At 42.2% G+C, this 288,358-nt stretch overlaps 2 protein-coding genes across 8 annotated transcripts; one reads left to right on the forward strand and one right to left on the reverse strand.

Moving 5' to 3' along the window:
• The first annotated feature begins 282 nt into the window (after positions 1–282).
• Positions 283–36,739, forward strand: B3GALNT1 (beta-1,3-N-acetylgalactosaminyltransferase 1 (Globoside blood group)). 7 transcript variants are annotated; one of them, XR_010561657.1, is made up of 6 exons: positions 283–365; positions 2,282–2,373; positions 3,821–3,974; positions 12,365–12,452; positions 28,794–28,916; positions 36,687–36,739. XR_010561657.1 is itself a non-coding variant. In XM_065410519.1 (6 exons), exon 6 carries the CDS (start codon positions 12,459–12,461, stop codon positions 13,419–13,421), a length of 963 nt encoding a protein of 320 aa, XP_065266591.1. In that variant the 5' UTR covers positions 283–365; positions 2,282–2,373; positions 3,821–3,974; positions 5,830–5,929; positions 6,264–6,404; positions 12,365–12,458; the 3' UTR covers positions 13,422–13,846. The 7 variants fall into 7 exon arrangements, 5 of the variants coding, with proteins under 5 accessions (XP_065266591.1, XP_065266592.1, XP_065266588.1 ...); XM_065410519.1 differs by lacking the exons at positions 28,794–28,916; positions 36,687–36,739 and adding exons at positions 5,830–5,929; positions 6,264–6,404 and having other exon boundaries at positions 12,365–13,846; XM_065410520.1 differs by lacking the exons at positions 28,794–28,916; positions 36,687–36,739 and adding an exon at positions 5,830–5,929 and having other exon boundaries at positions 12,365–13,846.
• On the reverse strand, positions 28,024–216,059 carry PPM1L (protein phosphatase, Mg2+/Mn2+ dependent 1L). The gene is made up of 4 exons (XM_065410522.1): positions 215,497–216,059; positions 85,066–85,240; positions 36,656–36,817; positions 28,024–28,370 (listed from the first exon to the last, which is right to left on the reverse strand). The coding sequence occupies exons 1-4, from the start codon at positions 215,893–215,895 to the stop codon at positions 28,024–28,026; spliced, it is 1,083 nt and encodes a 360-aa protein (XP_065266594.1). The 5' UTR covers positions 215,896–216,059.
• Positions 216,060–288,358: the final 72,299 nt, after the last annotated feature.

Raw genomic sequence — 288,358 nt, forward strand, 5'->3', positions numbered from 1 at the left:
ATAAAGCCAGTGGAGCTATGCAGGCTAGTTAGCTCTATGGGGTAGGTCCGCACTGGAACAGAGGCGTCTAACGGGGCACTTAGGCATCTACGTCCAACACTTCAGTGCCACTGAGATTCTCAAATTCCCCAGCTAGCTGTTGCCTAACCAGGTAGGCCGGGCGGAGGTGGGGAGGGGGGGTGACCGGCGGCTCGGCCCGGCGCCGCGTTGGCGGGAGGTACGGGGCTCCTTCCCCCCGGCGGGCGGGGCTTCGGGCGGAAGGGGCGGGCCAGCGGCCTAGCCGCCCAGAAGGGGGCGGGGGGTTTATCCGCCGCCCATGCGCGGGGGTTCGGCCTGCGAGCGGTCCGAAGGCGGGGTACAGGCATGTGAGTAGCAGCAAGGGATCAGCTTCTTAGGAGGGGGATGAGGGAAGGGGGCAGCTGGCAGCGCGTGCGGCTTGGGACGTGTGAGCGCTGGGGAGGGTTGCGCCGTCACCCCCGTTCCGGTTATCGTGGTGTCAGGATCGTTATTCCCTAGAAGGTTACTGCGCATGCTCAGTAACGTCTGCTTGAGCCTCCCCTTACTGGTCCTGAGAACAGCTGCTGCTATGGAGGGGGGCGAAGGGGCGAGAAGGAGGGAGGGGGATGGGTGCAGCTTGCCCCCAGGCTGGGAGGAGGGGGCAGGAGCTGGGGGTAACAATGGGGGAGATGGGGTGGCAGGGAGGGGAAACCTGCAGGGTGGTTTGAAGTTACCATGGATGGAGTGAGCCACCTGCAGTGGTTGCCAGAGGGGCAGGTGCTCCTGGCTGGCTGTGCCGCCTCAGCACCTCTGCCCCAGGGTTGTGGCCTTAGAAGCGCGGTGTAGCCCTATGCCGAGGTGTTGCAGCTCTTGTCCGTCTGAAACGGGGTACTGAGTGGCCAAAAGAAAGTTGGTTCCCTGACACATCTGACATGTCCACCGCCCTAAAACTGGTCACAACTCTGCCTGGGTTTGTGTGAGGAGAATGCCTGAATGCCTCCGCAGGCGTAATGTGTCTGTAGGGAGCCTTACAGCAGTGCCAGGTTTGGCTTAGCTACCGTACGGTGTACCTGCATGGGACTCCATTTCCTATTACCCACTGTAAGTGTTGCATCTTACTATTTATTTTACTTATTTGGTTTTAAAATCCTTGATTAACTCTATTCAGATGCATGTTGTTGTTTACCTGTAACTAAGTTATGCACGGTATCACAATGTCATAGCTCCAGTTCCACTTCTTTTTCCTGTTCAAATGGTTTACCTGTGCCAATGTAGCAGCAACATTGCAAACTTCTAGTGTCTTTGTAATGCACTGTAGATAATCACGACCTTTAAAAACAGGCAGGCTGTGAACTACAGCAGATCAAGATTACACTGCTGCAGCATATCTTTACTAGGGGTTTTCACTGATTTGTCTATTGTGGGTGTATAAAACATAGATGCAAAAATAGGCCTACTAACTGAGTGATTAGACAAGATTAATATTTTATTGGAGCTGCAACAGTATAGCCGCACCATAACAACATGTTAGTGTGGAAAAATTAAGCTAAATAATGAATACTTTGAGATGAACAAGTTGTCAACCAATGATTTACAATTATAGTAGTTTTATCCTCCCTTAGACAAATTGCTTCGCATTACAGATGAAAATTTTTATATATTTCCTATATAATTGACCATATAAATAAGACTGGATGTTTCCCAATGAATAATTGTCTTAGAGCAACTTCATATTACAGGTAAAAATGTAAGGAAAAAAATCATTAAGGTTAAATCATGCTGCCTCTTGCAGTGAGGAAGGTGCTCCAGACTTGCCCTTCCCCATGCTGCTGCTGCTGCTGCTAAAGGAAGAGCGGGGAGGTCAGAGTTGTGCAGGGAAGTATGGGGTGCATAGGTGGGGTCCATACATGCCCTCCATATTTATTTTCCTTCAAAAAATAGGCCTGACTCCATGTTAGGTCCTGCACTGTTCCTGCATCCTCTCCCCAGCTTCTTAACTTGCAGGACCTCTGCTGCTGTCTGCTCTGGCATGGGGAGCAGGTAAGACCAACCTGCTGAACAGGCAGAGAGACAGGAGACCCCTGAGCTGGGGAGATGATGTTGGGCAGTAAAGGAATTAACATGCAACATTGTTTTCAGTGACTGTGGTAATCATTGCCAAGTAGTCAGAGGCCGTGGAGAGGGAGAGCTGGGTTATGGAGATGCTGAGAAATTATATATTTAAAAAGGAAAAAATAAAACCAAGCCCAAGGAAATTAACTGCCTAAAAACTTTGTTAATGCAGAATGAAGGTTGCCCAGTGCTGCTTCATGCCCTTCCAGAGTGCAGAGAGCAGCTAAACTTAAACCTCTAAAAAACAGGAAGTACAAAATTAAGGTATGTGCCACCCTTGCAATGTGACCTTAACTTTCCTCCCTTTTAGCAATGCCCCAATAACACACATACTATCACTTTATCCTTAGAGATGCTGCAGCACGCTTTGGGAATGCAGCACATGAACATTATATAACAAAGTCTAACTCTTTCTCTTTGCTACAGCAAAACTTGGGCTTAGGTTTTTTTTTATTAATGGAGATATCCTATCTCTTAGAACTGGAAGGGACCTTGAAAGGTCATCGAGTCCAGCCCCCTGCCTTCACTAGCAGGACCAAGTACTGATTTTGACCCAGATCCCTAAGTGGCCCCCTCAAGGGTTGAACTCACAACCCTGGGTTTAGCAGGCCAATGCTCAAACCACTGAGCTATCTCTCCCCCCTAAACAGCTAAACAAACTGGAGCTACTCACACTTAGACCCTGAGCCTGCTCCACACAAACCATCCCAGACTGACAAAACATACAGAACTCCGTGCTGAAATGAGACATATTTGATCCCTCAAGGTACATATGCATCTCTCGTATCACAGACGCAGCTCTGCAATTCAATAAAGTTAAATCTAACACAACTAATGGCAGCTGGAGTGCATGCAGATAAGTGCTGGAATTTGAATCTGTAGAACACAACACAAACAATGGCCCAGTCTCTTAGTTGTGCGTCATGTCTGCTTATTATGGCAGCACAGTTACTGAAGCATTGCCAGTAGCTATTGCTATATCCACAGGGCAGCATTAAGTCAAATTTTATTCAAAACGGACATCACAAGGATGGGGAAAAGTGAGGAACAGCAAATTCTGACAAGGACAATCCTATTATAATTTGCTGCTTCTGGACCAGGGGAATGACGGTAGCAAATTTTGCCTCATGTCAGCTTTTGCTACAGGTAGCAGTTTCTGATTCTGCTCTTGAGTGTTGCTGGCCCTTAGTTTTGGTATAGGGGTTGTGTGCCCTCGAGCATTGGTGGGGTTAAATTTTAGAGTGGATGATGTGTTTCCGTGCTGGTATGGTTTTGACATTGAAAAGTGTGTGCTTGCACACAAGGTAGTTTCCAGGTTGGTAATATATAGAGAGACCGGTAGCTCTGTTGCAGCTTCTTCTTTCTCCTGAAGCAAGCCTGTTCCATGTTGTCCCTTTGTAACTCTCTGAAGAGGGAAAGAAAGGAGGAGTCTCAGATAGGGTGACCAGATGTCCCGATTTTATAGGGACAGTCCCGATATTTGGGGCTTTTTCTTATATAGGCTCCTATTACCCCCCCCATCCCCTATCCCGATTTTTCACACTTGCTGTCTGGTCACCCTAGTCTCAGAGGGTTGTGTAGACTTGATTGCAGGGTTGATAACATTTGTGGCTTCTGGATGGTGTGTATTTAAGCCAGGATAGGGTGTGAAGAGGAAACAAGTGAGGGTGTTTGTTTAGATGCTCCTACTTCTGCATTTCTATTCCTTTAGGGAAGAAGAGGAGATGGAGTTGAGGCCCCTTCATCCTCCATCACATCATTACCAAAAGCAGCAGCAGATCACTCCCATGCTAGGCCATGAAAACTGTCTTCCCCTCCCCATCTGTCACTGGTGGTGAGAGTAAACTGGAATTAACATCACAATGGTAGGTTTGGGGATGTTCCACATATGTTCCTTGGACGAGCTAATAGGGATCCACGGTCTAGCTCGCTGTTGTGACTTGTGATATTTGGTTGGGTTTTTTTAAAGTACCTAGGGTCATGTGATCACATGAGAATCTCAGCTGTCATTTAAAAAATAAGTTTCTAGCTCTTGTACTTGTGAACAAAAGCTTGAAAAGGCCCCAAAACTAGAAGGCAAACAAATAGTACTGTAAACTTAATTTTTTTAAAATCTCATGATTTTTGAACATTTGGAGTTGCTAATACTGTTGTGCCAGTTTAAGGTGAGGGTCCAAATTGCTGTCATGACATAATACTCAATATATCAATCCTATCCTGGAGCCCCTGTTTGCATTTTTTTAGGAGGAGAAGGGTACATGCATTTCCAGCATCCTGAGTCTGGATCCAAGGTTGGATCCAGGCAGTGGTTTTATCACATGGAGGGAGAACATGTCACTGACATCCAACCATGATTGCCTACATGCACTCCCTTTTAGATAGGGGAATAAACCAGGTTCTCCTTCTAAAATATGGTTTTACATTTCTTATAACTATATTAAATGATACAGAGTGTCAGTGAAAAGCAACTGCCTCTGAAGTGAAAGGGAACATCCAGGCATATAGTACACCTTATGAGATGGGCAAGGAGAAATTCTGTATGAACTGTAATGTCCATAGAAGAGAAGACTGAATAAGATCTTGCTGTAAATAGGAAGAGTGACTGAACTTCCCAAGATGTAGTGAATCTGATTAGTTTGGTAATGCAATATCATTACATATTAGCAGGAATCCCAGTTTTCCGTGGAACCCCTCACCCCTCAAATGCTCTGTTAAAATCCATAAATATCTGTCTTTCTGCAATTAAAATGAAACGCTGAACTTTAGTTTCCCTAGCCACAATATATACAGAAATCAGTTGAACACAATGTTTATCCAAGCCTCCATTATCCAACTCATTGTATTAGCTGAACCACCAGCTGCCCTAGGCTGACTGTCCAAGCCCCCCATCTTAAAATAAGGGATAGAAAGCTCTTTGCCCATTCTTCTGATTATCAGAATTTTTGATTATCCGATTTGTCCCCAATCTCAATTAGATCGGATAAATCAGGGTTTACACAATGTAAAAACTGAAGATTCTCTGTAAAAACAAATTCGGTGTTTTTCTGTGGCAAATTGATTTCTAGGATCCCTGCTTATTAGCAATAGCTCAAAACTGAACACATTAGAATTTATTTATTTGGGAATACCTAATCTCTCGTATGGTGCAGATGGGCATATTTCATCTTTTTTTAAAGTGCTTTCCAAGGATACCATTTCTAATCATATTGAGGTAGCGATTTTTGCACATCGAGCTTAGTTAACACTGCCACTGCTGTAGCATAACTACCAGCACTCATTATGTTAATGATTATATTGTGTGCAATTCCGTGTCAACTTTGGGAGACTACTGTGAGAGAATGGATCAGCTGGGGGGGGGGGGGGGGGGCGGTGCGTCTACATTTCAGATTGCTAGCTCATATCTTCTACTCTCTGTGCTGCTATCTTCCTCAAATTCTTACATTATCTGTAAAGCAACCAAGCAGTAGAAACAGAATGGATAGGGTTAGTCCTGCTCCCATTATAGTTGATAGCAAGACTCCCATTGACTGCAGTGAGAATAGAATCAGGCCTGTAGGCTGTATTCTGGAATGGGATTCATATGTATTTTCTGTTGAATGGCTTTGCTGTGCATGGCAGTGTGTTGCTCCGATAGCTTGAGTTACATGCTGCTTGGTAGTTTGTGATGTTATGGCGTAAGCTTTACTTTGTTTACTGACTGACACTAGTCTTTCCTTTCAGGATAAGACATGCTTGGCTCTTCCTGTCCATAGAAGGAGGAATTGCTAGTTGGGATATGACATTCCCGAAGAGGTTTCCTGCTGTCCTCTGAGGCCCAGGAGTAAGGGCATCTGTTATTAATAAACGTAGCAGCATAAAAATGTCTTTGGTAACTGCTTTTTCACCATAGCTTCCTCAGTTTGTTCTGCTTCTTAGGGCTAATTCCTGTTTTCCTTGCTTGGTGAAAAATCTCATTGACTTCATTGGAGTTTTGAGTAAGGGGATCAGGATTCTTAGTGCTATCAGCTGCATTCCCTTGCTGTATTTGATTAATTTCGTCTGTGGGTTTTTTTTTGGGGGGGGGGGGGGATTGTAGGGTTTTTTGGTTTTAGGTCTGCAGTGGAATTCAATATTTTCCTCTTTCATAATGAAGTAAAAGATCTTAAATCTCTTAGACAGTGAGGTCTAACAGCAACATACTTTGATGACATCTCCAGGGCACCATCAGAAGAGAAATGTTCACAGAAACTTTTCCTGTATAGTAGATGAATAAGAGGATGAAGGAATACTATAAACAGCAGCAGTATAGTTGACAGGTAAACATTCTCTCTCTTTAGTGCTCTGAAACATCATTATACCAAAGTAATTTTTAATTGGAAAGTTAGACTGCTGTAATATGAAAGCAAAGTATACATAGACAATTTCTAATTTGCAAAATTGGAGATTCAAAATATCTTTCCATAACACTTAGAATTTCTTTCAAAAATACTCCTATTATGTAAGCACCTAAATAATGCACATAGAAGCACATGCTAAATTGCAGCGACACAGTTTTGTATGTGTTGAAGTCTCATAATATTGCATGCAGTTATTAGGATATTATGGCTTGACCAGACTATCCTAAAAGTCATAGTACACAAAAATATGTATTAAAAAGTCAATATACTAGAATTCTTTTACTAGTGAGTAGTGTCACTTCTTCTATCCCCTTCTTCCGTGCCCCCCCCCTCGCCCCCATCCCCGTTTCCCTTGGATAACTTCACTGTAAGCAGAACTGTGGTACGATTGCAAAAGTGGAATATGCTGAAGTAGGTTGGGACGCTTGCACTACTTCACTATAAAGGAAATTCCAAGACAAAAATATATTGAAATGAAGGTAAAGTTGAAAGCACATATCAGTAACGTAAGTAAAAAACACTTCAGGTATTACAAACCCAGGAATTCAGATTTAAGGTTACATTTAAGAGAAATCCAAACATGTTAAGGTATAGCAATGCATGGTTAAAGCACGCAAACAACCTTAACTGTGCCCTGTAGTGAGGCTGCACAATACCAGTGGATTATGATTAATACTGTTTTAGTGTTTATAGTCTCAGGTTAGATTAAGCTGATTATTAAAGATTTATCAGTATGTTTTAATATTTTTCTGAGTTAACACTTTTTTTGTTTTTGTTTTTACAAAAAATACATGTTGGGCTGAAAACTAGTTAAGTGTCCAGTTATATTGTGTATTCTGGGCTGTGTTCTCATCTGAGTGAGGGTAAAGCGCAGTGCAGAGTGATAAAATCTTTATATCACAGTTGTCTTTTAAAGAAAGCAGTCTACGTCTGTTTTGGTTTAATATCAGCAGGGGGCAGTAGATTTCTTTTTTAGTAAGCTAAGCTTTTAGACCAGGGGTAGGCAATCTATGGCACGCGTGCCAAAGGCGGCACGCGAGTGATTTTCAGTGGCACTCACACTGCCCGGGTCCTGGCCACCGGTCCGGGGGGGCTCTGCATTTTAATTTAATTTTAAATGAAGCTTCTTAAACATTTTAAAAACCTTATTTACTTTACATTCAACAATAGTTTAGTTATATATTATAGACTTATAGAAAGAGACCTTCTAAAAACATTAAAATGTATTACTGGCACGCGAAACCTTAAATTACAGTGAATAAATGAAGACTCGGCACACCACTTCTGAAAGGTTGCCAACCCCTGTTTTAGACTTTCTTTGTAAGTCTATAAATACATGGGACGCTGTTTGAAAAAAATTATTCAAGATTGTTCAACACTTTCAAAAGATACCAAGTAGTTTTTTGACGTCTTGTTACAATGTATCTGAATTAAAAGTCTGAGGAAGAGCTCTTTGTAGCTCAAAAACTTGTCTTTCACCAACAGACGTTCGTGTAATAAAAGATATTACCTCACACCCCCCCTTGTCTCTCTAGTAATCATTATGAGCTAAGGATGCCATACATGTTCTATTGGTGATCTGTGTCCTTCAGGAAAACAAGCAGAAGCAAAGAAATTAGACGTATGTGCCTGTTAGCTAGAAAAAGATTGGGTTTTTTTCTGTGGTGTTTGTAAGCATCTAAGTTTGAATACCATGGCTTATGAACTTCTGGAGGGGAATTTTTTGTGTGTCTTTAAACTGACCTGTTCATTGTGCCCTGGGTCACTTTATCAGTAGCTGACTATAATAATTTTCCATCTTTCTCTGTCAAAAATGTGGCTATAGTAAACCAAAACCTGACTATGGTGGAGTATGTTAAATATTCCTAAAAATAACAGAAGTCATTCTCATGATTAGTGTTTTGTGTACACTGCATCCTTGCTAATGGTGACCAGGAGTCTCTTTACTATTTGTTTCAGAGTAGCAGCCGTGTTAGTCTGTATCCGCAAAAAGAACAGGAGTGCTTGTGGCACCTTAGAGACTAACAAATTTATTTGAGCATAAGCTTTTGTGGGCTACATGCATCTGATGAAGTGGGCTGTAGCCCACGAAAGCTTATGCTCAAATAAATTTGTTAGTCTCTAAGATGCCACAAGTACTCCTGTTCTTTTTACTATTTGTATTACACCAGCCCCTAGAGGCCTCAGTTGAGATTGAAACCACATTGTGCTATGCATTGTAAGCTTGTCAGGGCTGGAAGTCTTAAAAGGCAGACAAGGTGTTGGTGGGAAAAAAAAAAGGTCATTTCTAGTCTTTGTATTGGGGACTGAAGCAGACAGAGACGTGGAGCCAGATCTTGGCTCATGTTGAGGCACCTGGTCAAGACCCACGTTTCTGAAGTGCTGAGCACCCAGCTGTTCCCATTGTGACACTTATAGGCAGACTTCCAAAGTGCTCAGTACCCACTTACTTTGGTGTCTAATTGGCAGCTGACCTCTTTTAAAAATCTGGTCCTGATTATGGGTGCAGAGTTGTCTTGAAAATCATACCCAAGGTCAGACAGGGAGTCTGAGACAGGGCTGGGAAAAGAATCCAGTCTCCTGAGTCCCAGTCCGATGCTGTAATAACAGGACCCTCTTCCATCCCAGTCTTTAGGCGGTACTTTTTTTTAAACAATGAGGATTAATTAGCGCCATTCCTTTCCAGTTTGCCTGACTGGCAGGCTTCTACTTACACTGAAGTCATTGGGTCCAAGGTTAACTGGCTCATAATCGTTGTAATGTTTTAGATTTTTCACATACATTGGCTACTAGTAATTACTGGTTCCGTCTTTACTCCCTTCTTTTCCCCAGAGTTCTTTTCAGTCCTTGAAGCACGTTGTTCTCCACCCTGTTGTTTAACATTAGGAATCATGTCCCCTGCACTTTTAAGTAAGTAGGGATCCGCCTTGGTAGAACTTGTTCCCTTTAATATCAGGAGTAGGGGAAACTTTCTGGTCTGTGGTTTTTGTTTTGTTTTGTAAATTTTGGTTGTCAAGCCTTGTGACATGCATACTATGGAGTGCTATTTACTTAACATTAACAGTCTATATACCAAAGGTGAGGTTATTAGATGATCTGAAGAGCTGTCATCAGAAACAAGCAGCTGTACAGAGTTAGAGTATGAATAGAGGGAAAAAGTCCCCCCCCCCCTCTAAGTTGACTATGTATGGGAGGGGGGTGGGAATCTTCTGTCAGTATTGTAATTGGGTACCCTAACTAGTTTACAGTCTGGGCAGGCTCCCCTATATTTTCTCATGTATTTCTGCCATTGTTTCTTTCTCCCCCTGCCAAACTTCAACTCCAGATTCACTTTTTAAATATTCTCACTCCTAGCGGTGAACAAATACAGTAATTTAAGTGGCTTTTCATGAAATGTCCTGTGCGTCTAGGTATTAGTTTGAGCCAGGGAAAGAATTTCATATTTAGTCTTTCTAGGGAATTTTTCTTTTTCCAATTCTTCTAGATTGACTTCAAATCCTATTTGAATTGTATTTTTTCTTTAAATACATTTACAGACTAATTCTTTCAAAATAAAGAAATTAAATCTGATCTAAACTATTTCATATGGGAAAAATCCAATTTTGAGAGAACGAGTTAGACAGGTGAATGAAAAAATATCCATGTTCAGAAGGGTTAGTCATGGGGCCAGATCCTGCATTCTCCATATAGGCGAAACTCCTGCTGAGTTCAAAGGCAGATCTGTGTACATAAGGACTGCGCTCCTAACTAGCCAAACTAAACAGCTTTTGCCATCTGTTTTGGGAGGGAGGGAAGGAAGGAAGGGGAAGCAAATAACTCCACAAATGTGCAGTGGATCAGAGGGACTACCAGGATTTCATCCCAATAATTAGTGATCTAAGAAATTACGATATTTTTCTAGTTATCTGTCATAATGTCTCTCCTGTAAATAACTGCCAAGCACAAAATGGCTTTATTATGTTGCAGGTAATGCATAAGGTCCAAAAATACCCAGTAAAAAATCACCCAACTTAGGTCCAAATCTTGTTCCACATCTTGACTCTAGGGCAGCCAAACTGCTGGGAGATAAAGTTCACACCAATGCTGCAATTCCATGTGTGTGGGGTTTTTTTTTTTTTTTGGTGCTTAAAAAACAATTTCTGAAGTGAACTTTTAAAGTCAGTTACAGCACAATCATTCTGTGAAATTAAATCTCTCCCCCCATACACAATTAATTTTTTTGTTGTTATGACCACTTTATAGTGCAGGGGTAGATTTTGGTGTGTTGAGCATCAGATTGTGGGAGTTCAAAGTTTAAACAGCAACGGAAGTCTTTTGAAAGTACCTCATGTGAGTCCCTGTTCCCTTCATGGAGAGGGAACAGGAACTCACATGAGGTACTTTCAAAAGACTTCCGTTGCTGTTCTTCATGGAGAATAGTAATGATTATGCCATTACTTGACAGTGTAATGTCTGTTTACAGCTAACCTATTTTTAAATGAAGATGGTAAAGGACAAATGTTGTTGCTTAAGGGGGCAATATTAGATTAAGGAAATTATTTTTAAACACAATCCTTAAAGGTGTTGCTGTTATCACATTAGGGCCCTGATTCTGCAATCAGATTTATATGGGTGGCGTCCACAAGGCTCTACTATGCCTGCATAGATTTGTCTGCAGGATCAGCATTTAAGTCACTAGCTGAATCACTTGTACTAACTCTTTGCTATTTATGCCAACTGTTCATGATTATTTGCATTTCATGCAGCTTGAACTATGAAAAAGGACTAGTCCATTTCATTTTCTGGCTCTCATGCACTGGCACAATCTTGCAATATTGGGGTTAGAGACACTGCAGGGAAATATTTGAATAGGAACAAAACCTTTCTTCATTGAAACTTAAATCTATTTCATGAGGACAGGGGAATTTTTTTATAGAGGTGTATGTGTTTACATGATAAGCTTGCAAACTTTTCTGGCACAAACCTTAAGGTTTGAACCTGATCTACTTTACAATGGACCAGTCCTGCTCCTATTTAAGTCAATGACAAAGCTGTCTGGCAGGATTGGGTAGATTCTCCCTTTATGTAGTTGGCTAGTTCAATATGTGCATAACTAAACAAATTGTTTTTTATTGTATAGTTGTTTTGTAAGAAATAGCCATTTCTTTGTGTGTTCAGCACTGAAATACTTATGGATGTAGGCTTGTAATTCTAATATTTGTTTAATTCTCTTGTATAGAGATTGACTCTTCACTAGCATATTCAGCCAAGAGCAAGCAGTTTGAGGAGATGAGGCTGTGCTGGGTCTAAAAATGGGATGAGACAGCATATTTGTCTGCACTTGTTTGTGTCTTTTTTTGTGTTTATATCCTCCTGGTCACTTCTTGCTTACATAAAAAAACCTCAATAACTACAAATGTAATACAATTATTTACCTCTTTTCCATCAAAAGAAATTGCCAACTATTACGGGTTTTGAGCAGTAATTAAAAAAAACACTTTAGTCATCTGTTTTTGTGTGTCACCATCCCTCCAGCATCAAGCTTTAAATGAGTCTAAGACACTGGGCTGATGTGCTGAGAGCCCTCAACGGTCTCTGGAATTAAGGGTGCTCTATACTTCATCCTTTAGTAGATGAGACTCCCAAGGAGAAAGCTATCCATGAATAAGATCAGTCACCACTCCTCTAGTTTAGTTACCAGCAAACTTCAATCATAATCAGAATGTGGTGTTCAAGATAAGTGGTGGCTAAAGAACAGTGTTTAGCAGGGCCAGTGTAGTTTTCCTTTTCTGACCTCATGATCTCAAGCCACGTTTTGTAGTTACAATTTTAGGCAGATAATAAAATGAGTACAATTGCATTCTTAATGTACTAACCTTTTCCATCTGCATTTCTTTCAGCAAGAAGCTGGCTCCCAAAAGTTGTGACCCAGGATTTTGTAAGCCTCTTGAAGTTCTGCTGCACACATCTATCTTGTAGCTGCTTTTGGTGAATATGTCTATGAAATACTTAAAATGGAGTTTTTTGGCACTCTTGATGCTTTCTGTCATAATAATGACATGGTACATGACACTCCCTTCGCATATTGTGATAGAGCATACAAACTCAATGTATTTCTATGAATATGAGCCAGTTTACAAGCAGAACTTCCTCTTCACACTGCGGGAGCGTTTGAAATGCAAAGATACAAATCCATTTCTGGTCATCTTGGTGTCTTCACAACCTACGGATATAGAGGCAAGGCAGGCCATTAGAGTAACATGGGGTTCTAAAAAATCCTGGGGGGACCGTCAGGTTCTAATACTGTTCTTACTAGGACAAGGAGCTGAAAGAGAAGACAGCTTAGCATTATCGATAGAAGATGAAAGCATTCTGTATGGTGACATAATTCGCCAAGATTTTATGGATACTTACAACAATCTTACCTTGAAAACAATCATGGCATTCAGATGGGTGTCTGAGTTTTGTTCAAATACTAAATACGTTATGAAGACTGATTCTGATGTTTTCATCAACGCTGGCAACTTATTAATGGTTCTTCAAAATGTAAATTCTTCAGACAGTTTTTTTACTGGTTACCCTCTAATTGATAACTTTTCCTACAGAGGGTTTTACAGAAAAACATATATTTCTTATGACGAATATCCATTTAAGGTATATCCTCCATACTGTAGTGGAATGGGGTATATACTTGATGGAAAACTGGCTCTGAAGATTTATGAAATGATGAGTCATATCAAACCTATTAAATTTGAAGATGTTTATGTTGGAATTTGCTTAAATATACTAAACGTGAACATCCATATTCTAGAAGATACACAACTCTTCTTTTTATACAAAATTAACTTTAACATCTGTAAATATAGACACTTGATTGCGGTACATGGTGTATCTTCAAGTGAAATGATCAGATTTTGGCAGGATTTATTGACAGACACTTCACTCGCTTGCCACTGATCCCATGTTAATATAGGTCTGTCAAAAGCTGACTGCTTTGTCCTGGTCTCTTGGTTTGAATTGCACTGTAGAAAGTGTCTAAATTGAGTTTTGTAGAACAAGGAAATGGAAATGAGGTTTTAGAAAGGATCACTCAGGCTTATGGGACCACCCTGATTACTAGGCACCATTAAAACAGCAGAATATCTCTAGAGGGTTTTCAATAGGGTGTTTTTAAATTGAGAATGAGACTTTGTTGCACCTTTTTTATTCCAGAATTATTTAGATTATATAGTAACAGTATTCTGCTCACTCTACCCCTCTGGTTCATTTCTGAACAGTCTGCTGCAAGTATGGGGTCATTCTGCCACCTCCCCAGGAACCTGTTGTCCTGGGATTTATGGAACTGCAGCAGCAGCACCCCTTTTTTCCTCAAAGAACTGTCCCACAAACCTAGACCCTCGGGCAAACTCCTATCTGTTTTCCTTCATATGGATACCCAGCCCACTCTAGGGAATGTCTCATCCTGTGTCCCCATCAACACATGAACTCCTCCTCTGCACTTCATGATGCTCAAAGTTGCTTGCTTAGTCAACCCTAATGATTCCTTTAGAAATATTGTGCCAAGATTTTCAAAATTAGGAGTCTAAAATTAAACAGCCATGTTTTCACTGAAGTCAGCAGAATTTCTAGGTACTCAGCATTTCAGAAAATCTGGCTGATTTTTAGGTGCCTAGATATGTATTTTATAGAATTGCTTTAATGGCTTCAGATAGCTGCATTATTTTATGTAGTGGTAATTGTGTTCTGAGTATATTAAAATAGAAGGCCAGATCTACTTAGTTCAAATAACTTACTTTCAAGTTGCTCTGCAATACAGGACAGCAAAATTTATGCACTAATAGGCCCATCTCCACACCTATCAGAATCCAGGCAGGGAGAATAAGTAATGAGATTTGCTGTGAAACTTGCCAGTTTAAATGGCTTTCAAATGCTGAGATCAGCTTCCATTTGCAAAATGAACTGTTTGCTTCAGAGTTTAAAATAAAAATTTGGAAATATTGTTTCTAACAGGAATTTTAACAAAAGAAAACAAATGCGATTTTGTATGTAAAGACCACTATTTTATTGTCTTAGTCATATCAGCAAGGCCATGTTTCCAGTAGTTTACGCTTCTGGTAGACAATACAGAATCTGCAATTGCATTATCACAGTTATTATTCTTGACACATCTAAAATCTATCACATACCAAAGATACAACAGTTACATCCTGTACATCTAGCACTGCCACTTTACTTCTAGTCATACTATAGCTAATGTTATGTTATTTACATTTAATTTGACTTTTAAATAGTCTCTTAGAGACAAATGTAGAATAGGTATAAAAAAACTCCACTACTAATACCAAGAATGAGGTTTCATCAATATTTTTTAATGAGCACTATGATCAGTGTTGAATTTTGATAACTTTGTAATAACAGATTATTTTAAACCTACTATGACTTGAACATTTGTTTATTTTAATAGTGAGTGTTTGCCCTATGAACACTGATATTCAGTATAGCCAGACAGTGGTTAATATTGCTTTAAAAAAAAAATACTTTAGGTTGAATCACAAAAAGACTTTGCAATCTTCACAAAGCTGATGTAAGGCAGACGGCTCCAGCTGAGAAAATAGGTATGACAATAAGAGAAAAGTAACTAACTTTCTCCAAGCAAGATACTTTTGTGCCTGACAAGGTTCTAAGGCCCAGAGTGAGAAACACTGATCAGCGATCGCAGGGCTTTTGCCTTCAGAAATGTAGATTTATACACAGTTTATTCAACCTGAAATTGTAACTTAAAGTGACAAAAAGTAACTTAAAGTGACAAAACTGATGTTTTATTTTGAAACAGCCTCTTAGTAACTTAGACATTTTTCTTGCTTCCTCCATTTCCAAACAGATTTGAACTTATTTATTACTAGAAGCATAAAAATATGTATTACTGCTTGCCATGTTACCTCAACAAAAATGTTGGTTATTTTTAAAAAAACAAACCTGATTGTAAGAGGGGCATTTAAAATAATCTTGTGAATTTACACCATCAGTCAATTTTAATGTAGACTACACTTTGGGCCCAAACTACTATGTCCCCTTAACATGTTCTGATAAAAATGAAGTGTAAAATTCAGCCTAAGATTTTTTTATGACCCTGATTATGAACTTATTGGTCTTGCAAATGATGCAGATGAAGCAGGTCAAACATCCTTCAGGACCATACATATTCTCACAGAGAGAGGTGGTATACACAAAAATGCCTCAAACAGTGTTTGGTATTTAGAGTTTTATTCTAGTTATTGAAAATATCATTCACAATGTAAAATTACCACTGTATCTATCACCTGTATATTCTTCAGTAGCGTTTGCATATTTACCTGTTTAGACATTTTTATTGGGATTCATTGATTGCGTACCTTCAAATACAAATAGTAAATACTTAAACTGACTAGGTGCATTGCAGGATTAACCATTTTAATGAAGACCACAGACTACATATATTATTTGCCTGTACCCTGTTTTGGCATTGTTTTATGTCTGCCATTTGTACAGTACTAAAAAGAGAATGTACAGTAGTATTTACAGCAAATTGTGTTAAATCATCTGTTTCATTTATCTTGGTATAATTAGTTTTTGAAAGTTTGAGTAATTTAAACTGAATTTAATTATGCTTGAAGTCTGTATTCATAGTGTACATAATGTACCACACAAACTTGAACTAGAAACTGATTGAGGGTAAACTAAATAGGATGTAAACACTCAATTCCTAAGCTTCTGTCTATATCAGACATGTTACTATATGTTACTTAGGCCTGGTCTACACTAGGAGTTTATCTCGAATTTAGCAGCGTTAAACCGAATTAACCTTGCACCCGTCCACACAATGAAGCCCTTTACTTCGATATAAAGGGCTCTTAATATCAATATCTGTACTCCTCCCCGATGAGGGGAGTAGCGCTGAAATCGGTATTGCCATTTCGAATTAGGGTTAGTGTGGCTGCAATTCGAAGGTATTGGCCTCCGGGAGCTATCCCACAGTGCACCATTGTGACCGCTCTGGACAGCAATCTGAACTCTGATGCGCTGGCCAGGTAGATAGGAAAAGCCCTGCGAACTTTTGAATTTCATTTCCTGTTTGCCCAGCGTGGAGAGCACAGGTGACCACGCAGAGCTCATCAGCACAGGTAACCATGCAGTCCGAGAATCGAAAAAGAGCACCAGCATGGACCGTACGGGAGGTACTGGATCTGATCACTATATAGGGAGAGGATTCAGTGATAGCAGAACTACGTTCCAAAAGACGAAATGCCAAAACTTTTGAAAAAATCTCCAAGGGCATGATGGAGAGAAGCCACAATTGGGACTCACTACAGTGCCGCGTGAAAGTTAAGGAGCTCAGACAAGCCTACCAGAAAACCAAAGAAGCAAACGGAAGGTCTGGGGCAGAGCCGCAGACATGCTGCTTCTACGCTGAGCTGCATGCAATTCTCGGGGGGGCCGCCACCACTACCCCACCTCTGACCGTGGATTCTGAGGCGGGGGGTAATCTCAGCCGTGCCTGAGGATTCTGCGGACGGGAAAGAGGAGGAGGAGGAGGACGAGCTCACGGAGAGCACATAGCACTCTGTTCTCCCCAACAGCCAGGATCTTTTTCTCAGCCTGACAGAAGTACCCTCCCAACCCCCAGACAATGAGGCCATGGAAGGGACCTCCGGTGAGTGTACCTTTGTAAATATAAAACATGGTTTAAAAGCAAGCGTTTTTTAATGATTAATTTGCCCTGAGGACTTGGGATGCATTCGCGGCCAGTACAGCTACTGGAAAAGTCTGTTAATGTGTCTGGGGATGGAGCGGAAATCCTCCAGGGACATCTCCATGAAGCTGTCCTGGAGGTACTCCAAAAGCCTTTCCACAAGGTTTCTGGGCAGTGCAGCCTTATTCCGTCCTCCATGGTAGGCCACTTGACCACACCATGCTAGTAGCAAGTAATCTGGTATCATTGCCTGACAAAGCCTGGCAGCGTATGGTCCCGGTGTTTGCTGGCATTCAAGCAACATCCGTTCTTTATCTCACTGTGTTATTATCGTTCATGGTAACCTGGTTGAAATACAGGAATTTAATTAAGGGGACAGAGGTGGCCGTTCCTACTGGGCTGTTTGCCTGTAGCTGAAAAGAAATTCTTCCCTGCAGTTAGTCAAGCGGGGGGAGAGGGGGGCGGAGAGGGGAAGATCATTGGTGCTGAGCTTTTCGCGTTTGGCTGGCAGGGATCTTCCCTGATACCAGCCATGCAGTGGGGGGAGGGATAAAGCGATGGGGGCGGGGGTTAGTTTGGTTTCTGCAGGGATCTCCCCTGATACCAGCCATGTGGTGGGGGGGGAAGGATAAAGCGATCATTCCAGAGACTTGGATGGGGGCGGGGGGATAGTTTGTTTTCTGCTGCTGCACGTTAACAGGAAAACCGCAGCACTCAACGGGCTTTGCTTGGTATGTGGGAAAGCAGGGTGCTGCTTTTCTGAAGGCTACAGAAGCCGAAAGACAATGGCTTACCATGGCCGCATGCAAGCTGAATTCTGTTGCCCGGACCTGCATCTGTGCTCTCTAACGCCAAAGCCGCAGGCACTCAATATTAAGATGCAAAATGCGACCTTGTACCGAAATCACGTGCTATGTAATGTGAATAGTGTTGTTCACCGTGAAAGAGTATAAGCATTGTTCTGTAAAATGTATCTTTTTTTTTTAAATACTTCTCTCCCTTTTTTCCCTCCCTCCCACAGCTGCAAATTTTTCAAGCCTCCCTCCTCCGTTCCAAAGGCTATCTCAGATAAGGAGGCAAAAAAAAAGGACGAGAGACTAAATGTTCTCTGAAATCATGGAATCGACCCGCAATGAAAGAGCTCATCTGAATGAGTGGAAGGACGCGGTTTCAAAGTACAGGAAAGAGGCCAGTGAACGTGAGAACATGAGGGACCAACGTGAGGAAAGAAGGGACCAATGTGAGGAGAGGAGAGACGCTCGAGATGAGAGGTGGTGGCAGGAAGATCAGAGGAGGCAGGATGCAACGCTGGGGCTACTGCGTGAACAAACTGACATGCTCCGGCGTCTGGTGGAGCTTCAGGAACGACAGCAGGATCACAGACTGCCGCTGCAGCCCCTGTATAACCACCCTCTCCCCTCACCATGTTCCATAGCCTCCTCACCCAGACGTGTAAGAAGGCAGGGGAGGGAGGCTCCGTGCACCCTCCCACTCCACCCCAGTGGACAGCCCAACCAAAAGGCTGTCATTACTTTGAACTTTTTTAGTGGCCTTTTCCTTCCCTCCTATCCTCCTCCCAAACCCCACCCGGGCTACCTTGTCAGTTCTCTCCCTCTTTTTATAATCAATTAATAAAGAATAAATGATTTTTAAACGATAGTGACTTTATTTCCTTTGAAAGCAAGCTGTGATCGAAGGGGGAGGGTGGGTTGCTTACTGAGAATGAGTCAAGGGGCGGGTTTTCATCAAGGAAAAACAAACAGAACTTTCACACCGTAGCCTGGCCAGTCATGAAACTGGTTTTCAAAGCTTCTCTGATGCGCAGCGCTTCCTGGTGTGCTCTTCTAATCGCCCTGGTGTCTGGCTGCCCGTAATCAGCGGCCAGGCGATTTGCCTCAGCCTCCCACCCTCCCATAAAGGTCTCCCCCTTACTCTCACAGAGATTGTGGAGCACACAGCAAACAGCAATAACAATGGGAATATTGGTTTGGCTGAGGTCTGAGCGAGTCAGTAATGTGTGCCAGCGTCCCTTTAAACGTCCAAATGCACATTCTACCACCATTCTGCACTTGCTCAGCCTGTAGTTGAAAAGCTCCTGACTACTGTCCAGGCTGCCTGTGTATGGCTTCATGAGCCATGGCATTAAGGGGTAGGCTGGGTCCCCAAGGATAACTATAGGCATTTCAACATCCCACGGTTATTTTCTGGTCTGGGAAGTAAATCCCTTGCTGTAGCCGTTTAAACAGAGTAGTGTTCCTGAAGACGCGAGTGTCATGAACCCTTCCCAGCCAGCCCACGTTGATGTTGGTGAAACGTCCCTTGTGATCCACCAGTGCTTGCAACACCATTGAAAAGTACCCCTTGCGGTTTTTATACTGGCTGCCCTGGTGCCAAGATAGGGATATGGGTTCCATCTATCGCCCCACCACAGTTAGGGAATCCCATTGCAGCAAAGCCATCCACTATGACCTGCACATTTCCCAGAGTCACTACCTTTGGTAGCAGCAGCTCAGTGATTGCTTTAGCTACTTGCATCACATCAGCCCCCACAGTAGATTTGCCCACTCCAAATTGATTCCCGACTGACCGGTAGCTGTCTGGCGTTGCAAGCTTCCACGGGGCTATCGCCACTCGCTTCTCAACTTGGTATTCTGGTGCGTCAGGGCAGGGGAAAGCAAGTCACACAGTTCAATGAAAGTGCCCTTACGCATGTGAAAGTTTCGCAGCCACTGGGAATTATCCCAGACCCGCAACACTATGCGGTCCCACCAGGCTGTGCTTGTTTCCCGGGCCCAGAATCAGCATTCCACGGCTAGAACCTGTCCCATTAACAACATGATCTCCAAAGCGCCGGGGCCCGCGGTTTGAGAGAATTCTGTGTCCATGTCCATGTCCTCATCACTCTCGTCGCCACGCTGCAGTTGCCGCCTCCTCCTCGCCTGGTTTTTCTGGTCCTGGTTCAGCATAAACTGCACGAGAATGCGCGAGGTGTTTACAATGTTCATGACTGCTTTCTTGAGCTGAGCGAGCTCCATGCTTGACGTGGTATGGTGTCTGCAATGCAGTGTTCACCCAGGAAAAAAGGTGCAAAACAGTTGTCTGCCATTGCTTTCATGGAGGGAGAGGTGTGCTTAGTGTGGCTGCGTGCACTTGACTTTATACAATCTGTTTCCAAAAATTGGTTTCTGTAAAATCGGAATAATCCCGTAGTGTAGACATACCCTCAAATTATAAAACCCAGAAGCAAGGATATATGGCTTTTGTCTTATTTCCTTGTGTAGTGGGGTCCATGTTTTCTAAAATATGAAAACTGTAACTTAGTTTATAAATACATGTTGGGCCTCTGATAATCATAAAAGGATTATCATCCCTAACAGGCCCATGTGGTTTTTCTGTAGATGCCTGCTAAGAAGGTCTCTTTCTAATCTCAGAGAACATAACCTGTGCTATATTATGGTTTGTCTCATCTTCAATAGGACTTTGTTTTGCATCCTTAAAACAAGCAAATGCTGTAATGTATTGAAAAATATCAAGTAGAATAAATTAAACCCTACTGAGCCTAATTGTTGTGTTTTAACTTTATAGCTAAAACCTCACTATCTCTAGCCTTGTGACTGTAGTTACTTATTACATTACTTTCTGCAATCCACATGAATCTGACTGATTCTTAATAGCCAGACTTTTAAAAGTTCATTTAAGGTGTCAATAGTATATTCATGCTGACTTACTAGGCAAGATAAGGAAAATTTAATCTGCTGGTTTGCCCAGGACTCTTTGTAATGCTTTGTCTGCGGCGTTCCTTAAAGCTATAGAGAAGACCTTTCTCTCACAATTTAGATTTCTGAAATAAAAATGCAAACTTTAAGTGCTTTTGGTTTTGAATGAAAAGCAACTGCAAACTTTGTAAAGCATAAAGAGGATCTTGGATATGATGATGTAAAATGTTAGACTACTTGTTTAGACCGTGTGGTTTAGTTACTGTCATACATACCTCAGGCTCTGCTCTTATAATGCACAAAAAGGTAACAAAATACTGCACTGATCTGATAGGTTTCTAACAACCCAAACAACAATCATAAAAAAGTGTAAGCATTTTTCCTGAGCACTCTTCCATATACCAGGGCCAGACATGGTTCTACAATCTCTCACTGCAATACTGGTCCTTGTATTATTATTTCTAAAGTACCCTGCTGCCCACCCCCATCCCTGCTCCTCATTCCACTACAGTAGTAGAATCACAGGGATCCCAAAAGTCTCATTATAATAAATTAAAAAGCGAATGGTCATGAAACTAGACAAGAACTAGGCCTTATTGGTAAAACCTGCCTTGGTAAACCACTGTCTATATTTCACATCTCACACCTGTATAATCTGAGTAGTTTGTTAAGGAGAGTTGAATTGAGTCAATATAGAACAAAAACTACTTCAGAGATTTAGCTTTTGAACACTAACGCTCTAAAGGGATGTTATGTCCCTGTGTGATAGTCTTTAAAAAGTGGTATTTTTACTTAGAGACTCTACTCAGACAGACAGACACGATTGTCTGTTTTGGGACTGACATTATTTGATCATTAACTGAAACCAATGTGTTATGGCTGCATAGATTCTGCATTTAGATTTATAAAGAATCTAACCATAACTGATTAGTGATTTATTGTGAATTACCTGTATAGAATACACACTGAACTAGATTTCTGAGCAGCTGGTTCCCTATAAACTAATGCACCTCCAAAGGTTCAAAGGATAGAGCTGTTAGAATCTAGGACTTGTAAATGCAGGGAAATACTGTCCCCCTTTCCCTTTGTGGCTCAAGGAATATGGACTTTTCCCCCTCTTGGTCCTAGGAAGATACAAGAAACTAGCCTCTTCTAAAATTAGGATTCAACCCTTTTTCCTCCAGAAGACCTCTAATGTGCTGTCCACAATCATATTTATAGTTTTAGATAAGCTTCAGTTGCTTTGACCTTGTACACTTTACTGTACCTAAGATACTCCTATAATAGCTGATTCTATATATACTCCACGTTCAGAGTTCCTGCTCAATGAAACTTTTGTATATGACACACAAAAACCAAGTCCTTCAGTGCTATATAAACAAACTTAGTAATTCAATATACAAAAGGATACTTAATTTAGAATGTAAATGTCCTACAAGGTTCGTCTTTAGATTTGGAAAGATAATTACAAACTTAACAACCATTAAAGATTAGCAGCTATATTACATATCTGCTAAACCTCAAGCTACTAGTAAAATTAATTGCCCGTACCTTTAATAAAAAACCTGAACCTTCCATTTTCCAAAACTACTTTTTTAAGGTCCTGATCCTAGACATTACTCTGGACTGGTAGACTGCTGCAGAACAACCTTCAAGATTGAGGCCTAAAACCTATTTTAGAAAATGGAAGGCTGAGATTTTTTAAAGAACAATACTGATTTTTTTCCTATCCATGTGAAATAAACACTCATGTATCACCAGTATCTTCCTACTGTTTAGTGCAGTGATATCTTGTCTGTTAAAAGGTAGCTGGTTTCTTGAAAAGGTTTTCATATTTTCAAAATACAGAGTTAGAACTTATTTAGCAAATATATTGTTACTTCAAGCTGGCCTAACTGCTCTAAAGCAAAGAATTTCTTCTGACTTACTAATAAAGTTAAAGCACCATCAGATAGCTGTTATACAGAGTGAACACTAAACCTCTTACTCACCACAAGTAGGTTACCATAAAACAAATGTCACTATACAAACAATAACCTAATACTGATTTTACTATTGATCCTTTCACTTAAATCAGTGACAAATCTTCCACTGACTTCAATGGGAGTAAGATCACTACTCCTGCCCTTTATTTTTAAAAATCATTTTCTGGAGCATTTCACTGACCAGACACTTCCATTTCAAACCCTATGCTTAATACTAAATGTTACAGGAAAAAAAAGTGACAAAATAAAATGGCTGGTGCTGCCAACCTGTAGACGATCTGTGAATTTCAGAACCTGCATGTTTGGCCATGGTGGCCTGAACAAGCTATTCTGTCACCAAACTTTTGGATGCCACAAACAAACAGTTAAGTTGCTTCAAATGCATTCACTGATACAATAAGGTAAGACAACCATGTTTGGAGAGATCTTGGCAAGGAATGCAGGGCAAGTTGATGACATGGCTCTAAATGCCAAACATGTCCTCAAACTTTTTGGTGGCTAAATTCTGCTCTTGGATCTGTATACGTAATAAACCATGGGTGCATATGTTCAGACTCCACAATCATCAGTGGAGACTGAATCTGGGACCTTCAGCATTAGTATAAAGTTCACTCCTGTGCAGTGGGTATGTATAGACCTTACACAGGACCTCTGCACTGGGGTAAATTTCATGCCTCTTCTACTTGTGCTAAAGGAGCTACTACAGTAGCACCTCAGAGTTATGGCCACCTCGGGAATGGAGGTTGTTCGTAACTCTGAAGAAAACGCTATGGTGGTTCTTTGAAAAGTTTACAACTGAACATTGACTTAATACACCTTTGAAACTTTATTATGCAGAAGAAAAATGCTTTTAACCATCTTAATTTAAATGAAACAAGCACAGAAAGTTTCCGTACCTTGTCAAATCTTTTTTTAAAATGTTCCCTTGTTTTTTTTCAATAGTTTATGTTTAACAGAGTACTATACTGTATGTGCCTCTTTTTTGGGGGGGTGGGGGGAAGAGGGTCTCTACTGCTGCCTGACTGCGGTCCCAAATGAGGTGTGTGGTTGACCAGTCAGTTTGTAACTCTAGTGTTCGTAACTGAGGTTCTACTGTATTAGCTTTCAGCCAGTAGGCTACTATACTTCCTTGGGCAAGACACTAGAGGGAGAGATGATCACACAGAAAGGCAGTGTATTATGCACATCAGGACCTTGCTGACAGACAGTTGTGTGAGGATAGATTATAGCTCTTTAATTATTAAACCACAGTCTTTGCGAAGAGTTCACAGTACAGCACTCGTATAACACAACACAGTAAAACTGCAGGGGTCTGCTATAAGAATATGTATAAAAGTGTACTCAGTTAATTTGGCTCTGGAAAACCACCAGTTTAGAATACCATTGCCAATAAGAGCAACATTTTTTTAAAAAGCGAGGGGTAACTACAAGTTTACACTATTTAATAATGAACAATACATATGTTGGACACTGGCACCAGTTTAATATAGGAGCCTTTCACACCTGGACACACAGACTCAAGGGACCAGGTATTTGGACATGGATACAGCCACTTTAGGCTAGATCCACAAAGGGACTTAGGTGCCTAACTGCCCCTTTAGATGCTTAAGTCCACACTTAGGTGCCACTGAAATCCTCAAAACCCCTGCTCAGATGCTGCCTAACCCTGTACCCACCTAAGCTCCCCAGGTGCCTAAGTTTCTGCTACTGGGCGTGTGCAAGAGCATCAAAGGTAATACCACCAAGCTGCTCACTGCAAGCGAGGCATTCCCTGCCTCTCTCGCCTGTGGTGCCTGATCCAATAGGTATATGCTGAGCACCCCTAACCCCCTTAAAGACAGCTTGGGGCAACCAGATCAGGACATTTTCTTTGGGGGGGGGGGCAAAGCAATGTGTGTCTCTTCTCTCTCCCCCCCCCCCCCGGAATACACAATAGACCAGTGGTTTGGGCATGCATCTGAGATACAGGAGGCCTGTTTTCAAATCCCCACTTTGATGTGGAGCTGAGCCTTGAGCCTTGGTTTCCCACATCCCAGGTGAGTGTCCCAACCACCTGAACATTAAAGGCTTTTATAAGTGAGATGTAGATTTTCTTAGTCTTGTCCCTAGTGGGTAGCCGTCCACCTCACAAAATCGCTATAGACTTCAGCATGGCACAGTATGACTGGCAGGGTTTACTTAGGAAAGTAGGTTTTTAAGGTAGATGCATTCACAGAGTGTGGGGGCAAATTTGCACAGTCCCTGCCTTCTTTATATATCACTTTCTTTAACCCTAAAGTGAGTGTCTCTCTCAGCCCTCCCCCCATTTTTTTTATTAAGAATAAAATCCACCAGTCATATCAAACACAGATGGTGGAAGTGAATTTCTTTGGCAAAGGAAGGGAGTTATTGCAATTATTGACAGTGCTGTGGCAGACTAGTAAAGCTACAGGTTTCATACACAGTGCATAGGAAAGGCGTTAATGGTCAAGGATCACAATAAAAGGAAAATTCAAGAAAAGGTAGAACAATAACTAATGCTTTCACAAATGCAAACATTGAACATAGACTGAAATAGTTTGTTTAGTTATCAGACAAGAGTAAGTTCTGAGTATTAATCCTGGAATCCTGGGTACGTAGGTCAGTACCACCCGCAAAGCTATTCTGTGCTCCAGTACTGGTTTCTCAAATGCTTCTAGACTGTGGGAGAGCCCAGCCTTGCAGCAGGACTGGGATCACACAGATCCTGCTGCCATAATAGTGGGAGCAGGCTTAAAGAATAGTCCTATGCAGGGCTCTAGACTGTGGCTCACTGCTAAGGCAACAGTGTCTTGTGTATCACCTACCTGTATTCCCAATCACCACCCCACACCTTACCTGTGTCAACGATGGTACTTGAATTTGTACATGTACAGTTAACAACACAGTCAAATCCTTTTTCCTGGGCTCCTGATACAGGTCTAGCTGCTCCACAGTAGGTGAAGTGACTCTAGCTGCACTCCTGTAGAGCTCTGGAGTTCCCTTCTGTGATTTATTGGTTGAGCTACAGGGGGGGTACAGGGCCGAATCTTAGTACCTGCTTTGAGAAATTCCCTTTAGCTCATGTGGTAGAGGCACAGAGAGGGGTTTTTTGGTAGCTGAAGGACCATCATTCTAGTTCCAGCTTCCCACCTGTGTATGTATGGAAGACTTAAGGGATAACTGATAGATTCATTACAGCAAGATTGTAGCTACGGGCTGAAGTGATTCAGCTTTCTGCTGAAGTACTTGATTGAGATAGCTCCTGGGCTATATTCCCTGCTCATGCCTACAGGTTCCTCCTCTACATTTGTAGTGGTCCCTTCGTGGAATAAACCTCACAGTCTCTCTTTTCCCTAAGCAGCTGTTTCCACAACCATTTGGGTTCTTTTCTGCAAGGAGGGACCGGTCTGCCTCTCAAAGCAGATGGAAAGGGGAAGGCAAAGCTTCACCATGTGACCAGCAAGTGCTCCTTAGAGCCCACTTTGAGAATTCCTGCTCTAGCATTGTACAGGGTTTCACACTTAAAAGGATCATCATGAAACCTCTGCACAACATTCACATAATTTCAGAGCACTCTAACCTGGAAGAGTTTTAGAAATGAGATCAGTGCAATTTAACTGAAGCGTGATCATTAATATTTCCTCTTACCACTTCAGTTTGATTGCAAAGCTACAATTAAAAATCCACTAAATTTGATTTTTTCCCTTAGTACAGCAGTTGGATCTTTTAATTAAATCTTTCACTTAAAGAATCAATTCCATGAAGGTCTCAAAATGACGTAAGAAGCCTGTGCCCACACTCTTCTTTCTGTTTTAGATTTTCTGGTTTTCATTAGTATGTCTGACCTATTATTCACAAAGAGAATCCAAGGTTTCTGCTAAGACACTATCTATTCTCTGTTACTGTTCTGTTTCCAGATCACTATATGATAAAGCAACCAGCGATGCCTAAAATTTCCAGATCTATACCAGATTTGGAAGGTTGCTGTCTATAATAAAATTTACATTATTCACAGATTCCAAATACAATTATTGTTGAAAATCAGAACCTAAAAGTTTCGTGGTTAGATTGATGAGAACGTTTCACCACTAAAGCATATTCCCAATAACTTACGTGGCAATGGTGGTGTACAGAGTTGAACACTAAGCCTCGTAAATGTTGTTTTAGGTTTTTCTTCCTTGACAAATATTTTGAATTAAGCTTCAGTGTTACTGAAACTCCTTAGAACATCATAAAAAGCTCTGCCTTGCTTGAAAGCATCTTGCATTTTTTTCTCTACTTGTCTCTGAAAATTCTTTGCTAAAAAGCAGAAGAAAGTGTGAATGAATCAATGCTAAGCATTCTTCAACAATGAGAGAACTAGTTCCTTGGTGACTGAAGGCATCAGATCTCAGAATTTGGTGAGGGAGTTTATCAGTTGATTTGAATACAGTATGGCATAGGGGAAGTGTAATGAAAATCATACACAGACGAGAGTCACATGGATGCAGGGAACTCAATTATTTACCTAATTATGTAGTAGAAAGGGCATATTTAATTTTAAAAAATGAAGAGGGTTGCCAATTGTGGACTGGCAGAGGCTAGTGTTTAGCTTCTCTTTTTCTTCATGTAAAACACAGACCAATAATTACAAATCTTTTTCAATCTATCACTGCAGATTAGATAAACAAGGATGCGAAGCATTGAAGAGTGCAGTTGTGAGGTTAGTTACATATATGAGTGAAAAGCATTGTCATTCCTATCGCTCGCTTATGACTACCTTGCCCCTTCAGTGCCAATCTGAATGCAGCTTCAGCTATTAGAAAAGAAAGTTAAGAAATCATCAGTATTTGAAAAAACCTTAGGCAGGAATTTTAAACCTTAGAAATTAACTATAATATGACTTGACCCTTCCATTTCAAAGGAGGGGCAGGTCATGTGAGGCAGGACAATGTGGGAAACTTAATTATTATAACTATCCAAAACATACTTGCCGTGTTGTTTTTTGTTCAGCAAAGAACAGATCAGAGGGATCTTTCCTATTCCTTTTACATACAATCCTAATGATAATTACTAGAACCTTCTACTACATTAAAATGCAAGAGTTTGTTTTAAGTTCATCAGAGAAGAGGGAGAGAGCTGTTATAAATTCACTGTTCTTCTGTTTTGCTGCTATTCCTGAACTTCACCACCATAACTGTTATGTTATCAGGACATCCTCTGTAAAATGACTGCAGAACTATACTCTTTGCACCAAAATGTGGTTCATCCAGGCGTTCCTTGATGAATCGAACAGCCTCTTCATTGCTGAAAGCATCCCACAGGCCATCAGATGCTAAGATCATGAACTCTGGCTGTAGTTTGTCCAGATCAAAGGTCAGAATATCTGGGTCAGGGATAACAACATTCAGATTTTTCAGTGGATAATCTCCTAGCGAGCGGGACATGGCCAGAATCCCCTGAACACGCCAGGAGCCATTAAAGCTTATGAAGCCACCTGCAATGAAACACAAACTCTGTTAAATTGCATCTCTATGACTTACTGCGAGATTCACTGTAAAATCTGTGATATTCCCAGATAAAACCATTACATATCTCAAAAAGTAGAAGATGCCTGAAGTAAGATAAACATCAATACAATGCAGTGAAGAGTTGGATTGGGTCTAAATGTGAGCCAGTGCTATTGAAATAGCTGAAACATAACATCACAAACCTCCTTTCAAAATGAAGCACAGCCTTGTGTCTTTTTACTCCTCAAATGAGTCTGACAAATTGTTGTCAACAGAGAGGTCTCCCTTATTTTAAGCAGTTTACTTTCCAGTGAGCCTTGTGTCAGTGCTTAGACAATACACTGAAAGTGAATCTCTAGATTCTGATTTTCATAAAGCTCTTCTTCTGCTTTTGTACAATTCACCAACAGGTTTTCCCTCATTTGGAAGGATGTATGAAGGCAATGGAACATTGAAAACGCAGCAAGACCAAAATCTCACTCTAAGGCACATAAACAAAAGCATTTATGGACACCTCCATCAAGTTGTCTTGGGTGAGCTATAATGATAATGACCCAGAACACACTTGTTCTGAAAATAATTCAATTCTCCTTCAGCACAGAAAATACAAGTAAGGGAGCTGATTGCTTGGTACAAACAGCAGCACCATCCTCAAAGCTAAGCATAATTCATGAGGGGAGGGGGGGAGAGGGGACAAATTATGGTCACACCGAAGTCAATGACAAAATTCCCCTTCTGACTTCAGCGTGGTCAGGCTTTGGTCCTTAAACAATAAGATTTAAAAAGGCAGTTTGTGTGCTAGGTAACTTCATAATGCTCAAGGACAAGGCATGGAACTAACAGATCAAGATTTATTTATATTTTAAGACACTTTTTGCTCTCTTTAAAATATGAGCATTAAAGTTATGGAAGTTCTTCATCCAAAAAAGAAAAATCTGTAAAATTGTCACTTTGCCTTCACTGTGGACGACATATGTATGAAAAATTCACATTTGATAAATGCAATAATTTTTCATGATTTACAAATTGTCCGGAAAAAGAATTTTTTTTTTTTTTTTTACAAATTTGCTATTCAAAATTATATTTTTTTGCCTTGCAAATAAATTCCAGCCTATTATTTCTTGCAAACTAAACTATATTATCCACAACTGATTATTTGGACATAAGTCACATGATTCCCTGTTCCCTAGTTGGAGGACCTAATCTTTAAACTATTTCCACTTCCACTTGAAACTGTATTTCAGTTAATGATTAATTGATTCTTGGTTAAAACCCAAAACTAAATTTATGTGAACATCAGTCTGAGCAGAACATTTTTGCCTGAATGTTTGCAAAGTGGATAATGATGGGCATGAAGGAAAATTCTATTCAGAAGTCTCAAATATCTGTGCATAATTCTCACTCCCTGCCCACCTCTATTGAAGACTTTTAAAATGGAGTCTCAATATTAAGACATGCACAGTTCCCCACAATGGGAATTTCTAAGACTGTATTTGAAACACCTTTTCAAACATGCAGTCAACCAAACCCTGGGCAGTTGCTATATGCAATTGTACATTTTTGAGTGGCCTCTTGGAATGACATGTAGCCAGTGCACTTATTGCAGAAGATCCACAGGACAACTGGGGAAAAAAAACATGACTACAAGAGAGCAAATAGTCAGAATGTAGTCTTGTGTGTTTTGGGATGATAGGAAAAGGATAAATTTGCAATACATGACAGTTTATTTTAGAGCATTCCATACACCTGTAATTCAAGGAATGCATTGCCTGCATCTTTTATTATGCTTACAGAAAATACATCTGATGCAACAGACTCATTGTATCTACTTATTCTAATGTTTACTGCCAGAACTGATGGATACAAAATGATTTTTTTGCTGTCTTTGTAAAGCAATGACTGAAGTTTTTCTATGGCACATGTTGTATACCACAGGGCTAGATGAAAAAGTATTTTTTACTACTTTTAATGTTTTCTTTGTTCAATCATGCAAACAAAATACTTAAAAATTGTCATTATAACCACATATTCTGCATCTCTAACTGTTACTGATGAGGAATAATCCCTATTTACAGAAAAAAAGATTTTGGCAACAATACAAAATTTTGCTTTTTAGATAGCTCAGTTCAAAGGATTATAATGTTCAAGGTGAATAACTTGTATTTACATCAGTGACAGTCAATTTGTGGCTCCAAAATTGCATGTGGCTCTTCACAACCCTAAATGGAATTCTTTCAAGGCAAGCATCTAATTCGATGCTTCACAGCCGACTCTACTTGGGTCTCTGAGCTTCCATCAACATAGCTAACCGAAAATCCCCTATTCCAACCGAAAATCCCCTTCTGTCAGGCTGTAGTGGTTGTAGACTGCATTTATGCTACAGGGCTATACCCCCATAGCTATGCCGGTATAGTCTCTATAGTGTAGATCTCTGGTTCTCAACCAGGGGTATGCGAACACCTGGGGTACACAGAAGTCTTCCAGAAGGTACATCAACTCATCTAGATATTTGCCTAGTTTTACAACAGGTTACATAAAAAGCACTAGTGAAGTCAGTACACACTAAAATTTCATATAGACAATGACTTGTTGATACTGCTCTATATACTATAGACTGAAATGTAAGTACAATATTTATATTCCAATTGATTTATTTTATAATTATAAGGTAAAAAGAAGAAAGTAAGCAATTTTTCAGTAACACTGTGCTGTGACGCTTTTGTGTTTTTATGTCTGATTTTGTAAGCAAGTATTTTTTAAGTGAGGTGAAACTTGGGGTATGCAAGATAACTCAGACTCCTGAAAGGGGTACAGTAGTCAGGAAAGGCTGAGAGCCATTGGTATAGACATATCCTAAGTTATGATCAAGTTCCTGTGACTTATGCAACACATTAGTTCTAAACTATGTGGCAAAGACCCCAGCATTATGTGGCATCTCACTCCCAAAAGCCGTTTCTCCCCTCTCCTAATCCAGTCAGTCTTGTGTTGTTTACTTTGGTATTAGATTTAGTTTATTTTAGGCAGCCCCCAAAATTTGTACTTTCAAAGTGCTGCAAGTTTTGTTCTGACTACGAAGAGCAGCAATGAAGGACTTGTCAGGAGAATATGGAGGTTTCGTTGTTAGATAGGGAACACCAGCAGGGTTTAGCTCACACAGGAAGCTGCAAGGTTGTTTGGGAGGCAGCTGAGGGGTTTGGCATTGAGGAGAGGATTCTTTCCCTCCCGCTTCTGGCTGTGAATACAGGGGAGTCTACACTGAGGTGAGAGGGAAGGGGCTTGAATTCCTCATCCCTCACTCCAGCAATCCTTGACCCACCCCAGTCCTCTCCCACCTCAATGTCTGCCACTACCTACAAAAGTGACAGATCAGGTGATATTTGTCACCTCAGTGTTAACATGCCATTGAGATGCACAGGAAAAGTAACATTTTCTCGGAACCATTGTTTGCAGACTAAGGCGGAGATTACTGCATCTGTTTATACCAGGTTCGCATTCTGCTGGTTGTCTTCTCCATCCCAGGGCTAGGGACTTAACTTTTAAGTGAAATCTCATCCTGCAACACAATTATGCAGCTGCATAACTGTATTACACATGGGGTCCCTGATTGTGATACTGCCTTCTAATGATGGAATGTGATGAGGGAAAATTGTAATTCAGCATCATGATGTGGTTATTTTGTGTCTTTCTGTAATTGACTTTGATAAGACTAACTGTCCACCTTTTCAAAGGTAGTATCATGGTTTTAAATCATTATAAATGTATTAGCATAAAAATCTTATGATCAGTTAATGGAAAAATGGAGCAAAGTGGGGTAACAGATATATTATGGTATTGCTATAGACATCATAATTACAATTTTAGCACTCTGTGTCTATGTTATATTTATTGTAAATATTAAAATCTCAAGGGCTGTTAAGCAATATGTAAAAGTATCTAGCAGAGGTATGGATTAGTGTCTGTGTTGTTAATAGCACTGTCTACATTATAAAGGCAGAAGGTTATATTAATCATGATAATAAAAATGGGACAACACACAATAGAGAGGAAAACACATTCAGTTATTAGGCTAGCAAGAGTATTTTTTGTTGAGTGGCAGAGAGCTAGAACATTCATCTTTCTAATGAGACCTGTTCTTCTGAAGATAAGAAAAAAAATCAAGAAGTTCAATGTCCCTGTGTAGACAAGCCCTTAGAGATGATCTAGACCAAAAACACAGGAACAGGGAATTATCAGGACAGACCTTTAGAGTTTTAAATTTATTAGAAATCTTGGCTAGCTCTTGCTTCTGCTCCGTTCTGGAGTTCTGCTCCAAGTAGACTTGCCTCGCATCCAGAGAAAAAGGTATTGGTCTAATAACAACAACAATGATAATTATAATAAAATCTGAAAATGAAGGAACTCCAACCAAAAGAAAATATGTCAGAAAAGCCTAAACTCTCGGCTGATCATGCTCAGAATAACTATAGTGTGCTTCACTGAAATTCAAGGTTGGAGATTAGAAAAGGAAGGCACAAGCTATGGAAACTGTTCTTTTATTGCAATACTTTGGTGGAGGACACACTACACAGACTGTGTTTGCCATTAAGATCTTCTCAATATCCCCTTTTTTTGCACCTTATCATTGCCAGATATTTGCCTTTTCTATTGCCATTACTGAGAGAGTGTCCTGCATTTAACATTAGGTATTACTGCTGCTGCAACTGTAATTTGCGGATAAAGAGGACTTTGATATTAATTGAGTTCCCTAAAGGCCCACAGTCACAGCCAGTACTGAAAGAAAAGGCATCAGGAGAGAGGGCTCTATTGAAAACAGACCCTGTAGCCCCTGGGGGCACTATGCAACATGGTAAAAAACAAAACAAATCCATAACTAACATTCATCCTCATAAAATGAAAGGAATGGAGAATGCAGATGTCTGGTACAAATTTAGAAAAACAGGAATGGGAGGGAACAATAATAAATACGGTGCTAATAGAAGCCATTCTAAAATCCCATTTTGTGGTGGGAAGTTTTTAGGGGCTTTTTAAGAAGTGGGAAGAGAAGCATCTCAGGAGACTTCAAGATCCACTCCCTGGTGATAATACTGAGCACTTATCACAGTTTTAATTCACAGATCTCTAAATGCTTTACAATGGGGGAATAAGCATTATCATCTCCATTTTACAGACAGAGCAACTAAGGCACAGCACAGAAGTGCTTGTGCTAAGGCCAAACATCAGTTCAGTGATAGCATTTTAGGAATGGAAGCCAGGTCTCCTGACTTCCAGTCTGCTGCTCTGTTAAATGTACTATCCTGCCTCCCACGGCCACTACAACAAAGATGTGATTGGCTGCCTGTTTAAGATACAAGAGTTACAGGTATGGTCATTTCCTGCAATATTCTTGAAAAACCTTACTGAATTAAGTTTAAGTATCCTTGGAGCCTATTGTATTAAATGAATGATTTATGTATTAGTGTCAGCCAAGACTGTATGTAGGGGGGAGAGGCAATGTGAACTCTGGGAAGTATTATGAACTTCAAAGGACTGTATTGCATAATGTGCCAAACAAAAATGAACTTTTGGACAAAGCAGTGTCAAGTGGTTTGCCTGGGGAATCTCTAAGGGGAGGTGAATGCAAGTTCCCCATCTCCGTTTATGCAAAAGCCCAGCCTTTTGCAGCTATGCCCTGAGAAGGGGACCAATGTCTACTGATTACCTGTTCCCAGAGTCTCAAGTTCAAAGGCCCAGCTGCATAAAGGAAAGACTGAGCTATTCATGGGGGTGCTAATTCTCAGCTAGGGCTGGTATGAATTTGTAGCCACAGAAAAACCTCTTAGAGTCTGAAGGACTGACTCCTACCAGAGCCCTTGTTGAAGTTGGGGTGATCTCTGGTAAGCTTATTAGCATATGTGTAGGTTATTTTTTGTTTTTAACGTTTTCTCTGTAATGCTTCCACCATAAGAATAAATGTGCTTGCTTAGGAAGAGCTGTGTAGCTGCAGGCAATTACAGCTGTTCATAGCTTTCCGAGACACAGCAAAGTGCAGACGCTGGCCTCTTTAGGCAGTCTGGCTTACTAGGAGTATCATAGTGTAGGCAGGGAACTGTGCAGCCTGGAAAAATACCTGGTCAGGACGGAGAGATGTGGGTTTCCACCCAAGAGAAATGACAGCTGAGGAGCTAGGAGCCTACAGTGGGCGCCCTTGAAAATCCACGGAGGGTGAATACAGGTGCTGTTGCCTTAAACTTATACAATGATGATCGCTAAATGATGGGTGATGTCTGAGAGCAAAAATTCATCAGAATGAGGCTCTGAGGCTTATTTTTCTTTAAAAGACAAAGGGTTAAGGAAGATGGAAAAGGTAGATTTGAGCAGCACAAATGTTAGAGACAGAGAATGCTGTCATGGGGTCAATGTGACTGGAGGTCTTTCAAGTGCTGAGACACCAGCATCCCTTGTTATAAAAAAAACACCCCAGGGAAGATGCCTCTGTCATACAGGATGATCATGATATCCCAAGACAGATGTAAGAGGAGTGGATGACAAGGATGGGGAAGGCACCTTTCTACCAGCAAATTTCTTTTCTGCAATTTGTTTATCTAATCTTCTCAGGTGAGGGATGAGCAGTTCCAAGAAGGGGTTATAATGGTTTAAAACAAGCATGTCTATTGTATTTTTGTGAATACTCAAGAGACTGAAAACTATAAGGAGCATCTGCAAGTTTTTGTTTCCTCAGGACAATGAACTGTTGATGCACAAACAATTTAAACTCGTGTGTTCATTTACACAGGAATACAGGAATTGCCATACTGGATCAGATCCGAGGTCCATCTAGTTCAGGATCATGTCTCTGACAGTGGCCACCACCAGATGCTTTAGAAGAACGTAAGAATGACCATACTGGGTCAGACCAATGGTCCATCTAGCCCAGTATCCTGTCTTCTGACGGTGGCCAGTGCCAGATGTTTCAGAGGGAATGAACTGAACAGGGCAATTATTGAGTGATCCATCCCCTGCTGTCCAGTCACAACTTCTAGCTGTCAGAGGTTCAGAGACACGGAGGGCATGGGATTGGGAGAAACCCTGCAATAAGCAGAGGTGAGATAATCTGACCCTCTGAAGATCTGATTCTAATCCTAATAGTTAGATTGGTTTAAACTCTGAAGCATGTGGTTTTATCTCCATTCCAATGCTCTTTGTTAGCATTTAATACTTAGTCCTGCCTTGAGTGCAGGGGACTGGACTAGAAGACCTATCAAGGTCCCTTCCAGTCCTACGATTCAATTCTATGATTAACTAATGTAACTGGATATTCTTGTTATCCATACAAATGTCCAATTCCTCAGTCTTGCTAAATTCTTGGCCTCAAACTACATATCTACCCTAAAAGAATATATACCACTCACTAAATATGAAACATCTTCCTAAAGCAGGGGTCGGCAACCTCTGGCACACGGCTTGCCAGGGTAAGCACCCTGGCGGGCCGGGCCAGTTTGTTTACCTGCCGCGTCCGCAGGTTTGGCCAATCGCGGCTCCCACTGAACGCAGTTTGCCGCTCCAGGCCAATGGGGGTGGTGGGAAGCCGTGGCCAGCACATCCCTCGGCCCGCGCCGCTTCCCACAGCCCCCATTGGCGTGCGGCGAACTGTGGCCAGTGGGAGCCACGATCGGCTGAACTGGGTGCTTACCCTGGCGAGCAGCATGCCAGAGGTTGCCGACCCCTGTCCTAAACCCTTCACGACTGTGGTTCAGAAGTCAAGTTATTATTACACAAGTGTTATGCTCTGAAACCTCAATTCCAGCTGGCATCCTTGATAGTAGCTTCAGCAGAGATAGTGAGGTTCGAATAGGTTATGCAGCCTCAACTGCCCTCATTCCTAGAAGTGGTCTCTTGCAGCAAAGGTTGTTGGTGTTATATGGAGAAACTTGCATTGCTGCTGCCACTGATTAACCTATTTGTGGAAGTAAGCAACTGGGTGCAGTGGATAGGACACTCAATGGGGTGTCAGGAGACTTGGGAGCTATTGCCAGCTTTGCCACTGACTTGCTAAGGAGTCCTGGACAAATCGCTGACTCTGCCTCTGTTTACCCATGTGCACTTTGAGATCTATGGCTGAGAAGTGCTATATAAGTGCTAATTATTTTATACCATGGAAACTTCATTCTCCAAGATGTCAACTTGGCACCTTTCAGGAGCATACATATATGAAAAAAATAATTGTGTATTATCTACAGAATAAATTATTAAAGAATGCCTTATTTGAACTGACAAGACAAGTTTATAATCTTACCAGCTCTTTTAATCCTCTTTCTCTCCTTCAGTTGATAGGGTTTGTGATCATGTGACAAAGGGATAGCATTTCCATCCTTATCACACAGGACTCCCCGTGAATCACCAACATTGGCCACTGTAAGTTCTTTATCTGACAGCAATGCAATCAAACAGGTCGTACCTGAAAAAGAAGGGGGAGAAAAAGAGGCAAGACAATGAAATAAACATCACCACTAGTTACACTGCAGTTTCCTCCGTTGTTATCTGTACTCAGCAGCCGTAGGGAACAGCAGCAGTGCATGTATCTGACTGAAACATCTAGTACTTTGATGACAATCTATTTAATGGCATTGATCAAATGTGACAGTCCATTTTGTCTAACAATATTTTTAGTCTATCAGATTTTAACTCTGATGTGCTGGGGGAATGACCCTGTAATCCCAGCCTAGCATCTCTCATCTGTTTTGTCATTTAGACAGTATTAAAATGACTCTATATCATAAACCTGCTTGGAAACAGAAACTTCTTCCAGGATACAGCTTGTATATCTCTCTCATGGGATGATGGGTAAAATCGCTGTTAAAAAAATAAGGTGTCTGTTGTTCAGATTTGATAAAATTCACTAGCAGGAGAATGTGCTCCAAATTAAGAAAGGCAGAGAGAAGCTGGGATAGGGGGAAATCAGTTCCCAGTCTAGGCCTGATAGCTCTCTTCTCTTGCTGGTCAAGGAAAGTAATAGAGAAAAGTTCTCTCGGCACAACAGCCTAGTAACAGTCTTACTGAATGGCAGCTACTACTTTAAAAAAACCGCATTAATAAAATAAATCTGGTCGAAGTATAACCTTCTGTGTGCCTTTACGGAAAGAACAGCTGTCAAAATTGGGAGCTTATGTACATCTGGCCATGCCAACCCTCAGCATTAGATGTAAATAGGTTGTACATCCTCTGCAGGGAGCTATCAGGGTATAAAGTATGATTTAAGATAGTGGCAAGGGTGAACTTGAGGATATGTTGCACTGTATATTCGATGACAAGACAACAGCAAAGTGGCTAAGGTCACTGTTAGCAAATAAGAGATTTGAAGGATATAGTATGTTGGTTGTTGTATCAAATAAATAAGGATACCCAGGTATTGTGGCTCATTTGTCCATTTAGTAGAAATGAAAATGAAAAAAGGCCAATTTTAATCAAGCTACTATTTCATGTTTTCCATTTTTCCAGTTTGGAATCTGATTAACTTGATTTTATGTATAAAGTTTTATATACACATTGTATCTTGTATTAGTTTGGGGAAGGCAAAAGCCAAATATAAAGTCAAAATGAAATCATTGTGTGACCTGGAGGTCCAGACGAGTTATCTATATGAAAATATGAAGTTTTGTAACAAAATGTAACTTCAAAATTGTCATTACATTAATGCTTATTGCTTATGGATTACACTTGCACATGGACAAGATGGTGTAAATGCTCCAAAACACTTAAGAGTCACAGAAATAAAACAAGAATTTGAGTTTATAAAAAGAGCCTGCAAAATAAATAAAAATGAACAACAGTTTGCAGTCATGAACCCCACAACCTAGCGGTGAGCTAGATAAATATTATAATCCATTTTTGCACTGCTGCACTTTCAGTTTGGTTTGCACTATTTATTTAAAGGTTTGCTTTTTGTTACTTAGTCAGATTGTTTTGGTAAATGTATTTTCAAACAAAAAGCAATTGTTAGTTATCCATCAGTTCAATTCAAACCTTATTTCTGGGCTTTGTTACTGTTTCATAATAAAAACTGTTTATAATCCATTTTAGTCCATTATGATTCATCACTGCATGTAATATAAAATCCTTTAAATACAGCTAAAATAATTCATACAGTTTTACAAAAATATATAATGTCCCACTTCCACCACCCATAAGCAATACTGCACTGCTCACAATCTACCCCCATCTTTCCCTCCACAGATTAGCATGTTCAAGATAGAAACTCAAAATACAAACAATAGGCATCCCAGACAATATTCCGCAGGGTGTGAGCGTTCTCTATGGGGCACCCTGCTGGCTGCTCAAACCACCAAGTCTCTGTGCCCTACGCTCCCACCCATCGTTAAGGCTTTCTCCTTTAGTCTCACAAATATTGGGCAGAATGCAGCTATAATGGTCGGGACATTTTTTTCTGTTGCTTCCAAATGATTGCATAAGCAGCACCATCTGCCTTTCAAACAGCCAAAAGAACACTCGACCTCCATTCTGCAGCTACACAGGCGATAGTTAAAATGTTCCTTCCTTCTGTCCAAGCAGCCTGTGAATCACTTCATTAATCAGGGCACCAGAGGATAAGTGGGGTCTCCCAGAGTACTGGACCATCCTCCACACCATTAATGTCCTCAGTGGGCACTGGGGAAAACAATCCTTTCTCCATTAATTTAAATAAAACTGAGTTCCAAAAGATCCTCACATTGCAGACCCTTCCAGACCACCCAACATTTATGTTTGTAAGCCTCCCATGGTGGACCACCAGTCTTTGGAGAATGATGGAGAAACACCCCTTTCTATTTATAAATTCTCTGCTGTGGTCCTACGGAGTGTGTGTGTTTGGGGGGAATGATAGGCACCTGGGTGCCATCAATTGCCTCTATACAGTTTGGGAACCCCATGCATGCAAAGCCATCAATAATCGACTTAGCGTTACCCAGCTTTACAACCCAGCTAAACTGTACCTTATCTCCACTAGAGCTGCAGCTCTAGGGCCAGTTCTGCACAAATCTTAAGAAAAGATGGCCCTCCTCCATCCTGAAATTCTCTCACGACTGCTGGTCACCCCAGGTCTGCAAAACAACCCTCTCCCATCTATCCATGCTGGTTTGCTGGGCCTAGAAACAGTTCTGAACGCTGTGTAGCTGAATCAGGAACCGGTCCTTTAGTTCCAACAGCTCGGTGTCCTCGTCCTGCTGCAACAGCTTTGTAGTGTTCTCCTGCTGCTGCTGCTGAATATTCCCCTGCACCCAGCACCATCTGTTCAGTGGTGCAGCGGGCAAGGTCTAGTGCCAAATGTGTTCAGTTTTGAATGCTGTAATACAGTGAAGGAGTCACTGCATATTTGCGCTAGTCACCATGACAGTGCAGTGCATTTCTGGGTACATGCTGGCACACAGCAATTCAAAAATGGTGCTAGCTTACACAAAAGGAAGCATGGGGTGGAAACAGCAGAAACATATATATTTTGAACCTACCTGGCTTCCCCTTTGCATCCCACAATTCACAGAAAAAAAAATCTCATGATGCACTCTGTTCAGTCGCAAAGCAAAGGACCACAGGATACCCCTGACAATGTAACTCCCTCTCAGTTCACAGCAAACTGCCATCGTGTGTTCACACAATGCAAACTGAAAACGGGACAGGTGCCTCACCTGCATGCTATTGGTGCAACTTACCATTAACCCCCCTGTAGCGGGGTGGACACCCGCTCCTGCCTAGCAGGGCTTGAAAGCAGCCCTGCAGAGGGCTGCAGCTCTAAAAGCTGGGCTGATTGGGGAAGTGGCTGCAGCTGGGCCACGCCCCAATCAGGCCACAGCTGGCCTGTATAAAAAGGCTGGGAGCCAGGAGTACAGAGAGTCTCTCCCTGCCTTCAGAAGAAGGGCCTGGCTGCAGTGAGCTAGACACAGGGTACCTGAGTGGAGCAGGGCTGGGGAGCTCCAGCCTGGAAAGCCCCAAGCTGTGACCTAGCAGAAGGCCAAGAGATACTGGGGGTTGCAGAGGGCAGCCCAGGGCTAGGCCAAGGCAGCAGGTCCAAACCCAACCTTGCCAATGATGAGTGTGATGAGTGGCCTATACTGCAGTCTGCCCCAGGGAGCGGGGGCTAGTTAGTGACTGGCAGTGGCCTTATTCTGAGGCGAGGTAGGGATAGTGGGTGGGGGTTCCCCAGGGAGGGGAGACCCTAGTATTGAGGGGTATACTGCCAGGGGGCAGCACCCCAGATAAAAGGGCACTGGGGTCTGGGAGGGACACGGGGCCAGAGGACAGGCGGACCACTAGCCTGCAGAGGGCGCTTTGATGACTGGATTGAGCTGATTCCCCAGATGACCAGCAGGAGGTGCCGCAGGGGTGAGTCCGCTCCTCTACACCCCCCCCCCCATATGAACATACTTTAACTTTCATGCTGTCATTGAAAACAAAGAACCAGGAATCGTTAGAAATAAATAATATAGGAATGTTACTGTGGGGTATCAGAGGGAACAATGATGGTAAACATTTTGGAGGTGTATCAGTTGTTTCTGTTCCTGCATTTCTGTCCCTTCTCCCTAAATTCCTTAGTCTCTTGAAATTGGAGGTCAGAAAAAAAACCCAAACTGATACCTTGTAAGTCATCCTAACTACAAAACATACTTCTCTGCATGACAATTGTTGATAACACTGCTCTACAGCCGAAATGCTTCTGAAATAAATGTAGTCAAACTTTACTAATTCCACTGGTCTACAATTTTTGAGAAGTCGTCTGCTTCAGAGATAAAATGTGCTATTTATTATGTATTTTGATGTGCTGAATTCAAATATGACAATTAAAACAACTGATTGGCTACTGTTTCTAAGATATTTAAGTTTTTACATTTTATGTCTATGTATATTGTGTAGATAGTAGAGTTTTAATCATAAATTGTAAACCTAGGTCTTTTCATGTGTTTATGGTTGCTTTACATGATCATATTTCACCTGTCCTGTTTATGTAACACTTTAAAAATCAGCAAAAGGGTTATATAAATAAAATTTATTATGAAACAAAAGGCAAAACTATTATGTACATAGTTTAGTCCTATTCAAAGTGTTACATAAACAGGACAGGTGAAATATGATCATGTAAAGCAACCATAAACACATGAAAAGACCTAGGTTTACAATTTATGATTAAAACTCTACTATCTACACAATATACATAGACCTAAAATGTAAAAACTTAAATATCTTAGAAACAGTAGCCAATCAGTTGTTTTAATTGTCATATTTGAATTCAGCACATCAAAATACATAATAAATAGCACATTTTATCTCTGAAGCAGACGACTTCTCAAAAATTGTAGACCAGTGTAATCCCTTCCCTACTTTCCTTTCTGCACTATTTCAGTATAGCTGGCAAAGATATATGCCTCTCTTCTAGACACCTATTGTGTTTTCATCTCTGGACAATACACCACTACCTCGATATAACGTGACCCGATATAACACAAATTCGGATATAACGCAGTAAAGCAGTGCTCCGGGGGGGCGGGGCTGCACACTCTGGTGGATCAAAGCAAGTTCGATATAACGTGGTTTCACCTATAACACGGTAAGATTTTTTTGGCTCCCGAGGACAGCGTTATATCGAGGTAGAGGTGTATGACAAATACTCATGTACTAGCAAGTTTGGTTTCAGGCAAGATATATTTTAAAGAATACTTCCAGACAAACTGCTCTGTGTAAAGAGAATATCCTTGAATTACTGAATAGTATTTACCTATTTCAGATGCCTATGATATTTATAAACACATCAGAAGACTGGATTATTTTTAGTACAATGATTATCAATATAAATAAATTATTCCATCAAAAACTTAACAATGAAAAAATAGCAGATAAACATTAAAACATCACTAAACAAACCAGCTCTTCAGAGAGAGAGAGAGAGAAAAGCATGTTCTTCGGGTTTGCTTTAATTCTTGATGAAGGGCCCTATTGTACTGTTAACTGAAAATCAGCAAGCAAAATATCCAATGGACATGGCAGCAAAAGCTGTGATACTTCAAGCCTTCCACAATTCGTGCTTCATAAATTGCTGGAGAGAGTGATTATATGGCTAGAACACCCATCAAAACAAATGCCAACAATGTAAAATGCCAGTAGGGAACCCAGAGATGCAACAAAGAAATACAGGAAGGCATGGCTATACACCTTCATCATCAGGCCCAGAGTTCTTAATATTCCTCATCCACTCACACAGGTGATAATGGTCAACACTGATGTGTCATCCCAGTACCATCCTCTTTTTAAAAATTTAAATGTTATTCATTTCCAATATTTAATTGATACAGAGCACAGAAGCTGCACAAAACTAAAACCAACAAAGAAAACACCTTCTGTTTTTTCTTCTTTTCCATCACTGCAATATATTGATGGTCATATACATTTGAACTCTAGCTTTTTAAAAATATTGCCCTGCTTTAGGGGACTTTAGACTTGCTAGCACAATTTAATGAATCTTTTAAAGGAGCGAGCAAGCAAGCAAACAAGCCTTTTTTAATGTTCATTTACATACTTCCAAAGAAAGTTCCTGACATTTAGCTGAGACTACAGAGTACTACTGAAATTAATTTAGTTTCACATCAACACAACCCATACTCCAGTATCATTTAACAGTAAATAAAATTAAATTCCATGGTTGCTTTCTTTTCTTTTTAACCTAGGTCAAAAAAGTACAAGGTGAATTTTCACCTGTTAGCCAATTTATCTGATTATTCATAAGAGTGAGGTTTTTACCATCTCACATAATAGAGACTAACAAGGAAAAATAGCATTAGCTGGGAAAAGACAGGGATGGGCGGTATCCAAAATCTTTCATAACTTTTCTGACATGTATTTATTTATCTACATTAGAAGGAGTATGATGCATAAAGGGATCTCGATAAAAATGGACCTCAGAAAACACAAACCACTTCTACAGCACGTATATGCCCATCCTTATGTGGATCACAGGAAAATAGATAAACCAAACCCTCACAGAAAGGGGGTAGGCAAAACAGGAGGGCTGCACATAGGAGAAGCACACCTGCAATTATGGAATTTGCCTGTAGCTTCTAGGACTATTTAAGGTAGATAGCTAATGATGCAGACCACTATGCAGCCAAAAGGAGGAGGTGGAGGGGAACAGCTACTCTACATAGCATGTTCCATGGAGAAACCACAACTTGGAACATAAAGACCATATGTTACTGCTGCACTGACAAGCAGTCATATGCGGCCAGTTAGTAGCGGGGAAGCTGCTTCTTGTGAGCAGGGGCAACAGGATGCTCTAGCCATGCTGACAGTGCCAGGGAGGGGACCATGGGAGCTGCATGAGCTAGTGGGTGGGTTATATAAGATGGAGTTCTGCAAGAAGTTCCTGATGGCATGTCCTACAGATGTTGGTCTAGTGGGAATTTGAGATCATAGATTTAGCAATGCTAGCAAGCCTGCTTCCCCAAGGGATCATATCATGGCTTCTCAGGAGTACATGGAGTGCTTTCAAAGCAGGATCTCCCCACCTGAATGTTTTTTTTTTTTTTTAAACAAAAGATTTTTAAACCAAAGATTCAGAGAATTCATCAAACTAGAAGTCCTATACATCCAACTATTAGCAGTGACTTCAGGCCTCTGTGCCTTGACTCCTGCAGAGATGAATTAGGATTTGAGCCTATGTTCTGGGGGTCTTAAATCTAAATCCTTATAATGTCAGTGACTTGCTGCGTGGTTGTCCACATCAGGAATTAGTGTTTCAGTGTTGTAATCCCTGTGTTCATACTTGATAATGTCATGACTGGTATAAGTAAAATATTCTGTTTAGATGCACTGTGTTGGTTCTCAAGGATGACTTAAAATAAGGGTCTGCTCTGCACAGCTTCAACCTGGAAATATTTTTCACTATACAGTTGGTTATATAATTTTTTTGCAGCTGACTGAAAGGTTATAAAACTAAGTGGGAACAGCTTCCAGTTTGTTGCTAAGAAAAAAATGTTAATTTTAGTATGATGAGACGCACAGTCAGGAAAGTATCAGAGGGGTAGCCGTGTTAGTCTGAATCTGTAAAAAGCAACAGAGGGTCCTGTGGCACCTTTAAGACTAACAGAAGTATTGGGAGCATAAGCTTTCGTGGATAAGAACCTCACTTCTTGCATCTGAAGAAGTGAGGTTCTTACCCACGAAAGCTTATGCTCCCAATACTTCTGTTAGGCTTAAAGGTGCCACAGGACCCTCTGTTGCTTTTTACAGTCAGGAAAGTAACTGAAGTACTTTCCTCATGAATTATATTTTCTAAATGGACAACCTACCTAATTCTCAATTACTGAGGGACAATCTCCACTCATTGTTATATTTTGCTTTCCACAACCAAATCTCTGTACAACTTTTCATGAGTGATGTACCTAAGTATTCGGATTCTAATATCTAAACTGTATTGTTAAATCTATTCACCTAAATTTGGGTTATTGCTGATTATGTATTCTATGTATCATATGACTTTAAAAACAAACTTTGTATTTGTGGATAATCTAAGCACTATACCCAGATGTACAGACACTCTTTTCTCAAACTATGTACTATATAATTTTTTTAACATTAGCTTTAATAACATTTTTGAGGGTTCACCTAATTACAGTATATATAGAGAAGCCTCTCTTATGCAAAAACCTAAGGAGCCAACAAAAATCAGTTGCCTGGCAGAAACATTCTTTAACTAAAAGTCAAACACAATTGTACTGAAGTCACTGAGTTTATTTAAAAGGGCCAGTCGTAATCTACGGGATTGAGCACCATGCAACCTGTATTCTATTACCAACTCTGCCACATGCTCACTGCATAGCTTCAACTTCTCTGATCTTATCTGTACCAGGTATGAAAAATTTCCCACAAGTGCAGCTGCATTGGTGGTAGCACTAAAACAGACAAGGCACCAGTGGCTACTAGTGTTACTGTGTTGTATTGACCTGATATAAGCAGATTTAGAGGATTCTGTGATTTTAAACACTAGCACCTTCTGAGAGCACTGTCTGTACTAGCATTCCCATCATTACTTACCACCAATGGAGATACACCAGTAACAACAACAGTGGGATTTTTTTTTTTAAAAGCCTAGTATGTATACAATCTTAATGATTCATTTACCTCTATTTGTAAATTAGGGATGATGATCCTTACTCATATTTGTGAAGTTATCTGAGATCGTTGGATAAGTGTTCCTGTTAAATATTACTATTATTATTATTACTGCTTATGATAACAGGGATTTGCCAGCTGGAGCTAGCCCTTCTTATAGGATAAGATTGCTACCTTTCAGGACCCTGGGTAGCAAGCCTGTTAGTCTGCAGTTCAAAATGAAGGATGCAAACTATTTTGGCACAGTGCAGTTGTTCATTCAAACTAAAAAACAACATACAGCAACTTTGAGATCACTGAATTCTCTGTCTGAACAACAGTATCAGTTTTTCAACTGCACAAAGCTCCTTCTGAATAAGAAAATTAAGGCAGGAGACTACACCCTCATGTGCCCTCATTTACTTCCTGTGACAGAGGTACAAGTAGTAAGTAAAGTGCTGTCAGACTGCAGGGATCTAGAGAGTCCTGAAATCTGCTGACTGCCTTTTTGGATATGCTCCTAAGACCTAACAAAACAGATTTTTTTTACATTTTTAAAAGCTTTGTTTTCAAGCCAAATATGGTGGAGCAAAGGTAAAGGTCAAATAACCTGTCTGAATTGAAAATAAAGCTGAAAAGGACTCATTGCATCTCAGGAGTGAAATCCAAAATGGCAACCAGATGTAACAGGACTCACAAACAGTACAACAGCTGGTATTATCTGTACATTTGCCACACTTTTACAATTATTTTTACTTCCAGAGTTTCTAGAGTAACTCTAGAAAGATATAGCAATTGAAAGGTGAGTGGATAGCATAAAACCTCAATTTTTAATCTTAGTTGCCTTCTTAGTTTGACATTTGCAACAGACTCCATTGTCTCTCATGTGAACAAATTTATCTTGATGCTCAGCAAATAACCTTCCCCTTTTCTAGTGATGCTAACAGAACATATATTTTTTCCCATCGACTATGTAAATAAGGTAAAAATGAATACCATCAGGTGTACAGAAACCTGAAGAATATACAGGTAAGAAAAATATTACAGACAACACTCTGGAGATCAAGATATTTACAAAGAAAAATATTTCATAAATGTAATTTTTGTTTAGCATTTGTAATTATGGATGTAACTATGAATATAGCCTTATGGTATATATGTGCTATGTGAGCGTGAGAGAAAAGAACTGAAGACAGGATATAATTTCCAATTTGATTTATGAAAGTTCAGTAGTTTCAATCTTTACCACACTGCCTGAATGATGGCTGAGTTAGCACTGAATCCCTGACCTCACCATACATCCTGCCATTGCATGAGAAAGCAAACTTATTTTACTTTGTTTGCTTTTCCATCTATTTTATTTCATTCGTTTAACCTTGTATGGAGGTAGAAAACATTGTGCTCATCAGTTGCATCCAGATTTAATGCAACTGCACAGTGGAAAATTCCCAACATAAAGGGTCTGAAATTGAGAACATGTTGTATTAGTCCCTAGTTACAACCAGCTGAATAATACCCTGCTGAGCAGTTTAAAAAGAAATCATCAGGAAATTGAAACCCTGTAGTATACCGGCTGCATAGACAATTTTTTTTTAATGGAATAAGATTTCTACAATTAGAATTTTAGAGTTAAAGTGTAAATGGTAAAAGTCAAGGATGCACTGACTCTACTGGGTTTTACATAATTATTTTGTCTAAAGAAGAAAAATTCATCAGAAAATAAGAGAAACCTGGTTAAAAGTAATTACATACTACAGGCAAGATCCAACTCCCTTTACAGTCCATTGAAGGATTCCCATTTACTTCCTTGGGAGTTGGATATGACTCTATATGGGTGTACAAAGTGGGTCAAGGTATTTGCAACTGGATACAATGCTTTCCATCTTCATCAGGTCATTGGTTCAGTCTCACTCTGATGAATAGTCATTGCCAGCTGAAGGCTGTTCAGTGGGCTATGAAAAATGAGTTGGTGTTGTAAGTCCAGTATCTATTGGACAAATATCCACACAGTTAAATAAATAAAATCAACCACCAGTCACAACTGGCACAGTGATTAGCGGTCTCAGCAGAAAGGCTAAGGTTTGACTGATTCTGTAGATTTCCTCTCAGGACTAGGTTCAGCTTTAGGCATTGTATTTTAGGGGAGAAATGCAAAGAATTGTGCACCAGTGACCTTTCTTGGGAACAAAGTCCTTTTTTTAAACCGCAGAAGTTATACACCCCAGTTATACATTTCTTTGCACTGCCACTGCCGGGGTTCTAGGACTTCTAGGGCTAAACAAGAGGACTTTATTCACAATGTATGTCCATGTAGCTTTTTTCATGGACACTATATTCACCTTATAAAGAAAAATACTGACAAACAGACCTTATTTTGTGGTTATGGCAACTAATGTTCCATACATTACTATAATCAAAGAAATGTTACTGGTCTTAATTTCTAAACAGTTTGTTTTATATTCCCTTTATTGATGCTCTGAACAGTCCTTTTAATTTCCAAATCTGCTGAGGAGGAGCAGCAGCATCCGCCATTGTTTCATCAAGGTGAAAAAAATTAACAAAAAAGAGAAAACGAAATTGGGCCACATGGGAAAAAGAATAAAGCCGCATAAGATTGACACAGATAAATATGGAGAAGAGCTCAGAGTGAATCTAAAATAGTTGAAGGTGCCCCCTCTTGTTGACAGGATTTCACGTTTGGATATATTCACTGAAGGATGTTATGGGGGGAGCTAAGAGATGATGTAACTGATGCAGGCAGAAAGGGACAAAGTGGAGGTCTGGGACCAACATCTATGCACAAAAGTAATTCCAAAGGCTGAATTCAAAAGGAGCAGCAAAGGACTGGAACTTACTGAATAACAATGTGGACAAGGCGAACACTCATTGACAATCACACAACAGGAAAGATTAAATAAGTAGATGTAAAATGAGGACTAAGTCCCTGTCCCAAAGAACTATCTTTGTTTTAAGCAACAGAGGGTAAGAACCCACGAAAGCTTATGCTCCCAATACTTCTGTTAGTCTGAAAGGTGCCACAGGACCCTCTGTTGCTTTTTACAGATTCAGACTAACATGGCTATCCTTCTGATAGCTGGCCAGAAAGTTAGATGACAGGTGATAAAAATATCTGCAGCCAGTCTATCCTTGTGCTAGGTGCTGTACAAACACAGAAGTCATGGACCAGGACCCTAAGGCACTACAATAATACAAATAATAACAACCACCGTCACCAAGACTACAGCAACTGTGTAAGGCTGTCCAGACGGCTTTAAATATCAGCTCTTCATTTGATCTGCAGCCCTGGATCAACTTTCTCACTCCCCAAAAGAGCTATTCACTTTACTTGATCTTCACCAAATGCTGCTATCTCTCAGATCAATCTGTTGCTGCACTTCTCCTCTCTGACCATAACCACCTTGTTAGAGAGACACTGTGGGTGAGGTAATATCTTTTATTGGACCAACTTCTGTTGGTGAGAGAGCAAGTTTTTGAGTTTACACAGAGCTCTTCTTCTGGCCACAAGTGAAGAAGTGCTCTGTGTAGCTTGAAAGCTTGTCTCTTTTATCAACGGAAATTGGCCCAATAAAAGATATTACCTCATCCACCTTGTCTCTCTAATATCCTGGGACAAACATGGCTACAACAACACTGCATACATAACCACCTAGTCTCTTTCAGCATCACCCATCACCCCCAACTTACCTTCTCACTTTACACTTCCATGACTTCCAGTCTGTCCGCATAGATGACCTCTCATTTGCTCTCAGCATTCTCCTCCCTGTGCTCTCTTCTTTCTTCCACTGATATGGTTGTTGATTTTCTCCAGATGTCATTCTCCTCCACCACTGACTCTTTTGCCTCCCTCTCATCCCTTCCACCAACCCCCAGCATTCACTTCCCCTGCTCCTGCCCCTCACTCTGCGGAGTGTCTCTGGTGGAAAGCCCGTGACCGTCTCCAACTTAATTGAATCCCACCTGCCTTTTCGCCACCTTTGACTCACCCCTGAAGCCCTCCCGATCTTCTGCCTCGACTTCTCTTTGTGCACAGGATCTTGCTGATCTCTTTCAAGAGAAAAATTAGCAAAATATCACGACCATTCCCTTCTCGTCAAGTTGCCTTTCCTCTTCTACAACCGTCTCCTCCTTCCCTGTCACAGACATAGACGTTTCTGTCTGCTCTCCTGTTCTAATGCCTCCACTTGTGTCAGTGACCCCATCCCAACCCATCTCCTCCCTTATTCTTCTCCTTAATCTCTCACTCTCCGGTGGCTCTTTCCCTTCACAATAGAAACATTCTTTAGTCTTCTCCATCTTAAAAAAACCACCCTTGACCCCACTTTCCTCTCCAACTACTGCCCCATCTCCCTTTCATCTCTAAGCTTATTGACTGCACTGTCTATAATCAGTCTGGAGTTCCTCTCCGCCAATTCCATCCTAGACCCAATCTAGCTTCCACCCCTTGCACTCAACTGAGCAGCTCTGGCAAAGTCTCTACACAACCTCTTCATAAATAAAGCTCAGAACCAGTACTTCATCCACATTCGACACCATCAACCATCCTCTTCTTCTTGAAATCTTGTCCCCCCTTGACTTCTGTGACTCTGTTTTCTTCTGATTCTACTCTATGTCTATAATCATCCTTTGATGCATCTTTCAGAGGATCCTCCTCATTCCCCCTCCAAATTTTTTGTGGTGATTCCATGGGGCTCTGTCCTTGGCCGTCTTCTCTTCTTCCTCCATATCTTAACTCAGGTAATCTCATCCACAAACAAATTCAACTACTATCTTTATACTGACAACACATAAATCTGCATCTCTTCTCCAGACCTGTCTCTATCTGTCCAAACTAAAGTCTTGGCCCATCTGACATCTCCTCATGTCTAGCTGCCAGCACAATCTCAACATGGCTAAAACAGAGCTCTTGGTCTTTCCTCCCAAACTCTCCTCCACACCTTCTTCTTGATCACTGTGGACACCACCACCATCTTGCCTGTCACTAAGGCCCATAACTGGGACATGATCTTTCACTTGGAACTCTCTCCAGGTCCTCATTTCAAGGCTATGTCTAAGTCTTGTAGATTCTTTCTGCATAACATCTGTAAGATATGGTCTTTCCTATCCATGCACACAGCTTAAACTTTAATCTAGGCTCTCATCATCTCAAGTACTACAACCACCTTTTTTCTGGCCTTGACAAATGCAATCTTACCTCACTCATAACCATTCAGAATGCTTCTTCAAAGACCATTTTCCTAACCTGTCATTTTGACCATGTCCCCCTTCTCATTGAATCCCTTCACCAGCTTCCCCTTCTCTATCATGTCAAACATAAGCTGTGTGTCTTCACTTTCAAGGCTCTTCATAACCTTCCCTCCCACACACCTATCATTTCTCACTCACTACTGAGATATGAAGTCCTGCCTCTGATTGGCCCGTGGTGGCAGCTTCCATCACCCACTTGCTGAATTTTCAAATAAGCACCTTTGTGCTTTCTCCCATGCAGACCTTTAGGGTTAGGAAGAGCTCCCCATACACCTCACAAACACCTGATTATCCTCCTTCAAACTCTCCTTTGCTATGATTCCTATAAAAATCTTGACACTGGTTAGGCTGCTGGTGTGCTGAGACGACCGCCTACCATGCTTGCCAATTCTGTCTCATTGTTTCTTGTACTTCCTTGTCAGCCTGTCTGTAGCCATCTGTTGTCTCTTGTCTTATGCTTTGATTGTAACCTCTTTGGGGGTTGTGCATACACATCTTGTTCTGTGTATGCACAGAACCTAGCAAAATAGGGTTGTGGTCCACGACTAGGGCTCCTAGGCTCTCTGGTAATATAAATAATAATGAGGGCAGCAAGGCAACAAGACTATAGCAACTGTGTCAAGCTGTCCAAGAGGATTTAAGTCATAGATACAAAACACAGCTCTGGCCTCAAGATGGACAAGGAGATTGAGAGTACCAGGGTTAGAAGTTTAAAAAAAAAAAAAGCATTGATTACACCCTGCCCCCTCCCACCAAAGGGAAGTTCCAGTACTGTGAATGGGTGGAGGGAACAAATCACTGAAGTTATTTTGGGAGAGGTGGCTGAATATGCGAGAATAGGACTTTTCTTAAGATTTTTCTAAAAACAAGGAGGGTTGGAGGTGGGACAGTGGCCTGTGAGGAAAAAATTGTTTGAGGGGAAGAATTTCTGGGAAGTAAGGTGCTGGCAGAAGCTTTGAAAGCATGTGAAAAATACACCAGTAGCTGTTTATTATAGTGGCATAGTATGTGAAGGTTGAGATATAAGAAGCAGGGGCGCTGGAACAGGAGGGCCGGGGTCCCATCACTTTTTACCAGCTGCAAGGGCGAGTGATGGGGGAAGAGGGGGTGGAAAGGAGTGAGCAGGAAGGTGGGGCTTGGGGGAAGAGGTGGAGTGAGTGGGAGGCAGGGCCCCGGTTTGGGTGCCAGTGGCCCCCCCACTTTTAGGGAGCTTCTGCTGCTCCTGATAAGAAGAGACAAGGCAAAAGGGAATATGTCTGAGAGGTGAGAAGCGGAGATAAATAGGAGAATAAAGATATGGAGCTAAAAGTGGAGCGGAGCGTTTATATTGGTAGAGTAGGAACAAAGCATAACTTCTTAAAATGTTATCTGCATTCTAAATGAAGCCAGAAAGAAATGTGTCTGCTGAGCTTGAAATCTATTTACAGTAGAGAACTTCTTTTCATGGGAAGAATCTCTTGGGTCAAATCATTTACAGAGCTACATTTTCAACAGAAGTAGGTGAAAGTTCTAAATCTGTATCAGTGGGCAAAACTGGTACTTGGAATAGATAGAAGCACATCTCCAGTCAAGGAAGGAAGGGATCTGTTTAAAATAAAATTATACCTTGTTGCTCTTGATGTCTGCATTTCACTAGCTGGCTTTCTACTCACTTGCCTTTTGCTGTTACTTGTCTCTTTCATTGCTGTTTTCGGATGGCTAGAGGCTTAAAGAGGCAAAGTGAGAATTGCTTTTGCTCCATTGGTTGCTAAACCTGAATAATAAAATCTGCTAACACTAAATTACTATGCGTGGCTTTACTGCCACTTCAGATTCTTCATTATCACAACATACCTGAATACCCATGGCTATGTTACATAATTAATAATCTTCTGGTTTGCCTACCCAACAACATTACGATTTAAAAATAAAATCTACAACGTGCTGCAGGAATGGAAAATTATTTGGTTTGTAGTTCTGCTCCTCTGAAGATAGCATCAGGCAACATTCGTACTTATGGGTCTTGTGCCTCAAGTGTGAAGCTTGCCTAGTGCTCAAGGTTTTTGACCCTCTGCAGCACAAAACTTGCTCTAACCTCAGAGGCCTCAGAAAATTCAAGCCAGAATCTTTCAAAAGCAGCAGGTAACAGATCCCCATACTTTTAATTACATATAAAATGCAACAATTTTCCACTTCTCTCCTCACTCCTAAATGGAAAAAGGGGTCCCAGAAAAGAAAATGGGCAATGGAGAAATGAGTGTCCAAAAGAGAGACACCTGACACACAACCTCATTATTTTAATCCCCTAACTCTGAGAGGAAGTGGGTGAGAGAGAAATTTTGCCTAATGATATCTTCAGAGGAGAATTACAAGGCAAGTAATTTTCCCTTCTCTAAAGATACCAGCAGTGAAGGACTCCCATTCCTTGAGAGTATGTAACTCAAAGAATGTTGCAGTAAACAATGTGATAATAAATGCAACAATAGACAGTATGAAGAACATATCCAAACAATTGACAAGAGAGGCTGTTTTTTCTTATTTAAGTCAGAAGGGGATAAGATACCTCCTCAGGTATGAGGGTGTAACAATGCGGTTCTGGCGGGACCCAACTGAGAGTGCCAATTCAGGACAAATCGCTTAAAACAGGGCAGTTACAGCCCTAGGCGGGGATTTTTCCACCTCTAAGGCAAACCAAACCAGCCAGACAAAGAGGACTTTGGTCTCACCCCACTGGCTAACCACAAGTCACACAAGCAATTCCCTTAGACACTCCAGTTTCCCAGTATCAGCACCAGTGCCACTTGTTATGGGGACAAATGGTTATGAAAACCAATACCCCATTAAAAGAAAAAGGTTCTCCTGATCCCAAAGGATCAAGCCCCAGACCCAGATCAATATACAAATCAGATCTTACCCACAAATCACGCTGTTGCCAATCCTTTAGAATCTAAAGGTTTATTCATAAAAGAAAAAAAGATATAGATGAGAGCTAGAATTGGTTAAATGGAATCAATTACATACAGTAATGGCAAAGTTCTTGGTTCAGGCTTGTAGCAGTGATGAAATAAACTGCAGGTTCAAAATCAAGTCTCTGGAATACATCCCCAACTGGGATGGGTCATCAGTCCTTTGTTCAGAGCTTCAGTTTGTAGCAAAGTTCCTCCAGAGGTATGAAGCAGAATTGAAGACAAGATAGAGGAGAGGCATCAGCCTTTTATAGTCTTTTCCAGGTAAGAACACCTCTTTGTCCTTACTGTAGAAAATTACAGCAAAATGGAGTCTGGAGTCACATGGGCCAGTCCCTGCATACTTTGCTGAGTTGCAAGGCGTGTTTGCCTTCTCTCAATGGGTCAATTGTATAGCTGATGGTCCTTAATGGGCCATCAAGCAGGCTAGGCAGAGCTAACAACAACTTGTCTGGGAAGTTTCCCAGAAGCATAGCATAAGTTTGAAATACAGACAGTATAGAGCCAATATTCATAACTTGAACTACAAAATTGATACACACATATAGACAGCATAATCATAACCAGCAAACCATAACCTTGTCTTAGACACCTCATTTGACCCCCTTTATACAAGGTTTGGTGCCACTACAGGACTTGGGTTGCAACCATGTTCTATAAGGTCCCAGTTCAAATCAATAACGTGACAGAGGGTTAAATAGAAATGCGATAAAACTCTCAAGAAATGAAGGAAGAATGAGCAAGGGAAGCCACCCAAGCTCCAAAACTTACTTTTCAGAGCAAAGGGACCTGGGAAAAGAATTGGCAAGTCACAATATCCACTGAGTGCAATTTGCCACAGTAAAATAAAAAGAACAATAGAGCCCTTTTGGCTGTGAAAAGGAGCAAAATCCCTCAATGAAATTACTAGCAAGTGCATTTAAAAATTGTAGGCTAGTCAGATCATCCCAAGAGGGAACCAAGCCACAAACTAGCTAAGTGAGAAAAATTCCTTGCAGTACAATGTTAATTTATTTTGCAGGGAATTAGGGGATGGCAGACTGGCAGGGCACACATTGAATTTTCACATGATCATAGCAAAACAGTGGTATTTAATTTTAAAATTAGCAATAGATTGGGAGATTTTAAAAGGCTCCAGAGGACATCCCCAATCACAGCAAGCAGCATGCATGCAGAAAACAGCTCAGAAGGTAGCTTAAAAAAAAAAAAAGATGCTTATCTGAACAAGAAGAATGGCCTGTGGTGACGGGATTGTAGGTCAAGCAGATTCTCATTAGGACCAGGAATATTGGTGACTGAAAATAGAGACCTTGCCAGCATTTGTAGTGTTAAATGAAGAAGTTTTTGAGCTGGTAATGAAAGAATAACCAAGACCAATATAACCAGTTTGCTAAGGATGAGAGTGGATATATGGATGCAGAAACAAATATAGGTACATTGCTTTGAAAAGCACCTGCTGTGGGCTCAAGAATCAGACAGACAATTACAAAAGGTCACAACTCCTCATTCTGCATTTCCACTAGAAAAATACAGCTGCACGCACCAAGACTGACAGACAGTGGCTGAATATATTGGGCCAAATTTCTGCTCCCAGCTTCATCTGTGTAACTCCAGAATATTCTCCTGACTTCAGTGGTTATATTATCAGGTGGTCCGCACCTCTTGAAGTCAGGCCACTTATTTAATTAGTGCTTAACTTTAGGCACCCCAAGTTAGGAAATTTTGTCCACCGCATACTGACCTGTGCTTTTACCTGTAACCAAATCAGTCCTTTATCCAAACACATTTTATATCCCCCCCCCCATCTTGTTTGACTAATCAATACTTTACTATTAGTGACTTGAGGATGAATGGTAAGGGGAAAAAATCAGCTACTTTTGGAAAGTACAGATTCCATTTTGATACATTTGTTGGTATATAGTTTCCTCACTGCTTCCATGATTTTTGGCACTAGAAGAATGCAAATCCATCATATCCACTGAGTGTAAACGCACACAGAGAGACTGGGAATCAGGTATTCATTTAGCTGGACTGAAAATGAACTGTTCCTGCTTTTATTCAGTGGTGCTCAGGCATGAATTTACACCATAATTAAGCAAGGACTAATATTTTCAAGCTTAAATAGTCTCCCAAAGATGATACAATTATTCAAAGCAATTCAAGAGAGTGGAAAAACTGAAACAGATTTATATGTACACTTACACTCTAGTGCCAAACCACAGTACATGTAGTTTCCCTCCTTATTTATAAACCACATATTTTATCTTGGAAGAATTTTAGCTTATAACTAATAAATGTAGTGTAGTTTCTGGGTCCAGATATGTAATTTTCTCTATTACTGTAGTTCTTATCTTCATCTCCCTTAAACTCAGGTTCTGCCCTAGACTTGCCATGCAGCTCTTGCTATGTAGGTACTAGACTGGTGCTCTACATGGGCCTCAGGCAATGTGAGCAAAATGCAGATTACAGCATGTAGAGCAAGGAGCAAGGCAGTGGACGGGTGTGAGGGAATAAAAGAATCTCCTGCCCCTGCTTCCCAATAGCCAGGAGGAGCATGGGATAGAAAGGGGATAATACTGTTCCATAGTCAATATAACAACATTGCATGTCATGCCACAAACATTACAAAGCAGCAAGTCCATTTGAAGATAGTGGCTCTCCATTTGATCTAGGTTGAATCCCCCCTCTGCTTTAACTTCTTTCCCCACAGTTGTAATTGGCCACATCTTTTCTAGAGCTGATCTGAAAATGGATGTTTCTTGCACAGAAAACTTCTATGAAACCCAAAACAAATGAAGGTTACTTACCTGTAACCAGAGTTCTTTCGGATCAGCCGCTCTATAGTCACACTTGTGGGATCAAGGTGCCTGCATTGCAAGCTCCTGGAACCAGGGCCGGCTCCAGGGTTTTTCCCGCCCCAAGTGGCGGAAAAAAGAAGAAGCCGTGATCGCGATTGGCAGCAGTTCCACCACGCCGCTTTCTTCTTCGGTGGCAATTTGGCGGCAGGTCCTTCCCTCCGAGAGGGACAGGGACCCTCCACCGAATTGCCGCCGAAGAGCCCGACGTGCCGCTCCTTCCCCTTGGCCGCCCCAAGCACCTGCTTGCTCAGCTGGTGCCTGGAGCCGACCCTGCCCGGAACCTTCTGGAAAGTAGTGTCCCTTGGGGTCACTTGCTCCCCTCTTTCCCTCCCATCCTGGAAGGTTCCAAGGGTATGAGAGGGGGAGGGGCCCCAACCACCTCTCAGTTCCTTCCACTAATTCAGAAATTCCTAACCTGAGACTCTGAAGAAGTAAGCGGGTGGGCAGGTGGGTGTGGGGAGTGTGAATATGCAGAATATACAGGAAAGTAACCTTCCTATCTTCAGAGTGGTAGCCGTGTTAGTCTGTACCAGCAAAAACAAAGAGGAGTCCTTGTGGCACCTTAGAGACTAACAAATTTATTTGGCCATAAGCTTTTGTGGGCTAAAACCCACTTCATCAGATGCATGGAGTGGAAAATACAGTAGGGAGGTATGAATACACAGCATATGAAAAGATGTGAGTTGCCTTACCAAGTGGGGGGTCAGTGCTAACGAGCCAATTCAATTAAGGTGGAAGGGGGCTATTCTCAACAGTTGATAAGAAGGGAGGAAAAAATTACATTTGTAGTGCTAATGAGTTCAATGTAATCAAGGTGGCCCATTTCAAACAGTTGACAAGAAGATGTGAGTATCAGCAGGGGGAAAATTAGTTTTTGTAGTGACCCATCCACTCCCAGTCTTTATTCAGGCCTAATTTGATGGTGTCCAGTTTGCAAATTAATTCCAGTTCTGCAGTTTCTCATTGGAGTCTGTTTTTGAAGTTTTTTTGTTGAATAATTGCCACTTTTAAGTCTGTTATTGAGTGTCCAGGGAGACTGAAGTGTTCTTCTACTGGTTTTTGAATGTTATAATTCTTGATGTCAGATTTGTGTCCATTTATTCTTTTGTGTAGAGACTGGTTTGGCCAATATACATGGCAGAGGGGCACTGCTGGCACATGATGGCATATATCACATTGGTAGATGTGCAGGTGAACGAGCCCCTGATGGTGTGGCTGATGTGGTTAAGTCCTATGATGGTGTCCCTTGAATGGATATGTGGACAGAGTTGGCATCGGGGTTTGTTGCAGGGTTTGTTTCCTGGGTTATTGTTTTTGTTGTATGGTGTGTAGTTGCTGGTGAAGAACTCCCTGAAGAAGCACAGGAACAAATCCACACAGACACACCCCTAGAGCCCCAACCAGGGGTATTCTATCTGCTACCCAACATCCATAAACTTGGGAATCCTGGTCCACAATCTTTGTTCTTCCTATCTTCATTGAGTGGCCTCTGCATATTCCCACTTGTGGGATTTAGCAAGCAGTACAACTGCCAGGAAGGTGGGCTGAGGATAATTTTTTCTGACCTTAAAGTCTATGAGTCTATGAGACAGCAGAACTGACAAACAAGTATCAGCTCTGGATGCCAGGTCAAGAGTGAATAGAAGCAAATAGATTTTGCTCTCCCAAACACGTCTTAAAGAAGGAACATTTTTGCTAAAAAACATTTCACTGCACTGTCAGTCATACAACATGATTAGATGACAATAGCGTGAGGGCATTCCATGGATGCTGCCTTTGTCCTACATGAGGACTAACAATTCCATGAAGCTGAAGCCCTGTCAGGTCATGATAAATGTGAAAATATGCAATATATGGCCAGCACTGAACAGTCAGAGATGTCAGATACTCATGCTGGCTGGATGCCAAGTAAATGGGATCCATTCTTGTCCTTTATGTTTGACTTTGGAATCTGGATTCAGGCTCTTCCTGTGGATCCAAATAGATCCAAAGCCATACACAGTAGTGCACCATTTTTTTATTTTTTATTTTTGGTAACTCTGGATCCAGGTTTGCAGCCCCAATCCATGCTAGGCTGCTGGATCAGAATTCTGTGGATCCAGATCCTTTGGAAACTGGAACGAACAGCTAGAGAGCCAGACCCAGTTTAGGCACATAGCTAGGTCTCCTAGGTCAACCTGGACAGGCCCAGCAATCTTGGCAGTGACTAGCCTGAGATGACTCCCTCATGCAGGGGTGCAAGAGATGGCCAAACCCACTCCTGTGGGACCATCTTTGAAGCTGACACTGAATTTATTCAGTGCCATCCTAATCCACTAAGCCTGTGAGCAGAGGTGCATGAGCTGACCCAACCTGCTCCTGAGGGACATGTCTCAAAATAGATGCTGGATGTATTCAATCTCAAATGGTACTATGTTAAAGCTCATTAGGGAACTTTTAGTGCTCACCAGCAGGGTCTTGGTGCTCAATACTTTAGTGCACTTTACAAATCTCACCCCTGTAGTGTGTACTGCCACATCATGGAGACATGGCTTCTGTGGGGGCAAGGAAAGAATCTAAAAATTGTTGTTTCTCAGGTATGAAAACAACCGTTAGCAGATAACGAAAACCTTCTGGTGACATTAAGGTCTGGTCTACACTAGGAAATTAGGTTGGTATGACTATGGCGCTCAAGACTGTGAAAAATCCACATCCCTGAGCAATGCAGTTAAATCGACCTAACCCCCAGAGTAGACACCCTAGGTTCACAGGAGTACCTCTGCTGATGGGAGAACCCCTCCTGTTGGCGTAGGCAGTGTCTTCACTGAAGGGCTACAGTGGTGCAGCTGCACTGCTGTCGCATTTTGAGTCTAGACAGGCCTTAAGTTTTGGGTGTGAAGTAAGGAAAGATAATTACTGAAAAAATTGAACTACTTGTTAACAGCCTCTCCATCTTCTAGACTGTTCACTGTATTGCCTCATCAATACAGTGCAGCTCTCACAGCACAAAAATGGATGGCAATCCAGTACTTCCATCTTCACACCAGTCAAAACCAATGTAATTAATTTCTCTCTTATAAGAGAGATAATCTGAGTACAAAAGGGAACTTCATATCAGTTCAAAAATGTTTTTCTTGGCATTGCTCCTAAATTTAGTTTCACAACAGTTTAGTTTACTGGCTAGGAAAATGTTTTGCAGCTAGATATTCTTTTTCTTACTGGTACTAAGAATACCTTGACCCTGGATGCTGAGAGTCTCATCCCTGGTGCAGTTAACTGAAGTGTTCAGGATGCAGGTGACATGGTGTGTCAGAGGAGAAGTGGCCTCTGTGACGGCTTAAGCCAAGGCCATTGAAAGGCTCTTTAGATATTAATCAGCAATTTGAATTTCACCTGGAAAACTGACTAACAGCTAATTCAGAACACAGGTAAAATATATTTCAACAGATGGGTGACTTGATTCTATGTTAGCAGAATCTTCTAAGTAAAGCCAGATAGGAACTTTACATGGGGCTATTGCTATTTTAGGGCACTCTCTTATTTTTTCCACATCCTGATGTGGAATGGAAACAAATGTTAAAACCTTGAAATTTTCTGCAAAATGGAATTCTTGTTTTCTGGCCAGCCCTACTTCCAAGCAGCCTTCACTGCGCTGTGTTGCAGCAGTCTACTTTGCACGTATCAAAGGAGAGGATGGCCTTGGCAAGGTCTTCACTTGAAAGAAAAGGAAGTCTCTTGCCAAGGATTCCCTGTGAACCTTATATTTCTGGAGACTGAAGTAGTAAAATAAATAATCAGTTTAACACAACCACTTATATACGTGCTACAAATATAAATTGTTCTAATTATAAAATCCCTCCAAGCACCAGCAACAAAAATAACCGTATACACAGCATTCACGCTAGCCACATATGCTGCTACTGCTGTTCAGAAATGTATAAAGGTCTTTTATTGACTGTTAAATAACCCAAGCCACTGAACAAACAAAATAAACAAACAAAAGCACTATCTTTATAGTAACATGAATATCTGGGTTAGAGTGAAGTTTAAAAAGTAACTAAGCAAAGAACAAACAAACACCCAGCATCTTTTTTCCCCTCAGATTCATTCCCATTGAGTCTAGTGACAAAAGTAAATTTTTGTATTGCTGTTTACTTTTAATACTGCTGAGCTACCCCAACTGAGAAAGTGTGAGTGGACTGTAACAGGGTGGGCTAGCCCATGAAGGGCTTGGGCCAGACATCCTTTATTACAGAATAAAGCACACCTGGGTTAAAACAGGTAATTCCCTATAAAGGGCAGCAGGTAGCTGTAATGAAGGGGGAAGCCAGGAAAATGTGGCAGAGTCTGCAGAGGCTCCCGCAGGAAGGGTATGTCTACATTGTAATTAAAAAACCTGTGTGGCTGATCTGTGCCAGCTGACTGCAAGGTGGGAGGGTCCCAGAGCTCAGGCTGGAGCCCAAGCCTGGATGTCTACACTGCAGTTAAACAGCCCCTTAGCCCAAGCCCCAGGAGCTTGAGTCAGCTGGCATGGACCAGCCACAGGTGTCTAACTGTGGTGTAGACATACCAGGGCAGTTGCCCCAGGCAGGGAGGCCTGGGAGAGACTCTGTCCAAGCAAGAGAGAGACTGCAAAGGCTCAGGCAGGAAGACTTGGGAGGAAGAAAATATCCTATAATATGTGGACTTACGAATGGACTTTGTTTGGGATTTTGAGCTTTATATTAATAAACTCAGTCCCCAGGGTGGGGTATTTTTGACCCTCCCCCCTCCCCCCCCCAAAAAAAGCCTGGGTGAAGTCGGATTTGAATGCTCCAAGAGGAGCAACTGAGACAGGCTGCCTGCAGTGTGACCCTAGGCCACAAAGGGGCGCACAGGAGGTGTCTGGCCCATTACATGGATCAACAAAATTATATCAGTCAAGGGGCAAAGGTACTGCAAGAGTGTCACTGAGTGAGGGGATAATATGGAGACAATGGGATTGCACAGCTGTAACTGAGGGACTAACGTAGCTTTGCAGAACTTTATTACTGGGAAAAGTCCAGACTGACTCCTGAAAAATACTTTGAGATCTTCAAATGAGAAGTACTTGATAAATCGAAAGGGTTTCACCAACACTACCTGTGCCTCCAGTTTCATTGACCACCTTGGGTGAAATCCTGGTTCCTCTAAAATCAGTGATAAAATTCCCATTGACTTGAGTGGGACCAGGATTTCACACCTAGAGCCTGCTTTTTTCAGAGGTCCACAAACCCAGTTGCACTCAATAAGAACAGCAGATGCTCCGTACCTCCAAGGATCATGCTCTAGGAGTCTCAAGTTGGATACTCAAAGAATTAGGTACGCAAAATTGGTGGGCTCTTTTTGCAAATGTTGGTGTGACTGCCTTATCCTGGTTCACAGAGTGAGTCAATAGCAGATTTGGGAACACAACCTAGGAGAGTCCAGATTCCGTCTCCTGCTCTCAAAAACAACCACGCTGCCTCTCTATAATCCCTACTCACACAGTCATTAAGGACAGAGTCTGAACCTAAGCTATCAAATAGAGTTGCAGTGGTAGGCTTAATCAAGTTCTCAGTGTTACTTTAAAACAGATTGGGACTTAATGTAATTTGTGAATGGACAAAGCATGTTCAAATGGTTAAAGCAGAGGACCAGGAGACTTGGATTCCATTTTGGCCTTCTCATATATGTTGTGTGAATGTGGGGAAGTCACTTAGCTTCTCTGTGCCTCAATTTCTCCATCCAAAAGAGTGAGATAATGCCTACTTTGCAGGGTGGTACGAACCTAAATTCATTCATATTTGTGAAGGCATCCTGTAGGAACTGCGGCCTTTCAAAACAAAAACAAAAATAGTCTATGTTGAGGATTTTTTCTTCTTTTGATGGGTGACTAAAATATCACTAGTTTATTCATTATCAATCATAAAGGTCAGACAGAGAGTAGATTTTGTGCTTGCACTGATACATTTTCATGACAATTTTGCAAGGCTGAAATTTTATACCACCAAATTCCAACTTTTTACATTGTGATATTACTAGTTTCAAAGAGCTTTCGGACCACAGTACACTAAACATAAAACCATCTTAGTTTCATATAATGAATCTACTCTGTGTACCATATGACAAAATAAGTTCCCAAGGTTTCTAATATTTTATTTTTTAAAGAGATAAACTGCTAATGTGCATGGGCAATAACTACTTTCCATGTGACTTAAAATATTCCTTCTACAAAACACCACAAACCAAACAGCCAACATTATAAACAAGAAACCTGTAATATGCTATGCAACAAACAGACAAGAAAGTAACTGTGTAGCATGCAACAAACGTGCCTTGAACCACAAAGCTACTGTGGTTTTCCTTTCGTATGTTAAAAAGTACTAAACTAATTAAAATATCATTCAGAAATTCTCCTTATCGTGGCTGAAGTTTGAAATCTTAATTGATAAGTTGAAACAATAGCTGTATAATTGGTTTACAGCAAAAAATGTGTTACATCACTATGATCATACCAAAATGCTCTCTAGAAACAAAATGGTACATTTTGCTAACTGGATTTAATTCAAAAATCTGAATATTAACAAAGTAATTGAAGAGGAAAGAATAATGTATGAAATATGCAGAGTACATTGTGTAATTCCAATTATATAAATAGGCAGTCTCACGCTTTTGTATTAATCAGAAAACAAATAGTTTTATATAATGGTACACAAAGGAACATAAAAATAAAATAAATGAAAGGATTTGTATTTAGTATTTTCTTGCTCAAAAGTCAGAGCTATATTGTGATCTATGAGCTAAAAATTACCATTTCTAGCTTAACCTCTAGTTATAGTTGTTACTTCCAACTAGGAATTAAATTGATTTTTCTCAGTCTGCTCTTAAATGTGTTTTCTCCAATTCTTACACTAAAGTGCACAGCTAAAGTCTAAGGGCAATTTCATGTTATTTATCTATTTTGATCTGGAGTCACTCTTATAAAGCATCTGTGTAATTTTAACTCAAGTCACTATGCTAAGTGAATTTCATTTTAGTTTGGCAACTGTACTGAATAATCTCAAAGTCTTGATAGAACAGAGTTGATGCCTTTCTAGTGGGTCAAAACAGAACATAGTAGAGGAATCAAATGAGCTAATTACCCTTCAATCATAGGAAAATATTGTCTCTCTCTAGAATCAAATGGGGTTTGAATAAAATGTACAGGATAAGTGTGTAAGGCATTTAGCGCATCTCATCAGCAACACAGGCTACTGCAAACATATCAGACTTGTCCTTTGCCTTTTAGACTAGCTTCCCATGGAATCTCAAATCAAGTCCAAGGTCTTAATCCTTATCTTCGAAGCGCCCCATGGCCTGGTCCCAGGATATCTAAAAGATTGTTTAAAGATCCGAGATGAAGGTCATGGTTGACAAGTACTCTCCTCTGGCACAATGGAATTCTCAACTATAAAAGTAAAGCTTGTCTGTGCAGGGCACAAACCTTCTCTGGGGGCAGTCTGACTGTGGGATGAACTCCCCCCAGTAACTCAGGACCACAACAAACTTCACCACCTTCTGCTTCAATTGCAAGGCACGTTTCTTTGACCTTGCCTTTTCTGACATAAATACATAACAACAGGTGTATATATTTTTCCCCGTATAAAACAACACTTCAAAAACATGATGCTCCACTGCACAAGCTTTTCCCTCTGGAGAGAGGGTGAGAGAACAAACAACACATGACAGATGTTAGTCATGTGGCTTAAAGGACTACCAGAAGGCACTCAAATACTACAGTGATAAGTATGATATAAAAACCTATACAGAACAGAAAAAATAGGGTGATTCAGTGAGGATCATAGCAACTTAACTATAGGGAAGAATGGACAGAATTTAAAGGAAAAAGCATAAACTAATGAAGGTCTTACAGGAAGATCGTATTCAATGTCTTCTGTTGAGAGAGATCCCAGACTCGATTAAATGTCTTCATAAGGCTGATGTACCATTGTGGGTACATTGTGTCTATTGATCCACTAGGAGCTACATCACTGTCAAAAGTTTAGCACTGTTAGTGTTTTCCGTGCACTGCAGCTAGAGAAGACAATTGCTGTTTAAGATAAATGTTTGATTTAACACACACACACACACACACACACACACACACACACACACACTAAGGGCAGGTAGGTGGGTGGAATTCGTTCCATATTCTTCTGGCATTAGGTTAGTCACTAAACCAGAGCTCACAAGTAATTTAGAAACGTTTCATCTTCTCCATGCAAACCATCAACGAAGACATTGCTGAATATTTCTCAGGCAACATATTAACTGGGAATCAACAGGAAGACTTATCAGCTGCTAAGCTTGAATGCAGACATTAAATAGAAATAAAGTCATGTATGGATATGAGACATCAAATAAAAAAAACAAACCAAAGCTCTGGCACACGGTACAAAGCTATAGCAATATCACCAAATAGCCAACAAACTAAAGAATTTAATTAAACCAAAGACTATATTCAAGTATGGAAATAACCCAAACTTAAAAGTAAAACAGAATCTGCAGAGGTGATTTTATCTTTTGGAGGTACCATCATTTTAGTGTTTTCAGACAAACGGCAGATGCTATAACCTCAAAGCCAATAATATTTCAAGATTTATATTTGTGACACTAATTTGCTTTGAAGAAGTAAATTAGACAGTGACCTGCAGCAGAATCAGGGTCTACATTTTAAGCAGAACAGACTGCCTTGGGCAGTATAAGGGAAGTCAAAATGCTTAGTGATTGTGAGTTTTGCTGTGAAGTGCATAAATTTCCCAGAACAGCAAAAATAGCCTAGAGCCAGCCCTGACCTTCAGTATTCCAATATTTGCTCTGTCCTCTTGCAAACAGGCTAACTGACAACTTGGTATCCTTTTCAAATGATTTTGGCTATAAAGCTATGTGAACAGGGAGGCTGGACACAACCACAGGTCACTTGTGCCAAAGGCTAAAAATTGAATTAGAGTTCTGTGACTTATAGTAACTGGTTAGAATAACACATAGAAGATGTTTAACTGATTTTAGTTAGCTCAAGTAACTAGACTGGCAATCAAATCAAGACTGAAAATTAAACAGACTAGCAGTCAGTGGAATAGGGAAAACTGGTTGAAAAGTTGAAAACATAAGAAGGATCTTATTCTCCTCTCATTTGCACCAGGTTTATACCAGTGTAACTCTATTGAGTTCCAAGGAGTTACTCTTAATTCTCACTATTGTGAGTTAGTGGAGAATCAGGCATAAAATATTTAATCTGAAACAAAAAATGAACCTGGATTTTCTGGGCTATCTACCTTAATAAGCATCAGCTGTGAGAAAAGTCTCAGCTGGTAGGTACTAAAATCAATTTAAGGGATTTAATTAGCAAATCCATCACAAGAAGTATAAATAACAACTAGTTTATAGATGCTGTGAACATCTGATTGCTCAGTCAGCACTAGCATTAACAGGACACATCTGTTCGAAAATCCCCTTCAGGATTGGAGATTGCATTTGACAAACTGTTTTTACTAGAAGTGCATTATCCATAGGCTCTCGCAATCAGGTTTTATGAAGGACTAACAAATATCAGTAGCACAATCATACTCAGAATGCAGCTAATTTAATTGAGGACCACTGTAAATAACCGTCATGCTTTTCTGCTATCTTAAACCTGCTTAAGTGAAAGATCACTTGCATTAACTCCTAACCAAATAAAACTTATTAGCATAGAAATGGGGTTTTACAGTAGGTAGGCATTTAAGAATTATTTATTCAGTAGTCAAAGTAGTCTGTTTAAAAAACAAACAGAAAAGATGGATTGTAAACTCTTTGGGCAGGGTCCAACATTGGAAATTGTGCAATGGGAAGAATAAAGGATGTGGAAAAGATAGAGAAAAGCGAGGATGTAGGGTATAATAACTTTAAGTGGTTATCTAGGCTTGTTTCTGGCACATCTTGATCTCCCCACTATGGATATGTCTTCACTGAAGAAGTAACCCAGACTCTTACCCAGGTGATGTCCCCAACCCTCCTACTGTCCACACACAAAAACATCTGGAACGGGTTTGGTGGTGATTTAAACCTGGGCTAGCTGGCCAGGCTGGTCATATAGGTTTGAGCCCAGGTTCTGCTTTAACCCAGGCTGGTAACCTGCCTACTTTCCACTGAGGACACAGGCTAATGAAGCACAAGTTCTGACAGTCCTCCAATGCCTTCCCACAATTCCATATGGACCATATTTTCTTACCCTCTACCTACTCCCTTCTTCTGCATCAAAAGTCACCTTCCAGTTTCTATAGTGTTTAACCCTCACACTGCATGCGCCTGGCTACATTTCTACTGTGCTTTCACAGCACCTGAACAAAGATGCCATCCAAGAAATCTGCCTACTAGTATGCGGCCAGCTGTTGACACCAAGGAACTAGTGGACCACCAAGGATATGATGTAAGGTCAGTAAGACCCATCATTTGGGGGATGTATCTGAAATCAACAATACTATGAGGACATCTCCAAGAACCTACCAGAGGAGATGGTTCTCTAGATCAGTGGTTCTCAACCAGGGGTCCGGGCCCCCTGGGGGGCCGCGAGCAGGTTTCAGGGGGTCCATCAAGCAGGGCCAACATCAAACTCACTGGGGCCCAGGGCAGAAAGCCGAAGCCCCGCCACCTGGGGCTGAAGCCGAAGCAGCTTAACTTCATGGGGCTCCCTGTGGCATGGGGCCCCAAGCAATTGCCCTGTTTGCTACCCCCTCTAATGCCAACCCTGGCGGGCCGTGGAGGTTTTATAGCATGCTGGGGGGGGGGAGGGGGGAGGGGGAGAGGTGCAGAAAGAAAAAGGTTAAGAACCCCCGCTCTAGATCAGTGTTTCTCAATCTTTTTGATACGAGGGACTGACTTGCTGCCTTCCTAAACTGTGTCAGGGAGATCTCAGGGCCTCGCGCCAGTCCACAGACTGGTCGCTGAGAAACTGCTCTAGAGAGCAGAAAGAAAAATCAAAGTCCTGAAGACTGCGCACAGGAAGACCAAAGATCACAACAGCCAGTCCGATAAGTCACTGATAACAGGCCTGTTCTACAATGAGTTTGATCAGGTGCTCAGTACTTGAGCCCCTTTTCCTGCTCATTGGCCTTTTGGGACTAGAGGAGCCAGAGGTATCAGAGGAGCTGAAGCAGATGCTGACTTTTATGGTTCAGTTAGGACAATCTCTGGCTGGAGTCGCGGAACCTCTTTGGGGAGGATATTGGGGAGCAGAACAGAGAGAATGCAGAAGAGGAACTAGCATCGCTGTAGCTGGGTAAGACATAAGAACCGCCAAACTGAGTCAGACCAAAGGTCCATCTAGCCCAGTATCCTGTCTTCCGACAGTGGACAATGCCAGGTGCTTCAGAAAGAATGAACAGAGCAGGTAATCATTAAGTGATCCACCTCCTGTTGCCCAGTCCCAGCTTCTGACAAAACTGAGGCTAGGGACACCATCCCTGCCCATCCTGGCTAGTAGCCATTGATGGACCTATCCTCCATTAATTTACCTACACCTCTACCTCGATATAACGCAACCCGATATAACACGAATTCTGATATAACGCGGTAAAGCAGTACTCCGGGAGGGTGGGGCTGCGCACTCTGACGGATCAAAGCAAGTTCGATATAACACGGTTTCACCTATAACGCGGTAAGATTTTTTGGCTCCCGAGGACAGCGTTATATCAAGGTAGAGGTGTAGTTCTTTTTTGAACCCTGTTATAGTCTTGGCCTTCATAACATCTTCTAGCAAGGAGTTCCACAAGTTGACCATACATTGTGTGAAGAAATACTTCCTTTTGTTTGTTTTAAACCTGCTGCCTATTAATTTCATTTGGCAACGCCTAGTTCTCGTGTTATGTGAAGGAGTAAATAATACTTCTTTATTTATTTTCTCCACACCTGTCATGATTTTATAGACCTCTATCATATCCCCCCTTAGACATCTCTTTTCCAAGCAGAAAAGTCCCAGTCTTATTAATCTCTCCTCATATGGAAGCTGTTCCGTACCCCTAATCATTTTTGTTGCCTTTTTCTGAACCTTTTCCAATTCCAATGTATCTTTTTTGAGATGGGGCGACCACATCTGCACGTAATATTCAAAACGTGGGCGTACCATGGATTTATACAGAGGCAATATGATATTTTCTGTCTTATTATCTATCACTTTCTTAATGATTACCAACATTCTGTTAGCTTTTTTGACTGCCGCTGAACATTGAGTGGATGTTTTCAGAGAACTATCCACAATGACTCCAAGATCTTTTTCTCGAATGGTAAAGCTCATTTAGACCCCATCATTTTATATGTATAGTTGGGATTATGTTTTCCAATGTGCATTACTTTGCATTTATCAACATTGAATTTCATCTGCCATATTGTTGCTCAGGCACCCAGTTTTGTGAGATCTCTTTGTAACTCTTCACAGTCTGCTTTGGACTTAACTATCTTGTGTAGTTTTGTATCATCTGCAAATTTTGCCACCTCATTGTTTACCCCACATTATATATTGATGTTATGGGAGATATTGCAACATAAGGGGGGGTGGCTTTGCCTGTTTATGGCCAGTCTCACTATTTTAAGGGGGGATGTTATGTGCAGTAAGGTGGACTTTGAAGGAACCTCCGTTTTTCCTGCACCCTCTACCTCTCTTCTACCCCCCGCCATGTGCAATCCAAGATGGATTCCAAATGGGGGTGGGGGACAAACATGCAACCAACGATTTAACTTGGCGTGAAATGCTGCATGCATATAAAACAGGGATTATGAGTGCAAGCAGAGTAATCCCTACAGATGGGCGGCACAAACATATAGATGTATATATCTTGCAGTGTGCTTTTTCAGGCAGTGTCAGGCACTGACACTAGCATTAAAATGTTTTCTGAGGCAGCCTAGATTTTAAGTCTGCTGCATGACAGTATGAAGTCCTGAGCAGTGGCAAAGTCCTTCAGTACCGCAGTGCAGTGGAGTACCACTGCTCTGGGTGGAAGGAAGGGAGGGTAGAGTGTTACATATCCAGTGGTGAGTCTATGCTGCTGCATCCTACCTCAGCATTCTGTTTATATTGGCACAATTTTTTGTCCATTCTGCTGCAGAAGAACTTCTCATACAGAAGGAACTCTAATTCTAAATGGTCTGTCAAGTTTCTAGGCAGAGCAAACTTCCCACACCCCACTTCATAGTTCACTAGAGCTCTCCAGGCATTATTCTCCAAATCAGTCACCAGGCAAAAAAAGATCTCCAAACCACAGATGGATGGCTTTCTATCAGAAGCCTGGAATGGGAATTCTTTCTTCCAATCTGGAATTTCCAGCAAATTGACATCTTCCTATACCACCACTGCCTGAAATAATGTTAAGATAAGCAGTGCAAAACAACATGCTCTGCATGCGTCCACAAGTGTTATTTCTGAAGTCAGACACCTCAACAGTTAATTAAAAGTAACCTGAAAAGGGGGGAAAAATTGGGCTTGTGCTTTTTTATTGTGTGTAAGTTTGCTTCTTTATGATGTAGAACAGTGGTTCCCAAACTGTGGGGCCACCCCCCTCGGGGGTGCAGAGGAATGTTTGGGGGGGGGGGGTGCGTACGGTAGGGCCCAGGTCAGTCCCCACAGGGAGCAGGGAGAGCGCACCACCCAGTCCCACATTGCTCCTGCCCTGCTCCACTCTGCCCCCTGCTCCGCCCCCAGCCCAGCTCCACTTCTCTCCCTGCTCTGCCCCCAGCCACAGCTCCACTCCATCTCTTGCCTCTAGCCCCAGCTCCTCTCCCATCCCCAGTGCAGCCCCAAGCTCCGCCTTCAGCCCAAGCTCCTCTGCTGAGCCAACATTGCTTGGGTTTTTTTATTTGTTTTTAACCCATTAAAAAAATCAGGTCTTCTCTACCTTGAAAGATTATAGAGACTGGAGAACTAGTGAAATTATAGCATCACAACAACCTGAAAGCTTGGCATTTGAGAGGTGAAAGGATTATTAGTCAGACTCTTAATCCTTTTATTCCCTTAACTTCAATGACTAACATACATTTTGAAGAAATGTTGTCTGTTATACGTTCAACAATGCCACTCCTTCAGTTAAGTTGTAGGGTTCACAATTCACATGTATCGAGATTCTGACCCCACCTTCAAGGCCTCAAGCAAAAAAAAAACAACCAGAGAAGATCAACGTTTAGATCCCTTATATTAAAGAGATAAAAAGAAAGCAGAAAACCTTCCAATTTTATTACAAATAAAAAACTTTCAGGTCTTTATTCATAGATCCATAGACTTTAAGGTCAGAGGGGATCATCGTGATTATCTAGTCTGAGCTCCTGCACATCACAGGCCACAGAACTTCACCCGGCTACTCCTGTAATAGACCCATAACCTCTGGCTGAGTTACTGAAGTCCTCAAATCAAGATTTAAAGACTTCAAGTTACAGAGAATCCCCCATTTACTCTAGTTTAAACCAGCAAGTGACCCGTGCCCCACACTGCAGACAAAGGCGTAAAACCCCAGGGTCTCTGCCAACCTGATCTGGGGGGAAATTCCTTCCCACCCCAAATATGACAATCAGTTAGACCCACCAGCCAGACATTTGGGAAATAATTCTTCTTTAGGTGCTGTCCCTGTGGGTGCTCCACTTTTTCTGTGGTAACTCAGAGACCTCCCCATCTAGTGTCCCGTCTCCAGCCATTGGAGATATTTGCTACCAGCAGTCACAGATGTTGCATACAACACAGAAATAAATACACCTCATACTTTCGTTTTCATGCCCGTTTCAATTTTTCTCCTTGTTTGCATAAGTTACTATAGTCAATTTGTCCAAGTGGAACCAGAGATCTGACCTCACTGGAGCTCTGTAAATGGAAGAGGGCTAGCCACACTGCCGGGTCCCAGACCCTCTTCCAAGAGCAACCACATTACCAGGGTCTCTTTTTATGAGACAGGTTTCAGAGTAGCAGCCGTGTTAGTCTGTATCCGCAAAAAGAACAGGAGTACTTGTGGCACCTTAGAGACTAACAAATTTATTAGAGCATAAGCTTTCGTGGGCTACAACCCACTTCTTCGGATGCATATAGAGTGAAACATATATTGAGGAGATATATATACACACATACAGAGAGCATGAACAGGTGGGAGTTGTCTTACCAACTCTGAGAGGCCAATTAAGTAAGAGAAAAAAAACTTTTGAAGTGATAATCAAGATAGCTCAGTACAGACAGTTTGATAAGAAGCAAGTGTGAAAATACTTACAAGGGGAGATAGATTCAATGTTTGTAATGGCTCAGCCATTCCCAGTCTTTATTTAATCCTGAGTTGATTGTGTCTAGTTTGCATATCAATTCCAGCTCAGCAGTCTCTCGTTGGAGTCTGTTTTTGAAGTTTTTCTGTTTTAAGATAGCCACCCGCAGGTCTGTCATAGAATGGCCAGACAGGTTAAAGTGTTCTCCCACTGGTTTTTGAGTATTATGATTCCTGATGTCAGATTTGTGTCCATTAATTCTTTTGCGTAGAGACTGTCCGGTTTGGCCAATGTACATGGCAGAGGGGCATTGCTGGCACATGATGGCATATATCACATTGGTAGATGTGCAGGTGAACGAGCCCCTGATGGTATGGCTGATGTGATTAGGCCCTATGATGATGTCACTTGAATAGATATGTGGACAGAGTTGGCATCGGGCTTTGTTACAAGGATAGGTTCCTGGGTCAGTGTTTTTGTTCAGTGATGTGTGGTTGCTGGTGAGTATTTGCTTTAGGTTGGGGGGTTATCTGTAAGCGAGGACAGGTCTGTCTCCCAAGATCTGTGAGAGTAAAGGATCATCTTTCAGGATAGGTTGTAGATCTCTGATGATGCGCTGGAGAGGTTTTAGTTGGGGGCTGAAGGTGACAGCTAGTGGTGTTCTGTTATTTTCTTTGTTGGCCCTGTCTTGTAGGAGGTGACTTCTGGGTACTCGTCTGGCTCTGTCAATCTGTTTTTTCACTTCAGCAGGTGGGTATTGTAGTTTTAAGAATGCTTGATAGAGATCTTGTAGGTGCTTGTCTCTATCTGAGGGATTGGAGCAAATGCGGTTATATCTTAGAGCTTGGCTGTAGACAATGGATCGTGTGGTGTGTCCTGGATGGAAGCTGGAGGCATGTAGGTAAGTGTAGCGGTCAGTAGGTTTCCGGTATAGGTATAGATGGTATTTATGTGACCATCGCTTATTAGCACAGTAGTGTCCAGGAAATGGACCGCTTGTGTGGATTGATCTAGGCTGAGGTTGATGGTGGGATGGAAATTATTGAAATCATGGTGGAATTCCTCAAGGGCTTCTTTTCCATGGGTCCAGATGATGAAGATGTCATCAATGTAGCGCAAGTAGAGTAGGGGCGTTAGGGGACGAGAGCTAAGGAAGCGTTGTTCTAAGTCAGCCATAAAAATGTTGGCATACTGTGGGGCCATGCGGGTACCCATAGCAGTGCCGCTGACTTGAAGGTATATATTGTTCCCAAATGTGAAATAGTTGTGGGTGAGGACAAAGTCACAGAGTTCAGCCACCAGGTTAGCTGTGACATTATCGGGGATACTGTTCCTGATAGCTTGTAGTCCATCTTTGTGTGGAATATTGGTGTAGAGGGCTTCTACGTCCATAGTGGCCAGGATGGTGTTTTCTGGAAGATCACCGATGGATTGTAGTTTCCTCAGGAAGTCAGTGGTGTCTCAAAGATAGCTAGGAGTGCTGGTAGCGTAGGGTCTGAGGAGAGAGTCCACATAACCAGACAAGCCTGATGTTAGGGTGCCAATGCCTGAGATGATGGGGCGTCCAGGATTTCCAGGTTTATGGATCTTGGGTAGCAAATAGAATGTCCCTGGTCGGGGTTCTAGGCATGTGTCTGTACAGATTTGTTCCTGTGCTTTGTCAGGGAGTTTTTTTAGCAGATGGTGTAGTTTCTTTAGGTAATCCTCAGATGCATCCGAAGAAGTGGGTTGTAGCCCACAAAAGCTTATGCTCTAATAATTTTATGAGACAGACGGATTTGCCAACCTATCAGACTGACATTTAATCTTGGATGTTTTTGCCTCTCTGTATTTCAGTCAGAATGTTGTAGGTGGCTTCTCAACGACCCATGGCATTGGATCCAGGCAGGGACATACACAACAAGGGGTGGCAAGCAGGGGGCAAGCCCCCTCCCCCCCAGTAATCATCTCCACTACTGTCTCCAACTTCTGCCCATCCCCCCCGCCCCACGTCCCAGGATTTCCACCTCTGAGCCTGTCCTCTTCTCTTTCTTCCAGGGTGGGCATTAGGCTGAGCGCCACTGAAGGGGAAAGGCACTGCAGCTAGCGTTCCCGCTGAGACCCACTAGAGGGCGCCCGAAGCAGGAAAGCCGAGCTAGCTGCAGAGCTCTGCCAGAGGGGTCATGGGGAAGCCTGCTGAGTCCCATCCCTTCCTCACCCGCAGCCTCCTGAAATGTTTGGAGCCCACCTGGGGTGCGCAGAAGGGAGCTCAGGACAATGGGTGGGGGAGGCAGTGAGGTCTGGGGGCCTTGGGAGGGGGGCTGGTGTTTAAGGTGACCCTCCAAAAGTAGTCACATTTAAATCCCTGTGGGTCCAGGCAGATTGCCATCAGTCTCCAATCCTAAAGTTTGAGGGAAATCCAGTAATTCTAAATTTGGGCTTGAATGTAGTTTACAGAATGCTGAGTCCTAAAACAATCTTACATAAGGTATGCAGGCTAACCAGCACCGGATTGGGTAAGGAGAATCCATCTGACAAGGCCTATTCATCATCTAATCCTGCATGGATTGAGGAGAGACGACAACGCTTTGAGGCGTTTTGTGACTCTTAATGAGGAGAGAATGCACTGATGAGACTGAAGTAGCCATGGTTGAAGAGCCCCATTTCATATACAGGTAGTGTAAGATATACTACGATACTAATGGCTGAGGGTACGTCTCCATTGCAATCAGAAGTGCGACTGCAGCACATGTAAACATAGCATGGGCTGGCTTTCATCTAGCTAGCTCCATTTACAGTAGCAGTAAAGGTGTCAACGCGGGCTAGCCGCTCAAGGACATACCCAGGATCCTCGGGGGTGCTTGTACAGGCCGTGCTGCCAAGGCGTCACTGCTACTGTTATTTGAGCTAGCGAGATCAAAGCTAGCTAGGGTATGCCTGCACATGCCGCAGTCATATCTGATTGCAGCGTAGACACATCCTGTGTTGTTCCTCAGTTGAAAGTAACTTTTGTTCCTAAGATCAGAGATTTTGGACCGCTAGGGACCTGAGTTGCTAGTGTACAAATGCTCAGTGAGAAAATAAATCTCAGATGTGATTGGTTTCATTTAGCTAGCCACATTGAAAGGGGATTAGAAAGGAAAAAGGTGAGCAAATAGACTAAAAAGCATAATTTGTAAAGCAAAGGACTCTGTATAGGAGAGCAGCTGGCTTGCAGTGTCAGCAGCTGAAATAAAATAAAGTTATTGGTTTCCCTCAAATAGGGTATCAGTTCAGATAAACATGCAGAAAGTGATTTGTAGAAATGTGGAGATCCAGCAATCACCTTTCTGCAGTAATGTGCTTCAGGTGTGTGGACTGAGAGATAACTCCCCCTCAATATTGTTTGTTTTGTGGTAGCACCTAGCAGTCCCAATCAGTGATCAGGACCCCTGTGTGCTAAGCACTGTTCAAACATATAATAGAAAAAGTACTTAAAATCTTGGCATATGATGAAACAAATTCAGGGCTTTGGAGCGGAGCCCGGAGCAGCTCTGGAGCAGTGGAGCTGCAGGTTTTTGCCCGGAGCTGGAGCGGAGCCGGAGCACAGCTCCAAAGCCCTGGAAACAATAGGTGGATAACCCAAACAAATGGGGCAGACAAGGTAACAGTGAAGCCATCAATAACAATAAAAGTAACTAGCTGCCTCAGCACACTAACAATCTAGCTATTGCCTCAGACAGTTATAATATTTCCAATTATCTTTGAAAGCACAGAGTATACATGCACAGTAGCAGCCATAAGGCTTTAAGACTTCCAGCTCCCTCAGACGATCCCATGCCAAAGGGCTTGCTACAGAGATGCCTTTTACCTATCAGAGATTTAAAAATCACTGCTGAGCTCTGGTCTGGCTGGCACTTTTTGTAGGGGGAAATTACATCACCCAAGTTTCAACATTTTCTGTCGTCACTTGATGGCAGGGAGAAATTGAGTATCTGGAGTGCCATAGAATGATAGACAAGATACTGAAGTTCCAAAAGCCTTCAGGGTACAAGTCATCATGTTTTTTTTTAAGCTAACCTCATAGGCTGGGGGGGGGGGAATATTACAAGGATCCCCTATCAGTCTTTGACTAGTTTCTGAAAACATACTCAAAAATTCAGTGCCATGATGCCTTAGAAGTATCCTAATCTTTTGTTCGTACAGAATAGATATTAACTGTCCCAGACATTTATAAATGCAATAAATATAAGAAAGAGGATTATCATTTAATAAGGCTCCAAAGGAAAAAAGTACCCTTGAACAAAATTAACCCAACCTTAGCTAGTCAAGAATACCATTTTTTACACTAAGGGATTTAAAGATTATGAGAGGATTTGAACCCATCTGTCACATTTGGCCTGGTTTCATTTTGTGAAGCTTTCTTAGTTAAACTTCACTAAAAAAGCTTGTCAACATATGCCTATATGACTATTTTTAGATGATCTCATTTTATATGCTGGCTTTGATGTACTGATTTTCTACAGGGAAAGATTTACAAGGAGAGGCATTAGGAACATTGACTCCGCTGAAGCTGCAAATTATTAATATAGCATGCTATGGCAAAAAGGCAAAATTAACATGCAAAATTGTAAGATAAACCCAAGATCATTTAGCAGGATCTTTTCCAAATACAGCTGTACTTGGCATCTAACAAAGTTGCTGTTTAACAAGATTTGAATTCTGCAAGGAGCAAAATATTGGAAGTCATCGGAGGGAAGTAATAGATATTTGAAACCATCTATCTGAGGTTTTTCTTAAGACATCTAGAACTATGCCATCAGAGTGCAGATATCCACGTCCTTCTCCTCCAAGGAGTTTACTGGAATACTGTAAAGGGAAGTGGAGCCTGAAATGTACTTGCTCCTGAGCAGGTAGAAGGTCCACATGAGTCCAGTTTCACCTCAGAGATGGTTGATAAAATTGCTCTCCACGTAAGAATGACAACCAACATTTACTGACTCCACATAAAGAACTAATTTAGATGCTTATCTACCTTTTTGTCTTTGTACGAGTTCAACACCATTAAGGGTAGAGCCTTGTTAAAGCCAGTTTTCAAAATGAAGTTTCAGTGTATCAGGTACTTCATATTTTGTAACTTTTCAATATCTCTGGCTGACACTTAACAGAACCTCAGCTGCTTGTGATTACAGATGTTAAGCACTGGAGAGTCAGCCACAAGATACATTTTGCTGACATCCAGCATACTCTCCAGCTGTTGTAAAAGGACACAACTATACTTTTAGGTGGAATTATAACAATCTGTTCTATTTTAAATTACTGTGTTTTTTGTCACCCCATTCCTGCATTCCATATATACTGGAAATGGTCTGACCTTATTACGTTAAAAGGTGTCTGACGTGGCAAAAATACTGCAGTTTTTTTCTTTTATACACAACAGGAAAAGGTGATGCTGCCTATACAATTGCTGTATCACTGAATAGCTGAAGGACTTGGAATTGTGAACATCTGCAGCAATTATTTTTAAGTATACATATTTTGCACTGTACCTGTAATCAGATCTCACTTCAGGAACAGGTAGCATCATTTACTTCTTTTGTAGTGTAACCCTTCTGCCCATCTAAGTAGGCAGCAACAAGGGCCGGGTTCTGTATCTAGGGGTTCCGTTTCAATAACGCAATGCAAAACCGGCTCGAGCCCCCACCCAGTGACCTGGGACAATTACATACCACCCCCCTGGGTACCTCTAAGAGGCAATACTTCCCCTCTCGCAAGCACGGAGTCTGAGTGTAGCAGAAAATGTTTAATAACATGAGGTAAACGACATCAGCATAAAATTGGAAAAACACCACGAACAGGATTCATAACACAAACCATGAGCAAAACCCACCCCCGCAAATTGGGCTGTGTCCTTTCCCTTTGGTTCTTGAATCCAGCAACCCAAAAATCACCCAGAGTCCCCAAAGTCCAACACCCCCAAAGTCTCTTGGGTCCAGCAACCACCCAAAGTCCCAAAAGTCCAACAACCCCCAAAGTCTCTGTCCCTGGTCAGTGCAGCCCCAGAGTAAAAGGGGGGGGGCACACAGGGTGTTAAGGGGCACCTTACGTGAGCCAAGGCTGGCCAGCCGTCTGTTTTCTCCATGGGGGTTCCGCCGCAGCCTTCACCACGAGCCAGTCCACTTTCCTGCCATCCCACGAACTGCTCCGCTCTACAAGCCGCTCCGCTCCACTCCGCTCTGCTCACCGACCTGTGAGCCGTTCCAGCCGTCCCCGCAAACAGCTCCGCTCGCCGTTCCTTGGGCCACTCCAACCGGCCCCGCAAGGCTCCACGCCGCTCGCTGCTCCTCCAGTCGTCCCCACAAATTGCTCCGCCAGCTGCTGAGCAATATAGCTTCAGGCTCCCCCACTAGTTAACACAGCACTCAGTGATCTCAGCTCTTAATAACTGTAGCTCTTTTGTGATTTCAGCTCTTAGCGATTTCAGCTCATAGTATAGTAGGGGAGCCCCAGTGCTGGTGCACCATTGGCCCAAAGTGAATTCAGCTCAGCAGCCTGTAACTAGACTCCTAAGGGAATCAAAGTTAGCTCTGACATTCAACAGTGGAGAGAGGAGGTGGTGCAGTTGGTGTTTCAAACCCTCAGAAGGGGCCCATACCATCAGGTACAAATGCCTGTCCCCATCCTCTCTCAATTCACTGGGTTTTGTAACCCATGCCCCTTGTCAAGCAAGTGCTACTTAGGTAAGGGTGAAGGACTCACTCAGTCCTTCTGTCATACAACAGTTCCACTGGCCTTGATTCACAGAATCAGGGTAACAAAACTTTATTCTTCCTGCCCCAATAATAGAGAAACTGGGGATCCCACACCAGCCAAAGTAACCACTTTCAGTTGCTGTTGTTTTATGCCAGGCGAGTGGGTGTGCCTATGCAAACAAGATCAGCCCCTGGAGTTCTTTTCCACACTCGCCATAATTCACCACCAGATGTCAGGGTAGAGCTCATCCTGACTCTGCTTACATCAGTAAACAAGTGACTTGATTAGAATGCTAAGCCAGCTCCAGCTCAATGTTTTAACCATTAGAGGTATTTCTTCCTGATTATGGCTCTAAATATTGGCTCTTGGTTTACAGTGTGTTGCTGTAGGTATTATTTTTAAAATGTATTATACATTGAGAGACTTTTCTAACTTAGTTGTGTATAGAGTTACTCTGCACAAATGCTTCATTTCAGCATTTAAATCCCCAAATATTTGCACCGTTTTCCATTGCACAAACATGTATTTTTCAATAAAGGAAAACAATGTGTTTTTTTCTCATCCATCCAACAAGAATTGTCAGTTTTCTCAACTACTTTTTTCTTCTTAACAAATCTCTATGAATCACAGTGACTAAAAACAGATGACTATAGGATTGGTAGCTTTGTTTTTGTTATAAACTATTTAATATCAACAAGTAATTAACATTTTGGAGAATGGAAGTCCCAGTTAAGACCTCATAATACCATCCTGAGAAATCCAAGCTCCTCCAGAGAAACCAGGGAAGACCAAACTTGGTCTTTCAGATATTTTTAAAATAGAACACAAGCAGAATTAAAGGTACAATTTAAAAAAAATCCTTTGCTGGTCATGTTAAGTACTTTGCCCTTCAAGAACCTAAATATCTTTTTAGTACATAGTATGTATAATCTGCAAATGGTATTGTAATTGAGAGTTTCCGAGATCAAAGTAGTTAAAAAGAATCAGTGGGCAAGTGATCCTGTGGGCAAGAGTATAAACAAAGCAGATGAAGTAAATAAATCTGGCTTCTAAAGCATGAGTACAAAGTTGTAAGAAAAATAATTCAAATGTGTCACTACTGTGTATTTGGTTTTTCCAAAGTTGATTCAACCAAGAGAAACTTGGATGATGGTAATTATTAGGAGATTAGTCAGGTAGATTATTACTGGGTAAAAATCAATTATGGACTTGCCTATATGGAGTCAGCATATTTTCCAGTAAATTACATCCCAATACACTGATGTGCATGCAAAAAAGAATTTACAAATATCTGAACTAACGCATGATGGATGGTGAAGGAAAAACTAGAAAAGCTAGGGTTTTTTTTGTGATGTAATCAACGTTTCTAGAATTTACCAAAAACGTTGTGTGACATTTTCACAATGCCTCTACAAATGCATCTGGCATTCATTTTCACCACCTACACCCTACTTTGCTCATATGAGCAAACAATGAGCTCTGCAAAATGAGAAAGTGCATTGGTTGATACCTGTCAAAAATTGGGCCTATGGTGGTAAGGCGTAAATTTAAATTCTGTGGGAAAAAGTGTTTCAACCCCTACATTTAGCATTCATGCTAATCTTTCCACAGGAAGGATGAAATTAAAAGATTAATGACTCCTCCCCTCCTTCCCCTGAAATTCTGTTCCAGTTGGGATTCAAGATTTCAGGTCTCTGTTCTGGGTTATGGTTAAAGGTCTTCTCTAACAAATGGGAAAGAGGGGTTCAGAAATTATTCTAAAAAGATCTACAGTTAGAAAGTCAGGACTATGTTCTTCAAATTTTCTATTATCTTCTCTAGTCTGGTGCTGTTTGTGACAGTGCACCCCCCTAAGGCTTTATGGAAATATGCTTATGAATGTAAATATGACATAACTGGAATATGTTTTATGCTACATATGCCATGTAACATATCTCTGTAAAGGTTATGATCTACTGAATCTATTCATCCTATTTGTATGCATGTATCATTTTTGTATTGGAAGTTATGAATATTGGCTGTGTACTTGCTTGATTTTTAAGTAGCCTTATGTGACGAACTGGGACTGTTCTTACTGTGGTCTTTGAATGCTGACAGGGGAGTGTGGCTAGGATAGTCTGCATTGGGGGAGGGGAGACTGACCGAGGGAGAATACCTGAGCATGTAACATCAGAACCCAGGAAGGGGTTAGAGGCCAGGTGACACCTTTGCCCGGGAAACTGAACAAAGGCTAGAGAGAGAGTGTCAGGAGCTGGCTGGTGGAATGGCTGGGAGGCAGACAGGGCTCTGACCTCCCAAGGGGGCTGTGGGGCCCTGGGACCCCAAGATGGACCTAACTGGGGGGGATCCTGTTGTCTGTGCCTGCAAGACCTGTCTTGGACTGTGTTCCTGTCGTCTAAATAAACCTGCTTTACTGGCTGGCTGAGGGTCATGGTGAATCGCAGGAAGCCGGGGGTGCAGGGCCTTGTGTCCCCCCACACTCCGTGACACCTTAGTAAAGCATTTGGTCAGCTTCTTGAGAAAGGAATGTGCAAATTAAGTGCCCAATCAAGAAACACTTAACGAACAATGGATCTTGGAAGGCTCCAATCCACATAAGAAGTGTTCCTGGAGACATTCAAGATAGCATGTGGGCAATGGCTGCTGCCTGTAAAAATTGAGTCATGCATGGACATGTGACTTGCCCATGTGACTTCAAAACTCCATCTTGGAGCTTGACTTTGCATAGGGGAGAGGAGGGAGTTTCCACACACAAGAGAAAGTCTATTTAAGCCCGTGGGAGACCCCTCCATTTTGTCTTCAGATGGCTCAAGAGACAGCAGCTCCACCCCAAAGGATACCTGAAAGAAACTGGAGCAAAGGACAGTAACCACAGGGGGTATGAGTGATTGCTGAACCCAGACTAGAAGGAGACTAGTCTGTAAAAGGAAACTTACTGGAACACCTCTGAGGGTGAGGTTTTATCTGTATTCAGTTTTCTTAATGTATTAGGCATAGACTTGCGTGTTTTATTTTATTTTACTTGGTAATTCACTTTGTTCTGTCTGTTACTACTTGGAACCACTTAAATCCTACTTTCTGTATTTAATAAAGTCACTTTTTACTTATTATTTAACCCAGAGTATGCACTGATACTGGGGGGAGGGGAAGGGCAAACAGCTGTGCATATCTCTCTATCAGTGTTATAGAAGGCGAACAATTTATGAGTTTACCCTGTCTAAGCTCTATACAGGGTAAAATGGATTTATTTGGGGTTTGGACCCCATTGGGAGTTGGGCATCTGAGTGTTAAAGACAGGAACACTTCTTAAACTGCTTTCAGTTAAGCTTGCAGTTTGTGGGACATGGTTCAGACCTGGATGTGTTTGTGGATGGCAAGTGTGTCTGGCACAGCCAGGCAGGGCTCTGGAGTCCCAAGCTGGCAGGTAAAGCAGGGGCAGAAGTAGTCTTGGCACATCAGTTGGCAGCCCCAAGGGGATTTCTGTGATCCAACCCGTCACACTGTTGATAGATGTAGCCACTTCTTCCTAACTATTCTTTTTTGTGAGAGACTAGACATAAGAGGAATAGATATTGAAAGGAAGGATGGTCCAGTGGGGCGCTTGCCTGGATCTCTGCCACAGGGTTCCTGTGTGACTTTGTGCAAGTCACTTAGCGGCAGAGATGCTATCTGTAAAATGAGGAATAACAGGACGTTCCCAATCTTGCCAGGGTGCTGTGAATGTGTGTTGCTCAGACACTATGGTAACAGAAACCATATACTTGAGACAGACAGAGGACCTACAATGAAACAGTCCAGAGAGGAAAACAATCTAGGAATCGGGGTGGTAGTTCAGAAGCTGCTCATTAAGAATTCTCTCTCACACTATGAAGAGTCCTTCTCCAATAACCTCTGGGGTTATTTTAATGTGTTTTCTCTAAAAATTTCTTCTGCATTATTATGTGCTAGAACCTCCTCATCACTACCTATGTGACAAAACATTTATTGCAGAGGTTTTTGGGCAGCTAGCACCTCCTGAGTTTGTGGTTCTATTGCTTCACTGGCTACTCTATCAGGCTACGTAAGAAATACCAACAAATCAGTTTAGGTAGACCTGTCACAATGGACATGAAGTTATTTATGTTGAAATAGATAGATAGTACATCTGGTAGAGGAGAATAAAGGGATTAAAGTCAGCAGAAGCAGGTTAACTTTGAATCAAGAACATATGAATAACAGAATCCTGAAACTGTGACCAGCTATTGATTAACACGGAACATGTGAATACCTCCAAATTCCTACTGCAGCCTGATCTAAGACACCCACATTTTATTTATAATAATTTATATACTAATTAAACCTCCTACAGTAGCAGCAAGGGCCAAATATTCAAGAAGCCATGGAAATAAAAAAAATCCAAATTAATTTCCCCAATTATGTCCATCTAAACTAAGACAGCTAAAAAAACTGAAAAGCCTAAACAGTATTTGCTTACTGACATGATACAACAGAAACAATATAGAATATATGTTAAATAGCTTTGTTCATAAAGGATGGCAAGTTGCTGCAGGCAAGGATATTTTTGTGTGAATCTTCCATATCTATGCTTTTTAAAAAACAAAACAAAAGGGGTATTCAAAATTGTAGTACACAACCCTGTGTGAAAATGTGCAAACTATTCATTTCCTTACTGAAATGAAGATGGAGGAAAAATATGATCAGGAAGTTTGCTATTTCTTCAATGACTAACAGACTGCATTTTAATGGCATCTGTAAAAGCAGTTTTCATTAATGTATTTTGTTTAGCATTTAAATTATTCTGCACAAACATTCTTGATTAGTATTATGCAAGTAGTAAATAGTTATTAAGATTATGTTATTTTTACATTATGTATTATTTACTAATGATGCCATCAAAATACATTTGGGTTTGTAGAAATATATGGTATATTTTTAACACACACACACACACACACACACACACACACACAGAATGAAACCAGTCCATACAAAATCTGCCACACAAAATTGTAATATACACAAAAATGCATACAGTGTTCCTAATTCTGCAACTGCATCATTATGGGTAGATCCTTATGTCCAGGCAAAGTCCCAGTGATATCAACAGGGCTCTGCACAGGTGCAAGGGTCCATCCTTATAGATTCAACTCTAGGATCAGGGTCTTAAAATATTTGTATATTGGTAGACACGTACATACACCCCCCCAACTATTTTAATACTGAAACAAATAAGGTCCCCTTTTATTTGATTCCTTGTTTGTGCAGTAGCATCATTAATGATGTCAGACTAAGTATATCAATTAATAACTGTTGAAACAAGCAGAGTTTTTTGGATAGCTTACAAAAAAGATGATAGATGGTTTTGATAAGAAAAACTGGGAGATAAGAGGACTGGATATAAAACATTCCTTTAAACTCAAATAATATCCTCAGGACATATCCTCAACTCCCCGGACTAGAATTATGGTTTCAGAGGGTAAAGGTTAGGGTTCCAGAGGGTAGGACTCCCTGGGCTAGATACATGATGCACATTGATAGCTATTTTTGAAAGTTAGCTTCTGTGTATCAGCATGTAAATGCTGTACCCAGTTTCCCAAAATTCTTCTTTCCACCTCCTCCCCTGAGCACGCCCCATCTCCGCTCCTCCCCCTCTCTCCCAGCACCTCCTGCACGCCACGGAACAGCTGTTCCCTGGTATGCAGGAAGTGCTGGGAGGAAGGGAGAGGAGTGGGGGGGGGAGGAGTTGATCGGGGGGCCAGCAGACCCTCTGGAGTAGCCTTGTGGGCCCCCAGGTGTCCATGGACCCCAGTTTGAGAAACACTGTATTTGAAATGGAGTGCCTTACCAACTGGATTAAGAAAAGAAGCTAGTAAATAATAACAAACATTAAAAAATAAACAATAAATAAACCCTGTTTGAACTATCAAGATGTGCAAATGCCAGAACTGAAGAACCACATGATTGCATTGCTATAAACTCATGTCTTCTGTCACCTCATCACCTCTCTACTCTTGGCTACCCTCTCTTGTCATGTCACATCTAAAATTTAGACTGTGCTGTCCTCAGGACAGGATCCATGCCTTTCTATTTTGTTTAGGAAAATGCTTAGCACATTTCTGGTAATATAAAATAAATAAAATATAACAATAATAATTAATAATAATAAGCAAACAACAGTAACAATGTCAAATTTGGGGCTTACAGTTTAGGAACAGTTGCATTATTACTGCAGAAGGTAGCACAGATAGACTGATCTGAACTTCGCTACAAGATAACAAAATTTGGAGATACATTACAAAAGTAAGAGTAGATCAATCAATCAACAACAGTATGTTAAAAAGGACAAAACCATCATTAGCAAAATAGCTGTTCTTCCAGCTATGTGGTATTCAACCCTTGAATTGGGGCATTTCCTTGATTTTAGTTGAAGAAATGTGTTACTGAGTCACTTCATAACTTTGAGGCCGAACTTTAAATTTTCCAACACAACCACTAGCTACTTAAAGGAATTTCAAGACTGAAGGAAAGCTGATCCATTTTTAACATTAGTTGCAACATAGAAAGAAATGTGAATATACCTGCTTCATCATAGGATACAGTCAATTTTTCCAGCATTTCTCGGTCAATTGACAGAATTTGCTGTTCCAGGATGGTTTGGTAAGACAACACACTATTCTCTTTGTCTTTCTCATAGTCTTGAAGATGTTGTTTCAGGACTTCAGGCAGGCGGGACTTCACATATTCTGCTGCTGACTATACAGAAAAGAACCAAATGCGTCAATTAGCTCTTAGTGCAACTTCTTCTGGACAGCTTTATCTACATTCCTCCTAACCTCTCCCCCCTTCCCCACACACAATCTTTTTAAATTTAAGAGTTAATGTTCCTCCAATATATTTCTTCACACTGCAAACTCTTTTTATAAAAAAAAAAAAAAGGAAATTACTTAAGATAACATTCACACTTAGCACTGCCATCCCCCAAAATTGCCAAAACCATGACTCAGGCCCCTAAAAATCATGGTGTTTTTAATATTAAAAAATCATGGGGTTTGGTCTGTCTTCTGATTTTTGAGCTCCCCCTGCCAACCCCCAATGTGAAAGTGAACACTATTGTTGCTAACTTCCAGAAATTTATTGCGAGTAATGTGATTTTGGCATCCGCTGCTGGAGCTGTTGCTTGAGAATCCAACTGAGATCAGGATTCCACGGTGCTAGGCACTACATACATAGTAAGAGAGAGTCTCTGATCCAAAGAACTTAAAATCTTGTGCAAAGCACAGCGGTGAGTTTGTGGCATAAGGCATGTCTACACACCAAAGAAACCCCTATGTCTGGCCATGCCAGCCGACGAGGGCTTCCGGGGCTGATTCATTGCTGTGTGTCCTTTTGAACTCAGGCTGGCACCCGGGCTCAAGGACCCAGTGAGATTGGAGGGCCCAGACCTTGGTCTCCAGCCCGAGCCCAGACACATACACAGCAAAGAAACAGCCCCGTAGCCAGAGCCTCACAAACCCAAGTCAGCTGGCATGGGCTAGCCACAGGTTTTTCTTTGCTGTGTGGACATACACATAGGGGCTGGAATTGGGACCCACCAAACTAATCACCTATAAGGGCCATCAAACATAGATTAGATTATAACAATTTTTAACCTCTACTATTTGGGTAATCTTCAGGGCGTGAACCTGGGGACTTGGGAAGTAAAAGCATGAGTCTCTACTACCTGAACTACAGAACCGGGTCTACCAGCCTGACTGCAGCAGCAATCATAAATCTTTGTATGTACTCTAGCCACCAGAGGATGACACAGAGCCACACCGTATTAATGTGGATTTCTAAATCACATAATTTGGCATGCTCCTTCCAAAAGGTAGTGGCCTATATTATCTGTGCATATAGATTTAGTTCCTGGACCATCTTTTTATTCTGTGTTTGTACAGTACCTAATACAATGTGGTATTGGTCAGTGGCTGGAGCTCCTAGGTGCTAAAGTAATGCAATCAAATCAATCAATCAATGGCAAATTTCAACCTTAACCATGGACTAGCTACGACTCAGCCATAATCAGAGCCTGAAAACACTATATTTAAATGATGCACCTTGCACAAAGACTAGTCTGAATACAATAAGGTTGGAATTAAGTATAACACTTTTCTCTGTACTTTTCACGTCCATTAGTGTAACTGGGAGTCACACACATTCGTTGATGGAATGGCCCCTAGAGAATTGTAGTGAATTAGAGAGATACTGAAGTGACTTGATTCAGCTCTAGTTGAGGCATATTTAAATTCATCAGCATGAAGTTTATGGTGTAACATTTGGGTTCAGTAATTCAGTTACCCATGCTTGACCAGTCATTTACAACAATAGCTAAATTTGCTAATGTACATAGGCGCGCACACACACACAAAATATTACATCACACAATGAGTAGGTAGCATCTTATGTGAACTTAAAAGCACCCGTCAAATCATACAAAGCAACCACTTTTCCCACTGTTAAAATGCACTCAGCTCTGGGAAGGAAGGTAGAAGCACACAGGAACACTACACAGCAAAAAACATAAAAGAATACCACAGTATGCCCAATAAATGCCAGAAAGAAGCAAATTAACACATGGTGGCATGGTTGTACCAAATTAGAGGGTTTTGAGCTAAAATTTAACCGGCAATCGATAATGACCGAATGTATGTCCACATCACTGAAATCACTGTCAGTATTAAACTAATAGGTACTCTTATCATTAGTATCAGTTACTCTCTTACTATTAGAGGTGGTTCCTTCAGATGAAGGATGAGATACTTTGTTGAGTCAGTGTGGGGGAAGGCTGCTCTGATACTGTCTTCCATAGAGAAATACAGGATAGCTTTCTCTTTTCCAGTGCTGGAACCTTTCATGAACACCACTCAAACAGAAAATCCTTCTCCTCTCTAGGCATGAGATTTTTGCTCCTGTCATACCAACAGGGCTGGAAAGGAAAGATGTGGCAAAGGCCATTGCTGAGTGCTTGGGCTTCCCTGCTAGTATCAAAAAAGATGGAAATATTTCAGGCCCAAGACTGATCAGAAGTTACCTCTTTAGTTCTGCACATACACACTTCCCAGGTTTATAGTTAGTATTCCTAAGTCAGTTGGTGATTAAATTACACCTTAAAATATCATTGTAGTTGTGTTCAATTTGTCTGCAACCTGGCAGTGCAGAACAAATACAGTGGAACCCCGCTATAACGCGATCATTGGGGTCCAAAAAATTCAATCGCGGTAAATGCGGGGTCGCGTTATAGCGGGGTTCCACTGTACTTGTGTTCAGTTTGCAGCAGAGTGTGCGCCCTGGCTAGCGGGAGGAAGGGAGCGGGGGGGAGAGAGAGAAGGGGGGCGGCCAGCAGGGCCGGCTTTAGGCCGATTGGCCCCGGCGGCGGTCGTCTTCGGGGGCCCCGCTCCCCTGGCCAGAGCGCCGGCCGGAGCGCAGCAGCCCCGCAGCCCCGCGACGCCGGCCGAAGCGCTGGCCGGAGCGCGGCAGCCCCACCCCGCGACCCCGGCCAGACCGTGGCAGCCCCGCTCTCCTGGCCGGACCGCGGCAGCCCCGCAGCCCCGCCCCGCTCTCCCGGCCGGACCGCCCGCTGCAGCTGCCGGGGCGGGCTGGAGCCGGCCCTGCTGGGGACAGAGGTGAGAACCGCAGGGGCCCGCAGGGGCTGCAGGGAGAGTCGCTCCTGCTGCAGCCGCCGGGGCATAGATCCCAAACGCCCCGCGCCCGCCGGACTCGCCCCATGCCCGCTGCAGCCGCCGGGGCCAAACTCGCCCCGCGTTATAACTGAATTCGCATTATCGCGGGGCGCGTTGTAGCGAGGTTCCCCTGTAACATTATTCCATAAAATGTAAAAGAACTCACTCCATGAGTACAACATACCTCATGCTAGGTTTTAATAGTCATTTTCTCATAGCACTGGAAAGCCAAAAGATACACCATAAAGTAATTAGCCTCTCCCTATCTTGGTGTCAAGTTCAGACATTTACATTTAATTCTTCTTTGAAAACAGTTTATGCTTTCTATAAGGATATTTTTGTATTATCCTACTGAGACAATTCTAAAATGAAGGATACAAATAACAGAACTTTGGCCAGAAAACCCTCCTTACAACATAAATTTACTATGTAATGTATGTATATTTCTCATCAGGATGATTATACAGCCCCTTCAAAACTTGCCAAGTTGAGATCAGCCATTTCAGTACATGTCATTATAATCTGAAGATAACATAATACTTCAACATTCACTCTTAAACTGGGTACATTTTTGAAAGGTACAGAAAAAAATTATGTGATTTATATTTCCAAACAGATCTCAGGAAACCACTGTCATACTGAGGTATTATACTTACCAGGGAAGAAATTAGACAATTCTTTAACCTTCTGAAGCCAAGAAAGGCAGACAGACACCACTTGGTTATTTAAACAAGCGATGACATGCACACATGAAAGACTACTTATAGGATGACCTGAAAACAAAATCTGAAGGGGAGACTAAAGTAGAAATTGAAACACTGTTGAAAAAAATCTGTTCAGTCTTTCATGTACAATACATTTTTCTTAAAGAAGAAGAAAAAACACATGCAAATCTTGCAGCCCTTACATATTACATCTATGGTAGACATAAAAAAAATTAAATAATTAAGACGTCTGATAGATAATCTCTACAGGTTTCAAAAACTAAAATAAGTACTATGACCAGACTAAAAAATTATTTTGATGGTTATCGGCGATTAGCATGGTATAGAACAGAATAGTATTTAACTATGATAAACATGATTCCCCATGAAAAAAATCGAAAAAGGTCTTAGGGCTGTTTTTCCTAAAGTCAATTCTGGAATCTGAATTTTTCAAATTCTTTTGATTTCATTAAATCACATTTCCTACTCATTATAAAAACAATTGAAATATGGTAATTTGAGCAAAGAAATATCTTCATGCTTCATTGAACTGAATAGGACAAATAATTTTTCCCCAAGCTCTACTGAAAAGGCAGCATTTTATTTATTTTTAATAAGGGGGGGGGGGAAAGGAGTGGCTTTCTCAATGGCATAACAACAACACTTTGTGCTACCTTCTGGGAGACTATAGATCAGGAATGGCGTTAGGCTTCTACAGAACACCGGTCTTGAATATGACGGAAGCTCAGTGTTTGCCTTTTAAGCATAGGAAAGTGCCAACTGCACCCTCCCATGACAACCAGCAGCAGAAGAGTTCCAGCTCAAAAGAAAATATATCAATCAACTACCATTTTAGCTAGAGGACTGCATGATAGCAAAGGGAGTAAGATGAATCCAGGGTACAGCAGTGAAAAGAGAAGAAATAATATTTAAAAAATAATGGGAAATAAGGCTGAATTATGTGCAAAATAATTTAGATCAGATCTGCAGGTTCTTCTACTATGTATATAATTTAAACCCAAGAGAGGTTAACACAAGCCTCCTGAAACTTTGTCAGCACCTTGCTGTTGCATGCAAGGGTATTTCAGAGGGCTACTATTCTGTCATACTTTTAGCACAGTCAAGGTTTCATTGCCCTTGCAGGAAGCTGGATGTACATGACAATCTGGCAGCAGTAACAGCAGCAGCACATACTTTAATTTACTTCTGTCTACCTTGAAATTCATCTTTGTTACAGTAGCATATCATTAAACTTCTGACAACTGCTCTTTGGCTCCAGGCTCCTTGGAAAAACAATGTCAGGATGCATATACTTGCTCAGTAGGGAGGAACTGCAAGGTATTCAATTACAGAACATTAAAATCTGGGTTGGGTTACAGCCTGTTACACTGTGACAGGCAAGCCTTTAGTTGAATTTTTGCTAGTACTGACAACAGCACTATGTGCAATTTTATGCTTAAGTCCTTATTAAAAGAAGGGAGGGGTTATTTTCAGTCACTGAAGAGTTAAAAATGTGAGAGAATATGGTGCTTATGAAATTGAGGGAGTATTAAATACTACTAACTAAAACCAGGCACAGTATGGGTAGGAACTGTGTAAAGTTCCATACAGACAGTTCCGCTAATGCACTTTAATCCTGATCAGACACACCCCTATTTATCTAGTCCTGGGTAAAGAGACCAGACAAGACAAGACAGACTCTTCTGATGGTTCTGTGACATAGGCAAGTCTATAAGACTATGATGCAACCAAAAACACATTTCCATTTGTATTATGATTTGAACTCAGGTCTCTAGAAAAAGGCCAGTGCAGAATCCAGTTCACCCCTACTAGACTCCTTCAAAACTGGTTTCCCTTCTCTCTGTGTACTGTAGTCCTAGATATTGTGGTTTGTAAAAAAGGAACAAACTTCCTTGTCACCAGAAAATGTTAAAATTCAGTCCTACAGTTCCAAATGACTTAAGTGGGAGTCTATGCACACATCCGAAACAAAACTAGACCTTGCAACAGAAAAGAATGCTTCCAGTAGCTTGCCTTGATTCAAATAAATGCATCCATAATAAACTAAATACTTTCTAATCCTGCTTGTGTGTAACATGACAGGTTTTAATTAGTCATACTGTGAGTGAAATGCAATAAATATTCAAGTTCTTGTGGGTTTTGCTAAAACAACTCTCGAGCAACTTTACAGATTTTGCCTGTATCCTGACAGAGGCATTAAGGCTTGATCTTGAGGGAAGCTCAGGTTGTTCAGTGATACAGCTGCACAAGTAGATATATACTGGATTTATAGACTCTTCTAGTACGTTCCTGTACAATCTAAGGGTATAGATAAGGTGAAATAACATTCCGCACTGCAAGTGAGCTGTGAAAGGTAACAAGTCTTTGGTTTCTTTTGAAGCATGTGACATACAATACTAAACAATTTATTTCACCATTATCTATGAAACATGACAGATTCCTTTCCTAGATCTATAAAATGGTTGGAAGCCACTGGGCATAGGTAAACAATGGTAGTCTTCTTCACAGACAACTTTCCATTCTATATCTACTCTCTACAGTCCACAGTTTATAGCATCTTCACTTCTCATTTAATAGAAAGCTAGAGAAACAAGAAAAATTATGATCTAAAAGAGCCCTGGGATGAGACCTTGTGATTTGTTTGTTTGAAGTGGCGGAAGATACACCTCTATCAGAACAATCCTGTAAAGGTCAAATCCTCTATCAGAGCACACATAGCCTGAGAAAACGGTGGACTCAGGAAACCTGCAATACCTAGCACTTTGATTAATAAAGCCTCGATTCTCTCTGTTACATGGATCTGTTTAATTCTGTCCTCAAAACATATAGATGTCTTGACCCTATTTTGACTGCCCCCATGACATTCAACATTGTGACATGAGTTTAGGAAATTCTTATGAATTGGACTGAGCAAGGTGTTGAATTCTGGTAACTTCCTGGTAATATATTTTGGAGAAATCCACTAACTCCTTCCTCAAACAGATCACTGCTTCAAAGGAATGACTGAGAAATGTAGATTAATGACTCATTTCTAGGCTTATCTATATTAATCCATTATTTGCTTAGGGGGAGAGGATGTTTCTATCCATTTACTTCCAATACTCGAAAATGCAACAGCTTGAATTCTCACTGGGTTTACCTCCATTCCTAAATGCCCCTACTCCAATTCACTCAAAAAGTACCTAACTGATTTTAAAGGGGTGTGTGTGTGTATTAGTATAACTTATTTTTTTTAAATCATGCAATAAAGAAAGCAGAGGTTATTCACAAAATCATATATTTTCCCTCCATTCACTTTGAATAAACCTGCATTAAAATCATATTAGGAAATGTCTCACTCTGTAATAACCTGAATCCCAAGAGTAATTAGCATCCCTCAGCTACAGTTTTTTCCATGTCATGTCTGTTTACTTGATGAAGAATCTATATTTAAACTGAAAGTGCTTGAAAATCCATACTAAGGCTATGTCTACACTAGGAGATCTTAAAGTGGCACAGTTGTACTGATGCAGCTGCGCCATTGTACGATCTCTTGTGTAGCCGCTATGTGCCGATGCGAGACAGCTCTCTCATCGACATAATTAAACCACTCCCAACGAGCTATGTTGGCGGGAGAAGCTCTTCCATTGACATAGCATTGTGCACACTTCCATTTAAGTCGGCAAAACTTATGTCAGTCAGGGGAGTGTTTCTTTCATACCCCTGAGCAACATAAGGTTTGCCAACATAAGTGGTAGAGTAGACATGGCCTAACCCATTGCTGAAAATTGGTCTCCTTTTCTGTAGTGTGACTGTTTGGGAGTCTCATTGGACATGTATAAGTGAAAGTCTGAAACAGTTAATTACCAGGTTTCTTCCTAAATCTATTCTAAAAGACAAGTGGCGACTGGATCAGAGAAAAGTCACCCTGATTTACTATAACAGGTGAATTCAAATATCAGTAGTGAGGAATCTAGGAAAAGGGCAGCATATCTTATATACCATATATCACATTTCAGACACTGTACCCATCTTTCATATATTTATGGGTGCTTTCCTGCCTGTCTCTTGCTAGTACTATAAATTGCTCTTGAGCTGTTTTGGACAATATCTAATACTGCAAATGGTGGGTGAATGGATCTTGGTATTGTCCAAACAGTGACTAAAAATCATCTTAAAATGGAGGCAGGCAGAGATGTTATATACAAGATGAGGAGAGTATCTGATATGTGAAAGACAACTCCATATGTATAGGAAAGTTACATACGTCTTCATTTTTATCACATTCTGCACAGATTGCTACAGCTCAAAAATTTTTATGGCCTGGAATTACCAATCTGTTCAACCTTTAAAATTCAGAACTTTTCACTGATGCAAATTCACTGACCTTGAATATTTCTCACACATGGAACACTCTGAACCACTTCTCCAGCAGCCTGTGGGGCAATTAAGCAAGTCTCATTAAACCACATATATCAGAATAAAAACTCATCTGTGGCAAATCTTCTCAAACTGACAATGATCTGGGGATCTGCTCATTGCAAACTCTTACTTGCTATCCTCCATCATCACTGACAGATGGTAATGCGAATGCTGAATATAGAGAGCAATTGGGTAGGAGGAATACAACATTTATATCATCTACTGAATTACATAACTTTCCATGCACAATTGAGAAAGCCTCTTTTCTAAAAATCAGAGTAGTTCCAACATCAAAACTGTGAATAAGATAATACTCATAAACAGAAAAGACACATCCACGGGCACACTTGTAAATGATTTCATGTACAAGAACTGATCAAGTTACTTTATTACAAACTGTTTATTAAGAAGGCAAATGCTTAGCGACCCTTCAAAGTCTGTGAAAAACGAGTGCACCATTTTTAATGCAGCAGACAACAGTTATGATAAGCATGCTCACATATAAGGCAACTGACGAATCTAATTACCTGGAAGGGAGGTCATCATTTATAATAAAAATTGATTTCCAATGTAGGGAACTGGCAGAATGAAGAATCCTCGCCCAGTGATTTGCAGGAAACAAAGCCGTAGCACTAACTGATCGCCTTTGTACTTTGTAGGCATGCAATTCTGCCCTAGCAGCTGGGTTGAGTGGTGTGCGGCGCTGCTTTATTTCTGAAATTTCTTTTGCTAAAGTCTAATTATGCACCTTTAGTTGAATGGCTTAAAAACATAACCAAGGTTTTCTCCCCACACCTTTCAGCCTCCTCTTCTTTCTTTATATATTTCTTTCTCTCTTTAAATCATAGAATATCAGGGTTGGAAGGGACCTCAGGAAGTCATCTAGTCCAACCCCCTGCTCAAAGCAAGACTAATCCCCAACTAAATTATCCCAGCCAGGGCTTTGACAAGCCTGACCTTAAAAACCTCTAAGGAAGGAGATTCCACCATCTCCCTAGGTAACCCATTCCAGTGCTTCACCACCCTCCTAGTGAAAAAGTTTTTCCTAATATCCAAACTAAACCACCCCTTCCCCTCCCCTTCCTCGCACCACACCAAAGCTGGCTTTTTCCTAGGAGGACTTCTGTTTTCACTGCTTTCAGTCTAGTATCTTTTCTGAGCAATAACTTCACCAGCTACATTAAGCTCTCAGTTTAACTATAAGGGACACAGTTGCCATTAAACAAGACAGAAGCTCACATGATCAAAGGGGAAGAGAGATTTGTTACAGATGGTCAACTTCAAACTCCCTCCTCCCATACAGGGGTGCCTTTTATCATTTATATTTTTCCAAGTTGCATGGTAACATACACTACCACCATATAACTGTACTAGCTTGGTTCTGTACCCAACATTATACCAGGTGCCTATTAGGGTCTGAAATTTCTGTGTATGGAAAGTGAATTATTATTTTTTACAGTTTGAGCAGATTCTTTTAATTGTTTTTTAATTGAGAGAGTGAAGTAAAACCAAATCAAAACACTTTTCCTGCAGTAAAAAAATTCTAGAGACAGTTTTCTGAACATGACTACAGCAAAAAAAAGGCAGATTTGGTAGATGAGTTATTCCCTTCTACTCTGTCAGGCACACAAACAGGTCTGCTTCTCTCCTCTTTGGAGATTATTAATAGTTATGTTATCTTATATCAGTAATAGGTTATCACACAGTTCTTTCTAAGAAGAGATATTTTATTCTTAAGGTAAAAGCACTATAGAGAAAATACATTAAAAACAAAAGAACCTACAGGCTCTGGCCAGGTGTCAGTCCTTCCAACTCTTCCCAAAGGATTGGGGCCCTCCATAGACTAGAGCATAGGCGCCGACTCCGTGGGGAAAAATTAGTGGGTGCTCTGCACCCACAGGCAGCCAAGCTCCCCACCCCCCCACCTCACCGCCTCCTCCGCCTCTGCCTCCTCCCCTGAGCATGCTGCGTCCCCACTCCTCTCTCCCTCCCAGAGCTTGCTGCCGCCCAACAGCTGTAGCAAGCTCCAGGAGGGAGAGGGGAGGAGCGCGAACGTAGCATGCTCAGGGGAGGAGGCGGGGCCAGGGCAGGGATTTGGGGAAGGAGTCGGAATAGGGGCGGGGGGGCGGAGTTGGGGTGGGGACTTTGGGGAAGGGGTTGGAATGGGGGTGGGGCAGGGGTGGAGTCAGGGCAGGGCCGGGGCAGAGGGGGGTCGAGCACCCACCGGCGCCATTAGAAGTCGGTGCCTATGGACTAGAGGTCCTGTCCCTTTTGAGTATGTCTACACAGCAAAGAAAAACCTACAGATAGCCTGTGCGAGGCGACTCAGGCTTGGGGGGCCCAGGCTGCAGGGCTGTTTCGTTGCTGTGTAGACTTCTGGATCTTCACACCTTGCAGGGTCCTATAGCCCAGGTTTCAGCCCAAGCGTAGAAGTCTACACAGCCATGAAACACCCCCCACAGTCTGAGCCCCAGGAGCCCGAGTCAGCAGTGGCACGGGCCAGCCACAGGTTTGTTTTTCTGTGGACAAACCCTTTGTTAGCTTAAACTCCGGCTATTTATTCAAAAGTCCTTTCTTTATCTGTTGATTTCTAGAGACTCTAGTGTGAACCTTTCTTGAAATCACGAATAGGTAATCATCCAGACAATAGGACCCCTCCCCAGGGAAGAACTTCAAAGGGCTGATAACCAGAGGAATTACATTAGCATACTCCCTCCTCCTAAAGAAGCTACATACAATCTCACAGTAACACAAACAATTGCATTTTAATACAATGGACCCCAAAGGTAATAAACTTAATTCAATAAGGTCTGTCCAGGATATTGCAGGAAATTGTCGTCATCTGTCATAATAACCACTTTGCCTTTGAGTATTCCAGAAAGGTTTGTTGTGTTATTCTGGAGAGCTGTAAAGATGCCTTCAATTTTTCCTGTTAGCCTGAAGGCTTGCACATCCAACAATGTGCAGTATTTTAATCCAAAACGAATATCTGATTTCCCTCAAACTAAAGCTTACATATATCCCTAGAGAGAAAACTTTCAATACCTGTGATATATGATAGTGTGCAACAAAACAGAAGTGCAGAGAATTAGAAAACCTGGGAACAAGTGTACCGTTATCTTGTTATAATAATTATAGGTGTTGTTCCTTGACATCCCAGAGATAGTGCATCAGCAGCATTGTTCTGTGGTACCATGAAAGTGAGATGACTTGAGGACACCCTCATGGTTCCTGTTTCAGTGCAAACTTGGCACTATCTACACGAGAAATTTTTACCAATAAAACTTTTGCTGGCATGCAGCTGCCAACAGTGCCACACATCCTCACTGAGAGAAGCTGTGTCAGCAAAAGACACAGTACATCACAGGTAGGCATCCCAGTGTCCTCTGGGCCACTGTCCAGCACACTGCCTTGTGGGGCTTTTTGCAGTGTATTGTGGGATATGAACACTACACACAGGGAATTACGGGTGCCTTAAATCAAGTTCCCACAATTCATTTTCTTCCATCCTATATGTCCCATAATTTTTGTGCCATTTTTAAAAAGTTACTCATGCCATTTTTCAATCTCAACATTTTGCCAGTAGAAATGTGGATCCTGCACAGATAAGCAGAGTTCACGTCTGTTTTAGAGACAGGGCACATGATTCTTCTGTATATTTGCCAAACATTAACAACTACCACTACCCAGAGTGCCCCAGTACTGTGATGAAGATAAGACAACTGAGGATGAACGGATGCATAAAAACCACAAGGTGCTGTAAGCATTCGCTGACCATCTTCACATGGTGGAGCAGCACTTCTGAAATCATGTAATGAGCACTTAGTGGTGGGATCATATTGCAGATCTGGGACAATCAGCAGCGGCTGCAGAAATTTCGGATGCAAAAGGTCCAATTCCTTGAGTTGTGTGCTGAGCTTGCTCCAGCTATCCAGCACAGAGACACCATTATGAGAGCTGCTTCAACGGTGGAAAAGTAGGTGGTGATCATACTCAGAAATCCAGGCTGCACACTTCCAATCAGTCAGTGTGCAATTAATTTAGTGCTGGCAAATCCATGGTGGGGGCAGCTGTCAGCCATTAAGCATCTCCTGCTGCACAGGACTGTGACTCTCAGCAATGTTCAGGAAGTAATAGAGGGATTTGAAGCAATGGTCTTCCTGAACTGTGATGGGGTGGTAGACAGGACACATATCCAGATTCAACACCACCCTCACACAAGGGCTTAGAGCAGGGGTCTCAAACTCAAATGACCATGAGGGCCACATGAGGACTAGTGCATTGGCCCGAGGGCCGCATCACTGACACCCCCCCCCCCGCCGCTGCCCCCGGCCCCGCCCCCACTCCACCCCTTCCATGGGGCCCTGCCCCATCTCTTCTCCACCTCCTCCCCTGAGCGCGCGGCTCCCTGCTCCTCCCCCTCCCTCCTGGAAAGTGCTAAGCGCCACCAACAGTAATGCACCTCACTCAAAGGACAAAACACGCACTTAGTTAGATTTACTTCTGTTAAAGCCCCCCACTGCACTGGGTGCACCACCACTCCACCCCTGCTCTGCCTCTTCCAGGGGTGGCAGGTTTGTAGAAATTTTGGTGGTGCCCAGAACCTGCCCCCCCCCAAACTCCACCCCCACCTGCCTAAGGCTCTGGGAGGGTGTTTGGGTGGGGGAGAGGGTCTGGGGTGCAGACTCTGGGATGGAGTTTGGGTGCTGGGTGCAGGCTCCGGGCTGGGGGTGCAGGCTCTGGGATGGAGTTTGGGGATAGGAGGGGGTGCAGGGGTGAGGGCTGTGGGGCTGAGGATGAGGGGTTTGGGGCATTGGAGAGGCTCAGGACTAGGGCAGAAGGGCAGGGGAAGGGCAGCCTGCCCTGGCCTTAGGGGGGGGCACTAGGACCCAGCGGCAGCAGGTGATGCCGGAAGCCGGCAGAGCGGAGTGGAGTCAGCATGAGCTGCAGGCTCCGGGCAGTGAGGGGGCAGCAAGTGAGCCCAGGGGACACTCGGGGCAGGTGTGTGGGGGCGGCAGGCGGGGCCGGGGGAGAGACCCGGCCCCAAACACTGGGGAGCAGCGACCAGGGAGCTTAGCTGCCACATAAAATAACTCGGGGGTGGGAAGCTCCGCGGGCCGCATGCGGCCCATGGGCCGCGTGTTTGAGACCCCTGGCTTAGAGCATAGCAAGCCAGTGCGTGAATCTATAGCACTTAGCTTGCTGTGCAGTAACAGTCCGTGTGGACACTGCTACAGTGCACTAAAAGTTCCACAGAGTGCTTTGCCGTTTGAAGCGGGAGTATGCCAAAGTGCATCACAGAACTCTCAGTGAGCTGTTGAAGTGTCCACATGGGACATTACTGCACGACAAGCCAGTGTTCTGTAGTGTCATATGCTAGCTTGATGTGCACTAATGTCCCATGTAGACAAGCCCTAAGTACGTAAATAGAAAGGGGTATTTTTCCATGGTTATGCAAACACTGGTGGATCACCAGGGATGTTTCACTGACAGTAACGCTGGCTGGTCAGAGAAGGTGCATGACACTCACATCTTTAGGAACACAGGACTTTTTGAGAAGATACAAGCAGGGTCATTCTTCCCAGACTGGTACATTGACCATGCACAAATCGTTGCCATTTAGAAAGGACAGCAGAAGTTTCAGACACCATGATGGGGTGGGGGAGAAAAAAAAAAAAGTCATGCAGTAATATATCTATCTGATCTGACTTCCTCTTCCTCACTGGGCTCATTTGGGCCTGGGGTGGGTCCGTCTGGTTACTGAAGAGCTCCTGGCTCTCCACAGGGTCTGCATCCCCCTCCGCAATGAGCTTGTCCTTACTGAGGTTCCCTCCTTTGGTCTCGCAAGGTGTTCACAGTCATACTCAGTATGGTGGTGGGGTACCCGCCTAGTGTAGCATGGAGCTCACCACAGAAACAGCAAGTATGGGTGGCATGGCCCCAGATTTTCTGTTGGCCTCCTTCACGTGCTGGTATGACTGCCATAGCTCCTTCGCCTTCACCCAGCATTGCTTCTCATCCTTTTCATAGCCCAGCTCTTGCACCCCCTTTGCAATGTTCTCATAGGCATCTTTATTCCCATGGTTACTCCACAATTGGGTTTATGATGCCCCTTCTCCCCACAGGGGAAGGAGAACCTGGACTTCTTTCCTGCTTCAGGCAGCAGCACAATTTTAGCTGAAGCTCATCTTTGTGCCGAGCCATACCTGTCTGCTCGAAGAGGTGGGCTAGTAGCTGTGCTTGCAAAAGAAAACAGGCATTTCCAAAACATGCTGGGATCTGAAGAGGGGTAGGTTTCTCATCAGTATGAGCCCTGGGCAGAATAGTTCAAAACTGTGTCAGGTGCAGTCACTGTCACAAGGATAGGGACATTGTAGGACTGTTGCTAAAGGACTATTTTTACCAGTACAGGTAATGCAGCATCCACTCTGGCATTTTGCCCACAGAAATGTCGGTAGGGGACTTACATCGTTTGAGAAGATGATTTTATTTTGGTGAGAGAAAGTCTGGGTTTTGCATCAAATTTGGGTGTGGATGTATGCAATCTTGTGCTGACAAGACAACTTTTGATAGCAAAACTTTGTAATGTAGACCAGGTCTTAGATTCACTGCAGATAGTATATCTTAGAATACTGTGACAGTCTATTCACAATGCAAGAAAAGTTTGTGTTGATTGAAGTAGATATCAAAACTCTGTCTTCAGTCACTCATGTGCCACTTCAGCTGATTTCAAAGAGCACTGAACACATGTATCTGAGTCCTGAATTTGGCACTAGATATTTAGGATCTGATTGTGCTCTCACACCAGCATGAATCAGGAATAACTCAACTGAAGTCAGTAGAACACTGGTACAAAAACCTTGTGAATAAGAAGATAGGCAGGCTCTTAATATACATATGTAATAGCACAACGGTTGTGAGACCCTAATATAAGACCTCTCTATGACATTAGGAGAAGTGTTAGGAATTTGCCCCTTAAAGCAAAGAAACATGTTTTAAAATAGTTATATGCAAATAAACACTTTAAGAGCATTCCCATAGTGCGTTACATTTTTGCCATACTTGGTATACTTTTCCTGTTATAAAAAAAAGTAGTACTTTTCCCATAAGAGACTATTCAAGAACACGGTACAATATGTGCATAAGAATTATACCATTTACTGTTGATCACTGTGTAATTTAAAAAACCCTCAAAAGCAGTTTTCAGTGTTTTAGACTAATAGTAATTCGCAGAAAAAGGATGATGCATGAAAGGTATCCAGAGTTCAAAAATTCTGTTTTATGACACACACAAGATTGAGCACTAACATCATCACTGTCATCCTGCAAACAGTGCACACATGATTCTGCAACAAGAAAAACGTACGCAACATGAGCTTCACAAAGTCTTTAGTCAATCAGAAGTCTCATAATCATGAGAAAATTAACCTGGTTCCAAGGAGACGTGTAAAGTTTGAATTAGTATTCACACTGGATTATCAGGGATATATTAAGTCCATAATTACAGTAATCCACAGCTGCTTCAATTGTAGAAAATAATGAACTGCCCAGTGAGAACTGGTGTCCATGAAGTGGAAAGAAAAGGCCATCTGTTGTAGAGCTTTGCTCTGATTTTATGCTTTGAGCACAGATAGCTTGCTCTTCCTTGATGTAGTCTATATGTGGATGTATGGCTACAAGCACTTCCAAATAATTACATCACAAAATGGAAAAGGTAAAACTAACAGATAATGCTGATGATTTATGGTTCTAAATTCTGCATTTTAGTTACTTCCCCAAGATGGCACTTTTCACTCTTTAAATAGGTTATTTAAATATCCTAGGATAAGAAGCAAGTAAGTCAACATAATTTGTAATATAAAAGTTATATGCTCTGTTCCCTCCCTCTCTCCAAAACATTATTCAGATGAAAATTTGTTATGTAAGATGAAGCTTATAGCAGAATAGTTGTACAACATTTGTGGAGAAAATAATATCTGCTTCTGCTCCATGTCTTGGAGCAGAAAAGGTGGAAGTAAACATAAAATAATATTTTGCATCTTGCACTAGGGATATATTTCTATACCACCTTTCCTCTAAATATCTCATTCTACAAAGATCAATGAATTAAGATACAAACTCCATGTCAGGCAGTTAAGTAATAAGCCCATTTTACAAATGAGGAAATTGAGGGAAAGAGAGGTTAACTGATTTGTCTGATGTACACTAAGTGGCAGGGCCACAAACAGAACCTAAAATCTTCATTTATAATTAATAGATTATAAGGCCAGAAAGGACCACTGTGATCATATAGTCTGACCGTCTGCATAAAACAGGACAAAGGACTTCCCTGAATTAATTCCTGTATGATTTACAGCAAATCTTTTAGAAAAACATCAAATCTTGATTTAAAAATTTCCATTGATGAAAAATCCACCACAGCCAATGGTAAACTGTTGCAACGGTTAATTACCCTCATTGTTAAACATGTGTGCTTCATTTCTAGTTAAACCTGTCCAGCTTCAAGTTTCAGCCACTGGAACTTGTTATATACCCTTGTCTACTAGATTGAAAAGGCCTCTATTAACAAATTTCTCTTCCCCATATAGGTACTTCTAAACTATGATCAAATTGTCCCTTAACCTTCTCTTCAATAACTAAATAGATTGAGCCCCTTGTTCTCTCACTATTAAGGCCTGGTTTTCTAATCCTTTAACCATTCTTATGACTCTTCCCTGAGCCCTCTCTAATTTATCAACATTCTTCTTGAATTGTGGAAACCAGAACTGGGCACAGTATTCCAGTAACAATCACACCAGTGCCAGATACAGAGGTAATATAACCTGTCTACTCCTATTCAGGGCTTGTCTTCACTACGGGCTAAATTGGCACTGCTGCGATCAATGCAGCGGGCTTAAATTTAGCGGGTCTAGTGAAGACACAATAAGTCGATGGGAGAGCACTCTCCCATCAACTTCAGTACTCCACCTCAACAAGAGGTGGAAGTTATGTTGACAGGAGAGCATTTCCTGTTGACATAGCGCGATGTACATATCGCTGTAAGTTGATGTAAGTTACGTCAACTTAAGTTTCATAACTTGCATAACGTAACTAGCATAACTTAAATCGATTTGCAAGGTTACTCTAGACAAGGTCTCAGTATTCCCCTGTTTGTGCATCCAAAGATCGCGTTAGTGCCTCTGGACACAGCACCACACATTAATATATCCACTTATGACCCCCAAGTCTTTTTCAGAGTCACTGCTTCCCAGGGTAAAGTCCCCTATCCTGCAAGTATGGCCTGCATTCTTTGTTCCTAGATGTCTGACTTCACAACTGGCCATACTGAAACTATATTGTTGCTTGTGTCTAGCTTACCAAACAATCCAGATCACTCTGTATCAGTGACCTATTCTCTTAATGATTTACTGTTCCCCCAATCTTTGTGTCATCTGCAAACTTTATCAATAGTGATTTTATGTTTTCTTCCAGGTCATTAAAAAAAATGTTAAATAGCATAGGGCTAAGAACTGATCCTTTTGGGACCCCACTAGAAACAGACCCCTTCCCTCCATTCGATTATGATTTCCCATTTATAGTTACTTTAAGACCTATCAGTTAGCCAGTTTTAATCCATTTAATGTATGCAGTGTTGATTTTGTATCATTCTAGTTTCTTAATCAAAATATGTGGTATCAATTCAAATGCCATACAGAAGTCTAAATATATTAAATCAATACTACTACCTTTATCAACCAAACTTGTAATCTCACCAATAATGATATCAAATTAGTTTAATAATATCTATTTTCCATAAACCCAGGCTGATTGGCATGAATTATATTACCCTCCTTTAATTCTTTATTAATTGAATCCCATTTCAGCAAGCCGAGGATTCATGTCAGGGTGACAGGCTTATAATTACCCAGGTCACCCTAATTACTCTGTTTAAATATAGGTACAACATTAGCTTTCTTCCAGTTCTCTGGAACTTCCCCAGTGTTGCAAGACTTATTGAAAATCAACATCAATGGTCCAGAGAGCTCCTCAGCCAGCTCTTTTAAAACTTTTGCATGCAAATTATTTGGACCTACTGATCTGAAAATGTCTAACTTTAATACCAGTTGTTTAACTTCATCTTGATCCTTTTAATCCCATGTTGTAATCATGTTCTCTCTGGATGCTGCAGCCCGGTAAGACCATACACAGGAAAAATACTTGCAACACCTCCATTTCCTGCCCCGACATTAAAAAAAACAAACAAATTTGTCATGAATATATACCAAACTTAAGAATGGTCACTGTATGGAAGGATGGGAGACCTGGATCAGATACAACGAAGAGTGTTCTGCTGAAGTGAAATAGAGAAGACGTGTGTTATTTGCATTTTTTCTACCCGTCATAATAGTCATATCAACCACCCAGCCTAGGTGCAGAATTCCTCCCCCATTTTGTGTATTTTGTGGTCTGAACGCATATTCAGATTCTGCACCACTTAAGCACTCATTAAAAAAAGTTTATAGGCGTTTTGCCTGCAAAGATATGGACTGCATGTAAATTGATAGTGTTTTCCTGATTCTGCAACCAGCGGGAAACAAGAGTTCCGAAAGGTGTGAACACGCCCTAATCTTTTAAAATTGATTAACTCTAGAACCTAACAACAATTTGCCAAATGTTTAGCACTAACTGTATCATGGAAAGAGGTGGAAGTGAAGTCCACAGAGGAAGGAACTGGGAGTTGATACACGGAAGAAAGTGCAGAGGGAAGAAACAGGGAGACACACAAAGACAGGAACGGAGGAGAGAACAGAGAAAGGTAGATGGGGAAGGAAGAGGAAAAACAGGCAGAATTAGAAGCAATCCTAGAGATTAGCATGTTTTCCCAGTGAATGATGCAGAACACGATAAACAAGCACTGACCACATAAAAAAAGCAAAGGCCCTATTGCTGCTCAAATAATTATTTTAATTACAAGGATAGTTACTGCATAAAGGATATATTCTACACTCGATCTTCATGCAAACTTCCTTTTGACATTAGTGGCAGATCTGCTATGGATTGAAGACAGTATGCATTCCTAAATTTATATTCCGGCTCACAGACCATAAGTGAGCAACAGAATGAGTTACTAAATAAATAAATAATGTTAAAAGTTATCAGAATTGTTACCATGGATGACTATTGAGATATCCAGATTTATATAAATACAGGATGAAATCCTGGCTCCAGTGAAGTCAATATAGGTTTGCCACTGATGACTGATGTTAATTTTTATTTTATTCTAATTGTTTTATTGATCCATACCAATATGGAATTTAAGCAAATACCAGTAAATAAATTAGAGAGAGAGAACAGAAAAACAGATTAATGTGAGTTTTGAACTCACAAATTTAGATAGAAGTACATGTATCCATTAATATTCAGATTTCATGGGCACATAAATGAACTGTGACTCAAAAAACCTAATTATAGATTGACCCAATGATCACTGACAACCAATCATTTTTAGGCAAGCTAAAAATAAGATGACTAGATTACTTTTCAAAACGATGTAGCAAAGAGGCACAACAAGGAAACAAGTAATATATGATGTCCCAACTAGCCTAATAATTATGAAACTGAAGCTTATTATAATTAGGGTAATAAATTTGTTAAAATCCTGGTACATTTGCAGGCCTAGACTCCTATTTTGCCAAACAAAAAAACCAAACAATTAGAGACCTTTGGAAGCCAGATTTACAGATTTAAGCACAGTTGAAACTATCAAGATGAGACTAATATTCTGGTAGTAAACATAGGTACAGCCCTTTGCCAGAATGTATGATTTACACCTAATGGAACATAAGAAATTTTTTTGAATGAGGCACCAAAGAAAGAAAAATAGAAATGTCAAGATTAATCCCAGTTTTACTGATAATTTACTAGATAAATCCCTTAGAAGTACAATTGACTGTGGTCAACCAGTTACAGAAGCAACTGTACTTGAATTAGCTTACAGTAATGAGATTAATACATACAAACAATTTAATGAATCATTAGATCAAAAGCTTTCACTAATTCTGTAAAACAGTTCTAGGACTTGCCCTTTAGCAACTGATAGTGCAAGGTCATTATTATGTCTCAACAAATTGTGAGCAATGTGGTTTCAAGTGACTGCTACAGTACTAACACATTAATAACAATGAAAGTCTATTTGCTGAGCATCTATAGGTTTCTCAATAAACCTTCACCCAGGCAGGAACAACTGAAGTCAGATGATATTCTTTTTTACCATCAGTATAACCAGCTTTAAACAACGAGGAATCGAATCAGTGTGCTAATTCAATTTAGGGGAAAATGTACTTATAAACTATTACAAAGCACATTGAAATAGCAAGAAGGGTGTTTTTCCTTTTTAAATTTTCTTCCTTCCTTTCGAACAACAAATGAGTAATTATATAGTGATCTTTTGGTCTAAACGGCTTCTTCTGGATCAATGATTTGACAGATCATCTCTTTCAGCAATTCCAGTTAATCTGAAAGCATATTTACTAGGCTGAATCCAAGACAACTAGAATGCTTCTGGTGACCTTTTCTTTGCACATTAGTGCCCCAATACTTCAGAGCATGGACTTAAAATTTGGAAGACAATGACTTTTGTGTCAGGGATATGCCATCTGCTACCCTGGTGAAAGTATGCCTAAATGTGGCCAAGTTATAAGCCTCTGAAAAAAATGCAGTTTGCACTTGCTCAGTAGACACTCCCTTGGTATTAAATGCTAAACTCTCTGAAGATTCCATACTCACTGAGCATGCTTGAGTCTCTCACACCTCCTTGTGCTGACCAGCAGGGCCGGCTCTGGCTTTTTTGCCGCCCCAGGCAAAAAAGCCTCCCGCCGCCCCCCCTACCCCCCCACCGGGGAGCGCGGCAGGGGAGGGCGCGGAGCCCGGCCGCGGGCCCGCTCTCCCCAACTGGCCGGAGTGCCGGGAGGAGGGCAGAGAGCCCGGCTGGGGCTCCGCTCTCCCCGGCGGCCAGAGCGCCGGGGGGAGGGCGGCGAGCCCGGCCGGGGCTCCGCTCTCCCCGGCGGCCAGAGCGCCGGGTGGAGGGCGGTGAGCCCGGCCGGGGCTCCGCTCTCCCTGGTGGCCAGAGTGCCGGGGGGAGGGCGGCGAGCCCGCCGCGGCTCCGCTCTCCCCGGCGGCCGGAGCGCTGCGGGGAGGGCGGCGAGCCCATTCGTGGCCCCACTCTCGGGCCGGAGCGCTGCGCCGCGCCGCCCCCCTCCAGGTGCCGCCCCAAGCACATGCTTGGTGGGCTGGTGCCTGGAGCCGGCCCTGCTGACCAGGCTTTGCATACACCATCCCCACAGAGCATGCGCCTTCCCCTCCAAGGTAACAAATGTGATTGGACTGTACATACGCAGATTGAGCATGCTCCCTCCAGTCCAGGACAAGAAGGGTGAGCCCAAACTATCCCTGTAATGACTGCTCCTCAGCTGCTCTGGCCTGGGGTAGGGCCAGGCACTGGAAAGGGGAGCAGGGAGCCTGTCTTCCCTGTGTGATCAATGCTCCCACCAGTACCCAGGCAGTGTGGAGGAGGAAGCCGACTGATTAAAAGGCAGAGGAGACAAAAACCTGGACCAGGCAGCACAGGAAGGAGTAGATTGGGACAAAGAGTCTGCTGAGGGTGGGACTGAAGGGGAGGAAAGAAAATTGTGCCTATGAGTAGCTAGGAAAGGAAACTGGGACCGGAAGCCAACGTGGGAGAGGAAACAGGGAATGGGATACCATGAGGGAAACAGGGGGAGGGGAGAAAGACTGGGAGCCAGTTCACTGACAGAAGGAACATAGATAGAATGAGGAACTTGGCAGAAGGGGAGAGTGGAACTGGCTAGACAAGGAGACTTGGACTTGGGAAGAAAACAAGGAAGGAGGAACAGATCTGACAAGGAGCTGTGGTATGGGGGGAGAACTGGGACAGTGACAATGAGTCGGTGAAGAGGGGGGAAGATTGAGATTAGATGAGGATCCTAGGAAGGGAGACTAGCACTAGGAGCTAGCAGGGGCAGGAATGGGAGAGAGGGACTGGATGAGGTGCTGGGGCAGGAGAGGAACTAGAATTGGTTGGGCAAGTAGACTGGGGAAGAAGCTTGAGTAGTGGTGACTGGGACTTGGTAGGCAAGAAGACTGGAACTGTGTCCTGGGAATAGGATCCAGGGGTGGGGAAAAACAGCACTGGGACAAGGACAGGTTGGAGGGAACAGGGTAGAAGGCGGTCAAGCTTGGGGCATAGGCAGAAAAGTCTGTGCCCACTGGAACACACTCCTTTCCAGAGCCTGGAATAGAACCCAAGATTCCTGTGCCTCACTATTCCTCTACTGTCAGCAAATATCCATGAAACTCACTGGCAAAGTGTGTGTTGTCCCACTTGTATTGGTGGCCCACAGAGAATGACAATCTATTATTGCTGTCAGCTCCTCCATTAGTTCAAGTGGCAGAGTTCTAAACTTTCCAACCTGCCAGTAACCCATGTGGGTAGTGAGGCAGAGTGGCCTCCCTCTGAGGCAGAGGGGGAGGGACCACTCTCTGAGCCCAGGTGGGTGGAGCCACGCCATGCCCACCCCTCCCACTGGAAGTTAAGAAGCAGGACAGGAAGTATAAAGGGTTGGTCTGGGAGCTCAGGTTGGCTACAGCTGCCAGAGGAGACAGATGCCTTTCGCCCGCTCCCGAGGCTGGAGATTGAAGAGAAGCCCAGGTGAGTTGAGGACTGGCCAGAGCTGCTGAAGCAACCAGCCAACTGAAGCACTGAGGAGTTGCTGGGACTGCTGCTGGCTATCTACCCCAGGGAGATGGAGAACACCCATGGATCTAGGCACACCCCAAAGGGAGGAAGTGGCCCAGGGACAGCCGACTCCAGTCTGGCTGCATTGCTGCCTGAAACCCAGTCAATGTGTTGTGGCTGGATCCCCGCTGACCCAGTGGCAGAACAATCCACCCCTACAGGGTGACAACATGGTGCCACATGATGGAATTTCTGTATTTTCAGTTTGCTTTTCTAAAAATCTAGGAAATCACACACAAAACCCCCCTCTACATTAAAAGAGCATTATTCATGTTGCAAAGTCAATCACTCAAAGATTAGGAAATGATAAAAGTAAAAACTATTCTAATGCATAGGCACAAGGGGACCAAATGAAGGTTGCACAAGCAATCTTCATTCTGGTATTTCCTAACTTCTGAATGCTTGACTTCGTAATCTTAATTTTCTTTTAACATAGATTTTCTGTGTGTAACATTTATTTATAAATATTAGACATCAGATTTAGACCCCTTTTGAAGTTGTGCTCTAAAAGAAGAGAAAAGCCATTTATACACAAAGGAGAGAAGGAAGAAAAAGAAGTGGAAAAAGAAAAAAAAAACTCTCAGTAATTTAGATAGTAAGGCCAAGATCAAGTTTTCCCCAAACAAAATCTGTTTCATAAACAATTATATGGAATGATCCCAATATATTTTCAAAAGTACAAGAAGACTAACAAATAGAAAATGGGCATGAACTATCAGATAACTGTGTATTGTTGATATGTAAAACTATAAGTTCTCATTTATCCTCTATACTTATAAATAGTCCATGTAGAACCAAGTAAAAGGCCCAGAAGAATCCCTGTAATGTAGGGGAGTTCTCCACTGGAGTAGGGATGGCAGAGAAGTCCTATGAAGACATCTGGTACAGTTGCCAGTATAGGATGTGTTCAATGGTAGGAAGGGAGGCAGCTGGAGCCCATGTTGGGAGCCAGCAAAGAAGGTCATAGCCTGTCAGCCAAGACTGACATAACTGTTCAAGTTGTGCTGAGGGCTGGGTCCAGAATTTGGAGGTTGAAAAAGGCAGCTTAAAGCCACTTTTTGTCTTCCTCAACCCGTCCTCCCTCACCTAGGCTGTGCTGCTCAAGAGACAACTCAGAATTCCAGCCCACATTCACAAATACCAACTGTTAGTGGATACTAGAGTATCCTCAGAATGGCCTTACCGAGACATGTTCAGTGAGATGGATGAGCTTGGGACAGCCTGAAGATGGGGTGATTAAAGGGGGAGGGAGAGACTGCAGGTGGGTGATATTGTACTGGAGGGGAGGAAGATCCTTGAGCAGCCATTCTGCCCCTGCTTCTCATTATTCTCCATGTCACTCTGGCCCATACCATAGATGTGTGCCGCCCAACTGTTCCCCCTTGAACCACTGTGCTCCCATTCAGTCCCCCTCACCTCTCTGCCAGAAGGTAGGGTGACCAGATGTCCCGATTTTATAGGGACAGTCCTGATATTTGGGGCTTTTTCTTATATAGGTGCCAATTACCCCCCACCCCCGTCCCGATTTTTCACACTTGCTATCTGGTCACCCTACCAGAAGGGCTCCAAGTAATCTGGCTGCTGCTGCCTCCTCCCCACTTTCTCCTCCCTGGAGGCTTCATGACAGCTGGACACCAGCAGGGTGTACACTGAGAGCTGATTTCCTTGCCATCAGTGCTGGTGTCACAGCAGCCCCCAATGGCTGGAAAGAGCCACTGCAGAGGAAACCTTGCTCTGTCGCTGTAGCCCTGCTGAGAATAAGAGAGGCTGAAGCTGGAGAAAGCAGACATGAAATCTCACAGTACACTCCAGACAGCAAATTGCATTTTCTTATTTCCAAGATTACTAAAGAAGAGAACACATAAGAGTTCTGACTCCATCAAGATGCTGTTCTCTTCCCCTCCAGTAGACCTGGCTCGGAGTTTGAGAAAGCTTGTACTCTACAGGAGGAGTCTAACACTGAAAACACTCCTAAGGAAAATGAAAGCCCCAAAGAAATGTCAGATGACCTTAAAAACATTGCATTAAGGAATCCCATTAAAAATCTCTCTCTATGGTACATCCAATATTGTAATTAAAAGAAGGTAAGAATAATGAAGATAAACCACTTCTGGATTTTTTTAAAAAAAAGAAAAAGTATTTGATGTGGCAGAGCCTAAGGGTTAACCCAGGATCTGCAGATGTGTTCTGCAGTGCCTATCTGTCAGCAGAACATGAGAGATTAATAAGTAGCTGGCGAAACAGCAGCTGGTATCAGCAGTAGTTATTGGAATCCCCTATTATCTCTCTGATAGCGCTAACAAATACTCGGCATGACCAGTTAAAAGGAAAAATGCAGCCATCTGATCTTTTAAACAAATTTAACACATAGGCCTGATGACATTTTCCTTTAGCTATGGATATGGAAATTAAATATTGTCAAGGTAATGACTTTGAGGATTCAATGAGCTCTGTTTAAAATACAATTTTAGCTCCTTTCCTGAGGTTCATTCCTCACTAAGTTTTTGAGAAGGCCAATACGTCAACCTATGCTACAAATAACGGGGAAGAAGCTGGTTCAGAAAGTGTAGCATTCACTATTTATGCAAGACTAATTCAGCACCACTCAAGAATGAAATCAATTCCTGTCTCCTGTAACTCTTCTGCAGTGCAGCACCATTCACCCAGAAAGAACACATTTTTCTTGCTTGTCAGATTTGGGGATCATGGTGGATAATCAGCTAAACATGAGCTCATAATGGAACACTGGGCATAAAAGGGCTAATGTATCCTTGGATGTCTGAACAGGGGAACATCAAGCAGGAGTAGGGAGGTTAAATTACCTCTATATCGGGCACTGGTACAACCACTGTTGGAATACTGTGTCCAGTACTGGTGCCCACTTTTCAAGAAGGATGTTGAAAAATTGGAAAGGATTCAGAGAAGAGCCATGAGAATGATTAAAGAATTAGAAAACATGCCTTATAATGATAAACAAAATAGACTGAGCTGCTTGAGTCTAACAAAGAGACGGTTAAGGGGTGACTTGATTACAGTCTATAAGTACCTACATGGGAACCAAAAATTGGATAACAGAGAGCTCTTCAGTATAGCCAACAAAGATATAACAAGATCCAATGGCTGGAAGTTAAAGCTAAATATATTCAGACTAGCAATAAGGTGCATGTTTTTAACAGCAAGGGTGATTAACCATTGGAACAACTTACCCAGGGTTGTGGTGGATTCTTGAATATTTTTCTAAAAGGTATGTGCTAGTTTAACAACAGCTATTGAAGCAGCAATTAATTCAGGGAAGTCCCATGGCCTGTGGTATGCAGGAAGTCAGACTAGATGGGCTCTTCTGGATTTAAAAATCCATGAATCAATTGTCTTCTATGACCGAGCTCTGTGAACCCTGGGTCTCTTGTTCCTTAGCTTTCGGAAAGGCAGGAGGTGTCCAAGTAGAAAACAAGATTTTCACGCCCAATCCTTCTCTCTCACAGTTGCCCCATCAATAGCTTCCAAATGGAAAGGTCAAAGGTTAACCTATCATACCCCTCCTTTCACTAGTCACTCAGTCTAGATTCTCTTCACCCAGCATGGGGCAACTGCACTAGCATATAGAAAATGAAGTTTGACCATACAAGGAAAACTGACAGAGTGAGCAAGCTGGATGCAGGAATGGATCAAGTGGGAGAGTTCATAGTGTGACAGACCCAGACCAGTGGGGTACAGGAGTCTGGTAGAGGGCAAATATACTGGTCACGGGATGAGTAGTTTTCTGTTCCCTGAGTGACCAGAGCAGGAGCTGCACTAGAGTAATCAGGAACCTGCTAGAACCAGTTAAGGCAGGCAGGCTAATTAGGACACCTGGAGCCAATTAAGAAGAAGCTGCTAGAATCAATTAAGGCAGGCTAATCAGGGCACCTGGGTTTTAAAAAGGAGCTCACTTCAGTTTGTGGTGCGAGTGTGAGGAGCTGGGAGCAAGAGGCGCAAGGAGCTGAGAGGGTGTGCTGCTGGAGGACTGAGGAGCATAAGCGTTATCAGACACCAGGAGGAAGGTCCTGTGGTGAGAATAAGGAAGGTGTTTGGAGGAGGCCATGGGGAAGTAGCCCAGGGAGTTGTAGCTGTCATGCAGCTGTTACAGGAGGCACTATAGACAGCTGCAGTCCACAGGGCCCTGGGCTGGAACCCGGAGTAGAGGGCGGGCCCTGGTTCCCCCCAAACCTCCCAATTGACCTGGACTGTGGGTTCTTCCAGAGGGGAAGGTCTTTGGGCTGTTCCCCAACCCACATGGTGAATTTCTGAGGCAAGAAAATCCGCCAATAAGCGCAGGACCCACCAAGATAGAGGAGGAACTTTGTCACAATAGATAGAAGCTTTCTCTCCCTCCTGGGGACTCCTGAAGACGACAAAGGAAGTTGTATTTCATTAACTCTTGCACTGCAGAGGTAGACTTTGCGAGAGGCATTGAGGGAATGCCAAAATTTCTCTTTGGCTGTTTGGAGGGTTAGGCTAGAAGATAAGGAGGGAAACGTAATTAAGCTGGAAAGCAGACACCACCTTGGAAGAAAAACAGGACCAGTGCAGAGAACTAGTTTCTCTTTGTGGATGTTGTCAGCTGGAGGTCAGAGCTGCTAATTCCCCTTTTCTCATAACCAAAGTAATGGTCACTTGGAAGGAAAACTTTCTAGGAGACAAAGTGAGGAGGAATGCATTTTAGTACAGTAGAACCTCAGAGTTACAAACAGCAGAGTTACAAATTGACCGGTCAACCATACCCCTCATTTGGAACTTGAAGTAGGTAAACCGGCAACAGCAGAGACCAAAAAAAAAAAAAAAAGCAAAAATACAGTAGAGTATTGTGGTAAACTTAAACTACTAAAAAAGTAAAGGGGAAGCTGCATATTTCTTCAGCATAGGAATGTTTCAAAGCTGTATTAAGTCAATGTTCAGTTGTAAACTTTTGAAAGAATAACCCTAAAGTTTTTTTCAGAGTTACGAACAACCTCCATTCCTGAGGTGTTCGTAACTCTGAGGCAAACAGGTCTGAATAGAGGGCTTTTAGGGCTATGGTAAGGGTCCAGAAAGGGCCCTGAGGTAGGAAACGCCTTAGGACTCTGACCACTAAGGAGTTACACTCCATTAAGTAGCCTTTGAGGGCACTAAGGGCCAATACCTGCTCCCAAAGGATGTTAAGTCCTTTTTGAGCCACTCCTGAACAAATTCAAAGACTACAGGAAAGGAAAGAAGAAAGCAATGCCTACTGTGGAAGGAACCAGACTGCCACAAAATTGGGCACCTGCAATGCTCTACTCCAGAGAGACCCTTACACTTCACAATAATTAATATTTATAAATCCTTCAGAGGAGCAAATATAAATGGTCAGCTTAGAAGAATCCTTCAGGTAAAAACATGCCTTGCTGGACAGTACTGAGTCTCTTGGTATATAACTCAAAGGAATCTCTATAATACATGAAATACAGCATAGAGTAGTTCTCTCCCTGACCCTACACTGAGATAAATATTTGATAGCAATTCTTTCCCCTCCCCCCACACCCAACAAAAAGCAGAGTGAAGGAAAGAATTGGCAGATCAGCAATACAATGAAACACACAGCCCCAACAAATGCCACGAAAATGTCTAATTTAGGATTATTATTTTTTGTCTCTCAAGTTACGGTACTTATCAACTTGCATTAATACAAAAAACACTCTCAAAACGTATCCTCTGGTAAGAAAAACACAACCATCCAGTATGCGCAGGATTAATGACAGATAGTAATTGCATTATTAATTGAAATAGCTATAACAGAATATAAACTTCATTAAACAAACTCAGACAGGCACTTTTATCAAACTGAAAAGCAGCAAATTAAAATCCATAAACAGAAAAAGATAAAGTCCCCAATGTACCCTCATCTTCTGGAGCCATTATCACCACCATTTCAGTATGCAGAAACACTATAAAGCAGCATCCTTAGGGAAAGGCAAGGTATAAGGCGTAAGTTGGGTCTCTAGACAGGAAAAACCCAACTATGTTTTATGGTCTCACTTTACAAGGTACATAGTCAAATTAAGTCATATTAAAAAGATTTTCTTGCCTATGTTACCAATGCCTTCTGAGGTAATTGAATCCAAAGGCATTTAAACAGATAAGGGTCAAATTTTGTCCTCAGTTATACATATGCAACCCCCACGTAAGAAAATAGCAATTACACATTAACATCTGAGGGTAGAATTTGCCCCCTCCCCCTTTTTTGTTTTGTTTAAAACAACCTGTATGTAGGGCCTGACTGAGGTGGTGAACAGGGGTAGAGGGTATGGGGTATCCCATGCTCGCACTTCTCTGGGGGATTCTTTCCTCCATCCCCTTAAAGGGAGGAACAGAGACAGAGTAAGGCTGGCCACATTCCTCCTTTCCATGTGGGTAGCTCCCAGCTGGGAACAGATCAGCAAGGAAGCCTTGTCCACAGTAAGGAGATCTGGGAAAGCCAAAGCTCAGAGACAGCTGCTAGCAGCAGTGAAATTCTCTACAGTTCTCCATAGCCTTCAATTTTACCCTCCAGATGAGTGGCACTTTTGTTTGTTTGTGTTAGGATTGTTTGTCCCCCCCACCAGTGTTTTCCCCAGGAATTGAAATTAGGGGGGGATGTTGGAATATTCGGGGGGGTGAGGACCAAAGAGGGTTGAGACTGTGAGGGCAAAGGTGGGCTGTATGGCACCATAGTAAAAACTGAAAAATGTTTCATGAACATTTTATTAGATTTAACTCATGTTTTAAAATCATCACAAAAAAATAATTAAAAGTTAAAAGTTGGCTACTCAAGCCTACTAGGAAGCACAACATCTACATCCGTCTTGGTTTCTTGCACTCTTTGGTGTCTTCTTGTGTGTCCGTTACTTCCAGTCCTTCATGACATGCTCACGATCAGGCAGAAGGCAACTTCTTTCAGAACACAAAATTCTATTCAATGAGGAAAAAGAACACTCAACTGTAGCTGTTGTGACTGGGAGTAGCAAGAGATGAATTCCTACTTCTTTCATCCTAGGAAACATAGTAGAAAAATTGGGTCGAACCACTAATGATGATAAAGATGCTGAAGTTAAATCTTCATTCGTTCGTCGTATGATATTCCACTCTGTGTTCAAATTCTCTATTCTGTCCTGATCACATGGCAACCCCATTGCTGGTAGTGCCTCACTCCACTCAATTGTTGGTGTTTTATAAGACAGGCATCTGTAAAAACTACGTGGAGGTTGATAGATTCCAGAAATTGCTATTGTAGATTTGTAAGAATCAAGTGTGTGTACTTTTTCAGCTGGGTTAACAAACACTTCTTGTCCTCTTCACTTAAGGAGTCAATATAAGTACCTTCATTAGTCAACTTCTGAACTGAAGTCTTTGCTTCTTCCAGTACATTTTCAATGGATATCTCTGATTGATCCAGGGGTAGCTTCTATTGCTGGACAAAGATGTACTACTGTTGTAGCAAATGCCTGGATGGCATTGTATAATGACCCAAGTGGTTTCAACAATAGACTTACAAGAGAGAGAATGGCAATAGTCTTCTCTGAACGTAGGAGCAAAAGTAGTCCACCAGCCTCACTACTTAGATCCGTCCTATCTCGGTGGATACTTTCCAAAGCCAGTAATAATGGTTGCAGTAATTTTAAGACAACAGCCAAGGATCGGTCATGAGAAAGCCAGCAGGTTTTCCCAGGTTGGACTAATTTGAACTTCAATCCCCATGTATCTTCTATTTGTTTCCAAGACGTTCAGTCCTTTTGGACTCTTGCTGGAAAAAAAAAAGAGTATAAAAAGCCATTACACTGGTGGCTTTTTAATGTCTTTTGAAGATTCTGCAGCTTGTACTAGCACTTGCTGGAGTAGATGGCCTCTGCAGTGTGTATAGGAGAGATTAAGGTTACACTTTTCTCTGAGCAAAGCTTGTACTCCACTATGTCTTCCAGAGACGTTTGTAACTCCATCAAATGCACAAGCAGCTATCTGTTTGGGGTTCAATTTACACGCATTTAACTCTTCTAAGATGTCACAGATGCAGCTGATGTGTCTTCTATAACCTGAATATCTAGAATGCAACTACTGGCCTACCATGGTCATCAATGACATATGCAATGACTTAATACTTGATGCCTATTTGCACTGGTGCATTCATCAGCCATATATGCACATATTTTGAATATGGTGAGAGAGTTCTTCACTTTTTCAACTGCTGAGTCTTTCACTGTTGCACCACATGCTTCTAGAGGGTCAGCTGAGTATTTTCAGAAAGATAGTGAGCATTTGCCAGTCTTGTTCAAAACCAGTGTCCAAGTTCAGGATTAACAAGTGACAATGCACTTAACATTGGCCTCCAGTTTGTAGTGTGTGGTATAATGCAACAGCCATGCTGGTTCACATAAACTGAGTTGTGTCTCCAGCATTCTTAACAGCCTCGTTAAGTTTGTATAAAATTGGCTTTGACAGTGACTGGCTTATAAGGCTTTCTGCATGTTGATGCAGTCCAGAGGCATGGTGATTTGCAGCCTTTTCATATAGGTTGCCAGTATTGGTTTACCTATTCTGTTCATTCCCTCTAAAGCACCTGGAATAGTCACTGTCGGAAGACAGGCTACTGGGATAGATGGACCCTTGGTCTAATCCAGTATTGCCGTTCTTACATAAAACTAATTATAATAAAAAAGTTTAGTACAGAAACTTCCCAAGATAATGACCTCTTGAGGTAGCGATGTTGTGAGATAATGACCTTGGCAAATAATGCATTTTAAAAATCTTGGCCTCCTAAGAAATATATATTTATATAAGTTTCCCAGTCACAAATCTAGCATTCTGGAGCAATGTCACTAAAACATAGTCCAATGCTCTGGCCACTGTTGTTTGTCATGCCACTGTTCACTCTGCTCTGTCTCTAATGGCCCTGCACTGTCACCTTCTGCTGCCACTGACCTATGCGAGTCAGTCTCTTGCGGCTCCACCCAGCTCTCAGTGATTTCAGCTCTCAGCTCACTGCTAGTGCAGGCTGGGCCATCTCTTCCACAGAAACACTGTCCCACAGCAGGTCTAAGCACTTAGACCTGATTATCAGCGATTTCAGCTCTAGAGGTCACTTAAACCAAAAGACTCTCTATGAAGCCTAATCAGCTCTCTCTCTAAACAGGAGAGGGGGGCAGGTCAAATAGTGCCTGTGACTCTTAGGCAGAGCCCATACCACCAAGCAAAACACCTGAGCCCCACCTTCTCTCTCTTCACTAGGATATGGCATCCAAACCTCCTGCTTAGGGAGTGCAGTTCAGCTGAAGATGACCAGTGCTTAATTTGTAACGAAAGAGGTGCTGGGGCTCAAGTAAGTTTGTTGCTTTCATAACTGATGTGGCAAGCCCAGAGGTCCCAGGGCTATGAACTGCCCAGCCTAGAGGTGCCGGGGCTCAGCCCTAGCAAGCCCTAGCACAAATTAGCACTGAGGGAGACCCCCTCATTCAGTCAGGCTAAGTACAGTTCTGCTGCCCTTTACTCATACAATCAGGATAACAACATTTCATGACCCCCACATTTAATACTTAGGTGATTTGTGATCCAACAGCATCCAAATTTGATCACTTGGACAACACAGCTGTCTGCTGGATACCTAGGCACTGTAGGTGTTCATGTAAACACAACCTAGTCCTGAAGCCTCTACATCCATCCATGGCTCATCACTAGCTGTCAGGGGACAGCACATTCAGACCTTGCTTATCAATAATAATTTGAAATTATTAGGTAGGCCAATATAGCTGAAACAAATGTGCTGACATTGTCATAAATAAGAGCTGTATGAGGAGGCTAATTTTTATTCAGACTTTTCAAACCCATTATGCTTTCTCGGGTACAAGTATTTTCTCATATATATATTATATGCTTTTAAAGTGTGTATTAATGTTTCAATTTCAATTCAAATTTCCAACCAACGACTAAATTGGCAACACTGCATGTAACAGGGGAGGAGGAGGTGTTGGGGAAATTCAGGAGGCGTGTACACCCCCCCCCCCCAGGGGCGGTCTAGGGAAATCCCTGCTCCCCACACCTTCCCCAGACGCTTCACCTGCCATCAATATTGGGTTGTATTGGAGTGTCTAAGCTATATGTTCACACCTTGGGAGGTAGGAGTTAAAATAGTAGTGTGCCTATCCTTCTAGATACTTGTATTGCCACTATCACTTTAGTATCCAAGTGGATGAGGCACAGCGAGATTAAGATCTTTCCCTGCCTAAGATCATGCAGGGAAAGAAAGGGATAAGGGGAAATAATGGGAGAGAAGGAAAAGAGGAAACAGACACTGAGGACAACACCAAAAAGAAACACAGGAAAACAAAAAGAAATTTACAATGGGGTGGAATAAACGGCAAGGAGAGAAAGGTGTCATGAAAGCAAGGGAGATGAAAGTTACACTTCCAAAGAATGAAAGTTGATTGAAATATGTTATCATTAAATAGAGTAGACAACACAATACATAACTGTTTAATTTCTTTACATCACAGGCCATGGAGGTATTTTCACCCTGACTGGTAGGTTTGGTCCTTAAAAATATAGAAGGTCAGGTACATTTTTCAAGTCCTGATTTTCCTGATGTAATAGATGGAGCAACTAAGGCTAAGCAATTAAGTGATTTATCCAAGGTTACACAGATACCCTGTGGCAGAGCTAAGATTAGGATTCAGTACTCCAGCAAACAGTTGGTCCTGAGGGTTAGCCACAAAAACATCATTCCTCCGTTATTTAAAAAATTGTGAATAAACCAGAGACAATTAGAATGGAACTATTTCATTTGGGTGAGTGAAACATTGCACTGTAAGATAAAATAATGAATGAACTAAATAAATTCTGTTAGGTATCCCAAGTTCTGTTGGAGTGATGCTATATGTTCATTGACTGTAATAAAGACACATACTATGAACCTTGGGGTAATACCATTAAAGTGTATGTTGTAATCATCACATTCAGTAGTTTGTACTTTGTATATCATACCACCACACTGTGCTATATCTAACTTAAGTAATTTCACCAGTAAGATTCTCAAAGATACTGACATGACTGGGTTTGCTTCATACTGAAACTGAAGGAGCAAACTCTAAAAAGTGAGACTGATTAAATGTTTAAACAGCTTCTTTGTGTTATCGCTTCACTTTGCAATTTCTCACTATTTTAAGAGCAGACACAGCATGCATTAAATGTCCGTGATATCACACCAGAAAACTTCAAAGACACAACTGGAAATTATTCTGCCTTTCCAGTAGAACCTCCCTGAAAGAACTCCTGCTCTGAAGAGATAACAGCACAGCTTTGATTTCAAGCCTTTTGTATTGCTCAGTATGTTTGTATATTAAAGTGACACAGTCTGAAGTTTTCAGATTTCATAGCGAGTCTTGAGATGATGGAATGCACATTCCTTTATTGGAAACATGTAGCAAAGCAACTGATGGAATAGAACTTAACATTTTGGAAAGTTCCCACAAATATTTAACCTTTAGCTTCTAAAAGTTTGAACAGGAATTTAAATAGGGCTGAGCCAATATTTCTAAATAAGAAAAACAGGTTTGGCATTCAGAGAGCCCAATAAAATGTAGAGCCTGCTTTGTCAAGTGGTTAGGCAGCAGAATAGGGTGTTACCTGCCTTTCTAGTGAAGCAAGTGCTGGCAGTGACCTCAGAATTGCCACCTCTTTAATCTATGGAGCCTAGGCACACATAGCAGAGACAATCTGTTTTAAAATTGGTTTTGTGAGTGAAGGAAAGAGGGTGAAAGGCTGCCACTCCCACAGCACTGCTTTATGTGCACTCTGTGGAAATAAGTTATATTCAATTCTCCTGCCACACACATCAATCACCATGATATCTGAGCATCTGAAGGTGAGGAGACATCATTATCTTTATTTTACAGAAGGGAAACTAAGTCACTGAAAGAAGTGGCTTGCCCTGGATCACACAGGAAGTTAGAGGCAGAACTGAGATCACAATTCAGATCTCCCAATCCAGAGCCCTAGCCAGTGGACTACACAGCCTCCCAATTAATTGGAAGGCCTTATACTGTGCTTTTATTAGCCTCCTATTAAAAACAACAAAACTGAACAAGGCAATACTTATAGGCCCATGATATTAGCTCTCAGCACCAATATCACAATTCTCCCATACTAATTGCTCCCCACACTCCCCAATCTGTCACCCAGCTCCTGACCCCTGACTTTTCCCTTCTATTCCATCTCACCTTCCAAAACTAAATATTAGGCAACAGTGTCTGCAATCATTTAAAATTCAGACGTTAAAAATGTTTAAAAAAAAATCTACCTTTCCCACTTCATTCCTCTTAGCCAGTTGGCTCTTGACAAAATCTTAACCTTAGCCATTATCCAAATCATTTATGAAGATAGATAGAATTGAATTGAACCCAAGACAGATCACTGCAGGTCCCCACTCGATATGCCCTTCCAACTTGACTCTGAAGCATTGACAACTATTGATATCCTCCTACTGTGTCTTATAATGTAAGCTCTTTGAGGAAGGGACCATCTTTATGTTCTGTGTTTGCAGAGTACCTAATACACTTGGGGGTATTGGCCAAGCTCTCGGTCTCCTAGGTGCTACTGCATACAAAAATAAAACAACAACAATAGAATATTCAGTAGTATAACCCAGGACAGAGTTTTGAAGGTGAAGGGCAGGAAAGTTTAAACTTTATGAGAGTTGGAACCACAGTAAGTATTTAAGAAGGGATAAGCTGTGGTCAGAATAAAAAGGATGGAAAAGAAAATTGTTTTGGTTGCTGTGTCTGCATGGACTGGAATGATGGACATGGGAGAAAGGGTCTCGAGAGTAGAAGGCTGGTGGTGTCAAGGAGTAGACAACTAAGAAATGGGCTAGTTTCTTGGCAATTGAATTTGAAAGATAGGGACATTCTGTAGAGGAAGCAGCAGTACATTTTTACAAGGCAATGAGAGAAGAGTGTCTAAGAGGACCTCAGAGTTGTGAGAATGGTTGACAGGAATGCTGATTTTTATGGAGAAGGGATAAAGGACAGGATCTGTGGGTGTTGAGAGAGTTGGGGTGGGGGGGATCAGGAGGAAGAAAACCTTAGTTTTGAACACAACAAATGAAACATCCACAGGAAATGTTGGAAAGAGTCAGACACACATGGCTAGATGGAGGGTAGAGGGGAGAAACTGATTTTAGAGCCACTAACACTGAAACGGCAGTGGAAGTCACAGGAGAGAAAGATCACCTAGTGAACGAATTTGAAGTGAGGAGTGAACAGAAGGGAGACAGGAGGTGCAACCTCAAAGTGGGTTATGATGGAGGGTCAGAAAAGTATGGAGAGAGCCAAGACAGCACATAGCCATGGAAACCCAGAGATAAGGTGCAAGGTGGATTAAGTCAAATCAAAGTGATTTAAATCACTGATTTTAAACATGATTTAAATCAGCAATTAGGAAACCTTGGTTTAAATAATCAATTTTAATCTTGTTTTATATTTGTACTTTTTAGTAATTTTCCTAAAGAAATGTTTTAATTGTTTTCAACCTGTTGATTTGCAACTCTGGCTCCAGATGACTTCCAGAAGATTAGGGGTTTGATTTTCTTTAAAACTTCAGCAGCACACATGTACTGCATGAATATTATTTTTTAATTTAATTTAAATGATCTTTATAATTATAGTATATTTAGGCCTTATCATAGATTGCTTTTACATGACATTTGGTACTTCTTTTTGCTAACCAGGAGGATACACTATAAGCATTTTAAAGCATTTATTCATGTCCCGCTGTCTGGATTGGCTCACGACTGTGAGTGCCTACCTGAGGGCAGACTGTCAAAAAAAGGGCAGACACTCCAAACTGGTAGTGTGTTCTCTATGTTAGATTTCACCAAGTCAGTAACAAATGTGTGATATCGAGTGATCCTAGATCACTATAACAGTCTTACCATGGAGTCACAGACAGTCCCTTTAGACCCAGTCTATCCAATCTATCTTGCCACTCAAACTGGGTTTAAAGTGATAAATGGTCACTTAAACCAAAAATCAGACCACATTCAGATTGGCTCCAGTCCCAAGAGACCAGTCACTTACCCCAGATTAATTGGTACCCTAGATGTCTTACAAAGACATTGCCTGTAGCCAATCCTGTAATAAACTACTTAAAGATTATTAACTAGAAAAAAGGAATAAGTTATTTACAGGTTAAAGCAAGGAAACATATACACACAAATGAGTTACCATCTAAATCCTAAGAGTGACAGAGTTGAAGTGATCTGTCAATTCAGAGAGTCTTTCAGAGCAGCCCCAGAAGGCATCCCTGGGGATCTCTAGCTTCAATTTAGTCTCTGGCCCTTTAGAGTTCAATCAGCCAAAAAGATGAAAAATCTTCACATCAACTATTTTTATTTCTCTTTTCTAGCATTCAAAACAATGGGATGAGGCCTTCCGCACATACTCCACTATGAGTGTGATAGGGCCATTAACTAATTCTTTGTATTGCAATGATCCTTGATGGCCCATGTGATTTTGACAAGTTCACAAGTTTAGAGCAAGTATTTTCAAAGTTATAAAGCAAAACTTACATATTTTCTTATAGCATGGAATACAGACATTAAAAGTGAGATTAATGCATGCAGCAATTTACAAGTAGTTCATAGAGTCTAAACACTAAATACTTTCTTATAATACTAATACCTATTTTGAGCAAAACTAGATGACCTGGTCTGGTCTCTAGCTACAAGGCTGTCAGTTCTTAGCTAATGCCTGCAGTCTGGGCAAGAGCTGGCATCTGGCCTGCCGTTGTCACAATTCAGATTATTAATTTTTACTTTATTATGTTAGAAAATGATAGACACCTTTCTTATTTACTAGATGATGATTTTTTTGTTTTAAACTTCAGATTTGTGTCAAGCTGCATTTGGATGGAAATTGGAATTCAATTAAAAATATACAAAAACAGCATTTTAAAATTCTTATTTGTAAAAAACAAAACTACCCTAAATGTGCTTGATATTTAAAAAAAAATTAAGCTTACCAAGACAAGTTTTGCATATAAAACGAACTGATTTATTAAAAAGGGAAGTATTATCTGTAGTTAAGAAATGGAACTGATTATTACTGGTTACCATGTGCTTCGAGACTTTAGAACTAGTAGATCCCATCCACATTTTTAGTCATAGATTAGAAGAGGAAAACAAGCTTTCCTATTTATTCAGCTTCCAGTGAGCTAATCATTGAACTGAAGTAGTTAAACCAATTGAATTGAAGAAAATATTCTCTCTGAACCTGCAGCAGAGACTACTTCTGTCAAAAGCTGGTTTAGCATTTCATCAAACTCCGGCTCCAGATGCTTAGCCAGTGACTTCCACCAGTTTAGTGGTCTGACTTTAAAACTTCAGCGGTACACATGTGCTGCATGAATAGTTTAATTTAATTTACATGTTTTTATAATTATAGTAAATTTAGGTCATAACATAGGTTTATCAATTTAAAATTTAATTTTAAATGTTTTATTTTAAAAGGAAAAAATTATTTAATTTAAATATTAAATCTGGTTTAAAATCAAGAAAATCCCATTTAAATAAAACATCCTTTTAAAAAAATTCATCAATTTTTATCCACCCTGATAATATGTAAAGGGAAAGGCACTGATCAAGGATATTAAAGGCAGCTTTCACTAAAGTAAATGGGAGTTGCTGGTGCTCAGTGCTTTTGGTAATCAGACTGCTTATTTAGGTGCCTAAATATGGATTAAGGATTTTTAGGCACTCATTTTTTAAAATCTCTGGTGCTGTAGTTAAGCACACAAAAGATAATCCCACTGCCCCAAATCCTTCCCATACCCTCACAATACATTGGGTGTCCAGTGCACCAAATTGCAGCTGCACACAATTTTCCCCAAAGAGAAAGAAAATCATGGATCGGAAGTTAATGCTACTACTAAGAGCATCAGTAAATTCCAAGAGGTTTTCTGCAGGCAAATCCCCCAAGTTTCTGACATTGTTCAGTACACTGCTCGACATCAGGGCACTGCATAAACCTAAAGCCTATTGATTCTCTCTTAACAGAGATTATCCCATTTTCAAAAACCAATTTTTATGAGAACAGCTTCTTTGGTTGGGATGATTGTTGACAAGAAGCTCTAAGCTAGGCTCCCATCAGAAGCAGGAACTTTGCACTAGAAAGTGATGGAAGGTAGCTGTGTAAGCTACAGAAGAAAACAAAACACTATGCCAATCCATCTCACAGTGTATATGCCAGCTCAATACTGCAAAGCCAGATTAGTTTGCCTTGCTTTTTGATTGAATCTTGAGTACTTTTAATCCACCCCATTACAGAAACAACAACAACAACAAAAGCTTCTACAAAATAAATACTGGATTGCATGATCCTCATAATATAATAATAATAATTAATAATATATGGAGATATACCTATCTCCTAGAACTGGAAGGGACCCTGAAAGGTCATTGAGTCCAGCCCCCTGCCTTCACTAGCAGGACCAAGTACTGATTTTACCCCAGATCCCTAAGTGGCCCCCTCAAGAACTGAACTCACAACCCTGGGTTTAAGCAGGCCAATGCTCAAACCACTGAGCTATCCCTACCGCCCTCATCCTACAGAGCTACAATTATAAAAATACATTATAACTGAAGTGTTCTGGAAAGAAAGGAAATCAAAACTTATTAACTAAGAACAAGTCAGCATGACATGGTAAATTTAATTTAAGCATTGTTTGTCTACAAAAGTTATACTGTAAAGAAACACAATTTTATTTTCCATTTAAGATGCTCTGCAAATGTCAATACCAAATAAATAAATAAGCTTTTTTACTTAAGAAAATTTAATCAAGTCTACTTCTGAACTTCTCATTTCAATTTATGTTGTCCATAAAGCCCCCTTTTGAAACACGTATATGCAACACTTACGAACAGAGGATATTAGTAAACTGGTAAATCAAATTTGCTGAGCAGTTGCTGTAGGAAATAGTGATAAAAAGCCTCATGTTTGATGCACATTTGTAGTTAAAACCATAAAAACATTTTATTGCTGAGGATTTTTATTGTTTTTTCTGAATTTTGTATTAGACAATTTGAATATGAGCTACAAGTCATAGATGAGGGATGAACGTGACTAAAAAATTCAAAAGATGGAAAGGAAAGGACACAGAAAAATCTAGACCAAATTATGCTATAGGCAAATGGCACATAAAACCTATATACTAAACAATGTGGAATAAACTACGTGAATGTGAGATTGCTGTTCCACAGTATCATGGGAAAAATGTAGTACTTACCGCCCAGCAATTATAGAAATACAGTGACAAAAGCAATCACAGTTAATCTGATTGTATTCCATTGGATAAGAGCTATCACACATGGAAATTCTTCATTACATTGTATCATGAACGGACTTCTTGCTTTGTAAAAGTTATCGTAATTGTTTAAAGCTTTACACTCGCTTCCACTTGTAATTGAGGAACTATAAGACATTATCTATTTTCTTGATATTTGACAAGCTTCATTCTTCTATTGCTATTTCTAAATGTCATGTTTTTGTCCTTCTCCCCAACTCTTTGGAAATCTTTTCCTCCCCCTCTCTCTTTATTAAATTCTCATTTATTTTAAATCCTGTCTCAAGACACTCTCTTTGTCTTCTTAATGCCATTTCTTCCAATAATTTATTTCCCGCCCCCTTTCTTGTAAGCCCAATGGGCTATATCCACCAGTGTAGTGAAATCACTTTGTGCCACACCACCAATGGATTCTGTCCACACAGTTGGCATAACCAGACATGGGAGGATCACCCCAGTGCAAGAGGGATCCTCCAATGATGTACAGGCTCCCACATGCTCCCTGCTGCCAGCTAAGGGATGTGACTATAGTAAAGGCTGAACCAGCATCCACATGTCTAAGTCACACAGATCCTTGACTACTTTTCAGGCCCTTTGTGCTGATAGAGGTCAATGTAAGGGCACTGGCCTTGCATACAACAGTCTAAGGATCCAGAAAGCACAAAGATGAGCTTTATGCCACTTTTGCACCCCCAACTGGTGCTGCAAGTTTCTATCCAGAGCCAAGGAATTGGCCCAGGATTTTGTTTAGATTCAGAATTACAAGTGGCTGACCTGGTTTTAATTACAGGTTATTGTATTTTTGTTTTACTGCTATGTCCTATTAACCCTTCTCAGTGCTTTGGACCGTGGGCATTAAGTAAGCTAAATGTCATGTAGATTTACAATGTCAAGCAGCAAGCACTTAAAGAGTTGAAATACTTTTACAGTTATGATTTCAAGAAATATTCTTGTTTTCACTTGAAAACTAATTTACGAAACCCGATAGCTAGAAGTCTATCCTGGGCAACACAGTATGAGGAGGAGGTGAGCAGCCCTTAGTGGCGAAAGAACAGGTTAAGGACTATTTAGAAAAGCTGGACATGCACAAGTCCATGGGTCCAGATATAATGCATATGAGGGTGCTGAGGGAATTGGCTGATCTGATTGCAGAGCCATTGGCCATTATCTTTGAAAACTCGTGGTGATTGGGGGAGGTTCCAGATGATTGGAAAAAGGCAAATATAGTGCTCATCTTTAAAAAAGGGAAGAAGGAGAACCCGGGGAACTACAGACCGGTCAGCCTCACCTCAATTCCTGGAAAAATCATAGAGCAGGTCCTCAAGGAAACCATTTTGAAGCACTTGGAGGACAGAAAGGTGATCAGCAACAGTCAACATGGATTCACCAAGGGCAAGTCATGCCTGACCAACCTGATTGCTTTGTATGATGAGATAACTGGCTCTGTGGATATGGGGAAAGCAATGGACATGATATAGCTTGACTTTAGCAAAGCTTTTGATACGGTCTCCCACAGTATTCTTGCCAGCAAGTTTAAAAAGTATGGATTGGATGAATGGACTATAAGGTGGATAGAAAGCTGGCTAGATTGCTGGGCTCAATGGGTGGTGATCAATGGCTCGATGTCTAGTTGGCAGCTGGTATCAAGCGGAGTGCCCCAGGGGTCGGTGCTGGGGCCGATTTTGTTCAACATCCTTATTAATGATCTGGATGATGGGATGGATTGCACCCTTAGCATGTTCGTGGATGACACTAAGCTGGGGGGAGAAGTAGATACGCTGGCTGGTAGAGGTAGGATCCAGAGTGACCTAGACGAATTGGAGGATTGGGCCAAAAGAAATCTGATGAGGTTCAACAAGGACAAGTGCAGAGTCCTGCACTTAGGACGGAAGAATCCCATGCACCGCTACAGGCTGGGGACCGACTGGCTAAGCAGCAGTTCTGCAGAAAAGGACCGGGGGATTACAGTGAATGAGAAGCCAGTCCTGGCCAGCAGATCGAGGGAAGTGATTATTCCCCTGTATTCGGAACTGGTGAGACCACTGGAGTACTGCATCCAGTTTTGGGCCCCCCATTACAGAAAGGATGTGGACAAATTGGAGAGACTCCAGCAGAGGGCAACAAAGATGATCAGGGGGCTGGGGCACATGACTTATGTGGAGAGGCTGAGGGAACTGGGCTTGTTTAGTCTGCAGAAGAGAAGAGTGAGGGGGGATTTGATAGCAACCTTCAACTATCTGAAGGAAGGTTCCAAAGAGGATGGAGCTCAGCTGTTCTCAGTGGTGGCAGATGGCAGAACAAGGACCAGTGGCCTCAGATTGCAGTGGGGGAGGTCTAGGTTGGATATTAGGAAACACTATTTCACTAGGAGGGTGGTGAAGCACTGGAATGGGTGACCTAGGGAGGTGATGGAATCTTCATCCTTAGAAGTTTTTAAGGCCGGCTTGACAAAGCCCTGGCTGGGATGATTTAGTTGGTGTTGGTCCTGCTTTGAGCAGGGGGTTGGACTAGATGACCTCCTGAGGTCTCTTCCAACCCTAATCTTCTATGATTCTATGTCATCATTTGGAGAGTACCTTCATTGTTTGTATTGTCTAGCCATGACAATATAAACCAAAAATAACGTGCACTCTATGCCTGACAAAATATTGCCTAAATAAGGTACAGGTTGTTTCTTTCTTAAGCAAAGTAACTGACACTTATTTTAAAACTCTTTCTAAAAAAAACTAATGCTGCTCTGTCAGACTGATAAAATATTCATTTAGTAAATATATTGAGGTGGAAATATGGCAAGGAGTTCAGGGCAATTTTTTTTTAATCACTGGCTCTCAAGCAATTCTGTGGCTGGTTTCCTCTTCACTGTCTATTAAAGGATTGTAGCATAAAAAACACATCAGATTTAGCACTTTAATAAAATACCAAATGCTATCATTACACTGATGAGAAACAAAAGCCTGTCTGAAATTATTTCCACAATGATTTAGTTTATTCTATTTGTGTTCTGAAAAGTTCCACCCCCTTGCAGCGCTTTGAGTGATCAACTTTGGATCACAAATCACATACTACAGATCCAATATATGCAAACCTGCATGCTTCAGTTCTGCAAGGTGGAGCTAAAGGTTCTGTGTTATAATGAAGTGAAAGGGTGGAATTGGATAGATTTCGCCAAGCGCTGACAATAAAATGAGATAACATTTTCTTCTATGGACTATGCCAATGGGAACTAAACAAGTGTGCCACTTGTTAGAACTTTGAAAAATTATATACTGTAATACATGGAAACAACTTGTATTCCTAGTTACTGACTACTGAGTAGTGTAGACCCATTCCTCTGATTTAAAAAAAAATAAAAACCCAACCTCTGATTTCTGAAGGGCGGGGGGAGGGCTGCAACAATTCAGATAACTCTTAGCTGTAACTTAGTTCTCTGTGCGGAATCACAATTATCCAGTTTCTTCAAAAGGAAGACTGGAAAAATCCATAGCTTGGAGATTTGACACATAAGGAAAACACTTTGTGTTGATCCTACTACTTTCTCCAATTTTGAATACAAGTTTTCTTATATTGGATTTAGAAACAGGAAATTTTGGTCAACCCAGGGACTATGTGGAAGTATCACGAGCTGCAGCGAGACACTGGTTGTTTGGAAGTTTCTGCAAACCTGGGATTTTTTTCAGTGATATGGCATTGTGGGTTCACAAACTTAATTGCAAACAGTTGAAACAGTTTTATTTTGATTTGTAAATAAAAAGGTGTAAAGATGTTAGAGAAGTGAAAGTACTAGCTGTGCAAATTATTTATTTATTTCTACAAGGTCAAACCAGACAGATCATCTTCTTTCTATTGCACCAGTTCTGCATCTAGCTGCAGTAATCTAAATCGCCACAGTTATAGTGTTGTTCTTCCAGCTTCAAGAGAAACTCCAATAGTGCCCATTAAATTAGTCACAAGGAGATCTTTGTGCAACAAGGGTATGTTTACACTGCAGCTGGGAGCAAGCCTCCTATTCAACAGGCTCTCACTAGCAGGGCTCTGCTAGCTTGCTAAAAGCAGTGTGGGCATTGTGGCTTGGGTGGTGGCTTGGGCTTTCAAGCTTACATGCTAGCTTTAGAAAGAGTTAATATTTCTGTCTAACCATCAGGTGATTTATAACACTTTAAACCTTTCATCATCACCACCAGTGTTAATACTATTCAGAAGGAGCTCATCACTGGAAATTAAATAGATCGGAAATTATATCTGATCCTTAGTACTGTTCCAAGATACCACTACCTCTATTTGAGCATGCTCAGAATACAGCATTTTCCAAAACCATTTGGTTATGCAAATGTAATAATTAATAGTATTATTTGTTAAGCACCAACCATGCTCTGTGCAAAACGTAAGATTAAGACAATGTAAATAAGACTCAGCCTCAATATGTGTGTGGGAAAGGTCAATTTGGTGTGTGTGTGTGGGGGGGGTGGTAGGTTTAGGATGGTGATATGTTCCCTTCTGGTGAAGCACCATGGGAAAAGTAATTCTGTAGGAGGGCCTTCAAAGTGAGGAGGGCTGTTGCTTAGTTAATTGGGAAGTCAAAGATTTGGGAGTAAGAGAAGGAAATGAACAGGGCATTGCTGGCAGACTGCAGAAGGAGAGGATCAGAGGTGTAGGCTGAAGAGTATTTGTATAGGGCCTTGAAGGAAAGGACAAAAAGGTTACATCTGATGTGGTGGAAAATGGGAAGCCAGAATGAGGATTAATTTACTACAAAACACCCACTGCTTGATAAGGATGAAGAAAGCCCACTGGATTCATAACTTGCTTAGCTGAGCATTTTATTACAAGTCAAAACTGCCACCTCATATATCAGAAACTATTAAAAACTTTCTTCCCATAATAAAATATATATGAACTGGAAGTGGAAGTCATGTAGGTCACCAACAGCACAAGAATGGACTGGAAAAATGTCACAATATAACCAACCCCTCCCCCACCAAATTCTTGGCCTGTTAGTTCAGGAATAGCTTTAAAAAAAGTGTTTTAAAAAAATATCTCAATGCTTGGACTGATCAAATCATAGCACTTTTCTGACTTTCTAAAGCTGGATTTACGTACCTCTGCTATCTACAACAGAAACAAACATACTAGCACATTTTTGTAGCATCATAAACCCACTATTTATGTATATTTTAAAAAATTAAGCAGAAGATTCAGTTAATAAAATATGTGTTTTTAATGCTTGAGAATAATTTATCCATCAGGTAAGGAGGTTATTTACATCTGGAAAATCTTAGCTTGTAAAGCTCAAGTATTTTCTAGAACTGCCATACTATTGGATTGCTGATGCATGAAAGAGCCTGAAAATGCCTGTGTTAAGCTAAGCTGTCAGTAGGTTTCAAAACGTTCTGGTATTTGTGAGTAATAGGTTTTTCTTTAAAATATTCTTTCATAGGAGATTCCTCTCTCACATTCCTAAATGAAACCAGAACCTTGCTCCAGTTCTAAGTTTCTATCTATATAACTGCTGCTGCTACCTCTCTACAGGCAGTGCACTTATGGGTCCATCAACTGAGCCACAGTAGAGGGAGCATAACTTTACATAGTGTTGAAAACACTAATCTTTCATCACAGGGATCCAAAATCCAATCCTTGTTTATATTACAAGTGAAAATGTGTTTGATAGGCTCATCATATTCTTAATTTCTGCATACCACAAAACCAGGACACTGTCAGGGATGATTGACATTCTACACTCACGACAGGCACAGAACTGGAATAACAGGCGTGTCACAGGTCAGAGATGATTTTTGAAGTTCTAAGCTTGCTGTAAGAGACACAAACCAGCAGAGTAATTAGTGCTTTACTTTCAGGAGCACTAAATCAAACAATTTGTTATTAACAGAAAAATTCTAAAGAGAAACAGTTACCAACAGGAGATATCCTTTCTTGTGAAGAATTTGGAAAGAGGGATGTGATCATACGAAGAATGAATTCTTTAAAAAAGAGCTTGAAAGAGAACCACTGATTTTAAATAGCAAAATGTTAGGATTGATAAGTATTAAATACTATGCACTGTTCTTGTAACATCTAAATTAATTTAACTGCAATTAGAGAACATAACATTATAACTAAGCACTAATCACAATGGCTCATTACACATGATCCAATTAAAAATGAAATTATTTTACTTTATCTGTATCCACAGTGAATATTTCCCAACAATTGAGCTGAAATCCCATATGTTAAAAAGCTCATTTAGACACCATTCCCATGTGGCTGGCAGAAATGGCCAAAGTTCAAAATAGTTACAAATACAGCACTTACAAAAATCTCTTAAGGCTGAGTTTTTAGTAAATGTCACATCAATCTGACAAACACGAAGGCTATGGAAAGCAGATATCTGCTAACTAAATTATCCCAAATCCTTTCTGAGGTGTCTGAGTTATTTTGAAAAAGCATGCAAACTTCAGTCAATGTATTTGGAGAAGAAATAATGCCTTCACTATGCTTCGGTGAGTGATTTCTCATACTAGAGTATATGAAGTAACATTGATACTCTGTATCTGCAGTCATAACTCAATGGGTTGTGATACTGTCCAATTTCCCAAACTATGAAGGATCAATATTTAGATGGGAGACCTCCAAAAAAACCCACACCCACGGGATGCTGCAGGAACTGGTGTTTGGGAGAACTAGGATGGCACTCTTCCCTCCAAACAGCACATTAGAGTTCATTAGTGTTGGGGTTACTAGGCCTGCCTTAGCCAGAGTTCTTCCATGTTTAAACTCTGTCCTTCCATGTTTAACTCTAATCGGCCTCAAAAGCCAAGGACAGAAATTGGAATGTGTAAATAGCCAGTTACCAATTACGACCTTGCTCATACCCAGGTACCAAGCAATAATGATGAGGTTTGCATGTTTCTAGCTGGAGAAGGGGTAATAAAGTAAGGGTAAACAGAACCAAATAACTGTTTAGAGGAATGTTACTAACAAGCTAGATTTATAGCCCTAGAATGATTTAACGGCTTAAATGTATAAACATGCCTTCGGTAGAGAGGGGAGGGGGAGTGGGGGGGTGGTAGAAGGGGAGAGAGAGGGGGGGCTTAGTTGTGAAAAGTATAAGAAGAGAGAAACTGTTTTTTGCTGGTGTGCTCGATTTGAGACTTGCCTGTCTCCTTGCACCACTTTGAGATCTCAAATAAACTTTGATTGTTTCTCCACCCCGGTATGTTTATTGACGCGAAGCACGCCGGGCAACGAACCCCGCTGTTGCTGTCCTCGGGCCTCTGTGCCTGCAACATTAGCTTAAGTGCCATCTTTTGGATGAAATACAAAATCTAAGTCCTAAGCATTTATAGTCATTGAAAACATCATGGGATTTTTCAAAGCAGAGTTGTTATCCTTGTGTCCTGGACAAATTTCTTTGACTAGTCACATCTGAATTCCCCATCTGCTTTAACTCGATACAGTATATTCTTCCCTCTTTCTGCTTCCTGCAGTATGTAGAATTATTGTACACTTGTAACAAGAACTCTGGGGGAGAATACCTTTTACTAAGGTGGCCACTCACGCATCCCCAGAATACTGGACATTCCAGTACTTCCAGGAATAGAATGGGCCCACCTCCACCAGTGTGACCTCAACTGCACCATGTGTGCACGGTCACGCCACATGGAGATGCCATTTTGAACCGTATGCCACCCTGCCACCACCAGTGTGATCTCGCATGTAGTCATGCTAGTGTGGGTAAGGTAGCATACTCTTCAAAATAGCGTCCCATCTCACACGGGACAAAACCATATCCAGTTTTCTCTCAGTACCCAATGGGGGACAAACCTTAGAAAAGCAGGACTGTCCGTCTTAAAACCGGATGAATGGCCTTCCTACATTTCATTGACAGGTGAAGACATTCCAGTGTGGATAGTTTATGAAGTACTTGGGAGGAAAGGTGCTACATTATTGATACTAGTGTATTAATATAACATGACTTATTTTTGTCTTGTCCATGATAAGCATTTTCAGAAAACACAGAGCTCATTTTCCAGATGTGAACACCCTAACAAGATATCCAAATCTTGTAGCCGTAAAGAGGAAGCATGGTTCAGTGATTACGACACTAGCCTAGAGCTTGGGAGACCACAGATTTCCTGCTCCACTACAGATTTCCTGTGTGACCTTAGGCAAGTCACCTAACCTCTCTCTGTACCTCAGTTCCCATTTGTAAAATGGGATTATGCTAGCACTTTCCTACCTCATAGGGGTGTTGTGAGGATAAAACCATTAAAGACTGTGAGGCACTCAGATACTACAGTAATGGGCTGATCTAAGTAGGATAGACAGAAATTAAAATTGGCATTCATATACTTGAGTACTGACCTGAGCACCCACACGTGGGATGTGGATGACTTATTAGGTTGCTCACAATTGAAAACTTGGCTCAGTGTATGCTAAACAAACAGCATTGCAAGTCACTTGTAATATTTTAAATACACATTTTTGGGAATTTTAACTCAATATCTGATACCTGGTCAAAATAAGACAATATTTTTTTTAAATCAAACATATGAGTCTACCCCTGAATAATCTGGAAATCACTTAAAATGTAGAAATATATAGATACTTCAGTGACTTCTAGAAATATTTACTACAAGCATAAAAAGCATGTCCTCTTTTCATATTTCCATATTATCACAAACTAGGTCAATCACAGGATTAAATTCTGGCATCTGGATTTAAGGTTTGCTAATAATTCATATATTTATGTCCTGAACTTGGCAGGGGAGATTTCTACAAGTTTATGAGCTTCCATAAAAGGAGAAAGGAAATTGTTGGATGCCGACAAGAGAGATTTTTGTTTACGTGACTGCCGAAGCATCTCCCTAGCACAGTTCCAAAAACTGCACAGAAATGCACCTCTATTTTTGGACATATTCAAGGTCAAGCAGAGCAATAAAAGATGAAAGCAGAGTGATTTCATGACAATAGTTTGAGAAGGAAAAGACCCAAAAGGCAAACCTCCTCCAACAGAAACCCTTCAGGAAAACAGCTGTGTTTTTGGAAGGAAATTCCCAACAGGTGGCAGGGGTAGTAGGAAGCTGCACCATTTGATGTTATTTTACCTTTGTTGAAACTGCACCCCTACAAAAAACGTTATATTCAACATTCTCGGGTTTTTCCGCAATAGCTTTCAACAATCCATGGTTGTAAACATTTTGTACATTTTTATTTAGTGCAATAAGGACAGGGTGATAGAAGCCAGTGTAAGGCAATACAAGTCATGGGCACAATGCTCATATCCAAACTCACAAAGAGCTGTGAAAACACAAGTTACCTAAAAGGAAGCGCATGCACGCGCACGCGCACAGACACACGCACACACACATCTATAGCATTTTCCCTACCACCTCTGAACAACACTCCTTCTATAAAAAGAATCATGGATCAACTATAATAAACCTCTGGGAGGCTGGTCTCTAGAATTACAGATCAGTTCTCTGTTTCCTAAAACTATTCTGCCGGTGGGATGCTGTGCTATAGGGAACAGCTTTAGGTTAGTTTCCACACTTAAAAAAAAAAAAAAGAAAGAAAGAAAAGAAAAGACTACTACACTACCATTATAAACAGTTTAAATGTGACTTGATTCCTGTGAAAACTGTGATCAAAGGACCGGGCAAGATTTAAAGTGAGACTCCCAGAAGCAAATGGGGAGGGATGTTGTCACTGAGCTCTGACATGGACACAGACAGGTCCTGTGGGAGTATCTAAAAAACCTTGGACCTTCCCCTCTTCCAGGGAATGGTAAGTCTTAGAGGAAGACATGCAAGCATATAGACTGGTTCATTGTTTTAAATATCTGTTTTCTCTTAAATGCTTTTGTTCTAATAAATATTCCATTGCTCTAAGAAGGGTGTCTTGTCACTGGGTACCACTGTCATTGCTCCCGGAGAAAATAAAAATAGTTGCTTACCATACAGTAAATGTAGTTCTTTGAGATGTAGTCAGTGCAGGTCCTACTGTAGGCATGCATGAGGCGCATGCACACTTACATGTACTCAAAGAACAACTACAGTTACTGAACAGAAGTCAGACCTGCTGAGGTAATCATAGGTGAAACAAAGGAGACCGCAATGCAGGGTTTAATCTCAGAACAGACGAACTGTGTGATTCCATCATGAGAAAGGCGATAGCTTGAGGCCTAAAACCTGAAAAAGGGTGCACTCAAAGAAACAAGGTGGGGTCAGAGGTGCAGTCAGCCTGGTAGCTGTGACAGTGAGCTCCATAGGGTGAGGCACTTTTACTATCATGAAACAGAAAACTAAAGATATGACCCAAAACAATGTCTTAAAATGAAGTGTTTCATGTCTAAGTTGGAGCTCACTTTGAAATGTAATGAGTCTTTAGCTGAAAAATAACAAATGGGATTTTATCCAATGGCAGATCATTAAGGCCGCACTTAACTAGCAATATTGCAGAAATTGCACATTCCGCAATATTAGGCTTCCATCACAGTTTTGACAGCGGGATCCCCGCCGGGCGCGGGGCTGAAAGTGGGAACCTGGGCAGCCACTGTCAGCTCCAAACAGTCAATAGCAGGAGCCCCTATTTTTAGCCCATGTTCCTGCTGTCAGCCCCAGGCCCCCGCTCACAGCCCCATGAGGCTGACAGCAGAAAATCACAGAAAAGTAATAATGGACTTTATTACCACAAATAATGTCAGTTATTACTTTCCCTCAGTTTTCAATGGCTTGTCCGCAACTCAGCCACAATTTTTTGACAATCATCCCGCAATTCAAGTAGGGCCTTACACATCATTCATAAGGGACGGTAAGGGATTTCTGAGGATATGTTTGCATGTCAATTGGAGGTGTGACTGCGACTTGGACAGGCACACCCGTGCTAGCTTTAATCTCACTAACACTGCTAAAAAACAACAACAGTGAAACTGTGGTGGTGCCGGCTTCAGCACAGGCTAACAATGTCTGTAGGTATCCAGGGTTCTGATCAGGCTTAGCCTGAAGCCCATGCCCCATACCTTCACTGCTGTTTTTAGCATGCTACCTACAGGAGACTAAAAGAGAGTGGCTTGTTTAGTCTAGCAAAACAAAGACCAAGAGGGGATTTGATTGCTTTCTAAATACTTCAGGGGGAGTAAACACCAGGGAGGGTAAATATTTAAGCTAAAGGACAATGTTGGCACCAGAACACATGGGTATAAACTGGTTATGAATACATTTAGGGTGGAAAATAGAAAAAAGTTTTTAACCTCAGAGTGAGGTTCTGAAATAACTCCCCAATTGGAGTTGTGGGGGCAAACAACTTAACTACTTTTAAGAAACAGCTTGATACATTTATGAGTGGGATTGTATGATAGGTTGCTTGTGGTGCTGGGGAGCAGGGTACAGCAGCCCTGGTAGTCCCTTCCACTTCATGTCTTACGTTCCTAAAATCTCATGCTTCAGAGCTTTAGCTGCTCTGTCAGGGTCAGGAAGAAATTCCTCCCCTCCACACCTACCCCCATTTTATTCTGGGTTTGTTGTGTCTCCTTCCTCTGAAACATCAGAGATGGCCACAGCTGGAGATGAGACACAGGATGGGGTGTTCTCAGATGGCACTGAGAATTCCTTCTCTCATGTGTTTGACTGGTTCGTTCTTGGTCACATGCTCAGGTTCTAACTGATCACCATATGTGGGATGGGGAAGGAATTTTCCCCCAGGACAGATTGGTAGTGATGTTGAGGTTTTTTCCACTGCCCTCTGCAGTTACAGGTTACTTGCTAGGATCACCTGGCTATATCTCACTTCATCGATTCCCTTTCTTCACAGGGGCCTCAGGCACTAGTATCTTTTGGTCCCTCCTGTTCTACTGTGTGCTACAGGCAGAGTTTAGTCTCCTGTGGGCTGTAATACTTTGGTCTAATTCCAGTTGTTGGGGTTAGTGTGTGGGTGATTGGGTGGGGCTAGAGGCCTGTGATATAAATCAGGTCAGCCTCGGTGATCTGATCATCCCTTCTGTCCTTACACTCAATGACTCTCAGATTAAAACTAAAATATGTGCACCTACATGAGCTGCAATCACACTTCCAATTGCAGTGTAGGCATACCCTGACAAACACACAAGGAATGTGCTGAAATTGCTTGATTTTTCTGCTTAAAATCAAGGGCAACACACTCTTTGGATTATTACAAGTTCCAGTTTAGGTCCTTTATCATCCAACTGTTTGTCCTTTAAACAGCCATCCATGGGGGGAGGGGGGTGGTAAAAATCAGGGAACATTGTTTTTCAAGCAGCTAGAGGGCAAAGGGAATGGAAAAAAAAGGGGGGGGAGCTGGAGCCTCTTGTATCAATAGGCAACTAGCACAAAGACAGACAACTACAAGTTGCACATGACAGCACCCAGTCCATAGAAAAAGATATTCTTTATTTGTTTCTTTAAATAAGAAGATCAAGAAAAGGTATCTGTTGATAAAAATGCCACATAATTCCTGATAAGTCACAAAAATGCTCTGATCTGTCTTGACCTCCCTAAAATTAACAGTTCTTCATTGTCAGGGTACCTATTCAGACATTTCTGGATTTGTTCTGAAAATAGTACACAGCTCTTTCTTGACCACATATCCTACAGAAAGCTGGGAATATTGGTTTTTAAATATTCAGGCGTTTGGTCTACTCACTAGTAGCTGCATTTGAATTCTGTTTCAAAGGAGCTGGCCTGCAGAAATTCATACCTGAGGACTCCTCCATATTCTTCTTCTTAATCCTCCACAATTTCATACATCTTGCCCAACACAGAGTGCTTGAGGAGATGCTTTCAAAACATTTCTACAGATGAGAGAAATTTTGCCATTTACTATGAGGTGTACTAATTCTACCAGATGATTCTTTTGTTTACAGAATACACCAAAAACACGCAAGACACTTGACCGAGCACCCCACCCCTCAACTGAATGTTTTGTGCCCTCTCTCTCAGCTTTGAGTCACTTTATCATAGCAGCTGAAGAAGCTACGAATCCCAGCTACAGAACAGAAATTGTACCATCTAGAACTCTTATTTGCATCCCCCACCAAACTCCTTCATAATTATCTAACTGAAAAGGGATCATAAGAAACTGAAGACGTAAATCATGTACAAAATGACACCTATTTAACAAAATTCTTTATATGCAAACAAGAGTCACTATTCTTAAGAGAAAAAAATCCATACACACATTGCACTACGTGTAAATTAACAGAATTAGCTACTCCTGTAAAGGATTTTCTAAAAACTGGGCTTGTCGTCTTTTTCACTCAACCCACACTTCTTTATAGTATATAGAGAGGGCCTAAAAGACTAAACGCGCAAACACCCTTTCCTGCTCATGTCTTATCAGAAATTCAGATCTTGACTAACCTGAAAGACTATGATGGAGAAATTGGGAAATTATGATATCACAAGCACAGAGAGCAAAAGCTAAGCAATGAGGCGATACACAATTTAAACACAGAGTGGCAAGTATGTGGAATGGGCTTCCAAGTCAGGTGGCAAAGCCAAATAGTAAAAATTTTAAGCAAAGATTAACCAACTAAATGACATTTTTCTACCAGTATCACTACATCCACACTAGAGATTGTACCGCTTTAATTATTTTGGTAAAAAGAAATCACACCCCTAACAGAAATAACTAAAATCAGTACAAAAACTGTGTGTAGACCAGTACTCTGGAATACAAGGTCACATTGATTTTCATTGGGATCTGTCCTCCGAAATTACTTAGGTGACCTGGAAAAATCCCACTACATCTAATATAATTTGGACCCTACTGCAACACAATTAATAATAAGGAACTATTCTTTGGAAAATAAAAAGGAGGGAGAAACTACTGTTTAAAAAGAAACATAGACAAGCAATCTATCCCCACATCTGAAAATTGTTATTCCCCTCACGCACTCCCTTTCACAGTTTATTGAAATTCATATATTGTCTCTGCCGTAGAAGAAAGGTTGGAAAAATAATTACAGAAAATGAAAAATGAAACAGATTACATCCAACATGTAGCCGTAAACCAAAAAATAATGGCTTCTTTACATCTAATGTTCTGAGATATTTTTAAGACTAGAAAGGTTAGAGGTTAATTCAATAAACATGAAGCTGTTTGTCAGTTTTAGAATCCATGCAACATCGCCCTTAAATACACTACAGGCCCACAACATCTACAGAGAAAATTTAATTTATATTAATGAAGGGAGAAACATGCTTAAGGCTTTTCTAGAGATTGCTCTGGTTCCAGTTAATGATCTGACTTGCATGAAAAGGATTTTGAACATATTAGCAGTTCAGGCTTGCTTACATTAAATAGCTGTTTAATTGTAAAGAATCAACTGAGCTCCCACACAGTCACGTGTACTATACTGTCAGCTACGAGACACACATTTTAAAACTGATGTAGGGTTCAGTTTGGACACACCTAGGTTGGTCACAGCAGTAAGTGACATGTTTAGATTATTAACTTGCTTTGTTGGCCCCACCTCATCACGTTGTGAATTATTCAGATTGGTCTCATACAGTTGCCCTGACTAGCCAGGGCAACTGTAGTTCTTTAGGGAATTACCCTGTCTTCTGACCTTATCTTGTACTTTATTTAATAAGAACTATAATCAAAGGAATAAAAAGAGTTCCTGGGGGAATTCTGTACCAAAAAATTAAAAATTCTACAAAATTCTGCATATTTTATTTGTCAGAATAACAATATAATCATGCCAGTTTCAATTATTATGGTAATTTATTTCAAAATACCTGTCAGCAAGTATGCTGGAACAATACAGACACACACAAAAAAGATTCAGGTAATTTTTTTTTTGACAAATAGATTCCTGACTAGGCATATTAATACAGAACTTTGAGTAATTCATTTAAACTACAATACAGAAACATATTTCCTGCACCCCTCAGAAGCAGTGCAAAGGCTTGGGGAAATTAGAGGTAACGGAGGAGCTGAAGGAGAGGGAAGGAGCCTGGGAGTGAACCTGGAGAGTTGTATGGTTGGGAGAAGTATGGATCAAGATTTTTTTGGTGGAGGGGGGATTGATAGGGAGTTGGGGAGCCTCCCCTATGCTGACCCCAAGCCTCTCCCATTCAGTCAGGCACATCTCCTTGTCCCCGCGTGTCCCCACACCCCCCATCCCCTGTCCCTATGTGGCCCTGCAGCCCCCCTCCCATTCAGCCCCTGGCTCAATGCTGTCACTCCACTAGCTCCTGAGTCCGCACCCCAGTCTGTCCCCCAACTAGCCCTTCTGAACCCCAGTCTGTGACCCCCCAGCAGCTCCATGTGCCGCACTTCTGTCCTAACCTGGCTCCGCAGACAGGGTGCTGTAATGAATGCAGCTGGCTGTTCTGGTGCCACAGTAGCCTCTGGTGGGTGAAAGGTGGAACTGCAGCATTTCATGGGCAGCATGTATTTTCTGCAGTGAAAAAAAACTCTGCGCCAGACATGAATTGTGCGCATGCACACTGGTGCAGAATTCCCCCAGGAATAAAACAACCTTCAGTATAAGCACCATTAACATCAATTATAGCTCCAGCCTTTACAGCAGAGGTTACTAGTTGCCCCTCATGCTTGTGAGGTATTTCCTGTAAGCATCCCCAAAGCCACTTCATTATTCTCCTTCAAATCATTCCTTAATACTCTCCTTTGCCATGATGCCCACACACATACAAAAATTGACAACAGTTTAGCTGCTGGTGCTAAGACCACAACCTATCATGCTGACCAGTATTATCTTACTGTTTCCTTGTACTCCTGTCAGTTGGTCTGTATCAATCTGTGTCTCTCGCCTTATACATAGATTGCAAAATCTTTAGGGCAGGAACTGTCTTTTTCTTCTGTGTTTGTACGGTACCTAGCACAATGGGGTCCTTGTCCATTATTAGAATGTCTCAGTGCGATGATAATACAAATAATAAATAACCATAGCAGAGCCAAAAAAATGAGAAGGAGAAAAATACAAAACTCATTGGCTTAAGATATACCTATGGGCAAAGATGATTATTATTAAACATTTATATTGCAGTCATGCCTGAATGTTCCAGCCAGTCTGGGCCTCATTGTGCTAGGCACTGTGCAAACAAATAATAAATGAGAGCTTACAGTCTAATAAATTAAGCTTGCAATCTAAATAATTTGCCTTTGTGAAGTGCTGGCATCAGATCTCAAAATGCTCTACAGCTGGATAAACTAAGACAAAAATGTACAGTATGTTACTTGGACAAGGTCACACTACAAGTCAGTGGCAGAAAGGTTCATAGAAGTTCAACTACGTCAACTACCCCAGTTTATTTTCAGCTTTGGGTTTGAATTTTAATGGAAATTGAAAGCAAAAAGCAAACTGATTCTGCCAAGATTCAGCTGGTTTGGACACTGTAATTAAAATTTTACAGAGCTCCAGTTTTAATACTAGAAAGCATGCAAAACCTGTAAACTCCTTTTTAAATCCTATGATTAATAAGTGGCCAAATGGTCTCCAACATATGCCTTATACTTCAGCTTTCTCTCCTCTCAGCTATCACTACTTAAACGCCTAAGAAATACCTTTCATAGTGGAACAGTCACGAGATCCTAAACAGAGAATCAGGGAAAGTACCTGGGATTTGAATTTCAGGGGTAATTTTGTTCTGGATGTGAATGCAAAAACATTTACCAAGATATAATCACTTTATGTTTAAAGAAAACTATTTATGAATTAGCTGTATAGAGATAACAGCTCTAAACATAATGATACTTCTCTCATAAACGTCAAGGAAAATGTTCTAAAACCTGTAAGTTATTCAAACATTTAACATATTTAAAAACACTGACACAAACTGAAGATACAAGTAAACAAATCTTCCACTTCAAAATAAATGAACTGGATTCACAATACATGAATTCCCACCCTCCTCTGCCACACCCTTGAGGTATAATACATTTCACTGACATTTACACAGTATGGCAGTGAACATGGCATAGTCTATTGTTACCTGTTTGGATTCCTTCTTAAGCACTTAAAGATAACCTGTATATAATCTCTCTCTCATGCAATAGTGAATGAACATCAATCCTGTATTTTGTTATTGTTGATTTAAAAAAAATACAGGATACCTAGGAATATACGTAGCATGACAGTCTGTTCCATTGCAAAAAATAATGAAGAAACACATCATGAGCTAATGAGAACGCTGTAGTGAACCTGCATCTCCAATATATCAAACTGAGAATAGGGTCTATTGCTGCAAAATGTGGAATCTTTCTAAAAGACTATATGCATTTTTGTTTAATGAGAAGTGTAAATGGAGCCCTGGCCTCGATTGCTTTACTTGGATAGTGATATCCACAGAGAGGTGAATAGTCTGAAGCTTAAATGTTTCAGTTGCTGGTAACATGCACAGTTGTTTAAAAAAGTTCAAAAGGATTTGTTTCTGCTTTAGAAATCCTTCATGCTAAAGAAACTCCAATTACTTCACAATCATAATGTTATGCTTTGTTAGTTATGGTCAAATTGATTTACACATCAGACTAAAGGGTAAAATTGTGTATTGGCCTTCTGAAGCCCATTTTGGAAATCGTACAGTATAGTACTAGCATTGATTATGGCCCTGTTTTGAAAATAAAGTATGACTAGGAGGGAGATTGAGCAGCTCAGAGAAGCTGACATCTAGATGGCAGTTCACACACAATTCAGGTTGGTAGTGTCAAAGCTTACTCCTGAGTGAATTCTGCACCACTGCGCAATGCAGAATTTTGCAGAAATTCATGTTTTTTGCGCAGATTTTCCTTTCCCCCCACAGAAATGGGCTGCAGTGCTGCTGGCTGCACCAAGGGCCACAGGACCAGGCAGAGTACAGCTCACACACAGAAGACACTGCAGTGGGGAGAGGAGGGAGAGTAATGAGTTCCTAGCAGCTGCAGTTCTCTGCATGCCCTGAGGGAAGGAGACAGCAGCACGCAGGAAACTCCACACAAGCCTGGGACTGAGTATCAGGCTGTTTCTCTCACTGGATGTCTGGGCTCTGAGGGGTAGGGGCAGGTGTCTGGGCTGTGGGGGCATGGCTGGCCCTAGGGAGGAAGGGGGCAGGGGTCTGGGCGGGGGAGGGCACCGTGGCTGGGCTCTTGGGGGTGTGTGCAGGTGTCTGGGCTAGGGGGGCCCTAGCAACTGGGCTCTGGGGGCAATAGGGAGGGCGGTGTCTGGGCTGGGGGGGGCCACAACTTGGCTCTGGAAGGCGGGGTTGTGGGTGTCTGGCCCCTTGACTGGGCTCGGGAGGGTTGAGAGGGGGTAGAGAAACAGGAACTGGATTATCATAGGGGTTTCTTTAACTCTCTACTCCTGGGGGAATTTTTGTGTGTGTCTATATCAGGGGTAGGCAACCTATGGCACACGTACCGAAGGTGGCACGCAAGCTGATTTTCAGTGGCACTCACACTGCCTGGGTCCTGGCCACCAGTCCAGGGGGCTTTGCATTTTAATTTAATTTTAAATGAAGCTTCTTAAACATTTTAAAAACCTTATTTACTTTACACACAACAATAGTTTAGTTATATATTATAGACTTATAGAAAGAGACCTTCTAAAAACGTTAAAATGTATTGCTGGCACGCGAAACCTTAAATTAGAGTGAATAAATGAAGACTCGGCACACCACGTCTGAAAGGTTGACGACCCCTGGTCTATACTGTCACAGACATACTTGCTGACAGGTATTTTGAAATAAATTACAAAAATAATTGAAACTGCCGTAATTATGTAGTGTTATTGTGACACATAAAATGTGCAGAATTTTGCTGAATTTTTATTTTTTTGGTGCACAACTCCCCCAGGAGTAAAAGCTGTTTCCAGCTTATTGCTGTTCCGTGGTCTACTCTACGTGAACTGAGTTGGTGGCATTTGTTCAACATTACTAGACAAGTGTCCCCATCGTGAAATCACCACTACAGATGGCACTCTAGTTGGCAGATGCAGCAGAGACGTCAAGAAATTAGCAATCTTGTATACTGAGGACTTGTCTACACTTGAAAATTAATCCAGATTAAGGTAGGGTATGAATTTAAAGCACAATAGCTATTCCTGAATAACTCCAACACTTTCAAAGTGGATTAAGCTAAACTGGAACAAAACACTCATGTTCCGGAATAGGAGTGCCTACACATGGATTCTTCAATAGTTATTCCTGAATGACTGCAAGTGAAGACAAGTCCTAACTAAACCTCTCACCCCTGAAGCTGATCCTGACAAATAAGTGGAGGAATAGGGTAGGGAAGCTCACACAGCTTCTACCCATTACAATATACACTGCTTGTATATGGCAGGGTAGGAGTCAGGAGGAAAGAATGTCAGTGTGACCATGTTAATGGTCAGTGTCTAGTTCATGGAGAGGATAAAAAGGACTTTTTATTAGTGCCAGTTCATGTAGTACAAGCCCCTTTTCGGAGCAGAAGGATGAAAGTTCTAGTCCCACCTATGATATGTGTATGGTTATAGGTATATTGATCTGTACATAGGTGTTTTGACATCCTGTGCTGCGCCTGTTCTGTACTTCAGTCTCTAGAGCTGTTAAGCTGGTATCTTTTACTAGCATCAAAAATAAACAACTAGAAAAATGTATTCTGCATAAAAAGTGCAGGAGCAGTTGTGATCTGGGTTTTAAAAAGGTACAAATTCAGTCCCAAACAGGGTGGATAAAAATCAATGATTAAAAAAAAAATTGGATTTTTTTTATTTAAATCGGATTTGTTTGATAAAATGCTTTTTGAGGAAAAAAACCTATCTAAAGATAGTTGTAATCAAGACACATTATAGCTCAAAGATATCTCATCATGGAATACGGATTATAAATTCTAATTCTATAGTAGGAGACAGTATATTCATGGAATGTTTAAGAAAAGTTTTGTAAATGAGTTCCAACAGTTCATGGATTAGGGACCCAATCTTATGGGGTTCCAGGGGCTTCTGTATAGATTATTTAGGTTAAACTTTCTATCTACCCAATGAGATTCAGTGCTCAGTCTAGAAGATACCATCAGAGATGCTTAGTTTTGCAAGTCTCAAACTGTGGATTTGTGTCTCCAGAGATAACATGCTTATTAACGGCAAAAATGTTTTTAAATAAATAAATAATATATAGAGGTGAGAAATAACAGACCTCAACCCTATTATCCCTCTGCAAATTTGTGTACACAGAGTCATCCCTTACCTCTCTCTAAAAGTGCAAAGTTTCAAAAAGTTCAACGAATAGAAGATTGTTGAGGGCGGAATCGATCTGGACAAGGAGAAGAAGTCTGGAGATAAATGTGAGAAGGGAGGGGCTGGTAGTAGAAACAAAAGTGAAACTGTTTGAGCAACATATTCCAGAAGTCTTGAGGTCTTTCGGAGTGTAATCTTCATTGATTTGAGATCTACCATACCATTCTCTCACTAGAAGGGAAAACTTATAACAGCAGCAGGCCGTAAAAGAGACCCAGTTTGGGAATAAGAACCATTCAAGAAATATATGTTTGCTGATGATGTTTTAAATAGAGTCACCATTCGTCCGGATTCCCCCAGACATGTCCGGCTTTTTGAGCTAAAAATAGCGTCCGGGGGGAATTTGTAAATGTCCGGACCTCCCCCCCCATGCAGAGCGCGCGCGGCTAACAGGGCAGCCGGCCGGATGGTGCCACTTACATGGGGCTTCGACAGCCAGAGAGAGCCCCTCCTCTGCTTCCCCTGCAGCAGAGATCACTCCCTCCCTCCCTGCATTCGCAGATCGCCTCCGGCAGTCTGGAGCTCCTCCCCCGCTCCTCCTCCCCTGCTGCCCAGCGTGCCGGGACGAGTGGCAGGGTAAGGGGGCCAGGGGGTCGGAGAAGGGGCAGGGAGGTTCTGGAGGGGGCAGTCAAGAGACGGGGGGGTCGGGAGGGGCTTTTTTTGGGGGGGTGGTTAAGGTTTTGGGCAGTCAGGGTACAGGTAGGGTCCTGGGGGGCAGTTGGGGGGGGTCTTAGGAGGGGGCAGTTAGGGGACAAGGAACAGGGAGGCTTAGGTAGGGGGTGGGGTTCTGGAGGGCAGTTAGGAGCAGGGGTCCCAGGAGGGGGCAGTTAGGGGACAAGGAGTGGGGGGGGGTTGGGAGTTCTGGGGGCGGGGCTGTCAGGGGGCAGGGGTGGGGAGAGGGATCGGAGCAGTCAGGGGACAAGGAGCAGAGGGGTTTAGATGGGTCGGGAGTTCTGGGGGGGGCTGTCAGGGGGTGGGGAGTGGTTGGATGGGGTGTGGGAGTCCCAGGGGTCTGTCTGGGGGTGGGAGTGTGGATAAGGGTTGGGGCAGTCAGGGTACAGGTAGGGGGTAGGGTCCTAGGGGGCCAGTTAGGATGGGGGGAGGGTCTCAGGAGGGGGCAGTCAGGGGACAAGAGGCAGGGAGGCTTAGGTAGGGGGTGGAGTCCTGGGGGACAGTCAGGGGACAAGGAGCTGGGGGAGGGTTGGGGGTTCTGAGGGGGGTGGGAAGTGGGAGGGAGTGGAAGGGGCAGGGGCGGGGCTAGGGCAGGATGGGGGCGGGGCTAGGGCGGGGCTCCTCCCATCCTCTTTTTTGCTTGCTGAAATATGGTAACCCTAATTTTAAAGAAAGTCACAATAGTGAACTGGTGGAAATCATTTAAGCACTTGGATTCAGAGACTTCTGAAGTGATAATCTCACTTTTAACAGCAGTAGCTTCTTCTGCCGGTGTAGAAAGAATATTTTCTTCCTTGGGACTAATTCATTCCAAATTGAGAAAGCATTTGGGACCTGAAAAAGCAGGAAAGCTTGTTTTTTCTTTTCTAGATTATGAACAAACAGGAAAATGAAGGTGAAGACAACTGAGTTAGCTGCAGGAGCCAACATTTTAAGTTTCTCATGTTGACCTGGCTGACATAGTCCATTTAATTTTTGTGGTTTTTTTTTTTAATATTTAATTTAACTCTTTTTAAGTTAAAAACAACTTTAACAAAAACAAACCTGATTTTAAAAAACTTGAATGTTTAACTAAAATCAAAAATTCATATGCTTGTTTTTTTTTAAATATTATATGTTTGCTGTTGAAGAAAAAAAATCCAGAATACATAACGTTGTTGTTTTAGTTAAATAAAACAATTTAAATGTCTGTCAGGTGATGTTCTCCTCCTAATACAGCACGGCAAGAAAATCCTCCAAATATTAATGATTAACCTGTTGAATTGGAGATAGTCCACCTCCCAATGACTTCATAAATATCTGCTTCAATTACCTTTGGTAAATGAAATAACCAAACCATCATTCATTTTCTGATATAGCTGTAAAACTAATCTGAAAAGTTTTCAAAATAAATCATTTAAAAATTTATAATGTGTACCTTCTACAAATGAAACCTACATCTATCTCTGAGTTGTGAAGACTATGTATTAAGGCTATACCAACCAACAAGAATGCACTTTTATGTAGAAATCCATGATTAAATCGAGTCTTCCTGACTAGTGATTTAAATCATTATTTAAATCAATTTGATATAAATCAAATCCACCCTGGTCCCAGAACAAAGAAAAATAGAGATGGAGTTACAATGTTAACATGAATTCAACCCAAAGGTAAAGTGGGAGGATGGGAGACTCCCACTACATCTTATGAAAGTTATTAAAATCCCACCCAGATAAGGAAAGTGATGTTAGTGATAAGCCAAGACAAGAAGGACCAACATATAATAGAACACTGAATCAGAAGATAATTCTGTACTATTGTTCTTTATAAACTCTGAAGATAACATCTGAAAAATGACACTCCAGAAAGATTAATGTGAACTATGGGATCTGATTCAGAGGATTTAGAACAAAAACAAGTTAAATAGAATTCCTGTCTTACAAAAGCAAAAAGGTTTACTATGACTGGTTTGTCTACTCAAGTGCATTCTTTGGAATAAAAGAAGACCCTAGCTTACTGACTGTCATCTATTTTGTACTCAGTCACCATAGTTGCCGGGGGCAGGGCGCGGAGCGAGTCTTCTAATCTGTTCAAGTAGTGAGACGGTGCATATCATATTCAGTCATGCATTTCGTGGATTAGATATGAAGGCATTTCTCGCAGGCAAAAGATCATCAGTGCTAAAAGGAAAACATCTTTTGCCACATTGTAAATTGTTAGAAACTAGGGCCATCGATTAATCGCAGTTAACTCACGCGATTAACTCAAAAAAAGTAATTGTGATTAACCGCAGGTTTAATCGTACTGTTAAACAAGAGCACCAATTGAAATGTGTTAAGTATTTTTGAATGTATTTCTATGTTTTCAAATATATTGATTTCAGTTACAACACAGAATACAAAGTGTACACTGCTCACCTTATATTATTTTTATTACAAATATTTGCACTGTAAAAATTATAAACGAAATAGTATTTTTCAATTCACCTCATACAAGTACTATAGTGCAATCTCTTATCGTGAAAGTGCAACTTACAAATGTAGTTTTTTTGGTTACATAACTGCACTCAAAAACAAAACAATGTAAAACTTTAGAGCCTACAAGTCCACTCAGTCCTACTTCTTGTTCAGCCAATCACTAAGAGAAACAAGTCTGTTTACACTGATGGGAGATAATGCTGCCCACTTCTTATTTACAGTGTCACCTGAAAGTGAGAACAGACATTCGGCATAGCACTTTTGTAACCAGCATTGCAAGGTATTTACATTCCAGATATGCTAAACATTAGTTTGTCCCTTCATGCTTTGGCCACTATTCCAGAGGACATGCTTCCATGCTAATAATGCTTGTTAAAAAAGTAATACATTAATTAAATTTGTGACTGAATTCCTTGGGGAAGAACTGTAGATCTCCTGCTCTGTGTTTTACCCACATTCTGCCATATATTTCATGTTATAGCAGTCTTGGATGAGAACACAGCAAGTTGTTCATTTTAAGAACACTATAGCTGCAGATTCGACAAAACACAAAGAAGGTACCAGTGTGAGATTTCTAAAGATAGCTACAGCACTCGACCCAAGGTTTAAGAATCTGAAATGCCTTCCAAAATCTGAGAGGGACGACGTGTGGAGCATGCTTTTAGAAGGCTTAAAAGAGCAAACTCCAATGTAGAAACTACAGAACCTACAGAACCCGAACCACCAAAAAAGAAAATCACCTTCTGCTGGTGGCATCTGACTCAGATGGTGAAAATGAACATGCATCGGGTCTGCACTGCTTTGGGTCGTTATTGAGCAGAATCCATCATCAGCATTGACACATATCCTCTGGAATGGTAGTTGAAGCATGAAGGGACATATGAATCTTTAGCGCATCTGGTAACGCCAGCTACACCAGTGCCATACAAATGCCTGTTCTCCCTCTTAAGTGATACTGTAAACAAGAAACGGGCAGCATTATCTCCTGCAAATGTAAACAAACTTGTTTGTCTGAGAGATTGGCTGAACAAGAAGTAGGACTGAATGGACTTGTAGGCTCTAAAGTTTTACATCGTTTTATTTTTGAATGCAGTTATTTTTTGTACATAATTCTACATTTGTAAGTTCAGCTTTCATGATAAAGAGATTGCACTACAGTACTTGTATTAAGTGAATTGAAAAATACTATTTCTTTTATTTTTACTATGCTAATATTTATAATAAAAAATAACTATAAAGTGAGCACTGTACACTTTGTATTCTGTGTTGTAACCGAAATCAATATATTTGAAAATGTGGAAAACTTCCACAAATATTTATATAAATGGTATTCTATTATTCTTTAACAGCACAATCAATCGCACAATTAATCGCTGTTAATTTTGTAAATTGCTTGACAGCTCTACTAGAAACTATTTTTATAATGCTGCTTTGGAGGTTTGCTGTTTGTAAACGAAAGTTGAAGTTCACCTCACCCCACACCGAGCTTGAGTAAAATGGTGGAATGGGGAGTGGGTAGATTTACAACTCATCTGCACATAGGTGCTGGAACTAGGGGTCTTGGGGGTGCTGCCGCAACCCCTGGCTTGAAGTGATTTCAATTATATACAGGGTTTACAGTTTGGTTTAATGGCTCTCAGCACTCCAGCACCCCTGCATCTGCATCCGGGGGTGGGGGAGAGGGGGAAGGAGAGAGAACGAAGAAAGGGGTTTGGGCTGGACTTCTAGATGTGTGCAACTGAGGATCTGATATTCCTTCCTTCATTTCACTCCCTGATTCATAGCCCCTTCCACCACATGCACGGAGTTCTGGCTGCTCTGCCACAAGGACGGTTACAATGATGGAGCGGGCCTATACCAACCCTCCATGGGTGAATGAATTTCACTTCTGGTGAATAAAAAAGTTTGTTTACGCTAATTTAATGCAGAGTTTAGTAGTCATAGTGAAGTTGATTCTAGCCTTTTCTAGCAGCCACAACATTAGTTCTGCCAAGTTGCACATATATAGCTCTTCTGTTCCTGTTCTCCTTATGAAATGTAAACCTGTACATATTACTGTGTGTGTTTAATATTTAAAATTGAAATACACACATACATGCACCATGTGTATTTGGCAGACTTAAGGATACAGCAGAAATGTTCTTTTTGGAACTTCCCAATTTTTAAGTGCTTGATTTCTCAACCTTAACAATGCACGAATGCTAGTGTTTGTAGTTAATAAAACAGGATGCAGCTTTCATTGACTGCATTATCGTCTCAGAAATGAAGTGTCTAATATTTAGACATGTCCGGATAAGACTGTAATGAAGTGATACCTATATCACTACAGCGATGACTGTCAGTATTTCCATAATAAACAGAGCTTTCCAAAAGTTTTATGAAGTGGATTGTAACTTTTCCTGTGGGCTTCAGCACAGAAGACCCCAGTTTCCAAGCCAAAAGCTATTTTATTGAACATTCCCCATTAAAGATTTTACAAAGATGTTCATTCCGGAAATATTATCAACATCTCTTGTGACACGTCCACTGAATGTTCCTGCTCTGAACAATTTGATTCCTTGTTTTTTCTTGCACAAATTAAACAGGTCTTTTCAAGAATATATCCCAATAGAACACACATTCTACCTATGAATCTTATTACCTTAATAAGAAGAAATTAAGAAATCCCCTCCTTCTTCAGTGTTTTCTGCTCTTTCACTCTGGCATAACCACCATGCTTCTACATGCTAATTGTCTTGACTGAAGGCATCAGCCAGGAGCTGAATCAGTCCCCTGTAAAGGTCCATAACTCATTCTAAAATTAATTCTACTCTACCAAATATGAATTATGGACAGATTAAAATCCAATCGGTCACAGATATACAAAGCCTGAGTGTAAATCAAGTCATGATTCAAGGGAGGTAAATATCTAAAGTGTTCCTGAGGACTTGTTACAGTGAGGTGGGAATGGAAGATGCAGTAATGGAGGGAGGGTAAGGTGAAAGGATTGTACTGTAAATACTATGCTAAAGGAAAAGAAAGAGTTTAAAAAAAGATCTGAAAGGTGGGAACAATCTGATGCTTCCATAGGTCTGTCTACACTAGAGGAAAAAGCAGTGTTTGAAAACTATATTTAAGCATAGCTCTCTGACCATCTCTCAGCTGAAACTGAAAATGGCGAGGCAGCCTGTGTAGACTGGATCAAATCATGCTCAACATCTAATTGTGCATTTTCTGAACCAGGCTAAAATGTAGGAGGGCGATAACCCAGATAGAGGGGGCAGCTGCAGTGTAAGTAAAAGAGTAAGGCCCAGCTGAAGAGACTACTCAGGGGAAGGAAAGATCCAAATTCTGCATTCAGTTTTCACATACAAATCCCACTGAAGTCCCTTCCTTTCAGTCTATGAAAAACAAACATTCGAAGAGTGTAATTTTTCCTTTTAGACCCACAAGAAGAGGTGAAGAAAGTTAGAAGAAATAGAGTTACTTTGTTTATTTGTATTTATAGTGAATCCTTAAATCACAAAGAAAGATTTAATTTGATTATAGCTTCCTTTTTGACATTTGGACTTATGTTGTGCTGAAAACCCAGCAGGGAAAAATAACAGATGAAAATTAAATATTAAATAATATTTGGTACTTGTTCCTGGGACATCATTTAACAAAAATGGAAAAATAGTCTTTGATAAGCTTCACTGAAAGCAAACAGTACACTGTAAAGAATTTATGATCCTTTTAACATCATTACATTGCTATAAATAAAGATAACATATATTCCTTTTAGGCATTTCCCTGTCTTAGCCCTTTGCCTTAAATACACCGCAACAAACTTTATTCAACATCAACTTAAGGAAAAAGCATTGCTTTAAAAATCAATCTCAGAAGAAGTGTTTTAGTTTTGCAGTTTAAAGATTAGACAGATCACATATCTAGTTTAAGTGTTGTAACAGAGAGAGGAGGAGGAGCTCCGTGTTTTATTAAGAATCTGAATGTTTTTTGTTTGCACGATGGCATGGCAACATGTTTAAAATTAAATAACTTAATAAAACTTGTTTCTAAAGAAGTCCTGGTATCCTGCATTATTAATAGGCTGATGCACATATAAAATCCACAATGATTGCAGAGGAGATATGATTTGTCATCACAAGAATAAAGTAACATGATTAAATGTTCTCAGCATCACTGCAAGGAGAATTTCATTCCTGGTTATATAGTTTAAATTTATAATACATTTCACCACAGAAAAGATACTTTATGGACAGAAATTCCTCCACAGTGATCAAGAGAGGCATCATACACAAGAGTAGAGGTTCTCAACCTTTTTCTTTCTGAGACCCCCTCCCCCCAAACACGCTATTAAAACTCTACGGCCCATCTGTGCCACAACAACTGGTTTTCTGCATATAAAAGCCAGGTCTGGTGTTGGGGGGTAGCAAGCCAGGCAATTGTCTGAGGCCCCATGCCACAGGGGCCCCTGCAAAATTACATTCCTCAGACTTCAGCTTCAGCCCCGGGTGGTGGGGCTCAGGGCCCTGGGCTTCAGTGCAGTGGGGCTTCAGCTTTCTACCATGGGCCCCCAGCGAGTCTAATGCTGGCCCTACTTGGCAGCCCCCTGAAACCTGCTCACAGTCCCCCAGCTCCCAGTGGCTGTGGTTCGCCGTTCCCGGCCAATGGGAGCTACAGGGACCTGTGCCCGCGGATGGTCACCATAAACAAAATATCTCACGACCCGCCAGCAGATTACGCTGATGGACTGCGTGCCGAAGATTGCCACCCCGTGTTTTATATCCTCTTTTTAAACAGGGTTTTATGCTTGAGAAAGGCTAACAGCTCTGGCAATTGAAGTTCTGTTTATTTAAGGGATATGTACAGCCTGGGCAATAACACTGCAAGTTTCCCGAAATCCTGACAATTTGCCTCAACCCTCACCTGGTGAATAATCCACTCTAGGGGTGAGGACAATTCTGTTTCCATGCTCATTCCATCCTTAGACACTCTGCTAAGGCTGCCCAGAAAGTTGCCAGCTAGCATCAATGTGGCGGTGGCGGCAATTCTGAAAGGAGAAGATGTGCCCAAGTGTAATTGGGCTCAGAATGATAGACTCATTTCTCTTAACACAGCATACAGGCATCAGAGGGTAACTAGTCTTTACCACCAACAACCTGATTTGGTTTTACATAGCTGCATAATTAAACAGGACCACAGGCAAGTCACAGGTCCATCATGACTAGAATGGTTCGATGACAACTTTTCAACCTCTACTATATATATTTTTAACAAATATCAAGAATGAAAGAAACTTCTCACCCCACCCTTATTTGTACCTTGACCAATGCAGTCCTCTCCTCCTTGAACAACATTTACAATGGCAACAAGTCTTCTGTGCTTATACTGGAGACATAACAGATAATTTATTCACAGCCCAATTCTGTTAGGTGTTTACTTACAAAGAATATGTACGTGTTTTTACTAAGAAAATTAATAAGACAACTTTATATTAGATCCAAGAGTATCAATTACTCTGATTACAGCAGTACCACACATACTGTACATCACTATTGAGGTTGTATTTTCTTACAGATTAAAGTTTTTTAAAGTTTATTATTTCTTTTCTAAACTCAGAAGATCCTTCTCCATCCCATGCTGTACTCTGAATGACTACAGAGTTTAAAAGCAAAACTCTATTTTCGCATTCCTTCTCCTCTGGGCTGATAAAACAATGTTTCACAGAAGAAACCCACTCATGCCTACCCAGTTCCAAGATACATGGTAACATAGTATAAAATATTACAAAATCCATGAGTAAAATCAAAGTGAATGGAGCTTTGAGTCTGCACATTCTAAATATAATTCATATGTATATTATGCTATGAATAATTCCTCAGTTCAGGAATACTGAAGTGCCTATTTAATTTTCTACTGCAAATCTGTAATTTGGGCAAATGATTTTGCTGGAGGCTCTTCGCTTTAGAAAGAATATCCTAAAATAATTTCCCCCTTAATAGTGTAGTTGCCAATGCTCCATTTTCCACTATAATCAGCCTTGATTGATACAGCATTTTACATACAGGGTGCACCAATGGCATGCTTTCCCCTCAAAACATGGTTTCCACATGACCATTAGGCAATCCTGGGTCAGCAGAGGACAATCATTCCATGATGCCAATCTTTTCTCTAAGTATGTAAATGATTTTATGAAATGTGAACAAGCCTCTTGCATAGTTAATGGCCATTTCAAAGAGCATAATCTTCTAGAACACAATCAAATAGGACTGTTTATCTTCTCTTCAAGTTTCACTTCGTTTCCCCAAAACAAGAAAGTACATTAGACAAGAGGCGGCAGTATTTTCTACAGGCTAAAGCAAGGATTGGGAGTCTGGACTCCTATTTTCTTTTACAGACTCCTTGACTGACTCACTGGGAAACCTTTGGCAAGTGACTTGGGCCTGAATTTTCTGACGTGCCCACTAATTCTGGACTCCTCAGTTTTATAGATATCCAACTTGAGACACCTAAAGCCTGTTTTGCAGAGGTGCTGAGCACTCACAACTCTTTCAAGTCAACAGGAACTGTGGAAATTGGGCCTTAGGTGTGTCAGCTGGACAGCCAAAAACTGAGGCCTTAACCTCCATGAACTTCCATCTGCAAAACCAGAAGAATATTTACCACTTCACACAATTTTTTGAGGCTTATTTAATGTTTATAAAATGCTTTGGGATTCCCTGTATGAAAGAGGTGCTATGTAAGTACATATTCCATATTATTTTATAGAAGCATACTGTTGCTAATTAGAAATCATTATTTTAGTGTATGGTAGAAATAAATCTATACTTGAAAGTCTTTGTCAAATTTAAAGGGCGGTGGGAAGAAATCGAGAAATTTACGTTATTCATACAGTTAATTAGAAATTTGTTTTACTTGCAACAGCTGCATATTGATCATAGTCATTACTGTTGATGAAGTTTGAGAGGTGCTTTTAAGCATGAAACAGATAGTAATAAGCATGTCATTTATCTTTCATAAGGCTGACTGCTGTCAAAACAAATGCCTTTTTAAAACAAGGTTTAGGTGCTGCTAGCTGAATACTTGTTTTGACAAACATGCTGGGTTCATAGCTACTCATCAAAAAAGATACAATTAAAGCAGAATGAACATACATCATTTAATTAACAGGTTAGTGACCAATGAATTGATGGTTTCAATCCACGTGAAAATGCCACTGCCAACAATGAAAAGATACAGAAGAAGGCTACAATTACTTTAAGCTGGAAAGAAAAAAAATCACTAACTTACAGAACCATGGAAATGTAGAGCAGGAAGGGACTTTGAGAGGTGATCTAGTGCAGGCCCCATACTGAATCAGGATCAAGTAAACCTAGACCATCCCTGACAGGTGTGTGACTAACCTGTTCTTAAAATCCCCCAATGACAGGGATTACACAACCACCTTTGAAAGCCTGTACCTGAGCTTAAGTATTCTTATAGTTAGACAGTTTTTCCCAATTAAGCCCATTACTTCTTGTCCTATCTTCAGAGAACATGGAAAACAATTGATCACCATCCTCTTTATAACGGCATATTTGAAGACTGTCATTAGCCCCCTCCGCCTCATCCTCCTTTTCTCAAAACTAAACATACCTAGGTTTTTTTAAACCTTTCCTCATAGGTAGGGCCCTACCAAATTCATGGTCCATTTTGGTCAATTTCACAGTCATAGAATTTTTAAAATTCTAAATTTCATAATTTCAGCTATATTAATATGAAATTTCACGGTGTTCTAATTGTAGAGGTCCTGACCCAAAAAGGTGTTTGGGGGGGGAGGGAGTGTCGCAAGGTTATTGAACGGGTGGTTGCAGTACTGCTACTTTTACTTTTGTGCTGGTGAAGCGGCAGCGCTGCCTTCAGAGCTGGGCAGCTGGAAAGCAGTGGCAGCTGGCCAGGATCCCAGCTCTGAAGGCAGCGTCGCCGCCAGCAGCAGAGCAGAAGTAGAGATGGCATGATATAGTATTGCCACCCTTACTTCTGCGATGCTGCCTGCAGAGCTGGGCTCTCAGTCAGCAGCTGCCACTCTCCAGCCACGCATCTCTGAAGACAGCAATGCAGAAGTAAGGGTGGCATGGTATGTTATTGATACCCTTACTTCTGTGACGCTGCTGGCAGGGCGCCACCTTCAGAGCTGGGCGCCCAGCAAACAGCCATCGCTCTCCGGCCACCCAGCTCTGAAGGCAGCGCAGAAGTAAGGGTGGCGATACCATGACCGCCCTAAAATAACCCTAAAACTCTTTTGCGTCACTACCCCTAATTTAAGAAACGCTGGTCTCCCCTGTGAAATCTGTACAGTATATGGTGAAAGCACACAAAAGACCAGATTTCATGGGGGGGGGGGGGGGGACACACCAGATTTCACGGTCCGTGATTCATTTTTCATGGCCATGAATTTGGTAGGGTCCTATTCATAGGTCAGGTTTTCTAAACCATTTATAATTTTTGTAGCCCTCCTCTGGACTCTCTCCAATTTGTTCACCTCTTTCCTAAAGTATGGCACTCAAACCTGGATGCAGTATTCTAGCTGAACACAATACAACAGTAACCAATTAGAACCGGACAATTATCTCCCATGTCTGACATATGACACTCCTATTAATACACCCCAAAATGATATTAGCCTTCTCACAACTGCATCACATTGTTGCCTCATATTCAATTTGTGATCCACTATAATCCCCAGCTCCTTTTCCACAGTACTATTGCCTAGCCAGTTATTCCCTATTTTGTATTTGTGCCATTGTTTATTCCTTCCTAGATGAAGTACTTTGCACTTGTCTTGAAAGAAATTCATTTGGTTGATTTCAGACCAGTTCTCTAACTTGTCAAGGTCATTTTGAATTCTAATCCTGTCATCCAAACCCCTCCCAGCATGGTGTCATCTTTAAATTTCATAAGCATACTCTCCACTTCATTATCCAAGTCATTAAGGAGAATATTAAATAGTACTAGATCCAGGACGGACTGCTGCAGGACACCACTGAAGTCCTTCCAGTTTGATAACAAACCAGTGATAACTACTCTGAGTACAGTTTTTCAACCAGATTGTGAACTTGTGTAGCATTTACACTCTGACTTTAGGGCTCAAAGAATAAGACTCAAAAGTGCTCATAAACAAAATGAAATATAGGTGCTCTATTTTAGACGACCAAAAACCAACCAACCAAAAAAACCCACATACACCCTGTGACGGGTTGGATCACAGAAATCCCCTTGGGGCTGCCATCTGATGTGCCAAGACTACTTCTGCCCCTGCCTTCTCTGCCAGCTTGGGACTCCAGCACCCTGTCTTGTTGAGCCAGACATGCCAGTCTGTTCCAACACAGACCCAGGGTCTGAACCATGTGCCCCAAAGCTGCAGACTTAACTGAATGCAACTTAAGAAGTGTTCCTGTCTTTAACACTCAGATGCCCAATGCCCAACTCCCAATGGGGTCAAACCTCCAAATAAATAAAAGCTTATACAGGGTAAACGCATAAATTGTTCACCCTTTATAACACTGATAGAGACGTATGTACAACTGTTTGCCCCCCCCCCCGATATTAATACATACTCTAGGTTAATTAATAAGTAAAAAGTGATTTTATTAAATACAGAAAGTAGGATTTAAGTGGTTCCAAGTAGTAACAGACAGAACAAAGAGAATTACCAAGCAAAATAAAATAAAACACACAAGTCTAAGCGTAGTACAGTAATAAAACTGAATACAGATAAAATCTCACCCTCAGAGCTGTTTCAATAAGTTTCTTTCACAGACTGGATGCCTTCCTAGTCTGGGCACAATCCTTTTCCCTGGTACAGCCCTTGTTCCAGCTCAGGTGGTAGCTAGGGGATTTCTCATGATGTCCACCCCTTTGTTCTGTTCCACCCACTTATATATCTTTTGCATAAGGCGGGAATCCTTTGTCCCTCTCTAGGTTCCCACCCCTCCTTCTCAATGGAAAAGCACCAGGTTAAAGATGGATTCCAGTTTAGGTGACATGATCACATGTCACTGTAAGACATCATTACCCACTTGCCAGCATACAGATATACAGGAAGACTTACAAGTAAAACAGAGCCATCTACAGTCAATTGTCCTGGTTAATGTGAGCCATCAAGATTCCAAACCACCATTAATGACCCACACTTTGCATAACTACAATAGGACCTCAGAGTTATATTTCATATTTCTAGTTTCAAATACAAGAGTGATACATTTATACAAATAGGATGACCACACTCAGTAGATTATAAGCTTTGTAATGATACCTTACAAGAGACCTTTTGCATGAAGCATATTTTAGTTACATTATATTCACACTCATCAGCATACTTTCATAAAATCATATAGAGTGCGTCACACACCCCACACCCATCCTGACAGTTTTCTACTAAACTGTGGGTCTGCAGCATTATTTTTAAATATCTAAAACGTATACAACAAATAATAAGTTCTTATAGCATGCAGCTATGGTCTAAACAAGTCCTTTCTTAAGAAATTTTGCATGTCCTGTACTTTCCACTATTTGGCTAATAGTTATAAGGTGCAGTTAGATGGATAACTTTCAACGGCAGTATAAAAACATTATTTTTAAAAGAGAAAGCAGGCACAAATTATAAATTCTCAAATGATAATAGAACATGATCAGGTACAATTTGAGGAAGAAAACTGCTTAGTTATGTATCACAGGAGCTGTAACAGAAGACGTCTAATTCTGGATGTGAGAGGTCAAAATAAACTCAATCATAATTTCTATATCAGTATAGAAATATTATCCAGGTCAAAGGTAGTGATATCTTTTCCAGGCACTGCATTACTGAGTATTCTAGCCCTTAACAATCATTAAAGGGTCATACTAATCTGTAACAGATTAAAGAAGAAAGCTGAACATTTCTGTAATGGTCTTTCTGGACTTTAATAATAATGTTGCTTTCCAGTCTTTAGACACTGACAGCCTTAAATCTTTTTGTTCGTTGCCTCCTTCCAAAAGTCACAATTATACCAACAAGCCTACATGTGATGCCCTAGCAATTTTCAAGGGGAAACCTGAAATGCTGCTCATCAAAACTATATTTATCATTCCATATGCGAAAAGTAAAAACTGTACATGCCTACAACAGTAAACGTAACTAGATCAGCCCCCAAAATAATTGGTAATCACAATTGCAGCTAATTTCAAAAGTTATTCATAGTTAGGGCCCTACCAAATTCACAGCCATGAAAAATGCGTCACGGACCGTGAAAGCTGGTCTCTCCCTGTGAAATTTGGTCATTTGTGTGCTATTACCCTATACTATACAGATTTCATGCTGGAGACCAGTGTTTCTCAAACTGGGGATCCTGACCCAGAAGTGAGTTGCAGAGAGGTCATAAGGTTATTTTAGGGGGTTGTGGTAGTGCCACCCTTAATTCTGCGCTGCCCTCAGAGCTGGGTGGCTGGAGAGCGGCATCTGTTGGCCAGGCGCCCAGCTCTGAAGGCAGCGCCCCGCCAGCAGCAGCGCAGAAGTAAGGGTGGCAATACTATACCAGGCCGTCCTTACTTCTGTGCTGATGCTGGCGGTGGCTCTGCCTTCAGAGCTGGGCTCTCAGCCAGCAGCCACCGCTCTCCAGCTGCCCAGCTCTGAAGGCAGCACCGCCACCACCAGCAGCATACGAGTAGTAACACCCCCCCGCACCTCCCCCACACACAACTCCTTTTTTGGTCAAGACCTCTACAATTACACCATCATGAAATTTCAGATTTAAAGAACTGAAATCCTGAAATTTACGATTTTAAAAATACTATGGCCGTGAAATTGACCAAAATGGATGTTAATTTGGTAGGGCCCTATTCAAAGTACATCTTGCCAGGTTATTTCTTTTTACTTTTCAATACAAACTTCACAAACAAAAATATGATTTAAGCTTAAAATTCCCATCTGTAATATACTGCACAGCTTTAACATACTTATACAAAGAAACATTTTAACAATCTTAATATTCAACTAGAAAATCAAATAATCCAATACTTTACAACTAACGGGGACAACACAGACAAGGCAGAGAGGCAAAGTGTGCAAACAAGGGGAAAAAAGGTGGGAAATAATCAAGGGGCAGGAGGAAGGAGAAGGGGGTCTGAATTGCCCCCAGGCCCTTGAGCATTCCTAAGGGTTTGTCTACACTTATAGCACTGCAGCTGTGGCACTGTAGTGCTTACTGATGATGCTACCTAGACCGATGGGAGAGCTCGTCGACACAGCACTGTCGGTAACAAGGGTTAAGTTGGTATAACTACATCACTCAGGGGTATGGAAAGTCCACACTTTCCACAGTCCTGAGCGATGAAGTTATACAGACATAAGTTGGTCATGTAGACCAAACCTTAGAAACTCTTGACTAAGAACAGAACCCAGATTTCTTCAAACTTGTGGCAGAAAGTGCTCTTACTTTGGCTGCTAGGTCAGAATACCATTATTCTATTCTGTACATTGATTTTCTTTTCCACTTCTGTAAAATCATTCACTTTATGATCATGTCTGCTCTCAGAAACCAGGAATGTTGTGCTGTCCAAGAGGCCCAAATTCATGGGCAAATATCTTAACATTCTCAACCAATGTTTGACTGTTAAAGCCCCAAAATCATTTTAATTCTAGTGTCAATTTTTTTCGACAGATGTTTAAGCAGAGGACATTCCCACAATATGTGAAGAAGCATGCGTTTATCTTTACCACAACGCCAGGATGTAACCAAAGGAAGAACTTTAATCTTAAGTAGTCTTTGCAGCATCCAATACATTCTAAATAAAGTTCTGTTCAATTAACTGTAAACATAAGTCTATTAGAAGCACTTTTTTCCCCATTACATAATACAACTGACCATTGTGGAGTCTTTAAAGGATGGTCCAGCTGTTTATCCCAGTTTTTAATAATATCTTCAAGTCTCAGAATCCTTTTAATAAAAAAAAGCATATATGGGTCTGGGGAGTTTGTGCAGTATCTCTACTACATTCTGTACTTAAGGGGTGTCAGGCAGTCCCAGGGCACCTGGGCCAAAGTGATAGGTCAATACATCTTCCAGCTGTATATGCTGCCATATCGCTGTGGCCAGGAGGTCATACTGATGTCGCAGGACCTGGAATGGAACTATCCTCCTCATCACTCTCTATCCATTCTTTCCACATGGCTGGTTGGTTACCAATCTGTAAATCAGAATTACCCCAGATTTAAATGGTATCGGTGGTGAAAAGGGAATCTCTTCACCAAAATAGCCAACCCTCTCCTGGTGGCCACTAGAGAGGGTAGTTTGCAGGATGAGGCTCCCAAGTACCTAGATAGAGAGATGACTTTCATTCGTTTTCTTTTGGTCCTCATCCATAAGGGGTTTTTATAAATTGTGTGTTGGAACTAGTGAGCGGCCTGGGACACAGGAGGCAATATAAAAGTTCTCACGGTTCTGGAGTCTGAAACCATCTCTATTAATGGGGAGCTCAAGCTTCCTGCAAGATAGGCTAGGATGTTTTCTTGGACCCCACATATAGGTCTTGATAAACTTATTAAATCTTTTAAAATACAATAGTGAGGTAGCCCACTCAAAAGGTAAAAAAACTAGGTAAAACATTCATCTTAACTGTGTTAATTTTCCCCTAGAGGCTCAGAGAAGATGCTTGCCACTGACTGATGTCTTCTGCTAGATTGGTTGATTCTAATTTCACTTTTTTCAAGTTTTTCAGGATTTCTTTGTATTTTTATTCTCAAGTATTAATTATCTCAGACTGCCTACAAAAAAGTTCCACTGGGAGAAAGTACCACTACAAGGCAACCAGGAGATTGCAAATAGTTTAGATAGTTCCCATTTTGTTCTATAGACTAACAGTGAGCCAAAATCTTGGCTTAACATTAACAGGGCAGGGATTGTGGTTTTAGGGACCATTATAAATAATTAAACACATTATCTGAATACAGTATCAAACAGTATTCAAATGGGCCAACCTTGATATCCAGACTATCTGGGTGACAGTGCATAGTAATTCCCCTAGGCTCTAGGGGGCAGACTGAACAGGAGAGAAGACAGTGGACAATAGGGTGACCAGACGTCCCGATTTTATCGGGACTGTCCCGATATTTGCTTCTTTGTCCCGCGTCCCGACCAATGTTTGGTCGGGACACTGGACAAAAAAGAAATTTTGCCCTCGGCTCTGGCGCTCACGCCCCCCCCCCCCCGTCCCCTCCTTCCCCCATTGGCTGCCTCCCCAAATCCCCGTCCTGGCCCCGCCTCTTCCCCAACCATGCAGCATTCCTCCTCCCTCCCAGGCTTACAGCATGGCGGCGAAAGCCTGGAGGGAGGGGGGTGGCGGCGGTGCCTGGATCCTGGAGCTGGTGAGTCAGCTCCGGCACCCGGGCACCGGGCGGCCAGGCAAGGGAGGGAGACGGGGGGCTCAGCTGTGAACCCCCCCGCCGCGCCAGAGGGCTTCTGCCCGGGCTGCTGCACCCAGTGCCGGGAGCGCAGCCTGGAGGCTGCATCCAAGGCTAGAACTGTTTGGGGGTTGGGGTCATCATGTCATGCTGCTGTTACATCTACTAACTTTAAGTTATCTGAGCCATGCTGGCCTTTAATAAACCTCACCAGGTTTCAGTGTATGATATTGGGCATAACTTTCTCTAGCCTAGCTGCCAAAATGTTGGCCAATGTTTTCACATAACTATTAATTAGGGAGATTGGTCTATAGTTTGGAACATGATGTGAAATCCACCCTGGCTTGGGAATAACTGAAATCAAGGCCTCCCTAAAGATTGGGGGGGGGGGGGGTGAAGAGGGGAGAAAGAGTACTCTCCTCCAGAGCTTGTCAAACCGGGTAAGCAGCTTTCCTGCAAGAGGTTCAGAAAAATGTTTATAAAAACCAACAGAGAAGCAGTGTGGGTCAGTAGCCTTACTAGTTTCGTGGATTTCAGGACACCAGCAAGCACCAATGTTGTTAATGGGGAGTTGAAGCCTTCCTGCTGGTCCAAAAAGTTGAGGCATTTGTATTTTAACAAGTTTTCCAGGGCCTCCTGTGAAGGAGCAGAATTATGACTGTGTAGACTATTGTAAAAATTAAAGAATTGTTTATATCTCTGGATATGGTACATACATTTATGCTTATCTTTGACTGCAGTAACAGTTCCCCCAGCTGTTCTTTGCTTAAGACAGTATGCTAACCTCTACTTACTTGCCTTCTCCTCTGACTCCCAAAAGTTTTGTCTTAAATCGAAAAAATGCAAACTCTCCAAGGGCCATGAACAGCTTATTCAGCTGGTACCTGTTTCTGGTCAGTCTAGGCAGGAGTTCTGAGGAATGATTTTTTAGGGTGTCAGGCAATGAGGCTGATATTTCTTGTAGTTTTTCCTGAAGTTGTTTTATGATTCAGAAACCATCCACAGATTCTGCCCATCCAGTCTATTTATTTATATTGGCCTCATCACCAGGTTATCTGAGCACCTAATAAAAATGAACATAAATCCAAACAGATGGTCTAGTATTGACCCACAATCTCTCTTCTCCCCATATCCAGGATCAGAAGGATTGGTTTTGTGAGCACCTATGGTTCTGATCTAAAAAGGGGGAAACTATGCAAAGAGATGGGTTCGCATTTTGTCCGGAAGCAGTAAGGTGTATGGATTACTCTGTGACAGGTGGAAGAGAGTTCCAGAAACTAGCCACCAAGAAAGCGGTCTTTCCAGATGCCACCCTTCTCAAGAATTCAATCACTTTCTCAGGTGGTTATGGTTGTCATGTGTGTTGTATGAACATGTTGCATTGCCTTCTAATTGCTACAACTGGCCTCCTTCAATTTTTGTCTTGCACTATGACAGATAGCCTACGAAGTATGGCATGGCTAATGCAGATTCTTCTTTAGCTCAAAAGGAGAGAGGCCTGTGGTTTTGAAGTAAAGGGCTTATGGGGGTGTGTGCTGTATGAAAGGAGTCACCAATACAGAAAGTTTGAAAACCACTGGCTGATGGCTTTAGCATTTACATATACACGTGGCCGCAGATTATAACAATCTACAGTACAAGGCTTTACCCAACTGCCAATTTACCCAAATTCATTCATGCCCTGTCTTTCACCGACCTGCTCCAAACAGAAGACAATAACATTTTCTGGCAAATTTGGAATCATTGCCTACAGATAAATATCCAGAATGAATTGGTTAAGTCTTAGCTCTAAAAATGGCTTTTCAGAAAATCAAGAAACCAAAACAAATTTTAAAAAAGCAATATCTAACATTTTATTCCTATGGAGGGCAAGAACTCTGGTTTAGGCCTTTGGATAAAGTTAAAAAGACTGAAACCACAATCACCAATATATCTCTTGCTGAATGACTGTTTAAGGGTTCAGAACTGTCATGTATTAATCATCTTACCACCAGGTAATAACATTTTTTGTTGATCTACTCACACCTCAAGTGAACTACAATGAAAAATTAAGTTACTGTAGGACCATTTTTTCATTTACAAGATCATAATATTAGTTCAAACAAGTGCATCTGGATTTATAAATCCAGTAAGTGACAAGAAAATTAAAACTAAATTCTGAAAATTGAAAACAGAGAGAATATATTTTTCAATATAGGTCAAGTTCTTAGGAAGAAATGCAATGAATAATGCACAGTTACCAAAAATGAACACACATCATCTTAAGTAAAGGAAGAAAGGAAGTGTAAAAATTGAAAAAAAGTCATAACCTCCTATCGTCAAGCCAAAGGGTGAAAAGTGCAAAAGGAAAGTCATCTCTTTTGTTTACAGTTTGCCCGATAAATCTCAATGCACAGGATACTTATAAATGTAGTACTTTCTGTACATGTGAATATCTTATCAATTCCTATTATTGCTAGTTTGCTTCCAATGAACCTCACATACAATGTTAAAAAAAATGAGTAAATACGATATGATCCAAAGCATTTTGATCAATTCCTGGCTGGCATCCTGGTTTATGAGCATGCGGCAGAAAAGGAGGGTGAGACACAGTAGTTTCTGACTTCCAATTAAAGCCCTGCTCAAATCCGCCCAATTAATGCATTAATATAGAATACTTTGGGGAAAAGCCAAAAAGTGCCAGAACGTAGCCCTTTGCAATTAAAATTGTGTATGTGATGGCAGTAAAAACAGCCATGTTAGAACATGATTCAACCTATTCCCTGATACATGCCAAGAACTACAAGCAAGTTTGGCCCTTGATGGACAATATAAGCAGTGCTCTTTGTATAACCTTTGTGATGGGATACCCAGGTGCAGCCTTGGACTGTGGGACCACCATGCCCCCTGAACTCTCTCCAGCCTGGGCTATCTTGCACAATGCCTTGCTAGTGACCAGCAGCCAACCCCTCCAGGTGCTGTGATCACTCAGCACAACCGCATGTGGAGACCCCACACCTAGCTAGATTGCATGAAATGCTCCCAGAGCCACTCATGAATCACACAGGGAAAGGCACCAGAGCCAAATCCCCCCAGCTCCCAGCCCTGCACCTCAGGAATGTACCGTCTTGCTCTGCTCAAGATGAGCAATGCAGATTTATTAATTTGTTCACCACTTCATCAATGGAAAGTGGATATACACCAGCCTTTGCAAAACCTGAGCAGATTTGCCACACACTTCATACAAACTCACTAGTAAAGATAAACAGTTAAATTTATTGACTATAAAAGATAGATTTTAAGTGTTAGCAGTGGTGCAAATAAAATCCATGTCTTACAGGTGTGGGGGAGCACCAGCTAAGGGGGGGCATGTGACCTCCCCACGTGACCCTCCATGTAACTCCTCACCACCCCGCCCCCAGCCCGGGGCCCCAATGCTCTTCCCATCCTCTCCCCATATCCATCCCATATTACCTGGGGTGGGACTGGGGGCTCTGTCTTCCTCCTGCTGCTGCACTGGAAGATAGGACTGGCGGGGCAAGGCTGGGGGCCAGCGATACAGCTGCCACAGGAGCTGCTGGCGTTCTGCTCCTTTCCCCGCTGCCCCTCCCAGCGGGGAAAGCAGCAGAACTCCCAGCCCCGCCCCCTGCCCTTCCAGGCACGGAGCTGCATCTCCGTCCTTCCTCGTACTACAACAGCAGCCCTGCCGGAGACAGGGCTAAGGAGGTGAGGCTGGGGGGCAGTACAACCAAAAAAATTTAAATTGTAATATCTTTTAGTAATCTTTGAAAATTCCGTATTTTCATAGTCCAGTTCTTCTCTCTTAGGAAAACTTTTATACAGCACAAACCACTCACTTCTCTTACAAAGTAAATGCTCTTGAACAAGTACAAAAACTTTGTCCTCTCAAGTGACAATATGAGCTTTAAGTCAGTTTCTTCTTTCCAATTAGATTTTTAATTTACAGCCTGTGTCTTGAATGTTACAAGCTACCACATGCTGCAATTAAACATCTAGCACTTTCAGCTCAAAGTTGTTGTACCCATATAAAAAACTATCATCCACCGGTCTCTAAGGCCATTTGTCAGATTGGAGAGGGGGCATTAAAGGGAATTCCTGCCTCCATATAGGTTAGTGGGTACTTGTGATGATCTCAGATACCATTTAAGAGTAATCGTATTTCACAGATATACTGTAACAAATGTAATTTATTTTCACTCCTGCTTAAATCTAAAGATTAACTACAAGATTTATCCTACCTAGGCAAGGCTGTATATAGTTTTATACCAGCCTTTTTATATTCATTGGTTATTTTCTTCAAGTGCCATTTTTACATTTATAAATATTGTTTTATTTGGGATAATCTGGTATCACAGTCTGTATGTTAGTTTAGAACTTACTGGAAATTCCCAAGACAAGGTAAAGAAAATTCTTGATTCAGAGGAATCTGAATGGAAGAAGTACTACCACCTATCTGGAGAACTCTGCCAAAGGCATAGAGCAAAAGGGTGCCACTTCCTCACAAGGTGTTACCATGTTGACTGTAGTCAAGGTGGATCACTGGAAAAGTCTAAAAATAAAGAGTGGTGGCAGACACAGGAGTTCTAAGGTTGAAGGGGCACTTTGGGGTAGAGCACTGGGTTACTATTAGCAATGCCCTTAACATCCAAACAATGGATTTTTTCCTTAGTCTTATCTGACCTGATATTTGTCCAGATATGATCCACAGACTCTTCACTTTAATTCTGGAAAATGACTACTGGACTCACTTAAATCCCCTTCCTGTTTAATCATTGCAGCTGTGGAATTATTTGAGCTGGATAACTTCTCAGCAGCATTACAGAGTTGGCAATTGGAAGTAATTTACTAGTTAGGTCCAGCCTGTGATGTAAGGCTGCTCCTGAATCAAAGAACTATTGCCAGGTACCTGCCCTGCTGAAAATGTTTTTATTTGAAAGGAAATATAGGGCATTTATTCCTATAGTGCCAGTTCCTTCCGTTTTTTAATACAAGAGGAGATTATCAGACAGAGACAGAGAAAAATAAACAACTGAAGTGTTTCAGGAGGAAAGGTAGATTTGTATTAATCAATGGGAGTCAACAGCAGCAAAACACACCAAAGGTCAGATTTGAAAATGAATACAAAAGAACGCATGAGACATATAAAATGCTGCATCATTTTTAGTACAAGGAGGTTTCAAAACTGCTTCAGAAATGAATGAATCACAGCACTTACAGTCAATCATAATGATTAAAGAACATACATTTTTCTTGAGAGGATATTTTTCCTTGTTAGCCATTTTTATCAGAGGATAACATATCCTTACAAGAGAAGTATTTTAAGCTAGAACGTGTGCTAATAGTAATGATATAGCATGGCACCATTTAGAAGGCATTCAGAAGGAAATGGGGGCTTCAAGGTACTGGCTAATCAATAATGGTGTGTTTAAGGATTACAACTTTTCACTGTTTATATCTGGAAATATAGCAGGTCAGTTGCAACCCTTAGGATTTTTGGCGTGAAGGTAGGCATCCTTTCAGCTCTAACTGAGGCCAGGAAGCGCCCTTGGCCAATTGCAGACACAGTAGTACCCAAGGATTATTTTGCATTTCTGGTACTTAGACTGATTTAATCACTCCAAGTCCAGAATGGGCCTCAGTTTCTCTAATCTTCTGATGACTACTACACAGTGTATTGAATAAAAGGCCTGTTTAGACTAATTGAGCAGAATAGGCACAACAGCTCCTTCAAAAACCCAGGAAATCGCCTCTGCTTTTTCAGATGTTTGCTTCTGTGTTCTTTCCATTGAATATGTGCAATAAGGGATCCATCTCCTTGCCGAAGAACAGAATTCCACTAAAATAAAAATATTAGCCCACTGCTATCTAAAACACTCTTACTGAAGCACTTTTAAAAGAAAATGGATGGCAATAATTGCCTTCCTCCAAACTACTACTTTTATTATAGCTAAAATACACAGCAGCTGTAATAGCTGCAAAAAAATTTATCATCATAGATCTTTGCTTTTTTGAAAAAGGGAAAGGAGGGAACAGGAATTCTTTTTGCATGTGTCTTACAGCATCTGCAAAATATTAAGCTTTTTAAAAATACAAAATTAATGCATAAAACATGCAGAAGAGAAAATTTTTAAAAAAAATACTGGTTCTTGTACACTTCTGGATTCTTGGCTGTCCTGGTTTTATCTGGCTTCAGATTATAGAATCACAGGACTTGGAAGGGACCTCGAGAGGTCATCTAGTCCAGTCCCCTGCATGCATGGCAGGACTAAGTATTATCTAGACCATCCCTGACAGATGCTTGTCTAACCTGCTCTTAAAAATCTCTTAGTGATGAAGATTCCATAACCTCCCTGGGCAATTTATTCCAGTACTTAACCACCCTGACAATTAGGAAAAACTTCCTTATGTCCAACCTAAACTACCCTTGCTGCAATTTAAGCCCATTGCTTCTTCTCCTATCCTCAGAGGTTAATGAGAACCATTTTTCTCCCTCCTCCTTGTAACAACCTTTTATGTACTTGAAAATGGTTAGGTCCCTTCTCAGTCTTTTCTTCAGGCTAAACAAACCCAATTTTTTCAATCTTCCCTCATAGGTCATGTTTTCTAGACCTTTAACCATTATTCTTGCTCTCCTCTGAACTTTCTCTAGTTTGTCCACATCTTTCCTGGAATATGGTGCCCAGAACTGGACACAATACTCCAGTTCAGGGCTAATCAGCATGGAGTAGAGCAGAAAAATTACTTCTTGTGTCTTGCTTACAACACTCCTGCTAATACCTCCCAGAATGATGTTCGCTTTTTTGCAACAGTGTTACACTGTTGATTCATATTTAGCTTGGGATCCATTATGACCCCGAGATCCCTTGATGCAGTACTCCTTCCTAGGCAGTCATTTCCCATTTTGTATGTGTGCAACTGATTGTTCCTTCTTAAGTGGAGAACTTTGCATTTGTCCTTAATGAATTTCATCCTATTTTCTTCAGACCATTTCTCTGGTTTGTCCCGACCATTTTGAATTTTAATCCTCTCCTCCAAAACACTTGCAACCCCTCCCAGCTTGGTATTGTCAACAAACTTTATAAGTGTATTCGCTACGCCATTATCTAAATCACTGATGAAGACAATGAACAGAATTGGACCCAGAATTGATCCCTGCAGGACTGCACTTGATATGCCCTTCCAGCTTGACTGTGAACCACCGATGATTACTCTCTGGGAACAGTTTTCTAACCAGTTATGCACCCACCTTATAGTAGCTCCATCTAGGTTGTATTTCCGTAGTTTGTTTATGAGAAGGTCATGTGAGATAGTATCAAAAGCCTTACTAAAGTCAAGATATACAACATCTACTGCTTTCCCCCTATCCACAAGGCTTGTTACCCTGTCAAAGAAAGCCATTAGGTTGGTTTGACATGATTTATTCTTGATAAATCCATGCTGTTACTTACCACCTTATTATCTTCTAGGTGTTTCCAAATTGGTTGCTTAATTATTTGCTCCATTTTCTTTCTGGGTACTGAAGTTAAGCTGACTGGTTTGTAATTCCCCAGGTTGTCCTTATTTCCTTTTTTAAAATAAATCTTTCCTCCTCAGGACTGTTTATTTCCAGCCAATTCTTACAGCGTTAGCATACCATCTGGTCTCTTGCTTTGTGAAACACTTGCCATACCTACTAAAAGCATCATTCATTACTCAAAAAATATCTTAACTAATCTTCAGTTACCTCTAGCATTTAGAGTTTGACCCCCCGAGAGAAACATAACAGACTACATTTCATGGATTGAGACCTGGTTAAAAGTCCGGGAACAAAGGGTAGGAATTAATGGTAAATTCTCAGAATGGAGAGGGGTAACTAGTGGTGTTCCCCAAGGGTCAGTCCTCGGACCAATCCTATTCAACTTATTTATAAATGATCTGGAGAAAGGGGTAAACAGTGAGGTGGCAAAGTTTGCAGATGATACTAAACTGCTCAAGATAGTTAAGACCAAAGCAGACTGTGACAAACTTCAAAAAGATCTCACAAAACTAAGTGATTGGGCAACAAAATGGCAAATGAAATTTAATGTGGATAAATGTAAAGTAATGCACATTGGGAAAAAAAACCCAACTATACATACAATATGATGGGGGCTAATTTAGCTACAAGTCAGGAAAAAAATCTTGGAGTCATCGTGGATAGTTCTCTGAAGATGTCCACGCAGTGTGCGGAGGCGGTCAAAAAAGCAAACAGGATGTTAGGGATCATTAAAAAGGGGCTAGAGAATAAGACTGAGAATATATTATTGCCCTTATATAAATCGATGGTACGCCCACATCTCGAATACTTCATACAGATGTGGTCTCCTCATCTAAAAAAAGATATACTGGCACTAGAAAAGGTTCAGAAAAGAGCAACTAAAATGATTAGGGGTTTGGAACGGGTCCCATATGAGGAGAGATTAAAGAGGCTAGGACTCTTCAGCTTGGAAAAGAGGAGACTAAGGGGGGATATGATAGAGGTATATAAAATCATGAGTGATGTGGAGAAAGTGGATAAGGAAAAGTTATTTACTTATTCCCATAATACAAGAACTAGGGGTCACCAAATGAAATTAATAGGCAGCAGGTTTAAAACAAATACAAGGAAGTTCTTCTTCACGCAGCGCACAGTCAACTTGTGGAACTCCTTACCTGAGGAGGTTGTGAAGGCTAGGACTATAACAGCGTTTAAAAGAGAACTGGATAAATTCATGGTGGTTAAGTCCATTAATGGCTATTAGCCAGGATGCGTAAGGAATGGTGTCCCTAGCCTCTGTTTGTCAGAGGATGGAGATGGATGGCAGGAGAGAGATCACTTGATCATCGCCTGTTAGGTCCACTCCCTCTGGGGCACCTGGCATTGGCCATTGTCGGTAGACAGGATACTGGGCTAGATGGACCTTTGGTCTGACCCGGTATGGCCGTTCTTATGTAACATATTTAAAACTGGGTGTTTCTTAAACACTGGAACTTGGAGAGCTCTATAATTAGTCATTCATCAAAAATCATTCAATAAATTCACTCTGTACAGACAGCAACCAACTTCTGAACTTGCAGTCAGTTCGACCTGGACCACAGTCTGAAGCAAGAGACAAAAACAGTACGTATCTAGCTAAATCTGTTGTCTTCTGTGCTGTAGATTAAGGACTCCTCATTCAGGACCACAGCCAACATGGAAAATGAAATAACCATTTGGACTGGCTCCTGCAGATCAGGGAGTGATCAATGGCAGAGACATGCAGAAATCCATGAGATTGTCATTTTATTCAAAATAGAAACTTGAGATTAGTTCTATAAAGTTCACAGAAATCTACGTTAAAATCAGTGAGGATGTCACTTAGAGACATGGAGAGATTCTCTCCTGCATCTAGGTTCATTTTGGTTCTGGTTCTCTGTATGGCCGCACCTATGCCAGGGGCTAAGCTCCCAACACCCCCACAAGATACTATCTGCCAACTGGAAATTGCTGGAGCATTCTGGCCAATCCCGGTCCCTGCTACCGAGCTACATTTTCTGGGGAACATGGAGAAAATGGGATAAAAACTGACTCCACATTTCCTGTAAACTGCTCCTTGCCTGGGGAATCCGCTGCTAGGGGTTTGCAGTCAGTTGCCATGCTCTTCGTGCCACCTAAGCAGCATACAGAGAGCAGAGAATCTGCCTGGGCCCTAAAGTAGGATTTGGCCATGGATACACCCTTTAATAGCAAGAGCCATTACATGGTTAAATTTCTCTGCACCTCTTTGAAAACTTAAGAGGGGCTAACTAGCCACAGCGCACTAACAGGAACCAACATTTTAAAGAAAGCGTGATCTACAGCAGATGTCCAAAATCACCTGGATTTTTATTTTAGAATCATGAGGAAAGTACATGGACATAACTAGTATAGAGTAATACAAAACATGCATTTTGAACAACTACACTGAGTGAAGAGATGTTCTTTAGGAAAGAAAAACTAATTAATTTCTGAACGTTTTGGTCTATTGAAATTAAGTCAGGGAGAACGTAAATACACATGAAAGATTTATATTCCTATTAGTGAGGTATGACTTGCTACATGTCTACCTTCCAATCCAATGTTCAAAAAGTCACTCTACTGAAACTGTATAATGAGCAGTAGAAAATATTTTTAAACAATCAGAATTTCATGCACAGGCAATTATTTGGATACTGTCACACTGACGCTGAATTTTTGTTTATTTATTTGGCTAGGAAAAATCAGACAGGTAATTTTATTTACATTGATGTTGATTTAAAGTCTTGTAAAGATACACAGGACCTGATTTTTCATTTATTTAGTTCCTACACTTCAGGCAACAATGGAAGGGGGAGGGGGAAAAAGATGACTACGGCACTTTTGTAATCCCTGTATGCTAGGGCAATGTAGGGAGCCTGCTCCTCTCCAGGCACAAGTTAGCTTAGCCACAGACCTGTTCTGATTTATACTCTCTTCCACAGCCCCCTTTGGGTATTGGGACACAGAAAATAGCCATAGTGAAGTGCACTCTGGTATGCCCCTCATAGGCCCACTAGGCTGTGGGCTAGAAGCAGGGACAGTGTAGAGCTCTTATGATAGCTTTCCTCTAGGAGGCATGGAGTAATTTCCATCTACTTTAAGACCCGTTTATGCTGCAAAAGATGCATCAAAAGCTGTTAGCCTGAGATTCACGCCCACTCTGTTCAAGTTTCTTTCCTATTCCAATTATGCTTTCCTTTGCAAGTTTTTTTTTTTTTTCCATTTTGGGGTGAATTTAATAGAATATTACTATTCCTGAAAGAAGCCCTTAGCAGGAGCTCATGACAAGCACACAGCAGGAGGACTCTGCACCAACTTTTCCTACCACACCTGCCAATAGAAGCCTGACCTTCAACATTCCCATTCTTTCAGTGCTGTACTTCTCCCAACTGCTTAGTGCCACTTGTGCCGAATTGTGTGGTCATTTCAAGAAGGGAACAACACCGACTACAGAACAAATTATTTTCACTTGAACCCTGTAAGTTCAAATTTGAAGCCAGATCTTCAAAGATCCAGAACAAGAGCATAATCTACACAGACATACTATGTAGATCTTCAGACTTTGTACTTTTTATTTTAAATTTTATTTCCACCAATTCTCCATACATTATATGCATTACATTCCTTTTTGTGCAAGACAAAGCAAAATATATGCTCAATTGTGCTTGTGCAGGTCTTCTAAAAGACTTTCACACTCACTGAAGGAGAAGCAATAGGTTTAATATTTGCAACTAGATTTCTGTTCTTCCTGTAAAGAAAACATGATTATATTATATGCAATGGGCTGTGAAAAGAAAGGAGATGAAAATAGCCTTCTTCTAGGACTCTGCCAAATGTGTATGCAGAAAGTTGTATTTCTCAAATTCTTATGGTACCTCCCTGAGAATACCACCTCATTTTAAAGCTCTTAATACATTTAAGTAGGTTTACGCAACTGTTATGTTCACATTTGTCACATTTATTTGTATGATAATTTTGCTATTTTGGACAAATAAGAGTTACTTGTTTGTTTAACTCATGAACACCAATCTAAAATATAGAACTGAGCGCTGTATTTTTATTGACGGATTTATTTAATCTGCCACTACATTATTTTTTCAGACTTGGATAACTCAATATTTTCACCACAACTGAAACATGTGGATTATATGCACTCCTATTAGAATATGCAGCTATGTATTTATTTTCAGTGGAATTGATGAGCCAGCAAGTAAACTAGAAAAGGGGAGCAGTGTAATATTATTAGACTGGTGCCTTAAGCTGCCCCATATGTTCAGGGAGGAGTCCCATCTTGTATGTAAGGAGATGGACTCCAAATACCTTGGGTATATGGCTACCACAGAATTCCCAGTTTTAAAGAATTACGGACAGAGAAGGGTGAGCCAAAGATTTACACTTGGAGAGAATGAACATGCGGTACCAATTATTTTTTAAAAATAATTCTTCACTTTTAGGACATCAATCACCCAATGTCAGCTTCACCAATTTTAGGAAAATAAAATCTCATTAAAAAAAATCACTGAAGGCACGTGAAAAAATACAAAAGCAGCACAGTAGACAGTCTTTGCATGTCATTTGTACTAACAACCCAATAAAACAATTACATATTGGAAAGTAGGATTAATACCTCTTCCCATTTACATAAGTATTATTATTGAGACATTTGTGTAACTTATGCCAAGCTAGCAGTCATAAGGCTAAACATATAAAAAAAAAAAAGGCAGTTCTTCATTAAATGACAACTAAACCAAGCCCCAGAATTCACTATATGAAGTGTCCTTTTTAAAAAAGATATATTAGCTTAACCCTCCTGATGATCTTGAACCCTCTCTCCCAGCTTTCCAGGGTCATGACTTTCATGAGTTAGCCAACTGTGGTTACATGGTATTTAAAACTTAACAATCTAGAAGTTAAACAGGAAGTGTTTCAAGCTCATAGCATAGTTCTGAATAAAAAAGGAAAATTGAAGGATACAAGCGTGGAAGCATTTAAATGAGACAGACATGGGTCTGTGATCACCTATTTTAAGTTTGAAAACCTTTAGGTATTTCATTTTTTCTAGCAGCTCCCGGAGAGCTGTTCACATGACTGGATCCCAGCATCTAATTTTATTTTCTCTAAAAATAGAGGATGCACATCCTAGGAGAATGCTGAGAAAGAAGGAACTCCATCCCTAAGACTATGTCTACACTGTGACGGGTTGGATCACAGAAACCCCCTTGGGAGCTGCCACCCAATGTACCAAGACTACTCCTGCTTCTGTTTTCCCTGCCAGCTCAGGACTCCAGCACCCTGTCTTGCTGAATTAGACACTCCAGTCCACTTCAACACAGACCCAGGGTCTGAATCACTTGTCCCAAAGCTGCAAGTTTATCTGAAAACAGCTCATAGAAGTGTGCTTGTCTTTAGCACTCAGATGCCCAACTCCCAATGGGGTCTAAACCCAGATAAATCCGTTTTACCCTGCATAAAGCTTATGAAGGGCAAACTCATAAATTGTTCGCCCTCTATAACACTGATAGAGAGATATGCACAGTTGTTTGCTCCCCCAGGTATTAATACATACTCTGAGTAAATTACTAAATAAAAAGTGATTTTATTAAATACAGACAGTAGGATTTAAGTAGTTCAAAGTAGTAACAGACAGAACAAAGTAAGTCACCCAGTAAAATAAAATAAAATGCGCAAATCTATGTCTAATCAAACTAAATACAGATAAGTTCCTCACCAGTTCCAGAATGCTCCCTTTTACAGGCTAATCTCCTTTTAGCCTGGGTCCAGCAATCTCTCACAACCCCTGTAGTTACTGTCCTTTGTTTCAGTTTCCTCCAAGTATCCTGGGGGGGTGGAGAGGCTCCTTCTTTAGCCAGCTGAAGACCAAAATGGAGGGGTCTCCCACAGGTTTAAATAGACCCTCTCTCTTGTGGGTGGAGACCTCCCTCCTATGCAAAGTCCAGCTCCAAGATGGAGTTTTGGAGTCACCTGGGCAAGTCACATGCCCCTGCATGACTCAGTCTTTACAGGCCGACGCCATTGTCCACATGGTATCTTGCATGTCTCCAGGAAGACTTCTCATGTGGATTGGAGCATTCCAAGATGCATTGTTCCCCAAGTGTTTCCTGATCAGGTACTTAACCTGGCGAATTCCTTCCTAAAGAAGCTGACCAAATGCCTCACAAAGCTTACTTAGAAATCAAGCAAGCATACAGCCCATATTCTTAACCTCAAGTAGAAAATGATATATATGTACAAATAGGATGAATAGATATAGTAGACCATAACCTTTACGGAGATATGTTACATGGCACAGGCAGCACAAAACATATTTCAGTTATATCATACATACATTTATAAACACCCCCCCATAAAGCCTTATGGGGTACGCTGTCACATACGCTACGGACCTTACAGCGGCACAGCTGTACTGCTAAAGAGAGCTCTCCTGCTGGCATAATTAAACCACCTCCAATGAGCAGCATTAGCTATATCAGCAGAAAAGCCTCTCCTGCCAGCATAGCGCTGTCCACACCAGCACTTTAGTCAGTGAAACTTATGTTGGACTGGGTGTGTAAACAAAGCCTAAGCAAGGCCGAGGGACCAACTACAAGAGGGTTTTTCTGTACCTAGACAAGCCGAAAAGTGTTTGCCCATCACATCCTGTAGCCATTTACACACACTTAGAAGTCACTATGTGATTTCCTGGCCCTAATGTTTTACTGCTTATGCAAGAGAGTATCTAATTCACGTCTGTCTGCCACAAATCAGTTAGGGCCTAATCCAAAACCCACTGAAGTCAATGAAAGCCTTTCCATTATCTTCACAAAACTTTGGATGAGACACCTAATGAAAAGCATTGATGGAGCTCCAGAGAAAGTACTGTGCTCAGCTGAAAGGTGAATGGCTGACATGATTAGGAAACTTAAAAGCAGGAGTAAAGGACTGATGAAAAAGAGTGGAGGATACGGGGTAGCTAAGGCATAGGGAAACCACCAAAGTCATCCGACACTGGCTGAATATTTAATTCATTGCCACCCAGCGCTGAAGCACTACACAGCTTTTTCTCTGTTTACATTCTGTACCTCTCTCAAAAACTCTGCTGTCTGTATAAGAATCGGAACTAAAAAGAGATAGCAATGGATTAATTTACTGTGATTAAAAGACAAAAGTAAGTTATGTTAGGAAGAATTCATTCCAAATACTAAGGTAAAAATCAGTTAAAAAAAAATAGATCTGGCAACCAAAAACATTTGTGAATGCAAATAAATAAATAAAAAGCCCTTCTGTCAAAACAGCATACCCTGCTTCATAGTAGGCACTGCCATTCCTGCAAGAGAATAATGAAGCCAACAGAGCAGAAAGCTTTCAAAGGAACAATTGCCTTCTATTAGGAAAGCATGCGAAGTAGGGAGATTTTTTTTTTTTTGCACAATCCATTATTGTTCTTCTCTATTTTCTCTTTCTTTACTTCCCATACCCCCAGCACAATTGTTGTCTCTTTGGGATTGGGTGGGAGGGAAGTTGTGTGTTTTTAGTACAGGGACATATTTTGTTCAATTATCTGCAGAATCACTGCCTCTTCATCAAATTAGCATATCTCTATTTATAGCTGATAATTCTGTATGGGTGATCAAAATGAGAAACCCATAGAATGATAGAGCACTGTCAGTTTCAACTTTGCTTTTTTTCCAGCTGAGAATTGTACTAGACAGTCAGCTGTTTAATTGTAAGAGGTTCAACCATGATGCAAAAAATATTCATTGTAAGTGTCTGCAAACATGGAACTTTAAAGGTAACGCTACTCATTCAACATTACGCGTGACAAATTTAACTATACTTTTTTTCTAGGTTGTGTTTCAGATTTGTATTCCTAAATGCTAAAGCAATTCAGTAATTCTAATTAGGCACAGAATAATAGCTCTGCCACTGGAAAGTATCTAAAAATGTTCTGATGTGACTTCTTTTATTACTGTCAGGTAACTACTTTCATATCAAATCCTGTAATGTTTATATCTGTGCCCCAGCAACCCTGGAAGTGTGCTCAGTCTATAACAGCCCAGAACCTCTGTGAATGAACACTGCAAACCTCCTCCCTGCCAAAAAGCCATTATAATTTGGGCAAAAATACACCTTCTCCTTTAAGAAGGAAGGAGGGACAAAGCATTTTCCCTCCGATTTCCCAGAAATGAGGGGAAACAGGTAGAGAAAGGAAGTAGGATGCTGATGGTTTCTGTATGTCCAAGAAGGGGCAGCCTCAAAAGGAACGCTGCAAAGAGGTAAAAGGGCTCAGTATTAACATATTTGGGAAAGAGGGGGGGTTCAGAATACATTAATTGGTGTGCGTGCACTGAAAGAGGTGCCAAATTATTTGGGGGTGGGGGGAAGCAGAATTCATTCATTGATTTGGGACCTTTGATGTGACCATGTAAAGCATGGCTCAGGTAGTGGAGAGTTATGGCAGTGCAGGAAGTTTTCATCTCGGCCGGTAGGCTTGGTCCTCAGACAAGCAAATGTCAAGAAGGATTACAATAGTAACAGTGCAAGAGGATCAGAGTTTAGACAAGAATTCTGACATTTTAGTTTGGATGAAGGGAGACCAGGCCAGAGTGGAGAGGTAGATTTGCAAGTCAACAGCATGAAGTTGGTAGTGTCTGCCATGTTTAGAAGGTGTAGAAGGAGAACAGGGGCCAAGATCAGAACCCTGGGAGACTCCCACAAAAAGAGGAAGAGAAGGACCCACGAAACAAGACACTGACACAATCCAAAACAGAGGAGGAGAATCAGAACCAGGAGAGGATGCAGTCATAAAAGCCCAGGGATGACAGGATTTCAAATATGATCAACACTACAAAAAGGCAGACAGACCAGATCAAGGAGAGAAGGATGGAGTATGGACCCTGAAATTTGGCCAGTAAAAGGTCATTATAGGTCTTGGTGGAATAATTTGGGGAAACCGTCTGTACAACTTATGATTTCTGATTGATATTATAGTTATAAAATTGGTGCATCAGAGAATGCCTCTATGTGGAATCCACCATTTGCTGATATGGGCTGCAGCACGTACCCACCAGACCAGGGAAGATGGAGAGTTGCTAACGTTACATTAACAACTGTATTCTGACCAAAACACCGATCATGTTAAGGAGACTGGCTGCAGGGCTGCAGCTAGTTCCTACAACTTGTCTGCTGGGGGGAGGGGGAGGAGAAAGAGTACAGAGAGAGGAAAATTCCCAAACAGGACAAAGGAAGAGAGGTGACAATGAAGGGGTTTAAAAAGGATTCATGGAGGAACAGAGGTGAATGCTTTTGAAGGGACAGGAAGTTTTGGGCAGGCGACAGAAAGAGTTGGGCAGGCTTTTGTAGCAGGAGGAGTTTGGACTTTGGTTTAATTGCTTGACCAGCCAAGGTCAGAGAAAGCTAGCCGAGTTGGAAAAGCTTCATAATTTTGAAGAGCAGCCTCGAACTGCAGGCAAAGGACCCTAGACAAGTCAGAAGACTCTACCTAAGCCCAAAGAACCCTCATGAGTTGTGAGGATCCTGAGACAGAGAAACACATATTGGTATGTATAACTGCCAAGAGAGGTGTTGGACATAAGGCCTGTACCTGGAATGCATGCCTAGGGACCCAAAGCCAGACAGTGCCTAAACTCTGACCAGACACAGCAAGCTAAGGGTATGGGGAATTCAGCATTTGGATCCCCTCACAGAAGTCTGATAAGTGTCCAACTGACTGAGCTCAACCAGATCTGTGACACCTAGTGAGCATTGTCTAGAAGGGGAGCCCATAATGCTACCACTTGGATGACTTGGTTACAAAAAGTACTGCTTGGTACAAAAAGTACATTTAAAGTTCAGTCTTGCCAGTGTAAACTGGACCAAATTGTTTTAGACACAAACCAAACAATTTACAATTTGGAAAGAAACACTTAAGTTTGTTTAGTCTCATCTACACTGACAAATGAACTCTTAACGACATAACCTGGTCCACCAACACAGTAATGTTATAGTGTAGAGTGGAACTGTATAACCAACTGGCTTTTGAAGTAGCTTCCATATCAAATCACTTTGCTGAATTCTATGCATTAGAATGTGTACCTATTCCAGAGGAGACTGTGCTACATGCTGACACAAACAATAATTATAATTTTTGATGCAAACAGTTACTTCATTAATTACAGGATTGAGAAGAGCTTCTTCTCTATGGCAATCTTTTTAAAAATAAACATTTATATATGTATTAAGCAGATCAAATTTTCCTTCACACATTTATAGTAATTAAGAAGTCTTCTAAAGTAACTGTTTCTGGCCCTAAGGTTTTGTTCCTATTTTGTACTGCACTATATTTCATTGCTGGAGTTTGAACTCCAATAGTTTAGTTTAATTCTCCAACCTCTGAAATTTTAAAAAATGGTGCCATTTATAGTACATATGTTACTTAAATCTCTATTTACAAGCAAGTAATAAAAAATAGGATTTTATTTCTAGTAGTCATAGCTGAGAAGTAAACCAGCTATCTTTAGTCTATTAAAAGGAAAAACCTAGAAACTAAAAATAAAAAAAGTACTAGAATTTATGAACTAGTCTTTCAAACTTTAAAAAGGGGAAATGTGCAAAAGAAGAATCAATAGTAAAATTAGAATTATTTCGCTAGCTATTTTTACCATTTAAAAATGTGTTCTATATACTTTTGAATGTATGCTAATAAAATAGCTCCTCTCATTAAAAATATCCCTTTGGGAGTACCTGAATCTGTAATATCTTTGTAATTTTCTAGCCAATAAACTAGCCTCTTGAAACACCTTTCAATGCATACAAGAGATTTCTCTCACCTTGTTTATCCGTTTCTTCCTGTCTAACAGCTGGACCACCTTATGTCACACAACATGAATTTAACACAAATCCCACTCATTTGTAACTATGGTAATCAACAGATGGGAGTAGAAAGTCATTTTTAGTCTGATCTCTCTGCTTTCTAAGGCTCTCCAATATGTTAAAGCAAAACTCTGAGAAGTTAACATGTTGATACTCCTGTACATTTTGGCGATAGGGTTTCTGTCTTCATATTCATCCATAAAGCATCTAGTCCACCACGGGTACTTTTTTATTTAAGTAAATACACAATTTTAAAATTAATATGAATACTGTATTTATTTTCACCTGGTCAGGTTCACCTGCTTTTTTTTAAATTACTTATTATTAAACAAAAGTCAAATAGTGATGCCTCTTCAGGGGGCAGATTACACATACTAGCTTCACAGAAGCCATGCTCCAAAGAGAGCTCACTGAAGCCTTTTAAGAATGCCATATATTGAATTTTCCATCTTTTTATATTGCTGATTGTCACCATTCAGTTTTACCATACCTTAATGGCCTTATAAACCTCACATCTCAAATAAGAAAAACTGAAAATCAATATTATGTGGCGCTCTAATTCATAATGGTTTTCAAATTATCTTGTCAGGCTAAAAGTGTGTTACTTTTGTTTATTTTTCTGACTGAATCCTTGAACTAAAAATATCAAGTAAGCAAATACTTCTGCAGACTGAGATCTTAATCCCAAACCAATACACTGGAAGACTGCCACTGTCTCGGACTACAGCCATAATTACTTTCAATATGATTCTACATTTGGAGAGACAAATGATAGAAAAGGAGAAGTAAGAATATTCATCTAGCATTGCAATATGGTTTTCCTTTTGTTTTATGTTGTGTATCTCTTTAAAACAGAGCTCCCAACCATATTAAGCAATCAACGGAGTTTAGCAACAACAGGAGAACGGTTTGCTGCCCAACAATGTTAAGCTCAGGCAATTACACTGAAGGGGAAGGTTTATGAGATTAAAAAACAAATAAACCCTAGAATTTATTCTAGCCTAAGAGGGTTCTTTTTTCTATTTAAAAGAAAATACCATTTCTACAGTATTACCCCACCCAGTCCAAACTGTGTCAGAATACAGTCAAGTACAAGTCAGTTGCTTGTGTAGAGTAGAAAGAACATTAACCCACCTTCAATTCCCATAAGGGATGAGCAAATACTAAGTTTACAAATATGATTTGATTTTCCTCTAACAAAGTTTAGAGGAAAGTCACTTAGAAAGGAAACGACAGCGAACATCAAAAGTAGACCTACTTTCAGAGTGGTTTATTAAAGTCTAGATTCTTTATCATTTAAAAGATGGCTGAAATGAAACAGTGCAAGCTGTCAAGATGCATGAAAGCTAATTTGGGCAAATGGACATTTTTTATTACATTATAAAATGAACCATAATAAGAACTTGTAAGATATGGTCAACAATGAGGCCAAGGCGAGACTGTCTATGAGTTGTCTGCTGATAGGACCAATAGCTGTCAAATCAAAGGCAAACCGTTCAACATGGGTCCTCTTGTTGTCTTTGAAGAGCCTCAGCCTTATACATACAGTACAAAATCCATGCGGTCAATTCCAATGGTTTATTGTTGCTTCCATAATCACAGCTGAAGTTATGACGAAGTCGCAATGCATCTTTGCCATTTTTTGTAGTCCCAACGTGTTAGACACTTATGTAAGACATCACAACAAACATCCCACATCAGAGAACTTTTAATTCTGTATTTAAAAATGAGAATTCAAATAATAAGCTAGTCTATATATCACACATATGCAGCTGCAACCAATTACTGAAGCAAATCAAACACATGCAAAATTTACTGGTAACTATCTGACAGAGTTCTTTTAAGTCTGTAGCCATTCAATCAGTATGTCTAGTTAGAATGTTTCCATAAACTACATTTCTAATTTTAATGGAAATAAGCATGCCAGAGAAAGTGAATTAGGTCACACATATCTATGACCCTTAGTGGTGAAATGGGCAAGACATTTCTGATATGACCAAATAATTTCTCCCCTCCCACCAAAAACAACCAAACATTCCTTGACAGGTAGAAATGTTTAAAATTAAGATTTTTCCATATATTTATGTTCGATGAGACCAGAAGAAGAGCTTTCTTAATCTCATACATAAATTTAGATTAGCTAAAGCACAACTAAAGCACCAAGGAGAGAAGCAAATTTCTGTTTTTGTAATAAAGTCCCAGGGAGCTCATTTTTTTGTTTTAAGAGACAGCTAGTTTTTTCAGTCTCCTGAAGTCAAAGAGCTGAATGCAGAATCAACTCTCAGTCATCAAGGAGAATCTAACAGTAAGATAATAGATTTTCTATTATTATCTCAACTACAAATAGACGACAACAAGGATAATACATAGTCAAGGACATAATTCAGTGCAAGGAAAGTGGGTGGGTGGAGGGGGGCATGCAAAGAGGGAATGAGGAAGAAAAAAAATGTTTCAACACCACAGACAGCCAAAAGTAGCTTGCAATAAACTTCATTTGTGAGCCACCCTCCTACAGCCATCCCTATTTATGTATTCAAAGGAAAAAGTCTCCACTGGAAACTTTCAGATAAACCAATGTATATGGAGAATTTTAGAACAGTTTGATTGAGGTTATAAATTGATGTCAGATTAAATAAATATCTCCAGTACTACAAAGATATAGATCCAAAGCACCCTACTGAATGCCTTTCTACATCCAATGCTGTAAGGCAGTTGCCTTTGTTTGTTCAGTGTGAAGAATGTTTAATGTTCATTAAGTATTATGATTTATGGCTTTCCCTAGAATAAATCCAGATTAGTCAATGTGAATTAGTAATGATGGGGTTAGAAGTAGCTGGATTAAAATTTTTTTTTCTGGTATTTTAATGTTTAGATTAATTACATTGGTGCAATTTATATTCTTCTAGATTTTTGGGGTAGGGGATAAAGTATGGTTATATTGCTTTTTTGGGAAGTTTTCCTTATTCAAGGGTGTGACTGAACATTTGAAGTATTAGAAGCTTTCTAGAACTCCCTGCCAACCATGTCCGCCAACTGGAGTTTTACCATTTGGAAAGTTCTTTATAGCATTCTAAACTTCAGCTGTGATCTCTCTATTTCAAAATGTATTTTTTGCTCTTTGGCATCTGTCAGATTTTTAGGTTCTTCAAAAAATTGTGTATTTATGTTGTATCACAAATTACTCAGGGTGAATAAAATTTTGTAGAATCAAGTGTTTATATTAATGCTTTATCAGCTTTTATTTTCTTCCAGTGTAGTTATGAACATAACATTTGGAGAATTGGCAGGACAGCAAAACATTAATATAGATATTTTTGAAAGCATACATCTAGGGTGACCAGACAGCAAATGTGAAAAATCGGGACAGGGGGTGGGGGGTAATAGGAGCCTATATAAGAAAAAGACCCCAAAATCGGGACTGTCCCTATAAAATCAGGACATCTGGTCACCCTACATACATCTGTCTATTTTTAAAAAGTTCTGGGCAATGAAGGAAGTTGCTGGTTCCCTCAGTTCAGTAATACTGTCAAACTGAGCTGCTTCACCTTCTCCTTTTGCTTCTTGGAAAACACTAAAAATCCATTCAAGATAGCTTGGTTTCTTTCTGTGTGTCACATATGGAATGGTCATTCTTCTAGTGTATAATTCAATAGGTTTCACACAAAACCTGTATAGAGACTGCCTCCTTGTCATTTATTTCAAAATAATGCTATTTATGTTCATGGATAAAATGAGCAATTGCTTTCATTTTTAGCATAAACGAGGGTATGGCTACCATGGGGGTTTTAGTCTGTACTAACTTGAATTAGTGCAGATTGAAAAAGCCTATGTACAAATGATGCAAACTCTTAAAGCACACTTACTCCATATTCTGGTGGAAATTTGATGTAAATTGAGTTAGTGCAGACTATTGTTGGTGTGGACGCAATGCTATTATGTACTACTTTGGCAGTCTTTAAGGGCACATCTTCACTAGCAATGTTAAAGCACTGCTGTGGCAGCGCTTTAATGTGGCTTGTGTAGTCATGGCATAGCGCTGGGAGAGAGCTCTCCCAGCATTATAAAAAACCCACCTCCATGAGGAGAATAGCTCCCAGCACTGCTGCACTGTCTACACTGGCACTTTACAGCGCTGAAACTTGCAGCGCTCAGGGGGGTGTTTTTTCACACCCCTGAGCTAGAAAGTTGCAGCGCTGTAAAGTGCCAGTGTAGACAAGCCCCTAGACTCAGACTCATAGACTTTAAGGCCAGAAGGGACAATCATGATCATCTAGTCTGACGTCCTTCACATTGCAGGCTACACAACCTCACCCACCCACCCCTGTAATAGACTCCTAACCTCTGGCTGAGTTACTGAAGTCTTCAAATTATGATTTAATGACTTCAAGTTACAGAGAATCCTCCATTTATAGTAGTTTAAACCTGCAAGTTACCTGGGCCCCAGGCTGCAGAGGAAGGCAAAAAAAAAAAAAAACCCCAAAAACCCAGGGTCTCTGTCAATCTGATCCGGGGGAAAATTCCTTCCCGACCCCAAATATGGCAATCAGTTAAACCCAGAGCATGTGAGCAAGACCCACCAGCCAGACATTTGGGAAAGAATTCTCTGTAGTAATTCAGAGTCTACCCCAGCTGGTGTACCATCAAGCACCATTGGAGATATTTGCTGCTAGCAGTCTCAGATCAGCTCAGGCCATTGTAGGCAGTCTCATCATATCATCCCCTCCATAAACTTATCAAGCTCAGTCTTGAAGCCAGGTAGGTTTTCTGCCCCCACTGCTCCCCTTGGAAGGCTGTTGCAGAACTTCACTCCTCTGATGGGTACAAATCGTCGTCTAATTTCAAGCCTAAACTTGTTGATGGCCAATTTATATCCATTTGTTCTTGTGTCCACATTGGCGCTTAACTTAAATAACTCCTCTCCCTCCCTGGTATTTTTCCCCTCAGATGTATTTCTAGAGAGCAATCATATCTCCCCTCAGCTTTCTTTTGGTTAGGCTAAACAAGCCAAGCTCTTTAAGTCTCTCTCATCAAGTAGGTTTCCCATTCCTCAGATCATCCTAGTAGTCCTTATCTGCACCTGTTGCAGTTTAAATTCATCTTTCTTAAACATAGGAGACCAGAATTGCACACAGTATTCCAGATGAGGTCTCACCAGTGCCTTGTATAATGGTACTAACACTTCCCTGTCTCTACTGGAAATACCTCGCCTGATGCATCCTCCAAGTGCTGTCTCACTTTGCTTTGCAAGCATCTGTAACCAACATGTCGGTTTACCTGTATGCCCTCCACTGCTTTGGGGTCAAGTTGACGAGATGTCCCCTCCCACATTTAAAAAAACTGCCACAAGCCCAGAATTTGCCCATTTGAACCTAGATTCAAATATATCAGAACCGCGGCAATAATGCTCCTGAAACCTTTCAATATGCCTCGAGCAGACACTTGGAGCCGTGGTGACATCCTTGATCTCCTTGCCATCTGGGGAGAAATGTCAGTGTAAGCAGCTCGCGGCCAGCCACCACAATAAGAAACTATTTGTGGAGATCGCCAAGCAGATGGCTGAAAAGCATCACAACTGAGGCTGTCTCTACACTACCACTTATGTTGGCAGCACTTATGTCGCTCAGCGGTGTGAATATTCCACCCCCCTGAGCAACATAAATTACACTGGTAAAAGCGCTAGTGTGCAGTGCACTATGTCAACAGGAGAGTTTCCCCTGCTAACATAACTACCGCCGCTTGTTGGGGGTGGATTAATTATGTCAACAGCAGAGCTCTCTTCCATTGGCATAGAGTGGCTACACAAGAGATCTTAGAGCAGTACAGCAGTACCAATGTAGCAGTGCTGCTATAAGTTCTCTAGTGTAGACATAGCCTGAGACATAAACTGCTAAGGCAAACGTACAGAGACACCACCAATGACAAAAGATCTGGCACTGCCCCTTCAGCCTGCCTATTTTTTGAGGAGCTGGACAGGATTTTTAGTCAGCACATTATGGAGTTGGATTAATGCCAGACACTGTGGTGGAAAGCATAAGAACTTTTTCTTATCTATAATGATTGAATAAACCACAAAAGTAAGTTTGTGTGTGTTAATATTCCTATTCCTATTCCATGAGAAATATAGTATAGAGAAAATGCTTATTCCACCCTATCTTTTTGCAATTGTTATATTCAGAAATAGTAAGATTCCACTCCTCAGTTAGGAAGACTGATACAACTGATGGAACTTAAGCACCCCCTTCCCAAGGGACACCTTTGTTTGGTAACTTCCTAACCCCCACCAACAGTTTTCCCCAGCATGTCTTTCTGGGTTAGCTCTAAGTTTGAGAGGGCCAAGCAGCTGCAGCCCTCAACTGACCATTTTGCAATGAGCTACCATTTACTGCATCGTTCTTTCAACTGGTGAAGTACCTGCTACATTTCCTCCCTCCCCACCACGTTTTCCCCTTCTTTTTGCTAAGGAAGTATGTTCTCACAGAGCAATTTCCACCCTCCTTTTAAGAAACAAATGGACTCCTTATTAAACGACCAACATTATAGATAGAACAAAGGTTGAATAATTAAAGTTATCGCAGAAACATCCAGTAATAGCCTGCTGGTTCCTGTCTGATTTACAATTACGAAATAATATAAAATAAAGTAACAGACAACATTCTCTCTCTTCTTTTTTGTTAAATACCCAGATTATAATATTCATAGGAGACGGAGTTTTTCAAGCACTATTAAGTTTGCTGAGCATGTATAATAGTAAATGAAATTAATCATGACAAACTTTGAATTATATCATTCAACCCTTTTTAGTTGGTTGTCTCCAATCAATGCGGGGGGAGGGGAGGAGGGAGGGAGAGGAGAGAAGGGGGAGGGTGCCTGCAGTTCCTGGAAAACAAGATCGCCCACTCAGAGGATAAAGCTGAAGATACTGGAAATGGAATCTATAGTTTTTCAAATAGAATTTCCGCTGATTTTCAAAAATGCCAAAACACTCAAAAGCTCCCATTGATTTCAGCACTTTTGAAAGTCAAGCAGGTGCCTACACAAATTTAGGAACCTAACTTTAGGCTTCAATTTTTGAAAATCTTGGGCCTTCAAGGTTGCTGGGTAGAAAGTAAAATATCTGACACACTGAGTAGAGTCCTTGATGGCTGAATGTAGTTCCCTGCCCTTTTGGTTTTTTCCCCCTCCTCTCCCCTTTTATAGACTCATAGACTTTAAGGTCAGAAGGGACCATTATGATCTTCTAGTCAGGAGGTCAGACTAGAAGATCATCATGGTCCCTTCTGACCTTAAAGTCTAGGAGTCTATAAAAAAGGGAGGGGGGGGGGAAACACAGGAAAAAATGAGTTTCCCCTTTTGAGTATGATCCCTCTCATGGCAGCCTGTAAAATGGATTCCTTGTCTTTAAAACGCCGAAAGCCAGCAAGTGCAGGTGCTGAGTCTGTTTTTCTTAGCCATTCCTGGTGTCTGATTAGTTTTACTTTAAATTTTATTACCTTTTACATAGTAGCTTTGGGATCCATTTTGGAAAAAGCTTATTCGATTGGAGTTTTCCACTCCTTCATGGAAGCCAACTTGTTTAGTGAGTCCACAGCCTCAGTTTCAGTTATATTTTGAGCGGATTCAGTTGCCACTACTCTTTGTCCCACTGTTAGATGATTTTGAAATCCACCTGCTATCTGCCAAGCCACCCCAATGTGCATAGCCTCTGCTCTAGAACTGAAGTACTGAATCGTGGGGAAAATAGTATTTGAGGATGGTGGGGGGGGGAGGTCCTGCACTTTTCTGCCCCCTTCTCAGTATATCACACTTCACATATTTCCTCTAAGCTCTGCCCCATAGCCACTATCCTACTCCATGCTTGAGAGGAACACACCACCTTCAGAGCCGGTGAGAGCACTTCTAGCCCCTATTGATCCAAGATTAGGACTGAAAATCCAATCTGGGCTGGTAACAAGAAGTACTGAGGACTACCCCTAAGCCTCCTACCAAATAAAAAAATTAATCAAAACCAAGACAACAAGCTACAGGACACCTTTTTCTTCTCTCCTCCCCACCAACCACCCCCCTCACCCCACCACTTCTTTCTTTACGTATATAGGATCTGGTTAAGTCTCAATTTAGATTTTCATTTTATTCCCATGTCATATGCCTTGATAGTTTACAGCTAGAACGGTCTTAGAGAATTTTAATCTATAGTGGGGAAGGCACAGGCTTTAAACCAAGGAGAAATAAATTATTCAGCAAACATACAGCTGCAATTTTTACCGTGTGGGTGATGTAAAATATTTATGAACTTCACTTTTAGGGCAGCTCTAAGCAACCTTTCTAAAGTGGGAGCAAAAGAATACTTCACTGTATTCTACATTCCTCTCCTTTAAGTCAAATCTACATGCACACGAAAAGGATATCGTTTAACCAGCTTCTGTAAATTAAAACACCCACAAATAAACAAAACAACATGGAAATCAATGAGGGTATAGAAGTATCATTGATCTTACATGCATATGAGGGCAAGAACAGATCTCACTCCAAACACAGACACCCGTCTTAGCAGTTAAAATTTCCTACTAAATATATTTTCAGGGTACAAACCATGTTTATAGTTATATCTTCTCTCAACCTTACAAGAACTTCTAAGCATGATCGCACAACATTTATTACTCCTGGGGGAATTCTGCACCACTGCTCATGCACAGAATTTATGTCCCCCACAGATTTCTTTGCTTTCCCACAGAAAAATGACTTTCTGATGGGGAAGCAAATGGAAGCCACAAGAGCAGTCATGCGACTCTCCCCAGCAGTATGTTTTGGGTGCCCAGGGCAGCCGTCAGCGAGGTAAATCACTGTGGGGCAGGAGGTGGGACTGGGGAAGACCTGGCTGATGGCTCCTACCCTGTGCCAGGCTCAGCTGGTAGTCCGGGCTGGGGAGGATGGGACTTCCTCTTCTCCTGGACGGCATCTGGGGCCGGGTCAAACCCATCCCCTGATTTCTACCCTGGCTGCAGAAAGCTTTGCAAACTCCCCCCCCACACACACTTTCTGCACCCATTGCTCCTCAGCTGCAGGGGGAGGGACCCCTGTACAGGGAGCTGCTCCCCCATCCACCCAACCCAATGCATCCAGACCCCCTCAAACCCAGACCCTCCCCGCTGAGCCTCACCCCCTGCACTCAGAACCCCCCCGATGAGCCCCACTCCCCCTCCACTTGGATCACCCCAACGAGCCACCCGCACCTGGATCCCCACCCCACTGAGCCTCACTCCCCCAGCATCTGGACCCTCCCACACCCAGACTACCCCTGCTGAAACCTATCCACACCCTCCTCCTTTCGCTTAGCCCAAACTACCTTCACCTGGACCCCCTTGCAGAGTCCCATTACCACTGCACCTACCCCTTCCCCCCAACAAGCCCTGTGCATCCAGATCCGGATCCCCCACTGAGCCGCCTGCACCCAGACTGCCCCACATAGAACCCTCTCAACCCACACCTGGATCCCCCCACACTAAGCCCCTTCACACTTGGATCCTGCCTTGCTGAGCCTGCCTGCCCACACCTGGAATGGAGGGGCAGGCCCCTGGGGTGTTTCTGGGGCAGGTGCAGTCCTTGCACTGTCTCAGGTTTGGATGCAGCCTCACCGCTAATGTCCTCAGAAGTAAAAATTTATGCATGCACTGTGACCCTATCATGAAATAAATGTAGACTTTTTTTTACTCCATCTCCTCAATGAACTAAACACTTGTGTGTACTTGGTGTGAATGAAAAGGAAGGCTCAATGTCACTGAGTAGATCCCAGTACAGTGCCGGGAGGAACTGTGCAAGCTCTTCCAATGCACCTCAATCCTGACCTCCAATGTTCATTTGGAGTGCGATTTTAAGTAGTGCCTAAGGGAAATAGATGCCCAACTCCCACTGACAACTATATGGTGACCACTACCTCATTTCCAGCAGCAAATCTCTCCCAGCACCACTGGCTACCACAAATATATCAAACTTGTCCTGCACTCCCTACACTGGCTTCCTACAGAATATCTAATCAAGTTCAAAGTCTTGATCTTTATCTTCAAGCCACTCAATGGCTTAGGCCCTGGGTACTGAAAAGATCATCTAAACTTTAAAACTCCAGGATGAAGAGTGTTCAAGAACCATTGCTCCTATGGCACAACAGAACTTCCTACAATAATAGTAAAGCTTGTTTATGCAAAAGACAGAGCTTTCTCAGAGGTCAAAAACAGACACAAACTCCCAAAGGAACTAAAGGACTCTCAAACTTCATGACCTTCTCGAACATATTCATACTGCCATGCGTTTGTAACCGTGTAAGAAAATAAATTAACAACACTTCATACAGTTCTGCCCCTGGGGAGTGGAGGAGAAGACAAACATGTAACAGATGTAAGTCATGTGGCTTAATGCACAATTGGAAGGTACTTGGATAAAGCAACGAGCATAGTGTCAGAACCTATATAGAACAGAGTAGGCTGGGTCAGCCCTTCCAGCGGCTTTTTCCTCAGTGACTGATCGGCGGAAACCATGGAGAAGAGCACCAAATATTCACTCCTCTATGGCTATCGAAGATTATATTTAAGTAGTTAAAGATTTCTACTTGCTTTGCAGGAAATAAAGAGGGATCGAGCAGGAGTGAAGGAGGTGGCTGCATCTCCAAATATACATAAACTGACACTATTCTGTATTCTATAGCTCTATTTCTCTCTTCTTAAGGAAGATTTAAAGTGCAATCCAATATCCATTAAAGCTTCAGGGTTGTGCACAAGATGCTCTTTTCCCTGATTAGATGTTGTATCAGAGAGCAAGACTTGGCTCTTTGCAAACCTTTAAGCACATTATCAATATTGAGGTGCACTGCAATTAGTGTGCAACCGATGCATCTCTAATACAGCTGTACTGGCAACAGACCTTTAAAATTGCATCTGAAATTTTATTTTTGCATCTGCCATCAATCTAAGTTCTTATATTATATTAATCAATCATAATACCCCAGTAATATGAAGCGCACCCAAAAGATATCCAGAGCTCCTGTGGCTCTCAAAATGGATTGCCCAGAATGCTACTCCTTTTCGTTAGTATGCACTGAACAACTCATACACAAATGGATAGTTTTTGTAAAAAACTGGGGACAAATGGAAACTGATGAAGACATCAGAAAACTCAGGAACTGGCTTGGAGAACGTGTTGGAGAAAAGCTACAACCTGTCTGCCGAAACCAGCCACACAAACTCTAATGCTTGAATTCTGAGTTAAAGACTGTACAACAGTTCAGCCAGACAGAGGAGGATACTTGCAAATTACAATAAAGTTTGTCATGTTTCAGCTTTATTTTGTTTATACACTAGCATCCTTCACTGCAGTCATGCATTATGTGGCAGATGTTAGAAGATCAACAGTAATTGCAGCTATATGATGCTGCTAAGCATAACTTTTTTAGTGTTCTGTATAGGATTTCATGTAGTTACTGACTTCATGCCCTACAGCCATGATTTCAGATTAAATTAGCAATACAAGCACCAGGACTTCAAGTTTCTTCTTCCCTGTAACTTTGTCAAAGAATATTACTTTTCTGAGAGTTTGTCACTCTTTTCATTTCAGTATTTAGAATTACTACTGAAGAATTCCATGTAAATTGTGAGTAAAAGGTTAGGATCTAAGGTCAAGTCTGCAGTACATTTTTTCCTAAAAATTGCCCTATGGTTGCAGCTCGATCACTTGTAGCCACTATCGGAACATTAATGTAGACAGGATGCAGGCAACACAACGAATAATCCACCAGAGTCCGCAAACAAACACTGTTACTGCAACAATTTCACAGGTGCATATGAACTTCAACTGGCCCATGATGAGGTTTAAGCATGTTTTTTGGAAGGCACTTTGTAGCAATCATCTCTCTGGCACTTGGGCTGTTCTCTCTCCTAAACATCCTATTAAAAAAGTCTTCCAACACTTCTGATAACACCAACTTCTACATCTCACTCAACTCAACATGTCCTTCTGGGAACATTTCAAAACTGAAACGACAGCTTTAGCCTCTATTCCTAAAAGGGAATAAATCCCAATTCTTTGGGAATCATACATACCAAGAAAACAGTCTGCAGTGACTACAAATCTGGAGATTTTACTTGTGCTGAAATGAAATGTGAAGCAAACAATTTATTTCTGCCTTTTAGCGTTTCTTTATGGTGAATAAAATTGATTTTTTTTAAAAGGAAGCTCTTATGAACGTTTGTTTTGTTTCCTACCCACACATGCATATTTTGGAAGTATCGGGCCCTCATTTCCCACTCTTTGCTATATCAGGGCAAGCTCTTTGTAGAGCCTGAATTGTGGTGTCACACAAGGCTGTTACCTCAGCTACTGAAATGAAGAGCTGCTAATTAGACAACCTGAGAATCATTATCCTCTCTCAACCAGACAGTTGGTGATTGCAGAGGGAGGTACATACTGCTCGGTTACAATTTCCTAGGACATTTTAATTCAGATTCTTCAGGAAAGAGGATGTAAAATACAACTAGATTTTAAAAACATCTTACAGACGATGTTTATAAAAAATCAGTTCAAGTAAAAAATGTTTTGTTTAAACTTCACAGTTTCTCTTACTCATTTCATACTAACACCCCTTAATTTAAGGTATCTGTCTCTCTTTAAAGTGACGAAAGGGCCAGGATATAAATGCAATTCTAATCTGAAAAATAGGGATGTCAAGCAATTAAAAAATTTAATCGTAATAATCGCATGATTAATCACACTGTTAAACAATAGAATACCATTTATTTAAATATTTTTGGATGTTTTCTACATTTTCAAATACATTGATTTCAATTGCAACACAGAATACAATGTGTACAGTGCTCACTTTATATTTTTACAGTGCAAATATTTGTAATAAAAAAAGAAATAGTATATTTCAATTCACCTAAGTACTGTAGTGCAATCTCTTCATAATGAAAGTTGAACTTACAAATGTAGAATTATGTACAAAAAATAACTGCATTCAAAAATAAAACAATGTAAAACTTTAGAACCTACAAGTCCACTCAGTCCTACTTCAGCCAATCGCTCAAACAAGTTTGGTTACAATTTGCAGGAGATAATGGTGCCCGCTTCTTATTTACAATGTCACCTGAAAGCGAGAACAGGCATTCGCATGGCACTTTTGTAGCCGGCGTTGCAAGATATTTATGTGCCAGATGCGCTAAAGATTCATATGTCCCTTCATGCTTCAACCACCATTCCAGAAGACATGCGTCCATGCTGATGACGAGTTCTGCTCGATAATGATCCAAAGCAGAGCAGACCGACGTATGTTCATTTTCATCATCATGAATCAGATGCCACTAGTAGAAGGTTGATTTTCTTTTTTGGTGGTTCAGATTCTGTAGTTTCTGCATTGGAGTGCTCTTTTAAGACTTCTAAAAGCATGTTCTACACCTCATCCCTCTCAGATTTTGGAAGGCACTTCAGATTCTTAAATCTTGGGTCGAGTGCTGTATCTATCCTTAGAAATCTCACATTGGTACCTTCTTTGCATTTTGTCAAATCTGCTGTGAAAGTGTTCTTAAAACGAACATGTGCTGGGTCATCATCTGAAACTGCTATAACATGAACTATATGGCAGAATGTGGGTAAAACAGAACAGGAGACATACAATTCTCCCCCAAGGAGTTCAGTCACAAATTTCATTAGCACATTTTTTTTTAAACGAGCATCATCAGCATGGAAGCATGTCCTCTGGAATGGTGGCCAAAGCATGAAGGGGCATATGAATGTTTAGCATATCTGGCACGTAAATACCTTGCAATGCCATGCAAATGAATGCCTGTTCTCACTTTCAGGTGACATTGTAAATAAGAAGCAGTCTGCAGTATCTCCTGTAAATGTAAACAAACTTGTTTGTCTTAGCAATTGACTGAACAAAAAGTAGGATTGAGTGGACTTGTAGGCTCTAAAGTTTTACATTGTTTTGTTTTTGAGTGCAGTTATGTAACAAAAAAAAAATCTACATTTGTAAGCTGTGCTTTTGCGATAAAGAGATTGCATTACAGTACTTGTAAGAGGTGAATTGAAAAATACTATTTCTTTTATCATTTTTACAGTGCAAATATTTGTAATAAAAATAATATAATATGAGCAGCATACACTTTGTATTCTGTGTTGTAACTGAAATCAACATATTTGAAAACAGAGAAATAAATTCAAAAATATTTAATACATTTCAATTGGTATTCTATTGTTTAACAGTGCAATTAATCGTGATTTTTTTTTTTAAATCGCAGTTAATTTTTTTGAGTTAATCGCGTGAGTTAACTGCTGTCAAGGCTGATTCCCCACTCTGGCACTTTGAGTGCAGAAGGTGGGGGCCTGAAAGGATTCTAAAAATTAACACTGGCCACTCCAGGCTTGTATTAAACTCCCAAGGTTACAGCTTTTTTCTGACCTTGGATGGGTAGATGATGCCACCACCCAAGTGCAAAAAAACCCTTTTGAGAACCCAGGAAGGTGCATTTGGGAATTCCTTCCTGTGGGGTACCCTCCAGCCCTTTCACCCCCCCACCCCCTCTGGGGAAGAGGTGAGAAAGAAAACAAAGGAAATCAGCTGTTGCCACCAGCTAATCAAATAACATATGCACAAACCTCTGAGGGACACAAAAATCCAATCCTGTTATTTAAAAAAAGGTAAATGTTATTAAAACAAAAATAAAGAAATACATCTGGAACTTAGGCTTTTTGCTAGGTTTAAAAAAAACAACAACAATTACAAGGATTAAGCATCAAGATAGCTTCTTGAGGTCTAGCTTAAGGGTTACAAGCAAAACAAAAGCACCTGGTGTTAGCACAGAGGTGTCCACAAGCCATAAAGAAATAAAAGAGATAAACCTGATCACGTCTTCCTAGACATTTCCTGATCTACTTACATATCTGGGGTTTCAAATGAGTAGTTTCTAGGTATGATCTGATGATTTTCACACCTGTCCCAAAGCTTTTTACAGCATCACTGCTCTGTCCCCCCTCTCTGGAGAAACACACACAGACAGACAGACAGACAGACAAAGGGAAGTCTCCCCCCCCCATTTTAAAAAGTTCTAGCCTTCCCATTGGCTCTTTTGGTCAGGTGCCCACTCCCTTCCTTTTACCTATGGACTTTTTAACCCTTTACAGGTAAAGCAAGTAGAGAACAGCTACTAACAGGGATTTTATAGCTAACTGGCTGGCTGGGTGTCCATAAAAGGGAGTTACATGTCCCCTCTTCATTAATCACACCTGTGATTAAATCGACAGATCTACAGAAAAACTATCACAGAAATCTAACCCTAAATATCTGCTCCCCAGTGGGTATTTGGAGACTACTCTAACTTTAGTGACAGGGTTTTTCACTCCTGTTAGCGCTTCAGAATCAACACTACTAATCAAATTAAACTCTGGCTCACGCATCAGAGATTTTAGCAAAATTCCAGTTCCTGCTCTGCCACTAGATATAACTGAGTGAGGACAATGGAGCTGCACAAGTAACTGAGAGCAGAATTTGGCATGCAAAGCTTTAACATTTCTTTACTGTTTGTGAAGCACAAAACAGAAAGAACCCAGCTTAGGTGTCAGATGCGAGGCTGAGTTTTTACAGATGCAACAGTCTGAAAAAACCATCTCTTTCTATTTATGAGCCGAGGCCAAGCTTTTCCAAAATAGATGCCTATGGACTTAAATCCTTAATTCATCCTGATTTTCAGGAATGAAGTGTACCTAGTAACTCCTGTTTAAGTCCATGAGTGCTCACAATTATTAGGCCACTTATTTAGGTGTCTGCATATGGCTCTAGGAACCTAACGATATGCACCCATTTTGAGAAGTTTGGTTTGAGCCAATTTGAGCCACAATTCACTGACACAAAAAGGGTGTTATTTTCAAAAGCACCAATGTGAATTTAGAGCACGAATCCAATGGGAGTTGTGCTCCTAAGTGACTTCAGTGCTTCTGAAAGTTCCACACAAGTGTGGAACTCTTCAACACCATTTCTACAGAGCAAAACTGTATTTAAACTAAACAAGGGCTTAAGCCTGCTAACACATGATGCTGCAGCAGCCGGGGCTTCCACCCCCTCAAAGTTCTTTTGCTTTACTAAAGCTATCTCAGTTGCTATTTGCACCCTCCACCTCGCCGCCTCCTCTTACCATCATGCAACCTTCACTTTGCTTCCTCTTCCCTTCTTTTGGCTGCTCAGTTCCATTCTCCTCCTTTTAATTCCTCATACCTCTCAACTCACTTGCTTATCTGTGTTATGTCTGCACTAAAGTTTTAAGCTCTTCCCAAAAATAATTTCTCTTTTATAGCCTGTAAAGTGCCTAGCACACATTAGGTCAGACAAGTAATATTTGTCACACCATCCAATATTTCCACTTTTGTCATTTGAAGGCATTCTCTACTATGTCTATCAAAAGGCCATATAGTAAATAAGTTTCCACTGTATGTCAAGGAAGTCTTGCCTGATATTACCTTTGGTAGCCCTGGCAGCATCACCAAGAATCCACAAAGATAGGAAGAAAATGTGGTGCTTTTTTGTTCTTGGAGATGACCAAGCTAGCCTAAATCAGGGGTGTTTAATCTGCCTCCTCTTTGACCTGTACAGCTAGCTTTCATGAACAATGAACCCCACACTTTGATATTTGTTTAAGTTAGTTCTGCTAATTGTTTGATCTTTGGGTAGGAAAGCTTAATGGTTAATGACGTGGATTAAGATGTAATGCAGAAATTTGCATCCCTGAAACTGTTTATTGGAGAACACAGTTTCTCCAATGGTTGAAGCTTGCCCTTCTAGCCTTACTCGGTAAGTTTGTTCTGAGAGCGAGGTTTTCCTTGAGCTACTTCTCTACAAAAACTTGACTACTCTTCTTCTCTACTGTAAGAACTACAGTAATATTTTGTCTCTCTCATTCGCACACAGGATTCTCTCCAGTAACCATGGAGTTCCCTTAACTACTAGCTTTCAGCAATGCCAACATCCCTATTATGAAGATAGTGGACACATGTTCAGCAATCTAATTTATTCTATTCATGTGGTTTCTCTCCATACATGGGGAGTTCCTTGCACACACATGCTGCAGCCCCTGACACTTTTCCTTTATTCTTATTTCAAATGCACTTAACTTCCATTTACTGATCACTTCAATTTCCCTTTTTCACCCTACTATCACCTTCATTAATTGGTGCAATTCCCATCAGTGATGAAGCATGCCACTCAACCAAACCGGCACAGAGAAGGATTTCACTCTTAATTGTATACTTTTTAAAACTGGTGGTGAAATGCACTGACATCACCTTCTTTGGGTCTATTTCCTTTTAAAAAGGCCTTTAAATGGATCGTACTCATCACCTTTATTTCCTTACTTGTGCTGAGGACACCCTTCCCCCAGTGCTGCTGCAGTCACTCTCAGAACTGTCTGCAGCCTCTGGGAAGCTGGTCTGCTAGATCCTTTGGGGGCGGCAAGCAGAAGCTACTGCTGAGGATCATTGCCTGCTCCTCCAGAATATTTACTGAGCCCACAATACATCAGCAACAGATAGAGAGAATGGAGGGGACTACCTCTGGGAGCTCTGGGAGACCCAAGCTGTAGCTGGTTTACATTGTTAGCCCCTTGGTGGATTAGCCTTCAATAGACTTTCCTCCTCCTTTATACTGATCAGTAAAAGGACAGAAACTAAGTCAAGCCTTTCAAGTCCTTCCTTCATCTCCCTACCCCCCAAGATCCTTGTTGCCTCAGGGAGGGAGGCACCAAATCCCCTACCCCGAGAAGGAAGTAAAGGGTTTTTGTGGGGAAGAGATATCTAAGGGTATGTCTACACTACGAGGGTAGTTCGATTTCACTTAAATCGAATATGTGGAATCGATATTGCAAAGTCGAACGTGTGTGTCCACACTAAGGACAGTAATTCGACTTTGTGAGTCCACACTAACGGGGAAAGCGTCGACATTGGAAGCGGTGCACTGTGGGCAGCTATCCCACAGTTCCCGCAGTCCCCGCTGCCCATTGGAATTCTGGGTCGAGCCGCCAATGCCTTCTGGGTAAAAAAAGTGTCGAGGGTGCTTTTGGGTAATTGTCGTCATCCGTCCGTCACTACCGCCCTCCCTCCCTCCCTGAAAGCGCCGGCGGGAAATCAGTTCGCGCACTTTTCTGGTTAGTGACAGCGCGGACGCCACAGCACTGCGAGCATGGATCCCGCTGCGACCATCGCTGCAGTTGTGGCCGTTGTCAACGCCTTGCAGCTTATCATCCACCTTTACCAGAGGCAGATGCAGATAAACCAGGCGAGGAGGCTACGGCACCGCGGTGAGGGCCTGAAGTCTGAGAGTAGCACAGGCCTGTCAGAAAGCACGGGTCCCAGCGCCGAGGACATCACGGTGACAATGGGTCATGTGGATGTTGTGGAACGGCGATTCTGGGCACGGGAAACAAGCACGGACTGGTGGGACCGCATAGTGCTGCAGGTCTGGGATGAATCCCAGTGGCTGCGAAACTTTCGCATGTGGAAGGGGACTTTCATTGTGAGTTGCTGTCCCCTGCCCTGAAGCGCAATGACACCCGGATGCGAGCAGCCCTGACTGTCCAGAAGCGAGTGGCCATAGCCCTCTGGAAGCTTGCAACGCCAGACAGCTACCGGTCAGTTGCGAACCACTTTGGCGTGGGCAAATCTACCGTGGGGGTTGTTGTGATGCAAGTAGCCAACGCAATCGTTAAGGTACTGCTCTCAAAGGTAGTGACCCTGGGAAACGTGGAGGTCATCATAGATGGCTTCGCCGCGATGGGATTCCCAAACTGTGGTGGGGCTATAGATGGAACTCACATCCCTATCCTGGGACCGGAGCACCAGGCCAGCCAGTACATCAACCGAAAGGGCTACTTTTCAATGGTGCTGCAAGCACTGGTGGACCATCAGGGACGTTTTACAAACATCAACGTCGGATGGCCGGGCAAGGTTCATGACGCTCGCGTCTTCAGGAACTCTGGTCTGTTTAGACGGCTGCAGGAAGGTATTTACTTCCCGGACCACAAAATAACTCTTGGGGATGTGGAGATGCCTACAGTGATCCTTGGGGACCCAGCCTACCCGCTAATGCCCTGGCTCATGAAGCCCTATACTGGCGCCCTGGACACTGAAAAAGAACTGTTCAACTACCGGCTGAGCAAGTGCAGAATGGTGGTGGAGTGTGCTTTTGGCCGTCTCAAGGGGAGATGGAGAAGCTTACTGACTCGCTGTGATCTCAGCGAAACCAATATCCCCATTGTTATAGCAGCTTGCTGTGTGCTCCACAATCTCTGTGAGAACAAGGGGGAGACCTTTATGGCGGGGTGGGAGGTTGAGGCAAATAGCCTGGCTTCTGATTACGCCCAGCCAGACAGCCGGGCGATTAGAAGAGCCCAGCGGGACGCGCTGTGCATCCGGGAGGCTTTGAAAGCTAGGTTCCAGAGTGAGCACGGTTACCAGTGACTTTTCAGTTTGTGTACAGAGAAGCTGAACCTGCCCCCGTTTCTTTACCCAGTTAATGTTGACTATCCTCTCCAGTTACATACCCCCTTCACCCCCTTCTAAAAAAATAAAATCAGTTTTATTTTCTTAATGAACACCGTTGTCTTTATTACTGTTTTCGCGGGAATGTTTTAAACCTGGGACGCAGACTGTGGTGGGGAGCGGGTGTAGTGTACTGATGCAAATGATGCTTCTAAACTCCAGGAATGACAGGATTCGCAGTGGTGGACTGGTTGTTTCAACGGAGCCTGCCAGCCCTCCTGAGCGGGACTGCGTGTATGTGGGGGCTATGTGACTTTATGGCAGGGGGAGGAGGGTTACAGATCCCCTGCTGCGTGGCTCTGTGATCCAGGAAAAGGACCACTGCATAAGATCTGTAACTGCCCTCCCCCGCCACAAAGTCACAGAGCAACCCCCCCCCCCCAACAAAACATGAAAACCACCTCCCAGAATGACCAGGGTAACTAGTCACTGCACTGTGTATGTGCCCTCCTGCTGGACCTGCCCCCGCCTCTGTACCCTGCTAAAGGTGACTGTCCTGTCCAATTACCAAGCCCCTTCCCCCTCTTCAGACAGACTCTCCTCCAAAAGAACATGATGGAAACAGTAATGAACAGAAATGTATTTTTTATTAACAACCACACATGAAACTGGGGGGTGAAACTTGGACGGGGGCTTGGGTGAGGCGGGAAGGAAAGGACTTTTCAAATTTTGGGGAATGACAGCCTTCTGGTGCTTGAGCAGTCTGCAGGGGTGGAGTGAGAGTTTTCACAGACTCTGCCGCCCCTCCTTCTTTGGACTTTGGGCGAGGGGGGTATGGGACTTGGTGGAGGGGGAGGGCGGTTACTGATAGACTGCAGCGGGACTCTGTCCAAATAAATCTGTTAGTCTTTAAGGTGCCACCAGACTCCTTGTTGTTTTTGTAGATACAGACTAACACGGCTACCCCCTGATACTTAAAGGGGCAATGCGCATCTCTCTCTCTCTCACACACACAGTGTATCTCTCTGTCTGCCATGCTGTCTCCCCACCCTCCATTTGTGCTGTCTTGTAGAGTGTGAGGCTACATTAACAACGTGTTAACCCTTGAGGGCTCAGCCAATTGCTAGTTCATCATTTAGCAGTAAGGCATTCCCTGGGAAATATCCCACCCTCTGACTTCACCACCTCAACCAAGCTTCACAATCATCATCGCTGTGTACCAGTATTAAATTGTTTGTTTAAAACTTACACACACACACACATACTCTGTGTGTTTATGTACATTATATATATATTATATAAATAAATAAATAAATAAATAAATAAATAAATAAATAAATAAAATGAATAGTATTTTGTCTGGTGAAAAAAATTTCCCTGGAACCTAACCCCCTCTATTTACATTAATTCTCATGGGGAAATTGGATTCGCTTAACATCGTTTTGCTTAAAGTCGCATTTTTCAGGAACATAACTACAACGTTAAGCGAGGAGTTACTGTAGTCAAGTATCATCTGCACATTAAAAGTACTGGTAGCATGAGTCCATGATATTGCACATCCTGAGAGGTCTCATGCAGATATTTAGAGAGGAAAGAATATTGTGTATTATGGGGAGCCACAAAATAGAGGGGCCTGCTTGGTTATAAGCAAGTGTCCTTCATGACTCCAAGGGATCCAAGCACCTACCCTATTGTGATCCAGCAAAGACATCCAGCACTGTTTCTCATCTGAGGCCATAAGATTCATCAGAATTAGCAGGGCCTTTGCTATATCATGTTCTGCCCTAAAAAATTATTGTGAAGGATATGCAATGGTGATGGAGGACAAGTGATGCTGGAGCTTAGATGCCACCACTTTCTTGATTAACTTGCCAAGAAAAGAAATGCTGAGTAGTTTAAGAGGTGCTCATGAATTTAGTTTCAAGGATTCTAATAACAACTGTGTCTTATTTTCAGCTCTCTCTCTCTCATCTGGAGGGCCCTACCAAATTCACAGTCCATTTTGGTCAATTTCACATTCATGGGATTTTAAAAATAGCAAATTTCATGATTTCAGCTATTTAAATCTCAAATTTCACAGTGTTGTAATTGTTGGGGTCCTGACTCAAAAAGGAGTTGTGTGTGTGTGTGTGGGGGGGAGGTGGTTGCAAGGCTATTATAGGGGGGTTGCAGTGCTGCTACCCTTACTTTTGCGCTGCTGCTGGTATTGCCTTCAGAGCTGGGCAGCTGGAGAGCAGCGACTGCTGGCCGGGAGACCAGCCCTGAAGGCAGAGTTGCCGCCAGCAGCAGAGCAGAAGTAAGGATGGTCTGGTATGGTATTGCCACCCTTACTTATGCAATGCTGCCTGCAGAGCTGGGCCCTAAGTCAGCAGCTGCCACTCTCCAGCCGCCCTGCTCTGAAGGCAGCAGCACAGAACTAAGGGTGGCATAGTATAGTATTACCACCCTTACTTCTGCGCTGCTGCCGGCAGGGTGCTGCCTTCAGAGCTGGGCGCCTGGCCAACAGCCACCGCTCTCCGGCCACCCAGCTCTGAAGGCAGTGCACAAGTAAGGGTGGCAATACTGCGACCCCCCTAAAATAACCTAGTGAACCCCCAGCAACTCCCTTTTGCGTCAGGACCCCCAATTTGAGAAACGCTGGTCTCCTCTGTGAAATCTGTATAGTACAGGATAAAAGCACATAAAAGACCAGATTTCATGGTCCGTGACGTGTTTTTCATGGCCATGAATTTTGTATGGCCCTATTCATCTGTGTTTTAATCATAATGGGTTTTAGGATATGCCCTTTCCTGCTGTTCAGCAACATGGTTTTAAAACAGCTGGCTATGAAGGAAGACTTCTTTAAGAGATGTATACGCCACCTGCCAATAAAGCTTTTAAATCTCTTTGGAGAAGCCAATGCAGGTCAAGGCCAGCCTCTTAAGAAGTTGCTGGTACTCTGCATGCATTTTCATTTGATTCTTCTTTCATGGTGTTATAAATTGAAAATGCTGTTTAGTTTATCTGAAACAGCTATAAGAATTCCCAGTCTAGTTCAGAAACAAGTTTACATTAACTTATGTTTAAGAATTTGTAAGCTTCAATCCAAGCAACTAAAAAAAAATAAAAAGGAAAGAACGATTATAATGAAGTCTTCAGGTGCACTCTGCATATTCTCCCAGTGAAGTAATTCAAAGACTGATGCTTGAGTAAAGCTGGTTTTGAAGACAACCCATGTAGAACTCTGCAACCACATCCAGCATGCAAACTGCCATCTTGAAGTAATTCTCAAACAACTATTTTATATTCAAGCAGACCATCAAGCATTTCTTGGGAGGCAGCAGGAAATAGAAAGTGCTTCTGTCCCAGAGCTTTAAAAACATCTTTTTTAAAGGTAATAATGATATTATTCCAATGCACTATCGTCTTTGGCTCTTCCATGCAATGTTCATCCAAAGGGGATTCAATCACTCTGAATGGTCTGCTATTTCTTCCAATATCACAGCTGTAATTAGTAGCTTTGAGACAAGTTCTATTCAGTAGCCATGTAGTTCACTTATTCATACAAATAAGATGTTTTAACAATCATTTTCAATGTTACGTAGCAATCCCATCTTGATTATGAGGAACTGAACTGTATTAAGTTAGCTACATGTTGACTTCATTTGTATTAAAAACACATCTTTTTGCACTGTTTTGTTTTCTCCCTATTGCATATAAGACTCTTGCAAAAGTCAACATTTAGAACACTTATTTACCTCTCTTCCAAAAGGAGAAATTAACATGCCCATATTTGTTTATAAACTTAAGTAGCATCTTATGTTAGCATTTCTTTTTAGAAGACAAGCAACATTAAAGGCCACACAGTTCTGGGAATACTGACACTCCATCAATTGCTACTGCAAAACATTCAGACGGAAAACAAAATACTGAGCCAAGCCCTGAGTCATGATGAGTATAGGCACATGCCAACAAACTGATGGCCAGCAGTGGGAGCACAGAGCAGACGTTAGCTTTCCTGATTCTGGACACTGGCACACTGGAAATGCTGCTCCCTAGGCCTTCCATGCAGGGACGTAGCCAAAGCGTCTGGGGCATGGTCTGCAAGTTGACAAATGTTCCCTGACTCAGTAATGGCTGCTATGCCAACACTCCCTTCTGCCCTCGACTATTCTGTCTCTTTGTTGAAATATAATGATAGTATGGCAAGCTTGCTAGTAGCCTATGTACAGGTGCATGTTAAACGCAGCTTACAATAGCACACATATCCACTTATGGAGGAAGAGAGGGTAGCTACACCACTTTTCATGCTCTTGACAGAATGCGGTCCATCGTTTTTGTCACAGTTCAGTGCCAGTTGCACCTTAGATCTTTCCCTTGTCTCTGCACCCCTCCCCCACATATTAGGCCTCTTGTCGTCATCTGTCCTGGGACAGAGCCTTATGTTTCTCTCCCATTCTTAGGGAGTGTCTCTATGCTGTCCTGCTGTAGGACTAACGGGAGGGGGGGGGGGGCTAAATATCAGTGCGTACCAAAGTAACTCCCCTATGTGGATGCTGCAGTCACAAACTAAAGCATTCCTAGTTCACGTTAATATAGCCCTGTTTGAAGAGGATTACATTAATGCAAACTAGGAACCTGTTAGTTTGCACCCACAGCATCCACCTGGGGGAGTTACTGCGCAGCACTTCAGTAGGCACTGCTATTCACACCAACATGTGTGCCAACTGTGATTACTCAGCGTCTGATGAGGTTTGACACCTTTTGGTGTTGTGACCACTAGTGAAAATAGCTCTCTCAAAACAAATAGTTTAATCCCAGCAGTAGGAACACTGCATAACAAAAGAAAAGGGTTTTAACAAAACCATCTTACCTAAGGTTTAGGTGAGCCTAGTTTCCCAGGCTCCAGAGGTGGGGGTTTCAGTCCTTTTGCCTCTCTTCCACACACACCCTGAGCCCCACTTCAGGGTTGTGCTTTTATCCCTCCTAAAGTTCTTTGTTACAGTTTCTGCCTGGGCCCATCACATCATCCCTGTACCAAGCCAGGACGTTGAAATCAGCATGTTCAGAGTAAACTTCAAAAAGCAAATGACACCTCCGTGGTCCATTCAGTGAATGGTGCTGTCTTGAAACTATTGACTACTTTCCTGCCTGCCTGGAATTAACCCCTTGTAATCAATACAGCAAACGAGACAACAACAGTCAAACAGATGAAACTATTCATAAAACATTTCAAGGATCTCCCACATCCCTCACAGTTTTGTTCAATTTCCTATAAAAAGACCTTTTTAAAAAAACTAGAGAGAAACCAGAGGGTTTTTATGTCAAATTATAACATTTTAATCAAAATTCAGGTCTAAAAATCATATCTTACTCCAAAAAAATTTCCACTCACTAAGATTCCATGCAACATGCACAGAACCTTGAATTTATATTTTACATAACATTTAATCATTACCAGTTATCCCAATACAATTACCTCACTGGTTTGGGAGAAGAGATTTAGGCAATTTTAGTTTAGTGATCCATCTAGATTACCTGCAAATTAACATCCTCATTTAAATGCACGGTTTTTGTATTTTGTTTAGTTTTTTTTTTTTTAATGGTACGTGACCTCGGATGGATCAGAGAACTACATTATGGGATATGCACTTTCACTTATCAGAAGAAATGCTTTAATGCCTTCCAGCAGTTTTATAACTGGTAGAAAATGAAAAAGTAAAGAAATGTATTTCATTAAAAAGTTTATTGGTTGAACGCAGCACTTACAGACAGTCTCTGCTATTAAAAACAGAATTTTATTAAATTAATGTTTATCCCTAAGGGGGATTTTGTTTAAAAAAAAAAAAAAAAAGATTTGCCAAGATTAATGATGACTAGAAAATTTGCAAGGAACAACAGAAATTTTAACATTGAAAGTAAATGCAAATAAATGTTCATTTCTCCAGGGGAGCTTTGAGGTTTGCCGACACGAGGTGCAGTGGATAATTGCATTGTGGTTTAGCAGTTACAACACGTACTTTGATTGTCTGGCTGGAGATGTCAGCTGCTCACACAGCTGTGAATCAGACAAGGTCGGAGATGATGAGAGCTGGCAATGTTTCAGCATCATAATAATCAATTTGTATCATCAGCAGTATGATTGGTACTCCATGCTGTCATGCAGCTCTCTCACTGAAGTTCATTAAGGCTCCCAGGAAGAATAATTATGCTGCTGCTTCTTCACCCTGCCCCACTTCATTGTATTACCTGACAATCCTGGGGCTTCTCTACTCAGTTAGAGGCTTTGTCCCACCTGAGCACCTCTCAGCCTTGAGCTACTTTCCTAGAATAAAAATTCATTGTTTCATAGAAAATTCAATCAGAATATTTTATGGCCTCTATTATTCTAGACCTGTAAGGGTGTAATACCAGTCATTACAAGTATTTGTTTTATTTCATGGACTAATTGAACAGATAGACAGTCTGCAATAGCACCATCTATACAGGTCTAAAAAGAGTTGTGCCATTTTACAATGCATTATGGTATAATGGACAGCTTACAAACTGCTATTAAAAAGCATAAAACATTTCAAGGATCTCCCACATCCCTCACAGTTTTGTTCAATGTCCTATAAAAAGACCTTTTTTTAAAAAAAAAATAGAGAGAATCCAGAGGGTTTTTATCTCTCTCTCTACTCTGTTCATTCAAAAACTAAATTATTTGCTAATATTCTGATAACTTGCAGGAAAATTTAAGTTTTCTATACTGTACTTTTCTGATCAAGTCTTTACATTTGACAGTAAGCATTAAAATCCTTTAACAACAACAATCTAAAGGATGTGAAAATCAGAAGGGTGCTCATATAGCGTACTCAGGACATTCGATCAAAGGGCTTGAAAAATCTGCTCAGAGAATAGGAGAAGCCTTCTCTGGCAAGCGTGGGGGCATAAATCATCAGTGTTAGAAATCTTAAAAATGAAAGTTTTTAAATTTGTTAAAGTTATTACTTAGCCTTTCTAGATGCAAAGGATCTTCCTAACAAGAACCAATGTAAACTGATGATACAATGCTGCCTTCCTACAGCTGCAGTGCCTCTACTGGTACACAGGTTTACCAGTCAGTTGAGTGAAATTAACAGGACATTGGTCAGTTTCACTAGTGGCTATTTAGACCCTTATGGGAAGCAATGAGACTGTTAAGAATCATGTCAATTTCCTGTTGCTGTTTGAGCTTTGAGTGAAGCAGAAGACTGGAGTGATTTATGGAGGAGTAAAAGCAACTACAAAAAGGCTGGGGGGAAACATGAATTGAGTAGAAGAGAACCATCTGTCTTGTAACATCCAGGAAACACTGGAAGAGGGAGAAAAAATAAAGCTTCTTCTCTTACCCAACAGTTAGAAGCAGAACACTCGAGCCCTGCGCGGCACTAATTTTTTAATCCCCCTCCCATCCTGCTCCACAATACCCACTCCCACCCGCTTCTGCATTGTTTCTTGCATTTTTATCCTGTTCCCACCCACAAAAACCTTAGATCCCGCAAATCCTGCAAAAGAGAGAGAGAGAGAGAGAGAGAGAGAGAGAGCGCTTCACCTTGCCACTAAAAATAAATAGGGTCTGTTATATAAACGGACTTCAGACAATTTTTACCACTAAAAGAATAAAACAAATCTTGCTTAAACCTTGTTATAATACACATCAAATTTCTTTCTATCCCATGCTTAAATTTAAGTATTTAAATCTTTCTTTAAAAACAAATGGCTGAAATTCTATTTATGACAAACTGAGAAGAGATTTAGTGTTTTCCTGCAAATTACCAGAGTCTGGGGTATTTTTGCCCATCCAATCCCACCCACAACAAAGTACATTTTACCTGCTCCGGCTGTTATCCCAGTCCCACTGCAGGGCTCTACAGAACACCACTTCTACAAGCCACAGGCTGGTTTGAAAAGTCAAATCTCCAGAGTCCAGAAAATTTCAGTTATTCATTTTAACTGAATAAGAAAGTGTCAAAATCTCTCAAGCAAATACTACACAGATAGTCATAAAGAAGTACTGAAGAGATGTGAACCAAGATAAAGCTAGAGTGCCTTGTGGTGTCACCAAAACCTTAAGTCACGTAAGTACACACCTCTAGCTTCTTGAATTATATTTTATCTACTATGCTTGAAGGAGGACAGTTTGTTAATCATTTCTGTTCCTCTGGTCTACTACATTACTGAACTATGATTGCATTTGTCAAAAGAGAAATAGAAAAAGAGTTCTACTGTAAACAGACAAAGTTTAAAGTGATCTGAACTGCTGCATTAACGCCATCACAATTCCAATACCCAATCATCATTTCTACTCCAGTCCCTTTAAGGCTTATCTGGACTGGGAAAATGAGTAGTAGGGTTAACCATGACCAGATAACATATTTCTACCACTAGGTGCCAAGTGTTTTAAAACATATTACTGTAATTTATGTTAACTAACATATTAGAACACCATTCATTTCCCAGTGTAGACGAGCCCTTGGCATGGATTTAACTAAAAGCGTGTGTTTAAACTGATTTAGTTAAACCAATGCAAGTCCCTGTATGGACACACTTATCTGTTTAAAATCATTTATCCCAGTTTGGCTTGCACCATAACTTTACCAGTGCAAACTAAACAGATAAGCCAGGTTTAAAAATGAAATACATACGGTTTTGACCAGTTTAACTAAACTGGCTTAAATATCATACCTTTAGCATAACTGCAGTAAGCTTGTGTATACAGCAGGTCTTAATTAGAATGATATAAGAGTTATTTTGCAATGTGGGAAGTGTAGCTCTCTGACATCATACCCGTGAGCTAAGACTGTTTTACTATCCAACAATAGATTTCAGAGGAGTAGCCGTGCTAGTCTGTATCAGTAAAAACAATGAGGAGTCCTTGTGGCACCTTAGAGACTAACAGATTTATTTGGGCATAAGCTTTCATGGGCTATAACCCACTTCATCAGATGCATGGAGTGGAAAATACAGTAAGCAAGTATAAATAACGAGAAACTGCAGAATTGGAATTAATTTTCAAACTTTACACCATCAAATTAGGCCTGAATAAAGGCTGGGAGTGGCTGGATCACTACAAAAAATAATTTTTCCACTGTTGATACTCACACCTTCTTGTCAACTGTTGAGAATGGGCCACATCCACCCTAACTGAATTGGCCTCGTTAGCACTGACCCCCCCACACACACACACTTGGTAAGGCAACTCCCATCTTTTCATGTGTTGTATATTTATACCTGCTTACTGTATTTTCCACTTCATGCATCTGATGAAGTGGGTTATAGCCCACAAAAGCTTATGCCCAAATAATTATGTTAGTCTCTAAGGTGTCACAAGGACTCCACGTTGTTTTTATCCAACAATAAAATTTTTGCTATATTTCATTTTATTTTGGGGGGCAGTTCTTTGGGCCAATAGAGATCTGAGACTCATGTATCAACATAACCCCCTCACTGTACATATTTATTCAAAACACTAAATGCTTTGCAAAGGATCCCAGATTGAAAAGTGAAGTAAATTACTATAAAAGGAAAACCATTAGTAACCCTACCAATTCCTTGTGCTTATATGAACTCTGATTGACTTGGAGAATGTACATTAAAAATGATATATAGTGTTATCTGGCAAATAAAAAAAATTAAAGCTCATTTCATTTATTTCCTTCAGACATAATTTAAGTTAAAATTCTTCTAAAATGCAAGAGTAAAGTCTGCAAATAGGAACCTTTAATGTCAATTAATCAAATCAGCCCAAGATGAGCTAATTTTTTTTTTTTTTTAAATGCTAGTGATGAAACTTTATCTTCAGTCTTACAGGAAATAGACAATTACCTCTGTGTCAGGTAAAAAGTTTTGACAAGCTCTGTGTTCAATAGATACCAGTAAAGGCAAAACAACTGATCAGCCTGTTTTCTTCCTTATAATACACTACACCAAAAGCTCTAATTATCACTGGGGTTCTCAAACTGGGGGTCGGGACCCCTCAGGGGGTTGCAAGGTTATTACGTGGGGGGTCGCAAGCTGTCAGCCTCCACCCCAAGCCCCGCTTTGCCTCCAGCATTTATAATGGAGTTACATATATAAAAACTTGTTTTTAATTTGGGGGGGGGGTCGCACTCAGAGGCTTGCTATGTCAAAGGGGTCACCAGTACAAAAGTTTGAGTACCACTGAATTATCAGGATAAAAACTAATACTGGGGGGGGGGGGTTCGTCAAAAAGGCAAAAGCGACCATTATTTTCCTTCCAGCAGTCAGCCATCATCTCTAGTTGGTTTAGTGGGCTCAGAATTTAAGAAAGTTTTTACAATATTTGCAAAAGGCTGGAAGGGCAGGGTGACCTACATACAGTACATTCCTGACAACATTAGTAAGGACTCTACACTGCTGGCCACTGCTCTCCCACCCCCACCCCCCACTTTATATATTGCAGCACCAACTAAGTTAATCAATTATCAGCATCTCCCACTGATTACTTAGGACATTAATTTCTAGATCTTCTGGCACAAAAGGGCGTACTGAGTGGTTTGCAAGTATTTTAAATAAGCCATTAACTGTTTATTTGGTGAATGCCTTCCGCCCTCTCCCCTTCGCAAGACCCCAAAAGAGTTGAAAAGAATATTCAACATTCTTAGCATTTAAACAGGCCAATATGACATCACTTACAAAATGCTCCTTTTACCCTAGTTATTGGGAGCATCCAGTATGTAACTACTTATTGAATTTTTTTAAGTTTTCCTTCCCATATTGTTAAGAAAAGCCAACTATATACAATACAGCTATAAATTTATCAATGTTAAAGTCTGACTAAACATCCCTTCCTCTTTCAGCTGGTCTGTTTTTATTCTTATGGTTTGCTATAATACCATTTAACTAGTTTTCTATTCCTCATACTCTTCCAGCCTATATAGCACCTAAATTTCTTTTTTAAAATGCTTAAACAGCCTCTCAGGCCTTCTTTATATCCTAAAGAAACTAAAAAAGGCACCAACCAGTTTTTTACCCCCATTTGTAGATCACCTTTAAGAGAACTGTCCAAAGTCACACCATAAAGTGTCAGACAAACTGATTCCATATCTTCTTCTGCCCAGTTATCTACCCTAACCATTAAAACACACACACTGTAAGAGTACTCCATATTGCTCTTCAAGAAATAGTCAAATCAATTTTTACCCAAAGAAAGTTTGCACTACACACGATATTATAATGTATCAAGTTTTATTCCCCAAAGTAATTTTCCTTTTAACTTTTATAACTGCAGTAGCTAACCAGACCCTTAACTAGAACATATGCCACTAATATTTATTCTTGATTGTCTACTTATTGTGTAGGCAGCCATCAAAATTCGCAGTGGGTGGCTACTGACCATTCAGACTAAAGATTGCCTCTCTTGTCTTGTAATCCCCACACTACTAACAGAATTACTTATGCAAAACTAACAATATTAAAACACTTACAATGTTCACAAATTAACATTATCCAGCAATTAATATTACTTAGCTGATGCTTCTCTATCCTTCACCTGATGTGGCAACAGATAATGGTAGGGAAGAATTAATTTAGCATTTTATATTTGCAGTGCTCTTTGTTAAGAAAAGCAAAATCTGCCTCATGTATTGTTCCATATATAACTCAGGGATTGCCATTCACTTGTCCTTTGCATGCAAGACGAGAGGTTTTATAGAAGCTACTTAGCCCAAAAAAAAAAAAAAATTAAGTCATTATGAAAGCTTTATTACATGTTTAGGCACAGTATTCCAAGGAGCCATTAACCTTGTTTTAGACTCCCCAGATATCGAGGGGAAAAAATTAAACGTAAGACTCAAAAATGAGACAAATATTTTGCATGCAGTAGAAGCAAGCATTGTGCTACTCTGTTCAAATCAACAAGGCATATGTAGATAAAATTAACTGTTATGCAAACACAGTGTTTAATGTAATGCACACAGGCCAGGCACTTCATGCTCTGATAACTTATTTTCTTTTATGCAACACCACAAAAACAGAAAACCATTTATGTATGAAGCACTTAGACACTTGCTTTTTAAGAAAAGTAGAAAATCTGTATTTTAAGACATTAGCTTGAGTGAAGTTTGGCAAGATCTATTAAAGCCCTCAAAATTAGAGCTTTTTATTTTAAACACCACCTTAGACTGTCAATCAAGTAGAATAAATTCTCAGAGGCACCAGCAGCAGGTGGATATTAGTATAGAAGGTAAATGAGGTTTGCAGAGATATAAAGTTATTTGTTGAATATATCACATGTATATAGTGTTAGAATCTGAGGTTAGACCTATGTCTATTAAGAGTGAAAGTACTTGTATTAATATTTTTGTAATTTAACTGCACTTTCTAATCTTACATTATTAAGTATCTTCAGCTTTAGAAACAAGTGCTTAGATTTCCTCTAGCACCTCCCATCCCCACAGAGGAGAGGGGCAGAACATATCTATGATGCAATTGAACGAGAGACAGTCGCTATTGTGTACTATGCCAAGGGCAAAATGCTTGTACTATGCATTTGTCTACATTGGGCTTTTTAAATCAAATTCAGTGTTGTTCCAGACACAGTTTGACTGGCTAGTGCAGTAGTTCTCAAACTTTTGTACTGGTGACCCCTTTCACATAGGAAGCCCTGAGTGCAACCCCCCCTTATAAATTAAAAACACTTTTTTATATATTTAACACCATTATAAATGCTGGAGGCAAAGGAGGGTTTGGGATGGAGACTGACAGCTTGCAACTCCCCAGTTTGAGAACCCCTGGGCTAGTGTATACAAGGAAAATTGTTTAGAGTTTTCAAAAAAACAATTTAAAACTTAGATTTCTACTCCACGTTCTGTTTTCAGACATGGCTCAGAGGGCAGAGCAGTTCAGAGGTGATCTTTATCAGGTTTGTGGACGGCAGGGCAGGTATGAATTTGTGCTCTATACAAATTAACTGCCACTCCTTGGAGGATGACTAAGAAACTAGCACTGCCATGCACCGGTCCTTCCAATCCAAGAGAAAAATATGGTATTGGTCATAACCAAGTATAAAAACCTGACAAAAGCCTTTAATAACCAAAGTGTTAATAGGTTATTACGGCGGTGACAAAATCCTAACCACGGCAAGACAATAGTAATGCAGACTTCAGATTGTCTGAAGCAAGATAAAGGCAATTTTCTCCCATCTGTCCAATGCATGGGGTTTAGAAACAGCACATTTAGGTTTAGAAGGGCAGCAGCTGCTGTCCTTGTGTGCTCCCTGAGTGCCTGATCTCTGTCAGAGCTTTTCCTGGAAGACACCTTGTCTGCTTGATATGTGAGAGCAGCTGAAGGAAATCCAAAGCAGTCATGCCACAGCACAGAAACACACAAACAAACAGACTCTTCAGCTGGCGAGAAGAAATTTTAACTTGTATCTCTTCTCCAACTCCTCCAAAAAACTCCTACCCTAATCAAACACATGTACAGATAACAGGGCTGAACCTAGGATATCATAAAGGGAACTTCCTTCTAAATTTCCTTTCCACTCTGAAAAATAAGCCACAGTTACAAGAACTTGCTCTTTGTGTGCAACGCAAACAGCTAAAGGGCAGCTTTGTATTCCTAGATAGGGAAAAAAAGCTAAAGAAGGTTTTCACAGCCACTGTTTGAGATAAAGATGCATCTCATCAAGTAATAATATAAGCCACAGAAAACAATGTGAAAAAAAGGAAAAACTTCCTTGGCTGGGAAATCAAAAGTTTAGCACCAGCAAGCAGAAAATTTTAGTGGCAACCAGGAATTTCCCTGGCTTTCCCCTCAAAAGGAGAAACAAATCATTATCAGGAGAGATGTAAGAGATGAAGAGAAGCTCCGTGGGCTTCTCTTGCCTTGACCAAGAGGGTGGGTTACTGAGGGAGATAAAGCTTCTTCCTATGTATGAAAACTTGGGGTTGTTCATATTAATTCTTTAAAAAAAAAAGTTTATTTTGTGTAATCTCCCCCTAGACTAACCCCTGTTGCTGAGCCCAGTCCCTCACAGAATGAGGAGCCCAGGCCACATCATTCCCTAACAAAAGATTATCCAGGCAGTCTGTATTAATTATTCTGCAAGGCAGAATCCACCTCCTGGAGCTTTTACTGACCAAACAATTCCCTGTTGTAAAGCATGTCAATGCACAGATTCTCCCCGCTTCCTCCAAGAGCTCTGATGCTGGAGGACAAGGGAGACCCAAGACTTAGCCCTGCTCCCGAGCCTAGGAACTCTCTGTTGGAATTAAAAAATAAATAAAAAAAGAAAGATGTGAACACCCAGCCCAAAAGAACCCTCAGAAATGGAGACTCATCTATTCATTCCCCCTTGTGAGCATTAATCACCCCACAAACTTGCCTCTCCTCCGTGCCCATCAAATATTCCGAAGATAGAGGGATGGGTCCTGTTGATAAGGTCCGTGATCACTTCAAACCTGTCCTCCATGTGGTCCCTCCGCCCTTGGATGGAGTAGACAGCCACGTTGTGGCTCTTGAACTCCCAGGTCTTGGAGAACTCCGCATCCAGCACATCCAGCCCACCGAACCTGTCATTCTGCATGATCTCAGCCACCTTGCCCTTCACCATCTTCACAGCATCCCTGCTGGACTTGACGATGGTTTTCACCTCATCTGTGTGGAAGAAGTAACTCCAGAGGGCCAGGCTGATGCACAGCAGGAACAGGGTCTCTGGTCTTAGCAAGAAGTAACGCATGATCCGGCCCAGCAGAGACAGCAAAGTCATTGTATCCTCTATCATTTATTATAGAGACAGTGTATCTCCCACACCATGCACCACGCACCCCGATGGCTGGGATGGGTCTAAGACACGGCAGCAAATCAATGCATGCTGTGCTAATGCAAGCCCAGTGAGGGCAGGGCTAGCCGCAGCCTCTTGCTCCTGCTGCTGCTTCCAGTGGGCTCACTCACTCAGACGGCTGGGATGGGTTTGATGCAAGGTAGAGATCAGCGCATGTTGGTGCTACAAAGTAACCCAACCAGGGCAGGGTTGGTTAGCCGCCACCTCCTCTTGCTGCTGCTTCAGCCAGCTCCCACAGGGACAGATCTGATGTGAGATAGCAAAGACCAATGTACGCTCTGTTAGTGCAACCAACTAAGGGCAGGGTTATTCTGATGCTACAGCGGGATGTACACGGCCCGATGACACAATGCTCTGCTATTGCAAGGCAAGGTCAGGTTCCTCCGGCGGCCGCTGCTTCAGGGGTCTCACACAGGGACGGCTGCTGCCAGCTTGGATGCAGGGCAGGATCTACTAATGCAAATCCAAAGGGCAACCTACCCCGCTCCAGCTTCAGTGGGGGCCACCCTGCCCGGTGGCTAGGACCGAGGCAGCGCAAGGCAGCAGAGAACAGCGCACAATGCAAACCCGACAGCAGCGGGGCTCCGGCTCCGCTAGTAAAGGCAAAGCCAGGGACCGGGTCCCACTTGCGCAGCCCCCCGGCTGCTGCCCGCCTGGAGCTCACGGGGGCACCGGCTCCCTCAGGCCTGGGAGGCTCGGGCGCACACCCCGTTCTCCCGCCTCACCCCTGCCCGGCCCCGGCGCCAGCGGTCCGGCTGCAGCAGCGATGGCATCGGTAGGGCCGCGCGCAGGTACCAACCTGCCTCTCGTGCCCCCACCCACGTCTTGCGCCTGTCCCTCCCCCGGCCGGGGCGGGGCTCAGCCGCCTCCTCCCCTCCAGAGCCCCAGAGGGAACCAGCCGCCTACAAGCCCCAGCAGCCTGTGCGCTTCCGCCTCGCTTGTGATTGGCAGGAACCAGCTCAAAGGCTGCTGGGGCCTGTAGTCTGGAGAGCAGGCTAGACGAGGGCTGAAGACTCCTGGCCCCGGCCTAGCAGCGAGCTGGACCCTGGACAAGGACTGAAAACGCCCGGCCCGGCCTAGACAGGGTCTGTGCGCTGAGGGGTGGGTGACTTGGCCGACCATGGGCTGGGCACAAAACAGGAATTGGGTTGGAGAGGGAATGAAGGTTTCCACATCTGTTCCCAGTCGGGTCGGAAGGAAATCCAGACCTTGCACTTTTTCTTGTGAAAAGAAGGAGTGAGAGAGAGTCCAGCCCAGGGCAGCCAGGGCTTCTGGCATTCAACTCACCTGGGATGGGTTCACATCTCTCACTGCCTGCTTCAGAGCAGGGACTTCAGCCTCTATCTTCCCTATGCAGAAATGTTGACCTTGGGGTGGTCTGGTCCCTTTCTGATCAGAAATTCCATCCTAGGCCTGAGAAATCTACGCAGAGGAAATTTCATCAAAACTGTGAAAAGTTTTGATTTCAACTAATTGAGGTTTTCAGATGAAAAAAATTGGGGTTGAAAAATTCCCACCCAGCTCTCGTTCCTTCCAGCCTCCCATCTGCAACTCCTTTATCAGACAGGGAAAGGTGTCAGGCCTGGCAGTAGGCTTTGCAAGGGTCTATTGAGCTAAGGCTGGGTTCCCCATCCCTCCAGGGCCCCACACATCGCCTTTATTTTGGAGGATCTTATCCATACCTTCATTCCACCCAAAGTTGATGTTCCTTCACTTTTGCTATTGAAAACTCTTTACATTAGAAGTAAAGAATCAAACGAAGGTTATAGAACGTTATTAATGTTACAAGAAGGAATCAACATTCTGAATATCTTAATTAAGCTTTTCGAAAGGGTGGGAAAAAATTGGAAAAAATAACCCCAACCTATACATACAATATGATGGGGGCTAATTTAGCTGCAACAAGTCAGGAAAAAGATCTTGGAGTCATCGTGGATAGTTCTCTGAAGATGTCCATGCAGTGTGCAGAGGCAGTCAAAAAAGCAAACAGGATGTTAGGGATCATTAAAAAGGGGATAGAGAATAAGACTGAGAATATATTATTGCCCTTATATAAATCGATGGTACGCCCACATCTCGAATACTGCGTACAGATGTGGTCTCCTCATCTCAAAAAAGATATACTGGCATTAGAAAAGGTTCAGAAAAGGGCAACTAAAATGATTAGGGGTTTGGAATGGGTCCCATATGAGGAGAGATTAAAGAGGCTAGGAACTCTTCAGCTTGGAAAAGAGGAGACTAAGGGGGGATATGATAGAGTTATATAAAATCATGAGTGATGTGGAGAAAGTGGATAAGGAAAAGTTATTTACTTATTCCCATAATACAAGAACTAGGGGTCACCAAATGAAATTAATAGGCAGCAGGTTTAAAACAAATACAAGGAAGTTCTTCTTCACGCAGCGCACAGTCAACTTGTGGAACTCCTTACCTGAGGAGGTTGTGAAGGCTAGGACTATAACAGCGTTTAAAAGAGAACTGGATAAATTCATGGTGGTTAAGTCCATTAATGGCTATTAGCCAGGATGAGCAAGGAATGGTGTCCCTAGCCTCTGTTTGTCAGAGGATGGAGATGGATGGCAGGAGAGAGCTCACTTGATCATTGCCTGTTAGGTCCACTCCCTCTGGGGCACCTGGCATTGGCCACTGTCGGTAGACAGGATACTGGGCTAGATGGACCTTTGGTCTGACCCGGTACGGCCGTTCTTATGTTCGGGGCTCCTTCCTTTGGATCTTTGTTACAGATTTGGGCCTTGGCAGGTTGAGTGAATCTCATAATGTGGGAGGTGGGAATGGTTTCACAATGCTTGTGAAGACGGCCAGTATAAAGGCTACAACACATTTCCTGGTGACTAAAATACACATCCAGCGTATAAAAGAGGCACTCTCAGAAGAAATGAAGTAAATGAATAAGCTGTTTAGGTTTTAATCTTCAGGCTTTGTCAAACAGCACTGACTCTAGTGCTAAGATTTTGGTATAATACCTTAGTTAAGAGAAGGAAATGAGTGTTAATTTGAGTCACCTTTTTTGTTTCTGAACACTTCTGTGGCTTTGTGACTTACCTTGTCATCTGCAGCCAGCTCTGTTCATAGGGGAGAAGACAGATACTGTCAGACAAGTGGTCAGCTCTCTTTACAGAGGTAGAGGCCAAAAATATATTTTAAAATAATGCATTTAAAAGAAAGGACATGGAAGTGAAGATGGATGCAAACTGCTAGCTGAGACTATTCTACAGCTTTGATATTACAGATTTTCCAGACTCTTCCTCATCTCAGCAGGAAGTGGCATCAGAAGAACAGAGCAGTGAAAGCATAAGCTCAGCTCAGACTGAAGATGAATATTTCTAAATCCAATGGCATCAACTCCTAGTATGATATTACTGGGTCAAGATCTAATGAAGTTAAAAAACAAAACAGTGATAAATTTGGATCTGAAGGGAGTTTAATATTAATATTTTTGGATGAGCCTGGTAATTGGTCCCAAATATTCATATTCACAGACAGGTGGAGGAATGAAGGTAGCAGATTTTCAGTTTTCAAATGATTAAACTACTAGTAGAGCTGGTTAGTATTTCCATCCAGATGACTTTTCAATAGAAAATAAAACACAATTTTTTGAAAATGTTGTTTTGTTTTGTTTTTTACTAACTTTAGCCAATAGATGTGTGTCTACTAATTAGAAACCAGTGAAAGCTACCACGTGGTGACTGTATTGCAGAGAACATTGCTGGAAGAATAATGACACTATATTGTTTCTGTTGCAGATGATTTCCAGCTAGCTGACTGATGGTGCTTTTAGAAACTGACCAAATTTATCAACCAACCTTAAGGAATATGACAGCTGACATAACCCCCACCAACACAAGTGTGACTGGAAAATTAATCAGAGAACCACAAGAGACAAGAAAACCAGTCAATAATTCAAACTGAAAAACATCATAGAATGCCTTTTGGCCAACACTCAGTGTTTAGGGACATGTCTTCCAAGTCTACCAGAAAGCCTTCCCTTCCTCATACATTTTTGTCAGTTAGAAGGAAATATCTAAGCACTAGATTTCTTAGCTTATTTTGCAAAGATCAGTTTAAGTACATTATGTCAAACAGCTTAACCTAATGGTAACCAGAAACTCTTGTTTGTATATATCTGACTCACACATCCAGGCATCAGAAGCAGGAAAGTTAAGGTTTACTGCTGGGTATGAAGGAACTGAACTGTAACATTCATACAGCACTTTAAATTCAAGTATATCAAAGCACCTATACAAGGTTTGGTATTATATTCATGGGGAAACTGAGAAACACTGGATTGCTGTGTGACCTTGAGAAAATCTTTTAGGCCTAAATTTTCAAGAGCCTCCATTAATTTTGAGTGCCTCAACTGGTGACACTTAGTGAGTTCAATAGAGTTACATTGCTGTGTACGTGGAGAAATGCAATGGTAAATCAGGCCCCTCATTTTCAGAGGTGCTGAGCACTGGCAACTTCTCTTGAAATGTATTAGCATAAGGGTGCTCAGCACCTCAAAGTCAGGCCCTAGGCATCTCAAGTTGGGCACCCAAAATTAGTAGACACTTTGGACATAGTATCAGAACCCAGGTTATCTGATGCCTAGATCCATTCTTTAATCACTACTCTATGCTGCCTCCCTACAGAGGGCACAATTCATATGCTATGGGGTGGGGGTGGGGGAACAGTTAGTAGTTGATCAAATTATATTGTTTTAGTGCTGACCAGATGAAGAGGCATATTGCAGATTTTACCAATGTTGTAATGTAACTTCCCATTGATAAAGACATTCCCACCTTCTCTCCTCTCCCCCGCCCCCAGCACCCCACCCACACTATCCCAAAGCTCAGCCCAACTTTCTGGATTCTGAGCCATTTGAAGTGAGCTCAGTTCACGTTTTCAGGATTTTCTCTACAGTCAGAAGAGCTAGAAACAAACAAGTTGAGATTCTCTTGTAATCACTTCCCTGTAGGTACCAGGACTTTTTATAAACACCAATATTTCAAAACTCACATCAGTTTTTCTCTATATGTTCTTCTAAGTACTTTTCCATTACAAGGGACATGTCTTTCATTTAATACAGGAATATCACCACTATACTTACATAAAATCTCTCCAATAATTGCTTTGACCTTTATTTACCTTCAGCTCAGGAGCAAAAGGAAACTAAACAATTTTCCAAATTAAGGTTGTCCTCTTGTCTCAGCAAAGAATTGCTATTAACATATCCTCTTTGCCCTTTTTATAAATCTTCCAAAATATTTAAACACGAACTACATTTCTTGCCTTTTGACACAACCAATACAGTTCTGTTAATATGTATGGTCTCATAATAAAAGCAGTTACAGGAAGGCCACAATTTGTTGTATAGTATAGTAAGAGAATACTCCAAAAGTATTCTCAGGGCAAGCCGCATTTCTATTTGGGAGGGTTATCTACTTCATATATACCGTTCAGACCTCCCCCCCGCATTGGGCTGCAAGCTGTCTAGCTGCAGTCCAAGATTTGGACCCAGGGTTTTGCAATGTGATTGCAATATAGGCCTTGTTTACTGGTAGAGTGTTCTAGTGTTCTACTGGTAGAGTTCTACCAGCAAGCTCAGGCTTTCAGGGTATGTTTACACTATGGAACTTACAGCGGCACAGCTGTACTGCTACGCCGCTGTGAGATCTCCTGTGTAGCTGTTCTATGCCAGTGGGAGAGAGCTCTCCCACCAGCATAATTAACCCCCCCACCCAACGAGTGGTGGTAGCTATGTCGGCAGGAGACACTCTCCCGCTGACATAGCGCTGTCCACACTGGCACTTTTGTCGGTGAAACTTTTGTCCATCAGGGGTGGTTTGTTTTTTTCACACCCCTGACAGACAAAAGTTGTGCCAACAAAAGTGTTAGTGTAGATAAAGCCTCAGACTATAAGGTCAGAAGGGACCATCATAATCATCTAGTCTGACTTCCTGCACATTACAGGCCACAGAACCTCAGCCCACCAACTCCTGTAATAGACCCCTGAGCCCTGACCAAAATAAGCTGTACATGGGTGGCAGGTGAAGCTTCCCCTGGGGGAGGCTAGATCTGTCCCACCTCTTCCGCATGCAGTCCTGCCCCAGACCCCTTCTCTCTTCCACACCCCCTTCCCTGCAAGGCCCCCCACCCGCTGCTCCCTGCATCCCTCTTCTCCTTCATTTCCATCTTCCCCCGTGAGGCCCGCCCACCACTCCCCACGTCCCTCCTCTCCTCCGAACTCCCCTCCCCCATGAGACCCCCACCACCTGCAACTCAACTTAACGTGATTTTAGTCAATAGGTCAATAACATGCCATCGCTGGTAATTAGTAACAACGGTCAATGATGGGATATTAAAAGTTACTACAGAGAACTTTTTTCCGGAGGGTCTGGCTGGAGAATCTTGCTCGCATGCTCGGGGTTCAGCTGATCGCCATATTTGGGGTCGGGAAGGAATTTTCCTCCACGGTAGATTGGCAGAGGCCCTGGAGGTTTTTCGTCTTCCTCCGCAGCATGGGGCAGGGGTCGCTTGCTGGAGGATTCTCTGCGACTTGAAGTCTTTAAATCATGATTTGGGGACTTCAGCAGCTGAGTCAAGGGAGAGAATTATTCCAAGAGTGGGTGGGTCAGCTTTTGTGGCCTGCATCATGCAGGAGGTCAGACTAGATGATCATAATGATCCCTTCTGACCTTAAAGTCTATGAGTCTATGAACTGTCTACAAGGAGGCTTTTGCCAGTACAGCTAATGTCAGTTAGGATTGGGGGGGGGGGGGGAAATCACACCCTAACAGACATAAGCATGCCAGCAAAATTTTTAAGTGTAGACCAGGCTACTGTTTAGTCCCATCTACACAGGCAAACTGTTATAACACAATCCCCTGGCATTTTATTTGCCTGTGTTGATGGGCCCTCAGAGAGCCAATTGTTTCTTCCTGGCTTTTTGCTGTATCTGCTGCAGTAACTTCTTTTTGAAATGTTTTATTATATTAACTGGATAGCCTTATGTGAGATATGCCTGTGTCTGCTACAGCAACATTTGTTCCATAATGTTTTTAGTAACTGCTGAATTATTGCTTCTCTTTTTGACATCTACTTCTGTTTATTTTTGTGTTTAAAGGTTTAACATACATTTTAAAATGTAGACAATAATGTTTGCTACAACCAAAGTAATTCATTGCACATTTAATCATAACGGTCATAAGATAAAAATGTATATGGTATCATGTGGGTACCACTGCTTGTATTAAAGTTGTGTTTCATGGACATTTTTAATTCAGGCTGTAGTAGGATTTACAAAGTGAACCAGAATGGTTCCATCCTGGATGATATGTGAGTCATACATCTTGTAATAGTGGTTCCTAGCCACCAGTATGCGACCCAGTATTGGTATTTCAGGTTGGGTGACTGAAGGCCTGATTCAGCGAGGTGCTGAGTACCCTCAACTCCCATTCAGTCCTGTGGGAGTAGAAGGTGCTCCACACCATGCTGAATCTGGCCATCAATGACAACACACTGTTGCCTGCCTCTTATTGAATTGTGCATGTTCTAACCTGCCAGCGAGCTCCAGTTGTTACAAACTCATCTTCGTTATGACATTGGAAGGCTCTGGAACACTGTGGATTAGATTAGAGCATGTACAACTGAATGGGAAGCAAGGGAAACTACAGCATACAGACCAGATCCGAATCTGCTAAATTGGTACAATTGAAAAGTTTGGGAAAGTAGTTGCAATAGAAACAGAGTAGGCTGTACATATATTACCGAGCCCTATCTTCTTCCATTCAGCACCACTTCAAATGGAACTGTCCAATAGTTAAAATGGAACAATCTGAGAACAAGTTCCACAGCTAGGCACCATACATGCAAAGTTATAAAATTCAGAAGGAATGTTCTGTCAGACCAATGATCTGAGCCGGCATGAATAACTGAACACCTAAGTGTTCTACAGGGCATTCTTTGGGTTCAGTCCTGCACTGCTCATTCAGGCAAGACACCTTCCTGTAGCATTGGGGTAAGTGGCAAGACACTGACAGGATCCTATCCTACCCATGCCAATGCTGCAAATTGATAGTGACTTCATAAGGGTTTTGGGGTTTTTTTTTTGCGCATTTTGTTTGTTTCTGAACATGAACCATAATTGAATTAACTACATACATTAATAGTCTCCACTACACTGATAGTAATAGTCATTACATAATGATCTTTGAAAATGTAAAGGCATTTCTTGCTCAACAGCTCCTTCTACTGCTTACAAAGTACCATGGAATACTAAGGTTGTTGACTCCATTTGCTTTAGGTGTTAGTTGTAACAGCAAATTAGCTGTTACTATAAATACAACATCCAGAAACTATGGTGATGAGTAGAACATAGAGAGATTAGATATATACTGCATAGGGTGATAGAGTAATCATTTGGGGCCTTCAGAATTCAGTTTCAAAATGTTTTTGATTCTGAAAAAAATGCCACACATGATTTTCATTTGTCAATAATTTCCATGGTAACCCAGAATTCAAAAATTAATGTTGGGAAAGTAATTTACTGTTGGGTAATTTACACAGCACTGTTAATGCTGTAATTTCTTGCTTGTAATGACAAGAAGTTTTTATTCTCAGAATATGTAATTATATAAAGACATGTATAAGGCAAATTTAAATAATAATCAAGCTATAATTCTATTTAATTTACTCTGGATGCTGATTGAGTGCACCATTATTTCACCCTGGGGATGGATTGTGAAAAGGTGGTTCCGTAATTCTGCAATCTGCCTAGTAAATGTTAAAGTGTAATTTAGGATTCAGTTTGATGGAAGTTTGCTTGTAATAGTCCTATCAAAATTCTATAACATATATATTTTATAATATCCTCTGTGACAAAGATTTTGAAACAAATTTCTTCTCAGTTACCTTGGGGTAAATTTAGAGTGATACGAATGGAGTCAATTCCAGATTTACACCAACGTAGCTGAATGGAGAATTAGGCCCTCTATCTGTAGGAAAAAATATTGGATTGTATGTATTAAAATCATTACAAAACCTTACAAGATATTTTCCCCTTTCTTCTCCTGATTAACATATAAATTAGCCAAAAGTAGTAACAGAAAATCCAATATCAGTGCTAACTATAAAACCATTCTTTTTTTTTTTTTTTTTTTTTTTTTTTTTTTTAAGTCTTTCAGATAAGGAAGAGCACCTTTTTGGGGGGTATAACTCTTGCTGATTTATGATTATTGCTCATTATTTCTGATATTTAAAGAAACACATCTGAGAACATTGAGTGTTCTCTAGCCATGACAAAGAAAAGAATATCTTTAGAGGAATTACACAGGGGTGAAAGTAGAAATAGGGACTTAGCGGTACGGGGCTGGGTTGGGGCTGGCTGTGGCCCCCGGAAGGGACCCTTGGGCGGAAGGGGTGGGGATGGGGGGGGGGTCACAGCCAGCCCTGGCCTGCCCTGTGCTGGAAAGTGCCCTCCCCGACCGGGGTAGCAGTGGCAGCCGGGGGCTCCAGCAGCAGTTTAAAGGGCCCAGGTCTCGGCCGCTGCTACCGCCCTGGGCCCTTTAAACCGCTGCCGGAGCCCCCAGGGCTCCAGCAGCGGGGCTCCGGGGGGCTATTTAAAGGGCCCGGGCCTCTCCTGCCTCTACTGCCCCGGGCCCTTTAAATAGCCGCTGGAGCCTGCCGGAGCGGCGGCAGGGCTCCGGCAGCTATTTAAAGGACCGGGGCCGTAGAGGCAGCGGGAGCCCCGGGCCCTTTAAATAGCCCCCGGAGCCCCGCTGCTGCTACCCCAGGGCTCTGGGGGCTATTTAAAGGGCCCAGGACTCCCCTGCTCCTACCGCCCCGACCCTTTAAATAGCCCTGGGATAGCGGCGGCAGGGCTCCGGGGGCTATTTAAAGGGCCCAGGGCAGTAGAGGCAGCGGGAGCCCTGGCCCTTTAAATAACCCCCAGAGCCCTCTGCTGCTACCCCCAGGTCTCCAGCAGCGGGGCTCTGGCGGCAATTTAAAGGGCCTGGGGCTCCAGCTGCTGCTGGAAGCCCCAGGCCCTTTAAATTGCCGCCTGGGGAAGCCGGGCCGCCTGGGTATGGTGCACCGACTCTTGCCGGTACACTGTACCAGGACGTACTGGCTTACTTTCACCTCTGGAATTACAGCACTACAAGATATTAAATTGTCTTGTACAATTGCTTTCACAATTGGAAACTGGAGCCTAAGTTTTTTTGTCGGAACGTTCTCTTTTCTTTTGATCTCAGAGTTAAAAATCATCAAAGCTTTTAGAATATTGTTTCCAGAATGATATATATATTTTAATCTTGTAGTGAATGCCAGGTATCTCAGTGTGGAATCTTCCTTGTCTCACTTAACCCCACCAAGGGAATTTGCTGTAGGGATGTTGCAAACAATATGCACTGTAATATGGCTAAATGTAATATCTGGGAACAAAGGCTATAGGCCATACGCACAGGAAGGGGGAAATCTATCCTGGGAAGCAGTGACTCTGAAAAAGATTTGGGGGTCATGGTGGATAATCAGCTGAACATGAACTCCCAGCATGACACTTGGGCTAAAAGAGCTAATGCAATTCTAAGATGCACAAGCAGGGGAATCTCGAGTAGATGTAGAGAGGTTATTTTACCTCTGCATTTGGTACTTGTGTGACTGCTGCTGGAATACTGTGTCCAGTTCTGGTGTCCACAATTCAAGAAGGATGTTGATAAATTGGAGAGGGTTCAGAGAAGAGCCACAAGCATGATTAAAGGATTAGAAGAAATGTATCATAGTGATGAATTCAAGAAGCTCAATCTATTTAGTTTAACAATGAGAAGTTAAGGGATGACTTGATTACAGTCTGTAAGTACGTACATGGGGAACAAATATTTAATAATTAACTCTTCAATCTAGCACAGAAAGGTATAATATGATCCAATGGCTAGAAGCTGAAGCTAGAGAAATTCAGACTGGAAATAAGGCATACATTTTAACGGAAAGAGTAATTAACCATTGGAACAGTTCACCAAGGTTATGGTGGCTTCTACATCACTTAAATCAGGATTGGATGTTTTTCAAAAAATATGCTCTAGGATTTATTTTGGGAACGTTCTATGGCCTGTATTATATGCAGTCAGATTAAGATTTTGTGGGGCACTGGGCCAGAGCAAATGGGGGACCCCTCACCACCCCTTCTGCCTGCAGTCCTGTCCCAGTTCTGCCCCTTCCCCCTGCCCCGTTCCATACACACAGTCAGCCCCATTCTGCCCCCCCACTGCAGCCCCACAACCTTGCTCCTTTCTCCCCTCCCCCCCGCATTGCAGCCCCAAGACTGGAGAAGCTCTGTCCCCTTCCCTCCCATGGCCCTGGACCACAGTGGGGAGAGCTCCCCCAGCCCTGAGGCCGCAGCAGGGAGCTAGAGCTCCTCCAGTCCCAGGGCCATAGGCGTAGTTTGACTGCTAAATTTGGGGAGGCAAAGCGTGCACATGCACACATGCACACTGAAGCCATTCCCCTTGGTTCACTGGCTCTCTCACCACACCTACAATGGTACCTGGGCTGTGGGGGATGGAACGGCGTAATGGGGGAGCCCCAGCTGCTACTGGCAACCCCTCCAGCACCAGCTGCTGCAGTGATGTCACTGCTTTGGTGCTGTTGCACTTGCCTCCCTGCTGGGGCTGCTGCTGCTGCCCAGGGAATGCTACATGCTGGGCTCCTGCTTCCCCCACCCATTCCCATATCCCCTTCTCTTCTCCTCACCCCACCTCCCTTGTTCTGTGCCCCCTCCCCCCCCCCCGCACTCATGTTTGTGGAGGAAACGGACAGGGACTAGGACCCATCCAGCTGCTGAGGCAGGACCCTGAGCACAGGGGCAAAGCTGCTCCCTCTTGCTCTGTCCGGTCCCCACAAGCAAAAACATGGGGGTGGGGGATGCAGCATGGGAATGACAAAGCCCCTTCCCCCCCAGGGCAAATAGAGCTAGGGTTGGGGCACATAGTGCCCATTTTTCCAGTCCCCCCCAATTGGCGAGGGCCCCTGCACAGAGCCCGTAGGCCCAGTGGCTAATCTGCCACTGGTTATACAGGAGGTCAGACTAGAAGATCACAATGGTCCCTTCTGGCCTTAGAATCTATGAAACTTTGAAATTGAGGTAGGCCGAATGCTATAGAATTCAAAAAGGTTTCAACCAACTATTTGCTTTGAGCCACTCTGTTAGGGTGACCAGACAGCAAGTGTGAAAAATCGGGGCAGGGGGTGAGGGGGCAATAGGAGCCTATATAAGAAAAAGACCCAAAAATCAGGACTGTGCCTATAAAATCAGGACATCTGGTCACCCTACACTCTGTCCTCTGTGATTCTCAGTTCCCTTCCCTCATAATAGGCTACATTTTGTACCCAAATACATAGTCTCTGATTCTCATGCTCTGGCAGTGTAAGGGGGCTTAAGACTCAAGCCCGTAGTGTATACTGATGAATGAATGACTGATTTCCTGGGACAAGAAAATGGTGCTTTAACAGCATCTTTCACGTAAATCCCCATTTGGCAAAATTCTGCTTTTGGGTTTACATATATGTGGTGAGACAAATACAGATGAATAAAACCAAAGGGATGGAAGGGTAAAGACAAAATAATGGGGAAATGGAAGAATTTACACATAGAACAAGTTCTTTTTCTCACCTCCAAACACAAGTTAAAAGGCCAAAATGTTTTATCTTGGATTTCACTTCGCTCTTAAATACCAAGGACCATATCTTTAGCTGGTGTAAATCAGCATAGCTCCATTATATCAGCGAAGGATCTGGTCCCAGAGCTGCAACATGGTTTGGTCTTGTCTAGGTCAACCAATGTAGTAATACAGTTGGGATACTGTTTGGTGATCCAAATGTTGGTCTGCAGATTGGATCCAGCCTGCAGGATGATTCTGTCTGGCCCCTGAATGCATCCACCCCCACATCAGACCTGGTCTACAAAATAGCATACTCCATATGGCATGACCTTGCACCCAGGGGTGAAAGTAAGCCAGTACGGGCTGGTACGGCATACCAGTAAAAAGTGGCCACCGGTACTCGCAGCGCTTTAATGTCATTGTCCCTTCCCCCCCCCCCCCCCCCCCCCCCCGGGCCACCAGAGCCCTGGGCCCTTTAAATTGCTGCTGGAGCCCCGGGCAGCACTGGCCGGGCAGCGCAGATCAGCTGCCTGGGCCACGCTGACCCCCAGCCCCACCCCTTCCAGTAAGTGTTAAATGTTGCTTTCACCCCTGCTTGCACCCACCATACATGTGAGGTTATGTTGCATGGAGGAGTCTTTTTTGTTGAGCATGTATTTCTGTATGTGGCCTGTGGAAAACTACCATCCAAATCACAGCACTGAAAAGGTTGGACCACCAATTTTGAACCAGCCAGTTTGGCTGTAGAGGCAGACTTCAGATTTAAAAAGTTAGAAATTGTTCTTGCTAGAAAGGTGTTATATCAACTTCTGAGATACAGAGGAACAAACAGCTGAATCTATTATAGTTTAGCCTATAGATTATACAGAATTTATTACATTGTTAAATTTTGTCTATACTGGGATTAGAAACAGTAAGCTTTATCAGCATGGTTCATACCAACATGGGTACATAGTATAGGGGGTACTTTATACATATACACCAAACCACAAAGCATATACAGAGAAGCTATATATTCTTGGGCCATTGGTGCATGTCCTGAGTGTGGTGGGAAGCACAAGATTGAAGGCTGACTGTTTTCACTACCCTGTACATGGACAGAAAACCCAGGAATGCACACACAGAGATGATTAGTGATGTGAGGTTTACACAATTTTTTTCAATAGACAAACATTGAGTTCCAAAAACAGAAAAATATTTCTACCACTGGTACTAGAAAAGTCACAGAGAAAGAGATTCCATATTTTTGTCTTTTTTTTTTTTTTTTTTAATAACACGGTGTCACAGGTCTAGGTCACCACTCACCGCTGGTCTGGGAACTCCTCCTCATCACTCTAGGGCAGTGGTCTCCAACCTTTTTACGCCCAAGATCACTTTTTAAATTTAAGGGCAACCCAGGATCTACCCCGACCCTTCCCCGAGGCCCCATCCCTTCCCCAAAGCCCCGCCCCACTCACTCCATCCCCCACTCTCTCCATCGCTCGCTCTCCCCCACCCTCACTCACTTTCACCAGGCTGAGGTAGAGGGTTGGGGTTTAGGAGGGGGTGCAGGCTCTGGGCGGGGGCCAAGGGGTTTGCAGTGTGGGAGGGGGCTTTGGGCTGAGGCTGGGGCAGGGGGTTGGGATGCAGGATGGAGTGAGGGGTGCAAGCTCTGGGAGGGAGTTTGGGTACAGGAGGGGTCTCTGGGCTGGAGCAGAGTGTTGGGGTGCAGGAGGGGGTGTGGGCTCTGGGAGGGAATTTGGGTGCAGGAGGGGGCTCAAGGCTGGGGCAGGGGCTTGGGGGGCAGGGAGGGTACAGGGTGCTGGCTCCAGGAGGGGGCTCAGGGCTGGGGATTGGGGTGCAGCCTCCCGCGAGGTGGCACTTACCTTGGGTGGCTCCCAGTCGATGGTGCAGAGAGGCTAAGGTCCGCTCCCTGCCTACCCTGGCCCCACGCCGCTCCCAGAAGGGGCCACCATGCCCCTGCGGTCCCTGGGGGGGGGGGCACGTGGCTCCACGTGCTGCCCCTCTCTGCAAGCAGCGCCCCCACAGCTCCCCTTGGCCACAGCTCCCCGTTCCCGGCCAATGGGAGCTTTGGGGGTGGTGCTTGCAGGCAGGAGCAGCACATGGAGAGAGACCCCTGCCTCTCTCCACAGTTTGCACACCATCACTCTGTCTCTTCCTATGGTCTGCAGTCCCTCTCTCACTCCAAGAACTACAGCATCCTCTTCATGACTGAGCCCTCCAGCTGGGTCACTCAATGTTCCCCCTTTCTGGGGTAGCAAAGTCCCTTCTCCCTAGCATCCTAACCTCCTGTTCCTGCCCAGCTGAACCTGCTTCCAATTAGTTCCCTGCTCCCTGGTTCCTCCTCTAGGTGTCGCCTGTAGAGTTAATTGGCCTGCCTGGCCATCTTAACCCCTTCCAATCCTGTGTGGGGTGGGCACCCCATCACACATGGCCAACTTTGTCCTGAGAAACACTGAAGTCAAGGGAAGATGCATGCACTTGTTTTAAGACACAATTTGGCCCAGTATCTCTATAACAGATAATTTGTGAAGTTCACCACCCTCCAGCACCTATGATCCAAGTCACCAAGGAACAGAATTGGGCCTGAACGGTTCTTTTAATTTGTTATTAGTTTTTGTGATAGCACTGCCGGATACCAAAGAGGAATTAGGGCCTCATTGTACTAGTCACTGTACAAAGAGAAAACAAATATCATCCCTGTCCTAGAGAGATCACAGTCTGTGATACAGACAATATGCAACAGTAAATAGACAAATAGGGAGGAAGAAAAGAAATGGGAGGACAAGAAGAGTTACTGTAGTCTCAGTAGTCACAGGTAGTTAGTTACCAGACTATCCAGATTTATAACAGATACTTTCAGAAAAACTGGAACACAGAGAGATTAAACTATTTGCTTAAGGTTACACAGGGGCAGAAGTGGAATTAGAAACCAGGGATGAAATTCTGCTTCCACTGAAATTAATAGGAGGTTTGTCATGGATCCCAATAGGACCAGAATTTCACCCTGGAAGTCTCTGATCATGGTCATAATCTATAAACCCTCTAATTGCAAAATGCCCTTTCATTTCCCACAGGTTTCCATTATTAGGCCCTTAATGTTGCAATTATTCAATGCATGTATTTTTCTTATCATTATTTTCCAGATATAAATTCACCTGGGGTTGGTACATGACTGGGATATCACAGAACAACTCAATGAGTGAATCAGAAGATTATCTTGACTGCCAAAGCCTTGCACTAATGCATTATCTCATTAAATATTTATATTGCACCATAACTTTGCATTACTACAAAGTGAAGATATATTTGGAAATGTGTCAGAACAGTGGCTGGTGGATTAATGCATCACATACTTACCAATTATATGAAAAAGTCAACAAGGTGTAAGCAAAAAATATTTGTTTAGAGTCACTTTGAATTGGCAATAAACTGGTAGCTTTCTTATTACATCTTCTCAGACTTGGGCACAAATAGATAGAAATCAACAACAAAAGAATCCTAATTTTTTCATTAATTTTTACTTGGTTTAGCAGATGTTTCTTGTATTGTGTTCTAGACTGTTTAATTTGCATTATGCAACGTGCATAACTTTGATTTACAAGCTTTAATTCCTTGGACCTTTACTTCCTTCAAATACACTCTTTGTAAAATATTATGGGCTGTGTTCTGGGCTAGATTCTTAGTCTGGCCGAGCTCTGCTTGGTACCAGATCTGAGGTGAGAGGGAGATCAACGTGACTTGATGCCACCTTTACACCCTCCCCGCATCCAATCCTAAGGCTGGTTGGGCTACCTCAGGGTTACTCTAACTTGCATTTAGCTGCAACAGGCCAGAAGGGGACCTGTTACAGCAGCAGTGGATCTCTGGAGTGCAACAGTCCTCCAACCATGCCACCTTCCCTTTACCAGGCTCCCAACATATGTTATATGGTGAGGCCTGGGTCTGATGGTTGCTAGAGCACCCAGGATTGTGAAGTCACCTTTTTATGCTCTTCCTCTAGCATGCATGAGGGAGACTTGCTTGTGCTTAGCTGGGTGTCAGCTTTCTACCACCACCAACCAGCCTGTTAGCCACTCACATACTCTCTTCTGGGCTATGTCATCCCTTACTTTGCCTTGCAGTTTAACAGTACATACACCTCAGTCCCCAAGTCTCTTTGAAACATTCCCCTGGGATATCCATCCCCTAACACTGGCTACTCACAGAACTACTAGGTCCACCATTCCTAAAGGAACATAACACACTAGCTTGTAAGATTCAACTCAGGATCAGCACTTTTCTTAACATCCTAGCACAAAGCTATAGTGAAAACAAGAATAAATTTATTATCAAAGATTCAAGATTCAGGTAATAGTGAGTAAGAACATTGGAAACAAATGGTTACATATAAAACAAAAATGCTTTCTAGAAACTAAACTTAACTAACAGGTTAACCTCCTGCCCAAAGAAGTTTATCTCAACAAAAGTTCTCTGCAGAATTTTCAGCCAAGGTTGGTTGAGATCCTGTTTTCATTCATGTAAATGCACTGTCCATTTACTTTGTAGGGTAGGAAGATGGGGTGTCTTCTTGCCTTCTAGCAATACCCCACCCACAACATTCATTATCTTTGCACACATCCAAGATAACCTTCCATGGCTTGTTTATTCCTGTGGGCTGTTTCCTGTTAACTTTGTATGTAGATGGACAGTCATTGCATTAGCTTAGAATGCTTAATTTACATCCCAAGAGACAAGATGGGTGATATTACCTCACCCACCTTGTCTCTTCCATATCGTGGGACCAACATGGCTACAACAACACTGCAAACAGTAATTTACATCCTAACAGAGAGACACTTTTTTTTACCTCCTGTCTGGAGGTAAACCTGTTTTCCATCTTTGCTCATACCTTCACACAGACTTTAAAAGATATTTGAAGTATATATACACAAACTCCTTAATTAGTATCTGTACATATTTTTCACTACAATATTAAGGGCCAGAGTGACAGCAGTTTCATCTGAGACCTCACATGACATTCTTTGGTGAACTAGAATGCAATATGCCAGTGTCACATTGTGACGGTACCTCCCATAAGGCTTTGTGGAAATATGCTTAGAATGTGTTTTATGCTACATATGCCATGTAACATATCTCCGTAAAGGTTGTGATCTACTGAATGTATTAATCCTATTTGTATGCTTGTATCATTTTTGTATTCAAAGTTATGAATATTATGAATGTTGGCTATGTACTGGCTTGGTTTCTAAATAACCTTAGTAGAGCATTTGGTCAGTTCCTGGAGAAAGGAATGTTGAAATTAAGTACCTAATCAAGAAACACTTAAAGGACAATGGATCTTGGAATGCTCCAATTCACATAAGAAGACTACTTGAGGACATTCAAGGTAGCATGTAAACAATGGATGCTACCTGTAAAAACTGAGAGTTGTGCATGGACATGTGACTTGCCCAGGTGACTCCTAAACTCCATCTTGGAGCTGGACCTTGCATAGGAGTGAGGAGTGGGTCTCCACCCACAAGAGAAAGTCTATTTAAACCCCTGGGAGACCCCTCCATTTTGTCTTCAGCTGGGTAAAGAGAGGAGCCATCATGAAGAATCCCCTAGCTACCACGTGAGCTGGAACAAGAGCTGTACCAGGGGAAAGAATTGTGCCCAGGCCTGGAAGGTGTCCAGTCTGAGAAAAAAACTTACTGAAGCATCTCTGAGGGTGAGATTATCTGTATTCAGTTTGATTAGACATAGATTTGCGCATTTTATTTTATTTTGCTTGGTGACTTACTTTGTTCTGTCTGTTACTACTTGGAACCACTTAAATCCTACTTTCTGTATTTAATAAAATCACTTTTTACTTATTAATTAACCCAGAGTATGTATTAATACCTGGGGGAGCAAACAACTGTGCATATCTCTCTATCAGTGTTATAGAGGGCGAACAATTTATGAGTTTACCCTGTATAAGCTTTATACAGGGTAAAACAGATTTATTTGGGTTTAGACCCCATTGGGAGTTGGGCATCTGAGTGTTAAAGACAGGAACACTTCTGTGAGCTGCTTTCAGTGAAGCCTGCAGCTTTGGGGCAAGTAATTCAGACTCTGGGTCTTTGTTGGAGCAGACAGGTGTGTCTGGCTCAGCAAGACAGGGTGCTGGAGCCCCATGCTGGCAGGGAAGGCAGGGGTAGAAGTAGCCTTGGCGCATCGGGTGGCAGCTCCCAAGGGGTTTCTGTGGTCCAACCCGTCACACATGTGTCCTGTAACCCCCTTGTCAGTTGTCAATAAGAGGTTCTTGGGTTGCACTGGGACAGGGGGTACAGAGCTGACACAACTCTACACAACTTTGGAGATTTCCCCATGCCTATCAGAATCCTAACCAGACAGTCAAGTTTCTTTCTGCCTACTTTACAATTCCTGAGTGGCACACAGCAGGCAGCATGAGGGCCCTATGTCTCTGGAAGTGTGTGGGCAGCTCTCATTGACTGCCTCCCTTTCCATGTGTTATGATAACAAATGGACTCATCTGAGGTGCTCAAGCTAACACCCTCTTGTGTAATTAAAAAGTGGCTGCAGGAAGAGCATTTTCAGAGCGCGGGGTTGTCAATTGTGGATTTCATTTTCTATTTTGTTTGGTCAGAGCCCAAGCTGAACAGCTCATTTATTCTGCAAGACTTTTGCTGGTGCGGCCGGATAGCTGTTTACGTAAGTGTCATAGGAGAATTTATTAGTTATTTGTTGGGAATTTGGAGAATTTACTATGGTTTGAAGACTTTGCTTGAATGGTTGTTTTAACTGTGAAATAGTTGTACTTATACCCAGTGCATGAGATGGACACCTTTGAGAAGTCAAAATGAATCAATAAACCAGTTTGGCCAGTAAATTATAAATAACATGGATGTGGAAGGTGTGAAGTAAAGCAGTTTGGACTGTAAATTATAAATGACATAGAGGGGGAGGGTGGAATGGACTTGCATTGCTGTTTAGAGTGCCCCAGAGGCTCACTGTGGAAGTACTGTTGATGGCCCCTGGAACATTCAGACCTCCTCACCAAAGGGAGAGTTGTTGGGACAACCCACAGAAACAACCTAACTGTGAGAGGATTGAGTTATCTTTTAATTGCTCTGCAATGCAGTTATATACTGCGATGGTGGTCTCACTAGAGATTAGATTAGATAGGAGGTAAAGAAAGAAGAGTGTGGAATCCTGGGGACCACCCTTCCCACTCAAGAATGTTTTAAATGTGTATGGTCTCCGTGTGTGTGTCTTAGATGACTATCTGTGACAGATTTCCTTTCTTTATTTTTTCCCTGCCTTCTCATGGGCTTATGGATCCAAGGTAATATGTATAGGGAGATCAGAATTGCATGGTTTTAACCAGGGGTGGGCAAACTATGGCCCATGGGCTGCATCCAGCCTGTCAGACCTTTTAATCCAGCCCTTGAGCTCCAACTGGGGAGTGGGGTCAGGGGCTTGCCCGCTCTGCGCATGCCGTGGCCTGCGCAGCTCCCAGAAGCAGCGGCATGTCCCCCCTCTGGCAGTAGGGGCATCTAGGAGGCTCTGCACGCTGCCACAGCCCCATCCCCTGCAGCTCCCATTGGCCGGGAACCACAGCCAATGGAAACTGCAGGGGCAGCACCTGTGGATGGGGCAGCGCGCAGAGCTGCCTGGACATACCTCAGCATAGGAATTGGAGGGGGGACATGCCGCTGCTTCTAGGAGCCGCTTGAGATAAGCGCTGCCTGGAGCCTGCACCCCTGACCTCCTCCCATGCCCCAACCCCCTGCCCCAGCCCTGATCCCCCTCATGCCCTCTGAATCCCTCAGTCCCAGCCTGGAGCACCTTCCTGTACCCCAAACCCCTCATCCCCAGCCTCATCCCAGAGCCTGCACCCCCAGCCAGAGCCCTCAAACCCCTCCCTGCACCCCAACTCCCTGCCCCAGCCCAGAGCCTGCACCCTGAACTCCTCATTTCTGGCCCCATCCCATCCAGAGCCTGCACCCCCAGCCGGAGTCCTCACCCCCTTCACACCCCAGACCACAATTTCATGAGCATTCATGGCCCACCATACAATTTCCATACCCAGATGTGCCCTCAGGCCAAAAAGTTTGCCCACCCCTGGTTTAAACTAAAATAGCTACACCAATTGGTACCGTCAGCAGACTCTCAACCTTGCCCGTTTTATGAAGTGTAGAGACTACAGCACCATCTGCTTAACCCCAAGGCAGATTTGCAGCATGGCAGCAATATTTTTTAGGGCAAAAATCATCTGAGCAGAATAAAATTTTATGTCTTTATTTTAAATTTCTTTCTAGCGCCATTATTTTTTCTAATTCCCACAGCTATCTCCCGAGGCACCACACTGTGAAGGTGATACCAGCACAGGGGAATGGGTTTGAAACAGTTGCAGGCTTCCTTACCATCACATCCTACTAATCAATATTCACTTCTGGTCAACAATATGTTTAAGGTAAATGATACCAGGATAATACTAAATCCATCATTCCTCCCTGCAAGAGTGACTGCTCTCAGCATTCACATGACCCCAACTGTCTGCAAGTTTGCCACAATCACATTATCTGAGGCAGTCCATGATGACACAACATAAAGCAAAACGTAAGAGAGAGACAGATTCATTCCTGGGGGTGCAGTTTGCTCTTATGGAACCCCTCTATTGAATGATGCGACCAGATGCTGTGTCCTGATTTGTTTATAGCCAATCACTCCTGCAAACACTCTACTCTCAGCTGACTTTCCACCTTAAGACATGCTTTGGGGCTGCCTACTTCACTGTATGCCTGACCATAACCCCGCTCCCCCAATCTTAAACAACAAACAGAGGGCGGGGAGGGGGGGAGAAACAGACCAAATACTGTGTTTTTGTCCCAGTGTTTATGTTGTCTCTCTCCATCCCTTTGTCCCCTACCCACAATCGTTTATAGCTGTTAATTACCATTCTGCAAGGTAGTAGTCCTTAGAGATGTAAAGAAAGTAGCTTCAACTCCATATGGCATCAGTGGGAGTTGAGGGCACTCCTCAAGTAACATATTAAGTTGCTTACTGTCTGCTCCACACAGAAGTGATCCTGTCTTGTTAGTCCCTTGTACCGTGCCTTGCCCATCAGTGACACTATGTAACAGTCATTAATAAATTATGGGAACTGCAATTTGATAGGGTTTTTAAGTAAGTAATCACTGTTCCTTAGAAAGCCCAGAAAGCAATGCAACTGGCTATCGCCAACCTATTTTAACAGGATGGCTCCTGCAGGTTCTGCTGTCACACTCATTAGTACTAACACAATGATTTCAGCTTACAGCAGTAAAAATTAGTGCACCGTGAGCACCGTAAGTGGATCATATCCTTTACTTTGACCCCCTGAACCTACTGTATCATATATGTTCCAACAGCGAGAACTAGTGAGACTTCAACTCCAACACTAAGAGTATGTCTACACTACGAAATTAGGTCAATTTTATAGAAGTCGATTTTTAGACATCGATTTTATACTGTCGATTGTGTATGTCCCCACTAAGTGCATTAAGTCAGCGGAGTGTGTCCTCACTTCCGTGGCTAGCATCGACTTACAGAGTGGTGCACTGTGGGTAGCTATCCCACAGTTTCTGCAGTCTCCACTGCCCATTGGAATTCTGGGTTAAGCTCCCAATGCCTACCAAAAACATGTCGTCAGTCGCCCCTCCCTCCATGAAAGCAATGGCAGACAATCGTTTCTCACCTTTTTTCCTGGGTTACCCGTGCAGACGCCATACCACAGCAAGCATGGAGCCTGCTCAGCTCACCATCACCACTGCTGTTGTGAGCATTATAAACACCTCGCGGATGATACAAAGTTGGGAGGTATTGCCAATTCGAAGAAGGATCGGGATATCCTGCAGGGAGATTTGGATGACCTTGTAAACTGGAGTAATAGTAATAGGATGAAATTTAATAGTGAGAAGTGTAAGGTTATGCATTTAGGGATGACTAACAAGAATTTTAGTTATAAGCTGGGGACGCATCGGTTGGAAGTAATGGAAGAGGAGAAGGACCTCGGAGTCCTGGTTGATCGCAGGATGACTATGAGTCGGCAATGTGACGTGGCCGTGAAAAAAGCTAATACGGTCCTGGGATGCATTAGGCGAGGTATTTCTAGTAGGGATAAGGAGGTGCTGCTTCCGTTATACAAGGCGCTGGTGAGACCTCATTTGGAGTACTGTGTGCAGTTCTGGTCTCCCATGTTTAAAAAGGATGAATACAAACTGGAACGGGTACAGAGAAGGGCCACTAGGATGATCCGAGGAATGGAAAACCTGTCGTATGAAAGGAGACTCGAGGAGCTCGGTTTGTTTACCTTAACCAAAAGAAGGCTGAGGGGGGATATGATTGCTCTCTTTAAATATATCAGAGGGATAAATACCAGGGAGGGAGAGGAATTATTTCAGCTCAGTACTAATGTGGACACGAGAACAAATGGATATAAACTGGCTGTCGGGAAGCTTAGGCTTGAAATTAGACGAAGGTTTCTAACCATCAGAGGGGTGAAGTTCTGGAACAGCCTTCCGAGGGAAACGGTGGGGGCGAAAGACCTCTCTGGCTTTAAGATTAAGCTTGATAAGTTTATGGAGGGGATGGTTTGATGGGATAACGTGATTTTAGTCAATAGGTCAATAACGTGCCATCGCTGGTAATTAGTAACAACGGTCAATGATGGGATATTAAAAGTTACTACAGAGAACTTTTTTCCAGAGGGTCTGGCTGGAGAATCTTGCTCACATGCTCGGGGTTCAGCTGATCGCCATATTTGGGGTCGGGAAGGAATTTTCCTCCAGGGTAGATTGGCAGAGGCCCTGGAGGTTTTTCGCCTTCCTCCGCAGCATGGGGCAGGGGTCGCTTGCTGGAGGATTCTCTGCGACTTGAAGTCTTTAAATCATGATTTGGGGACTTCAACAGCTGAGTCAAGGGAGAGAATTATTCCAGGAGTGGGTGGGTCAGCTTTTGTGGCCTGCATCATGCGGGAGGTCAGACTAGATGATCATAATGGTCCCTTCTGACCTTAAAGTCTATGAGTCTATGAGTCTATTATCCTGGAGTATATGCAGAACTGGGCTAAGAGACACCAGCACGAGGAGGATTTTGATGAGGACATGGACACAGGTTCCTGAAAGCACAGGCTGTGGCAATTGGGACATCATGGTGGCAGTGGGGCTGGTTGATATAGTGGAACGCCGATTCTGGGCCAGGCAAACAAGCACAGACTAGTGGGACCGCATAGTGTTGCAGGTATGGGATGATTCACAGTGGCTGCGAAATTTTCTCATGCGTAAGGCCACTTTCCTGGAACTCTGTGAGTTGCTTTCCCCCACCCTGAAGTGCAAGAATACCAAGATGAGAGCTGCCCTGACTGTTGAGAAGCAAGTGGTGATAGCCCTGTGGAAGCTTGCAATGCCTGACTGCTACCGGTCAGTCGGGAATCAATTTGGAGTGGGCAAGTCTACTGTGGGGGCTGCTGTGATCCAAGTAGCCAATGCAATCATTGACGTTCTGTTAACAAGGGTAGTGACTCTGGGAAATGTGCAGGTCATACTGGATGGCTTTGCTGCAATGGGATTCCCTAACCTTGGTTGGGCGATAGACGGAACACGTATCCCCATCTTGGCACTGGACCACCTTGCCAACCAGTACGTGAACCGCAAGGGGTACTTCTCAATGGTGCTGCAAGCACTGGTGGATCACAAGGGATGTTTCACCGACATCAGCGTGGGATGGCTGGGAAAGGTGCATGACACTCACATATTTAGGAACTCCGGGCTGTTTGAGCAGCTGCAAGAAGGGACTGTCTTCCCAGACCAGAAAATTACTGTTGAGGATGTTGAAATGCCAATAGTTACCCTTGGGGACCCAGCCTACCCCTTGCTCCCATGGCTCATGAAGCATTACACAGGCAGCCTGGACAGTAGTAAGGACCAGTTCGATTTTGAGCAGCCAGACACCAGGGCGATTAGAAGAGCACAGCAAGGTGCACTGTGCATCAGAGAGGCTTTGAAAACCAGTTTCATGACTGGCCAGGCTTCGGTGTGACAGTTGTGTGTGTTTCTCCTTGATGCAAACCTGCCCCCTTTGTTGATTTTAATTCCCTGTAAGCTAACCACCCTCCCCCCTTCGAAAAAAAGTAACAATTGTTTTGAAACCATGCATTCTTTCTTTATTAATTAAAAGAAATGAGATAACGGACAAGGTAGCCCGGGTGGGGTGCGGGAGGAGGGAAGGACAAGGCCACATTGTTTATTGTAGACACAGTAAAATCAAACTGTTTGAATGACAGCCTTCTGTTGCTTGGGCCATCCTCTAGAGTGGAGTGGCTGGGTGCCCGGAGCCTCCCCTCCGCCCCCCGCGTTCTTGGGCATCTGGGTGTGGCGGATATGGAACTTGGGGAGGAGGGCATGCACTTATACAGTGGATGCAGCAGGGGTCTGTGTTCTTGTTGGCTTTTCTGCAGCTCCAACAGACGCTTCATCATGTCCGTTTGCTCCCCCAACAGACACTTCATTATGTCCATTTGCTCCCCCATTAGCCTCAGCATCGCGTCCTGCCTCTGTTCTTCGTGCTCAGTTAATTCTTTCCTGGCCTCTGCCACTGAATGCCTCCATGCATTAAGCTGTGCCCTATCAGTGTGGGAGGACTGCATAAGCTCGGAAAACAGATGGGGGAGCATAGAAACATTTGCAACTGTGGGGAGATAAAAAGGGAAAGTAAAAATTAAGATGATACATTTCTGAGAACAAAAGGGAGACTCTTTCACAGCAGACAGCACATGTGCTTTAGGTACAAGGTCACATTTTGCCTTTTATATTGAGCGCCTGCCGGTATGGTGACACATCACACACAGCTGTGCAACAGAATTCGGTTTCCAGGCAGCCATGGTAAGCCGTTTGGTATGCGGGTTTGGCTTCTTACGCCTTCATAACATGTGGGAATGTTTTCAAACTGCAGCACCCTCCTTTCCCAGAGCAAGCAATGGGTTGGGTTTCACATTTAAAAGGAGGGGCTGCGGTTTTCAGGTGGATGTGCAGCAAACACCTACCACCACCCCACCGCGTGGCTATTCTCTGGGATGATCCCTTCACCCCTCCCCGCACCGCGTGGCTATTCTCCGGGATGATCCCTTCACCCCTCTCCCCCGCCGCGTGGCTATTCTCCGGGATGATCCCTTCACCCCTCCCCCTCGCCGCTTGGCTATTCTCTGGGATGATCCCTTTTAGCCAAACGCAAACCCCAGCACGAACAGGGTCCTTTTTACTGTTCCCTTACAAAAATTCCCCTATTTCAACCAGGTGACCATGAATGATATCACTCTACTGAGGCTAACACAGAAAGACATAGACTGAATGTTGCTTGAATGCGACCAAAACCCAGGACCATTCGCTGCCATGTTTTGTGCTGCAATGATTCCAGAATACTTGCTACTGGCTTGGCGTGGTAAAGTGTCCTATCGTGGAATACAAAATAAGGCAGCCCTCCCCAGAAACCTTCTGCAAAGGCTTTCAGAGTACCTCCAGGAGAGCTTCATGGAGATGTCCCTGGAGGATTCCCGCTCCATCCCCAGACATGTGAACAGACCTTTCCAGTAGCTGTACTGGCCACGAATGCATCCCAGTTCTTCAGGGCAAATCAAACATTAAACACTATTGCTTATAAACCCTGTACTGTAGTTACAAATGTGCACTCACCAGAGGTGCCTTCTCCGGCTTCAGGGTCCGGGAACCCGCCTTGGGAGGGTATTGGCTCCAGGGTGATGAAAAGGTCCTGGCTGCCGGGGAGAACGGATTCACCACTTGCCTGCTGCGCATTCTCCTCCTCCTCATCCACAAAATCCTCCTCCCTGTTGCGTGAGACTCCCCTCATGCAAGTATCCACGGACAGTGGTGGGATAGTGGTAGGGTCCCCCCCAGAATGCCATGCAGCTGATCATAGAAGTAGGCTTGCCTGAGCTCCTTAACTTTCACACGGCACTGCTGTATGTCCCTGTTGTAGCCTCTGTCCAACATGCCCTGTGAGATTTTGGCAAATATATTTGCATTTCTTCTTTTTGATCGGAGTTCGGCCTGCACAGATGCTTCTCCCCATACAGCAATCAGATCCAGTGTCTCCCTTTCAGTCCATGCTGGAGCTTGTTTGCGATTCTGGGGGGACTGCGTGGTCACCAGTGCTGCTGAGTTCGCCACACTGACCAAACAGGAAATGAAATTCAAAAGTTCCCAGGGCTTTTCCTGTGTACCTGGCTAGTGCATCGGAGTTCAAAGTGCTGTCCAGAACGGTCACAATGGAGCACTCTGGGATAGCTCCCGGAGGCCAATACCGTCGATTTGTGTCCGCACTACCCCAAATTTGACCCAGCAAGGTCGATTTTAGCGCTACTCCCCTCGTTGGGGAGGAGTACCGAAGTCAATTTTAAGAGCCTTTAGGTCAACCAAACAGGGTTGGTTGTGTGGATGCAGTCATTTTTAAATTGACCTAACGCGGCTAAATTCGACCTAACCCCGTAGTGTAGACCAGGCCTAAGGAAAAGATCAACACACAGGGGTCATCTCTGCACTGAAGAGACAGCTAATTCTCCACACACTGCTGCCATGTCTAATACTAAATACTCCTGTTTTACAGTTATCTCACCTCAGTCAGAATTTTCAAATTGGATGTTTTAGGAGTCTACGCTTGCCCTGTCACCTTTCCTTGTCAAACACTGATTATCCTCTTCACAGTGAAACTGCGCAGTCGAGACACAAATCATGTTTATGTGTCATGTTTATTTGTTGCCATACAGAAGTTACAGACAATATCCATGCAGCATACTGAGGAGCATCCCTCTGCTGGAAAATGATATAACACTGCACACGGCCCCATGTGAGCTGTTATCGAAGAAGGGAAGGTGACAGCCTCATTCCCTTCCTTCATGTGCAGTTCATGCTCCTGCTGCAGCTATGCTCCTACTGCTGCCATTATACCAGCTCTGATTTATTCCTCGGGACACTGAAAACAGTTCAGTAACTGCCTCTATTTGCTGCACTGCTGGTGGAGCTGACAGCCAGGATTTATTCTGGCATGAATCTTGACCTCTATAGAAAATGGACAGAGACTGTGCTCATCTCTCTCTTGACTAAAGTAGCAGCATGAAAGAACATGTTTGCCTTGCTCTATACTGGCCCCTATAACACTTTATGGTCTCTCTGTTAAATATAATGAATGCACTTTGTGCTCTAATGAAGAAGTCTACTCATAGCTTAGAGCAGATCTGGAATGTGAAAAAAAGGTGAGTTTTAGAGGTGAAAACTACTTCTCAGTGTAAGGAGGGAGCAGATGCTGCCTTAGGGCATTAACATTATCCCATTAAAACTAGAAATGGGCTAAAACTGAAACCTCACCCCCAATCTCGTCTCTCAAATTTTGTTTCTGGTGTGGCACCAACATGGGAAAGGGCCTCTTTTTTAGTTCTGGTTTGGATGGGGAGACATTTGCTGTTCTAACATCTAACAGGGTGAGGAGACAATGCCTTTTGTCAGATAGCAGGCTTTCTGATATGGGAGGTATCTTTCTAAAAGATATGCTTTGGGAATTATTTGGAAGAAGTTCTATGGCCTGTGTTATACAGGAGGTGAGACTAGATGATCACAATAGTCCCTTCTGGCCTTGGAATCTATTAATCGGCGAATTTACATTCTGTAACTTATCTTCCCAGAAAGAGGGGCTAAAAACTTATATTTTTTAAATGAAAGCTTAAAATCTAGGAAAAATATTAAAATTCTCTGTAGAGAGATGCTAAATCTGAAGAATTTGTGGATCCTCTGTGCATGAATTTCTATGACCATGCTTATCTCTTTCCTTCGCCCATACTTTCAATTTTGGAAGCCCAATAAAAGCAGCACAATAAATTTTTTTAGAAGTAGAATATACTGCATCCCCACATTAACTGCTGTTTAAAAGAGGGGACAACCTGCTCCTCTCCAATGTAGGTCAGCTTAATGCTTTTCAAAGACTTTTCTTCAACAAAAGATTATGCTGTCCATCTATACTAAATAGTAATATCTTACAGATGTTCATATTTTATTCTTGTAATAATTAAAACATTAAATAATATTGTGAAGGATTTTTCTTTTATCTTCCCAGTTTTCTAACAGCAACTTTCAGCAACAAGTCTTCTGCATTGCTGCACTGCCAAGATAATCCATAATGCTACTTTTTCATGTGAACTTGACAGAAGTTCAGTCTTTTCCTTATGTATGGATCTTAAGCTTCTTTTATTCAGATATTTTTTATCACATGTCCTAGTTTCACTAATGCAGTGGAATAATGAAAAACAGGAAATTGGCTTTCACCATGAATGCCAAATCAAAGTTAAGACAAAAAATAAAAAACTGGAAGTATTCTGAAAATGTATATAAAAAAGTATGATGCTCAGCTAAAAAGAACACACTTCGTAGTTTCAAACAGCGCATAAATAGTGTGTGATCCCAAAATTAAAGACTGTAGCTACACAAGAGGGCAGAATTGATGTTACACAGGAAGCCTTAATTCTGGCATTTCCAAATTTTCAATGCTTTATTTTGCATCTTTGACAGTGTTCCTTTAATGTAATATTTGTTTGGTTTTTGGTAAAAAGAAAACTGGAAAAAAAGACTTATTTATGCAACTCTAATGTACTCCTGCATGGGTCATCAGTAGGGCTTGAACTTAGGGCTTTCAGATCCACCCCACAGATTTCTACGAGTGGAGCTAAAGGAACAGCTCCATTAACAGATAGCAGCAGTAGGCTGCTATCTCCAGCAGACACATACTTTGCCCTTGGGTGCCATAACTATTGCTAGACAATAACAGAATACCGGGAATCAGGTCTCTTGGGTTTTATTCCTGGCTCTGGTGGGGAGTGTGCTCTGATGCTTAAACTGGAGACTGAGAGTTATGTCTACTGGGTGCTATTAGTTGTTAATGGTGCTTTGCATTTACAGAGTGTTCAGTCAAGAGTGGGTTTCAAAGGTGGGTATGCAGAAGTAGCCCCATTCCATAACTGATTGGAATTTAGGAAGCTATTACACTGATGATACAACAGATTCTGGAGGGCACTCAATTTTAGCTGCGTTGACTCTGCAGGCCTGTCAGGAGTCAAAAGCAATCAGCTCTGTCTTTGGCCACCAAATAAGAAAATATCTGAAAGAAGGTTTCTGGAGTAACCATTTTATATACACCTTTTTTTGTACCTGTAATAAGGCAGGGGTTGTCACCAGGTTGGTAAGGACTCACTCCCCCTCTGCACCCCCATCTCTTAGGCCGTTTTATTGTCCAAACTTAAACATTCAGTTCCTCAGCTTACCCTTTACACTCCATGTTCTCACTGCCTGGCTTCCCAAGGGATTCTGGTGGCAGTGGTACTGCTCTCGCTCAACCAATTGTGACTCACTTGCTTTCTGATCCTTCATAGCCTCTGGTGCAGCCCTGCCCACTTAATTGGCGCAAGTGGGAGCACCTGTTTTGGCACAGTGGTGCTGAATCTACTTCAGTTAGAGGGGCCAACCATCCTGTAACAGTGCCCTTTTCTTGTTCGTGGCCATTTGTTATTGTAGAGCTTTAGAGATTTTATGGCTAGTTAAAAAATATCTTCTCTTATACATATGCAATATCCACCTTTACGATTAATAATGCAAATATCACGAGTGGTCTTCTAAGAAGACTGATCCCTTTCAAAACTTAAAGAAGCACGTTCACTCCACCCCCTGGCCTGATCATAAATTAGGACATATTCTCATCAATGGAGGAATGAGATATTACTACTCGGTATAATCAAAGTCTGAGATCATGTTCTAATTTAATCGAAGAGTGAAGAACAACCTTTATTAGCAAATGCAGGCATAATCATCAAATGACTGATAACTGAGGGTCAATGGTGTCATGTCTTATAAGAAATATAAACCAGAGATGTTTAGGCAGAAGATTTTACTTATTATTAACCTTTACAATTTAACTGTGAAGAAATATTTCTTAGCAAGAATTGTTTAATGCCCATAGCGTGGCACTTGAATCTTCATGGATTTATGAACCAGTATTCAATTATATTTTTAATTCTTTCCTCACATACTGTACTTCATCATTTTACAGCTACAACGCACCATCAAATTATTCAGGACCCTGACACTTCAGAGAGACCTATTGTTTCAGGTGTATGAGAAGACTTACTGTTAGAGCCCATTTCATGTTTCATAAATTTTTATATCAAACATTTGTCCCTGACTTGCCTTCCTATATGATTGGCATATCAGATTATTTTAAAGATAAATGAAATCCCTTTACTCTTCATCACTCTTGATGCAGCCTGATGTTGAATATATCCCTTGAAGGTGACAAAGAAACCAAAGAACATTTTGAGGAGAATTATCTAATATTTTTAGAAACTAAGGAATTTTGTTACTGGCCAACTGAGGAGTCCAGCAAATGTTCCCCTGTGTGAAAATATAGGGTTGAAGTCACCCCGGATAACACAATTTTTTCCCTATACATTACAGACAGATGCTTAAAGAGCAGTTTGTCCTGTTCTCTGAGATTAAGTGGTCTGTAACAGATAGCCTTAATTTTACTAATAACAGTGTCTTTGATGTTTTGTACCACTCCTTTCTCTTTTCCGCATCCTCTTCTTATGGCACAAGTTGTAATAATCCATTTTAACATTCCAGTCATATGACTCTGCAATGGGACGTACTCCCCACACTGCCCCTGCAAGAGCTGAATTAGGCCAGATGGGCTTAATTAGCCAATTAAGCTGCAAAAAGGGGAGATTTTGGCTGTGTACAGGTTGCTGACTAGGAGGAATCTCACCTGTGAGGAACAGCTAGGGGGCTTCTATAAAGCCAGGAGGCTGGCACCAGTGCCCAGTTCCTGTCTGTGAAGTAAGAAAGCAAGCAGGAGAGAAGTAGCATAGTAGGAAAGAGTCTAGGGTAAAAATAGTAAGGTTGGTGTAGCCGCAGCCCTTTGCTACTCATTGCAGGTCTCTGAACCAGGGCCGGCTCTAACTTTTTTGCTGCCACAGGCAAAAAAAAAGAGCGCCGCCGAAACCCCCGCCCCCCCAGTGCCGCGCCGGGCCGCCGAAACCCCCGCCCCCCCCCGAGTGCCACGCCGGGCCGCCGAAACCCCCGCCTCCCCAATGCCGTGCCGGGCCGCCGAAACCCCCGCCCCCCCCCCGAGCACCGCACCGCCGAAACCCCCCCCACTCTGAGCGCCAGGCCGGGCTGCCAAACCCCCCCCCCCCCCGGAGTGCCGCACCGCCCAAACCCCTGCTCCCCCCTGAGCGCCGGGCTGGGCCACCCCCCCAGTGCTGTGCCGTGCCGTCCAAACCCCCGCCGAGCGCCGCGCCGTGCCAACCTCCGCCCCCCAGCGCCGCACCGCCGAAGCCCCTGCCCCCCCAGCACCGCGCCAGCCCCCGCCCCCCCCAGTGCCACGCCGCTGAAACAAAAACAAACAAACAAAAAAACCTCGAGCGCCGCCCCACCAAACCAAAAAAACTAAAAAACCCAAGCGCCCCCCGCCACACCAAGATTGGCCGCCCCTTCCAAGGTGCCGCCCCAAGCACGTGCTTGATCGGCTGGTGCCTGGAGCCAGCCCTGCTCTGAACTGGAATCTAGAGTGGAGGGTGGGCTTGGGCTCCCCTACTATCCATTGCAGAGCACTATTCCATAGGATAGTGAATAGGAAGTCTGGCTAAGTCATTACAGGAGTGACCTTGTCAGGGCAGTAGGTGTGAAGACTGCCTGATGCTGCTTGTGGAAAGAGACTTTGGAAGACTCCCCCAAAAGGAAATTAAAGTATGACCTGGCCAGAGGACTGAGTTATGAAGCAGCTGTACAGTGACTCTGTGAGTGAGAGACGAGTGCAACAGCGGGAGATAGGGTGAATTGGGTGGAGCTAATCCCTGGAATTGTCCAAAGGGGGCACCATCTAGCAGTGAGTGAGAATCCTGTGACAGACCCATATGCTACTAGAAAAGAGAAGGTGAGTGAAGTAATATCTTTTATTGCACCAACTTCTGTTGCTGAAAGAGAGGTGCTTACAAAGAGCTCTTCTTCAGGTCTGGGAAACTAGTTGGGGTTCTCAACAATTTTTTTGGTGGCCTCAGAATGCAGCCACCAACTCTTGCTGGTGTCCACTCTGATAATTTTTCTTAAAATACTTAACTAACTTGAGGAAAAACAAATAAATATGCACATATACATGTCCAAATCATTGTAATTTATTTATGTAAGGGTGTTTTTTTTTTTTTTTTAAACTCGATACAAATAATGTATAGTTGTCTCTTTCTTTACTGGACCGAAACAGAATAGAAACAAAAATAAAGTGCTATGCATGTTCATCTTTTGTTGTTGTTTCTCTTGCTTGTTTTGGTTGCTTTTTTAAGACTTGCTAGCTAGTAAGTCAGCTGCTATGAAAAGTGATATTTGTATGTTTGTTAATATCATTTTTCACAGCAGCAGATTTGCTAGCTATCTGGGAGGCAGTGAAAAGTGATATTACCAAACATACAAATATCACTTTCCACAGCAAATTTACAAAGCCCTGGCAAGCTAGGGGACAAATTAAGCTCTGGATGGGGAGGTGGGTAGCAAGGCATAGGGGGCTGGAGGAAGTAGTGGGGCCAGGAGCAATGGGCTGGGGGATGCAGCGGCCCTACTTGGGCGGCTGCAGAAGTAACAGAGGTCACGGAAACCATGACTTCTGTGACCTCCATGACAGACATGGAGCCCTACCCATAGGTGATATGGTATTTTTTTTCTTATTTTCCTGTGTGAGTTCATTTGGGAGCATTGTGATTGTCTGGTTTTGCCCACATAGTGGCTGTTGGGGCATCTAGTGCACTGGATGGAGTATGACACATGCATATCACAACATGTATCAGACCTATGGCTCTTGAAAGGTGGGTTCTAGGGGGCGGGGATGTTGATATCGTAGCAGTGGAGGTATGTCTGCAGGTTTTTCTTCTGTTCTGGTAGGGTCTGGTGCCACTTTGAGCTGGTGTCTCCTAGACTCTAGAGCTTGTTTCTGATGAGGTTGAGAGGTTGTTTGAAGGCCAGACGAGGGGATTCAGGAAAGATTTCTTTCAGGATAAGATCTCCAGTGAATATGGGTTTTAGTTGTTCAGTGATATCCTGTATGGTTCCAGTGTGGGGTGGTAGGTGACAACTAGGGGTGTGCAGTTGGAGGGGTTTTCAAAAGATATTGGTTCATCCACCTTCTCTCATCCTGGGACCAACATGGCTACAACAACCAGGGCCGGCTCTAACTTTTTTGCCGCCCCCGGCAAAAAAAAAGAGCGCCGCCCCGCCTTAACAGCCCCCCCTGAGCGCCGCCGAAACCCCCGCCCCCCCCGAGCTGCCGCACCGCCAAAACCCCCGGCTCCGCGAGCGCCAGGCCGGACCGTGCCGGGCCACCCAAACCCCCGCCCCCTGCCGAGCCGCGCCGGGCCGCCCAAACCCGAGCACTGTGCCACGCCGCCCAACCCCCCGCCCCCCCGAGTGCCGCGCCGTCCAAACCACGGACGCCCGCCGAGCGCCGCGCCGCCCAAACCCCGAGCGCTGTGCCGTGCCAACCTCCGCCCCCCCAGCACCGCGCCAGCCCCCGCCCCCCAGTGCCGCGCCGCTGAAACAAAAACAAACAAACAAAAAACCTCGAGTGCCGCCCCACTGAACCAAAAAAACAAAAAAACCCGAGCGCCCCCCGCCATCCCAAGATTGGCCGCCCCTTTCAAGGTGCTGCCCCAAGCACCTGCTTGGTCAGCTGGTGCCTGGAGCCAGCCCTGACAACAACAATGCATACAACCATATCACACGTTTTCATATGAGCATCTCCAATTCCTTGTTTAATACTTTGGCTCCTATTATTAGTATATAGACAATTTAAAAATGTATTTTTTACATACTCATGCTTGAATTCCTCTCATGCATGACGCCATTAGGCTGTTTTACATATTCGTATGTTTGTACGATGGTTGCCCCATTACCACCACACTCCTATATTGTTTAGAGCAGTGTCTCTAAAATGCAGCCACCCAGTGGCTCTTTTTGTGGGCATAACAACCTCCTGGGTGGTGATTGGGAATAGGGGGAGCAAAGCAGTGGACCCCTCCCCTCCCTGTTGATCCAGGATGTACTGCCTTGGAGTTTGCTGACACCACCAGCAGGGGGTGATGCCCTACACTGCCTCTGGAGCCACATGGGGCACAATGCTGGAGGAACCTTGGACTCCACAGGAAGCAGGAGAGTTCCAAACTCACCTTCCTAAGGGCCCCTACTGCATCCTTGGGCTCCTCCCATTGCCTACGGCCCCTACTGCCTCCCCATCCATCTTCTCCCCCATCCCAATCCAGTGCTTCATTTTGTGCAGACTTCACAGCAGACTTACTAGCTAGCATTAAATAAATTGCAATGATTTGGCTGTGTACATGTGCTTAATTTTTTCTAAAATTAATTAAGTATATTAGGATAAAAGTGTTAGAACAGCCACCAGCAAGAGTTGGTGGCTGCACTCTGAGGCCACCAAAAAATGTCATGGGAACCATTGGTTTAGAGCCCTCCTGACTCTGACTAATCATCCAGGAGATCGGTACCCCAACTGCTGACATGGAAGCCATCAGAACAATACAACCCCTTTTTCATAGTGTTGCCTCAGTGTTCCACAAAACCAAAACCTTCTCCCCTATGCTATTTACCTAATCATCTGTTCACCTCCAGTATCTTTTGCCTTCTTTCTTCTCTCACTCAATGGATAAGCAGGATTTCCAAGAGGATCATCTGGATATTCCTCTCCTTCAGCTCCCTTCCCAGATCGCCAAAGTCTTCCAGGAACAGTGGAACATTGTAAAGTCCTTCTGTGGTTCCTTGCTGTTTTCCTTAGTTTTGAATAACCTAAATACTCTTGTCTTGTGAGGGGATTACCCTCACTATTCAGTCTAGTAATTGAAATGCTAACTTGCAGTCTTGCTCTTAAAGTGGTAAAGAGGAAAAGAGGCTTTACTTGATTGTATGGACAGTTTATATTAAGATGAAAAGATGGTGTTAAACTTAAAAAAAAAAAAAAAAAACCCTCAAAGCTCACACCTGCAGATTTGCAGCCCTTCACTAGGGCTATGTCTACACTACGGAGCTTTTAGCAATACAGCTGTGATGCTACAGCCGGGCTGCTAAAAGACACACACTGTAGCCGCTGTTTGTCCACAAGAGAGCTCTGCTGCTGACAAACTTCAACCCCCAATGAGCAGCATTAGCGTTGTCAGCAGGAGAGCACTCCTGCTGACAAAGCACTGTTCACAACCGCGCTTGTTGTCAACAAAACTTTTGTCTTTTGCGGGGGTGTTTTTTAACATCTCTGGACGAAAAAAGTTTTGTCTTTCACTTGCCAACGTAGACCAAGCCTAGGATTTAGCATTGGAGGTAGTGTGATCTAATAGACAATAACCTGGATTGGAAGTTGGGACATGGGTTCTATTCCTAGCTCTGCCACTGACCTGCCGGATGACCTTTGGCAACTCACTTCACCTCTGTGTGCTTATGTTCCTCCTCTTAGGCTATGCCTACACTATGAGCTAGGGGTGTTATACTCATGCTAGCTTGAGTACAAATAGCAGTGTAGCTGAGGTAGCATGGGTATTGGCAGGGGAGGTGTAGCTGAGCTGTGCTGAGTACAAACCTGCTTGAAACAGGTGAGTACCTGAAACCCCTGTTTTGCAGTGTAGACTTAGCCTGTCAGTGTTGTCTATTTAGAATGTAAGCTCTTTGGGACAGAGATTGTTACTAATCAGAACAGTACCATGCACAATAGGGCTCTGATCTCAGTTAGTGCTTCTAGGCACTATTGTAATGCAAAAAATAAATAAAACCACAATGGTTCTCAACTTTTCCATGTTGACCCCAGGTTACAATTTTAAAAAGTTTCAAGACCTACATCTAGCCATATTGACAAGGAAGGCAATTATGCCCTTCAACACCTGTTCTGAGCCTTTGTGTGGGTTGAGAACCTATGATTTAGAGGGATATTTGAGAGAAAAGTGAATGATGCATAATACAGTTCAGCAGCATGACAGAAAAATTATGCCTGATAGGACTAGTTTAATGTTTTTTTTCTTGTTTTTTAACATTCATTATGTGGAGCTGTATGACTCAGATACTAGAACTAGCAGGACAAGTTATTTCTAATGATTAAATATATGATTAAAGAAAATGAGTGTACAAGCAGTAAAATCAGTGTAAACAAGGGTTAGACAGTTAACAGGAACACAGGAAGGCATAAATAGAACTGTTACAAGCACACATACATCCATTTAATAAGGGCTCAGTGGCTATCTTATAACAACCCTGTACAGTATTTATGCTTTCTATTTCTGCAATAAGTGATCTTTCCATTTTAGTGTCTATGCTATTGATGTTTTACATTTGCAGATAACCTGGAGGCTCTTAGCTTGGAAGCTAAACAGTGCTGAGCCTGCAAACACATCAGCACAGGTGTAGCTTTACTTGTGTGAGTAGTCCTGTTGACTTCAATAGGATTACTCAGGTGACTCAAACTACGTCTATATCTACATTACAAGGTAAGTGCCAGAGGGCCCCATCTACCAGAGCACATACATGCAGAGTCATGCTGACTTCAAGCATTTAAGTGCTGTGTGGGATAGGGGACATAATTTGTAGAAACTAAATTTAGTTCTACATATTTCAGAATGTTTCCAAAAGGTGTCCCAGACTCCCAGCCCACTTCCAGGCTAGTTTGAATGTTGAGCATTACTTGGTTATCATTGGCTAAGAAATCAAAGTATATGAGAGAGAGCTTGGATTACCACAGCCTCCAAAATAGCCATGGCAACATCTATGCTGAAAAGATGAGATTTATGTAACCCTTCTGCCAACTGCTTAATGGCAGCAAGAAGGGCCAGGTTCAATATATCTAGGGTCTCTATTGAAAAAAATAAAGAAGGTCTAGCCACCACCCAGAAACCTGGGAAAATTAAAAGTGCCTTTCCTGGGTGCTCTGAACAGACAGAACTTTCCCATCAGAAGCACTCTAAGACTGTGTACAAACAATGAAATTATTAGGTTAGAGGGAAGCAGCCATAAACTTGGGGAAACCAGGCAGCAGAATAGATATTAAGATAGAGTAAAATACCTTCTTCTAGTAACTTTGGTAGTAACTCCATCTAATTCCCTTCCCACTCAACAATGAGAATGTCCCATGATGGCACCACCTCACCAAACCCCACTCATATTTTGGATCAATGAGTAGCTCTTTGCGGGTCTGTCTCCAGTTCCAAGGGAGCTACTTGCCTGGTCCCACCAGGAGGCACCACCATCCAGCTTAGCAATTGAGCTTTATTAATGTGGTGGGTAGGCAGAACCTTGCCAGAGTCCACTCAGCTCCTATACTGTGCATCATCTCTTGCAGCAAAGTCCTCAAAGTTCCCATGGGCAAGAAACTAGGCATGCTTAGGACTCTTGAGCAGAATCCTGGCTGTTTGGAAACAGACTTCTTACTTTGTGGTAAGAAGCCTATCTCCCCTGTTCTCTGGGAACCCATTACTTCCCAAAGTTCAGTTTCCAGTTATGGTGACTCCCCAAATGTCACTAGAGGATTGCAGATAAGTAGCCTATGCAAATAAAGCTCTGTAAGGCAGCACTTTTTTCATCAATGGATGGTGTTGAGAGCGCTTTCACTCTGAAGTTTCTGGCCACAGGGCTTACACTTATAACAAATGAAGTGTTAACATCTGGTGTGTGAAAATAGTTAAATCTGTTTTGATGTATACAAAAGGCACCACCAATTCATGGTTTGCCAAGTGATATTTTGTTGCCATGTAGGAGACCAGTTAACTCACTGGCCAGCAGCAGCTCCTGTTGAGGGAGCGAGTGCCTGTGCTGCTCACCAGTGACTCCTCCTTTAACATTGGCATCCTATGGCACTGACAAGCTAGAGACTCCTGTCCAATTTACATGGGTTGTAGAAATGGTATACAGCTGTAACATGGGATTTTTATGGTAAAGCTGTGAAGGTAAAATTAGAGTTAACTGGAAAGTTTCTCAGTTTTATAGATGACTTCTCATTCTCGCTGTAGGAAAGGAACAGATTCATGTAAAGTTAATAAATGAGTTTCCTTGAAAAGAGATTAGAGATTAAAATGTACACAAGTTAGTTGGCCTTTGTTTCATATCTTTATATAAATTCCCCAGAGGCATTTGATTACCACAGTCTTAAATTTTGACTTGACTATTCAAAACTAGTTTTCTACTTTTTATTCTATAGAATTAGTGAAACTAGGACTAGGGGGTTCCAAAGAGGATGGATCTAGACTGTTCTCAGTGGTGGCAGATGACAGAACAAGGAGTAATGGTCTCAAGTTGCAGTGGGGGAGGTTTAGGTTGGATATTAGGAAAAACTTTTTCACTAGGAGGGTGGTGAAGCACTGGAATGGGTTACCTAGGGAGGTGGTGGAATCTCCTTCCTTAGAGGTTTTTAAGGTCAGGCTTGACAAAGCCCTGGCTGGGATGATTTAGTTGGGGATTGGTTCTGCTTTGAGTAGGGAGTTGGACCAGATGACCTCCTGAGCAGGGCCGGCTCCAGCATTTCTGCTGCCCCCAGCAAAAAAAAAAAAAAAAAGCTGCGATCGGCGGCGGCAGTTCTGCGGCAGGTCCTTCGCTCCTAGAGGGAGTGAGGGACTTGCCGCCCCCGAATTGCCGCAGGTGCCGCCCCTCTCCCTTGGCCACCCCCAAGCACCTGCTTGTTAAGCTGGTGCCTGGAGCCGGCCCTGCTCCTGAGGTCCCTTCCAACCCTGATATTCTATGATTCTAGGACAGATGTAGTAAAATATCTGAATAAAGAATCAGAATATAAGGGAAAATACTGAACTTTTGTTACATTCAGTTGAAGAGAAAAAGCAACACTGCATGTCTACACTACCAATATAATCTGTAGAGGACTTGTTGAAAGTTGCTGGTAGAAAATGTATGAAGATAAAGAAAACCTTTCTCAAATTCTCATTCACAATGAGTCTTTCTTATCTTAATCATTACAAGAATAAAATGTTAGTAATTACTATCAATGGACAGCACTGACTTTTGTTGAGGAAAACTCTTTGAAAAGTATTGAGCTGACACACTAGAGAGGTGCAAGCTGTCCCATCTTTAAAGCAGTAATTAATATAGGGATGTAGTATATTCTACTTCTGAAGTTTTATTATTCTGCTTTTTTGTTTTCAGAAACATAGACATAAGTAGGATTTGAAATAAGCACACAAAGAATCCAAGTTTGGCAGATTTAGGGTATTTCAATGAATGAATGATTTTCCAGCTTCTAAGCCTTCATTTGAAAAAAAATTACTTTCTGCTTGTGAAGGCTGCTTGCAGAGTGCAAACTAATGCAGTACAGTATAACTAATATAGTAGAGTATCTTCACTGCAGAATATATAATACAGTATATTCAACCATCAATTATCCAAAAGCCCCTGTCACTTACATGGTCAGAGAAGTATGGCCTGGACAATGGAAGTTGCCAACAGGCTCATCTCAGTGACAAAAAGGGAGTGGCAGGAAAAGGACATGAGCTAGATTAAGCCTTTATACACCTAAGGGCTTCTGCATAGAAATTTGTACCAGGTAGAGTAGTGGGGAGGAGGGAAGAGTGCTTCAGGCAGCTTCAACCTCTCTTCCTGGTTCCTCCTATCATCCCTTCTGACCTCAGCAGGCCTTAGCCCAGGCCACAGGGATACAGGCTCTGAAGGCTTTAAATAAAGAGTCCAAAGCCTTGATTATCCAAAGTTTGCATTGTCTTGCCTTTCTGAGTCTGCCTCCAAAAGGACTAAAAAGCATCACAGAGGGAAGTGTGAACTCCTTAATTTGTCTCAGAAGGGCATCAACTTATTACTGTTTAAATATGAATATTTCAGAAACATCCTGCTAATGTGCTTATTTATGGTAGCTATCTGAACCAGTAATGCCCTGATGCTCTCTTAATTAAATCAGCAGTTCTCAAACATTTTCATAGGGTGAGCCATGCCATAATAGAGTGACTCATGGACCACTTACACACTCATTCCTAATTGCACAGATCATCTCCCTTCCCATTTGCGACCGCTTAGCAATCCTGTACTTGAAATGGTAAGATTAGCAAAATATTTAGTAATTTTAGACTGTCTTTAAAGTGATTTCCACCACCCCCCTTTTTGCAAAAAGTTAATCACGCTATTTTTGCAGAAATAGAGGTGGGGATCAGTGACTAAGAAGGAAAATATTAATAATCTCATCCATTTGACAAGAGAGAAACAATTGGGACTATTTAGAAAGGAGAGGAATCAGAAGTGACCTGATAGAGCTATACTAAATTATACATAAAATAGACAAAGCACATGTGAACAAGTGATATCCAATGGACTTTAAAGGCAAAAAAAAAAAACTTCTAAAAGGAAATACATTTTAATATTGCATATAATTAACCTGTGGAACTCAATACCTGAAGATATCAAGACCAACTACTTAGTAGGATTCAGGAAAAAAGTGTACATTTATATGGCTAACAGGAACAGCCACATTTATATTAGGATGAAAAATATTTTGTGGCCACTTCATTTCAACTGGAAAAAAAATCTGGAGCACAATTTTTCAGCAAGGGGTAGATTCTGTGTCAAATTCTTCGACCGCAGAATTATGGAATGAATGGGACTTGGAGCTTTAGTCTGAGGCTTGATTCATGTTAAAGTACTTTGGGGTTGTCTGACGACTATTGTATAAGGGCAAAGTATTATCATAGACCTTTTTCAGGTGACAGAAATAGGCCTATGCAGGATTGTTCCCTGCAGTATGTTTTCTGGTGCTTTTTCCAGTCTACTTATAAAAGTTTCAAATCATTGGTGTTCCACCATTTCCTTGGGAGATTATTCTGTAACCTTTTCATGGTGGAATAGTCAGGACAATTTTCCTGATATTAAGTATAAATTCTCCCTTTTCTTAACTTTTATCCCCTTATTCCTAGTTATAAACTATCTTAAATACGCCCCCCCCTTGTGTTTATACCTTTCAGATACTTAATGGCTATTATGCCACCGCTTCATTGTTATTAAGCCAAGATTTTGTTAGCTTTTACATCCTTATGATTGCTTTGCTTTTGGCACCATACTGGAAAGCAGAAGGTTTGTGATCATACAGGGAAAGGCAAGTGGGCTGCATGGAAGGGAAAGGTAGCTAAAGAAGGGTACGTTCCAAGTGTAGCCACATCTGCAGCCACTAAGTGTGAGCTATATGTAGCCTTTGACAGGGCCGCCCAGAGGGGGGGGCAAGTGGGGCAATTTGCCCCAGGCCCCGCAGGGGCCCCCACGAGAGTTTTTCGGGGCCCCTGGAGCAGGGTCCTTCACTCGCTCCGGGGGCCCCGGAAAACTGTTGTGGGGCCCGGGCCCCCAGAGCTTCTTCCACTCCGGGTCTTCGGCAGCAGTTTGGCGGCGGGGGGTCCTTCCGCTCCGGGACCCGCCGCCGAAGTGCCCTGAAGACCCGCAGCGGGGGGTCCTTCCGCCCTGGCAGGGCCGGCTCCAGGGTTTTGGCCGCCCCAAGCAGCCAAAAAAAAAAAAAAAAAAAAAGCCGTGATTGCGATCTGCGGCGGCAATTCGGCGGAAGGTCCTTCACTCCGAGCAGGAGTGAGGGACCGTCCGCCGAATTGCCACTGAATAGCTGGACCTGCTGCCCCTCTCCGGAGTGGCCGCCCCAAGCACCTGCTTGCCAAGCTGGTGCCTGGAACCGGCCCTGCGCCCCGGGACCCGCCGCCGAAGTGCCCTGAAGACCCGCGGCGGGGGGTCCTTCCGTCCCGGGACCCACCGCCGAAGTGCCGGGTCTTCGGCGGCAATTCGGCGGCGGGGCCCCCCTGCTGCCGAAGACCCCAGGCCCCCTGAATCCTCTGGGCAGCCCTGGCCTTTGATCATCTAGCCAGAGGGAGGAGTGGGGAGGGGATCCACAGCTTCATGTAGTATTTCTTCCTGGAAATGCATACTAACTTGGAATGCCATTTCCATTGCAAGTTACTGCTATTCTGAGTGACCCTATGAGTCAGGGTATGTCATTAGGGAGCAACCTGGCCAGGTGCTTCATTCCTTGGTGCTAGGGAAATACTTCTAGAGCACCTGTTCTTCTAATAATTCCTTGCCCTGCAAACTGGAATCTGAAAACTCTTCTATCCTAAGTTACTGGGCACCTCCTTAAATTAAGGCAATGAGACTTGCAAGTGAGGTACATCAACTATAGGCTGTGTTGTGCTATATGCATATTTCGCATAGCACTGACCATACTCCCAAAGTCCTTTCCTGGCAGCCACCGGGCTCAGTGTAAAATCTGGGAGGGAATCATTGGGGACACTCCCTCCTGTAGTTGTTCGAAACTTCTGTTTAGGAATCTTGCAGGGATGTTCCCAGGACAATGCATCTGATATACACCAAAGCAGAGTTGGACACCTCTGCTCCTCCGGCCCCCAGAAACAAAAAACAGGTTGGATTTGAGGTTTTCTCTTTTTTTAAAAAAAAAAACACCATTAGTTTTAATGAGAAATTAAATCTTTGAGATGACTTCATTAGGTGACAATGTATATTCATTATATTTAAAAGAGAGACCACAGAGTGTTGTAGGAGCATAGAGAAAATGTTTTCGTACTGCCACTTCAGCCAAAAGAGATGAGCACAGTCTGTGTCCATTTTTTATAGAGGTCAAGGTTCAGGTGAGAATAAATCCCGGTTGTAAGATCTGCCGGCAGTGCAGCAAATAGAGGCAGTTACTGTACTGTTTTCAATGTCCCTGGGGAATAAAGCAGAGCCGGTATAGCGGCAGCAGAAGGAGCAATAGCAGAAGCAGCATGGACAGCACATGGAGGAAGGGAATGAAGTTGTCACCTTCCCTCCTTCAATAACGGCTTGCATGGCAAGTGTTATATCACTTTCCAGCAGAGGGATGCTCCTCCATTTGCGGCATAGATATTTTCTGTAACTTGTTTCTTTTTGGTCATACAGAAGACATAAACATAATTTGTGTCTCTGCTTTGCAGTTTCACTGTGAATAGGATAATCAGTGTTGTGACAAGGAGAGGTGACAGGGCAAGTGTAGAATCTGAAAGCATCCAATTTGAAAGGGCTGGTAGGAGTTGCTGATTGAGGTGAGAATTGTAAAACAGGAGTACCATAATCCCTTAGTATTAGACATGACAGCAGCGTGTGGTGAATTAGCTTTCTCTTCAGTGCACAGAAGACCCATGTGTATTGGGCTTTTCCTTAGTGTTGGAGTTACTCACTAGGTCTTGCTGTGAGAACATATGCAATATAGTAGGTTCAGGGGCAGGGCCGGCGCTTCCACTAGGCTACCCTAGGCGGTCGCCTAGGGCGGCAGGATTTGGGGGGCGGCATTTTGCCGCCCTCGGCGGAAATTCGGCTACGGAGGTTCTTCCGCTCCGGGTCTTCGGCGGAAATTCGGCGGCGGGTCCTTCACTAGCTCTGGGACCCGCCGCCGAAGTGCCCCGAAGACGCGGAGCGGAAGGACCCCCGCCGCCGAATGCTCAGAGGAGGAGCGCTGCCGCCTAGGGTGGCAAAAACCCTGGTGCCACTCCTGTTCAGGGGTTCAAAGTAAAGGACATGATCCACTCCTGGTGCACACATCTACCTTTTACTGCTGTAAGCTGAAATCATTGTGTTAGTACAAATGAGTGTGACAGCAGAACCTGCAGGAGCCATCCTGCTTAAATAGGTTGGCTATAGCCAGTTGCATTGCTTCCTGGACTCTGTCAGAAGCCATGATTAATTACTTAAAAACCCTATAAAATTACAGATCGCATAATTTATTGATTGTTACATAGTGTCACTGATGGACATGGCACAGTACAGGTGACTAACAAGGTAGTCATTTTGACAAGTAGATGATATTATTCCCTTGGATATTTTACAAAACATCCCTTGGTGACTTTGTACATTCTGAGGGCCCTTCACTTTCCTTAACCCCACTTCCGATCTATCTCATGTGTGCTCATTCCTGTAGTATCTAGGTGATAAAATCAACAGAATCAGTCTCTGAGAATGAACTGTCTCCTCTGCTCCTTTCCTGATTAGTTGTATTTCTGTAGATTGACTGAATGACTTTCACTTTTGCAGGGAGGGTTGGATGCATCCACCTCTAAGATCTGTCAATGGCACTCCCTAAGACAGCAAAAATGATGCATTTCTGGAGAGTAATGCATGTCATTTTCCCTTCAATATCATTTGTAATTTATAGGCCATATTTTGCTTTCAGATGCATGTGCAAGACTCCAAATTATTTAAGCTATTGTATGTTTTAGAGAGAGGTAGGTGATTAGAACATGATATAAAATGTGTAAGACCGAATTGTGCTTTCTTTAGAAAAAATCAAATCTTGTGGGGAGGAGATTTCAAAATGAAGATGTGGATAAAGCAGATTTAATGTTTGACTGCTGTTGGCCTTGTAACTTCTCCATGTGGACGGAGAAAAAAATGTGTTCCTTGGGTGAATGCCTCTATTTCTCCACTATTGTATTGACCTTCTTCCCCTTTCAGTTCACTCCCTTATGTTGATCCCAGGAGATGTGTGTAAACCCAAAAGCACCATTTTGCCAACTGAGGTTTCAGTGAAAGACACTAAGTAGCAGTTCTATTCTCAGGGCGTTAACAAATACTCAGTATCTGCTGGGCATCTGGATGCTAAATTTGCCTATATTGTAGGAAGGGGAATTGGACTGTACAATGAACTGAGTAGCACAGAGTGAACAATTGGGTCAAACTCTGTATACCTGTCAATGTTCATGCAACCTGAACCTCAGACACTGACAGTCTTAAGGATCCAAGGCTCTGATCCTGCAAACATTTACACACACACATAATTTTATTGATGTATTTCTACTTAAGTCAGTGGGACTACTCACATGAGCAAAGCTATTCATGTGCCTAAGTGTTTGCAAGATTGGACCTGTGGGATTAGGGTTGGGGGGGGAGGGGGAAAGGAAGAATCCACACTAAGATAACTGGAGAATCCTACAAGATTAAAAATTAATATTCTGAAAAATTTGGAAACAATATTAAAATTCTGTTCATTTTAAATTTGTTCTAGTAAAAGTAACTTCCTGCATCAGAGACAGAAAGAAAAGAGAAATTCCTGACAGGCACACTTAAACTTTAGTTCCTTATAGTTAAAGCAATTTTAGAAGACAGATTTAATATCTTGTAGTGCTGTAATTCCTCTAGAGACTTTACTGTTATGGTCAGAGAATATGCTGAATGTTCTAAAAATTTTCTCTTTAAAACATCACTTATGAAAAGCAAGACCTATTTTTCTCCTCTAGCACTTTTTACTCATGACCTGACATATGCAGAAAAAGAATGATGCTGCAGTTAGATTGTATTTGACTTTTTCCTGTTACTTTTTATGAGTAATTTAGAAGTTGATCAATAACTATATTGCATTTTAAAATAATGCCGTGAAAAGGTGGTACACCTCTACCCCGATATAATGCTGTTCTCGGGAACCAAAAAATCTTACCGCGTTATAGGTGAAACAGAGTTATATCGAACTTGCTTTGATCCGCCGGAGTGCGTAGCCCCGCCCCCCCCGAGCACTGCTTTACCGCGTTATATCCAAATTTGTGTTATATCAGGTCGCGTTATATCGGGGTAGAGGTGTATGCTGTAACTTTGGCAGAGCTTGCCTGAAACACCCATCTCTTTTAGCAGGTGTTGACCCTCCTGGGAAAGTGTTAAGTGGGTTTTGCTGACTCAGTGGTGCAGCTGGCTTGTTATCGCACCCAAAATAAAGATTTAAGAAGACACCTAGGGTTTGGACCAGACAGGTCCTGAGGGAAAAAGCCCTAGGAGCAGCTAAAACCTCTAGAGACAATTTAGACTAAGACAAAGCACAGGGATAGCTAAATCTGAGAAGAATATTTAGTCTGGAGTTTCATGTCATATTGGTTTTGGAATTGCCATTTTGTTAATCTATCAGGCTGCAGGAGGGATGAGATTTTGTTTGCAGTGAGGCAAGGGATTCCACCCATTCCATATCAAAGATTTAAAGTGGTCTATGTAAGGATAGTGGAAAGATTATAGTCTACGAAAGGGCCTCCTGTAACTAGAATCCATTTCTAGTTTAGGGAATTGGTGAGTTTCTTTATTTCTGGAGCAAATCTTTGAGCAATCAACAGGAACGTTTTCCATAAGTATAGTGGCATTACTGCTCTAAGTGAAAGGTACACATGCTGGAAGAGAGCATAAAGAAGAGCAACTATAGGCAGTCCTCTTGATAAGTTTCAGAGATTTGTGTTCTTACTCTTCTGTCATTGTCACAAATGCAACACTTCCCTCCAAAGTACTGTATGCAGTAAAAAGTATTTACTCAGAAAACTGCAGCAACGTCCGGCTTTACAGCTTGTTTCAAAAGTGTGAAGGGACTTGAATTTCTAATCGTTCTTTTTAGAAATACTCAATTTGTATTGTACACTCCACTATAAAGCACTCAGTGTGAGCTTTGTGACAAGATTTTGATGAGCACCAAGTGTCCCTTGGAAACAGATGAAGATGCAGTCTAGCATAGCCAGATAACCTAAAGTGTTCACAAATGCACCTCACTCGCTAAGAGTGAAGCTATTAAAGATGTAGGAGTGCAGTAGCACTGTCCTGAAATAGGAGTTGTAAGAAGAAATGTGTATCTTTAGCAGTGTTGATTTCTGCATTTCCACAAGAAGGAGGCAAAGTTGATTGCAAAATATATTTATTTCAAATGCTATTTAGGAGTTTCAGAAGCTCTTACAGTAGGGCAGGGGTGGCTAGCCTGAGAAGGAGCCAGAATTTACCAATGTACATTGCCAAAGAGCCACAGTAATACATCAGCAGCCCCCATCAGATCCCCACTGCTCCCAGCACCTCCCCCTCTCTCCCTGCACCTCCCAATCAGCTGTTTTGTGGCAAGCAGGAGGCTCTGGGGGAGGGGGAGGAGTGAGGGCATGGCAGGCTCTGTGGCAGAGCCAGGGGTTGAGTAGTGAGCACATTGGCACCTGTAGCACCAGCCTTGGAGTCGGCGCCTATACAAGGAGTCGCATATTAACGTCTGAAGAGCCGCATATGGCTCTGGAGCCAAAGGTTCTCCACCCCTGCTGTAGGGCTACAACTACACTACTGGCCTTTATATTATAAAAACTGCAACATGCCCTTTCATCTTTTGAGACTACTACAATTTTATCACTGGAATAGATTATGTAAATGCTTATTAGCAGGATCAACATTTGTTCCTTTTTCAGATTGCCTATACAGTCAACTAGCTGTAGCATAGGATTTGGAGTCAAAGTGGCCTGAATTCTGTTTTGGACTCTGCAATTGGTTTGCTATGTGACCTTGGGCAAGTCACTTGACCTTTTAAAGCTCCATTTTTCCCTATCTGTAAAAAAGGGGATAATACCAAAAAAAGTGTAGTGGTTTGTGATTCTCAGGTGAAAGGTGCTATAAGTGCAATGTATTATCATAATTATACCTAACATTAGCTATTAACTTCCTGTTGTTTGGATGCACATTTGCACGCACACATCCCCACACACAGAGTGGGGACTTACCTGATTTTCCTTGGGTTGATATGTATATGCTGATCTTTGCAGAACTAGCCAAGCAAGTTTCCTCTTCCTTGGATACATCCTTATGGATTACAAACAAATATGTTGAAGGGGGACTTTTCTGATGGAGTTCAGAGACAAGTGAAAGATATTGCTTTTAGGAAAAAAATTATTTGATTTATTCTCCAGCATTGCTCGTCAGTTATACTGTGTGTTTCTAGAAGCTCCATGAGGAACTTTTCATCTAAGCTTATTATGGTTTGTAAATTGTTAGGTGAAGCAGTATCCTTCTTAAAATTGGTAGTCGGATCCTACCATAAATTTACTAAGGGCTTGGAAATCATTCCACATAATTTGCAGCAGAAATAACATACAGCTATCATCGTTCTTCACAAACCACCTTCACATACAACTTCCACTTGATAGTTTTTGCTGATAATAGTTTAAAATTGATTTTATTCTTTGGCAACTGGAAATCTTGCCCTGTTTCTTTTGTACATTGTTTAACAGGGAACCACTTACTAGCATTCAGTCTATTTGCTTATTTTATTTTTTAATTTTCATTAGACTCTAAGCCAGTTTGGTAATATGTAGTATTGCTGCTATGGTGTTTGTCATCAGGATTTTTAAATGATTTGTTCTCAGTAGCCTAGATGAGTGTGGTGAGACCTGTACAAACATCAAAGAAGGCAATAATCCCACCCTGAAAAGCTCATAGTTAAACCTTACAATTCCCAAATGATCTTATGCTGTCATTACCATGTTTTTCTTATGCCACTTGCTGCTATAATTAGAGAGATTGTGAGGAGTATGCAGCATAGAAAGTGTTACTTCTGGGTGAATGTAAAATGACAAAGAGAAGTGTGGGTACTGAAGCAGTTATCTGCTCCTGGGCAGCTGGATGATGGCTATCCCACCCCTGCTCCTCTTTGTCTCTACATCAACCCTGATACACCCACCCATTTTCTTGGTGACGGTTAGTAACATGTGGCACCAGCTGTGGGGCACAGGTGATTAGAAAAAAGGAGAAAATTAGTTAACTGTCTCACAGCAGAGCTTGATCCATGTTCCTGAGGAGTGTGGGGCAAAGGAGTGAGGAAGGGGAACTGAATCTATTTATCATATTACAACAGCAAAACAAGATTAAATTAACACATAGATTCACACCACTGACAGGTGAGGGACAGAGCCAGGGCTTTCAAATGCTGCCTCCCTCACACCAACTGCTTTGGTTGCAGACTTAGGCCTATGTTTTCCATCCAGCTGTATAGGGCCCTGCACTTCCAGAAGCCTTGCCAGCCACATCCCTACCAGTGGCATCCCCTCGCACAGCCTAAGCCTACTTCACCTCTGTGATTCCCCTCTGACCAGCTGGCTACAGCAAAGGTCAAAGCCCTGAATGACCTGATTCTCTTCTCCCCCCCCTCCCCAAGAGGGGAGGAGTTGTGGTTAGAGGGAGGCTGTGGAGTACCCAGAGGATGGAGATGACCTGTAGTAGCAGTGCACCATATGTCGTCATGCAAAGCCTAGTACTAGGCCTGAGATGCTGCTCTGTCTGCTGAAGAAGTTGTGGTGGGCAGGCTGGGGCTTGGGCCCAGTCACTCCATCAGGGCTGGACCCTATCTAGGCCCAGCCTGTTGCTAGGCAGGGCCAGGCGTCTTCAGTCCTCTGTAATGCTAGGCTCCCCACCTGCTCCCCAGACTACAGGCCCCAGCAGCCTTGGGGCTGGTTCTTGCCCATCACAAGTGAGGCGGAAGCACAAAGGCTGCTGGGGCTTGTAGGCGGCTGGTTCCCTCCGGGGCTCTGGAGAGGAGGAAGCAGCCGAGCCCCGCCCCGCCTGGGGAGGGACAGGCGCTAGGTGTGGGGGGCATGCGATGCAGGTACCTGCGCGCGGTGCTACCGGTGCCATGGCTGCTGTAGATGGACCGCTGGGTCCGCGGATGGGCACGGGCGAGGCGGGATAACGCCCGGGTGTGCGCCTGAGGGAGCCGCTGCCCGGGTGAGCTCCAGGCAGGCAGCAGCCGTGGAGGTGTCCCTGGTAGGACACGTGTGGGTAGAGGCCTTGCGCCATTAACTGGGGGCGCGCTTCGCCACCTGCTGCCCCAGGAGCCGCTAACGGCCCTGCCCCCCTTGGGTTAGTTGTAGCACCAGCGTACGCTGATCTCCGCTCCCTTGCATCGGGCCGCCCCAGCCGTCTGCGGGTCGGGAAGCGCGGCAGGCGGCGGCATGGGGGACCGTCGTCGGGTCCGGAGGGATGTGGTGAAGATGGTGACGGGAAAGGTGGCCGAGATCATGCGAGATGACCGGTTCGGGGGCTGGAGGTGCTGGACGCGGAGCTCTCCGAGACCTGAGAGTTCAGGAGCCACAGCAGAGAGACCCTAGCCGGGGGGCAGGGCTGGGGTCTCGCTCGCCCTTCACCCAGGCCCACAGCTCTTGAAGGAACTGGGGAGAATCCGTGCGTCACGTGTTACCCTTTACCTCGGGGAATTGTTTGGTCGGTAACAACTCCAGGAGGCGGATTCTGCGTGTCCAGACTAATTAATACAGACTGCCTGGATAATCTTTTGTTAGGGAATGGTGTGGGCTGGGGAAAGGGCTGCTGGGCTCCCCATTCTGTGAGGGCCTGGGCTCAGCAACAGCAACGGGGGTTAGGCGAAAGGGGAGACTACACCGATTTTTTTTTTCTAAAAAAGTGAATGTCAGCAACTGAATTTTTCAATAACCCATTCTCTGTCCTAGCCCAGACAGGAGAAGTGAACAGAGCTCATCCTCTTCATCTCTTGCATGTTGTTTCTATGAATGATACCTAACCATGTCTCGCTCGTCTCCCTCCCCCACAAACTTCCTGCTCCCTGACTCTCAGCCTTTACCAGTTTCCCAGCCAGGGAAGTTTTCTCTTTGCATCATCTTCTGGAGATGGTATTATTACTTGCTAGTATATTCTGAAACATGGAGAGCAACTTCAGAAGTCTTTTTCACTGCCCTTAGCAGTCTGTGCTATAGATCTATAGTTTGTTTCAGGGGATAAGGAAAACACAAAAGGGGTGTCTTCATGAATTCCTAGTTCCAACCCCCCATTATCTTTATCTAGGTTATGTGTAGTAGGGTTGATTTTTTTTCTGTTTTGTTTTGTTTAGGTTTTGCAAATAGGTGTGGGAACGGTTCATGCTGAAGACTGATTCAGGGATGGGGGAAGAGAATTCATTGGCTGAAGAGCTCTCCATTTATTTTGTGTTTGCTGCTATATTATGGTTGAGGGCTTTGGATTTCCTTCGTCTGCTCTGACAGGTCAAACAGCAGAGGTATCTTTCTTGAAAAATTCGGACAGTGATCAGACACTAATGATGCACAGAAGGACTGCAGCTGCTGCCTCTCTGAGCCTATACATGTATTGTCTCTACTGCACACATTACATGCAAGGGAGAAAATTGCCTGAAATCTGCATTACTGTTGTCTTGCCTTGCTTATAAATCTCTGTCTGTGTAGGAATAATGAGCTGTGTCAGAAACTCTTTAATTTACTCTTAGACCTTTGTCAGGATTTTATTTCTCCGTTACATAGCTATAGAGTAGATTCAATTCAGAGTTTTAATCACTGCAAGTTTTATGTTAGTGTGCCATTTATTTGCAGATTCAGTGGAGCCCTTTATGGCAGGGGTTCTCAAACTGGGGGTCGGGACCCCTCAGGGGGCCGCAAGGTTATTACATGGGGGGTCATGAGCTGTCAGCCTCCATCCCAAACCCCGCTTTGCCTCCAGCATTTATAATGGTGTTAATATATAAAAATATATAAAATATATAAAAAAGTGTTTTGAATTTATAAGGGGGGTCACACGCAGAGGATTGCTATGTGAAAGGGGTCACCAGTACAAAAGTTTGAGAAACACTGCTTTAGGGTGACTTGTTGAAATCCGTTGCAAGAGTCAGTCCAGAGAGGTTCACTCAAGTTACCCACTGTGGTGTGGATTTTGTTAGGGTATTCCATTCGGTTACTTCTTGTGTAGCTAATAAGAATAAACTATCACTGTCAAAACAGGTTAATGACAATGTAAGGAAGATTTAAGCATAATTGAGCATTAAAAGTAATCTTGTGTTCCAGAATTGCTTGTATTATTTCCCTCAACTTGTTTTAAAAGGTCTGTACACTAATAAACTGTTCTATAGCAGAAGACGGAACAATGAGACTCGTGTGCATAATGTTGTACAAATTGGATATGTGTGTTTAAAGAAGAAAATCTAGGAATACAAGAATGATGTAGTCTGTGCTTAAAATATGGAGGGAGCACACTTTTCCTTATCCCACTAAAAACAGAGGAAGAATTTCCTCTCCTCAGCCAGTCCAGTGAGAGCCTCACCTCCTGTTTCAGTCTGCTTTTCACATGGGATGTGGTACTGTGCCAGATAACTTTATAACAAGATACCATGGTTGAAAATTGAAGCTAGAGAAATTCTGACAGAAAATAAGGTGCGTATTATTAACAGTGAGGGTAACTAACTATTGGAATAATTTAACAAGGGTTGTGGTGGTTTTTCTGTCACTGACAATTTTCTAAGCCAGGATTGGATGTTTGTCTAAAAGACATGCTCTAGTTCAAACAATAATTAATTCAGGGAAGTCCTATGGCCTGTATTATACAGGAAGTCAGATTAGATTATCACTGTGGTCCCTTCTGTCTTTATAATCTATGAAAACTGAATGGTAGCAAATATGCCAGTCTTTCAGTTAAAACAAACTGAAGGAGTGATTCTGGGAATTACAGATCAGTGTGCCAGAAAAATTGGTTGAAATAATAATCAAAGATAAAATCATGAAATATTAAGGCTAATAGAAAAGTACTGTCAAGGTCTGAGACACAGAAGAATACACAGGAATAAATGGTCAATATTCAGGTTGGCCTAAAGGAAACAGGGGAGTGCTGCAAAGTTCTGTACTAGGACTGGAATAATAGCTAACTATATGCAATTTGGGTTCTAGTTTCTTCTTCTCTTCCACAATACTACATGGCTGAGTTTCCTGTTTATAACCTAAGGCTGCCTTTTCTTGCATGCAGTATTGCCGTGTGGCATTCAGTGTAAGCACTTGAGATAGAGCCTCTCCATTTAAAATGAGTGGCAGCAACAAGTAGGATAAATGGTTTTTCTATGAGTGGTCCTTTGCTTTGGAATGCACTTTATATCTTTGTTCTGCCAAAGCCTGAGTTATTTAACCATCTGGGCACAGTAAAAAGCCCACCTTCTTTCCGCACGTGGGGAAGTGGTGTGTTGATGGGTCATCATTGTAAAGAAGACTCATCTGGTGACAATATGGCAGAAGCTTGGGAAAACCATAGAGAAGATCACACACTGACAGTGAAGGTTTAAAAATAAAATAAGAGCAGATTTGTGTATCAGAAATCATATGGAGTGAATACAGGACATTTAGGGGTTCATGCTGAAAGGGTGTTAATCTTGGCAAGCCAGTTGCTCCTTTATGCCTTGCAGTAGGTTCTATCCCTGAAGCTATTCTGAGAACACACACTCTAAAACACGTGACAAATTAAGCCCTTTTATTTAAAAGACAAAACTATAAGAGTGCTAATACTGCACTTACAACACTCTGATGATCTAATACACCTCTCTGTTTCATATAGGTATCAGCGACTGAAGTGACTCAGGAAGACCTATAGTTCCTGAACTTCAGAATCAGATAAGTTTTTCAATATACAACTTGTTTTCTTCCATTCTCTACATGTTAGTATTTTCTTTATGCACCCCACTTTTGAGTCTTTAAAAGCCTTCCATGCTCTTTTCAGGATTTCCAGGCTGCAGCTGACTTGCCTCACAGGATAAATGCTCAGCTGAATACTGTACAATCACAGGTAAAACCCATGAGCCACTAAACTTATTTCTTTGTCTCTCTCATCACTGTTTGATGTGAAGCATCAGTGGAGTATCAAGTCTTTGAACTCCAGAGGCCTTTGGAGAGCTTCGGGGCCAGCTATCACGTCTTTGATTTCTATTGTTAGAAATTCAGCCTCAGCCATGGCCAGAATGAAATCTGGCCAAGGCCTAGAACCCTGAGCTTTGGCAACCACCTTATTGGTTTCCCGGAACTAATTACTTCTACTTAGTCTGCTATCACTAATTGCCTCAGGTATTCTATTCTCATATATGATCCTTAATCATGGTCTTATATCTGTCTGTTTTAAGCTCCCCTGGGCAGGGACCTTGCCTTCCTGTACTCTCATGCTCGACTTCCTCATAACGTCTTGTCCATTTCCTTCTTTTTGGGGTCCATCAGAAGTTAATACTCAGCACTCCCTACCTGTAACTCCAACCTTAGCATCCTAAGGCTAAATAAATATTCTTAGCACCTGACTTTCCCATTAGTTTTATGAGAAATCTTGGTTCCAGTTGCTCTTTCTTTCTGCATTCACCATAGCCCTTACACCCCATCCCCAAAGCACCAAAGCTCTACGACCCGTCCACCAAGTGAGCAGAGAAACGTATGCTTCTCTTTTGCCTTAACTTCCTTGCCAGGCGACCTCTTTAGCATGGGAATGCTTCTGATCTCTGTGCCTGTTCTGTTCATCCCTGGCGCCTAATACTACTTTTAGCAGCCTGCCTTTAGCTGTGTCGTGTCATGAGATAAACATGTGGGACCTGGCAGGAGAAGGGAACTGAGGCAGTCCTCCCAGTCAAGCAGGGCAAGGAGGAAGTTCCCTGGCACTGGGAGGTGTCCGAAACTGGCTTTTCCTCTCCACCCATTTCCTCCTCTAAATCAGAGTGCATTCTACAGGATCTCACAAGCACCAGGAAATTGGTTAGCTCTGATGAGTAAAAGCACCTTTGGACATCCCAGTGTTCCAAGGATTAAATGGACCTGAAATAACTAGTAGGGAGGGGAAAACACCTAAATGCTTTAATTACATAGATGCCTCTTAGGAAGCATCATATTATTTTAGCGAAACATAAGTGAGTAATCATCCGTGTGTTAGCACGTAGGCCAAACCTATTGAAGATTTATGTAGTTATGTTAATAGAACTGTTAGTATTTAGACCAAAGTTCTCTGAAGCTTTGTGTAGTCATGCCAAGAGAGAGAATTGCAATTACTAGCAGATGAACTTTGTTTTGGTTATGGAATGGAAATATATCTAGGCCAGCAGTCCCCAAATTTTTGAGGGCCGCACCTCCTTGCCCCTCTCCAGAGCCAAGGCGGGGGACATGAACAGGGGTAAGGGTGCTGAGGCTGGGGCCGCAGGGATGGGACTGGGGTCAGGGCCCGAGCCGCGGCCATGGGCCGAGGGTGGGGGCGGGGCCAGTAGCAGGATCGCAATTGGGCTGCAGTGAGGGCCAGCAGCTGGGCCCGCGGCCGGATACGGTTCCACTCCTGGCCCCACCCCACTCCGCCCCCAGCCTTGGCCCTGGGTGGGAGCGGAGCTGCAGATGGGCCCCCAGCTGGGTGCGGAGCGGTGCTGGGGCTGGGAGCCAGGGCTGGGGGCAGGGCCGGAGCAGAGCTCGGGGTGGGGTGGCCTGGACCCGCCACGCCCCCCCAAAGGTCCAGCTGCACCCAACACTTTGGGGATCTCTAATCTAGGCCATGACCCATTTTTGCAGTTGCATAAAATGTTCTAACCGCAAAGAACAGAATGACATAATTGCTTAAGATGTATTTTATGGGTAAACCACAAACCGCAAAAAAGGTAAACAAGTAGGATATAAAAACCCACAAAATTTTAACCAGTTTGGTACAGACTAAAGTGTGAATCTGCCCTCAAAAGGGTGAGTTGTATTAATATTTGCTTTTTGGTATTTGTGCTGATCTCTTGTTGTTTAATAAACTGATTGAGCCTAGGTATCTGATGTCTTGTTAATCAATAATCTAAATCAAACCGTCTTACAAATGCTGCATTTATGATTTTGGACAGAGAAAATTTACCAAGAGGCTGTAGAGTAAAATGGGAGACACTTTCTTGTAACAAGGAAAGTATAATATTTGAGGGAAGACTTGTAAATGGATTAAATTAAAAACCTCTAATGTGTTGAATTTTAATCAATTTCTGTTACTTTGTGTAATATGATTTTTAAATTTGTTGAGACAATAATACAAACTATAAAAAGCCTTGTTGGGATACTGGAATGTCAAAATAACTGGTATCTTGGAGAGTTACATTGGCATATGTATGTATTTTTCTAAAATACTTCATATTGTAGGATGAATCATCTTCCTCTGCAAATTTGTGTTGCCTCTAATTTGGTTTGAATCAGAAATGTTGACTTAGTAAATGTAGTACTCATGAATGGTAGTAATGTTATTTTGGTATTTTTCCATGATTGGCAAACTGTCATTTTTTATTTTTTTTTAAAAGAAAAGCAAGTACCTTCCCCTACTCCAGCACTAAACCTTAATTTTTCTTTCATTTTCCTGAATTATTTCCGTGAATGCTTTTGGTTGTGGCCTTCACTGTCTCTGAAGATACTATATTGATTGTATGCTTAATTGTAATTCCCCTAGCTCTCAAAGAGTTTGGGACCTTTGAGACACAAGTGGGGGAGTGTCACTGTGACAGCTGCTTGCTAATGCCTACATAATGTTCCATTTCAGTTCTAGTACTCCCTGTTCTGACTTGGCTTTGGTCAGGCCTAGAGTGGGTGGTGGTAGGGATATAGATGGGGATAAGGCCTGGAGGTAGTAAGGTCAGGGATGGAGAGCTTGTATGGGAGTTGACAGAAGGGATGGGTGTCATCTTAGGCTCACCCACCCTCATGTAGCTTGTTGCATTCAGTCAAAATAAGATGGATAAATAAGGCTATCTGGGGTGGTGACCAGCGTGAGAGGGAGTTTAATTACTGAGCTAGAGGCTGCATGCTAAATTAATCCACTGAATCTATGTGGAGTTATACCTTAGAACTATCTGGAAACAAGCTAATGCAGAATGTGGCAGCCCACCACATAGGTGGAGTGTATCACCATAAGGATATTAATCAAATGCTGTGTGACAGCTGATTTTCAGGTGAACTTTAGAATGTTGATTTTGACCTATAAAGCCCTAAAATGGTTTAGGACCTACCTACCTGGGATACCATCTCTCTTCAACTGTGGCAGAATGGCATGAGGAATTGGCAAAGCAGATAGAGCTGGAGCCCTATTGCTATAAATAAGAGTTGCTGGCAGGGCATTCTCCATCACAGCTCAAGGACTTGGGTATTTCTCCCATTTTTCTCAGTCGGACTTTGATAACCTTCAGGACATGTTGCAAAGCTCATCTTTGTTCCTAGGCATTTAAAAATTGGAAGAATTGTTGGAGGGGGATTAGCTTGCAAGTGACCTGGGTCACAGCTGGTGAGTTATTAAGTAAGTACTGTTGAATTTATTGGACTGAGGTTCACGTACTCAGCAGTTGGATCTAACAAATATTTATTAAGGCAAGACATTGAGTAGTGATTAGGAGGATCTCATTACAGTCCCCTCCAGCACCGGATAATGCAATGTTACAGAATCCCTTTGTTACAGAAACTTATTTATAATTTTTTGTTATCTTTTCTTATACATATGTATTAGTCTCTTATTTCCATATAATTCTCCTCCCCCTGCCAATACATGGTCAGTTTCAGTTCAGACTGGTCTTTTCTAGCTTTATAGTTACTGTATCTTTTTTTGTTCTCACAGACATAGGTGCCAACTCCGTGGGTGCTCCGGGGCTGGAGCACCCACGGGGAAAAATTGGTAGGTGCTCTGCACCCACCGGCAGCTCCCCGGCCTGCCCCCCCACCCCAGCTCGCCTCCGCCTCCTCCCCTGAGCGTGCTGAGTCCCGCTTCTCCCCCCTCCCTCCCTCCCAGCGCTTGTCGCTGCGAAACAGCTGTTTTGCGTGGCAAGCGCTGGGCGGGGGGGAACGTGGTGTGCTCAGGGAAGAGGCGGGGCCGGGGCGGGGATTTGGGGAAGGGGTCCAATAGGGGCAGGGAGGGGGTGGAGTTAGGGTGGGGACTTTGGGGAAGGGATTGGAATGGGGGCGGGGAAAGGGTGGAGTTGGGGCAGGGCGGGGGAGCGCGAGCATCCACTGGCGCCGGCGAAAGTTGGCACCTATGCTCACAGACATGATTACGCTGCAATTTCTTACCACAGTTCTACTTATACTTACATTATTAAATGTTATCAGAACAGATTTAAAATCCACAACAGGCTTCTGTCCAGGGCTAAATATACCTTCACTCTCAGCAGCACTGGCTGATTTGATGTATTTTAGTTATGTCAGTGGTACCTAAATAAATATGTTTGTGGGAGGGAGGACAGGGATACCTGTCTAAAGAGGTAGATGGGAGTTGTTTCCGGAGAGGATCTGGGTGCATCCCTCCACAGCTTGCAAGTGCCACAGAACAATTTTTAAACCTTATTAAAACGTAAGGAAACTCCCAGACAAAAGAATTCCTGCTGGTTTGCATCAGTCATTGCATGATCTTTCCTCCCTGTTCTGAGTAGACATCCTGTGTCACTATTGCATACTTGCCCTCAGATGACGTCAGACTCCACCTTCCTTACTCATTTGATTACCGTTCATCGTGTAATGTGGAAATGAGATTGTTTTTCTTGAATGTATTTAGCTCTCTGAGTCTTCTAAGTTTCAAAACAGAAACAGGCTGGAGGACTATAAATGTCACCAAATTATTGGGCATTGTGGGGTGATTTCCCTGCTTTTGATAGTGTCATCCTCCTCTCTGGATATTTCATGTCAGAGATTGTTTTTTTGTTTTTTTTTAATTTGTGGCTCATAAATGCTTCAAAATGCACTTGGGGTAGTTTTTTTCTAAAAGATCTCGGTTCTCACCAAGTTGGGGACTACTTTTTGTTTTAGAAAGTGGAGGAAGAAACCAGGGGGACCGCCATTTTAGACTTGATTCTGACCAACAGGGAATAATTGGTTGTGAATCTGAAGGTGGAAGGCAATTTGAAATGATTGATTGCATGATTCTGAGGAAAGGAAGGAGTCAGAGCAACAGAATAAGGACAGTGGACTTCAAAAAAGCAGACTTCAGCAAACAGAGAGAACTGGTAACTACGGTCTCATGGGAAGAAAATCTAAGGGACAAAGGAGTTCAGGAGAGCAGGTAGTTTGTCAAAGTGACCATATTAAAAGCACAATTGCAGGCTATCCTGATGCTAAGGAAAGATATAGTAAAGATATAGAAAGATATAGTAAAGATATAGAATAGTAAGAGGCCAATATGATATAGAAAGATATAGTAAAGATATAGAATAGTAAGAGGCCAATATGACCTGAATCAAAAAGGAATCCTACAAAAAGTGGAAACATGGACAAATTGCTAAGGAGGAGTACAGAAGAATAGCACAGCATGTAGGGACAAATTCAGAAAGGCTAAGGCTGAACTAGCTGAAGCGAACTTGGAACCATTAGCAATTACATTCAAGAATTCATGAAGGAGAGATGAGGTCCCAGAGGACTGGAGAAGGGCAAAAATAGTACCTGTTGTTAAAAAGGGGAACAAGGAGGACCGACTTGAGGAATTATTGACTAGTCAACCTAACTTTGAAACATGGAAAGATACTGGAACAAATTATTAAACAGTCAGTTTGTAAGCACCTAGAGGATAATAGGTTTATAAGGAGTAGACAGCATGGATTTGTCAAAAATAAATCATGCCAACCCAGCCTAATTTCCTCCTTTGACAGAGTTACTGGCCTAGTGGTGGAGGGAAAGCAATAGACATGATATATCCTGATTTTTAGTAAGGCGTTTGATACAGTCTCATGTGACCTTCTCCTAAGCAAACCAGGGAGATGTGGTCTAGAAGAAATTACTATTAAGTGGGTGCACAACTGGTTGAAAGACTGTACTTAAAGAGTAGTTTTCAATGGTTTGCTGTTAAACTGTCAGGGCGTCCCGCAGGGCTCAGTCCTGTGTCTAATACTAGTCAATATTTTCATTAATGACTTTGATAATGGAGTGGAGAGTATGCTTATGAAATTTGTGGATAACACCATGCTGGAATGGGTTGCAAACAATTTGGAGAACTGGATTAGAATTAAAAGTGACCATGACAAATTGAAGAATTGGTCTGAGATCAACAAGATTAAATTTAATAAAGAGAAGTGCAAAGTAATACACTTAAGAAGGAAAAATCAAATGCATAACTATGCAGTGGGGAATAACTGGCTAGGTGGTAGTACTGCTGACAAGGATTGGGGGGATATAGTGGATAACAAATTGAGTCAACAGTATGATGCAGTTGTGAAAAAGGCTAATGTCATTTGGGAGTCTATTAACAGGAGTGTAGAATGTAAGACATGGGAGGGTAATTGTTCTGCTCTGTTCGGTGCCAGTGAAGTCTGTTAGAGTACTGGGTCCAATTCTGGGTGCCATGCTTTAGGAAAGATGTGGACAAATTGAAGGGAGTCCAGAGGAGAGCAACAAAATGATCATAGTTCAGGTTTTCTAAACCTTTTAAGAAAAATTAAAAAAAACTGGGCATATGTTTAGTCTTGGGAAAAGAAGACTGAGGAGGTGACCTGATAACACATTTGAAGATATTAAGGGCTGTTAAAAAGAAGATGATGCGGGTAAAACACAGCAGGAGACATACAATTCTCCCCCAAGGAATTCAGTCACAAATTTAATTAACGCATTATTTTTTTATGAGTGTCATCAGCATGGAAATATGTCCTCTGGAATGGTGGCCTAAGCATGAAAGGGCATATGAATGTTTAGCATATCTGGCCCGTAAATACCTTGCAATGCCAGCTACAAAAGTGCCATGCGAACGCCTGTTCTCACTTTCAGGTGACATTGTAAATAAGAAGCGGTCAGCAGTATCTCCCGTGAATCTAAACAAACTTGTTTGTCTCAGCGGGTGGCTGAACAAGAACTAGGACTGAGTGGACTTGTAGGCACTAAAGTTTTACATTGTTCTGTTTTTGAGTGCAATTATGTAACAAAAAATCTACATTTCTAAGTTTGACTTTTGGGGCTGGGATCGAGGGGTTCGGAGGGCGGGAGGGAGATCAGGGGATTGTGGGAGGGGCTCAGGGGTGCAGGTTGTGGGCGGCGCTTACCGCAAGCAGCTCCTGGAAGCATGTCCCCCCTCCTGCTGTGAGGCGCGGCCAGGCCTGCGCGTACTACGTAGGAGCCGGAGGGGGGTCATGCCGGCTGCTTCCTGGGAGCTGCACAGAGTGGGGCAAGCCCCGACCCCGCTCCCCGGCTGGAGCGCAGGAACAGGGCAAGCTCCAGACCCTGCTCCCCGGCGGGAGCTGAGGGCCAGATTAAAAGGTCTGATGGGCCGGATGTGGCCCGTGGGCTATTGTTTGCCTACCCTGTTCCAGGCTTATGTAAATCAATGTTGACATATTGTAATGAATTGGCACATGGTATCCCCAGAGCAGTGATTAAGTTTGGTTCCACACATGGGACACTAGGGAGGAGAAGCTTCCGTTTCTTACTGTGAATGGAAAAAATGGTGGGGTAGGTGGAAGATAGAAGCCACCCTCCTTAGAAATAATGTGCTGTCTAGGAAAAGCCTTTTGCTGCTGTACACAGCCACAGCAAAACTGCAGTACCGCTTCCCTGCAGGGGATTGGTCTCTTAAGGTCCCTTCCAGTCCTACGATTCTGTGATTCCCCAATCATAAAAAATATTGGCCTTGATGGAAATTTTTTGACCAGTTCTAATAGTTTCAGGCTGTGTGAAGTAAGGAATGGAAGGGAGAAGAATAGACTGCAACCTTTAAAACATTGCTTAGGGCATATCAACTGAAGATGGAGTCTTTATTAGTTTGTGGAAATGGTTTGGCTGTAGGCAGATCTGCTGTATAAAATGTGATTATGAACCTGGACAGATTTCAGTATAATCTCTTTTAATCAAGATGCCTCAGATCTCAGTGCTACATAAGTGGGTTTGTGTTTTTTAAACGGCAACTTTACTGTCGTCATCTTGCTCCTAATCTTGTCAATATATTGTCCCAAGTGCTTGCCCCTATTTTAGAATCTCTGCATCAGGGTGGCTAGGATAGGCAGGAGGACATAGAGTGACAGAGAGGCTTGAAGTACTGTCTCAAAAGAAGGTTTGCAGGAGGCATTGGCTTCCACCTGAGGCTTTATAGCAGCACAGTAATTCTCTATTCTTGATTAATTGGCTGAAAATCAAAAACTGATTTGAAAATGGTGCTGAAGAGCCATACAGAGGCACCATAGGTGCTGTATAGTTCCTAAACTCTGCATTGCAAATGCATTATTTGAATTGAACAGCATAGGAGCATACTTGGCGAATACTACTCTGCAGTCTTACAGGAGCAGAGCTCTGAACTTTGAGACTCAAAATTGGGAAAGGCACTGCTTGTGGCAAGCCTCCACTGCTTCCGTTAAGGCAGTGGTTTTCAACCTGTGGTCTGTGGACCCTGTGGGATCCGCAGACTATTTCTAAGATTTCCAATGGGGTCCGCACCTCCATTCGAAATTTTTTAGCGGTCCGCAAATGAAAAAAGGCTGAAAACCACTGCTCTAAGGCAGTATCTCAGCCTGTTCTGTCTCAGCCTGCATGTGGTCCCCTGATTTTGTGCAGATTATCAAATTAAAATTGTTACAGAACCTGTCACACAAACTGGGTGCCTTGGCTGCAGAGATTGAAATAAATATTGTTGCATAATATAAGGAATCTTGTCCAGAGGTGAGCTTTTAGCAATAATGAGGAAGGGTGGGGCAGTTGAAACACCCTGTCGTAATTCAATAACCAAGCTCAGTGTTGACACTTCTCAATTCAGTAAGTAGATCAGCAACAAAAGGCAGGCGCATTAAGGAGCATCACTTGTCCAGATTTAACATCATACACCCAGAAGGAGAGGAGTGAGTTTTCTTTGTTTTGTATGGAATGTGCAATATTAAAAAAAAAATCTTTTTAAGGGAGAGACAACCTCCTTTCTTAAAAGTAGTTTTTAGCAATTAAGTTGCTTTGATACGGGTTTTTAATATAAACTATACGTAATGTACAGCAAGGTGAATGTTACATTAACGATAGTACTGAGCAATTATAAATCTTCATACATGGTGAAGGCACTGTACATACACTAACTAGTGAAACCTGTCTGTGAGGCAGGTAAGTGAATAATACTTTCTTCATTTCATAGAATAGAAAACTCAGGCAAAAGTTTTAAGTGGATGATCTGGTATTTCCTTCTAGCCTTAAACTCTGTGACAGTGATTTGTCCAAATCCACAAAAGCTTGGGCTTAATTACTCTGTTTAATTTCTGTTGTAATAACTCGTAACTTTTTTTTAAGTTCCTTGAAAAAAATTGTTTTAACTAAAAAAAAAAAAAAAAAAGGGTGGTGGTGGTGGTGAGGGTTTAAAATCCTGGCCTATTGACATCAGGGGGGCCAGGAACTCACCCTAGATATTTATATTATATTTTAGAAAATGATCAATGTTCCAACTAAAAACAAAATAAAGTAATATGCTTTACAGTCTTCTCTGTTTTCCTTCTAAGTTATTTTTTTATGGCAAGCATAATGTACCTATTTGAACTGGGTTAGTGTGGTACTTATTGTCTAGAAAAGACAGGAGGCTGTGAGACAACTGAAATGATAGCACTTTTATTCAAACCACTCTGGTGACCTCACTGTGTTGGTATATAATGCAGCATGCTGTGTGATATGTTCCAGGAAGAGAATAGAGTAGGTGAGAAAACAAATGTACAATACTTCCTAAAATACCTACTTAATAGACTTGTAAAGTGTTCATCCCATCTGACAGGCTCCCCAGGTTTTGGGTGTTGGTGTCTGATTTGTCTAGTCAGTGTGTTATTGTTTTCTCTTTAATCCCTTTGCTCTCATTGGTTTTTGTATAATGAATTTTCAGACTGTGTGCCAGCAATGAAGTTACTCTGCTCGAATCAGCCTCCAAAATTCACATGACAGAGAAGGTGGGAGAGTGAGTGAGGAGATGGAGGAATTTATGCATTGCAACAAAACTTTGACAAAAATTCACAAAAATTGCAATGAAATTTTTGTGACTTTCCCTTGGGTTTGGTCTACTATAATGTAGGACAAAATTTAAAAAAATGACTGGGGAAGGTGGGCAAAGCTCCTAATTTGATTGGATTAGATTGTGAACCTTCTCCTTTCCTTTATGACCACACAAAGGGGGAAACCTGAATGGAAACGTAGTTCCTCTCATACTCCCCTCTGATGTCCTCAGCGACTGTGCCAGAAGAAGACTGTCAAATACCCCTCCCAGAGGACTTCAATCAACTTGGCTCCCTTCCATTTGTCCCTGGGAAAATGAAATGCACTGAGGGGGATGTCTCCTGAAAGCATTTTGAGGTTTGGTGCCTCATGGGAGCTTGTGAAATCCTCAGATCTTCCTTCTTGCTTCCAGTTTTGATTGCCTGCAGAAGTCCCAGGTTTCCCAGGGTCTGGTGGGTCCTGCAGCCATTCTGGGCTCCCAGTCTGGTCTTGATTACTGTATTTCTCCCTCTGAATTCTTAGAATTGACAGGAACTGCTTTGGATCTTAGTAGAATCTACAAGTCAATGGCTTACAATGACCTGCTATGGTTCAGAGCTGCTCCTTGAAGCAGATCTTGAAATAATCCTCCAGGAGGCAGAGCTGGAGTGTGACTCAACCTATGGAGCTTGGGGAGAAGTTAGGGAATGTTTCTATGGAAGCTGACATGTTGAGTCTCCCTGAAAAACCAGGGATCACACAATGCTCCCATTTAGCTCAGAATTTCAGACAGAAGAGGTACCTTGATATGAGGAGGGGTGTGAGACTCTAGCCATGCTCATTTTTGGATGGCTTCTCCTCTCTTGCTCTAGTCCAGGGGTGGCCAACCTGAGCCTGAGAAGGAGTCAGAATTTACCAATGTACATTGCCAAAGAGCCACAGTAATACGTCAGCAGCCCCTCCACCAGATCTCCCCCCCGGTCCGCCGATCAGCGCTTCTCCCTCCCTCCCTGCATCTCCCGATCAGCTGTTTTGTGGTGTGCAGGAGGCTTGGGGGGTGGGAAGGAATGAGGGCATGACAGGCTCAGGGGAGAGGGTGGGAAGGGGTGGAGTGGGAGCAGGGTCTGTGGCAGAGCTAGGGGTTGAGCAGGGAGCACCCCCCAACACATTGGAAATTTGGCACCTGTAGCTCCAGCCCCGGAGTTGGTGCCTATACAAGGAGCCACATATTAACTTCTGAAGAGCTGCATGTGGCTCTAGAGCCACAGGTTGGCCACCTCTGCTCTAGTCTCTTAGCATCTGATCACATTTTCACACTTCAAAATGTGTTTTTAGTTCTAGGATTTTAGCTGTGTAGTCACAAAGGTGATATTATCATTGTGGTTTATGTTCAGTTGCAATATGTGACATTGACTAACCGAGTGAGTGCTTCACTCCTTGAATATCTCTTTCAATCTTCACAGTTGTGTGAAACAATTACAGCACACAGAGCTGTGCATGGCATGGCTTTTCACTGAATCGTACTTAATTTTGCTTTATCCAAAACTTTTTACTTTGTCTCTTCCCCTGCTGACTTGACTTTTTTTTTTTTTTTTTTGTTCTAATAGGTCAAACTTTCTGAAGCTGGTAAAAAATGAAGATGGCTGTTAAACGTTTGATGACCTATCTCTACTGGCTATACTATCAGTATAAACTGATCACCTGTAGTGAACTCATGGTACCCTGTGAAAAACTGGTCTTCTACACTGTTATTGTTCCTATGCTTGCTATGATTGTGTATACGGTTTACATCTTTATCACTATGCAGATCAATCTGGCTTTTCGGTTTTTCTTACTTGTATTTGGAATCCAGCCTGAAAGTACTGTTTCTATTATAAAATAGTCTAGCCACCATCATGGTGGCTTTTTGATCCTGCACGCTGTTCTCATAAACCTATGTATTTGTTTAGAAGCAGTTTGAGGTTTACGCGAACACTGTTTTTTGTATGTGTAAAATCTGCTTAAATAGGAATTGTACAGAAGATAAAACCAACCTTTATTCTGTAATGGACACTTCATCTAGATGTATTACTTACTGAATATTCTACTTGTTCACCTTAAGAATAGTGTTCATATACAGTATTTTAGATATACTGAAATAGGATAAATTAATTATCTAATCGTTATACATTAGAGCTGGTAAAAAATATTTCAATATTTGGTGGAAAAATTGTGGAGAAAAAATCTTACATTTTCGTGAATGCTTTTTGACCAGCTTTATTAAACATACAGAGATCTTACTCTTTATCATAGTGGGTAATGTCTAATGTAGAATGACTTACTTTTTCTAGGTAAGACCTACATACATTCTTGAGCAGGATTTAATTCTAATTGTTTATATAAAAATGTTTGGAGAAAAACAGCATAAAATATTTATCAAAAGTGTAAGGGAGGAAGAAAATTGTAAGGTAATGTTTCAAGGCAGGGCATTAACTTGCTATATATTACTTCTGCTTCTGTAGAGAATATAACTGTTACTACTTTACAAATCATGTACAATATTTGTCATGATTTATGATGTCTCTGTCACGGACCTGGCTTATAGTATGTAAAAAATGAGAGTCCAATGTAACATGACCTGAACACTGCCAATAAAATCCTGGCCCCACTGAGGTCAATAGCAAAACTTTTATTGACTTCAGATGGGCCAGGATTTTACCCCTAAAGTATATGGATCATTTCTAGTAATGTGCTCGTTCATAAAATTGGTAGATCCAAGACATAAAGAAAATTATCTAAAATCTGCTCAAAAACGAGAAGTCAAGAATAAATATGCAGCTGGGTTTACTATGGCTTTATTACAGTCTGAGCAGTGGTGGCCACTATATGTAAGGTTAAGGTTACATAAGAGTTTTAGTTCAACACCCCGACTCTCTTTTCCTTGGCTGATAACTTTATAGATTTCCTATGTTGGGTGTCTCTGAAGGTGAATTGCTTTGGAAAGTTTCAGCAAAATGGTTCAACTGCTATCTGTTGTTTGTTGGTTTGAATATTGACTTTTTTTTAAAGAGTCTTCTAAAAATGATGAGTGTTAGATTTGGCATGGAAAAAACCTTTCTAAATTCAAAATGACTTTAGTGTTGGAGAAAGAATTAGTTTGGATTTCACAGATATTTGCCTGGGGAAATAGTGTGCTGTACATGCAGAGTAGATCTTGTATGTTTTGTTACTAAGCTTGTAAAGTGTGCATCCAGAGCAGCTTTTAAACGAGGAGATGGGGGAAAGCTGACTGCTGCAGAGGAGCATGTGGATCGGACAGAGACTTCTCTTAGAGGAGAGTCTATTGATAGAGATTCTCTAGGTTATAGTCAGGAGCAGAGGATGGAAGAGGATAATGTAAGGGCCAGATCAGACCAGAAACATTCACATAAATAATCGGACACATCAGAAAAGGGCAGACAAATAAACAGGGACAAGTTTTTAAAGTGCTTGTACACAAATGCTAGAAGTCTAAATAATAAGATGGGTGAACTAGAGTGCCTCGTGATAAAGGAGGATATTGATATAATAGGCATCACAGAAACCTGGTGGACTGAGGACAATCAATGGGGGACAATCATTCCGGAGTACAAAATATATCGGAAGGACAGAACAGGTCATGCGGGGGGGGGGGGGGGGGTTTGCACTATATGTGAAAGAAAATGTAGAATCAAATGAAGTAAAAATCTTAAGTGAATCCACATGTTCCATAGAATCTCTATGGATAGAAATTTCATGCTCTAATAAGAATATAACATTAGGGGTCTATTATTGACCACCTGACCAGGACAGTGATAGTGATGATGAAATGCTAGGGGAAATTAGAGAGGCTATCAAAATTAAGAACTCAATAATAGTGGGGGATTTCAATTATCCCCATATTGACTGGGAACATGTCACCTCAGGACGAAATGCAGAGACAAAATTTTTCGATACTTTAAATGACTGCTTCTAGGAGCAGCTGGTACGGGAACCCACAAGGGGAGAGGCAACTCTCGATTTAGTCCTAAGTGGAGCGCAGGAGCTGGTCCAAGAGGTAATTATAATAGGACTGCTTGGAAATAGTGACCATAATATAATAACATTTAACATCCCTGTGGTGGGAAGAACATCTCAACAGCCCAACACTGTGGCATTTAATTTCAAAAAAGGGGAACTATGCGAAAATGAGGGGGTTAGTTAAACAGAAATTAAAAGGTATCGTGACTAAAGTGAAATCCCTGCAAGCTGCATGGATGCTTTTTAAAGACACCATAATAGAGGCCCAACTTAAATGTATCCCCCAAATTAAGAAACACAGTAAAAAAACTAAAAAAGAGCCACCGTGGCTTAACAACCATGTAAAAGAAGCAGTGAGAGATAAAAAGGCATCTTTTAAAAAGTGGAAGTCAAATCCTAGTGAGGTAAATAGAAAGGAGCATAAACACTGCCAAATTAAGTGTAAAAATGTAATAAGAAAAGCCAAAGAGGAGTTTGAAGAACGGCTAGCCAAAAACTCAAAAGGTAATAACAAAATGTTTTTTAAGTACATCAGAAGCAGGAAGCCTGCTAAACAACCAGTGGGGCCCCTGGATGATTGAGGTACCCAGGGTTATGAGGCACCTCCCTATCACCTGGTAGCATGAAAGCCTTGTCTGTGCCTGCCGTGAGTCAGCTCTCCAATTTCATGGTTTCCTGGCAACAGAAAGCCCTCTGTTCTAGGCTCTCCTGTCACTCTGCAGGTTAGCGATTGGCACAGTCCAGCACTTCCACCCTGTGAGCATTTCCCTGGATTGTCCAGCTCCTGGTTCACTGGACACTCGAAGTATTCGCAGATTTGCTGCTTCCCAAGAAGCAGTACACCCCAGCTTGCCAGTTTCACCTCCGATGGCTTCTCTGCTTAACACAGCACTTGGATATGTTTATAGTGAAAACAAGTGTTAGTCTATTTAACAAAGAACAGAGATTCAAATAGTAGTAAGTAGAAGTATTGGAAACAAATGGTTACATATAAAATAAAATCATGACACACATTCTGGAACCTAGACTTAATTAACAAGATGCTCTCACGTCTAACCAAGTATTGCTCACCTCAAATCCTTGCTGTACCTTGACAGCCAGGTTGACTGTGACCTTTCTTTCATTAGTCGAGCATTGACTCCTTGGTGAAAGATCCAGTATGTCGCTTTCCACTCTAAGATACACCTGAACAATCCTTTTTCTTTATTCATAAACAGGACACACCCCTGTTGTTTATTTCTTCCTGTAGATTTCTTCTCTTGCACATTTCGCAATATCTCAATTAGCCCTTTTCTCCATATGCAAATAACCATTCATTATGAGGCACAGTGTACCAAATGGCCAGTACCCAAATGGAGATAGATATGTTACCTTCCGCCTGAAAAGAACACTTCTGGAGTAGGCCACTTCCTGGTGGCCTGCCTTAACTCCTAGACCTTAAGAACATTTTTGGTATAGGTACATAACTCCTTAGATATTATCGGTACATACATTTCACAATGATTATGATGACCAGGGAGCTACTGGCTCTTAGTGGAGACCTCACATACCACCCTATGGTGAACTATTTGCAGATCTCTGACCCAAGGGATGCCTGTAAAACAGTATGCATCCCCTGTGTCCTCTGCCAGAGATCCCTCACCAAGAGGCCCCTCTGTCAAGATGTATATAGATAATATGTATAAGCTGAATGTATTAATGATATCACTTGAAGATGTTAATGTTCATCACTTATGCAGCTCTGTACACATTCAAGGCATGAAACAAACATTAACTTCCACAATATCATCTGTGCAAATATTTTCCCAATTTGCAGTTAGTGAAACTGAGGCAGGGTGTGTAAAGACTGACAAGTTCAGAAGGGCAGTTTGAGCCTAACTCATTTCATTTCTGTTGAGTTGGTTGTTCTTTGAGCTCTGAAAACAGTTTCTCCTGCCTTCCATTCCTGAGATGCGTTCATATCAGAAACTGAGGTGTATACGGTGTCTCTGCTCATTCTTCCTTTCCTGACACACCCACCTTGGGAAAGGACACAGGCTGGGGTGATGAGTCCCTAGAACTGCTCCTTCCAGCCTGGATCAGGGGAAAGGGACCTTGCTGCAGTCCTCCCAAAGCCTGGGAGAGAGGGGTGACGAGCCTCAGGAGGAGCAGAGGTGAGGCTTAGGGGGCTGAACTGCTGGAGGCACAGGAGAATGAGTGATTCTGTAGGGGCAGAATTAATTGCTGGGCAGGGATGTGCAGATGTGGAGGTGAGAGCTCCTGCAGTGGGAGCCAACATCCTGCCTTACCCAATACATTTCTCACAAACAGGATGGGCAGAGAGAGTTTAAAAATCACCACAGACCAAAAAATGCAATCTTATCTTTTGTTAAAATAATAAAAAAACCTCAGGTGTTTTGGGTTAACCTCATGTTTTTTTTGGAGGTCTGATTTACTATTTTTGATCTCTTGAGATTGGCAATACGGAGTAACTGAAGACAATTGGGAAAAGCCCTTGCTAAATGCAGCACAGTAACTATTGGCCTGGGAAATAGGAACTTCAGAATTCTAATCTTTGCTCTGCTACTGACACACAGCTTGGCCTTGAGTAAGCCACATCACTTCTCATTGTTTCATATTCCCCACCCTGTAAAATAGGGAGGATAATTGCATGTGTCAAGACTGTGAGGATCACACAGTTAATTATAGCACTTTTAGAAAACTAGTATAGCTGCAGAAACAGATTTGTACAGTAACCAGTTATTAATTCTTATGAAGGGAAATTCTGATTAAAAATGTAACTTGTTATGCTGGAAGATGTTAATAGCTGCTGTCAAGCATGTGAGATCTATAGGCAATTACAGACTTTGTTAAAGCTGGTGGGTATGCAGCAGCTAGACATCCTTCATTCAGGCTAAATGGAAGACAGCAGAAGCCACTGTCTGAGGTGCTAAGCCACATGCAAATCTGAGGCCTGGTCTACACTACGATTTTAGGTCGAATTTAGCAGCGTTACCTCGATTTAACCCTGCACCCGTCCACATGATGAAGCCCTTTTTTTCGACTTAAACGGCTCTTAAAATCTATTTCTTTACTCCACCCCCGACGAGGGGATTAGTGCTGAAATCGGCCTTGCCGGGTCGAATTTGGGGTAGTGTGGACGCAATTCGACGATATTGGCCTCTGGGACCTATCCCAGAGTGCCCCATTGTGACCGCTCTGGACAGCGCTCTCAACTCAGATGCATTGGCCAGGTAGACAGGAAAAGGCCTGTGAACTTTTGAATCTCATTTCTTGTTTGGCCAGCGTGGCGAGGTGCAGGTGAGTGCAGATCTCATCAGCAGAGGTGACCATGATGGAGTCCCAGAATCGCAAAAGAGCTCCAGCATGGACCGAACAGGAGGTACGGGATCTGATAGCTGTATGGGGAGACGAATTCGTGCTATCAGAACTCCGTTCCAGTAAACAAAATGCCAAAACATTTGAAAAAATCTCCAAGGGCATGAAGGACAGAGGCTATAACAGGGACTCGCAGCAGTGCCACGTGAAACTGAAGGAGCTTAGGCAAGCCTACCAAAAAAACAGAGAGGCAAATGGCTGCTCTGGGTCACAGCCCCAAACATGCTGCTTCTATGACAAGATGCATGCCATTCTAGGGGGTGCAGCCACCAGTACCCCAAGCCTGTGCTTTGACTCCGTCAATGGAGTAGGATGCAACACGGAAGCGGGTTTTGGGGACGAGGAAGATAGCTCACAGCAAGGAAGCGGAGAAACCAGTTTCCCCAACAGCCAGGATCTGTTTCTCACCCTGGACCTGGAGCCAGTAACCCCCGAACCCACCCAAGGCGGGCTCCTGGACCCTGAAGGTGGAGAAGGGACCTCTGATGAGTGCACCTTTGTAAATATTAGACATGGTTTAAAAGCAAGCGTGTTTAATGATTAATTTGCCCTGGCATTCACGGCCAGTACAGCTACTGGAAAAGTCTGTTAACGTGTCTGGGGATGGAGCGGAAATCCTGCAGGGACATCTCCATAAAGCTCTCCTGGATGTACTCCCAAAGCCTTTGCAAAAGGTTTCTGGGAAGCAGCCTTATTCTGTCCTCCATAGTAGGGTTAGTTGGGTTTGTGCTGCACGTTAACCCAGAAACCGCAGCCCCTCCTTTTAAATTGCCAACCCATTTTAAAAGGCCAACCTAACGGCTGTTTG

This window comes from Emys orbicularis, chromosome 9 (genome assembly GCF_028017835.1).
Source record: "Emys orbicularis isolate rEmyOrb1 chromosome 9, rEmyOrb1.hap1, whole genome shotgun sequence".
Classification (NCBI taxonomy): Eukaryota; Metazoa; Chordata; order Testudines; family Emydidae; genus Emys; species Emys orbicularis.

Excerpts from the sequence above, each read along its gene's own strand:
- B3GALNT1 (XM_065410519.1), top strand. The coding sequence starts at position 12,459 with ATGTCTATGAAATACTTAAAATGGAGTTTTTTGGCACTCTTGATGCTT.
- PPM1L (XM_065410522.1), bottom strand. The coding sequence starts at position 215,895 with ATGATAGAGGATACAATGACTTTGCTGTCTCTGCTGGGCCGGATCATG. Across the intron at positions 85,241-215,496 it reads TTGATGGGCACGGAGGAGAG|TCAGCAGCAGAATATGTGAA; the intron begins GCAAGTTTGTGG and ends TTTTCTGTATAG. Across the intron at positions 28,371-36,655 it reads AAAGAGGATTAAAAGAGCTG|GTGGCTTCATAAGCTTTAAT; the intron begins GTAAGATTATAA and ends GTTTCATTGCAG.